The following is a 288,358-nucleotide window of genomic DNA, read 5'->3' on the forward strand; positions in this document are numbered from 1 at the left end:
TTTAGCTACTTTTACTACTACAACCAGCGATATTTACCAGGCTGTCATAAAAATGTGTACATCATTCTATCCATAAATATTCGTGGGAAATATATTCATTCCACACATTATCCAATAACGGTATCAAATATGGCAAGGATGGTTGCCAGCTTGGTGCATTTGGAGCAACAACAATCCCTTCCAACCCCCTTTCCGTTGGTCCTTTTTTCCATTTTGTCCTTTTTAAACAGTATCCTCGATTTTTGTACTCTTCGCACTTTTTCACTGAGGTACAAATATAAAACACTTAGGGCAAACTCCCCCAGCGGGTTAGGGGGGGTCAGAATATACCCGCGGTAGGTATGCCTGTCGTAAGAGGCGACTAAAATACCAGATTCAAGGGGCTGTGTAGCGCAAACCTGCAGGTTGCCAGCGCAACATATAGCTTCTCCAAACCCAATTGTCAACCTCACCTATCCGCGGCGAATCCTGTTTCACTAACAGACGAGGCTCTGGCGACCCTAAGCTCCTTATGGAACTTGGGGTTGGGGAGGGAGGGGATGACCTGAAGGTTTAATGTGGCCACATAAATCGTTCCCGAGATGGTCGGGCCAGCACCTTAATGGTGCTGTGGTACAGGAGCGTACCGGATCTGTATCCGGCAAAGGATCATCACATCGATAACACTCCCCAAAGCCTTCGGGGAGCAACCTTATCGCTACAACAACAACAACAACAACAACTTAGGGCAAACATATGTTCGTTAGTTGTTGATGAAACAACGGACTTATCAGAAAAAAAGCATTGTTTTGGTAGCTAGATATTTCGATCGGTTATCAAACACTTTTCGTAGTAGATTCTTGTCAAAGAATTAAAGAATTTTTTTTAAATGCACATGTGCCTCTTAGAAATTTGACAGGGCTCGTCACTGATGGAGCCATAACGATGGCCGGCAAGTTTAAGAATTGAAAACTAGATGAAAGAAGGAACTAATTTATTTTAAATAAAGTGTACATGCAACTCATATAAATCAAGATGAAGCATGCCGATATATGACGGCCACCGTAGTGTTGTGGGAGCGTGCTCCGCCGACCACACCGAAGAAAGTCTTTCTATGCGAGGTCGCCCCTCAGCAGTGATTTGGCAAACACTCCGAATGAATTTATGCCATGTAAAGCAGCTTTTCAGTGAAAACACGTGTACCTTGCAGATGCCGTTCGGAGTTTTCGTAAAATATGTAGGTCCTGTCTCGCCAATTTGCAGGAAAAATTTATACTGATAGATATTAAGAGTTTGTGAAGGAATATATCAACGTGCCATATAAAAAGTTATACTTTCAAAATTTTTTACAGAGAAGGTCTATATACATATGTAAAAGTTTTGAAAGTGTTACTTCTCGTTTGGCACGTCGATATTTAAATTTTCCGCGCAGACTTCAAAGCAGCTCAATGAGTTCAAGGATATTCTGAAAATTGTGGTGTCAAGCCACGTAAGATACTTGAAAACTAAATACTTTGACACGGAAATGCAAAAATACAAAAGAGATGTGATTTCGAAAGGTGTTTTTTTTAATTATTCCAGTTGTTGCTAGCAGAATCCCATTCAATAACAACGCTTTTAGCTTATTTTTCAAACCTTATTAAATGTAATGAAGATTCCCTTGTAAGGTTCTGTAAATGTGAGTTTTGAAATGCGCACTTTTCTTTCATACAAATTATATGGAAAAAAGTGTGCATTTCAAAACTCAAACTTACATAACCTGGGCCCTGGCATGGGATTTTTAACGTTTAAGGAAAAAGGTAAGCATCTATAAAAAAGCATTAACAAAAATGCTTCAAAAATTGCTAAGTCGCATTTGTCACGTAGTTCGGCATCAACAGAATGCAAATTTGTTTGCCGTGCCTTATTAAAACCTGACTGTGCTATACATTTTATTTTATTGCAATCAACAACATAATACTGAAACTAAGAGCTTTGTGAGCTTAATGAAGTCCACAACGTTTGGTTGGTAAAGAAGAATCCTATAAATGCGAAAATGTTATATTTAAAAGTACACTTTATTTTTGTTTGCGCAGTTTTAGTTAATGCAAAATTTCCTATCTATACTATAATAAATCTCTAGAAAATCGTGTCTGTACATCCAAGATTTCTAAAAAAAAAATGAGTGTACTTGACGTTTGGAATGTCGTAGAATCCATCGGCACCACTTTTTTCTGTTTGTCTGTTTGTCTGTATGATATCGATAATCCCGGAAACTAACGAATGGATTTTTATGAGACTTTCACAGATGGATAGCCTGTAATCCAGAAGGGAAACTAGAACTTTTTTCATTAAAATCGCGTGAGAAACAAAAAAGATATAGTTGTTTAAGCTATAATTAAGCTACTTTTAAGGATTTTTTTTTTTGAAAAACGAAGGAAAATGCACTTAGTTTCCAAACAAATATCAAAGAATGCCTTTGCAATTTTTTTTTTTTCAATTTCATATAAATTAAAAATCAAATTCATGAATAGATACAGTGGCGTACCAGAAAAATATTATTTTACGCTCCCATATTACGATAATCGGTTAAAATGAGGTTACCTAAAACCTTTAAATATGCGTACAATATGGGCATCAAACAATAGAGGAAGGTCACAGGTTTCATTTGAATTTTGTGATATTTCTATAAATTAATCGATAACTGAGTTATCGATGAAAATGTATTTGCTCCAAAATCTTTAAATTTACCTACAATATGAAATACTTTTAGCTAAGATTTTAAACCTTTTACACGCGTTAATCAGGGACTCAAACCTTTTGGTGCAATTCGGTTTATCTATTCGCTGACAGGTGGCGCAAAGTTTTCGTGTGTACTGCGATGCTTTGGTGGGTGTGCGATTGGTTGTCGTACACATACACTAAATAAAATTAAAAAAAAAATAAGGGCCACTTTAATATAAATACGCATCCCGAACAACGTCGGGTACCCTGCTAGTTCCCTAATAAGATTTCATGGAAACAACCTAAAATTTTTTATTTTACAACGAATATGACACTCTTGTGAATTGCCGAATTGTTTGTATACCAATAAAATAGAAATCTGGTTCTTTTTTTTGTTGATTCGGTCCTTTTCTCAATGAATTTTGTCCCATATAAAAATATGATGTGGCAACCGTAATGGCTGCGTGTGTAGTTCGTCTCAAGAAAATTTTGCTTAGGACGATTATATACGATGTTAGACACCACGTAAAAATTGACAACGAAGCACAGCTGTTAAATGGTAGAATACTTTCTTAAGAAGCGCAGGTTCTAGTGTCGTTTGTCGAATGATTTTTACTTACTTTTATCATATGCTTCTTTTTTCAGAAGAATTTTTTTTATTATTACGACTTGTCTGTTTTTCTGCGGCCCTAGTACTTTAAAACCAGCCAAACCCTTGTAAATTTCTTACCAAAAATTTTTTTTAAAAAAAAATCCAATTTTCCAATTTTCCTGCGCCCCTAAATTCACTCTGCTGCTTTCAAGAAACATACATACAAAGAAATGGAACTAACCAGGCCCTCATAAATATGTGCCCATCACCCGATCCACAAATATTAATGGAAAGTATACATTCCACTTATCTTCCCATAACGGGATCAGAAATGGCAAGTATGTGTTTGTGTACGATGCGCTTTAGCGTATTTGTGCCTATTAGCTTTACGTGCGAATATTGACCCCAGCTGAATAAGTGCTTATTTGGTCTAACTGTTGTGTGATCGGCTACTTTTGCGCAAATCGCTGGTTTGAATGCCACTTGCGGCGGACATTTTTATTATTTTTTCTTTTTTAATTGGCACTTGCTAGTTTTTCTGCGTCCCTGGCCATAGTACTTGTTTCTGTCGACTGAAATTTTTCTGCGTGATTTGTTATTTTATTTTTTTATTGTTTTTTTTTTTAAATGCTTAAAATTTCTTTCTGCTCGCTTAGAAAAACTTTCAATCGGAAAACAAAAACCAACTAAGCGAGTAGAAATAAGCAAGGGAATCTATCTATACCAGGTGGTGGCAAAGCGAATACAACCCAATTCGCCGGGCAGAAGAATGTCAAATCAAAAGAAATGAGTATTCATTTCGATTAACTGACATTCCTTGTACCAAGGTGGAACTATGTTTATTAATTTTATATATATTCCGATTGGTTCTTCTTTAATATTAAATATATGTGTAAGTAGGCTTTCCAATCTATATTTTATGTGCGAATAAAACTAAATTATTCCACTGTTTTCCCAACGCTTCGCTAATATTTTTATTTTTAGCATCATCAGGGGAATATTTATTAATTTATCTGTTACAACAATATATAAAAATTATAAATTAGTTTTCAAAACAGACATGAAAAACAACAAAGAAAAATAATTTGGTGAATAGCTTAACATTTAACAAGATAAACTTACGTTATTTTGTCATTAAATCAAAACAGTTGTAAAAAACATTAAAAACATAAATCATCACAATATAATCATTACCATCTGACTATCATGGTAGCTTTGTCAATACTAAAAATTATTGTTTTGTAAACAAACAATGTAAGCGGCCGCTATGTTTTCCGTATCTTCGCGTTTATTGATCGTTTTTTCTCGTCTTTCCATAATTCTCAGGCTCTCAAGTGTATATCTTGTTGCTTCTCTCTTTTCCTTATCAATAATTTTCGTGTTGGTAAAGTCAGCTGAGTGTCCATTTGTTAATATATGCTGCGCTAGTGCTGTACTTGTTTTTTGTTTTCTGATGTCCGCTTCATGCTCGCCTAGTCTAACCGAAAGAGGTCGTTTTGTAGTACCAATATATATTTTTCTACATTCGTCGTTTTCATCGCCTTTGCATGTTACCTCGTATATAACATTGTTTTGTTGTTGGTGTTCTAAGGGATGCTTTGTTCTTGTATATATTGTGGACATGGTTTGGTTTGACCTGTAAGCTAGTACTGTGTTAGGTGTTTTTGCTATGCTGTGGTAAACATTTTCGGTGAGTCGTGGTATGTATGTTGCGCTGAAGAATTTCTTTTGTGTTTGTGGTTCCGAATTTGTTATTATTTGGTTGTGGCAGTTTCTTTTCATGAGCTCCTGGTCTATTAATTCGCGTATTAAACTTTTTGGATAATTATTTTTGCTTAGAATGTTGTTTAGTTTTTCTAAGTTTGTTTCGTGAAATTTATTGTGGCTTATGGCCAACACTTTACTTATAAGGTTCTTAGCCGTGTTAATTTTGTACTTTTTTGGTTGCGATGAAAGATAGTTTATCAACCGCCCGGATGAAGTGGGCTTCGCATACCAGTCAAGTAAAAGATTATGATTTTCCCTGTGTATGCAAACGCCCAGGAACGGAATTTTGGAATTCACTTCCATTTCCATCGTAAATTTTAATTTATTGTGGTACTTATTTAAAATTTTTAAAATTGTGTTCGCATCATTTCGTTTGATTACCGCGAAAATGTCATCCACGTATTTGCATATAAATTTGATGTTTACGTTGAATTGTTGTTTAAGCTCAGAAATTGTATTGTCTAGTATGTCGTCCATGATGATGTCCGCAATCGTGGGAGAAATGGGATTGCCCATGGGCATTCCAAAGGTTTGTGTGTATAAATCACCGTCAAACATAAAATAATTGTTTTCTTTCAAACAAAAATCTAAAATTTCGTGAAACTTCTTTTTTGGAATATTTGTATTATCTTTTATTTTGTCCCATTTATTTGTGATTATTTTTGAAGCTAACATTGTTGGTATATGTAAACAAAGAGATAGTATCGAAAGACACTAGAACTTCTTCTTCACACACTTGTATGTTTGTTAGCCTGTCTTTTAGAATAAATGAGTTTCTAATTATATTTGTCTGAAATCAACGGTTTTAAAATTTCGCCAATGTGTTTGGATAGTTTATAGCAGGGGACCATAACTGAAGAAGTAATCGGACGTAAAGGAATTTGTGGTTTGTGAATTTTCGGTAATCCGTAAATTCTTGGCGCAGCGGCTGCAGAACATACAAGCTGTTGTTTTTCCCTAAAGGTGATGTGTTTACTTTTGTACAGATCATCGACTATTTTGTTGTTTTTCTTTTGGAGAAAGTTTGTTGGGTCAATCCTTGTTTTTCTGTATGTGTATTTGTCTGAAAGGAGTTGGTTCATTTTTTCTTTGTACTCACTTTTATACATTGCCACCGTTTTGTTGCCTTTGTCTGCATCGGTTATAATGAGCTCGTTTTTGTGTATTTGTATAAACCTTTTTGCCTGGTGGAAAGCTGCTAATATAAATTTTTCCGATGTGTTATGCTTTATGCTGCGTTTGAATTGCATGATTCTATTGCTTACTCTGCTTCTCGCTATTTCTTTTTCTTTTTCATTCGTTAGTGATTGGATCAGTTGTTCGAGTTCGGCTATCAGGTGTATTGGTGAGAAATTTGATCTTGTTGTTGGTAAGCATGTTAAGCTATTCACCAAATTATTTTTCTTTGTTGTTTTTCATGTCTGTTTTGAAAACTAATTTATAATTTTCATAATTTTTATATATTGTTTGTAACAGATAAATTAATAAATATTCCCCTGATGATGCTAAAAATAAAAATATTAGCGAAGCGTTGGGAAAACAGTGGAATAATTTAGTTTTATTCGCACATAAAATATAGATTGGAAAGCCTACTTACACATATATTTAATATGTTTATTAATATTTGTTTTTGCTATTCAATTGAAACATTTTTCTAAGCGAGCAGAGAAAATTTTAATGATTTAGATAAAAAAGCCCCATTCGCAACTCTTAATCAAAACTTTACAAACGCCGCCGAAGAAGTTAGTAAAAAAAGAAAATCAAATCCATATCGTCTTCTTAAATTAAATCAAAGGGAACATAGTACAAGGTGGTGTTATCCCATCAGCTGATGGCTTTTCTTGATAATTTCCAAGCAACGCCTTAGTAAAGCAAGAATAAATAAATAAATAAATGTAAGGCGCGATAACCTCCGAAGAGATCTAAGGCCGAGCTTCTCTTCCAATTTGCGTCGTGCTCCTCTTGTTCTTTCCCTACAAATTGGCCGGACGGGACCTACATGTTTTATGCCGACTCCGAACGGCATCTGCAAGGCAGATGAGTTTTCACTGAGAGCTTTCCATGGCAGAAATACAATCGGAGCGCTTGCCAGACACTGCCGAGGGGCGACCCCGCTTAGAAAAATTTTCTTCTAATTGAAAAATCTTATTTCTAAAATTTTGATGTTGCTTTGCCCGGGAGTTGAACCCAGGGCATACGGTGTGATAGGCGGAGCACGCTACCATCACACCACGGTGGCCGTCAAGTAAAGCAAGATGTCAGCCGAAATCAATGCTACATTTCTTTTGATTTGTCATGCTGCTGTACGGCGAGTTCGGTTGTATAGTTTTGCCTTTGATGCGATGATATCTTTCAAGTTTTGAATAAAAAAAAAAACGAAACATTTATATTTTAAATTCTTTATTTACTCTTTTTTAAGAGAATACAAAACAAGCTTATGAATATTTAATTTTTTTCCAATTCTTACACACAAACAAAACGCAAAGGGAATGAATGGTAAACGAGTTAAGTGAAGAAAAATTCAAATAAAATTAAAGCAACGAAGGCGAAAATAGCAGTGACAACTTTAATAAAAATTGTATTGTCTATTAAGTTCTTCATATTTTTTATTTTCGATAATTTAAGAAACAACACCTATGAATTTAGTAATCGAAATAATGCAAATCTTTTTCCAAACTTATTTAAAACAATTCGGAAACTCTTGAGAATTTGACGAAAATATCGAACTTTTTATTCCGACGCTTGAGCTGAATACCACCTTTAGGCAAGATGCACAGGAGGCGTAGCTTCATACACGCGTACAAGATATGACATGTAGCTACGATTTCTCTACGCCTCAAGATCTGCACACGAAGCTACTTTGAATACTCGTTTTCACTTTGGTAATATACACCTCTTTTTTTTTTTCAAGCATACGTACGCTTAGCGACCAACATTGCTGTACGCTTAGCTACATGAAGCTTTCATGCAGCTTACGCCTCGTGTGCAGCTCTCCATTCAAAGACACGTGTTCGACATCTAAGCGTACAGATTTCGCTTGCAGCGTATAATATGCGTCTATGACGCGTAGCCTCGTGTGCTCCTTGCCTAACTCGGCTACAAGTTCGAAAATGCCCTAAACGTCCCAATTAATCTCGAAATATGTGACCCGGTCTATGAAAAGATGGCTTATGACTCAAAAAAAAAAAAAAAATTGCGAGAAACAGCTGTTAAAGATAAACAATGCATTGCTTCAGGACGTCTGCGCTATTCTTTTTTTTTGAGTCATAAGCCACCTTTTCATAGACTGGGTCACATATATTGAATTTAAACTTATAAAGGGCGAAACAAATTATTAGATAGGACGTTTTTGAAACACAAAATGAAATGGGGTGTTATTCTAAAGTTTTCTGCGACAAGGCGTTTTGGAAGTGCTAGCCGAGAGAGGCTTATATTCCACTGATTAAGAGTTTTCAGAACTCCTTTGATTGATGCAGTTTTATAGCCCAATCAATTTTAGTTCAACAAAGTACAAGTTATAGGTCTGCAAGATTCGCATAATTTTTGAAAATTTGTGTGTCGAAGTGTGTTTCAGATTTTCCTCCATATCAAATAACAGCTGGCGGCGCCCTTCGTATGGAAGAAAATACAAAACAATGTGAAATTTGTGTGATCTAAAACTAGTACAAAAAAAAAAAAAAAAAAAAAAAAATACAAAACACTGAGCAAAATATCGAAATTTTGTGGAGTCTTCGAAAATGTTTTTGAAATTAAAAAAAAAAAATTAATAAGTTATTATAAAATGTTTGAAATTTTCTCCAATTTTCGAATTTTTTTGAAAATGTTTTACGGATTTATTTGCTCAGTCTCAGTTAGATAATTGATTGAGCTACAAAACTGCATGCTCAAAAAAAAAAAAAAAAAAAAAAAAACAACAAAAGTTCTAAATAAAAAGGTAGATTCTTTAAATTTTACCTAATTTCCGAATTTTTCTGAAAACGTTTTTAAAATTTAATTAACTGCATTCAAAAAAAAAAAAAAAAAAAAAAAAAAAAAAAAAAAAAAAAAACACCAAAAGTTTTAAAAAAGATTTATGTATGTTTGTTTAATGGTGTGTTCAGGTTATACTTGGTGAAACCTTTGATAACATTACAAAACTGATGATGATTACGTTGGCGGTTTTCGAAATGGTCCATCGCAATATGCCAGTAAATGTTTCTTTCTTTTCAGTTTCTCTTAGAAAAAACATAATACTTGAAATTCAATTATTATAAGCCGGTTTTAAGCTCATGAATTCTTAAATATAAGTATAAAGAGGCAGATTTTTTTAATTTTACCCTCTTTTTCGAATTTTTCTGAAAACGTTTTTTAAATGTAATTGCTTCAATTCAAAAAAAAAAAAAAAACAAAAGTTCTAAATAAAGAGGCAGATTTTTTTAATTTTACCTCTTTTTCGAATTTTTCTGAAAACGTTTTTGAAATGTAATTGCTTGGTTTCAGTTAGAAAATTGATTGGGCTACAAAACCGCGTACTTAAAAAAAAAAAAAACAAAGTTCTAAATAAAAAGGTCGATTTGAAATTTTCGTAAAATTTTCAATTTTTTTGGAAAATGTTTTCGAAATTTATTTTCTTTGTTTCAGTTAAAAAATTTTTTGAGCTAGAAACCGGCATACTAAAAACAAGTTACAATTTTTCATAATCTTCCCAAATTTTGGAATTTTTAGATTGGTTGGCAAAGTTTCTGTAATGAAATTCATGGAAGTTGTTTCTTTAGTTATAGAAAATAAAGAGAGGAACTTAATAGACGTAAAAATTTTTTATAAAAATTGCCACTGCTATTATCGTTTTCGCTGCTGTACATACAATTCAAATGAAATGAATAAATAGTAAAAGTGATGTATAAAAAATAGAAAATTTTAATTCAAAATGTACAAACATTCATTTAAAAAGTTTTACTGCTCTACAACAAGATAACGTCGATGACAACAAAAAATATTATTTCATTTCAATACTGAGGTATTTCTGGCAAAGTATTTTTGGGTCAACAGCTTATTAATATTCATCATCATCATCATCGATGATGGCTAGACGTCGACGTTTGGCAGGCTCCTCCTCGCTATTTAAACGCTTTTGTTCCTCTTTAGTTGGTTTGCGACGCACAATAAATGCATCTTCGTCTTCCTCTTCTTCATTCTTATCATCGGCTTTTATTGTATTGTTGTTTTCATTTACTTCATCATCACTATCATTCAAAAAGCCACGTTTACGTTTCTGTGCTGTTGTCATTTGTGTTGCAATCTTCTCATCCACACCGACGTTCGAAGTATTGTCATCCACATTTGCTTGATTGTTTGTTTTGTCATTACCCGTAGTAGCAACATCAATGCCAATTGTCGCATCGGGAGCGGATATAGTCGTAGCAACCTCTTCTCCATCACCTAAGTCGGCGTTGTTATTAACGCTATTGTTATCTTCCTCCTGTTCGTCATTGATGTCCTTGGCTTTTTTGTCAACGCCAATCATTTTATCATTTTCATTGTTCATTTCATTTCCCACCTCTTCCTCGCTGTCAGAGTCAATTATGTTAGCGCGTCGCATACGGATTTTGTTTTTGCCGGCATTGCTCATATTTTCATTTACACCACCTACGACCTCCTCGTCGTCCTCACTATCACCCAGCTCGAGTAGACGTTTACGATAGTCTTCTGAATTGAAATTAAGTTCTTCCAATTCCTCGGTGTAAGTGGTACGTTTTTCTTGTTGTTTTTTATTTGCTTGAGATTTGAGTTGATCAAATAAATCGCGGCTGGCGTCAGTTTGTGGCGCTGCCTTGGATTTTGTATTCTTGGAAATTTTCTCATTTTCTTCTTCCTCATCATCGCTGCTGAGTGCATTTTGACGTCGCTTTTTGTCGAGTGTCGTTTTAATTCTTTCAATTTCTGCCGCTTCATCCGCTGAGCTTTCGTCCAACGTTTGTTTGGCTTTTTGTGCGCGGGGCTTCGCCTGGCGCTTCTTTTTCTCCTTCTTTTGTCCAATACCAGCCCGTTCGTTATCTTCTTCATCGCTTTTATTGAACATTATGCTACGCATTTTTTGTACGCGTTTTTCCATAAAATTTTCCATTGATGCCATTTTCTTTTTGTGCTGCTCAGCAAAATTATCAAAGAAGTCCTCCTCGCTTTCACTTGCCTCCTTTGCAGCTGCGCTAGCTTCACTATCCGTTTCAGATTCACTCTCATCGGACTCATCATTGCTTTCATTGTTAATCGCAGCATCATTTTCAGCTTCTATCTCTGCTTCTTCATTGGCATCGTCCTCCTCTAACTCTTTCATATCAGTTTTAATATCTTCGCCAGCTAAAATTTTGGCGCGTATTTTCAAATCGCTCGCATTAAGATGTACCGGAATGCGCCAATAGTTTTCTGTACCTACTAAGGGCTTTTGTATACCCAAAGCAACAAGTAGCTGCTGGAAATCCTTATCTTCAACAGCTTCACGCTCGATTTCTTGCAGCGGCAACAATGGCACACCATCATCTTCTTCATTGGGCTCTTCAGTTTCTTCAGCCGCATCTTCTAGGGCCTCTTTAAGCCAATCAATGGCGCCCTGGTACTTTTCGATTAGTTGCGCTATAAGTCCACTCACATTATCTGCATCCAGTGGCGTACGCACAATTTTACGTTTTACCGGTTTCATAGGTTTGGGCGGTGCTGCTATTTTATTTTTCTTCTTCTTCTTATTCTTTAGCTGTTCTTGCTTCTTTAGTTGTTCCAGCGCGGCTTTGCTGGTGGAGGGCATTTCACCAAATTGTGGCTCCTCCATGAATTCGTCTTCATCCTCAACCTCACTTTCTTGTGTGTTTTCCGGCTTCTTTTTAGACTTGCGCTTACGCTGCTTTTTAGGCATGATTTCTGACTTATCTGCGATTATGTGAAGTTGAATAAGTCGTTTTATAATTTGCCGCTGGGTTCGTCTATCTGCGAATTCATTGACGATGCGCTGCAAGCAATCTGCAAGAAAGAGATTAAAAAACGTGTCATTAGTTTAAATAGTTGCTAAAAGTTTCGGGGCTTTATACATTTAAGTTAGTAAATCCTTAGTTCAAGTGCTGGGCTCTGAAATGTGAATAGTATTCCGAAGACTAATATCTATGTTTCAGATAACGGGGAGTCAAATAAGCTGGTATTTCTTCCGCAAGGAAAGAGATCGGCATCAGTTCAGTACCAGTGTGAGAAAAGGCTGCCGTGTAAGCTGGAGACGCCGTTGGGCACAAGCAAAAGCGGGTACTTGTTGTGGCTTGCTGAGCAGCAGTGTTCTTTGAAGGCAGTGTATGGGGGGAGGCGCTAAGGCTTAAACCAAGACCTGCCCTTAGGGAACAGGAAGATGTCACACAAGTTTTATAAAAGCAGGCGACGAATACTGGGATCTTACCCAGAATACCCCGTTCGACGCAACCACACATTCCACGTGATACACTGACAAGAGATTGACCGTCCTAAATAAATTCGTTTCCGGCAAACACAGCAAAACCACTTCCATGGGCCGCGGTTAGATTCAACAACACCAGCAAGGATCTGCTCCGAACATTACAATTTATGGGAGACCCGCCACAAATTAAATTGGGTTACACTGTAACGACAGCCATTGGTCCCTCCGAGTCATAGAACTAACAGCCTTGTTGTTGTTATTGTAGCGAAAGTTTTGGGAAGAGTTATTGATGTTGATGGTACTTTTCTGGATATAGATCCGGTACGTTCTGGTTACAGGTGCCATTAAGGTATAAACCTGACCATCTCGGGGACGATTTCGTATGACCACATTGAACCTTAAAAGTCATCCCGCCCCACACCCCATATTTTCCCGAGGAACTTCCGGTCGCCAGAGCTTCGGCTGCTAAAGAAATAGGATTCGCGACGGGTAGGTGAGGTTGACAACTGGACTGGAGAAGCTATAAATTGCGCAGGCATCCCCTTGATAGGGTTGCGCTATACATCCCCTAGAATTAATTGGGTATTTTGGTCGCCTCTTACGACAGGCATACCTGCCGCGAGTATATTCTAAGCGCTATTACTCGCAGGTGGTCATGTCTCTACCTCTGCCCCTATTCTGTTCGTAGCCCGGTTATCTCCTTCAGAATGATTTTGAAGACCGCTACACTATGAGGTAAATTGGAACAAGTTGCCTCTCGCGTTATCTTTTCCGGTCATTATTTGTATCTCTCAGCTCCTTTTCGTATTCGCCCCACTCAGCTTTCCGAACTTCGGTCACGTCCTTGTCAAACGTTACTGTTTTTTCACCGCACTCTTGCTTACAATCGTATACATCTCTGCCTACATTAGCTGCTTCTCTTTTCTTCTCCGTGCATTTACATATCTTAGAGTTAAGTCCTAGGAATGAAAAGTTTATGTATAGTGGAATGTTTTGCCTTGATCCAATATCATTTTCAACATCTATATGCCAAACAATACTTTCCCTAAAAAAGTTTTCATCTTTCGCTTTCCATTTTCCACTATAAATTATCGTGTACAAGAAAATATTAAACTTCATAAAACCTTACCTTCTGCCAAACGATGTTCATCATAGAGACTCTGCAGCTCCTCATCATCTTCGGTGCGCCAAAGATTCTTATTAACTGCTTTTGCAGTCGAGCGCTTAGTGGGCGCCTTAAAACTCAATCCCAGTTCTTTAAGCTTTTTAAGTACCATACGTCGAGTGCGTGTTTTGTCGCCCAAATGCTCCAATATCCAATCAATCACATCTAAAAATAAAAAAGGCTTGATGTTTAGATGAATATAAAAGATTTGAATAGAAATTGATTTCAAATTATTTTTTCGTATCAAATTAATCCGCCTACGGACCTCATCGACATTCCCTATACGACGATCCCATAACCCAAATGTAAGTGAAATCGCATCTTCTTTCTAACCCAAACAAACATATTAGAGTCAGTTGCTTATTTATTTTCTTTGCGGCAGTAACAACAACAAAAACTCAAACAATTTATGTGCACTTCCCGCCAGAATTTAGGGCTTCAAAAATTTAGTTTGCCAAAAGAGACATCATCCCTGCAATCAACCCCCTCATATGGTTTACCTTTTTTACCAACAACAAACATAAGAAAAAATAGTGACGAAATGATGAAGTGTTTTTCGGCTTGTGGTCAATTTGTTGCTGTAAAAAGCTGTGTATATGTATGTCTGTGCTAAGTGGGATGGATTGTGAGTGAGTTGTTGGTTGACATTTTTGTTGGTGCGTGTTGTATGTGAAGGATGTTATGCCAGGTGTGAGTGAGTCGGCTTGTTGTCAGATTTGTTGAAAGTGTTGGCTGTTTCGCTGTCGCTAGTTGTTGAGGTTGCGGTTTTTGGTATTTTTGGCGCGTCTCTGACTAGGGTTGCCAAATAATATTGACAAAGTAAATTACTCCGTGTGGTACTATTTATTTAGGTGCTTGTTTGCGAGCTTGTGGTCGGATAATAACAGGAAAGTTATACTAAATGATTGACCTTTTTGCAATGTGATTAGGTATATAAGCCAAATATGACAGCATCCTATGGTTGGTAAGGAATTGTACGCATTTTGACAGTTTCCATCCTGAACTTCTCCGAACAAAGTATTTAGTACATTAATACTGCGTGACAAATGTCCAAAAAAAACTAAGCTGAAAGTACATTTTTTTTCATATTTGTGCTTTTTTATGTGTAGTTTTTTTTCATCTTGATGATGATGACGTCTTTGTACAATTTTTGGTATTATACAGTGGTTACTGTCAATGCGAGTGACTGCGACGCAAAATATCACGGCGTCATACTTAATTTGGCCTTAGTGGTAATTCTTCCCTATCCTATTCCAATAGAGAAAGAGACAACACTTGCTGCACTAAAACTTCAAAATATCGCTGAGTAAAAGAGCGAATAAAAAAATTCATAGAAAATCCTGTATTGCAACTACGTGATGCAATGGCCCTCACGCTCAGAATCTTACGGAATTTTGAGGTGTCCATTGTGAACAGAACTCTTTGGGAAAGACGGAATCCATATACTCACCCTGACTAACAGGTCTGGTTCACGGATGGATTAAACCTTGATTACGAAAAAATTGGAGCGATATCTATGAAGCGGGTTTCAAGAAATCGATACCGATATCAATAAGGAATGATATCCCACTATTTTTTAAGCAGAAATCCATGCAAAAAAGTTGCCGTACGTAGTGTCTACGAAGAGGCTTACCCTCTAGGTGTATCCTCAATATTTCAGACAGCCGGGCAGCACTGCGTATCCTACAGTCTTACACAACTACTTTTAAGCTACTAAATGAATGCACTGAAATCCTAAATAATCTGCAAGCCAAAAACAAGGTTTGGTTAGGATGGTTTCCCGGGCATAAGGCAATGACTAAGCAGACTTTCTATCCAAGGAGGATGCTATAACATCGTTAAATAGTCCAGAGCGCTTCTGTGGAACCGAAAAGGTACACACTAGGGAAACCATAAGTAGCTGGAATAAAGTAGTTTAGACAACACTGGATTGAATGACCAGGGCAAAGACATGCTTTCTATCACCAAACTTGCCTTGGCTTAAGTGCTCTCTGAGGCCGATCAAATTCGCGTTTTCGGTTGGCTGAAGAGGGAGTACAATATTTTGGGTAGAAAATTCATAGCGTCCATGTGAAATCGAGTGGTTCGCATTATAGCTGGTCGAGTACATGACGATTCTTTGCATGTATTCAACATTACACAAACCAACAAAGAAAGCGAAATGAACGAAAACTGTGTACATTCTTTTCTGCACAAACTGCGGTCAATTGATTCCAGGTCGATGTAAAAATTTGTTCAGTCTGTATGAACATACGTTTTTGATACGGTTCTATAATTCTACGTGGTGGTTATTGGTGCTCCGCTCATCAGATTATGATCATGGCATCTCACAAATGCTTGCCTCGGAATGGAGAGACGGCAGTAAGAGACAGAAGCGCCGTTGGGTGCGAGCAACAGAAGGAACTTTGTGTGTCTAGGTAGCCAGCATTGATGCTAGTCGTTAATACCGTGTTATAAGAGTAGAGCCTATAGACTTTGAAGGAACGGAGTTACTGCTTCATTTTGTTTTGATGAATTTTCGGGCAGTATATTAGGACGATTTTTCTCCATCACTTATCAAATTTGATTTGGAGACAAATCAGTTTCGTCGTTGTGCCATCTTCAGTATAATTTTTCGTTCGCTGGGCGGAGGTTCGACGAGCTGTAAGTCGGCATTGGGCAGAAAACTGTTCACTGGAATTCAAGGAGTTGTGTGTAGCGCAACTCTTTCAAGGGGTTGTCACCGCAATTCACGGCTTCTCCAACCCATTTGTCAACCTCACCTACCAACCCTCCCAAAACTTTCAGGATCCTTGTCGCTATAAAAAGAGGAATCGCTAGGAGCGAAAAGTGTTTCAAAGAAATCGTGAATTCAAGAAATAGTCAACAAGTACTGCGGATTAACCCAAAACATATCGGTTGATGAAGCCATCCTTTGCAAGAGATACATGAGAGTGTGGCCGTTTTAAATATTTTTTGTTCGGGAAATGCAGCAGTACCAGTCTATGGGGCCAGGCTTAGATTCGACACGTAGTAGGTGTATGCGAACAGTTTCTTTGCAAGTACTGCTTTTTGGATGACAATTTTCGATCGTTACTACAAAAATTAAAGGGCATTGAAATTCCCCGCCTTGATCGAGGAAAAAACCACGAGTCACTCCGGTACATTTAATCGGCTGCGGTGGGAGGTGCTAAATGGTCAAAAAGTAGATTCTCTAGAATAAAAATAAGCGCACCTAAAAATTCCTCACCATTAGGATTAAACAGGATATAGAATTATATGTTCCTAAATGGTGAATAAAAAGGAATAACAGCAAAGGCAACACTTAGAGACCAATTGCAAAGCCAGTGGCGGGGCATTCATATGGCTGAGTGGTTAAAGGCATCTGCCTTTACACTGGTATGAATGTTGGAGATTCGAGTTCAACACTCAGCTTCCGAGAAGCTAGCTGATGCAGAAGTGAAATTCAGAAACATGTCCAAGTAACCATCGCCGTTTGTAAACTTTGCAATTTTTCTCTAATATCAATTACAAAAACCATTGTATAAAGCAATATGAGCAAGTCAGTTTTGCATAACGACTTCGAACGGCATAAGCGAGGCAGATGAATTTTCACTGAGAAGCTTTTCATGGCGAGATTTCGATTAGACAAAAACAATGCACGGTTTCCGCCATTAACACTGTACCCATTTGAAATTTTACGTCTAAGAGCGATCATAACGTCAACTGACGTTATTTCCATTGATCGTATGTCACCCCTTCACAGTTCTTCTCCTGAAACTGGTATCAAAAAAAAAAAACAAAAAGCCAGTTGACCTTGTGGCAGAGTGGTCATAAGGTCAATTGACGTTATGGCCGTTGACCTTATGTCATCCCTTAATAGTTCATCTCTTGAAACCGGCCTCTAACAAAAAGTCATCTTGGGTATATTTCTAAAACAGTATTAATATAATCTCAATTTAACTTGAACGGTTAAAATTTATTAAATGTTATTTAGCAGATGCGCTATAATGTGCGAGCGACACAAAATTCAAGGTCGCTGTACATCAAGGCGTACCCTGCAAAAATCGTTGGATCATGTGGTTCACTGGAGTACTTACCATTATACTCCACTGTAATGCAGCAATGGACCAACTCATGTTTCTACACGAACATATTGTAAGCCGATCATTGCTCGTTTTTAACGATTGTAATCACTACACGATGTTTATTGCACTGTGGGTACTCCATGGATTACTCTGATGTAATGCTGAGCTGGAGTATATGGCACAGTCCTAGCACATCGCAATGTTAATTGGACCATATTTTTTGTATGAATTTTGGTTAATTTTGGAGCACTCGCTTGGTCCATAGCGAGTACTCCATACATGAATGCATGGAGTACTCGCGATTTTTGCAGGGTACTTATTTAGCCCCACGAAGAAATGTACGAAAAACGAAAATAGCCAACAAAAGGACAATGAAATATCTATATTAAATAAAAATATAGTGTGTAGATGTGATTTGATGGAAGTTATTTCCAATTACTCGTTTTGCTGTCAACGGCTGAGAGCAATCAATTTATTTGTACGTCTCTATGATGGATGTAACTACAAATTTGTGATTTTAAGCTCAATGAATGAATGATTAAAGGCTGGTTTGAAGGTTTGACGTTGAAATAGAGTGTTAAAAAGATATTTAGAAAGTTAAATCTGTCATTGTGTATTTAGATTGTACACTGTTGTGAAATGTTATGGAAACACAATGTATACGCTCACAGAAAATAAGCTGGTGGAATCAACCGAATTAAGGGTCAACCAAAATGTTTGTCTTTCTTATCTATCGCAAATAGCTCTTGGATAAACTTCGCGCAAATTGTTGATTCTTAATTGACTCTTTGTCTAAGACTGCCAATTCTAACTGTTAAAATTACAGACTTCCGTCAACATTAGTATAACAGTTGAGACTGTGATACGACAGAGATTTCTGCAGCAAAATTATCATAAGAACAAAATAGTGAGCGCTATGGATGTAAGTCTCTCATTAAAATTAACTGCCGAATTTGCATAATATTAGCAGTTGTTCGCTGTTGAAATGACCAATGAAATCAGTTCTTTCAACAGAAAAGTTTGATTAATTGAGAATATGTTATTTTTACAGAATTTTGTTAACTTGACACCAACAATCTCTTTTCTGTTGCAACAGCTAATTTATACACTTAACAAAAAACTTGGTTGAATTAAATATTATCAATTTTACCGAATATTTATGAACTGAAGAACAACAAACTCGATTTGTTGATTGTACTAGCGTCAATTCTTTCGAATAGCTGGGAGAAATTATGAAGAAAGTAATGAAAGAAGTCTTAAAGATTGATCAGCGCCAACAATGTTTTATATCAAAATCCAGACATTTTGGTTGCAGACCGCATAACAAGCTGACGGACTATCACCCAGGAAATATAATTTCAGACTTGGAAAATGCACTTTGGGCGCGATCGCAGGCCCTCTTACTAACGTAGAATCAGCACAGAACCATAATGAAGCGAGTCATATTCTTTGCAACCCTAGACGTAAAAACACTTTCAACGCTACGAGAAGCGTATTCTTATACAACAAGCTTTAGAGCAGGGATAACCATTTAGTTGAATAATTATTGGCGCCACTTCACACGTATTATTATTCTCTTTCGTCTTTAGTTATCGCTGAACAAGCAGAGTAGCAACATCGGGTGAAGCTCTCATGCGCAGAATGTTTTCATGGTTTAATGTTAGCAATTTATTTTGGGTAAATTTTTCCTTAGACTCAAGCAATAAAGTAGTATTTATATGGCATATTTACGAATTACTTTTTGTGTGTTAACAAACATGCGTGCATACGTCCTACCTCATTGATTTTTCATTAACAACTAAACCACCACAAATAAGATGATTTTAGTTTTACTCACACAGCCACAGTTTCAATTTTGGTTATCCCTGCATTAGAGGAGCCATACATCATGATCATCAATCACATGCGGAGCCGTACAGAGGTCAATTCTTGCTGCTCCGATGAAATTTTCAGTTTTGAAATCCCCGAAGATTCATTCTCAGTAGGATACGCAGACGATATTGCCGCCGTCATTACAGCCCAAAATACAAGAAACAAGCAAATCGCTAAGTCAGGTCCACACAAAGAAACGAACAGGCGGCAGAAGAACCGGCGTTGAAACTACTTACAAACAAGCACAAACTGCTAGAAATTGGCTTTGAAAGCTTCTCTGAAAATATAACCTCGAAGAAGATTAGGCAAATATACATCACACTGGCCACTCACTTAAGAATTCAATAGAAGGAGGTTTCAAGGAGTTGTGTAGCGCAAGCTTTTCAAGGGGTTGCTATTGCAATTTAGAGCCTTTCCGTCTAATTCCAAACATATAAATGAAGAACCCTTTTTACTGACGACCCCAAAATCTTCACAGAAGTAGGGGTTGGTAGATGCAGAAGGTTTAACGTGGTCATATCAAATCGTACGCGAGTTGGTCGGCGTAGTACCTTGAAGGATATATTTTTCGGAACGTAACGGATCAATATCTGGACCACTACCATCAATAAAACTTCCAAAATATGCGGGGAGACTCATTGTCACTACGAGAAGAAGAAGAGCAACACTATCGAAACTAGAGTATGGCTATGGGAAACATGCACTTCAGATGGGAAAAAAGAAGGTTATGGGAAACACATTTCAGACGAATCAAAAGTATAAAGAGGTCGTGTGGAAAGAATGCTAGGCAAATTTACAACGCTGAAGATGGACAGCGAAACTTATCACAGAAGTGAAAGTATGGGGGTCCAGAAGCTACAAGGCTGTCCAAATGCTCTCATGAAATGCGTACTTCAGGAAATATGTGTATAGAATAAAAAAGGTCGAAGTTTCGAGACGCGTTTACGGTGATGAAGACGGGGTCGATGTAGAAAGCTGCTGTAATGTTATAGAAAAAATGCCAAATAATCAAAAAGACTGTGACGGCCGAAGGTAGTGTTCAGTCAGAACACCCGTCATGAGTCTACAGTTCTCTATTTTTATACTCAGCGTGCTTTGCACACAGAGTATATTAACTTTGATTGGATAACGGTTGGTTGTACAGGTATAAACGAATCGAGATAGATACAGACTTCCATATATAAAAATCATCAGTATCGAAAAAAATTTGATTGAGCCATGTCCGTCCGTTCGTCCGTCCGTTAACTCGATAACTTGAGGTAAATTTTGAGGTATCTTGATGAAATTAGGTACGTAGGTTCCTAGGAACTCATCTCAGATCGCTATTTGAAATTAACGATATCGGACAATAACCACGCCCACTTTTTCGATATCGAAAATTACGAAAAGCCGAAAAGGTTCGATAATTCATTACCAAAGACGGATAAAGCGATGAAACTTGGTAGGTGGGTTGACCTTATGACGCAGAATAGAAAACTCGTAAAATGTTGGACAATGGGCGTGGCACCGCCCACTTTTAAAAGAAGGTAATTTAAAAGTTTTTCCATGTGTAATTTAGCAGTCATTGAAAATATCATGATGAAATGTTACTCCTATTACCATAAATGTGCTAAATAAAAATTAGGAAAATCGGATGAAGAACACGCACACTTTTTAAAAAAATTTTTTTAAGTCAAATTATAACAAAAAATTTAATATATTTACAGTATATTAGTAAATTATGTCAACATTCAACTCCAGTAATGATATGGCGCAGGCAAAATACAAAAATAAAAGAAAGTTTCAAAATGGGCGTGGCTCCGCCCTTTTTCATTTAATTTGTCTAGAATACTTTTAATGCCACAAGTTGAACAAAAATTTACCAATCCTTGTGAAATTTGGTAGGGACATAGATTCTAGAACAGTAACTGTTTTCTGTGAAAATGGGCGAAATCGGTTGAAGCCACGCTCATTTTTTATACACAATCTACCGTCTCTCCTTCCGCTCGGCCGATAAAACGATAAAAATAAAAAAATAAAAAAAAAAAACACAAAAATAACACAATAACTTGAGCAAAAGTCGATATACTAAACTTAGTTCATGAACTTATCTGAACTCCTTTTATCGTGGTATAAAAAATGGCCGAAATCCGACTATGACCACGTCCACTTTTTCGATATCGAAAATTAGGAAAAATAAAAAATGCCATAATTCTATACCAAATACGAAAAAAGGGATGATGGTAATTGGATTGGTTTATTGACACAAAATATAACTTTAGAAAAAAAATGTGTAAAATGGGTGTGACACCTACCATATTAAGTAGAATGAAATGAGAAAGTTCTGCAAGACGAAATCAAAAGCCCTTGGAATTTTGGCAGGAGTACTGTTCGTGGTATGACATATATAAATAAATTTGCGGTACCCGACAGATGTTGTTCTGGGTCACCCTGGTCCACATTTTGGTCGATATCTTGAAAACGCCTTCGCATATACAATTGAGGGCCACTCCCTTTTAAAACTTTCATTAATACCTTTAATTTGATACCCATACCGTATAAACACATTATAGAGTCACCCCTGGTTCACCTTTATGGCGATTTCTCGAAAAGGCGTCCACCTATAGAACTAAGGCCCACTCCCTTTTAAATAACCATTAACACCTTTCATTTGATACCCATATCGTACGAACACATTCTAGAGTCACCCCTGGTCCTCCTTTATGGCGATTTCTCGAAAAGGTGTCCACCTATGGAACTAAGGCCCACTCCATTTTAAAATACTCTTTAATACCTTCCATTTGATACACATATCATACAAACACATTCCAGGTATACACTAGGTTCATTTTCCTGCATAGTGATTTCCCCTTATTTTGTCTCCAAAGCTCTCAGCTGAGTATGTAATGTTCGGTTACACCCGAACTTAGACATCCTTACTTGTTAATGATAGGATTAACTTTGTTAGTCTAATGTCATTAAAAGGAGAGGATTGTAGACTCAAGACGGATGGGTCCTGGCTTTTTATAGGGTTTTTCTGTTTAGTCGTTCAATACATTTCTGGTGACAATATGGACTCATTCAGTCTATGTGAGGCCCACACGAACAGGCCAGTTCAACCTAACCTAACCTAGCCTAACCCAAAAGAAAGGCAACATATCCCCAACTTCTTATATATCGAGCTCAGAGCAAAAATGCGGGACATGGACGTAAATACAACAGAAGACTCTTAAAAAAAATTGAACGCCACCATGAAATAACATGAAAGTAGTCCCTGCGTGGGTGACGGTTCTGAAAGGGGTACGTTTTTTTTTCATACCTTGCTCTGCAGAAATTATGACCTTGTGGCTATTTGCAGCGGATATGAAGTCAATTGACATTGTGGCCGCTGACCTAATGTCATCCCATCAGAAATATTTGTATAGTCTTTTGACAGAAATAGTTAAGGCCAAACGAATATTTTCCAAATGCCTATAGTGTAATTTAAAAAGATTTTGAAGTATAATTATTGGGCCTCGATGTTCTGCGACCTTTACTTAGATCTATTGTGTTTAATGGTCATAAAGTAGTATGGCCGTTGATGTCAACCAAGCCATTGTATCATGCGTTAAATTTTCCAGATTCTCAGTTCTAATTGACCGTCAATCTTAAGAAAAAACGCTATAGGATTTTCGTAGTTTTCGATTGATTTGATTATTTGCAGTGCTGCTTATGTTTCGTACATCACTGTCTATACATATGTATAATTTCTTTTAAGCGACAACAACTTACCCTTATCACTCTCAGGATTACGTTGATTCTCCTCAACAAGCATACGCAATTGGTCTTCTTGTTCTTCGGTCCAAACGCCTTTAGCGCTATTAAAGAAATAGAAATAGAGAAAACGACAAATGTTAGCAAGTTAGTATACTATAATATATCATTTAAGGTGAAAGGGTAAGTATGAAGTTTATATTTTAATAGAAACAAAAAAGAAAATCATTTATCATTTCATCAGCAGGCTCAGTATACCGATACCGAATACCTAAGTGATACATGAATGGCTTAACTGTGATTGTCTCAAGGGAGCAATCGTTTCGAACAAGGATAAAGACAAACTATTCATAATGGATGAGGTTTTATGAGAAATATACAAGAGGAAGAGGGAGGTAAAGGTGAAGAGAAATTGAAACGCTAGATCAAAGCGAAAAACAGCTGCGGCTATCTCTTTCATCTATGCAAATATAATTATTCTCTATTAAATACTTACGGTTCATATGCATCACAATAACCGCCTTCCAGCTCGTTAGCCTCTTTAACTGATTTCCAAAATAATAGTTCAGCATAGATTTTTGGATTTGTGGGCGCCACTTCAACAAATTTACGTATCACATAAATTCCCAAGCGGCGTAATTCCTCATGATGAACATCACGTCCAACGTTAAAGACGCGTTGAAAGATGCGAAAGAGTTTTGCCTGTATGTAAGAAACAAGAACAAAAAATTAACATGTAAATAATGAAAACACAAAATGAGCAACGTCGTAACGCTTAAGGAAAGATATTCTGCGTTGAAAATGTTTTGATATCCTCTTTGAAAATTATTTGCAAATGCGGTTAAGCGCTGTCTGGTTTGAGGAGAGTCAGATTTTGGTTTTGTGTCAGCTGCTGGCAATTTATTTGTTCATTGCACATAGGCACTAACAACTTATTACACAAATATATGTACATACCTAAATTACGTTAAATATACGTATGTATAACTTAACAAGAAATCATTAGCGTTTACAATACGCACAACTGAGACCATAGCCTCGCCGCTACTGCAGAATGAAGTCACCGTCTGGTCACACGATGTGTGGCAGAGCGTCTTTGTGTTGCGCATGCGATATGTCACCACGTGGTTTATGAAAAAATGGTGAATTGGAAACCAAAAGATAAAGAAGTCATATTAATTTGAATCTGTATGTAGAGAAATGGATTGCTCTGCGTTAGTATCACTTTGTTATGGCTCAAGGATATTTTAGAAAATATTGATTGGAAAGTGGGCGGTGCCGCGCCCCCTACTACACAAACCTTAAAATTCACACCATATATGGGTGGGGGTGTAGTGGTAGTGGGAGTTAGAGTTGAGGAGGGAGTGATACTTCGAGTGGGAGTAAAAGTGAGGGATGCAGTGGAAGTAGGAGTGGTCGTTAGAGTGTGAATGGGAGTGAGAGTCCGAGGGGGAACGGGCGTTAGAGATAAATGGAAAAAGGGATGAACAAGAATAAGAAGAAAAGTGTAGGATAAAGTAGACCAGAATGGTTTAGAGAGAGAAGAGGGGAAGCGAAGCTCCCTTTTCGAATAAAGGCATACCAATTTTCGGGCGGAAAAAAAGACTGCCGGGTAATCTAGTGCATAACAAAATTTCACAAAAAAATAAAGAAATAAAATAAAGAAATAAAATGTAAGGCGCGATAACTTCCGAAGAGATCTTAGGCCGAGCTTCTCCTCCAATTTGGGTCGTGCTCCTTTTCATTTTTCCTACAAATTGGCGGGACGGGACCTACTTGTTTTATGCCGACTGCAAGGCAGACGAGTTTTCACTGAGAGCTTTTCATGGCAGAAATACACTCGGAGTGCTTGTCAAACACTGCCGAGGGGCGACCCTGCTTAGAAAAATTTTCTTCTATTTGAAAAACCTTGTTTCTAAAATTTTGATGTTGCTTTGCCCGGGGCGTGAACCCAGGATCTTCGGTGTGGTAGGCAATGGACAAAAAGCATTGCGTTCTGCAAGTTTCCTAAGTCGACTTCAGAACTATGATAGTGTTGATTAAATCAAGAAAATACAGCCAAAATTTTCCAAACATAAAACACATTTCCCAAGTTGTCTCCTCAACTTTAATAAACGAATTATGAGCAAGCTAATTGTTGTATTTCTCCTGGTGCCTTTCTCGACTTTCAAGGGGAATTTAGCAATGTCATGCATGGACCATCCAAATGGAACCGGCTATTTTAGAAAGCGCAAAGGCTCTGGATGAAACCTCAGTGCAATAGGAACTGTCGCAGCATAGTTGGATGGGGTCAAAATTTAGAGAAGAATATGCTGAGCTCTGTCACAAGGTAGCTCATTCTACCATAGGTTGTGCCAGTAAAAGCGTTTCTGGGGGCCTTCGAAGTTATCATCTATCGTGTAGTTGCCTACGTTTTTTTTAATAATGGATGATCAGGCAATAATGATCAGCGTATACTTCTGGATACGCTACCCGATGCTGTGCAAGGTTAGCGGACATGGTGGCAACGTGGGCTGAATAGAAGTATCTCGTTTGACTAAGAATTAAATGATCCCCTCTTTCTTCTTCCCTCGATTGACAAAATATCGCTGGAACAGGCTAAACAGGCTAGTGACTATTTTGGACAGAAAATAATCACGAAAGCACATTGTACAAGATAGGACATGAAAGACCTCGGCTGATATGTGCTGATACAGAGGGCCAGCGCAAGAGCTGACACTTTATGAGATGGTAGTGAGGTGCTCATCTGAAAGGATTAGAAAAATGTCAAAAGCGAGGAACGCATCTGGGACATTGGATGCGTTAACAAAATGTTGAAAGGGAATTTAGAGGGTTGCTGTGCTTCTCTACAGTTTGCAGGGTATACCTCACCAAATGCAGAGTAACTCTGGGCGGAAGCGTATGGCTGGCGCGTTGCAGAATGAAATGGCAAGGCACGTTCCTGTGTTCGTGACGTAGGCTCGAGAAGTTGAGGCTGCAGCTACCCGGGATGGAAAAGTTAGCAGATCTCGAGGTAGCAGCTGTGTTGGATGATAGTATGTGCCCAGAAGGTTGTTATTTTATGAAACAACAAATCAGAGTATGTTTAAATATATGTATATGTGATAACCAGAACTTGAGAAATGTGATAAAAAAACCATAGCAGGAGCACAGAAGATGGAGAGAGATGTTCAGTTTAAGGTGCTGCGAGCCTACAGATAAGCCACCAATGCAGTTAAGTGGTGTCGAGAGTATCCCTCCTGACTCTTGAGAAGGGCTTGTTTGGTGCAGGAGCCACGGCTTTCATCACGAGCAAAATTGCTGAACTCAGCGAGCGCGGTATGTTAAGGAAAAACTTCGTATTCGTATATGTTATCTAACTTAAGCACGGAAGACCTAGGGGTAGTCGCATAACGCAGAAGCCTCGCCAAAAGAGTTATTAAACCCAAAAGCTATTTTGCATAAGCATTTTGCTGAACCTAAAAAGACTGAATTTGCATTGAATAGAGAGCATCGCTAGCCTAAAGGATAAAGCGCCACCGCTGAGCTTCAATTAGGAAATGCCAAAACAGATATTTTTAGCCATATATCCGTCAGTTTGTAGCGAAAACCACAGCACCGAATTGCCAGCATGATTACAAATTTTTTCTCTTACTTGAACCAAAAAAAAAAAAAAAAAGAATAAACTTTTTTGGCAAATGTTTTAATTCAATTCATAATATTTCAACAGCGCCAAAAACGCATGAGCGCCCCTAATTTGATTTATGAGCTACAGAGCTAATCCCTTGCATGCTGCGCATTTTGCGTCTTATTACAAGGCAAATTACTACAAAATAAATTATGATTTTAAAAATCTTCCAAATTGCATTTGGCAGTTTCAAATATGGAAAAAATAAAAAAAAAAAACGCCACGCAAAATAAAAATAATCGCCAAAATAAAGGTAAATAAAGATTAAAAGGGATATAATAAAAAAGAAAATAAGTAATCACTGCAAGCGGCGTGAAAATTAAAAAAATTTAATTCCTCTGCTTATGGCACCTAGCAATTTATTTTATCTGCATTATAGTCGAACTGCAACAATAGTCTCCAGTCGAGATGACAGGGCATCATGACAAAGAAGTTGTATTGCCGGCGACAAGGGATAGGAGTACGTAGACATTCTGCCATTGCTAGAAGTTCAAGTTCATTTAATTTCCACAGAATGAATACAAACTACATAAATTAAAAAAAAAAAAGAAAATATATAGAAAAACAAGTCTAAGCTGAAATCTACTTTTTATACCAAGTTGCGCGTTGGCGCGAAACATTTTATAATGACTGTGTGAGTAGAGCATACCTACTATTCACAACACGATACATAATGTTTGGTAGGCAGGTAGAATAGTTGCTAAGAGCTCTTGTTTACAATTGATTATTCGACCAGTCGACCAGTCGACTAGTCGATTAGCTCGTATACGACTTCAACATAGCATGCAATCAACTAATTCGCAGAAATCATGGAAAATTAAAAGAAACTATTCGAATAGTCGAATATGTTACTAGTTGGGTAAAAAAAACTAGCCAATTAGTGATAATTGACTACATATTTTAATAAAAAAAAAAAACGTTTGCTTATCAATGTATCGCTTATTCTCATATTCGATTATCAAGACTTCTAGCTGCGACCCAGAGCTCCGGGGGATCCAATTCTCATCATCTGGCTGTTTCATATGAGTTGGATTATAGGGACGTTGCTGCAGACGTTGCGGACGAATTCAAGCAGAAGGGGAAAGCAGTATTCCAATAAATTTCGAATAGTTGTGTCACCTGCACTATACTTTTATTAAAATAGATGCTATGATAATCCAGAGTTGAAATGCCTATTTCCAAAAGAACGTAGACATGATTCGATAACACAAGTATACACGGTTTTGGATCTAGGCAACTAAAAGTGGTTTTTAAGACAATTTATGACGCTGAATCCGATTCTTCATTCCGTTTTTTAAGATTGATTCTAGTTTTTAATACAGTCAATAAATTCATTTTTAAAGATTTTTGTCAAATAATATTCATTTTATTAACTTAAAAGTAACAAATCAGAAATGAAGATTGGTGGAACTTTGCTTTTTGTATTTTTTAGTATCTGTTGCATGCACTAGAGTCCAACAGTAGTCGCTCATCATGCCCTCATCCCAAAATCCATGGTATCGTCTTTCAAATTTGGCTAGATCTTGGTGTAGCCGCTCTCCTTGTTCGTCGCTCGTATCACCCAAGTTTTCGGAAAAAAAACCAAGATGGGAATGCAGAAAATACATCTTTAGAGACATTCTAGCTCCAATCTTTCGATAATTTTCCAACATATCGCCAATAATTTCCTTAAAATTAGGGGATTTGTGATTACCAAGAAACTGGTGAACGATATTTTGAAAAGATGCCCACGCGGCTGCTTCATCGGGCGTTAAACATTTTTGTAAATTTTTTATCAGCCATTAATTTTCTAATATTTGGTCCGACAAATATTCCTTCTTTGATTTTTGCATATGACAATTTAGGAAACAACTTGACTAAGTACTGAAAAGCCGGTCCTTCACGGTTTAATGCTTTGACGAAGTTCTTTATGAGGCTTATTTTAATGTGAAGAGGTGGCAGAAAATTGTTTTGTGGATTTACAAGTGGTTCAGCGGAGACGTTTTGCTGTCCAGGCTCATATTGAGTACGACTTTGCCATTCTTTTCTCACATAATGATGTTCAGTTGCGTGGCTGTCCCACAAGCATAAAAAACAAGAAAATTTGGTGAATCCAGATTGCATCCCAGTTAAGATACCAATTACCTGTTGAAATAAATGTCGATATCCATGATTTATGAGTGTCTGCTACTCTGAAACCAAAGTAGTGCAGATACGCATCTTTGAGCGCATTTTTTATTATTTTGCCATTTTTTTTATTCATATAACAACCACAAACGTAACAAAAACACTTTGAATCAACTTTGCTACACTGCCTCTGCATTTTTATTTGCTGTAATCACTTAATTTATTTTACAGTTATAGTTGAAATGCCTTATCAAGCAGTGCCACTATTTAAAAGTTGCTATAACAGCACAACGGTGCTATCATGCGAGAACTCGGAAACTAGAATCAATCTTAAAAAACTGAATGCAGATTCAAATTCAGCATATTAAATATAGTTAAGAATCGTTCTCATCTGCTCAGATCCAAAAGTTGACCTGAATTTGTAAACTTGTGTAATCAGTCTTTCTCTGAGTTTATCATTGTACAGTATCCGCTGATCATAGTGCGGAATATCCCGCTTTTCTACATGCGTGCCAAACAACCCATGCAGCATTGTGTGTGGTGTATGTATGTATGACCTCTAGATTAGCTTAAACGAATCTTCGTTGCCCTTTTCTTATTATTATCTGGCCTTGTGGATTCTGATACTGCACAAAAAGTACGTCTAGCAAACTAATGTTTTTAAGTTAACTAGAGTTCGGCCAAGGGATGAAGTTAAACCTATATAGAAGTAGCGTTTCAAAAAATGTAATTTTGGGCTATTGGAAAGAGCTTCCTCGGTTTCTCATCTATCACAATCGATACAGCCAATGTATTTTTTATTAGAAGCTTGTTATCGATAGCGAACTTATCTTCGAGTTATCTGCTAGCTTTACCAGAAACAAATTGTTCCGGATACTGACGTGTTCTTGTTTTGTTTACGGTTTATTATTGATATCGAGCTACTGTTGTGAAGTTTCCGATTTATTATAAGCTTCTTATTGCCTTCTTAGTTGTTTTTTATCGGCTTGTTATCGAATGCTCACACATGACTCATCGATTTTATATTGAAGTTTTATTAGTTTCTGTTTCATAACAAATCTATGAGTAGTCGTTAACAAATCAGTAATATGTCAATATCAAATTTGTAGTACTCTGATAAGAAATCGATAACTTTTAGATACGTTTTTGTATAACAAAATCTTCAAATTTTCGACTAAACGCCGATAAGAATTTGGTAAAACTTATTTTTTTGTTGGTTTTTTGGCCTTTAGTTTGTAAATTGTCGAGCTCGAGGCCATACAATATTAAATAACACACAAACACTTTTTATTTGTATATATATATATATTGTCGTTTTTTTATTTAGCGATATTTCGACTTCAATTAGAAGTCATCTTCAGGAATAGAAATAGAAAAATACAAGTATTATAATAAAAAATACAAAATTACATGTATACATACATTTGACTTATATCGTTGGATGTACCAGGTCAATTAATTTAAAATTTGATATGACAAAAAAGAAAATAAACATAAAAAGTAAACAAATAAAGAACCGTAATTATAAACAAAATTTTTAACTAACAACAATATAGCATAAAAAGTTAAATGTGAGCGACACCCATAGTATAAGTATGTATTAAATTCCCACCAATTTGGTAAAACTTCAATTAAATATCTATAACATACCGTTAAGTATCGACAACTTTTTGAAAAGAAATCGATAAAAACCAAATAAGAAGTTGGTGATAATTCGATAACACATTGATAACATATCGATAATAGTTTGATGTTAAAACCAAAAGGTTTCGATATCCAACGGACAACTCTACGATTCAAAATCGAATTAATTTTATTTTATTTTACTTTATTTTATTTTGTTTCAATTTATTTTCTTTCATTTTGTTTTATTTTATTTTACTTTTTTCTGTTTTATTTTATTTAACTTTACTTTAGTTTAATTTATTATTTTCTCGTTTTATTTTATTTTGCTTTTTTATTTATTTTGTTTCATTTTACGCTATTTTATTTCATACTTTTTTGTTCATTATATTTTTGTATTTTATTTTCATTTATTTTAATTTATTTTATTTTTTAATAATTTTTTTTAAATTTTATTTTATTTAACAGTATTCTATTTTATTATATAACAGTTTGTATTTTTTGTTTATTTTTTGTTAATTTTATAACATTTATTTGTTTTAATTTATTTTATTTTTTGTTTGTTTGTTTTTTAATGGTGTGTTCAATATTATACTTATTATTAAGAATTCATGAGCTTAATTGTTTTCACACAGAAACTTAATGATCTCATTTCACCTTCTAATGAAATCGTAAATTTTTTGCTTTCACACAGAAATAACTGCCCGATTAGTATCAAGGATGAAATGTCAAGCGAATAAAATGACAACGCTATATGACAGACAATGACATTTGCTTTGACAAATGACATTTTTAAGCACTGAGCATACCAAAAACTAAGATTTGCATTGTGCTTTTGACTTCATTAGGCATTCGATTAGTCACTAATGAAATAATTATAGATTCAAATTTTGTAGGGAAAATTGAGCTCAATACGCGTCTTAATGTAGAAAGCTGCCTTTATAATTCAATAAGCCGTCTGTGTGAAAACAGTATAACACCGGCTTATAATAATTTAATATTCAATTATTATGTTTTTCTAAGACAAACTGAAAAGAAAGAATGAAACATTTACTGGCATATTGTGATGGTATCATTTCGAAAACCGCCACGTAATCATCATCAGGCAATAACGTAATGTTATCAAAGGTTTCACCGAGATTCGAACCGCGAATCACACGGTGAAATTACAGTTGCCTTAACCACTAGGTTATCCTGCTTGTATTTGTTTCCTTGCTTAATTCAGTTTATTCCAGTTTGTCTTAGGAAAACATAATAATTGAATATCCAATTATTATAAGCCGGTGTTAAGCTCATTAATTCTTAGTAATAAGTATTTTATATTTTGTTCATTTAATAAATTATAAAAAAAATAATTTTATTTTATTTTAAATCAATTATCTTTTTTGTAGTTTACTATATTGCTGTTATTGTTGAGGCAGTGCTTCGTCACATCCAATAGGTGCGGCCAATCACAAATTGTCATCAATATCCTCTACTAAAAAAATTCTGTTCGCTCGCTACATAGAGCCAAGCTAAATAAAACCGTTTAAAAATTATGTTTATACTGAGTGACTTTAATTTATTTGTAGGTGACGTGTTTGCCTTGAGTAACTTTACCTACTATGTTCCCACGTTACGCCACAGTGTAGTGACTGCACTAACGCTCTCATTTTGTATTACTCCATACAGCATACTAATACCAAACACTATTCCTTCATTCCTACAGTACATTTACTAATAATACACGCTACGCCAGCCATTATATAAGTAGTACCTACTACTTGAATCTCCCATATAGCATACCTCATACAAAGACCACGCTTACAGTTACATGTTACGCTTACAATAAGAATTTCCCCATACCCTGAACAAAAATGTTTACAGATTAAAGAGCTGCAGCACACTACCTTTGCTGAGCACACTCAGGTATATAAATAACATATAGTATTAACTACAGAATATAGGAAGAGAAAGAGTGGCAAGTAAGGGAAACGTAACAGAGATGTTGAAACTTTCGCTATATGTTTATTTACACAGGCTCTCTCTACATTGTATTCACACTAATAAAATTCATACACAGCCGGCAGTTAAGCAGCATGGCAGATTATGCCATTGTAAGGATACACAGAGGCATACCATATCGTATGAGGCCAGACTAAACTAACTAAATGAACTTTAGGCCAGAAGCGACCGGCTTACGCTAAATACAGCGCCTGTGGCTGTCATTGTGTGGTTACAACAACGGCTGTCATTGATGCTGGCAATTCTAAATATATTTTATACAAATCACACACATACAAGTGCACATACACAAAGAGAAAGAACCCAACAAACACTGAAAACAAAAATCGCAATTGTTTGAGAAAAACAGTGATTCTCAGTTTGATATTCAACATTATTTATTCTTTGAAAGAAAATATTATCTCAAATTTTTCTCAAACGTCGATTTTAAACTTGAGAATAATTTGAGACATACTTGAAAATGTTTTTCTCTAAATTGTTTGAGAAAACATTAATTGTCAGTTTGATATTTAGCATTATTTATCATTTGAAACTAAATATTCTCTCAACTTTTTCTCAAACGTTGTTCTTCAACTTGAGAATGGTTTGAGATATACTTGCATTTCGTTCCATTTTGGTTGAAAACCATCGATATCATGGAATATTTTCGTTAATAATAATGTGAATGCTTTTTGCGCCAATGTGTCTAAATTTTAAAGTACATAATAGGTGTTCATGAAACCCAAAAATAAAATAAAACATAGTACAACATGCTTATTTTACATCAATGCTATCGATAGTGTCGTCGATAGTGCCGTTGATAATTCGTCGATCTCTAATTTGATTAATTTAGCTGGAAATGTAAACAAGGGATTTATATGGGTGGACATACAGTGAAAAAATAAGGAAGTATTTATACATTTTAATAATATTAAGTGATATTGTACTACATTATGCATCAGGGGCGTAGCGACGGGGGGGGGGGGGGGGGAGTTTACGAAGTGAACACTTATACATTTTAATCATACTCTGTTTCATAATAATTCTGCAATTTATTAAATATATAAATGAACATGTTAACTTTTACTATAATTTCATAAAGAAGTTTCCTTGTAAATTTGCCTAACGACCATCTACATACATATCACAGAACAACAAAAATCGAACACAACAACGTTCGGCAACAACGGCAACATGATCGTGTTCAATGATGCAACTTGCTTAAACGAACATAATCGACATTGATTTAAAATCAACCAACTTATTGCATGAGTGAATATAATCAATTCAGGCGTTTGCTCGTTTGCCTTAACAGCGATTACATTCATCGGAATGAAAAGGCAAATATTAAATAATGTTAAATTTACAGCATTTTTTGATGCACACATTTCCTATTTTGATATATAATGCAAATTGGATACTATTTTCCATGTGGAAAACACATTATTATAATGTAATATCTACATTTTTTTGCATGCCAAAAACACATTTCAAAAATGTAAAATTCAAATTATTTGATAAATGAAAAATAATGTGTGTTTCACATTTTAAAATGTAAAAAACACATTAGTGTTTTTTCCGTGTAGATATGACTTTTTTTAAGTAAAATTTTTTTCTATTCGATCAGTTTCTTTCTTTTGAATTTTATATACGTATACGTTAGATCTCATTCATAGGCCCAAAAAGCATGAGTTCTACTTATTCCTGAAGGAGGTAATTCGGTTTTCTTTTTTATCAATTTATCTATGATTAATATTACAGGAATGCGATTCTGTGGCTTTTCCTAATGTTCACATGTTGTTGAAAATCTTGTGTACGCTTCCAGTAACAACGGCAACGAACCAGAGATCTTTTTCAACTCTTAGGCTGATTAAAAACTATTTGAGAAACACGATGAGTGAAAATAGATTGAATGGCTGTGCATCACTAAGCATCCACTGTGATCAAATTGTTACCGTTGCACATAAGTAGATTCTCAAGTTTTAGGCGGCCAAAAATATTTTATTGCCTATATCTTCTTAAAACTGTTTAATAAATGAAAAATTATAATAATTTGTGTAATCAATCGGTTATGTTAAAAATAGATATTACACTGTGTAACACTAAAAAATACCTGCGCATTGAGGCTTCTTGTTGTACAGCAACAAGGGTGTGTCAAACCCTCTATCAAACCCGCTATCTGCAAGTATCTGCAGCTAAATTTAATGCAGTTTGCAAGCTAATTGTGCCAAGCACCATGTTCAAAACTAGTTTTCACTTCGACGGACTTGGAAACATAACAAAACTGGTTTTGAACACCAAAAATAAAAAAAAATTAAAAATAATAAATCCTAAATAAAATAGGTTCCTTATCAATTTATAACTTTTAAAAATCACAAACACCATTAATAATGTTAGTATTTACCTGAAATATCGGAATTCATCACAATTACTCAATTCAATTGTCTTAAAACTTAAAATAATCACGTTAAAACATGCGATTTCACGTAGGTTAAAAAAAACTATAACGCGCATTTCAGAAATAGCTCAATTCCGATTACTTGACAGCTAATACCAGGTATGCGATGGCTGGGAAGGGGTAGAATTATTGTTCCCCTGTCAATTCTTAAGCTGAGGGAGTGCTTTTTTTTTGTAATTGTGGCAACTTTCAGAAATCAATTATGGCCGCCTAAATGTCTAAAATCTACGTATGTGCGTTGATGAAATGGCAAAGAAAAGCCGACGCGTACGCTTGAGTTTTTAATGTAACCTTTTTCATATCTTATTATAAATACACGTACGTTAATATTAAAGCTAAACACAAATTTTTTTTTTATTTATTTAACTGAAAAAAAAAAATTTTTTTTTGAACCCCCCCACGGCAATTTTCTGGCTACGCCACTGTTATGCATAAACCTAAAGTGAAGTGATGCAAATAATAAATTTGCTTACCGAAAGTGACACAACAGTGGATTCCATTTCGTTCCGCTTTATTCTCGTTTGAGAAAAAGTTGAGAATCCAAAAATTCTCAATTTGAAAATAAAGAAAAATTCCATATTAAAAATATGCCTTTTAGCTTGAGAATGCTATCAACGGTTATTTGAAATGGATTTGAAAACTAACGTTTGAAATGTGAGAAATGGACTGATTCTCAAATCTCAAACTGAGAATTGACAAAAATGTTTTTTGGGAAAGCTTTCCAACGCAAACTCGACTACTTTTAAGTAGCTACATACATGCAGATACGTTTTTATTTAGAAGCTCATTGGCGGTTTTTGCTGATGTTCATTTTGCTAGGTTATTTTTGCCATTGACTTTGATTTATGTTTGCTTTGCGTGCGAGAACACGGCGGAAATTCAACAAACTCTAGAATAAAATCAACATAAAGCAGGCAAACAAATGCTGCCTATACATGTATGTATGCATGTGTGTTCACCACCGCCAAGTAAACAGACAAAATTTGAAATTGAAATTAAAATTTTACCTATGTATGTAAGTGTGTATGTAAAAACGGCACTTGTGTGCATATATGAATCCTTATGAGAGCAGCACGGTGCTAGCTCTTAACTCTCAAATGCAAAGGAATAAAACGTGGACTAACATTTCATTGTAGGTTCCAGGGTCCAAATTAAAATTCAAAATCACAATTAAACTCGCAACTTTCACACAAAACGTCTGCAAAGTTCTTAGCTCAGCACGTTTTTACCTGTTTTCGTATTTACCACTGTCAGCAAATTGTGCGCGTGTGTGCCTTTTTTTGTGGTTTAATTTTGCATATGCTTGCTGCAAAAAGAATGCAACATCTCAATTTACTTAACCGTAATTTAGGAATGAGATGTAAAAGAACAAAGTTTTAGTTTAGAAAATCTTCTTGGGCTTATATACATATTTTAATTACATATGGCTTGTATGTGTAATCAAACAGACAGATAGTCAGAGTTGGCTGTTAGGGATTACGATTAAAAGGTGATTACGATATAAGTAATCGTAAAATAATCGTACCACGGACCATTTTGAAAGAATTAGGCACAAAATTTAATTACTGTAATCGTAGTTATTGCTTAAAAGTTGTTGTAATGGCCACACTATCGTGCTGAGGAAACAATTCAGAGTTTACACTGTTCTACGCAAAACAGAATAGCGTAATAGCGTTTTCACACAGACAGCTAATTAAGTAATTAGTAATTTTTCCTATATTAAAGAGCTAATTGAGCTCAATCTCTCATACAAAACATAAATTCTTAGTGTTTTCATATTTGATAATATTAATAGAAGACCACGATAGTGGGAAAAGCTTCTGATTGCCATACACCAGGGAATGGCCAAGGTGATTCCTTTGCATGCAGTTCAAGCAGCTCACTACATCTGATCGTTTACGACCAAGTATCCTCTGGGTAGTCATTGAGCATCCGTTTGGTGATGAGCTTATGTGAGAAGGCGACAACCTAGCTAGGCCACTAAGTCATCATCAGAAGCATATTATCACCATAAGCCATGCAGCTACAAGCGGGCGACTGTCTTGGATCAAGCGGCTCGCTTTATAAGAATGAGGACAAAACGAAGTACCTGCTAGGAGTGTTCAAGAGAAAAGTTCTTGGAAAAATTTACAGACAACTACACATTGGCAATGACGAGTACCAAAGAAGATTTAATGTTGACCGGTACGAGTTTCGTGCAGACGTTAACACAGTCCAGCAAATTAAAACGTAGCGGCTACGTTATGCCAAGAGGGTATTCATATTGGAAGCCGCATGCGGAAGCAGAGCAAGAGGACGGCTCCTACTCCACTGGAAGGACCAGGAGGAAAACGATTAAAATCTCCTTGATGTGACCAATTAGCGCAAGTTAACGCACCAAAGAAGAGGTTGGGGCGCCTTGTTGGACGGCCATAATCATTTAAACGGTTAAGCGCCAAAGTAAGTAAGTAGGTATGCAGGTCACATTGCACGTTATTCAACTAAAAATAATAGCAGTTTCAACAACACGGGGTCCTAACAGCAAAGCTGAAGGATATGAGGAAATCTCCAAATCAATTGAAGCGTTTAACTAAAGCGAGCTGGCTCTCTCAAGTGAGTTTCTCATAATCTCCATCTCTCAAATGAACGGAGTGGAGTGCTTACTGACTGTAGATACGAACGCATTAGTGGAGTTGTCTACTGCATACTGTTATGAATATTAGCAAAACTAAGGAGTGCTGCCAGCTCTAAGCCGATGCTAAGCAGTGACGTGAATGCACATCAATAATTCAATCATCATGTATCTACATAAACGAAACAATAACTGCGTCTACATATATGTACCATGTACGTGTACGAGCAGCAGAGAGTCAATGCACAAATACATGCATATATCTGAGATACTCCTATAAGTATGCAATGAGAAAAACTATAAAATTGTGCAATTGTAGTTACAGCTGAGAAGTTTGAGAGCTACTGTACTAGTAGATTCTGGAAGCGTCTAGAAGATGCGAACGAAGAAACCAAAGAGTATAAAAGGCGACAGATGTAGAGGCGCTGTAATTCAGTTTGATTTGAGTTGTCAAGCAGTTACGACTAAGACGATATCTAGCGAGCAATAGCAGTATTATTTTGAAAGTCAGTTTCCTTTAAGCAATCAGTTTGGTTATTAAGCAAACTATTCGTTGCACAGTTTGAGTGTTATTGTGAAGTAGGCCATTTTTCCATTATTCAATATTGGAGTTATTTATTCAACAGTTTAGCGATACGAACCTAGCAAAAGGGCAAATAAGAGGATTTGCAGAAAATTCGTTACAATACAAACCAATGGCAAACAAGGGAATAAAATGAGAGGGTAGTAGAATTTGCATCAGAAAACTTGTACATCCAAACTCGGATGCTATGAAGGATCGATGTTTGGGAAAAAAAATGATTTCTCTAAGGGCCGTTTTGAGCATCGCTAGTTAAGTTAGAGAAAAAATGGAGCCTGGCGATCCATCAGATAGCTTCACTTCACATTTTCGTAATCACCAACACACGGTGACCAACCACCACTTGAATCGATGTTAGTGATCGAAAATATACGAAAATATCGGCTCATCTGAATCGAGTAGCATTTCATTTCATTCGGACGTGATACTCGCTTGCAATATTTGTTAGGATGAGAAAACATAGAGGGATTCATGAGACTCAAATGAATGGCGGGAATAAGAACTTAACTTCTGTGGAACAAATTGTTTCATCATTTCCATAAAAATCATTAGATAAGTATTCATATATGTGTAAGGACATACGTAATGTAAGCTCTTATTTACCTGATACAACATAGCTGGACAAGAGCAACCTACGGCTATGCGATGTAATATGGTCACTGTTGCTTTTAATGATTTTGTTGGTATTTGATCCCAGTCCGTTAGAATAACAGTGCAAGCACGTACAATTTTTGGATTCAGCAATCTGTGCACAAGACAAGAAAAAAAAGTAATTATGTAATATGTATAAATAACAAGAAAAAAAGAAAGAAAAACACAAAGCCACAGAAAAGCTAATTAAATATGAAAGCAATAAAAGTTGTTGTGTGGAAAAATATTAAATATTAATTTCAAATTAATTAAAGAAACAAAACAATAATAACATTTAACTGCAGATGGCAACAAACAGGTAATTAGTTTATATCAATGTTGTTCAAACAGATATATTCGCACATCCCGATTCTTTCGAAAGGACGTGGTAGGATTCCAACACAACTTAACACACGAAGAATTAATATACTATTTCAGGGAATGGTATGGGCTGCTTTGAACACCCGCGCACAGTGGGCTGGATTTGGCTTTCAGTGGACTTAGGGAAATGAAAAAAATATTAGTTAATAACAAAAGACTTTGATGGGGATTGATTTTAAGTCTCCTTACGTGACGTTTTTATATATGAGTATTTTTTCATAAAGTCTTAAACAAAAAAGTTATAGCAAATAAAAAAATTTTATGTATGGAAAAATCACATTTCTACCGTTAACTAATTTTCCTCACAATTCCTCAAAACTTCATTAATTTATTTATATAGTTAGGGTTATATACTATGCAATGTACTCGGTTTCATGGTTCGAAAAGGTTCGCGTTTTTTTCTGTTTTTTGTTTTTTTTTTTAGTACTGCGAATCACTTTTTAATTTTGGGTAGAATTTAAAAACAAAAATATTTTTTGTTGTTGTTTTTTTCAATGTTAGTATTGCGAATCACTTTTTAATTCTGGGTAATATTTAAAAAAAAAATATTTGATAATTAATTATGCAATAAATTTTTTTATATTGAATTTGCATTTAACAATCCAAAAAAGGTTCAAATCAAAAATTTAGCTATTCCAGCTTGTTCGTAAATTTTTTTTTTTATGATGCTTACTATTCCACGATAGAGAAGCCAAAAGATTTAAGTATGACATATATAGAAAGTCAACGGCCACCGACATAATATTACATAATACCTCAAATCACCCTCAACAGCATAAAAATGCAGCATTAAGGCACTTGGTACATAGACTTGAAAGAACACCTCTTACACAAGAGGCATATAAGAGAGAACTTGAAGTCATATATAATATCGCTGCAAACAACGGATATAAAAAAGCACTAGTAGATAAGCTCAGAAGGACAAATGGAGAACCAAAAAGAAATAATGAAAAGGAAAATAATAGCTGGACGACTATGACATATACTGGAAAAGCAACACATAAATTGGCAAACTTCTTTAAAAAATACAACATTAACACAGCATTCAAAACATCGAACAATCTAGGGCGAAAACTAAGAACTAACATTAACTCTGAGGATACGTTTACCAGCCACGGCGTATACAAGCTTACCTGCGGATGCCAGCATAGTTACATAGGACAAACAGGATGGCAAATAAGAACGAGGTTCAGAGAACATATTAGAGATTACAACAAAAAAAAATACGGAATCCAAACATTATACCAGAGTATAACTTCGCGAATCACATGGTCGAGAATGAATGTTCCCCAGCAAACATCAATAAAACAGTTAGGGTTCTTCACATACAAGAAAAAGGCCGACGTCTCAACGTAGTCGAAAACATGGAAATCTACAAACAGAAAACATTCGACGGTAGAATAATAAACGAACAGATAAACACAATTTCTGACACAATATTCGAGCCTTTAAAACTTGTTTACAGGAAACAACTTAATCACCCAGGTACAACAGACAATCACACAACAACAAATAAACACAAAACAATTAACACACCAAAACAAAAAACCGACAAAGAAGGTCAAACGACTAAAATCACAGATTTCTACCTACCCCAGTCAGCCACACAAATCGATTAGTAAACCACCCTCGGTTCTGAATGAACACACAGCACATACACATAACTAAATATACACAAGCATCAATTTGACAATACCTGCTCATATACCTACGAACTATAAATACAGGACAAACGACAACAACAGATCAGAACGAAAATCGACACTGATGATGGCACAACGCCGAACCCGGTTTGTCTCAAAACCAAATTTGACAAGGGATGACGGAAAATCGTTCCAATATACATCACTTACTATTCTAGCTTGTTCGTTAGTACCAAAAGAGTAACTAAAGAAATCTCCAAACATACATATATGTAGGTATATGACCAAAAAATAAAAAAATTTTTTTTTTATTATTTTAAGTAAATGTTGCGTTTCATATGTAGTATGTATATTCGTACCCAATTAAAATTGAGAAACTAAAATATTTAGTTTTCTGTATCATAGTCGAGGTTTTGCGGTAGGAGTAGTAGAGATTTCACTTCTTCGGATATTTTCTCATGCTTACTAGGTAATTTCGATCTCCTCGATGAAATAAATGGGTCAGAAGTAACTAACAAATTATTTAAAATGTCCTCATTTGTGGCTTTGCGGCTTATTTTTCTTGCATGGTCTCAACGATATGCTCTAAAATCTCTACTTCTGGATTCAGCGGCTTCTTCGGACAACTTTGCTATAGGAATGGAACCAAAATTCTCTATTATTGAAGCTCCGTGTACTAAAATTTTATGTACACTTGAAGGATGTAATACCATTCATATAGTTCGACGTAAACTCGAATGGTTTCTCTGGCGTACATGTTGAACTTTTGTACATTTATTGGACACCCACATGAAAGTGCCCCTAATATTATAGACAATCTTTGAATGAGATTTTCACTAACACCAGTTATAGAGGCGGTAGTTTTAATGTCAACGAAAAATCGTCTAGTGGTATTTCCACCATTCGTTGTACCGTGCCCTTGCTTTACCACGTCAACCAATAAACCAGTCTGAATAGTAAAAAATATTTTAGTGAAGCCAAAATTGCTGGAAATTGGAAAAAATACCTAGATGTACACATATTCTTGTTAGGGTATGTCGCTATGAAACCCGTTTACTAAAAGTGTCTTTTTTAAATCAGGTTTTACGAAAAAATGTTATATAACAAAAAATTATGGAAAAAGATCACAGAATACGAAAATGTACATTTAAAGTCCTAAGTCCCAAATTTTCAATTTCGTTCCACTGTGCGGCGTACCTCGCTATATAAAGACGACATATCGTGGCGGTTCTAAGTGCGGTCTTTTGACAGGCCTGCAAATTTTCTTTTAAGCTCGACAAGCTAGCGATAAAAGACCGTTTATAGGTAGCTGTGTTTCTTTGTCTTTGTCCCAGGTGCTGCCAGCGAGGAGTTGAACATTTTTTACGGCTCTGAACTTTACGTATAATTACGGCTGCATGCTTTCCAAAATGCAGAGCCTGATCGAGCGTCACACCCAAAATGTTTGGATGAAGAATAGTCGGAAGCTTGATGCCATCGACATTGTAAATAAGATGGCCGAAGATTTGGTCGGTAATAGTGAAACATTTTTCCAGGTCATAAAGCTGGGAAGACAAGAGTGATAGTTGTTAATTTTACAGCACAGCTGAGCAATGGGGGCCTTGACCTGTTGACGTAATCGTGCAGTCAACGGCGTAGGACACAATGTTTGGAATGGGATACCTTCCTGCGGCACCCCTTCTTTAGTTCTTCTTAATTTTGATGATACATTCCTAAACTGGATCGATTCCCTGCGACCACACAGATAATTTGCGATCCACCTTCTGAGACTACGGGCAGATCCTTCCAAGTCTTGCAGTAGCGTGGTGTGATTGACCATGTGAAAAGCTTTTGACAAATCTAGCGCTACAGGTACTGTTCTTTGGTGAGGTTCTTGGTTCAGTTCGCAATTTATTTGTGTACTCCATGAGCCGGCAAAGTACTTTGCCAATAAATGGCCGATCAACACCGTTCTCAATGACAAATACCCGAAACTCGCAGTTGAGGAAAGCAATCTCCCCAGAAAGACGCGCGTCACTCTGGCACAACTTCGATCTGGATACTGCAATAGGCTAAACTCTTACTTATCCAGAATCAACCCCGGCATACATATATAATATATATATCAGTTACTTGCTTTTCATCAGTTTCGCTAAAACTCGAGAAGGGCTGGACCGTTTGGCTAATTTTGTTTTTGAATAATTTTTGGAAGTCCAGGGAAGGCTTAAAACGTGCGTAAATATGATAAATATTAGAATATATATATGTAAAAAAAATTGGTATGCGTCAGTCTCTCTAAATCTCAAGAACGGCTTGACCTGTTCCGAACATTTGTTTTTTTCGTTCGTTATCGTTCACTGATGATTAAGGCGGCGCCACGCTCCCTATTAAGAAAAACTTAAATTCGCTCCATCCCCGCAATTATTTGAAGCAGGTATTCAGTATTTGGTAAAGAAGTCTCATACATGGGAGAGGTGGCGGCGGTGGGAAAGGACTTGAAATGGGAGTGAAGTTGGGAGAGAGAGACGGTGAGGGAGTGGGAGTGGTAGTGGAAGGGAAAAGGGGTATGGGAGCGGGAGGAAGACAAATGGAATAAGGTATGGAGAAATAAGAAGAAAATTTGAAAAATAAGAAGAAAATTTGAAGATAAAGTAGTAGTGGGAGAGGGAGTTGGAGTTTAATTGGGAGTGGGAGAAGCAATGCGAGTAGAATTGGGAATGGGTGTGGGAGGGGGAGTTGGAGTGGAACTGGAATTGGGAGTGGAATTGGAAATGGGGTTGGCAGTGAGAGTGGAAACGGGTTTGGAAGTGGGAGAGAGATAAATGGAAGAAGGTATGGATAAAAATAAGAAGAACAAGTAAAGGTGTCTAAGTTCGGGTGTAACCGGACATTATATACTCAGCGTGAGCTTCAATTGTACATTTCATTTCAGATAAATTACTTTTCTACATAACAAGTGGCACCGCCAGTTTAAAAAAATGTCTCCCCATTCCTCTTACAATGAAACTTGATAAGTGAAATATCATTGATTCAAAACTATTTTAGCTTATTATTCTAATCTACGGCCCTTTTAAACTTGTTTTATATCTAAGTTGCCGTGGGCTTTAACCGATCCCGTCCATTTTTGCTAGAATTATTTTCTGCTATAAGGTAAATATGTGTACACAATTTCAATACGATACGTAAGTTTTTCTTCGAGTTATGGCTCCCGAAACATAGAAAATTGCTTAGTCATAAAAGGGGCTGTGCCAAACCCATTTTCAAAAATTTTAGTGTTTTCCAATTTAATGTTATAATTCCATTAAGAAAGTAAAATTCTATTGATACAAAGCTCTTATTCGCTAAGATATAGCATATTATTTTCGCCTACGACCCTTTTAAAAAATATTTTATATAAAAGTGGGCGTGCTCTTTAACCGATATCGTCAATTTTTTCTTTTTCTACTACAGGTAAAATTTGTGTACCCAATTTTATTACGATCCGTTAACTTTTCTTCGAGTTATGGCTCCCGAAATAAAAAAAATACTTAGTCATAAAATGGACGGTGCCACGCCCATTTTTAAAAATTTTAATTTTTTTCTATTTATTGTTATAAATCCACTTGGGAAATGAAATACCATTGATATGAAGCCCTTTTTTGCAAAGATATAGGTTATTTTATTCGTCCACGACCCTTTTAAAAATCTTTTATATAAAAGTGGGAGTGGTGCTTAAGCGATTTCGTAAATTTTTTTTTTTTCAAAGCATTCCGTATAGTAAAGGCAACCTCTCTGCCGAATTTTGTTACGATAGGTATAAAGATTTTTGATTTATGAATAATAATATTTGTAAAATTGATTTTATCACAAGTGGGCGGTGCCACGCCCAATGTAAACAATATTTCAAAATTTTTATCAAGAGTCTCAATATCAGTCCACACGTCAAATTACAATACTCTAGGTGTATTATTTACTAAATTATCAGGTTTTTTGTGTTTTCCAAAATCTTATATATATAAAAAGTGGGCGTGGTTATCATCCGATTTCGCTCATTTTCAACACCAATCTATTCTGGGTCCAGACAAGCAAGTGTGCCAAATTTGGTGAAGATATCTCAATATTTACTCAAGTTATCGTGCTAACGGACGGACGGACGGACATGGCTCAATCAAAATGTTTTTCGATACTGATGATTTTGATATATAGAAGTCTATATCTATCTCGATTCCTTTGTACCTGTACAACCAACCGTTATCCAATCAAAGTTAATATACTCTGTGTGCAAAGCACGCTGAGTATAAAAATGGCAGATAAAGTAGATGATAATGGGAGATATGATGAAGACTGGAAGCGTGGATAGCTTTTTGTAAATAGGTAAACCAGCTTTCTGGCAGAGCGAAGTCTGCAGGTACACTAATACACAATATATGTCCCGCATGTAATGTATCTCAATACGGCACCAACCATTTTTCAATTGCAATGTGGATCGAACAGCTCTAAGACCCATGTCCCTTTATTCCAACACTTTCAAAACTGCATGTTTTTTGGAATGCCGCCGTTAGAAGACTTTGATGACATGACGGATGCTATCCAAGGTCAATTTTTATGAGGAACATTATTAAGACTATGCTCGTAAGTAGTATGCCTGCACACTATGCACTTTCCTGCAAGAGTAGGCACCACCTAAAGGGTCTTGTCATCCAGGCATAGTAAAAACAGCTTGTTAGACACTTCACTTCGAATTGGCTAGATGCAAATCTGATGGACTACTCCAACGTGGAGGTTTTATTTATTTATTTATTTATTTATTACAGCTTTATAAGCCTAGCTTAGTAAATCATATCACATTTTACATGAGATCTCTTCTATCTATCTTATTGCAGTCGTATGATCAAGTCTGAGACTATCAGAGAGAGATGACAGTATAAATGCGCTGGAGTTACGCGTAAAAGGGCATTGATACAGCAAGCAATAATTTTTTAACAGTATGAAGCCCAAGCCAAAATTGGTAACGTCGGGCTAAAGTGAGTGGGCTCGACAACATTATCATTTTTTTCCACATTTTCGTATTTAAATAAATTGAAAAAAGTTCACTTCAGTTTTCTCACTCGTCGTACCTACTTAGTAGATCAGCGAAAGAGGGTACATATACTCAATCCTGCTTCCCCAGGCTACTCTCACTAACTTATTATTTAATTAAAAACTAAGTATCTGGCGTTTTTATTTATAAAATATATTTTAATGCAGTTGGGTTGATTTATCTTGTTTACTTCCTTCCGTTTTAGTACTCTTTTTGATATAATTATACCTTTCATGAAAATGAAATGGTATATTAATTTCGTCACGAAACCCAAAATTGTAAGTCCTTAAAGAAAAATAGATAGACCCACCATTAGGTATACCGAAATAATCAGGTTGAAGAGCTGAGTTGATTTAGCCATGTCCGTCTGTCCGTCTGTCTGTTTGTATGCAAACTAGTCCCTCAATTTTTGCGATATCTTGACAAAATTTGGTGAGCGGGTGTATTTGGGTGTCCGATTAGACATTTGTCGGAACCGGCCGGATCGGACCACTATAGCATATATCCTCCATACAACCGATTTTTCAGAAGAAGATGATTTTTTAATATCTTACCCAATTTAACAGATTGAAGTTTCAAATTTCACCATATAATTTCGTATATTGCACATATTGTTGCCTGAAAAAATTAATGAGATCGGTCGTATATATAGTATATATCCCCCACAACCGATTGTTCAGATAAGAAACCTTTCGTAATTGCTGCCCTATTTTAAGAGCTAGAGGCTTCCAATTTCAACGAATGCTTACGTATATGGCATATATTGTTGTCTGAAAAAATCATTGTGATCGGTGGTATATATATTATTTACCCCATATAAACTGTATTTTTTGCCCCTTTTTTATGGATAGAAGCTTCAAAATTCATAAAATTTCATCAAATAGTTACGTTTATGTCATATATTGTTGAAATACGTGATTCGTAGTCATAGTTTTTACACGCAGACCACAAAAAGCCTGAAACTTTGCATCCTCACACAAAGTACCTACCTGTTTTTTATTTTATATTTATCTTAAAAATCGTTTAGGTATGTAGATCTGTTCACTATATATTTCTTATCTTATACATCCGATTATTCGGAGATTACGAATGGGATAAGATTATTGTTCAGCCCCATTCATGAAAGGTATGAAGTCTTTACTTGTTAAAATATTAAAATTTGTATTATACAATAGTTATTTTTCCAACCGGATGTTATTTAAAATTGATTGTCCACATTTAGAAAATATTTGCTTAAAAGAAAATGCTGAATTTTAAACATTTAACTTTCATTAATTACAGTTATTTGAATACGGGTAACGTGTATTACAACAAAAACGATATGCTCGAGTAAGCAGAAATTACGGTCTGCCAAAATGAATTTGAATATTTGATGAAGAATCATATTGATATGTGTAAAAAGGGAGGTAAATTAGAAGGTTTTTGGGTAAAAGGGGAGAATTTATAATTTACATTTTAAAGTAATTACCTTACACAGTCGCCGAAATTCGTTATAGAAGGTCATCCGACACCATGATTTATACAAAAGATATTGTCTTCAGACACGTGTCCTTCAAACGAAAAGGAACGAGGGACTAGCTAAAGTCATAAATTTATGAGTTTTTCCATTGGCAGAACATGTTAGTAAAGGCGACATATTATATCATAAAGTGAGTATCTGCCATCGTATGACCCATCCTTACGGTGTCAAACACACAACGGATCCAAGCGTGATCAATGTAACCCCTGTCAAACACTCTAGTTGCTTGTAATCGGATGTACAATTACAAAGTCTTGGCTTAGTAAGATACAAGGTCTATCTAAATCCAATTCCATTTTATGTATAATGGCATCCGCTGCATCCTGTTCATATCCTTTGGATATTCATATACACAATAAAATTCCACAATTAAGGGCTGTGAACTACCTTTTCCGAGCAACAGGATAACAATTAAGGGATGTGATTACAACCTTTTCAACACATCGAATCAATCCGTTCGCTTGTACGACATAATGTCAAAAGCTATTTATAACTTTACACATTTCAAAAAGAAGAATGAGCACATACCCCACTCTTTGAATTATCAATTGTTATCCACAAGTGAGGCATCTGCTTTGTCAAATGTTCATTTATCAAGTATCTTTGCACAATTACGGAATGTGAAAACCCTTTCTTTAACATTCAATCAATTGACAAACCATGCCTAGCTTAGAATAGGTAAACAAACCGGGCAGAACTTGGCAACAGAACCTCCAGGACCGATCTTTCTAACGAAAAGACCGTATTACTCCAAAGAGAATGCTTTATTGTCAACTTTTCCAGAAGTGAACTCTCCTAGCATTGGAGATGAAAACACAGCCACCGCCGAACCTCCCGCTAGCAGGCCGATTCAAGGGACAGGAGCTAAGACCTGAATGCAAGTATCTATGATACAGTATATACAAATCATATCTGGCTTTTCCTGCTCCCCGTGGTTCTGTTTTTAAAATCGACCGGGATGGGGTCGCATGCGATACAGCGCCACATTGCTGTCTTTCGAGAAATACACCAATCTGGATTTGATTACCATGGGTGGTTTGGCAAACACGTCGAGTGTATTTCTGCCATGAAAAGCTACGCAGAGAAAATTTATCTGCATTGAGGGCGCCATTCGAAGTCGGCTTAAAACATGCAAGTTCCGTCGCACCTACTTGTCGGAAAAATTTAAAAGAAGCACTATTCAAACAGTAAGGGAAGCTCGACCTAAATCTCTTTAGAGGTAAATCGTTCCAAGTATTATTTTTTATCCTATAAAGCGCAATATTTCAACCTTTAGATTCACAATTTGGCCTTGTTTAGAACCAGGCACTTTTAGGGATCCGAGTACTTTTTCGCATCTGGATAATTTTTCAGAACTGCACACTTTTTGGGAAACTGGTACTTTGTTAAAACCGGTTAGTCTTGTAAAACCGAGTACTTTTAAAGCCGAGTACTTTAATTTGTGGCTGGGTATTTTTAAAAAAACGGTAATTCTTTAAAACCGGATGCTTTTTCAAAAGCGGGTATGTCTTTTTTAAACCGGAACCATTTTAGGTACTTTTTGAAATGGATACTTTTTCGGAGTAAACACGTGTATACGGGAAACGTCTGTCGGATCCTTTAATAAATACCTAAATTAAAGAAATATGCGCGAATATCCAAATCTTCTGACCTATCACTATTTGGTGTTCATCTTTTAAGCAAATCCGATCATTTGGCTTTTGGGAAAAGGGCTCCTGGTTTAGCTTATAGTGGCTGACTCAGACCAACACATAACAGAACATTTGGACTGGCTGGCACACTGTAATACCCGTACATGAGTTGAAACCCACTTCCTCCTTTGATATGTATGGACCTAAACAAATGTACTCGTCTGTTGTACCACAGGAACCTTATACTCTTCTCGCTAATGCGATGCCAAGTTTTTGTGGACAGCTCACAAGTGGCCATCTGGTATTAGCCTTCTTTTCTTTGTGGCAAATTGAATTAGTTGGATTGGCATATTTTATTTTATTTTGTGGCTTCGGGCAAGGGTATCAATGAACCTTCCCCACCTAAAGGACTGAAAATCGTCCCTTATAACGAAAACTAGCAGTTTTGTATTTGCTTGGAAAACTACCACAGTTCTGTTGGGTTAGCCTTCGACTCCAATAAGTCAATTGTGCTAGTTCTCGACGCAGATAACGAGTTATGCTAGTCTTCCACACCAACAAATAACTATGTTAGAAAAGAAGCTTGTTAATCTTCTATGGGGCTAACAAAATAACTGTCTCTCTCACGTCGATAATATTACATTACATCAACTGCCCTCAGTCTAAGCATTGGAACTTTTTCACCAACGCAATATGTTCATTTGCCAAGCACTCCGAGTGTATTTCTGCCATTCGCTTTCAGCGAAAACTCATCTCCTTGCAAATGACGTTCGGAGTGGGCATAAAACAAGTAGGGCGAGACCCACCAATATGTATGAAAAACTAAAAAAAAAGGAGCACGACGCAAATTGTAAGAGAAGCTCGGCCTCACATCTCTTCGGAGGTTATCGCGCCTTACATTTATTTATTTTAATCTGTTCAGGGATAGGTCGAATATTTCGAGACTATATACAGATATCCAAGTTAAAAGCGCACTGATACGAACTGTGAAAATTACAATGACACCAGGAGTGGGCTCAGTTGTCTTCTAAATCGACGCTCATTCTTCCACTTATTAATTGGGTCTTAGCCAGCCATCGGATAGTTGCTCTTGTCGTTGTACGTCAGTCGTAACTTGATAGCTATAACTGATGCTTTTGACAGCACAAAGAGAGCCAAGTCACCCACCACTATTTTTTCCAACTTTGTGCGGACATATCTTTCCATCCGTTACCAAATGCGGGTTTCGACAAGAATACTTTCGGTTGTGCCTACTAAACACATTCATGGCTAACCTCCTTATCTATTTGTATATGTATATGTGCCAACCAGGGAAGAACTTGGGACTTTTTCCCTTCACTGAAAGAAATGGTGCTAGTAAAATCAACAAATCGGTTCTGTTGTTCTTGACTTAACGGAGATTCGGTGAAATTGATCGAATTATGGTTAATTCGACCGATTTCCTTGTCAAGCGAGCAAGTTAGTTTAGTCATTTCAACAGAAGAGAAATTGTCGCTCTAAAGTTAACAAAATTCTGTAAAATTGACAGATACCTAATCAATTAAACTGATTTATTTGTTAACACAACTGATCTCACTGGTAATTTCAACAGCGATCAACAGTCAATACATGAGCAAATTTCAAAGAGAATTTTACGCTCACTGCGCTCTCTACTTCGTACTTATGTATGCTGTGTACTAGGGCGGGCCGATTTGTGGGGAGGCAAAAAAATCGCCCATTGCTCTGTGAAAATCATATTCTAGGGATCAAAATAAGAAACTTTGCCGAAGGAACCATACCTCTAAAACGAATTCTGGGTTCGCATCCCGGACAAAGCAACATAAAAACTTTAGAAATAAGGTTTTTCAATTAGAAGAAAATTTTCCTAAGCGGGGTCGCCCCTCGGCACTGTTCGGCAAGCATTACGAGTGTATTTCTGCCATGAAAAGATCTCAGTGAAAACTCATCTGCCTTGCAAATGCCGCAACATAGGTACTTTCGTACAAAGCTGTCGCAACAACTTTTTTTCTTCATTTGACTACTAAAACGGTCAATTACGAATCAACGATTTGTGCTCAGTTGATTCAACATCTTGTTGCGATGGATAAAAATTTACAGAAATTTCGGCTGATTTTAGCAGTCTTTTTCTTTCAGTGTTAAAACTGTTGACAAGCCTTTCCTAACACGGAAAGAAACAAAAAACCTTCAGAGATTTTTTTTGTTCTAGTCCAAGGGCCATCTTATCTCTTTTTGATAATGACCGAAGGATAACGGAGCTTAAATTTAAACCTTGATATACAAGCAGCTCACTTTCGCGCGTTCCTAAAACGCATCATCACATCCTTTAATTGGCGCTTAACCACCCAGAAGATTTGAGGCATTTCGTTATTAAGTCGCGCCAGCCATATCGTTGCGCGACACCTAATGCCGATTAGGAGCAGCAAGTCAGATCAGGTCTTCCTGCCTCTACCAAATCAAAGAAAGTCTACTTTTCTTCTGCTTCAAACTGCAGTTTCCATTGAAATATTATCTTGGCCAGAAAGTTTTCGTCTATTCCCATAACAGAGTCTAGCCAACGAAGCCTTTGGACTTTTATTCGTTGTACTATCTTTATATCTGCGCAAAGCTAATGCTGCACATTATCCTATCGAAGACTCACTTTTGTTGCTTAGTATCCAATCCCTCAGAGTGTTTCATTAGTTTTAGTTACAAATTAGGAACAAGAGAAATTCAGCTTCCTACAAAATGATTGTCATGTTCTATGTAATACAATTTAAGATTTTAATAAATTGAGTACAACTATGTACATACTCCAAAAGGATTTGGATTGTAATCTCACTTTACTAGCATCCTCAATATATTTTCTACAAATTTGATTAAAAATGGCAATAATTTTCTATACAAAAACAAAACCTTTCACTTAAAATGTTAATTACTAAAAATTGTTAACTTGAGCTGCTGCTGCTATTCCTGCCCTTAGACCATCAATATATAGCCGATAAAATTGTTTTGTTGTTGTTTTGATTTTTACTTTGTAGCAAAAACCATTACACTTTGCTACTGTCATCTGAAAAGTAATATAAGCCACAAATACCAACAAGAGAGTCAGGCAAAGTTGACAATAGATTTGGTAATGGGAAAGGTGTCTGGCCAACCGTAGCCATAGGTGAACAAAGTCGATCTCTCTGACAGTATCATTAGAAGTACGAACGGGATCTGTCCGATAATACCCGTAGCGACACAAAAAGGACGTGTTGAAGAGCACCCGTAGGAAAAGAAAGAAGACGCGACGAATATTGCCCGTAAGGGTATTAAGGAGAGTAGAAAAGGGGCACGCCGTACACTACCTATTCAGGCATAACAGGTATAAATAGTCTCCCCATAGTACAGCTCAGAAAGAGATCAAAGCTGGCTAAATAGGCGGGTTAGGGGGTTAGAATATACACGCGGTAGCTATGCATACGTAAGAGGCGACTAAAATACCAAATAGATTCAAGGGGTTGTGTAGCGCAACCCTTTCAAGGGGCTGCCAGCGCAATATATAGCTTCTCCAACGCCTGTCGTAAGAGGCGACTAAAATACCAAATAGATTCAAGGGGTTGTATAGCGCAACCCTTTCAAGGGGCTGCCAGCGCAATATACAGCTTCTCCAACGCCTGTCGTAAGAGGCGACTAAAATACCAAATAGATTCAAGGGGTTGTGTAGCGCAACCCTTTCAAGGGGCTGCCAGTGCAATATATAGCTTCTCCAACCCAACTGTCAACCTCATCTCGCCGTGGCGATTTCTGTTTATTTAGCAGCCGAGGCTCTGGAGACCCCGAACTCTTCATGGATTTCGGGGGTGGGAGGCGGTATGGCTTAGAAGGTCGCACCGAAGGAACGTACCGGATCTGCATACGGCAAAGGCCCATCAACATCGATAACACTCCCCAAGGCCTTCGGAGAGTGTCCTTATCGCTACAAATACAACAACATAGTCACATATTCCTCCTGCGACTCGTGCGTGATTCATTCTAGTCTTATCGTATATTTTGCGGAATTGTATAGTGGATATGTATGTGTGTGTTTCCCTAATAGATTTTGCTCAACTTGCTGTTGCAAACATAAAAGGCGAACGAACACAAGGTAGGAAAGTAAAAGTAAATTAAATTTCAAATAGGAAAGTGAATGCAGTTGGGGGAATTATTGTGCTATAGGAGTCGGCAGGCTTGTTGGTATTACGCTCAAAATAGCCAGTACATATACATTTATATACATATTTCTGAGTATGCCCTACAGGGAAACCTCAGGTTCAGGTTGAGTACAACTAAAAGTTTTTAAGGGAAATGTAACAGGTTCAAAGAAGATCACACTTTTTCTATCTTAAGTTCAAAATAGTCACATATTTTTACAAGTCAGAGGCCATAAGCTCTAGTCTTTGATGGGCGGTAGTTTGTTAAGCTTAGAGATCTAAAACTGCTAAGCTAAAGAAGAAATACCATCAGCTGTGTTTAATTCTTCTTTGAGTGTGTGTTATAATCTCGGCCCAAACACCGAAAAGGTTCATTTAGTTGGAAGTTCATTCAACCTTGTTGTAGAAAAAGGAGTTTGCAGTTGAGATAAGGCTAGGTTAAACTGGCCGGCAAATAAAGACCTCACATAGACTGAATGTCTCCCTTGTGCTACCGAAATTGCTTTAACGATCAAACAGAAAAATCTCAATTAGGTACCAGGACTAATGTTACAGAATAAATCTGTCCTCTGGGCATATACTAGAAGTTTTCTAGGACCTAACTCAATTGCTGCTTCGAGATCTGGCAACTCTGCCGCCCTAGTAGCTGAAGCCCCTTGACCTCGCGAGCGCACAAAACAGTACGTGAACCACTTTCTTCCTACAGCTCGCACTTCCTACATCTGTAGTTACCGACGAGGCCTAACTTGTAGTTATATGACGCCGGAATTCAGTGTCCAGTTAAAATGCCCTACGTGAGCCTTAAGTCCTCTCTCTATACAGATAAGAGCATCTTTGTCAGTGAAATTTGCACATGATCTTAGAAATTTTGCAACCATGCGCTTCTGTCCACGCCTTTCCTGCTTGATGGATCAAATGAAACTCCTGTCTCCATTTAATTTCTCCCAAAACTGATTGGATCGCCTACCATCGACTCATCGAGTGATGCACCCTCCTTTGCCAACTGGTCGGTCTTTTCGTTATCTTCTATTCTTTAAGGGAGGAGACCCAGTATAGATTTATGGTCCGGCCTGAGGGAAGTCTGTCTATTCCAACTTTGCATTTCAGGACACTTCTTGATGAAGTGCTGCGTGAGATTATTGCCTCGATCGCCGCCTGACTAGCAACATATATATTAACGCGACTGCAGCTTAGCCACGCTTACTCCAGAATTTCTGCTGCTTTGTTCACGGTTACAATTACTGCCAAAAGACAAAGACACTACAGTCATCTGACAGCCTTTAGGATCTACTTATTTCTGGATCGACACACTAACCACCTTTTCGCCAACCCTCTAGCTCTATTGTAGAGGGACATTCATGAAATATGAAGAAATTAATTTAATGAGAAGGACAAGGTGAAGTAGGGTAGTTGGAGAGCGGTAACGATATATTAATAGAGTGATAAGAGCTAGAGGGATAAGACATAAGGAAACAGTGAAAGGCAGGGAAAAGAGCAGCAAAGGGAAGGTGTTAGAGTTAATGATGCTCAAATTATATAAGTAGAAGGATTTATTATCGGCTTACTATCGAGAGCGAATTATTATCGTCGATTTATCGGCGATTAATCAGCGGCTTCTTATTAGTTTATTATCGGCTTTACATATATCGACGGGTTGCGGATGTGTCCTCGAAGTTTTATCGAATCTCGTTTCATAAAAAAATCGATGAGTCGTCGATAACAAATCTGAAATACGCAAATAACAAATTGTTTACACCACGATATGAAATTGATCACCTTTCGATATCGATAGTATACATTTACGGTAACAAATTGATATATTTTCGAAAACAAGTCGATAACACGCCGATAAGCAATTTCTAACGCTTTAATAATAAATGAAAAAAATGTTCGTATCGATACCTTTTTGATAATTTTTTATAAGAAATCGATAATAAATCGAAAACATATCGATAGTTTTTGATTACAAATTGATAACTTTTCGCTAATAGACCAAAAACATTTGGATTACAAATCGATATTTCGATAAAAAATCATAAACAAGATGATAACAGACTGGTAACACTCTAATAAAAAATTAAATGATCAAAGGTTTGCGATAGTCAATCGATAACTTTTTGATAACATCGATACATTTTCGTTAAATAATCGAAAACTTTTTGATTCGAAATCAGTAAATTTTCGATAAAACGCCGTTAACTCGTTGAAAAAAATCGTTAACTCATCGATAACCTTCATTAACGATACAAAATTGATGATTCTTCGATTAAAAACCGATAGCCGGCCTATAGGTCGTCGATAATACTCCCATAACCGATAACTCGTCGTTAGAAATGGATAACTCGATCAAAACCCGTCGATAACAATCTGATAGCATATCGATAACAAACCGTTAATACTTCCTACCCCGTAGCACAACTCCCTGTCTAAATTGGCTATGCAAACTAGTTTGCTCTAGATTCATTTACTGCTGGGTTATGTAGAACGCTATTGTTTGTGAATGTAGCTTGCCTTTCAGCTTGAATGATTTTAAGTTTTATCGCCTATTTGTAGGCTCTGGTGTTTGAAAGTATTTGTTTCTTTGGGCAGCAAAGACTGATTACAAAAAATATGCGAGCTTGATAAACGACTACACTACTATCATCACATAGATACATACTTACGTATAACTACATACACACATAGATACGTAGGCAATATAAGGTAATACAAATATAACAAAAACAAGCTGTTGCGGCTACTGGAAAAACCATGACAATGAGAAAAGTTTTTCAATGTACGCAAATAGGTGCACAGATGGTAATGGCTTGGTGTTGGTCATATAATAACAACAAAATATTTTCTGCTTTTCAGGGTTTACTACAGCGATTAACAGACAAGGCTGCTTGCCCTATTGTAACACTCGTAAACAGCTTAAGTGCTCGCTATGTAAAGGCTTTGAGTGACTGAAAGTGACATCTAAATATTTACTAAAGACGAAAGTGCTTAATTTAAAGAATTGTATATCTATTTAAATACTGGTATATACATACATTTGACGACTTGTATATATGCTAAAATATGATATTTTAAGCACCGAACTGAAATGAAACTGTAAGTGGAACCAAACAGAAAACAAACCGGAGCATTAATAGGACAAGTACGGGAACTGAAAACCTAATCAGAACAGAATTGATACTGAAACAGGCACTGGAACTGAAACAGTGACAAAGAACAATACAGAACGGAACTGAAACAACAACTGGAATCAGCACAGAAATTGAGACGGGAATTGGAAACGAATATACACTGGAAAGGAATCAGTAAAGGGAAAAAAACGAACATAAAATAGAAACCTAAACCGGGACTCTTTTGAAACTGGCATCAAAACCGGAACACAAAGGGTAAATGGAATCAGGACAGGAACTGAGGTAGGCATTTGAAGCGAATCGAATCTGAAACAGAAACTGTAACTGAAATAGTAGCTGGAAACATTACTGAAATTCAGTTCGAGTAAGCGAATTAGCACTTGAAGCGATAACACTGGTCGACGGCCAAAATTTACCAGAGACGACGTTATGAAATTCGTATGTAAAACCATCCGCTGATTTTGAAAATCGAGTTCATTTTTGATTCTATGGTACCCCTTTTGAGATATTTGCAATTTACCGTTATTCGAAAAAACCAAAAAGATGGCTCCCTTTAATTACGTATATCAGAATCGGAAATACGATAAAATTTGCTATAAATGCATCATACATTGTTTTTGCTCAACCAGATAGTTTTCGAGATATTAGCTTATCATTTCAGATTTTTGTTTTTTTTTTTTTTATGAAAAAATATGAAAAAAATTACCTTTTGCGAGGGCAGCATTCCAAAACCACAACTTTTTTCCAGATATTTTTTCTTTACGTAAAGCTCTGTTTAATTAGATAAGCTATCATCGAAGAAAATCGATGCAAAACTACGTAAGTTATAAGCGATCAAATAACAAGTAAGGAAGGTTAAGTTCGGGTGTAACCGAACATTACATACTCAGTTGAGAGCTATGGTGACAACATAAGGGAAAATAACCATGTAGGAAAATGAACCGAGGGAAAACCTGGAATATGTTTGTATGACATGTGTATCAAATGAAAGGCATTAAAGAGTATTTTATGAGGGAGTGGGCCATAGTTCTATAGGTGGACGCCATTTAGGGATATAGCCATAAAGGTGGATCAGGGTTGACTCTAGAATGCGTTTGTACGATATGGGTATCAAATTAAAGGTGTTAATGAGTATTTTAAAAGGGAGTAATCCTTAGTTCCATAGGTGGACGCCGTTTCGAGATATCGCCACAAAGGTGGACCAGGGGTGACTCTAGAATGTGTTTGTACGATATGGGTATCAAATTATAGGTATTAATGAGGGTTTTAAAAGGGAGTGGTGGTTGTTGTATAGGTGGATGCCGTTTCGAAATATCGCCAAAAAGGTGGACCAGGGGTGACTCTAGAATGTGTTTGTACGATATGGGTATCAAATTAAAGGTATTAATGAGGGTTTTAAAAGGGAGTGGTGGTTGTTGTATAGGTGGTCGCCTTTTCGAGATATCGCCATAAAGGTGGACCAGGGGTGACTCTAGAATGCGTTTGTACGATATGGGTATCAAATGAAAGGTGTTAATGAGTATTTTTAAAAGGGAGTGGCCTTCGTTCTATAGGTGTTCGCCTTTTCGAGATATCGCCATAAAGGTGGACCAGGGGTGACTTTAGAATATGTTTGTACGATATGGGTATCAAATGAAAGGTTTTAATGAGTATTTTAAAAGGGCGTGGGACTTAGTTCTATAGGTGGACGCCTTTTCGAGATATCGCCATAAAGGTGGACCACGAGTGACTCTAGAATAAGTTTGTACGATATGGGTATCAAATTAAAGGTATTATTGACAGTTTTAAAAGTGAGTGGTGGTAGTTGTATATGTGAAGGCATTTTCCAGATATCGACCAAAATGTGGACCAGGGTGACCCAGAACATCATCTGTTGGATACCGCTAATTTATTTATATATGTAATACCTGCCAAGATTTTAAGGGTTTTTTATTTCGCCCTGCAGAACTTTTTTAATTTTCTTCTACTTAATATAGTAGGTGTCACAACCATTTTATAAAGTTTTTTCTAAAGTTATATTTCGCGTCAATAAAACAATCCAATTACCTTACCATGTTTCATCCCTTTTTTCGTATTTGGTATAAAATTATGGCATTTTTTTCATTTTTCGTAATTTTCGATATCGAAAAAGTGGGCGTGGTCATAGTCGGATTTCGTTCATTTTTCATACCAAGATAAAGTGAGTTCAAGTAAGCACGTGAACTAAGTTCATTAAAGATATGCCGATTTTTGCTCAAGTTATCGTGTTAACGGCCATGCGGAAGGACAGACGGACGACTGTGTATAAAAACTGGGCGTGACATCAACCGATTTCGCCCATTTTCACAGAAAACAGTTAACGTTATAAAATCTATGCCCATACCAAATTTCAAAAGGATTGGTTAATCTTTGTTCGAATTATGGCGTTAAAAGTATCCTAGACAAATTAAATGAAAAAGGGCGGAGCCACGCCCATTTTGAAATTTTCTTTTATTTTTGTATTCTGTTGCACCATATCATTACTGGAGTTGAATGTTGACATAATTTACTTATATACTGTAAAGATATTAAATTTTTTGTCAAAATTTTACTTAAAAAATTTTTTTTTTTTAAAAGTAAGCGTGGTCCTTCTCCGATTTTGCTAATTTTTATTGAGCGGACATATAGTAATAGCAGTAACGTTCCTGCCAAAGTTCATTATGATATCTTCAACGACTGCCAAATTACAGCTTGCAAAACTTCTAAATTACCTTCTTTTAAAAGTGGGCGGTGCCACGCCCATTGTCCAAAATTTTACTAATTTTCTATTCTGCGTCATAAGTTCAACTCATCTACCAAGCTTCGTCGCTTTATCTGTCTTTTGTAATGAATTATCGCACTTTTTCGGTTTTTCGAAATTTTCGATATCGAAAAAGTGGGCGTGGTTATAGTCCGATATCGTTCATTTTAAACAGCGATCTGAGATGAGTGCTCAGGAATCTACATACCAAATTTCATCAAGATACCTCAAAATTTACTCAAGTTATCGTGTTAACGGACGGACGGACGGACGGACGGACATGGCTCAATCAAATTTTTTTTCGATCCTGATTATTTTGATATATGGAAGTCTATATCTATCTCGATTCCTCTATATATGTACAACCAACAGTTATCCAATCAAACTTAATATACTCTGTGAGCTCTGCTCAACTGAGTATAAAAATACCCAGGTTCCGAAATTTCTAGGTATACCTCAAAACGTATGTATGGTATAAAGAAGAGTGAAATATCTAGCTATGCTCTGTTTCTATTTAGTTAAAAGTTAAATTTATGAATGAAATTACCCATATTTTTAACTTTTTTTTAAATTTATTTATGTTTATACTATATTCTAACAATCTTTATCTTAATTTGATTTTACTATGTAGTCGAAATAATTATGTGTTCTACTTTGACGCTTATTCAGTTTAGGATCGGTTTCTCTTATGAGAAACCAGCAGTAATCACCCATCATTGCGACGTCCCAGAACCTTTGATATCGATTCTCAATTAATTTCATTTGCTGATGAGACCTTCCGCCATGTTCGTCACTTTCGTCGCCAAGATTTGCCGGAAAAAAGCTCAAATGTGAGGATGAGAGTAGTCCTTTGAATTGATTATTGTTGATCAACTTTTTTATTTGTGGTCCAACAATAATACCTTCCTTTATCTTGGCTTGAGATATATCTGGAAAAATTGTTTTCAAATAGTCGAATGATTCGCCTTCTTTGTCCAAAGCCTTAACAAAGTTTTTAATGAGACCGAGCTTGATGTCTAAGGGTGGAAGTATGATTTTCTCTTTCTTGACAAGAGGGGTGTATTTGATGTTATCCACACCAACGGTAAACTCGATTCTTTCCGGTCAATCCTTTCTGACGTAGTGGTCCTTACGAGCTCGGCTATCCCAGCAGCAGTGCTTGGTGTAGCCACTTTGTAGACCGCATAGCATTGCAACGACTTTGAGATCAGAACATATTTTCCAATCATGCTCTTCATATTTGATAAATTTTAGAAGTTTTTGCATTTCCTCGTAGGTTTCCTTTGTATTTACTGCATGTGCGATCGGGATAGAAGGCTTTTTGTTACCAATATGCAATAATACAGCCTTCAAACTCAGTTTATTGCTGTCCATGAACAATTGTCGCTCTTTTGAATCATATGTTTGACCAAACTCTTTGAATGAACCAGGAATATCGTTGTAGTAGCATATACGGTCTTTCTTGGTATAGTGTTTGGAAAATGGTTCGTGACGAGTTCTACAATATATCACCTTAACATCGGATGACACACATTTAAATTGTTGCATACGAGAAGTGTGGATCTCGGCCTTTTCCTTGGATAGTTCCAAATCTCTTATCCAATCATTAAATTGTGCATGTGACAGAACGTTTCTCTCGTTTCCCATGCGAAATTAAGTACAACTTGATTCTCCGCACTCAGATATTACTGTTAACAATGGAACTGGATCCGCAACTGCCGTTGAATGTAGTACTGGTAATGTCACTGTAGGTACGCTGGCATAGGTTACTCTTCTTGATCTTCCAACGCCAAGTACTTTTGTTTGACAAATATAACACTCTATTGAATGGCAAGTAGGTTCTCTCCATATCCTTGGTGTATCAAATTTTATTTGTTGTCCTGATTCCGACTGAATCAATTCTACTCGACACGATGTACACAAAGTGTTCAGTGTCCATGGTTTTTCAGCATTTTTAGGTTCAATGCCAAAATACTTGTAGTATAAAGTTTTCATATGATCTGAGAACACTCGTCGTCGCCTTATGATAGTATATTGGCCACACATGAAACAGAACATATCTGGATCGTTATCACACTCAAATTCTCGCGTCCTTTTACTCATTTTATTTTTTTTTAATAAATCACTACTATAAAACAATTCGAGTATTAAAAGTACTATTTATTTTATTTAAAGAAAAAGTATTATCATTGTTATGGTGTTATTCGTTTATCCGGATAATATCCTATTTGCATTTTATTCCTTTAATATATGTATGTATACATACATTGAAGTTGAGCAACCTGGGTATTTTTATTTGATCGCTTGTAACTTACGAAGTTTTGCATCGATTTTTATCGATGATCTATCTTTTTTCTAATTAAACAGAGCTTTACGTAAAGAAAAAATATCTGGAAAAAAGGTTGTGGTTTTGGAATGCTGCCCTCGCAAAGAGTAATTTTTTTCATATTTTTACATAAAAAAACAAAAATCTGAAATGATAAGCTAATATCTCGAAAACTATCTGGTTGAGCAAAAAACAATGTATGATGCATTTTTAGCAAATTTTATCGTCTTTCCGATTCTGTAAACTTTTTTTGCTTAACCCGTTCGTGAGATATACGTAATTAAAGGGAGCCATCTTTTTGGTTTTTTCGAATAACGGTAAATTGCAAATATCTCAAAAACAGTAGCATAGAATCAAAAATGAACTCAATTTTCGAAATCAGGGGGTGATTTTACATACGAATATCATAACGGCGTTTCTGGTAAAGAGAAAAAGTTGAAATTCGTGGTCCAGTGTAATTAAACTGAATCTGAAACTTAAACAGAAAGCAAAGACAAAACAGTAGTTTTTAAACGGTGACAGTAATCAATACAGAAACCTTAGCCGTGCCCAAAACTGATATGAAAGAAACTACTCAAATAAAGTAGGTTAACTGTTTTGTAAACTTCAGCCGTGCGAACGACCATCAGCCCCTAATTAGCGGAGGTGAGAAACTCTAATCCCGCTTCTAACTGAAGCCTGCGATAGGGGTCTTACACCCAAAAATCTTGGGTGTGACATTCGATCAGGATCTACATTTTGGAGAGCATGCAACCGCAATTGTTCCTAAAATCCAAAGCCGTAATAAAATCCTCAAATCTCTTGCCGGCAGCACATGGGGTAAAGACAAAGAGACGCTCAAATACAGGCCTGCCATCAGAACCGCTACGGGCTGTCTTCTTATGTCCCCAGAACACCATCTACATAATGAGGCGAGAGTACTCCCCATTAGGGAGAGAAATGAAATGCTAACCAAACAGTTTCTGTTGAATACTCAGAAGCCTGGGTATCCCAACACACATCTGATTGACGAGGCTGTACCTCTCAGGGGCTTAAGGGGTCATCTCCGTAAGCATTATGAGGAAATACGCCACCTGAGAACGCAGTCGTATAAAGCAAAAAAGCACAAGCAGGTTCTCAGTGATATCCACAAACAGGCGTCGGACCTCTATGTCGGTAGTTGCCCGGCGAATCCAGTTCTTATAGAAAAATACCCAAAACTCGCAGAAGAGGAACGCACCCTCCCTAGGGAAATGCGCGTCACTCTAGCTCAACTTCGATTTGGATACTGTAACGAGTTAAACTCTTACCTATTCAGAATCAACCCTGACATGCAAAATGTATATCCTGCTTGCAATGTGTCCCCACATGATGCCAATCTCTCTTCAATTGTATTATGGAACCAACGCCTCTAACACCCCTCTCACTATGGTCCACCCCTGTTGAAACTACAAATTCCCTTGGACTGTCTTGAGAGGACATTGATGAGGATGGAGCGAAGCACTGCTACCACAACAAAAACATAGGCGTATTACGCTGCAGCGAATCGCACTCGTTTCGAATTATAGCAGCACTATTAACATCTGTCTCTTAGCAGTGCTTTCAACTGACAATTTTGACATTAAGTGTCCTACGACATGGTGGCTGCCCTTCTCGGCAGGCCTTTTTGAACGCATTATTAACTGGTTCAGTCGTAAGTTGATCTGAAATAAAAATCTTTGCAGGGAAGCTACGACATGCCCAGCAGAAAATAGAAAAACTACTTTTAAAACAGAAACGGCAACAAAAAATCAATGAATTCAGTCAGTACCTCTTAAACCGTGCGCTGATTAATTTTATGTGCAAAAAACAAGACAGGGTATGTAAGCCCTTTTATCAGCCGCTTTGTAGGTAATGAAGTCAATCAGAAAAAATTTTGACTTATGCCTAAAATTATGCAAAATTAATTTCCCAGTTCCGGATAATTTAAAATTTTCCTACATTAGATCATTACAGTTAGATATGAGAATGAGAAATGCGAATATCGCATCCGAAAATTATGTATAATCCAGCTGTGTAACTTTCATGCCAACAAAAGTTTGATAGCAATACTGGCTTTGTAACAGTCACCTAGAAGACATGGAACTCAGCTTTCGGGGTTACAGAAACGTATTCTCAAGAAATGTCTTGCCTGTTTCCTAATTTTAAATGGGGTCACTTTACCCAACCCTATTTCACAGAGACAACGAAATTAGCTTAAAACAATACAAGGCATATCAAAAAAAATTTAAAATTAACAATGCGCCCTAAAGTAGACTACTAAAAAGTTAATGGCACTAGTGCGCAACAGCAAAATTACAACTGAAGCGTTGAAGCAAAAAATTACAAATTAAAAATGAGTTTCTCATCTTCTCAAAAGTTGAAACAGCACCACAAATGGACTTCGAAAGAGTTTGTGTGTTTGCGCCTAATTAATTGCCACATTTTCCACTACTTCCCAATACAAAACGCCATGCCATTAAACTAACCAGTAATACAATAAAAAATGCATACGAAAAATTGCAAACAAAAGAAACCAAGGGTTGTTTGCCTACAAATCAAATTAAAACACATTTTTCTTTTGTAATTAACTCATTCGTTTTTAGAATGAAAGCGCAACGGTGCCTAAAAGTATACTCACTATTACAAAAGTTACGAATGTACGGCGCAAGCGGAAGGAACGTAACGCCTTAGCTACATACGTATGTACGCGCACTAAGCTCATTATGTTGTCGTAGGAAATAAATTAAATCCAGAGGAATTTAATTTCACAAAAGTTATTTAATTTTGGTATTTTTATTTCTTTACATTAAAATAAAAAACAAAAGTAATTACTGGGAGCGCCTGAAATGCGGCAACAAAAATAAACTTTCACTTTTGTTTTGAATGTGGCAGGAGTAGCATTTTAAATCCTTTTATGGCCGCGCAAGTTGATGTCTCATATAATTAGCAAAATGGCTAGAAGTGAAAACAACAACAAAACAATTGTAATTAAAAAAGGAAAAGACGTAGTTAGTGTGCACAAGAAGTAAATGCAAAGGATTTGTTCAAATGCGAAATATATCTTTAAAACGACTTAAGAAATTTAACCCTTTTTCACTTTCATCTATTCTACTTTCCTACATTGTACAAAGCAGGCACGTTAGCTAATCCGTTAGCTGTTAAGCTTAATTCCAACTTACTTAAGCTCTTTTCTACTTAACACAAACACCCGGCAAACGCATTTTATTCAGGAACTACGAGTAGCAATAAAAAAATTAATTGTTGAAATAGAAAAAATAAAATTGTGCTGATCTTGTTTAGGACGGACTGCGTATTGCCTCAAGCATAGCCACCAGCTACAATCTTTAACAAATTTATTGTTTCTATTTGTATTTTTGTTAAGTTCAAATTGCTGTTGTGCTTTTTGTTTGCCACAAAATTACTTTTGTGATTGAGGGAATTGTCGAAGTTAACCATTTTTTATTTGTTTGTTGTACAAGTCATTTCAAATGGATCGCAAATTAATTTGAAGTGGCAGTTTGCGATTGTGGCCTATTTTAAGGCGCAAGAATGAAAAGTAAAATTAAACTTCAAATACAATTCTTCTAAAGCTTAATGAATATAATACGATACCGACAGAATAACCAATGTCCACTTTGTTACATTTTAATCAATGAAACTACGTATAAATAGCATACATACTGTAACGAATTTACTGCAATTCCGCTTATTTCAAATCTTCTACTAACGTTCGAATCACTGAACTATTGAATAAATAACTCCACTATTCAATAATGCAAAATAGCCTTTATTAAAGTTCTTCACAATATAAAGTACTTCACAATAAATAACTCTACTACTGATCGCCAGGTGGCTTCTCATATCAAACTGATTGTAGTGCTTCTACAGTTGCTGCCTTTTATACTCTCTGATTTCCTCGTTGCATCTTCTAGGCGCTTCCAGAATTTACTTAGTTACTGCTATATAATTATAACTACAGATGTACGTGTATAGCTCTCATATGCACGAGTATCTGTGAGCGACACTTCCACAATTATAATTGCATATCTCAGATAAGATATCTGCATGTGTTTGTGCGTTGCTTCTCCGTTGCGTGTACGTACATATGTGTAGACATAATGATTGAATTATTGATGTGCATACAGTCACTGCTTAGCGTCGGCTTAGAGATGACAGTACCCCTTAGTGTTGCTAATATTCGTAACAATACTTTCCCTCCGGGACTAACTTCGGCCTATGAATATGATCCAGACATTTTAATTCTATGTGCCGTATCATGCCTTTAATTTTAGCACTCACTTTATCCTGCCTATAAGTGAATTTTCGTTTGCTTAAGTTCTTTTTAAATTACCGGACAGAAAAAATTACCGGTAGCTCATCTGCCCTTTAAATTTTATTCTTAGGTTTAAATTAAAGCATATCTTGTCAAGCTTAAAAGTATGCAACAAAAAAATGTGACGTTGCCGTATCTTCATCAAATGCAAGGTTTAATTTACAGGGCAGATGAGAAAATGAAAATCGTTAAAATTGACTATAAAGTGAGGAATAGTTTATCTCTCCGGTAAATTAATGAACCTTATTGGGTGGATGAGAAAACGGCCCTAACATTTATATATTTTGATTCATAGTTTATTTACATTTGGGACTGTTTCGGAATGATTTCAGAGTCATCTCAGTTTCAGTTTGAAGGTGTTTTCGGGATTGTTTTTAGGCTACTTCGGGATCTTTTCAAAACTCTTTCGGAAATATTTTCTAGTACTTTATAGAGGGCTCATTCTACGCCTTTATTGGGAGCAGTATTTCTTTTAAATCGCTACAATTCAGACTAGGCTCAATCATATTTGTCATGTGGTTTAAATATGGATCCAGCTGATTTAGGAAGAGGGGATGCAAGCCAAACATTGGCCAAGGAATTTAAAAACAAGGACAGTTATAATAGAAAGTCGATATTATTAAAATTAACAAGTAAGGAAGGTTAAGTTCGGGTGTAACCGAACATTACATACTCAGTTGAGAGCTATGGTGGCAACATAAGGGAAAATAACCATGTAGGAAAATGAACTGAGGGTAACCCTGGAATGTGTTTGTATGACATGTGTATCAAATGAAAGGCATTAAAGAGTATTTTATGAGGGAGCGGGCCATAGTTCTATAGGTGGACGCCATTTAGGGATATAGCCATAAAGGTGGATCAGGGTTGACTCTAGAATGCGTTTGTACGTTATGGGTATCAAATGAAAGGTGCTAATGAGTATTTTAAAAGGGAGTAATCCTTAGTTCCATAGGTGGACGCCGTTTCGAGATATCGCCAAAAAGGTGGACCAGGGGTGACCCTAGAATTTGTTTGTACAATATGGGCATCAAACGAAAGGTGTTAATGAGAGTTTTAAAAGGGAGTGGTGGTTGTTGTATAGGTGGTCGTATTTTCGAGATATCGCCATAAAGGTGGACCAGGGGTGACTCTAGAATGTATTTGTACGATATGGGTATCAAATTAAAGGTATTAATGAGGGTTTTGAAAGGGAGTAATCCTTAGTTCCATAGGTGGACGCCGTTTCGAGATATCGCCATAAAGGTGGGCCAGGGGTGACCCTAGAATTTGTTTGTAAAATATGGGCATCAAATGAAAGGTGTTAATGAGAGTTTTAAAAGGGAGTGGTGGTTGTTGTATAGGTGGTCGTATTTTCGAGATATCGCCATAAAGGTGGACCAGGGGTGACCCTAGAATTTGTTTGTACAATATGGATATCAAACGAAAAGTGTTAATGAGTATTTTAAAAAGGAGTGGGCCTTAGTTCTATAGGTGGACGCCGTTTCGAAATATCGCCATAAAGGTGGACCAGTGGTGACTCTACAATGTGTTTGTACGATATGGGTATCAAATTAAAGGTATTAATGAGGGTTTTGAAAGGGAGTGGTGGTTGTTGTATAGGTGGACGCGTTTCGAGATATCGCCATAAAGGTGGACCAGGGGTAACCCTACAATTTGTTTGTACAATATGGGCATCAAACGAAAGGTGTTAATGAGTATTTTAAAAGGGAGTGGGCCTTAGTTCTATAGGTGGACGCCTTTTCGAGGTATCGCAATAAAGGTGGAACAGGGGGACTCTAGACTTTGTTTGTACGATATGGGTATCAAATGAAAGGTGCTAATGAGTATTTTTAAAGGGGAGTGGGCCTTCGAACACCTGTTCGCCTTTTCGAGATATCGCCATAAAGGTGGACCAGGGGTGACTCTAGAATGAGTTTGTACGATATAGGTATCAAATTAAAGGTATTAATGAGAGTTTTAAAAGGTATTAATGAGAGTTTTAAAAGGGAGGTGTGAAGGCGTTTTCCAGATATCGACCAAAATGTAGACCAAGGTGACCCAGAACATCATCTGTTGGATACCGCTAATTTATTTATATATGTAATACCTGCCAAGATTTTAAGGGTTTTTGATTTCGCCCTGCAGAACTTTTTCATTTTCTTCTACTTAATATGGTAGGTGTCACAACCATTTTATAAAGTTTTTTCTTAAGTTATATTTCGCGTCAATAAAACAATCCAATTTCCTTACCATATTTCATCCCTTTTTTCGTATTTGGTATATAATTATGGCATTTTTTTCATTTTTCGTAATTTTCGATATCGAAAAAGTGAGCGTGGTCATAGTCGGATTTCGGCCATTTTTTACGCCAATACAAAGTGAGTTCAGATAAGTACGTGAACTGAGTTTAGTAAAGATATATCGATTTTTGCTCAAGTTATCGTGTTAACGGCCATGCGGAAGGACAGACGGACGACTGTGTATAAAAACTGGGCGTGGCATCAACCGATTTCGTCCATTTTAACAGGAAACAGTTAACGTCATAAAATCTATGCCCCTACCAAATTTCAAAAGGATTGGTCAATTTTTGTTCGACTTATTGCGTTAAAAGTATCATAGACAAATTAAATGAAAAAGGGCGGAGCCACGCCCATTTTGAAATTTTCTTTTATTTTTGTATTTTGTTGCACCATATCATTACTGGAGTTGAATGTTGACATAATTTACTTATATACTGTAAAGATATTAAATTTTTTGTAAAAATTTTACTTTAAAAAAATTTTTTTTTTAAAAGTGGGCGTGATCCTTCTCCGATTTTGCTAATTTTTATTAAGCGTACATATAGTAATAGGAGTAACGTTCCTGCCAAATTTCATCATGATATCTTCAACGACTGCCAAATTACAGCTTGCAAAACTTTTAAATTACCTTCTTTTAAAAGTGGGCGATGCCACGCCCATTGTCCAAAATTTTACTAATTTTCTATTCTGAGTCATAAGTTCAACTCATCTACCAAGTTTCGTCACTTTAGCTGCCTTTTGTAATGAATTATCGCACTTTTTCGGTTTTTCGAAATTTTCGATATCGAAAAAGTGGGCGTGGTTATAGTCCGATATCGTTCATTTAAAATAGCGATCTGAGATGAGTGCTCAGGAACCTACATACCAAATTTCATCAAGATACCTCAAAATTTACTCAAGTTATCGTGTTAACGGACGGACGGACGGACGGACGGACGGACATGGCTCAATAAATTTTTTTTTCGATCCTGATTATTTTGATATATGGAAGTCTATATCTATCTCGATTCCTTTATATATGTACAACCAACCGTTATCCAATCAAACTTAATATACTCTGTGAGCTCTGCTCAACTGAGTATAAAAATTAATATCTAAACACCGCAGAAGGCGGTAAAACTCGACAAGTGTCAGGGGATTTATTTCACTTTAATGAAATGGATTTAATTTCAGTGATCTTATTTCATTCGATAAAATTTTTTTTTAAACCATAAGAAGTCGAGCAGCATTACTTGCTTACCTTTTTGCAAAGTCCTCAAACTTAAATGGTTTCTCGGTAAGCCTTTCCTCTGTAAACGAAAAAAAAGTAAAAGAAAAATATGTTTTAAAATTTTTATTAATTTAGTGTTCTTCTTGATACTTAAGCGCCACAAAAGATTAAATAGATCCACTTACCTGGGTATTCTTCATTTTCATCATCATCATCATCATCTTCATGTTCTTCACCAGCAAGGAATTGCGCATTTTGTGCATTAACATCTTTATCAATTTCCGTAGGTCGTGCTGTAAGGAAGACGAAGCTTTTATCGTAACATATTTAATTGTACTACAATAAGGAGTGTCACTATTACAATGTTTTAACATTCGAAAAATAACGCATATCATATATAGGAGAAAAAGTTAGGTTAGGTTAAAATGAACTGGACGTTCCGTGAGAAGCTTACATTGACTGAATGAGTCCGAAGTGTTTAAAGTGCTTAAGACTCTCCATGACCGCTTATTTAGAGACATTGTTGAAACCACCGGCAATGTCTAAGAAGGCTCGTAGGGAGTACTTTCTATATTCAAAGTCTCTCCCTATGTGTATAACCACCCTTCTTAGTGCCCTGCCTACCGACTTGCCTTTGCTGTAAGCATGTTGTATTTTAGAGAAAAGTTGTTCATTTTCATCATATTTTTAAAAGTTCTCACTCTATAGGCAAAAAGTTTCGAACGGTGGAATGTTATAGTTTTTTTTTTCTAACCACAGTAATCTCAATCAACAACTTTCCACATATATTTGACTGCATAAGAAGCTGTGAAATATCTAAAAATAAATAAGCCAAAATACACTCTCATATATTTTTAGATGACTGCGGGTATTAATATGATGGCGCTAGCTTTCATGTATTATGTATTAAAAGAAATTCGTAATACACACATACATATACACATAGCAAAAACCCACCACTACAAAGCGAAAGCTGTGAAACTGCTGACGTAGCCCAAGATATTTTACCACTACTACGTTTACCAATACATAGGTGTCGTGTTGATGTTGGCCGCAAAAGTTTGTTGGTGAAAACATCATCATCACCATCATCGAGACTATAAATTCATTAATCAAGTACAAATGAGTGTGTTTGAATGATGTTGCAGCCAAAAGCCATGAGAGCGAAAAGGTTAAACAGAAGGAGTAGTCACAGTGAAGGCTCAGGACGCAATAACGGCACGAAAGTGACACTTGAATACATACTTCACATACGTCCGTTAAACTGGCTTAAGTCGACATGTAGCAAACTTGCGAACGCGACTTAAATCAATTGAGAAATTCCTAATAGTGCGGCTTCTTAAACAAAATCATTTAGATATTCATCATTAGCGCTTATTAGATATATTCACAATCATTATGATTAATTTTATCTTTTATTAAAAATATTTAATCAGGCATTGTTTTTTAATGTTTTTTTTTCTTTTCAACATAATCATGGTTCATACATGCTTTAACTTAAAGCGGTTACACATAAGTGTTATCAACTAATAAAATGTTATATTATATCATATGTAGCCCGCCAAGTACATGAGAACTCGTCTAGAGTCATTGTATAATTGTATTATTAAATGAAAACTATTGTTTATTTTAGTATATAAGATCATCAACATCGAAATAAATAAACACTAAAAAAAAAAAAAAACACAATCATTATGTGAGTATAGAAGATAATGTGGTTAATAAACATAATTGTAAAATTTTCCTTAAGCCAATTTAAGCTGCTATAACATATAACGACATGGATATGTACCCACTAACGCAGAGTACACTCGTGTGTAAAATATAACTCCACGTTATAACAATATTTGCGCATATTGATGTAGACCAACATGTATGGCTACTTGGATTTTCACCCAGCAGTCATGAAAACTAGCTTAATACTAGTGCAAGTTCTGTCTTATTTCATATGACGATGTCCAATGAGTTACCTATGGGATCAGCATCATACCCAATACCCAATATTTACACTAATGTCCATAACAGGGTACTTAAGCTCACACTGCTCAATCTTAAACCATATAGCAGCGAAAAGAAAATTGGCAGTGACATTTTTTTTTCAAATTTCGTTACTTAAGTTAAATTAAGTAAGTGAATTAAATTTTTTTATTTTCCTTATTTTGTGAAAAAACTTCTACGAATTTTTTAATTGAAACTATACAACCCAACCTCAAAAGCTTTTTCGAAAAAAATTCGATAAAATTTTACCAAATTTTGATTTTTTTATTCTGTTTTTTTTTTTGAGTACTATTTTTTTGAGTACGCCCAATCAATTTAATTCCAACAAAGTAAAATTTATAGGTTTCTCAAAATCTGTAACGATTTTTGACAATTTTTTTCTTAGGCTTGTTTCACATTTTCACACATGGTTTCACACCTTTTCCGATTACTTCTCACTTTAATATCAAAAATTTATCGACTGGTTATCGAAAATATATCAATTGGTTATCGAAAATTTATTGAGAAAATATCGATATGTTCTGGAAAAACTATCGGGTTGTTATGGAAAAAATATCGATTTCGAAAACAATTCGATGTTTTTTCCATAAAAAATCTTTAACTTTACTATAAACAAGTAAGGAAGGTTAAGTTCGGGTGTAACCGAACATTACATACTCAGTTGAGAGCTATGATGACAACATAAGGGAAAATAACCATGTAGGAAAATGAACCGAGGGAAACCCTGGAATGTGTTTGTATGACATGCGTATCAAATGAAAGGCATTAAAGAGTATTTTATGAGGGAGTGGGCCATAGTTCTATAGATGGATGCCATTTAGGGATATAGCCATAAAGGTGGATCAGGGTTGACTCTAGAATGCGTTTGTACGATATGGGTATCAAATGAAAGGTGTTAATGAGTATTTTAAAATGGAGTAATCCTTAGTTCTATAGGTGGATGCCTTTTCGAGATATCACCATAAAGGTGGACCAGGGGTGACTCTAGAATGCGTTTGTACAATATGGGTATCAAAAGAAAGGTGTTAATGAGTATTTTAAAAGGGAGTAATCCTTAGTTCCATAGGTGGACGCCGTTTCGAGATATCGTCATAAAGGTGGGCCAGGGGTGACTCTAGAATTCGTTTGTGCAATATGGGTATCAAACGAAAGGAGTTAATGAGTATTTTAAAAGGGAGTGGGCCTTAGTTCTATAGGTGGACGCCTTTTCGAGGTATCGCAATAAAGGTGGACCAGGGGTGACTCTAGACTTTGTTTGTACGATATGGGTATCAAATGAAAGGTTTTAGTGAGTATTTTTAAAAGGGAGTGGGCCTTCGTTCTATAGGTGTTCGCCTTTTCGAGATATCGCCATAAAGGTGGACCAGGGGTGACTTTAGAATATGTTTGTACGATATGGGTATCAAATGAAAGGTGTAAATGAGTATTTTAAAAGGGCGTGGGGCTTAGTTCTATAGGTGGACGCCTTTTCGAGATATCGCCATAAAGGTGGACCAGAGGTGACTCTAGAATGAGTTTGTACGATATGGGTATCAAATTAAAGGTATTAATGAGAGTTTTAAAAGGGAGTGGCCCTTAATTGTATATGTGAAGGCGTTTTCCAGATATCGACCAAAATGTGGACCAGGGTGACCCAGAACATCATCTGTTGGATACCGCTAATTTATTTATATATGTAATACCTGCCAAGATTTTAAGGGTTTTTTATTTCGCCCTGCAGAACTTTTTCATTTTCTTCTACTTAATATGGTAGGTGTCACAACCATTTTATAAAGTTTTTTCTAAAGTTATATTTCGCCTCAATAAAACAATCCAATTACCTTACCATGTTTCATCCCTTTTTTCGTATTTGGTATAGAATTATGGCATTTTTTTCATTTTTCGTAATTTTCGATATCGAAAAAGTGGGCGTGGTCATTGTCGGATTTCGTTAATTTTTCATACCAAGATAAAGTGAGTTCAAGTAAGTGTAAGTACGTGAGCTAAGTTCATTAAAGATATGTCGATTTTTGCTCAAGTTATCATGTTAACGGCCATGCGGAAGGACAGACGGACGACTGTGTGTAAAAAATGGGCGTGCCATCAACCGATTTCGCCCGTTTTCACAGAAAACAGTTATCGTCATAAAATCTATGCCCCTACCAAATTTCAAAAGGATTGGTTAATTTTTGTTCGACTTATGGCGTTAAAAGTATCGTAGACAAATTAAATGAAAAAGGGCGGAGCCACGCCCATTTTGAAATTTTCTTTTATTTTTGTATTTTGTTGCACCATATCATTACTGGAGTTGAATGTTGACATAATTTACTTATATACTGTAAAGATATTAACTTTTCTTTTAAAATTTGAATTTAAAAAAATTTTTTTTTAAAAAGTGGGCGTGGTCGTTCTCCGATTTTGCTAATTTTTATTATGCAAACATATAGTAATAAGAGTAATGCTGCTGCCAAATTTCATAATGATATCTTCAACGACTGCCAAATTACAGCTTGCAAAACTTTTAAATTACCTTCTTTTAAAAGTGGGCGGTGCCACGCCCATTGTCCAAAATTTTACTAGTTTTCTATTCTGCGGCATAAGTTAAACTCATCTACCAAGTTTCGTCGCTTTACCTGTCTATTGTAATGAATTATCGCACTTTTTCGGTTTTTCGAAATTTTCGATATCGAAAAAGTGGGCGTGGTTATAGTCCGATATCGTTCATTTTAAATAGCGATCTGAGATGAGTGCTCAGGAACCCACATACCAAATTTCATCAAGATATTTCAAAATTTACTCAAGTTATCGTGTTAACGGACGGACGGACAAACATGGCTCAATCAAATTTTTTTTCGATCCTGATTATTTTGATATATGGAAGTCTATATCTATCTCGATTCCTTTATATATGTACAACCAACCGTTATCCAATCAAACTTAATATACTCTGTGAGCTCTGCTCAACTGAGTATAAAAACAGATAACACGTCGATAATTCAACAATAATTTTTCTAAGAGTTGGTGTCTATAACAAAATCGAAAATATGCCGATGAAAATCCGATAAAAATAACAGCCCCATAACTTTTCGTACTCAGAAATGAATTTTTCGAACCCCGCTAAATGATTTCAAAATAACCCCGACATAATCCCAAAATAGTCCCGAAATGTTCCTAAACGCCTGCCCAAAATCATCGTGAAATAGAACTAAAAAAATCCCGAAAAAAATACAATATAGTCCCGAATTTATCTCAACATGGTCCCGGAATGATCTCAACATTACTACAAAAAATTATTCGAAGTGATACCAAAATTATACCCAACAGTCTAGAATCGGGAAAAATATGCGATAATAGAAAACCCGGCAGACGTTGTCCTGCCCTAAATTTGGCCTATCTGCATACATTTTAATAAGCTTTTTCCGTATGACTCTGCCCTCCCCCTCTTCACTTTTTCCTAATCCTTTTATTCACTCCTCCCTCCGTCTTTTTCGCTTCATCTATCTCCATCCTCGTCTCATTCTATCTCTTTCTCAATCTCCTTCTCTATTTTCTCTTTTCTCTTCTCTCAATTCCTTCTCATTCTTCTGCATCCCTTATTGCCTGTCCCAGAGGGTGGTATGTATTTTATTCCAGTCCCAGTCCCAGCTCACTCCGAGTCTCAGTCTCAGTCCCACGCCGAGTCTCAGTCCCAGTCCTAGTCCTATTCCCAGTCCCAGTCCGCCTCTGGATAATATATTACTCTGTACCAAAGCATTCATCAATAGCTTTCATTTGATATCTATATTGTATAAACACTGTCTAGGCATTCACTGGCCCACGTTTTGGCCTATATCTCGAGACCCTGTATCTGTAGTAACCACCGCGTTAGGTTTACGCAACTTGTGTGAAAGTTTGAACAAAATCGACAGACGCATCTCTTCAAACACCGGCGACCAACTAACACAGTCTTTCTTTAGTCTTTCTTTTTATATATATAAATTTTTATTTTTCACACTTCACTATAATATTAAAACGAAATGCAGATTTTCGTTGCTTTTGAATTTCGGCTTAAAAATTGCACATGGAACAACTAAAGACTCTCCTGTATTAAAAAAAATGTCATAGTACCTATATATCGCGGGCCCCCTCAGAAACCCCCATCATCCTGATTAACGTGTGGAGCCGTGTGTAGCTGTTTGCTCAGTTGAGGGAAAGCTTCTGACCACCATTCAACAGGGAATGGCTAGAAGGATTCTTTTACATGCCGTTCAAGCAGCTCACTTCTTCTGGTCGCCTGTAGTCAAGTTTCCCTTCGATAGCAACTGAAGATCCGATTTGAGTGATAGGGGAAGGACGGACGGAAAATCGGAGCTACTGTTTACTTTATAGACTTAAGTACAAATCACGCCGGGTACACAACTTGTAAGGTATCCATCTTCTCTAAGTACAATCAGCATTAAAACAGCTAACAGCATCATATACCAGCTCAAAGCTAGTAGTGACAAGCAAGTAGCTTTATTCGGCCTTCGCTTAAGGCGAACACAAACATCGAACGAAATGAGATCAGGTTGTAATATGCGTATGATTCAGACGCTAGAAGACGCCCGAAAAAAATGTTAAGGAACTAGAATGTTTGCTGACTAGTTTGGCTTTTCACTATACTGAGTTCTTTCTAAAGTTAAGTGTGTATGTGCATGTATGTGATTGATTTAAAATTGTTTGCTTATTTACCTTGCAAGCGCCTTAAGTGCGTCTGCTAGCACTCCAGCATTGCCTTAGTTGTGTCTAAGTAGGTATGCTTGTGCTACGTGTGCTACGATAATCGAAATCTCATTGGTATGCGTCACGTTGAGTTAGCGTTATGTAAAGACGGAAGCATTGAAAGTAACATTATTGGCTGTGGTGTGAGTGCTTTGAAAGTCAGCGCTTTTAAAGGATAGAATAATTGAAGGACTTCCGATTGGGATTTCGATTTTATTTTTGAACAAGTCTTTGAGAGTGTGAGCAAATCTAGTTTTAGTTATAGTTGAAAGGCATTAGAGACATAACGATACCTGTCGGGTGTTTCTTAAATGGAATAAAATAAACGCAGGAGTTGTAGTGTAGAAATAAACAACAACACCAGGGCACCACTTCTATTATATTCGTTAGTATTTAAAAAATTGACAACCCTTCGATAAAAAACCGATAAATCCTAGCTTACTTTTGTTATCGTTAACAAATTTATAATAATTCGATAACAAATCGTTGGCTTATCTATAACTCGTCGAGAACATGATGATAATCAATCGATAACTGTTTGTCCGTCCGTTTGGCACATATTGGGACCTTTCTAGAACCTATGCCATTTTCAGCTTATGGATTTGATAGCTGTAAAACTTCTAATAGCTGGAGTCCTGGCTTTGCGAGCGCAGGTCACAAACACAAGACGTGTTAGACCATTTCCCCCTCTAATCCGCACTTTCTATATTTGCTCTCACTGACAAGGCCTAACTTAAAAGTATGTGACGCCAGAAGGTAGTGCCCAGTCATGAACCTACCTTGCTAATCAAGGTTGTAAGACCTGCACATAATCTTTGACACTTTGCAGCTCTGAGCTTGGTTCCATGCCTTTCCTGCTTAGTCTCGTCCAATCTGATTGTAACATTTACGTTAAAAGCTTCGAAGGACGAGTCTTAACCCCTAGACCTAATATAGATGTATATTTTTCCCTATCCAAATTCTTTCTAGGGACTGCTTATTTACTGCTAGGCTGTCAATGTAAAAGTAACCGAGGCTGCAGTTTAAGCTATACAATTCCAGTGTTTCTACCGCTTTAGTTAAGGCTACTACTTCCGTCTGAAAAATGCTAAAGTGATCTGACAGCTTGAATGATTTCCTTATTTCCGCATATGTGCAGAGGAACCATTGGTATACATGTGGGCCAATTAAGCGCCCTTGCGCCAAGCTTCCACCTCTATCATGGTTCTAAAGACTAAAGTGCATGTGGGGAACTAGGTAGTCTTCTCGTTCAATAGTTGGTAACGTTGGCCGTATGGCGTGCGCTCAAGCTGCCCCGATTTACTGAGTCTCGTTTCAGTTGTTAACGCTTTGTTCTTCGTCACCAGGTCTTCAGGTGGAATATTCAGAATAGCATACAGTACAGTCGTTGGGGTTGCTTTCATGGCTCCTGTTAGGCTAGGCTTTGATAGCCTACGTAGCCACTAATATTTTTCGAGAAACGTTCTTTTTTGAGCGGCCGTCTACCTAAAAGGGGCTCCATAGTATAGGACGGGCTTTACAATCGCTGTAAATATCTAATGATAAAGAGAGAACGATAAACTCCACGTACAGCCTAGCATTTTCTACATACATAAAGTGCTGTTGAGGCCTTCTTCTCTCTCTCTTTCATCCATGTTAAGCTTCCACGACAACTTACTGTGTAGAATGGTTCTAGATATTTGGTACAAATTTTCTCCTGTAGGGCAACGCCTCCTAGCTTGGGCCTAGACTTATACTCCCAAGTAAACAAGATACCTCCAAGTAAACAAGAACATATCCGTCTTCTACGCAATGGCACTCAGCCCGACATAAGATGCCCAGGTGTGTATATCACGCGCCTTATCCATCAAAGAGCTAATTATTGGAAGGCATTTTCCACATATATTTTGTTGCTGACCAACGTCTACAGCAGAGGTGACAATATCCCGCCCTGCGGCGTGCCTCCATCGACCGTTTTTGTTGCCTCATATAGCCCCCACTGCGATGTAAAATTAAGCATGCAGCCCATCTATTTGGTAAGGGCTGTAAGTACTTCAATGTACTTATGACCTTCCATTATCCTCTGTTTAGAGAAATTGTTGAAGGCCACGGCAATGTCTAAGAAGACTACAAAGGAGGTAGGCTTGTTGTTGTTGTTGTTGTAGCGATAAGGTTGCTCCCCGAAGGCTTTGGGGAGTGTTATCGATGTGATGGTCCTTTGCCGGATAAAGATCCGGTACGCTCCGGTACCACAGCACCATTAAGGTGCTAGCCCGACCATCTCGGGAACGATTTATGTGGTCACATTAAACCTTCAGGCCATTCCCCCCTCCCCACCCCCAAGTTCCATGAGGAGCTTGTGGTCGCCAGAGCCTCGTCTATTAGTGAAACAGGATTCGCCGCGGATAGGTGAGGTTGACAATTGGGTTCGGATAAGCTATATATTGCGCTGGCAACCTGAAGGGTTACGTTACACAACCCCTTGAAACTGGTATTTTAGTCGCCTCTTACGACAGGCATATCTACCGCGGGTATATTCTGATCCCCTAACCCGCTGGGGCGGAGGTAGGCTTTCTCCATGTTTATAACCACTCCATGCAGTGCCGTATCTACCGATTTGCCTTTGGTGTTTTGAAGAACAGTTTTTCATGCTTGCTGGACTTTACACACGCATCTATCAGCTTCTCAAAGATTTTGAGCAGAAATGATGTTAAGCTAAGAGCTGTGTAGTTCTTGGGTAAATATGACTCATCTTTCTCGTCTTTGGTAGGAAAACGGCACGGAAAACAACAATTGGTACAAAATAATCTCTGCATTCGTTTCTTAACTTACTTACTTAATTGGCTCTTAACCGTTTAAACGGTTATGGCGCACATTGAGGACGAACTTTTCAAAACCACCTACTATCACAAATATTAACCGATTTTAATAATTTTTGTACAGAAATTTTTGTAATTGAATTCTGAAGTGACTCACATCGCCAGATTTTTAAAATTAATTAATTTAAGGAATTTGTTATTTTTCAAAAAAAAAAAAAATTATTAATAATATTTTTACTAAAATTTGTTTAAAAAATTCTTAAATTATTAAGAATATACTCATTTAAGCATATACTCATTTGTTGAAATAATTTAATGTTACGAATTTTAAAGGCAATTTAAATTCAGCAAATCCTACTCCTTCTTAGACTATGATATTTTGTACTTATATTATTATTTATTTTCGTATGGATGTTAATTGATTGATTTATTAAAATTACCGAACTATTTATTTAATAATTTGTTTATAAGTTATTGTATTTTAATAAACAAAACTATCATTTGGGACATTTTTTTCTGTAAAGCCCAAATTTGGCACCTATTTAGAAAAAAAACAATCTTGCAAAATGTTCTTAAAAAATTCTTTTAAACAAATTAATTTTGCAAAACGAATGTCAAATTTCAGATTAGCAATACTTACTATCTCTTAAAGTGTATATCATTCTATTAAGTATTGAGCAAAAATTTTATGTCACGAAAGTGATAATAAATACGTATTATAATATAAAGTTCTGCAAAGAATAGGCTATTTTAATTAATAAACAAATTAGTTGAAGAATCAAGCGATGTGAGTCTCTTCAGAATTCAATTACGAAAATTTCTGTGTAAACATTGTTGTAATCGGTTGATTTTTCGAACCTGCAAATGGATTTGAGTGAAATTAGTGCTTAATCCCCAATGTGAGGCGGCCCAACAAGGCGCGCCAGTCGCTCTTTCTCTCTGCCAATCGGCAATAAGAAATATGAAAAGGTGGCAAGTTTTACGGTTTCTTCGCAGTAGTGATTAATGAGTAACAATTTTAGAGCACTACCAACACATAGATAAAACACTTAGTTTATTTGTATGTATTTCAATATATACCATTTTATTGGTAAATGATTTTCCTTAATACTTTTTGTGTTTTACTTACAAGCCTACTTAATTCATTACTTGAATGAAAAGTTTCGAGGATTTTTTTAACATTTCAAGTAAAGCCTGTTTTCGATTGTAATTTTGCTAAGGCATCTTGCTTATTAGCGTGGTATACCACAAAAATCAACTTCTAACTATTTAAAATAAACGAATGAGGTTTTATGAGATTATCAGAGTGAGTGAATGAACGAAACGAAAGGTTTCCCTTTGTACTGTTTCCGCGCTTCAACACAAGTACAATTTAAGCTGCATATCGTGCTTAATATTTAGGGTACACAACAGCGTACATTAGTTAAAAGTTCTAGGTATGGTAAATACATTCTATTTAGTTAGATTAGCGGTAAGTTTCGGACAACTTCGGGATTTTTTATACCTTGATCGTTAATTCACCATTTCGGAATATTTTCGTGTTAACCTCATACAGACTTGAAATCAGTTCGGAAACTCGATACTGGAATGTTGCTATATTTTTGGCCTTGGTTGTATTTACGGAATAAATCAGTAATTCCTTTGATTACACTCTCAGATTTGACGCATTCTGACGCATTTCGAGCATTTCTGGATTATTGACAGTTTACCCTTTTCGGTATTTTAGTAGAACAGCTCGAAATTTATTTATTAAATACACAAAATAAAAAAGCAACAGATGCTTAAATTATACCTTACAAATTTCTTCAGAGCCTTCTCTTATGGGAATGGGACTCGAACATATACACCTGCGATGGGCGATCTGTTTACAAATAGACTCGTGAGCTACATGTAACGAGATCTAAGTTTTCTGTTTTTTTTTTTCCAAATGTTCCTTGTGAAAAGTTACACATTTCATTTTTGTGAAAGGTATAATTTTCATAAAATGATCACAAGATGGACCTCAACTTATCTAGCAATGGAACAGGAAACCGCTGTTCGTGGTCACTTGCGCGTTGCAGGTAAGTTGCGTGCGTGTGGTTTTGGTGTAGGGTCCTACAGCATGTGTAAGCTAGGCGTGGTGAGTGGTATTAGTATGCTGTATAGAGTAACACAGAGTGTAAACGTAAGTGTAGTCACTACACTGTAGTGTGATTTGAGAAAAATGTATGTGGTAGGGTGGATATGAGCGCAATCAGAAGGCAAATAAGGTCAAGCAGGCAAGGGCAAGGCAAGGAAAGGAAAGAAATGGAAATAAAATAAAAGGAATCGAACCCGCAACCGCACCCGCAAATCGAGACCGTTACCGGATCGGAACGGAACCCGAAACCTGACCAAGAACCGAGCCGGAACTGAAAACGAACCCGTCATCGACACCGTAACTGGATTGGAACAGAACCCTTAACCGAAACCATACGCGGAACCGAAGCCGGGCGATCTTTTATAAAATTTTTATTTAGTTTTTAGTTTGTTGTGGATTTGTTATCAAAAAGTTATCGATTTGTTATCAAAAATGTATCGATTTGATATCGAAAAATTATCGATTTTTCAACGGAGTGTTACCATTTTGTAATTGATGCTTTGCTGTTTGTTATGAAAGAGATACAGATAAAACTTAACTATAAAATCAATGACTCTTCTGTAATGCGGCTATACCAAGCCCGTAAGAAACCAATAAGACGCCGATGACTCAGCGGTAATAATTCGCTAACGATAATAAGCTGATAATAAAACAATAACTTGTCGGTATCAGTTGTTACAGCTAAATTAATGGTTTCAGGTAAAATTGCTATTGTGTCCAGCTCATGGGTGAGCTCTTGTTAACTCAAAAACATTATTTTTCTAAATGTACACCATTATGGTTACAGATCGAACCTCAGGCGTAGGTGTACGGGTGATAATAGTTCACTAGAAAATCCGGTGAATAACGAAAGGTATTAAAAACTCGTCACGTTCTTACATGAACTATCATGATGATCTGCTAACCGCACATCAGTTCTGAATAACGTGAAAAGAAGTTCATTCTATGCAGTCAGGTCTGAGCTCGAGTTTCATGCAAAGATTATAAGGTTATGCCAAATTACTTTGAACAGCACTGATCTTGATCTGATGATATCCGTAAGGCAATGAAGGGACATTTACGAGTCATTCGAGACATAACGAGCTTCTATAAAAGACTATTAATTTTCGGATGGTTTATAAGCTGAAAAGAATGTTCGAGTGCCGTATACTGATAATAAAAACATCATTGAATTCAACAAACTCCCGATAAGTTTTAACTTCTCGGTGCTGAAAAAAGATGAAGAAAAATTGGGTCCTGCAGTGAGAGGAAATAAGGCGAAAATAAAGGCCGCAATCAAGGGGAAAATCTGTGCGGCCGAGTTTTACTAGCCAGATCACTGTTGCCACATGCAAATTTGAAACTGGAACTCACTTCGGATTTGTATATCGTATATGTTTGTATGTTTTCAAAGCTGAAAACAAAGAAAAGCAAACACTCTCTCACTGTCTTAGTTTGCTTGCATACTCTAGTAATTGTTATAAACAAGCATGATTACACAATTTGTAGAGAGCCAGGGTTTTCTTATACAGCTTAGTCATTGAAATAAATTGGTTTACAAAGGCTTCAATATGAGCACATTTTGTGGTTACGCTTAACGAAAGCTAATAAAAGCAGCTGCAGCGTGCTGTTAAAACAAAGTGAATATGTTAAACAATGATAACCACCTTTATTGTTTTTAACAACTAAACTTGCTTGAAAAATAATTTCCTATTATTAATAATAATTACAATAATCAAGCAGCCTTATCAGTATTATTGCAGAGATTCCAAATTTATGGCTTTTATGCTGCCATGAACATTTGATTTTATTACATTTACAAGCATAATTAATGATAATATCATGTGTATGTGTGTGTATGTATGTCTATGATAAACGTAAGTATATGCATATAATTAAGATGCATTAATATATCGTTAGCTTAATGTGAAAATGTGCTAAGTCATTTTTTACGAATTTTACAGGAAACGAAAAAAACTGAATAATTTTTGAAATAACCTTTTTTTCAAAACTGTGAATGAGGATACCTTAGTTGCAATACTTTTGAGTGTAGAATTTATGAAAAGGATAAATAAAAATCATGTATGGTCAAAAAAAAAAAAAAAAATGTAAGGCGCGATAACCTCCGAAGAGATCTAAGGCCGAGCTTCTCTTCCAATTCGCGTCGTGCTCCTCTTGATTTTCTCTACAAATCGGCCGGACGGGACCTACATGTTTATGCCGACTCCGAACGGCATCTGCAAGGCGGATGAGTTTTCACTGAGATCTTTTCATGGCAGAAATACACCCAGAGCGCTTGCCAAACACCGCCGATGGGCGACCCTGCTTAGAAAAAGTTTCTTCTAATTGAAAAATCTTATTTCTAAAATTTTGATGTTGCTTTGCCCAGGGTGTGAACCCAGGGCATACGGTGTGGTAGGCGGAGCACGCTACCATCACACCACGGTGGCCGCCGATGTATGTGTATGCTAACCCAGCAGCTATTTTATGACTTAGCACAATTTCCGCACTCAAAACAAATTTTTTCTCCCGACTTAGCACTTTTTACTCAATATGTTTCTCCATCACTCCTTCCCTTTAATGATTGAAAGATAACGCTAAAACTATATATTTCACAAAAAATACTATTTATTTGTCAAACTATTTCGAGCGGTTCTGATCTGGACTCTTTTGCCGGATGGTGCGCAGACAATCATTTATTTTTAAATTCAAACAAATGCTGTGTTGTGTCTTATTCCAAAAAGACAACTTCCACTTCCTTAATCTACAAACTAAATGCTAAATTTCTTAATCGTTGAGAGTAAGGATTTGGGTGTAATTTTTGACTCCAAACTCTCTTTTTGTAGTTACATTGCCTTCATTATTTCAAAATTTGTTGCAATGGTTGGGTTTAGTAGACGTAACACCAGTGACTTTATTGACCCTATGACGTTGAAGGCACTTTATATATCCTTGGTCAGAAGAGATCTTGAATATTACTCAATAATATGAAATCATTTCTGTGAATCTAACTCCTATAAAATTGAGAAAGTTCAAAAAATGTTTACAAAAATTGCTTTAGGTATGCTTCACTGGCCAGACGGCCTCCCATTACATACCAGCAGGCACAAATTGATAGGTCTTCGGGCTTTGCATGACAGAAGAACTTTTATCTCACTCATGCTTGCCTATAATGTAATAAACTTTAGTACGAATTACTATGATTTATCTAATTTGTTCATTCCATATATTCCACTGCGTGATCTTCGGCATCATAGATTATGTATCGAAATAACTCATAAGACGAATTATGCTATGAATGAACCTATAACTAGGACTATACATCTAGCAAATCGATTCAGTAGTGTTCTTAATTTTAATAACAGCTTCAATAAGTTTAAGCTTGAATTGTTTTCTATTTTTAACTAGTCTGTAAGAAAGCATGTAGTTATCGACATGTAAGAATTGAAGTAGATTATGGGGAGCGCAAAGCATTTATCAAACACCAAAGGCATGTCTCAATTGCGTGAATACAATTTCATGGGGTTGTATTCGCAACCCTCTCAAGGGGTTGCCAGCGCAATATATAGGTTCTCCAACCAAATTGTTAACCTCACCTAACCGTGGCGAATCCTGCTTCGTTGACAGCTGAGGCTCTGGCGACCCCAAGTTCCTCATGAAACCAGGGGGTGGGGAGGGCGGTATGGCCTAGAAGGTTTAATGTGGTCATATAAATCGATCCCGAGATGGTCGGGCTAGTACCTTAATAGTGCTGTGTTACCGGAAAGTACCGGATCTATATACGGCAAAGGACCATCAACATCGGTAACACTCCCCAAAGCCTTCGGGTAGTATCTTTATCGTTAATACAACAACAACAAAGCATGCGTGCATAAAGAAATGACTAGTGATTCAGATTGATATTATTGACAGGTTGACTTAGCACTTTTATACATCATTGCCCACAGCACGTAAAAATGAAAAATGAAAATATTTTTTTTGTGAACGATGTATTTTGAATTCATGTTTAAAACTGCATCGAAAAACAATTTAAAAAAAAAAGTGACTTAGCACATTTTCACATTAAGCTAACGATATTTACTATTAAATAACAACATGTGTAGTTGCAATACGAGTAACTACGAGAACTCTGTTCAAGTACCGAGTATTTTTTGTAGTCGATTACATCTTACAAGCACCTTTTAAGGTATCGAGTAAGAGGACATATTACTAAGGAATCGATAATTTAAGTTGAATGACGTCTCTTGTAGTATTGTAAAATGTGCTCAGACGTTTCCGGCTAATTTCAAGATTTGCTACTGTTGCTTGGCTGCTTTGAGTTCCCATATAAAAATACCACAAAAAGAAATTGTTAATAGTACGTTTTGGTTACTAAGGCGCCAACACGCCTATTCATGCATGACAGAAAGTACTTCGTCATCTTCTAATTCACTGAAAGACCCACTGCAACAAGCATCTTAATAAAATCCAAAGAAGACAGAACTTTCGGTGCTTTTGATAACTACATCATTAGCTGAAAGGGTCGCGTTTTCTGACGCCTCGTTTGGTTTGGTTCATTATGGAGCTGGCTTTATTGCTCAAAGTCTTTGACAAGCTTGCTACGGAATTTGAATTCGACAATGCATGATGATAGAAATATTAGAAAAAGTGTCGACACCGGTACTCACATAAAATACTCGGAAAAATATTCTCAGTCAAAGGTATCGGATATACTCGATCCAAATGAGTAATTCGGAATTTTTACCAAAACTGAAGAAACTTTTGTTTTCAATAAAATCGTATGTTTTCAATTTAGTAGAAAACATGTAATGAAGTTGAAGTTTGGACCAAACCAAACATTATATATCCATTTGTATGCTCTTACATATATTTGAAGGATACATTTTAAAGATAAACGTCACGAACATTACACGATTTCAAAGATTTTTGATCGACTTAAGCAAGCACTCCAAGTGTATTTCTCCCATAAAAAGCTTTCCAGTGAAAATTCATCCGCCTTGCAGATTCCTTTTGGAATCGGCATAAGATAAGTGGGCCTCGTCCCCTCAATTTGTAAGGAAAATTAGCACGGCGCAAATTGGAAGAGAAGCTCAGTCTAAATCACCTCGGAGTTAAAACACGTCAATAATATTTGTATGGCTTTAAACGTTTTGTGCAGAGATTAACTAAGAAGAAGGAGATCAGAACGATTTTCCTATTTTTTAAACTTTCGTACTGTAAGTCCTTTTTTTCAAACAGGCGTGGTCCTTGTCCGCTTTTGATCGTATCTCTATATATACCAAGGTGATATCAATGCCCTTGGATTTACGGCTTGCAAAACTTTTAAATTTTCTTCTGCTTGAGGTGGGCGGCGCCACGCCTACTTTACAAAATTGTAATAAATTTAAATTGTACAACTTGTTTTTTATTCACTCGTCAAGTTTCACCATTTTATCACTATTTGTTGCAAATTTTTGAAAGTGGGCGTGGATATAATCTGATTTCGACCATTTTCAATACTATCACCAAAATGTCACTGTAAAGCGAAAAAGGCTCTATTGCATAACAAGTTAAAATGTATTGAAATTTTATGGAGTTACCAATTTTGTCATATTTTTTTTTGAAGTTTGCGTTTTTGGACAAAAGCCTTTTACCACCATATGCAGAAATCGGCTCTAATTTAGCCATTTTCAAAAAGTCGGTTTAAGTCAAATGCGGATCTTTTACCGTTGACGAACTCAGTTTATGCTCAAGCTTTTATGTTAATGGACTAAACTTTGTTGATCTTAAAAATGTAGACAATCGGCATTTGGTAAAGAAGGGGGGAAAAGTATCGAGGTAAAGCATTGATACATTCATCAGTACTTGGAAGAAAGCATCGAGTACGAAAAATTCGAGAATTTTTTTTTTTGAAAAGTATCGATACTACTCACACCGTACTCGTATCCTTCTATTACTAACATTGTATCAGTGGGCACAATAGACCAATGGTGGCAGTGCGATCCTCAATCTGAGTTTGGCTGTTATGCCTTTTGGACGTTTAGTAATTTTCCGCAGTTAAGAAAATTTTTTAGTTTCAGTCTATCTACATATATCTACATATCTATATGTTATATAAAAATTAAATTCTGTGTGTGTGTATGTTCGGTATGGAAACGTATTTCGCACACTTCAATCATCACCAAATTTTGGTTATAGGTTCCTTCGATCAACGGAAAGGTTTTAGGCTAAAAATAATTTCGATATAAAAAAGGGGCGTGGCACCCATCATACAAATGGAATCTTTGGTACTGAATAGCTTTGAAGGTATACATGCCAGAACATTGAAATTCAGTAAGGAGTTATACGAGGTCAATCCCTAACACCATCAAGAAAATGTGGAATTGGGAAAAAGGGGGCGTGGCACCTCACATAAAAATGGAATATATTATACTGCATGTATGTATGGATGTAGTAACGGTAGGATAATGAAAATTGGTAAAGAGCTATATGAGGTTAAGTCCTTCCCCCAGCCGGTTAGGGGGTCAGAATATACCCGCGGTAGGTACGCCTGTCGTAAGAGGCGACTAAAATACCAGATTCAAAGGACTGTGTAGCGCAACCCTTCAGGTTGCCAGCGTAGTATACAGCTTCTCCAAACCCAATTGTCAACCTCACCTATCCGCGGCGAATCCTGTTTCACTAACAGACGAGGCTCTGGCTACCCCAAGCTCCTCATGGAACTTGGTGGTGGGGAGGGAGGGATGGCCTGAAGGTTTAATGTGGGCATATAAATCGTTCCCGAGATGGTCGGGCTAGCAACTTAATGGTGCTGTGTTACCGGAGCGTACCGGATATGTATCAGGCAAAGAATCATCACATCGATAACATTCCCCAAATCCTTCGGGGAGAACCTTATCGCTACAACAACAACAACGTTAAGTTCTAACACCTCCAAAAATGTGGAATAGGGAAAAAGGGGCGTGGCACCTTCCCTACAAATGGGATTTTTCAGAACTATGGCTGCCGTACAAACTTAAATTATTTTAACACCTAAAGTTTGACTGCATTGTTGAGTTTAGCTGTTATGCCTTTTGGACGTTTAGTAATCTGCCGCTGTTAAAAAAATTGTTTAGCTTCAGTCTATCGACATCTTCTATAAAAATCAAATTCTGTGTGTGTGTTCCCTATGAAAACGTGCTTGCTATACTTCGATCATCACCAAATTTTGGCTGTAGGTTCCTTCGATCAAGACGAAAGTTTTTCATATTTCAGAATTAAGAATTTTAAATTTAAATGTTTTTGTTTTTTGGCTATGCGAACGATCAATCCTTGCTACCAAAAATCATAATGTTAACAAAATCAATGATCGCATTCAAAACCAATTTCCTTGTGAAGTGACGAAATATAAATCGATCGACACAGTTACAGATGAAGATAAAATTGTGAATTATCCAATTGAATTTCTAAACTCCTGAGAACCAAAAGGAATCTCTGCGCATATATCAACTTTGAAAGTTGGCTCACCAATCATGCTTCTTATGAATTTAAACACACCAAAATTGTGCAATGGAACTAGACTTTGCGTTTAGAAATTAATGCCGAACGTAATCGAAGCAACAATCATCAGCGGTAAAAGCAAAGGTGAAGATGTGGTCATTCCACGGATCCCAATGATTCCTACAGTTTTGCCATTCAATTCTAAGCTCTTACAGTTTCCTGTACAGTTTTCCTTGCTTTTGCAATTACAATCAACAAAGCACAAGGACAATCGCTCACTGTTGCAGGCTTAAATTTAGAGAGTTCGTGCTTTTTCAAAAGCTGCTTTGAAGTCAGCAAAATGACTGTAAGTGTCGATTATCTTAACATAAGTCTTCTTCAGGATCTGGTGTATTGTAAAAATCTGGCAGAAAGTGGAAGGTAGTATTTCCGATGAGTTCTTTGGCTTTGGGCTTCAGTATTTCTCGGAAAGAAATGCTATTTAAAAACTATAGATTTTGAGAATATGACATCTTGCTCATAAATAGCTAGTCGTTTATACGGCCCTCTGAAAACTTGGCCTATTTGTTTTGGTGGGGTATACAAAGAAGCATATTCGATATCAAGACTCCGGAATCTAACTTATTTTGACCAATCTAAAATTATAAGTAAATGAGCCAATGCACATATATTTTGTTAAGTACACTATAATCCAATGCTTTTACGTACGTACGTACGTAATCAATTTCCATCTACATATCTAATTATTGCATACCTGAACTGCTTTATGGAAATGCCTAGGTACACACAGAGAAGGACAAAGCCACAAGTTACGTAATGTCATGATGTGCCAATACGCAACAATAGCCATGCGTGTGTATGTGTTCAACTTAGTGGAATTATATCGAGTCGATCAAAATAAGCTGAAATGCGTCGGCATCAAGGTGTAAACATCTGCACAATTTTAATCTTAATTGCATTCGATTATCAGCATCAAATTAACACGCATTTTCGACAGCTAACCGATGCAAATAGTGCGAAGATTTTGTCATGCACTTGGCACACAAAAGAAGGCGTGAATTTGATAGAACGATATGCATGCGCTTAGTTTGCGAGTACATATGCACTCAGCAGCGTAAAATGGAAGGACTAACGAAATGACAGGAGGAGATAGTTTTAATGGAAATGGAAATAAAGAAGAAGAGGAAGAAATGAGCAGTTTAAGGGAGAAAACGATAATAAAAGCAAAACCGAAACAAAAACAAGTAAGGACGGGACTGCTTTCGGCTGTGCCGACGACTTCATACCTTTCATGAATGGGGCTGGAGAATAATCTTATCCCGTTCGTAATCTCCAAATAATCGGATGTATAAGATAACAAATATATATTGAACAGATGTACATACCTAAACGATTTTTAAGATAAATATAAAATAAAAAATGGCAAAAAACCCCCTTATCTGAACGATCGGTTGTATGGGATATATATTATAAATAGCTCCGATCGAAATGATTTTTACAGGAAATCTTCTATGATATATTAGAATAAATATCACCAAGTTTCACATTTTTATATTGGAAATTAAGGGAGAAATGGCCAAAAATCTTTCTATCTGAAAGATCGGTTGTATGGGATAGGTATATACTATATACATATAGCTCCGATCAAAGTGATTTTTTCAGGAAATCTTCTATGATATATTAGAATAAATATCACCAAGTTTAACGTTTTTATATTGGAAATTAAGGGAGAAATTGCCAAAAATCTTTCTATCTGAACGATCGGTTGTTTTGGATATAACTATATATAGCTCCGATCAAAGTGATTTTTTCAGGAAATCTTCTATGATATATTAGAATAAATGTCACCAAGTTTAACGTTTTTATACTGGAAATTAAGGGAGAAATTGCCGAAAATCTTTCTATCTGAACGATCGGTTGTATGGGATATAACTATATATAGCTCCGATCAAAGTGATTTTTTCAGGATATCTTCTATGATATATTAGAATATATATCACCGAGTTTCGCGTTTATAGTTTCTAAATTGCGGCAGGGATGACCAAAATCGTCTTATCTGAACGATCGTATGTATGGGAGATAAATGTTATAGTGGTCCGATCCTACCGGATCCGACAAATGTCTAATATAATACAAAAATACATCCTTGTGCAAATTTCATTGAGATATCCCAAAATTTGAGGGACTAGTTTGCGTTCAAACATACAGACGGACGGACAGACGGACATGCCTATATCAACTCAGTTCGTCGCCTTGATCAATTCGGTATACTTAATAGTGAGTCTATCTTCTATATTTCTCAACGTTACAAACATCGGGCCAAAGTTAATATACCATTTCATGTTCACGAAAGGTATAACAAGTAAGAGTGAATAAGTTCAGGTGTAACCGAACATTATATACCCAGCGCGAGTTTCAATTGCACAGTTCATTTCAGATATATTACTTTTCCAATCGTACTGAGGCATGTTTTTGAAAAAAGTATAATAAAAAGATTGTGTGGCTATTAACTACTGGTTTTCATTATAAGCGAAATATGTGTATCAATTAATGTATATGTTGCATGCCATTCTACACATCCCGCCTGCAGACCTAACGGCCAAAAACATTGCGTTAGCAAAGGCACCAAGGCTTATGGCGTCGGGGCAGCTTGAGTGCAGTATAGCGCCATCTAATATCGTGCAAACGGAATATATCGTCCCGTGCCTGAGCTTCGAAAGAGATATTGGGGCCATAATTGAGCAGCCGGAGGGTTGGTGCCGGGTGCAGAAATGGCAGAACATACGTGTATACGGATGGTTCCAATTAATGGGAGGGGTTACTTTTACTAGGGTTTACTTTTTACTGTGTCGATCCAGAAATAAATAGATCCTACAGGCTGCCAGATTACTGTAGCGTTTTTCAGGCGGAAATTATAGCGGTGAAGAAAGCAGCAGAAATTCTGGAGGAAACGTGCTTAAGCTGCAGTCGCGTCAATTTATATATTGATAGTCAGGCTGCGATTAAGGCAAAAATCACACACAGTACTTCATCAAGAAGTGTTTTGGAATGCAAAGAAGCATTGGAAACACTTCGCTCAGGCCATACATCTTTGCTGGGTTCCCGGTCATAAAGAGATAGAAGGTAACGAAAATGCCGATGAGTTGGCAAAGGAAGGTGCACCACTCGCTGAGTCGACGATAGATGTCCCAATCCATTCGGGAGAAATCAAAAGGAGACAGGAGTTGCATATGACCCATCAAGCAGGAAAGGCGGGGACAAAAACGCGGGGCTGCAAAATTTCTAAGATCATGTGCAAAGCCTACAATATTAGACTCACAAAGCGGTTCATATCTCTGAAGAGAGAAGACTCAAGGCTCACGATGGGCATATTGACTGGACACTGCCTTCTGGCGTTACATGCTTATAAGTTAGGCCTCGTCAGTAATAGCAAGTGTTGGAAGTGTGAGCTGCAGGAGGAAACGGTTTCGTACGTTCTATGTTCGTGTTCTGCGCTCGCCAGGTCAAGGCTCCAGCTATTAGGGGCGACAGAGTTGCCAGATCTCGAGGCAGCAATTCAGCTAGGTTCTAGAATACTGCTTGTATTTGCCAAAAGGACGGAGTTATTATATAACATATGTCCTGGCACATGGTTCTTCCGTTTGGTCATCAAACAAATTGGGGTAACACTATGGACACATTTAGTCTATGTGAGCTCTTTATTGACGGGCCAGTTCAACCTAACCTAAGTAGACGCCAACTCTTCTTCGAGTTATGGCTCCAAAAACGTGAGGTATTGCTTGGACCAAATAGCCGGCGGTGCCATGCCTATAATTTTTTTTCAAATTTCCTTTTTCTTGTTATATATAATGACACTTTGAAAGTAAAATATCACTGATATAAAACAATGTTTCGAAAAGGTTTTGCATATTAAATTCATCTACGAACTTTTCCAAAATCTCTTAAATAAAAGTGGGCGTGGTCTTTAACCGATCTAGGCCATTTTTACAATAAATATATCTTTTTATAAGCATAACATCGTATAGGATTTCAAATTATTGAATTTTGTTACGCGGGATTTATTTTATTTGCGGCTCTAGAAATATTTTGTAATGCTTGATCGAATTAAGGGCGTGGCACCGCCCAGTAAAAAAAAAGGTCTGTCAGTTTTCTATTACAATAAAACTTTGTATATTGATATAAAACAATTTCTCGCTAAGATATAGCTTATTATTCTAGCCTACGTACTCTGTTAAACATCTTACATATAAAAATGGGCCTGGCCCTTAACGGATACAGGATATTTCCTGCTATAAAGAAAGTATTGTAACGAAGTTACTGCAATTCCGCTTATTCCAAATCTTCTGCTAACGCTCGAATCACTAAACTGTTGAATAAATAACTCTAACATTCAATAATGCAAAATGGCCTTTATTAAAGTACTTCACAATAACACTAATACTTCACAACTTATAGCTTGCTTAAATCAAACTGATTTTGTCGTGCCTCAACTGTTTCCGCTTTTGTTCTCTCCGGTTTCATCGCCGGCATATTTCTAGGTGCTTCTATTTCCAGAATTTACTTGTTAGTTATCAGCTATAAATTTCTCAGCTATAACTACAGATGCACAATTTTATATCTTCTCTCATACCAATGCGCGTGTTTGCACAATTATTGCATACTTTTGGGAATATCTCAGATATATGCATGTGGTTGTGTGTTGCTTCTCCGCTGCGTGTACGTACATATGTGTAGACATAATGATTGATTCGTTTATGTAGATACAAGTGAATGTCTGCTTTATTGTTGTGGTGGCTTCATTTAATTCGCATCAGACTAGCGATGTGAGTATCACTTGGTGTCACTAATATTCGTCACAGTATATATTCCCAATTCTATTACGATATGTTAATTTTTCTTCAAGTTATGGCTCCTGAAACAGTGAAAATTGCTTAGTCAAAAGAGGCGCACTGCCACGCCCATTTTCAAAAAATTTAACTATCTTCCTCTTTATTGTTATAAATCGACTTGCGAAAAGAAATACCATTGATATAAAGCTCTTTTTTGCAAAGATATAGCTTATTTTATTCGTCCACGACTGTTTTGAAAAATATTTTAAATAAAAGTACGTGTGTCCCTAAACCGATTTTGTTATGATATGTTCAATGGTTTTTTATTTGTGATTAATAATATTTGTAAAATTGAGTTTATCACCAAAGGGCGGTGCCACGCCCATTTTAAATTTTTTTCCCAGTTTTAGTTTTAATTTTCAATATCAGTCCACACATCATACTTCAACATTCTAGGTGAATTATTTACTAAATAAACAGGTTTTTTGTGGTATCCAAAATATTATTCACATCAAAATGGGCGTGGTTATCATCCGATTTAGCGATGGGAGATGAGTGCCAAGGAACCTATATACCGAATTTCAATAAGACAACCCAATATGTACTCAAGTAACCACAGACCGACGGACGGACTGAGCTACGGACGGACATGGCTTAATCATTTCCTTTTTCATCCTGAGAATTTTGATATATGGAAATCTATATTTATATAAAGTTAATATCAGTTAATATACAATTTGTGCACAGCACGCTGGGTATAATAAAGGTAAAAAATAAAAATAAAACAAAAAAAACTTTAAGCACTTCCTTTATATAAATGGACAAAAATCAGCGAAAAATGTCTCCTTATATAAAGACATATATTGATTTCATTTCTAAATTTTGACATAGAAAATGCTAAAATTATTTATGAGAAGTAAACATATAAAAGTGGAGCGCATATTACTTGGATTGGAAAGTTGGTAGGTAGTCAATCAATTGGTAAGCCTGGTAACCCTGTGTACTTATATGAATGGTGCAATCTGATCAAAGTCTCTCCGATACTTCTTACATACATAGACATCGATAGCTTTTAGTTAACAAATCTATATTGAATCCTTAACTTTTTAAAATATAATCATATGTATTTAATTAGCAAGCTTTGCTCATATTGCTTTATACAATGGTTTTTGTAATTGATATTAGAGAAAAATTGTAAGTTTACAAACGGCGATGGTTACTAGGACATGTTTCTGAATTTCACTTCTTCATCAGCTAGCTTTTCGGGAGCTGAGCGTTGAACTCGAGTCTCCAACATTCATATCAGTGCAAGCCTTTTTTTAGCTGCTACGCCATATGAATGTTGTCCTAGTAACCATCGCCGTTTGTAAACTTACAATTTTTCTCTAATATCAATTACAAAAACCATTGTATAAAGCAATATGAGCAAAGCTCGCTAATTAAATACATATGATCATATTGATATAATAGTAACAGCGGAAGTATTAAAAACAAATACTGTAAAAATCCGAACAAATGTTACTAAGCTTTCAAAAGCACGCCTAAAAATCATATCCACACCATTAGGAATAAACTACATACAGAGTGTATGTGCCTACATGGTGATCAAAAGGAATATAAACAAAAAAGGCAACTCTTAGAGACCAATTGTACAGCGAACAACGGAACATTCATATGGCGTAGCAGCTAAAAAAGGCTTGCACTGATATGAATGTTGGAGACTCGAGTTCAACGCTCAGCTCCCGAAAAGCTAGCTGATGAAGAAGTGAAATTCAGAAACATGTCCTAGTAACCATCGCCGTTTGTAAACTTACAATTTTTCTCCAATATCAATTTTTAAAATATATATATCTCTGTTAAGTTTATTTTTTAATGATATTTTTTAAGTTCAAACACAGTAGATTAACCTAAGGTTGTGTTTATGATACATGATGAAATAAAATACAAAATAAAATAACTTTTCGATAATAAATCGATAACTTTCCTCTGCTAAAAATCCTCCTTCACTGCGCTAAATTTGCCCTTTTGTCTTTTCGTAACCTTACTCTAGGTTTTACTCTCACGTTTACTCTTATCTCCTTTCTTTTTTCGTTCCATTTATTTAGAACTATGTTTCGCTCTTTTTCGCTCTTTATACATATTTATTTTTTCCTCGATTTTCTTTTCACCAATTTAAAATTTTCCTCCCTTTCTCCCTCTTTTTATTTGCACCTTAATTTGTGTTCTCTTTCACTTGGACTTGCTCCGGTTCTTTGGACCTTTACCCCTCCGTCTTTATTTCTGACTTTGTGCACGCCATTTCGTTCCTTTTTCCTCTACATCTTCTGCTCCTCTAACCTTTTTTTCTATTATCTTCTTTGCTCTTCAGCTCATATATCTCTTAACCTCTTCAGCACGCTCTCTTTTCCTCGTCTTATTGCTCTTCGTCATCACATCTCTCTTCTTAGTTTCCGCAACCCAACCACTTTCCGCCTGTCATACCGTCTCGTTCTTTTTTTTCTTCCAAATATTCCACAGTTTTTGTCTCTGCTCTGACTTGCTTTTTACAACCCTTCCATTTTTTTCGCTTCGCTTCTTTTTGCTTTCCGCCTTTCTCTACTTCTGTATCTTTTCTACCTTACCTTCATCCCTTTCGTGAAATTTTCTTCTCCTTGTTTCTTTTTTTCTCCTGATCCATTCCTACTGCCTTTTCCATTCGCTCGTCTGTCTTTGTTCTTATGTTCGCTTTCCTCTCTTTAATTCGCTACGTTATCTCTCTCACCTATTCTCTTTCCCTCACACTCTTCTCTGTACTAATGCCTTTCTCCCTCAAATAGAGGTTACTATAACGCACATCGTATATATATTTGTAATATTTTCGAAGATAAAGCAAATCGCAGTCTTTGGAAGGGGCGTGCCACTAAAAACTTTCCCAAAATTGTATGCTATTTTATATTTTGGATTCATATACCCAATTATGTTCAAATACTGGTATTCTATGTTAAATGATTTCTCAGTACCAGCTGCGGTTACGAATGGCTACTCAAAAACTATTTAAGCATTATTGAAGTCACAATCATAACATAAATTTGTAGGAAATCGTTCGAAAATTCATGAATTAATTCAATTTCATTTAATGTATATTCCGTTTACCGAGCCCAATGTTGTCTACTCACGTGAGTTACTTACATCCTAACATACGTATTTGTGTTCCATATTGAGTCGTTAACATGGCTCAGTTTAGCGTTATTTATTTGGCTATTGGCAATATTTTACAAATTTGTAGATTTTCAGGTTTTACAAATTACTGATTTCTGAATTAATGCACCTGCGTTTATATGTTTTGTTTCTGTATTTATTGGGCTCAATTGGTTGCAAATGATGAGAGAATATTACTACCAATGAAGGGATAAATTTGTTTCATTTGCATTTAGAAACAAGCACTTGATGTACAAAAATATATGAAAATTGCCAAATAAAAGTGGCGTTGCAATAAAAATAAATATAGAAATTTATTTTTAAAGTTACAATTTGGAAATATGTTATGGAATTTAACTTTCGATAACAAACTGATAACTTTACGACAACTCGTTTATACCTCGTCGACAACACACTTCTAACAAAACGATAAATAATCGATAACATGGCAATAACCCGTCGATAACTCAACGACAAAAAACCTTCGAAAGTACATTAAAACAATTAAGGAAGGCTAAATTCGGATGTAACCGAACATTACATACTCAGTTGAGAGCTATGGAGACAAAATAACGGAAAATCACCATGTAGGAAAATGAACCTAGGGTAACCCTGGAATGTGTTTGTATGACATTGGTATCAAATGGCAGGTAATAAAGAGTATTTTAAGAGGGAAAGGGCCATAGTTCTATAGGTGGACGATTTTTCGGGATATCGTTATAAAAGGGAGTGGGCCTTAGTTCTATGGGTTGACGCCTTTTCGAGATATTGCCATAAAGGTGGACCGGGGGTGACTCTAGAATTTGTTTGTACGATATGGGTATCAAATGAAAGGTATTAATGAGTATTTTAAAAGGGAGTGGGCTTTAGTTCTATACGTGGACGACTTTTCGTGATATCGTTATAAAGGTGGACCAGGGGTGACTCTAGAATTAGTTTGTACGATATGGGTACCAAATAAAAGGTGTTAATGAGTATTTTAAAAGGGAGTGGGCCTTATTCCTATGGGTGGACGCCTTTTCGAGATATTGCCATAAAGGTGGACCAGGGGTGACTCTAGAATTAATTTGTACCATATGGGTATCAAATGAAAGGTGTTAATGAGTATTTTAAAAGTGGGTGGGCCTTAGTTCTATGGGTGGACGCCTTTTCGAGATATCGCCATAAAGGTGGACCAGGGATGACTCTAGAATGCGTTTGTACGATATGGGTATAAAACGAAAGGTGTTAATGAGTCTTTTAAAAGGGAGTGGGCCTTAGTTCTATGGGTGGACGCCTTTTCGAGATATCGATATAAAGGTGGACCAGGGGTGACTCTAGAATGTGTTTGTACGATATGGGTATCAAACGAAAGATGATAATGAGTATTTTAAAAGGGAGTGGGCCTTAGTTCTATAGGTGGACGCCTTTTCGATATATCGCCATAAAGGTGGACCAGGGGTGACTCTATAATGTGTTTGTAAAATATGGGTGTCAAATTAAATGTATTAATAAGAATTTTAAAAGGGAGTGGTGGTAGTTGTATATGTGAAGGCGTTTTCGAGATATCGACCAAAATGTGGACCAGGGTGACCCAGAACATCATATGTCGGGTACCGCTAATTTATTTATATAATGTAATACCACGAACAGTAATCATGCCATGATTCCAAGGGCTTTTGATTTCGCCCTGCAGAACTTTTTCATTTTCTTCTACTTAAATGGTAGGTGTCACACCTATTTTACAAAGTTTTTTTCTAAAGTTATATTTTGCGTCAATAAACCAATCCAATTACCATGTTTCAACCCTTTTTCCGTATTTGGTATTGAATTATGGCACTTTTTTCATTTTTCGTAATTTTCGATATCGAAAAAGTGGGCGTGGTCATAGTCAGATTTCGGCCATTTTTTATACCAATAGAAAGTGAGTTCAGATAATTATGTGAACTGAGTTTAGTAAAGGTATATCGATTTTGGTTCAAGTTATCGTGTTAATGGCCGAGCGAAAGGACAGACGGTCGACTGTGTATAAAAACTGGGCGTGGCTTCAACCGATTTCGCCCTTTTTCATAGAAAACAGTTATCGTCCTAGAATCTAAGCCGCTACCAAATTTCACAAGGATTGGTAAATTTTTGTTCGACTTATGGCATTAAATGTATCCTAGCCAAATCAAATGAAAAAGGGCGCAGCCACGCCCATTTTGAAATTTTCTTTTATTTTTGTATTTTGTTGCACCATAGCATTACTGGAGTTGAATGTTGACATAATTTACTTATATACTGTAAAGATATTAAATTTTTTGTAAAAATTTCACTTAAAAAAAAATTTTTTTTAAAAGTGGGCGTGGTCGTTCTCCGATTTTGCTAATTTTTATTAAGCATACATATAGTAATAGGAGTAACGCTCCTGCCAAATTTCATCATGATATCTTCAACGACTCCCAAATTACAGCTTGCAAAACTTCTAAATTACCTTCTTTTAAAAGTGGGCGGACCCACGCCCATTGTCCAAAATTTTAGTTATTTTCTATTATGCATTATAAGCTGAATCCACCCACCAAGTTTCATCGCTTTATCCCTCTTTGGTAATGAATTATCGCAATTTTTCTATTTTTCGAAATTTTCGATATCGAAAAAGTGGGCGTGGTTATAGTCCGATATCGTTCATTTTAAATAGCGATCTGAGATGAGCGCTCAGGAACCTACAACCAAATTTCGTCAATATATCTCAAAATTTACTCATGTTATCGTGTTAACGGACAGACGGACGGACGGACATGGCTTAATCAAATTTTTTTTCGATACTGATGATTTTGATATATGGAAGTCTATATCTATCTCGATTCCTTTATACCTGTACAACCAACCGTTATCCAATCAAAGTTGATATACTCTGTGTTCAAAGCATGCTGAGTATAAACACGCCATCTGGTTATGGTTCCGGCTTCGGTTTTCAGATAATCTTTCCTTTCCTCTATATTCCTTTTCTTTTTATCCTCTACTTTTTTTACTTTCCTTTATAATAAAAAAAAAAAATGTAAGGCGCGATAACCTCCGAAGAGATCTAAGTCCGAGCTGCTCTTCCAATTTGCATCGTGCTCCTCTTGATTTTCCCTACAAATTGGCCGGACGGGACCTACATGTTTTATGCCGACTCCGAGCGGCATCTGCAAGGCAGATGAGTTTTCATTGAGAGCTTTTCGTGACAGAAATGCACCCGGAGCGCTTGCCAAACACTGCCGAGGGGCGACCCCGCTTAGAAAAATTTTCTTCTAATTGAAAAACCTTATTTCTAAAATTTTGATGTTGCTTTGCCCGGCTGGAACCCAGGGCATACGGTGTAGTAGGCGGAGCACGCTACCATCACACGGTGGTCGCCTTCCTTTATGTTAGTTCCTTTGATATTTTTCTGCCAATTTCCATACGAAATTTGACTCATGCATTCAATTTTTGATTATCTTCTCGGAGTTCTAGAGTCTTGAAACTTGGAACACACATCGGAACTCGGTGACAGTTTATCGTGAGGGGAAAAATTTTGCTAGATCGTCCAGTGACCGTAAAAATTCTAAGAAACGTCCGAACTTGGAGATTTTGCTTTCGACTTTATAAGGAACTTCCCGGTAATTCAGAGATCTGAAACTTTGAAAGAAAATTTTGCGCTCTATTAGGTTATAATCATTAGAATAAAATAATGTTTATGTTGGGCAGGGATCCAGATATTTATAAAGTCCATTTACAACATACGAAATCTTTCGACCGCTATTTGAGAAATTTCCCGTAGAGCCAGATTCTTGAAAACAAAGAAACATAATTCAGAACTCCACAACAATGCAATATGAGGGAAACATACTTTTGCTAGCTGGTCCGGGGATCGTGAAAATAAACCCGGCTTGAAAATTTTGCTTTCAAGTCTTAACGAACTATCCGATAACGCAGAGACCTGAACTTGAAATATTTAGCATAAAAGAGTTTTCTAGATGAGACAGGGATCAAGTTAGTCAGAGATATTTAGAAACCCCACTTAGAAAATGTGGAATTCTGCAACCACTATTTCAGTTATTTTCTGTGGAGCTAGATTACTGAAACTAAGAACATATGTATTTCAGAACGCCATGACAATACAACATGATGTTTGCGGAGGCCACAGTTGGTTGCTTGCCTCTCACATCTTGAGAGAGACTTTTGACTTAATGAGGTATCCCAGCAATGGAAGCGCAATTATCAATCAGTAAGTGCCGCGGCTGCAGTGACGTGTAATTCTAGTTAAAAGAAAGAAACGGGAGATCGAATGGCGTAAGTGCAAGGATCTGCGGATTTGGAGGACAGTTGTTTGAATTAGAAAAAAAAATGTTCAAACCGGGGTGGATTGACATTACACTCCGAGTGTATTTCTGCGGTGAAAATTTATCTGCCTTACAGCTGTCGTTCGGAGTCGACCTTAAACATTTGGGTCCCATTCCGCCGACTTGTAGAAAAAAAAATAGAAAAGAGCACGTCGCGAATTGGAAAGAAGATCGGCCTAGTATTTTTCTTTATATTTTTTTATACATACAACAATTTCAAAGTGTAAAAGCCATGTAAGCTTCCCTTACCTAACTTGTGCTACTTCCTTAAGCTGCCTTTTAAGATGTAAGCTGGAAGCTTTTAGCCACCAACTTTTCTCATGCGTTCTTTTATATACTTCCCTAGATGTGGTGTTTCTTAATATCTATATACTTGAAGTTTTTCTTTTATCCGCACTTAAAACTAAAAGTTTCAAAACATGTCAACTTTTTGTTTTTGTAAATCCACATTCAACACGTTTGCCACAAGTGCCCAACTAAAGTATCTTAATGCCCCATTTTCAAAAAGCATTTCAATGATTTCGTACGTTTTTCAAATAGGTATTTGCGATTTCGTTGCTTTTAACTATGATTTGAGGCAGCTTGGAAATACATACTCATGTACATATGTGTGTGTGTTCATGTTTGTGTAAATGCAATGAAGTGTTTAGTTTAGAAAGAATGTGTGCATGTTTGTATCCATGTGCGAATGTATGTAACCGAACTAGCTTTACCTTGGCCACATATGCTAGCTATTAACTTCAATTGAAAAAGTTTTGCAGTTTCCCATGCCGGTCCTCTTCGAATCGTAGTAGCATACCTTTCGCCACCTTCTAGGCGCATATAAAATATTTTGATTTCATTTTTTAAATTTATTTTTAGTTTTTTCCCTTTGCGCTTTTTTCACATTTTATAAATTTCTTTTTGCTTTTATTCTCTCTTTACTTTCACATTTCAATTTTCCGCAAACAGTACTCACACGAATGCTTCTAATTCATTTGAGTGCTGTAACACATATCCGCCAACAATATAATACTTAATACTTCAATATCTTAGCTAATAGGAAGGAGCGGCTTACCTGTGAAGGTGAATACAACCACATACATACACACATCAGTACCATTGAATTGATGAAATACTCCGTCTGCAGTGAAGTGGTAATTCTAACATATAAGTATTTACTTACAGATTCTCTGGATAGGGAAGACATGTGTGAACACATCTATGTGCAGGTGTTATTCCATGGCAAATGAGACATCAGTTTTAACAAATCGCTAACGTTGTGCAACAATTGAAACACAAAAGCAGGCCAAGTTACTTTGTATCTGTAACTTTAAACTAGATGGGAATCTGCTCTTCTACCACCGAGTTTGAGTTTCGGAAATAAAACACCTTCAGGTGACATAACCAGCGCTCATATATGCTTGTATAGTAGGGCGGGTCGATTTAAAAATCGTTCATTGCTCTGTGAAAATCGCATTCTAGGAATGAAAATAAGAAAATTTGCCGAAGAAACCATACCTCTAAAACGAATTCTGATGTCCCCCCGTTTGGGTCGAACTTTTGGGTAGGGGCAATTTCAATTCTACCTGCTGTGTCTTGTGGTGGCTTAAAAAAAACAACACAAGCAATTTTACGATCTGCAATTGTGTCACAGTGATACCTTCATTTTTTAAAACGGTTGAATAAAAAACCCACACAACTATGTTTACGACATGCAAATGCATCACAGTGATGCCTTGGTTTTAAAAGGGGGTTGTAAAAACGCTAATTTCTAATAATTTTTTTAAATTTCTTTTCTATTACTAAGTTAAATTCATTTTTTCACTTACATATGTTATGACTAAATAAATTACTAAAGAGAAAAATAAACTCCAAAAAGAAAAAACATAGGCATTTCAAAGTGGGATTTTTCAAAATTTGCCCCTACGACCCAAAGGGGGGGGGGACATCAGAATTCGTTTTAGAGGTATGGTTCCTTCGAAAAAGTTTCTTATTTTGATCCCTAGAATATGATTTTCACAGAGCAATGGGCGATTTTTTTGCCTCCCCACAAATCGACCCGGCCTATTGTATAGACTATAAAGCAATTTGCCTATATCACCTTTAAGATCTAGAAAAGGACCATATATCTTTTCGAAAACTTTGCTTTTGCATGCCGGAAGGGCCATTACATCTTATTTTCAGGTCACGCATCACGACAGATATTATGAGAGACTTCTTAATCATGATATTTTCTCATCGTATTTTTTTATTGCTTACATTTCTAAGCTGCAATTTTTTTCGATTTTGCCGCTGCTACCCAAATATACGAAGTCCCATAACGAGCTTAAATCTGTCAAGGGTGCAGCTGCACTTATGCTGAGAGAAAGTGGTTGATTTGTAAAAATCTTTGTTCAAAGTATAGGGGAATCCGGAATGCAGGCATAAGACAAGTGTGCCCATAAGCCTAGTGTGTAGGATTAGTATGCCGGATGGGGGAAAACATAATGTTAGCGTAAGTTTAGTCGGCTCAATGTTGAAAAAATTAACGTCTTGTAGTTGATATGGGCGATATCAGACAGCAAATCTAGGAAAGGAAAGGAAGGGTTAGGTACGGATTTGTAAACAACGAGCTATACCGCCGTCTATAGCAAAAAGGCAGTAAAGCGTAAAAAGTGAAATCAGAGAAATATGAGTTGCCAATGTGACGTTTGTTTTAATTAAATAAATAGTTTTATTTGGTACACAAAGAATGTTAATGCATATGAGCTATTAAGTGGCTTTATGGAGACTGATAACCATGTGATTCTGGTACTTAACACTTTTCGGAGACGGCGGAATTAGACGCGAACTGCCTTCATGTTTGGTAAATCTAAAAACAGTAAAATAGAATTTACTGGTTAGCTTAATAAATTTCTCAAATACATTTGCCGCTTCCTCAAATACAGTTCGAAAAGGAGTAGATTTGCGTTATGGGCTTTTGGGCATTGGGTTTAAAATGAAGATGCAACCAAACTTGTTTTGGGGTTGCAACCAAAGGATTGGTATCGGTAGAAGCATTAGGATACTTATTGTTATATCCAGACAGAATTCTAATCGACTAATTAGAGTAAAAAATCTATTTCGTAATAATGCCTTTCGTGGTGTTTGTAATGCGGCGTTGCTATGTGCGTCTTGTGGTGGTCTTTTCGTTGAAAAGTCAGTTTCAAAGGAGGGAACCCAACTTTCTTGGAATTAGATCAGTTGGTTTGTGAAGAGGTGGTGATATTATAAAGGGCATACTGATTTTTGATCAAATTTCAGCGGGTGTGTTTGAAGTTTCGCTGAGCAGGTCAACATTTTCTGATATCGATGACGGGCGAGTTTCGCTTACAACATTCACTGTAAAGCAGCCTTTGTGAATTTCGATTATAACCCACCTGTACATTTTGTCTTATAATCAACGCGACTCTTGTCAAGCAGACGAAAGGTGTCGAGGTTATCCTATGTGATAAAAAATAAAGCGAGACAAACTTGTCAAGCTCATAACTCTGTTTAAAGAACACTTTACTCGTTTGATTCATCATTGCTTTACTGTCCGACTTGGCGATGAGCGCCCCCATAAATACACGTTTTCCTTATTAAAAACAGCTTAATATCTGCAAATGTATGTATGTACTCACACACACATACATAAATATCCTGCTGTGATTTTTCCATCTTATGCCATCAAATTCTTTTGTTTCCACTTTAACAAATCTTACTCTCAGCATACTTCCATTTAAGGATTTTTATTTGCTTTTTATGTCCATTTAATTCTGGATTTCTGGTTTATGCTCTTTTCTTTTTCTTTTACTTTTTGGCTTTGTCTATGCGCATGATAATATGTGCTTCACATTGAAGTGGCGCACTGTCGACGTGTTGCTGCGATTTATATCAATGGCTACTTGAAATTTCACTTCAATAACGTAAACAGAAGACTTTGAGTATCTTGGACGCAGACAGAACCGACTTTGTGTGACGTTGGATTGGGATTTAAGTAACATTTAGTAATTAATCTATTTCAGTGAAAAGTGATATAAGTTTAATTGTTTTTATATTCAAACTTCAACTAAGTAGAAAGGAAGAAAAAGACTTCCAAAAATATCCTAATATGCATTTGTTCCCACTTGTGTCCATATGCGGAAAGCCCTTTCAAATGATCACCCCTTTTTGATTATGTCATTTCATACCTTTTGTTTTCGAATTTTTAAAAGCTTATATGCCATCTAAACAATTCCATCTTTTTCACAAATCATCTTCAAATATGTAGTTGCATTTCCGTTCCCTATGCTGAAGTCATGCACCGTTCACAAAAGCATAATAAATCTATAACCAAATTGGTTTTCTCACACTCATTCACATGTATTAGGGTAGTTCGAAATTGCTCATAATTTTTGAAAAACTGTCGAGTGATGAGCTCAAGCACATAGGGAGACCAAATGGAGCATTTCTCACGCCGCTTTAAGTGGCATCACAAGTATTTAGTAGCTTAACCACTCCACATCTATATAGTTAGCATCACATATGGTCCTCATTGTAATAGTGATCGGAACGGTGGCATTATAACAGCGATCAGCAAGCGAATGAGAATGTACAGACAAAATGCAAGCAATTACATGCATACATTTCACTCGCTCGACCCACGCCTCACCTCAAGTGCGCAAACTTTTTAAAACTGATTATAACAACTTAGGCTTAAGTAGTAACAGCTTGCTTTAGTTTAGCAAGGTATCGATTCTATCAACGATCAGTTGCTCAAGCCAAAAAATCGCCATTGCCAATTCAACGGCATCCACCAATCCACCTATCTGCAAGCTGCGATTCCACCGGTTGCTTGGAAGTCGATAAACCGACTAGTTATCTGCGCATCGCTAATTCCATAACAATATCCACCGAGTTGTAGTCTACGATTCCCTGTTTACTTGGGGATTCAAGGAATTGATAAGCGTAATACATAGCTTTATAGCTTCAAAGCTTTCGCAACCCAATTGTCAACCTCACCTACGCGAGGGGAATCCTGTTACAAATATGAAAGTATCATACGAGGCTCTGCCGACCCCCAGGTTCCTCATGGAACTAGGGGGTCGGGGACGCGATGGCTCAGAAGGTTTAATGTGGTCATATTAATCGTTCCCCAGATGGTCGGGCTGGTACCTTAATGGTGCTTGTTACCTGCACGTACCAGATCTATATCCGGCAAAGGACCATCAACATCGATAACACTCCCCGAAACCTTCAGTTTATCTTTATCGTTAATACTACGACAGCAACAAGAACAACTGGTTACTAGGGATTCGATCCACCGATTTACCAATCCTACTCCGCAACATTCACCAATTCACCGGTTCGTCATCTACGACCCACCTACAATTCCCGACTCGCCATCGATCCTAGCATTTCACCCCTTCCATTAATTAGTGGTTGATTACAGTTCGCCTACAATGTTACAACTAGATACTATTCTCCGCCACGGCATGTATATACGTCTGCACCTAATGCCACGAACAAAGGAAATAGGTGCCTTCTCGAATGTGGATTGACTGAATGCTGCCTCAGACATCGTCAAAAATTAACTCACACCTTTGGCCACTTGATTTTCTCAGATGAGTTAAGCTTAGGCTAGATTGAGTTTTTGCTATTTCGGTAGGAACAATTGCTCTTACACTGCAAAGAGATCCGTTATGATTGGTTGAGTATTTGATACTCCAGTGGGAGAAGCTAGCTCAGACTGCAAGCAAGTCCGTTGATAACGACAACGTAAGCTGTAACTGCTTGGGGAATCGCTGCCTGGATGAATCCTTCCTCTGAAACACTAGTTCTGACTAAATCTACATAACCTCGCCTAAAGTGACTCGTTGACTACCTACGCTTTAACAATTTCGTTCTAAAGGTCTTTAAAGCAGTTATATCATAGGAAAGTGTCAGTTGAAAGCACTGCGAGGGGACAGAATTAGAAGCAGTATCGTCCCATAATGATTTAGTTGTGAGCTGAGCCAGTGGGATTCACTACAGGGCCAGTTTAAAGTTACCCTTCTTGAACAAATTATATTATCAGACCGTCTGTATTAGTTAAAAATTAGCAAATTGGGCGTTTCTGTAGCTGCTTCCACACCTTTCTGTACCGACTAAAAGTGCCTAGCGGCAGTTCGTATTCAATACGGTGAGCCATTCCCATTTAATTTTACCCATTCGAGCTAAGAGGCTATAGATATGGCTATATTGCCAAAACCCAAAGATCCTTATCTCAAAATAATTTGGAGGCAACCACAAACGAGTTCAGCTACTCCCATTTCCCTTTCAATTGCACCACAGCCGGGCTCGGAGCCCTAATTAACGCTTGGCTAGCCGAGTAGATCTAAATCCTCAAGCAGTAGTAGCATTGGATATCGTTGCATCCAGTGCATTCTTAATCAAATCGAATTCGGCTTGGAAGAAAATACAATGATCGGGCAGAATGAACTTGTGGCTTAAATTGAGCGTCAGGCAGAAAACCTCGCCGCCAACCCTTCTCACTCCCATCCATCCCACTACTTTCTCGAGCAAATCAAGTTGTTGGAGCCCGCAAAGGTGAAAGTTATCGGTATATTACACCCAACTGTGTTGAGATCTCCCCTCCTGTGCTGCTGCTTAAGGTATGTGGATTTGAGGTATCGAGTTCGCCCATTTTCTGTAGTATCCAGCAATGTGCAGTGTTCTCTCATAACTTCACCACCATCTGTAGTTCGGTAATATAGCCCTCATTGTCAATATTGCATGACTTTGCCTGAAGCATCTGAATTACATCGCACTCACTTGTGTCGGTTTCACAGTTTTTTCTTCTTACTAGGTGTCTCTTTATTCTATTCTCGCCAAGATCCCGCTTACAAACATCGCGCGTTACTCCGCCTGCTCGCAGTGTATGCCTGGAGGCAGCATCCGTTATTGCACATACACATTGCTCCTGTCTTCCGAACTCACTGGAACACTGTAATGTCAGCTGCGGCGGTACGTAGTGAGTAAAAAGTGTGTCTCCACTGTTCTCTGCTCTTTAGATGGGTTCTAGTATTTTGGCTGTCACAATATACTGGTCCGAATCGCTGTCTATACCGTAGTGATCAATTAGCTTTGGGTACCATTTGTTGATGGGACCTAACAGATTATTATATTTGGAAACGGGAAAAATCTAAGGCGCGATAACCTCCAAAGAGATCTAAGACCGAGCTTCACTTCCAATTTGCGTCGTGCTCCTCTTGATTTTCCCTACAAATTGCACGGACGGGACCTAAATGCTTTATGCCGGCTCCGAACGGCATCTGCAAGGCAGATGACTTTTCACTGAGAGCTTTTCATGGTAAAAATACACCCAGAGCGCTTTCCAAACACCGATGAGGGGCGACCCCGCTTAGAAAAATTTTCTTCTAATTGAAAAACCTTATTTCTAAAATTTTGATGTTGCTTTGCCCGGGGTGTGAACTCAGGGTATACGGTGTGGTAGGCGGAGCACGCTACCATCACACCACGGTCGCCGCCTCTCCTTAGTGGGGGTTTTTGTGGGACCCAGCGCATAGTCTGACTTCATACTTTGATTTCTTACTATGCGGGGTTCTCAAGTCCCTCTATCCCATCAACCAACATTTAACCAACGGCCTTACGAATATTTAAAGCTAATACCTTCGCGTTTCCTTCTTCACTTCGTTACCGCGTTCATCATTCGCTTATCTACAAACAGCACACATGGTACTGAGCAAGAAAATCCAATTTGAATTGAAACAGAATTGAACCGCAGCCAAACCAACCGGCAAAGTATTCAAGAAAATAAAGAAAACGAAGTGAGAGCAAATCGGAGGCTAAAGCACTATGCGCTAGTAAAATTTCCTTCATTCGATAGACAAAGCTTATTTTGGATGAATTTTGTAATCCATCAATGAATTTCATTTTGTATGCCGAAATGTGGCAAACAACAATTTAACGTGCAACAAAGTAGCAGAAGTAGCAAGGGCATAGTTGTAAAATCGACTAACTTTTGGCAGCAGGCAATTTAGATACTCATCTCGCCGGATATCAAACAAAATGCAGAGACAGCGCATCGTAAATTATTGATAGATATGTAAATCTATATTTGTATGTATGTAAATGTGTGTATGCGTCATCCTCCACCCCCAAACCGGCGCTGACTAAGTGTCAGGCGAACTCTGTCTGACATGACGTCAATTGCTCTGCTTCTCTAAGCTTCATCAGCTCAACGCCTTAGCCGCCGTTATTTGCCGATTATCATTTGCTTGCGCATTCGTTTTGATTTATTTTTTTTTGAATTATCTGTCTGCTTGTGCTTGAAATCTCCATAAATAATTTTGGGTAAATGCAAACGCCGACAGTCAGCATGCAGCGGGTCTTCATGGGAGGGGGTGGATAAAAAGGAGCACCAGGCGTCGATGGGTTTGATGTTTGGCGTCTGGCGGCGTCGTAACTAACAAAAGTGTTTCGCATGAATTAGTTATTAGCCATATTTATGTAAAGCGTTTACATTTTATATTGATATTCGAAATTGCCTGCCTTTTGCTCTCTTCTGATTGAATATTTACTCACTTTAGTTTAAGCACTTTATAAATAAGAAACTACGAGGTTTAGCCCTTTTCTTACGATAGTTTACAGCCTGTTTTTGAAACATAAGTAAAGGGTGCTTTATTATGTTGGAGATTGAGGTACAAAATAACAGGTAGGATGTTAAATCTACAACTCCAGTTCACATAAATAGTTCCATAGAAAAAGAACTTTTATTGTGCACCATAAAATGGAGTGTTTCAATTGAGTACGTATTGGTAGGGCTTGCCCCCTTAAGATTAAAACACGCTTCTCGGAACATTAATCGAGTTTTCCAGATAAACTACTAAGCAAACAGGAGGACGGACGAAACTAAATGAAACTAAAGAAAACTTCCGTGGGAATTGTTGTTGTTTAAAGAGCACTTCGTTCCATTTTTGTCATCACATGAGTCCAAGGAACCTAGAAGTTGCAACAGGAGTGGACCATCGCGCAGTCGCTGCTAGAGGCGTAGGTTCCACATATCAATTGAAAAGATGGTTGTTTTCAGGTGTGTGTTTTTTCAAGACTAGTCAACAAGACTGGTGACGTGTAGCAGAAGAGCCACCGGCCAATTACTTTGTAAGTGGTTAACACTTTCTTATATTTTTCCCAGGTGCTACCGCCAAGCGACTTCAGGATTTTGTTGTCGCTTTACACTTTGGATACAATTGCGGAGGCATGCGCAAAACTGCAATCCCAACAGTCTGTCAATAATGATTTCGCAACTAAAATATCGCAACTGTTCAAAAGGGAAGCTAGACGCCTTTACAGGAAGAAAAAAGCAGAGAATGAGAGGCGTGATTGCGAAGAGCTTGAGCTGATAGCCACCAGTTATAACGCCCGCAAATTTTACCAAAAAACTCGTCGACAGACGAAAGGTTGTAAATCCGTGGTAAACTCAGAACGCAAACGATAACCGATGTCCACAGCGTGCTAAGATTACGAAGGGAACACATCTTTGCTCTCCTTAATGGCGAAAAAGGGGACATCGATTTACCGTCCATGGATGATTAATCTGATCCCGCAACGGATTATGATGAAGTCAGAATCAAATTCTTTGCAAAATACGGTCGGACGAGTGCATACCGGAATATTGTAATCTAAGTGTTCTTTGCCCAATCCACAAGGGGCATCCTGCAAACTGCACCAACTATTGCGAAATCAGCCCACCACTAATCGACTGAATTGACCTTATCAGGGCTTCAGACCTAAACAATCTACTATCCATCATACTTTCACTATTATTATACGGCTATGCAAAATGACGTTGAGCAACACCATCAGCTCAGTCAGAATTGGGAAGAACCTTTCCGAGCCGTTCGAAGCTAAATAAGGTTTCAGCCAGGATGACCCCCTATCGTGCGATTTCTTTAATTTGGTGCTGATAAAAATAATACTAGCTGCCGAGCTTAACCGGTCTGGAACAATATTCTTTAAGAGCGTGCAATTAATGGCGTATGCTGATAACACTGATATCATCGGCGGGAACAGCCGCGCCGTAAGTTCTGCTTCCTTCAAACTGGAAAAAGAAGCGTTAAAGATGGGTTTGATGGTGAATGAGGATAAAACGAAGTACCTGCTATCATCGGGCAAAGAGTCAGCGCATACGCGCCTTGGCAACCGCGCTAATGTTGGCAGCCATAATTTCGAAATAGTAAAAGACTTCGTTTATTTGGGAACCAGCATCAACACAAGCAACAACATTCAGCTTTGAAATCCAGCGAAGTCTCACTCTTGGCAATAAATGCTATTTTGGACTAGGTAAGCAGTTGAAAAGTAAAGTCTTCTCTCAGCAGACAAAAATCTTACTCTACAAGTCTGTTATAAAATACTGCTATATAGTACAGAAGCATGGACCATGACAATATCAGATGAGGGAGTGTTTGAGAAAAAAGTCCTTTTAAAGGATTTACGGACCTTTACGCGTTGGCCACGGCGAGTACCGAAGTAGTTTTAATGATGAGCTGTACGAGCTTTACGCGAACATCAACATTTTCCTGCGAATTAAAACGAAGCGAATGACATATGATGCCCGGCTAAAAAAGTATTTTTATTGAAAGCCGTCTATAGAAGCAGAGAAAGATTTGAAATTTCTTGGTGTGGCAAATTGGCGCCAGTTAACCCAACCTTAAGCGACTGCCTTAACCGTTTAAACGGTTTAGCGACAATTAAGTAAGTAAATTCATTGAGCAGCTTCCTTATCAAAGTAGAGTCACGTTCATAAAAGGACCAACGGTCTCGCAAGACTTTATTTGAATCTCTTATAGAATCCCCCTCACCACGTAGCAGCCGACTTTTATTCAAATATTTTTGCCTATCTTATTACGCGGCGTTTTGTTGATGAACGAGTGCATTTAGTTTTATATTATTATATGTTTCAATATTTTTATACTCAGCTGAGAAGGGCTAACATAGTATATTAATTTTGTTCGCATAATGGCAATCCGTACCGGCATAAACTAATGGAGATAGATATAGACGGATAAAGCGATGAAACTTGGTAGGTGGGTTGACCTTATGACACAGAATAGAAAATTAGTAAAATTTTCGACAATGGGCGTGGCACCGCCCAATCTTAAAATAAGGTAATTTAAAGCTTTTGCATGCTGTAATTTGGCAGTCGTTGAATATATCATGATGAATTTTGGCAGAAACGTTACTTATATTACAATTTGCGTGCTAAATAAAAATTAGCAAAATCCGATGACGAACACGCCCACTTTTAAAAAATTTTGTTTTTAAATCAAATTTTAACAAAAATTTGATATCTTTACAGTATATAAGTAAATTATGTCAACATTCAACTCCAGTAATGATATGGTGCAACAAAATACAAAAATAAAATAAAATTTCAAAATGGGCGTGGCTCCGCCCTTTTTCATTTAATTCGTCTAGAATACTTTTAATGCCATAAGTCGAACAAAAATTTACCAATCCTTGTGAAATTTGGTAGGGGCATAGATTCTATGACGATATCTAAATGTTTTATGTGAAAATGGGCGAAATCGGTTGAAGCCACGCCCAGTTTTTATACACAGTCGACCGCCTGTCTTTCTGCTTGGCCGTTAACATGATAACTTGAGCAAAAATCGATATATCTTTACTAAACTTAGTTCACGTACTTATCTGAACTCACTTTTTCTTGGTATAAAAAATGGCCGAAATCGGACTACAACCACGCCCAATTTTTCGATATCGAAAAATACGAAAAATGAAAAAAAAAAAAAAAATGCCATAATTCTATACCAATTATTAAAAAAGAGATGAAACATGGTAATTGGATTGGCTTATTGACGCAAAATATAACTTTAGAAAAAACTTTGTAAAATGAGTGTGACACCTACCATATTAAGTAGAAGATAATGAAAAAGTTATGCAGGGCGAAATTAAAAGCCCTTGGAATTTTGGCAGGAATACTGTTCGTGGTATTACATATATAAATAAATTAGCGGTACCCAACAGATGATGTTCTGGGTCACCCTGGTCCACATTTTGGTCGATATCTCGAAAACGCCACATATACAACTAAGGGCCACTCCCTTTTAGAACCCTCATTAATACCTTTAATTTGATACCCACAACGTACAAACACATTCTAGAGTCACCCCTGGTCCACCTTTATGGTGATATGTCGAAAAGGCCTCCACCTATAGAACTAAGGCCCTCTACGTTTTAAATAATCATTAACACCTTTCATTCGATAGCCACATAGTACAAACGCATTCTAGTCACCTCTGGTCCACCTTTATGGCGATATCTCGAAAAGGCATCCATCTATAGAACTAAGGCCCACTTCTTTTTAAAATACTTATTAACACCTTTCGTTTGATACCCATATCGTACAAAATAAATTCTGGAGTCACCCCTAGTCCACCTTTATGGCGATATCTCGAAAAGGCGTCCACCTATAGAATTTAGGCCCACTCCCTTTTAAAATTATCATTAACACATTTCATTTGATACACATATCGTACAAACAAATTCTAGAGTCAGGCCTGGTCCACCTTTATGGCGATATCCCTAAATGGCGTCCATCTATAGAACTATGGCCCACTTCCTCTTACAATACTCTTTAATACCTTCCATTTGATACACATGTCATACAAACACATTCCAGGGTTACCCTAGGTTCTTTTTACAACATAATCTCCATGTTCCCTTACTTTGTCTCCACAGCTCTCAACTGAGTATGTAATGTTCGGTTACACCCGAACTTAGCCTTCCTTACTTTTTATTATTAGCATGATCTCCAGCTACTGTTAATTTTCTCTTTTTTTACTTTGTTGCAATTGGCTCTACGCATCAATTCCCCCCTTTTCGAGTCTCAAATTGTTTGGCTTCAATGGCCACAGCGGCTTCAACAACGTCGGCGTCAGCTTGGCATTATGCTCTTCGGTGGTTTACCGGCGCAGTAATGCGATTTTAATGACCCAATATAATATTTCAAATATCTTTACATAAAGCATTCACTTCGTAACGTGCAGCAAGCTGCGGCATACCAATTTTTATAGGCATATTTTTCAACTTAATATTCTTTTTTGCTTAGTCGATTTCCGCTTATTTTTCTTCACACAATTTTTATGTTGCAAGCAATTTTTTGATCATTTGTAACAAATGATTTTTTTTCGCCTGTGCAACATACTTTGTGTTTGTTATTGTTGGTGCTGACTGAATTGTTGTTGCTATTGCCTGAGTGAATTTCTTCTCCCAGTTAAGAATAATGGCAACAAATTGAAAATGTCATGTTCTACGATTGGTAATAATTTTGTGTGCTGCCACTGCAGAAAAAAAGCGCATAAAAGAGTTTACAGTATTGAGGAATATAAAAACAATAAGGTTCGTACGCCATCAAATTTGATTAGAAAATTGCAATTTTAAGGATTTTCTAATGGTGCTAAAAATTAATTCCTACTTAAGTAGTGTGAGAACCGGTTAAGGGCGACAAAATACACACACACACACACAATTGCATATCGCAACGATGTACTGACGAGGCAACTCAGGCGTTATATATGCACTCCTCGCCCCTATACTGCCACAACATAAAACATCATCGTGCTTATAGCTACCAGGTCCCAATAGTAAATGCGATCAGCCAGCGATTGAAAGGCACAGGCACAATGCAAGTATTTACTTGCTGGTATTTCATTCGCGACACAATCCTGCAATGGCGCCAACGTCTCAAATTGTATAGTATACTTTAGGCTTAAGGGCATAAAAAGCGATGTTGAGGAAGAGGGTCTCAGCACGTTGGATTTGGAAGTGTCTACTTTTTCTGCCACTTACTTTCCCAATTCTCGGTGGACCGCAGATGATCTGCTTAATCGGCAAACATCGGCGCAGTTCAGGAACGAGCGTGGTATCTTATCCCCACTTTTGTTCAACTTTTGCATATCGAGCTCCCTTCTCCACAAAAAGAAGTTACCATAGTGTCCTACGCCGATGACTGCACGATAATGGCAACAGGTCTCGGCTCATCCACTGATGAGCTATGCTAAAAGATCAACAGCTATCTCCCTAGCCTTTTCAGTTTTTTCACCTCGTAAAATCTGACATTGGCACCGAAGAATCCTCGAGGAACTTCTATACAACATACGTAAAGCAAATGTCGAATATATTGGGCAACCACTTGGATGGTACTACGCTACCGACTGTCTTACATCCAAATATACTAAGTATTACTTTCGATCAGGATCTGCATTTTAGCCAGCATGCAGCTGCAATTGTACCCAAAGTTCAGAGCGGCAACAAAATCCTCAAGTCATTTGACGGCGGCAAATAGGGCAAAGATAAAAAACCGCTCATAACCACCTGTAAAGCAATTGGCCGGTCGCTTGTATGATACGCGGCTCCCATATTGGTCGTGCCTAACAGAAACACACTGAAGAAAACTGCAGGCTGCCAAAACACCGCGCTCAAAACTGCTACGGGATGTCTTTTTATGTCTCCACAACATTATCCACACGGTGAAGGAGATAAACCCCCCACTAAATTGAGATCTCCTCATTTCCCTGCTTCCAAATATGGGGTGGTGATAGAAACAGTTTTTGGCCGAGGCGTCTCTATCCATTGGCATAACATAACCTAGCGTTACACTATCTTAATATCTGCGTAAGGGTCATACTTTTCATCAATATACCTCTTGCAATACTGGTCGTCAGCTCCACTTACAGAAACATACATATTTAGAAATACTTACCTCTAGAAACTCCGAACGACGTCGCATCTTCTTTCGACACCCTTATGATTCCGAGCGTTACACCAGACCATGTATGATGAGCAACTTGATTTTTTTCGTCGAGAGAGAAGTTTTGTTTTCAGTAGCCTACTCACTCGAAATTAGCAAGAGATATTCATTGATTTCCAAGCTGACACTATTTTCGCTGTTAGTGCTGCTTCCATGATAGAAAAATTCCTTCCCAGACTCGAATTTATATAAATAAAGATACCCTCTTTATGAATTCTTATATCCTTTTACATTCAAAGACAGCTCATCGAAAAAGACTCGTTTGGAACATTATTTTGAAATGGTCCCGACTTGCTCAGCTCGGTACTGTGGGTTAGCGGTTTCGATACGTCACTGTGCCTCTAGAAATAATTGCTGGACAACCGCAAAAGAAAGACAAGGAGATGAAATAGAAAACAGCCACAGCAGTACACCGCAGTAAAGGGCGTATATTACTCACGCATATACAGACATATACATGTATAGAAGGCAACAGTGAATATGAGAGAGAGAAACGAGAAATAAAAACTCTAGACTGAGGGAAAAATAGGCAAACGAGACCACTGAGAGTGTAAACGCAGCGCATTCTAAGGAATAGCCAATTAGTTTTATGTTAACAAGCTATAAGTGAAGTATGCGAATAGATTAAATTGTGAATATCGACTGCCATAGTAGTGCTGTTAATAAAGAGTATTTTATATACAAAAAATTTGCATTAATATATCCAACAGTTAGGGGATTTGTACGATACGAAGGACATTGCTTTCATTACTCTCAACACTGTTCGTCTGTTATTTAAGAGCATTTACAAAAATATTAAAACTGCAGTATGTGTGCCCCAAGGCGAAGCGCGTTTTCCGAAATCTACATTTTATAGGCCGGAATGTTGTGCAAACTGATGGTCTATTAAAGTGACATGCCGTTACTTGTAATTTATATTGACTACTTTACGACTTGACGGCCAGGATTTACGGTTGTGCTTTTTATCAATTCTCGACAGCGTAATCATTCAAGCATAGATTATCGCCTTGTTTGCGAGTATTACAATGTGTAAGTATGTATGTGTGTTTTTATGAGGTCTCTTATCTGAATGCTCAGGTTTTATGTCGTAAAAGAGTTGTACGCATATTTCATAAACGATTTTTATGAATATTTATGTTTGTTATGTTCATAAAATCAGTATAAATTGTCTTTTTTGTTACTGATTGAAAAAGCTTACTGCAGAGATACAAATTGTTAAAAGTCATATAGATATTTGTAATCGGAAATCTGAATGAGTTTCTTGAAACCAAATGGCGAGATCAATAACTCTTCATTAGTAAATTTTCTTTTATTTATGTTTTGGCCTTTTATCTTAACACTCAATAGCTCATAAAGCATAATCAAGATAAAAATTTACTTACATGTTCTGTTGAATTGGTCACGAAGTGGTCGCATTTGCAAGTTAAATATTACTTACTATGAAGGGAGCGATAAGGGGTGACCCTGCAAGAGAAACCTTGCACAAAATATATAGTGTGGCGAATTTTAGTGACATTGAGTGATACTCACATCCCTACTCTGATGCTAAATAAATGAAGTCACAACAACAATAAAGCAGACAGTCACTTGGATCTACATAAGCGAATCAATGCATATATCTGAGATACTCCCGAAAGTATGCAATGAGAGAAACTATAAAATCGTGCATCCAATGATGCAAACTAGTAGATTCTGGAAATGGAAGCACCTAGAAGATGCGAACGAGGAAATCAGAAAGTATAAAAGGCAGCAACAGTAGAGGCGCGAAAATCAGTTTCATTTAAGCAAGCTATTGGTTGTGAAGCAGCAGTGTTATTTTTGAAAGTACTTTAATAAAGGCCATTTTGCATTATTGAATAGTGGTGTTATTTATTCAACAGTTTAGTGATTCGAACGTTATCAGAAGATAGCAATAAGGGGAATTGCAGTAAATTCGTTACAATAGGAATCATTATAGGCAATAAATTGTTGTGAAAGCTCAAAAAGAATGGGGAAGGCGTCGACGGCACTTTATGTAAACAAAAGAGTTCTGGAGTGTACGTATGTCTATCGCCCTCTCTCCCTCATTATGTATTTACAGCGGTTTTAAAACGCCTATGGAGTCCTTGATTGGTGGACAGCAAAACAAAAGAGAACCTAGCTCGAAAAATTAGAGATGGGCAGGTTATCAACGGTTAGCATTACGGAAGCCCTAAATACAACACCGACGGCTGCACTGTACGCCATTCTGCACATAGCCTCTGCAGACCAGCCGCAAGGCATGAGAATTTGTATACCAGTTGTAGCAGGGGCATACCTAAACACATTCTGCCACACACTAAAGACTTTGTACACTGAATTCCTTGAGAAATATCCACCGAAGAGGCTTGATAATGGGTATGGTAATTGGGCCATGAGAAAGTACTTGTCAAATTGGGTATCTTGCCACTACTGGAACGATTTTTAAGCATTAAAACACTAAGTTCATCAAAGAATTCTAAAATCTAAGTAGCCTACTGCGATTTGAGAGGGATAGCAACAGTGATAGCGTCATTTACTCAAATTAATATTTAAAAAAATTCCAAATAATTATCAAAACTTCTGTAAGTCTAATACGTGATGTAAAATAAAACATTCAATGTTAGCGGTTCATTAAATTCTAATAAGTTATTATGTACATATCTTTCACGTAAACATAAAAAGATTGAACGAAAGGCACTCAAACAAAACCATCCATGTCGTATAAATGCACATATATACATATTAGGGGAGTAATACCCTTTTAATGAGCTGCCATAGCTTAAACCATGCAGCATACACATACATATACAAAAAATATATTGTTTAAACTTTGTTATCTAACAGGGTGACTAGCAAATTTTATCTTCGATATTTCAATTTATTATCAGCTTGTCATTGTCTTCTTTTTATTTTCTTGACGGCTTGTATGTATGTGTGTCATCAATTTAATATCGAAGTTTTGATGTTACGTGTTTCACAGCAAACCGAAGAACAGATGTTACTAAATCGATAAGATGTCGATAACAAACTGGTAACACTTCGATAAGATATCGATATCTTTTCGATAACTAGTCGATATATTTTTGATAGCAAGATTATATATTTTCGATAACAAATTGCTAGCACTCCGACAACAACTCTATAAGTTTCTGAAAACATATCGTATTCTTTCGATAACAAACAGATAACACGTCCATTTAAAATTGATAGTTTTATTTTATTTTACTTTATTTTATTTAACTTTCTCCGCTTATTATACCTTTCATGAACATGAACTGGTATATTAACTTTGGTCCGCTGTTTGTAACGTTGAGAAATATAGAGGATAGACTCACCATTAAGTATACCGAATTGATCAGAGCGACGAACTGAGTTGATATAGCCATGTCCGTCTGTCCGTCCGTCTGTCTGTTTGAACGCAAACTAGTCCCTCAAATTTTGAGATATCTCAATGAAATTTGGCACAAGGATGTATTTTTGTATTATATTAGACGATTTTGGTCATTCCTGCCGCAATTTAGAAAGCATGAACGTGAAACTCGGTGATATATATTCTAATATATCATAGAGGATATCCTGAAAAAATCACTTTGATCGGAGCTATATATAGTTATATCCCATTCAACCGATCGTTCAGATAGAAAGATTTTTGGCAATTTCTCCCTTAATTTCCAATATAAAAACATTAAACTGGGTGATATTTATTCTTATATATCATAGAAGATTTCATGAAAAAATCATTTCGATCGGAGCTATATATAGTATATATCCCATACAACCGATCGTTCAGATAGAAAGATTTTTAGCCATTTCCCCTTAATTTCCAATATAAAAACGTTAAACTTGGTGATATTTATTCTAATATATCACAGATTTCCTGTAAAAATCATTTCGATCGGAGCTATATATAATATATATCCCATACAACCGATCGTTCAGATAAGGGGTTTTTTGCATTTTTTATTTTATATTTATCTTAAAAATCGTTTAGGTATGTACATCTGTTCACTATATATTTCTTATCTTATACATCCGATTATTTGGAGATTACGAACGGGATAAGATTATTGTTCAGCCCCATTCATGAAAGGTATGAAGTCTTCGGCACAGCCGAAGACAGTACCGTCCTTACTTGTTTTGTTTCATTTTATTTTACTCTATTTTATTTTATTTTTTATTTTTTTATTTAGATCTATTTAATTTTAATTTAATTCATTTTACCTTATTTTATTTAATTTTATTCTGTTTTATTATACTCAGTTGAGCAGAGCTCACAGAGTATATTAAGTTTGATTGGATAACGGTTGGTTGTACATATATAAAGGAATCGAGATAGATATAGACTTCCATATATTAAAATAATCAGGATCGAAAAAAAATTTGATTGAGCCATGTCCGTCCGTCCGTCCGTCCGTTAACACGATAACTTGAGTAAATTTTGAGGTATCTTGATGAAATTTGGTATGTAGGTTCCTGAGCACTCATCTCAGATCGCTATTTAAAATGAACGATATCGGACTATAACCACGCCCACTTTTTCGATATCGAAAATTTCGAAAAACCGAAAAAGTGCGATAATTCATTACCAAAGACAGATAAAGAGACGAAACTTTGTAGATGAGTTGAATTTATGACGCAGAATAGAAAATTAGTAAAATTTTGGAAAATGGGCGTGGCACCGCCCACTTTTAAAAGAAGGTAATTTAGAAGTTTTGCAAGCTGTAATTTGTCAGTCGTTGAAGATATCATGATGAAATTTTGCAGGGACGTTACTCCTATTACTATATGTACGCCTAATAAAAATTAGCAAAATCGGAGGAGGACCACGCCCACTTAAAAAAAAAAAATTTTTTAAGTAAAATTTTAACAAAAAATTTAATATCTTCACAGTATATAAGTAAATTATGTCAACATTCAACTCCTGTAATGATATGGTGCAACAAAATACAAAAATAAAAGAAAATTTCAAAATGGGCGTGGCTCCGCCTTTTTTCATTTAATTTGTCTAGGATACTTTTAACGCCATAAGTCGAACAAAAATTAACCAATCCTTTTGAAATTTCGTAGGGGCATAGATTTTATGATGCTAACTGTTTTCTGTGAAAACGGGCGAAATCGGTTGATGCCACGCCCAGTTTTTATACACAGTCGTTCGTCTGTCCTTCCGCATGGCCGTTAACACGATAACTTGAGCAAAAATCGACATATCTTTAATGAACTTAGTTCACGTATTTACTTGAACTCACTTTATCTTGGTATGAAAAATGAATGAAATCCGACAATGACCACGCCCACTTTTTCGATATCGAAAATTACGAAAAATTTAAAAAATGCCATAATTCTATACCAAATACGAAAAAAGGGATGAAACATGGTGAGGTAATTGGATTGGTTTATTGACGCGAAATATAACTTTAGAAAAAACTTTATGAAATGGTTGTGACACCTACCATATTAAGTAGAAGAAAATGAAAAAGTTCTGCAGGGCGAAATAAAAAACCCTTAAAATCGTGGCAGGTATAATATAAACATATATAAATAAATTAGCGGTATCCAACAGATGACATTCTGGGTCACCCTGGTCCACATTTTGGTCGATATCTGGAAAACGCCTTCACATATACAACTACCACCACTCCCTTTTAAAACTCTCATTAATACCTTTAATTTGATACCCATATCGTACAAACACATTCTAGAGTCACCCCTGGTCCACCTTTATGGCGGTATCTCGAAGCGGCGTCCACCTATGGAACTAAGGATTACCCCCTTTTAAAATACTCATTAACACCTTTCTTTTGATACCCATATTGTACAAACAAATTCTAGGGTCACCCCTGCTCCACTTTTATGGCGATATCTCGAAACGGCGTCCACCTATAGAACTAAGGATTACTCCCTTTTAAAATACCCATTAACACCTTTCTTTTGGTACCCGTATTGTACAAACAAATTCTAGAGTCACCCCTGGTCCACCTTTATGGCGGTATCTCGAAACGGCGTCCACCTATGGAACTAAGGATTACCCCCTTTTAAAATACTCATTAACACCTTTCTTTTGATACCCATATTGTACAAACAAATTCTAGGGTCACCCCTTCTCCACTTTTATGGCGATATCTCGAAACGGCGTCCACCTATAGAACTAAGGATTACTCCCTTTTAAAATACCCATTAACACCTTTCTTTTGGTACCCGTATTGTACAAACAAATTCTAGGGTCACCCCTGGTTCACCTTTATGGCGATATCTCGAAAATGCGACCACCTATAGAACTAAGGCCCACTCCCTTTTAAAATACTCATTAACACCTTTCGTTTGATGCCCATATTGTACAAACAAATTCTAGGGTCACCCCAGGTCCACCTTTATGGCGATATCTCGAAACGGCGTCCACCTATGGAACTAAGGATTACTCCCTTTTAAAATACTCATTAACACCTTTCTTTTGATACCCATATTGTACAAACAAATTCTAGGGTCACCCCTGGTCCACCTTTATGGCGATATCTCGAAACGGCGTCCACCTATGGAACTAAGGATTACTCCCTTTTAAAATACTCATTAACACCATTCGTTTGATATCCGTATTGGACAAACAAATTCTAGAGTCAACCCTGATCCACCTTTATGGCTATATCCCTAAATGGCGTCCACCTATAGAACTATGGCCCACTCCCTCATAAAATACTCTTTAAGTCTTTCATTTGATACACATGTCATACAAACACATTCCACGGTTTCCCTCGGTTCATTTTCCTACATGGTTATTTTCCCTTATGTTGTCACCATAGCTCTCAACTGAGTATGTAATGTTCGGTTACACCCGAACTTAACCTTCCTTACTTGTTTTTTATTTGATTTAACTTTTTAATTTTTTTATTTGATTATTATTATTTTTTTTTGTCCTATTCATATTTATTTTATTGCAATTTATTTCATTTTATTTCGTTTTATTTAATTTTACTTTACTTTTTTTATTTGATTCTACTTTTCGTTACTTTGTTTTATTTCACTTATTTTGTTTAATTTAATTATTTTATTTTTAGCTCCTAATTTTATTTTTTACTTTATTTAACTTTGTTTTAGTTATTTTACTTTAGTTTTCATTTAATTGATTTTTAATTTTATTTTTACTTTATTTTACTTATTTTATTTTATTTTTTATCATGTTAAACCACAAATCAGGGCACCCTACAAGCCTATCAATATGCAAATAAATATTCGTGCCTTATAAATTTCAATACAACTACAACAATTTGCAAGCATTTCCGCCGATAGGTACACATCGAACAACATCAACGACATTGTACTGTAATTAAATTTTGTGATTTTCAAAGGCGACAAATTGCGCATGAAAATTCTATTTACGTTGCGGTAGCAACAACACAAATCGTTCATCAAGCTAACGTTCACATGTTGTACTTGTTATATAACACAGTTTAACACACAGCAACATATCAGTCATATGTTTTAGACGCAAAGCAACCTCGTGGGTAAATAAAGCGTGAAATGCATGTAATAAAGTGCGCAAAAATTACTATTTACACAAACCGATCAAAACTTAGATTCATACATAAAACATACATTACTGTATTTATCCCAACTGTAATTGGATATGAAAAAAAATTATAATAATATTAAATAGGGTCGATGAATTTTAGCAATGCGACGTAGCTACTTCGTAATCGATGGGAATTCTGACACTGCACTTGAACTTTGAAGCTTCACACTACAAAAGATAATCAAGGCGAGGCCAACGAAGTCCACAGCATGTCATGATAATTGTTCGACCTAGCTCGAAATTTATTTGTTTGTTTCAGAGGGTCGAAGTGATGTTCTTGTGTATGATGAGAGTGTCTAAAGAACCATTGCATTTCCTCTTTCAAAAATGTAAAAGAAAATGAAGTAATTTGTATGTAAAAAGAAGAGACATCTGTTTAGAAAGTGATCTAATTTCTATCATCCCTTTTTGTGCCTAAGAATCACTGGTAATCATGGATCAGGCATATATTCCCATCCGAAAATGGCCATCTAAGATTTTAAACAATACACCAAAGGAGAGACGATTCAGTTTTCTAACCTTGTTTGGTTAACATGTATGCGGTGCAAATTTTCTCGGGACGCCTCACATATTTTTACTTAGTTAGGATAGTAGCCATGGTTTAACTTGGGATGTCCAGAAGTATTCTTCGCTATAATAGCCGCCAATTGTGTGAAAAATGCTATAATGCTATTCACTTCACTGTCAAACGAATGTGGGTTGAGAATGCCATCTGAAGTGAAGATACGGTCGTTCCATTTGTGCCACACATCGAAAACTTGTTTTCCAAAGCCAGCCACCAAACCGTGGTGCATTAGAATAATATGGAAATTTTTACCCAGTTATACAGCCGCTGCATTATGTTTGGCTATACCCGACTTTTAACCACACATTCGTTAGATGCTTAAAGGTTAGTTAGTAACTTCCTGGTTCTGTCTTAGACATGTATGTTTCATATCACCTTACGCCTTTGTTTTTAACGTCCGATGAAAGTTGTGAGACTCACTCCATTTAGGATTGGCCGCATGGAAGACGATGTTTTGCAGCGCCTGATTAGTAGAACTATTTCAGTCTCTTGCAGGAGTAATTTATGGTTCACGGATACCCGCGCGAAGGCGCGATAGCCCCCGAAGAGATTTAAGGCAGAGCTTTCTTCCAATTTTCATCGTGCTACTTTTAATTTTTCCTACAAATTAGTCGGACCGGACTTACATGTTTTACGCCGACTTCGAACGGCATCTGCAAGGCAGATGAGTTTTCTCCGCGAAGCTTATCATAGCAGATATACACTCGGATTATTTGCCAAATTACTGCAGAGGGCGACCCCGCTTTGGAAACACTTTGTTGTAATTGATACAACTTTTTGACGTTTGCCACGGAACTGCGTGGCGTATACGTAACTTATTTCAGTATGATTTCCGTGCGCTTAATTAGGAGTGTTGAAGAGTAGAAATAATGCTATCGGTAAATGAAGTTCTCACCTCTACACATTGTCAAATTAACTGCATCCCTCATAAAGGGATCGTAGGGTCTTCGTCCTTTTTTATCATGTGCAAATATTTTTTGAAGTACCCATGTCCAGGGCGCCCTTGGGTTACGTAGTAATTTACCTCGTCAAAGCTTCTGGTTCTCGATACATAAACGCTGTCCATCTGTCTCATTTTTCATTTTCCCACCGTTCTTGCCACAACCTAAATGTTTCTTCCTGGCTCTTTTACCCACCGCCTTATATGCTTTATGTATTGTTTCGCTAATCACTTATACGGCTGGTCCCGATACAGTGCGATTAGTGGAGGCTACTCTCAGAGCTGCTGTTCGCTTGTGCAGCTGTTAGAAGTTTACAACAATTCTTCTTACGAAGTGTGTTTGCCTGCACATCGGAGTCGTACAGTAATGTGGATAGGGTGATGTCAGTACGCAGTTTCCTTTTGATTTCTGTTGGTCCTCCGATGTTTGACATTAGTCTGCTTATAAACGATACATGTTTAGATGCTTTCTAAGTTGCATGTTGAATTTCCACTCATAAGTAGCTGACCACTATCTTTGGTGTTATATTTCGGGGAAGGGTTTCAAATTAGTTTCTAGCGGTATATGGTTTTTTGTTAGGAGTATCAACGCTGTTTTTTCTGTTGCCAGCTGAAGTTCACGCGATTCAAGCCACTCCTTTGTGCGTATCATAACTGGATTGAGATTTATGGACGCGCTTCTTCTTCTTCTTCTGTGTTTTGGGCTGTAATGACTGTAGCGATGTCGTCTGCATATCCAATTAAGAATCAAACATCGAACATTTCAAGATTGAAATTTTCATCGTAACTGGCGTTACACAAGTCAGGACCGAGAATTGATCCCTGTGCTGCTCCGCTTGTGAGTTTCTTAATACGCGGACCCTCTGAGGTTTCATATATAATGAGCGTTCACTGAGATGGCTTCTGATGATGCGCTGTAGGTAGAATGGTATTTGGAGTCGCTGCTGTTAAGCGGCAGCATGTCTGCCCATTTCGGTCTGCTGAAAGCGTTTCTTACGTCTACCTCGCTGTGATATTTGTACGCTTATAAGGACGTCTTCCTTTGCGCCAAAAGTGCATTTTTCGGACCTGGATTAAATCTTAAGCGAAAAATATTTAAAAAACTCCATTTTAAATTTGAAAATAACAACACAATTTTACTAACAAAAATTACTGCTGCATATTTATTATTAGTTAATGAATTAAAAACAAGTAAGGACGGGACGGGCTGTGCCGAAGACTTCACACCTTTCATGAATGGGGCTGAACAATAATCTTATCCCGTTCGTAATCTTCAAGCAATCGGATGTATAAGATAAGAAATATATAGTGAACAGATGTACATACCTAAACGATTTTTAAGATAAATATAAAATAAAAAATGGCAAAAAACCCCCTTATCTGAACGATCGGTTGTATGGGATATATATTAATATAGCTCCGGTAGAAATGATTTTTACAGGAATTCTTCTACGATATATTAGAATAAATATCACCAAATTTAACGTTTTTATATTGGAAATTAAGAGAGAAATGGCTAAAAATCTTTCTATCTGAACGATCGGTTGTATGGGATATAACTATATATAGCTCCGATCAAAGTGATTTTTCAGGATATCTTCTATGATAAATTAGAATATATATCACCGAGTTTCACGTTTATACTTTCTAAATTGCGGCAGGAATGACCAAAATCGTCTTATCTTAACGATCGGTTGTATGGGAAATATATGTTATAGTGGTCCGGTCCTACCGGATCCGACAAATGTCTAATATAATACAAAAATACATCCTTGTGCCAAATTTAATTGATATATCTCAAAATTTGAGGGACTAGTTTGCGCACAAACAGACAGACGGACGAACAGACAGACGGACATGGCTATATCAACTCAGTTCGTCGCCCAGATCAATTCGGTATACTTAATGGTGAGTCTATCTTCTATATTTCTCAACGTTACAAACAGTGGACCAAAGTTAATATACCATTTCATGTTCATGAAAGGTATAAAAAATGGCGATCTTCACCCATCAATTCCAGGTAAGTAGGTTGTGATGCCTGTTGACAACATAAATAAAAGAGCAAACTGTAAAGTCACACGTGTTGGCATAACCCTGCAATATATTATATTAATTACGCTTATGCATATTCATTTGAGTGTACATAAGGGTGGGTCGATTTGTATGGACGAAAGCTAACCAATATCGCGCCATCAATATTTCGATAGGATTTGGGCTCAGGAAGAAAAGTTCCACTACGCATACCCAAAAAAATAATTTTCGAGCCAGCGAAATTTCATTTTTTTTTTACTTTTTTCGACTTTAATTTTTAACGTTTTTTTCATGACCTACTAAAACAAAATGTCCGCTAAAAACGTTGTCGATAACAGTTTTTTGACAAAAAAAAAAAAAAACAAAAAAAAATATATATTTTTTTTTTTTTTGGGCGGACAGGGTATACATGAAAATTTTACAATCAAATGAAAATTTTTTTAGTAGGCCATGAAAAAAACCTTAAAAATCAAAAAAATTAAATTTCGCAGGCTCGAAAATTATTTTTTTTTGGATATGCGTAGTGGAACTTTTTTTATTGAGCCCAAGTCCTATCGAAAAATCCACTAAAATTTAATTTCGCAGGCTCGAAAATTATTTTTTTTTGGATATGCGTAGTGGAACTTTTTTTTATTGAGCCCAAGTCCTATCGAAAAATCGATGGCGCGATATCGGTTAATAAATCGACCCAGTCTAGTGTAGATAAATATGTAGGCATTCACATAAGTAGATGTTTATGTAAGTGTGTATGCATATGCGCTCATTTTGCGATAAGTTGCCACACTCGACACCAAATGCAATTAAAAAAGTGCATAATATCATTGAAAATGCTAGTGAATATTCAGAGCGCAAAATGAAGTTGAAAAAGTCGAACACGCAAACAACAACAACGACTTCTGCCACCTTGGCATTTACATCATTAGAGACACATTAATATTTCTCAATCAGCACTTCTACTACATAATGTACTGCACTTGCATATGCTCATTTGCATAAGTGTGTTAGGCGGCTTTGCTGGTATATGTGTTTCAATGCGGAAAAGTGCATGTAAAATTTTTAAATGGAAAAATAGAACAAGTGCTATCGATGGCAGTTATTACTTTTTAATGCGAATAAGCAACTATGAGTGGGAATGAGAGTGCGAGTAGGAGTGACAGTATTTGCGGAAGTGGAAGTGAAACAAGGAATGTGAATAGGGTGGGATTAGGAGTAGGAGTATGGGTAGTTGCCGTTCGAGTTGGAGTGGGGGTGGGACTGGGAATGGGAATGGCATTGGACAAGGTATTGGGATTGGAAGTAGGAGGGGTTTAGGAGTGGGAGTGGTAATGTGAGATGGAGCGTTAGTAGTAGTGGGAACGGTAGTGGGATTAGGAGTCGTACTGGTAGTGGGATTGACAGTGCGAGCGGGAAGGGCTGTGGGAAGGGGAGTGAAAGTGGGAGAGGGTAAGTGCCGCAAATCTTAATTGACTCATATTACCGGAAACGCGCCGATTTGGTATCACCACACGTAAATAAACCACTGAAAAGTGATTTAAAATGAATAATCAATATTAAAAAATATGGGGCATATATGGCGTTCAACTTTCGACGATTTCTATGTATGTATATTTTAAGCTACGCAGATCTATTGTGTTGGGTGCAAATAAAACAAAGCTTATTCCACCTTTCAGCTCGACGTTTTGCCAATTTTCCTTGGCATCCTCAGGAGCGTCACACTGTATTTATTTAATAAAACAAAAAACAACAAAGAACACAATCAGATACATATAGAATTAAAATTTAAAATATTGCAAAAAAGTATTGTTTGCACAAAACGTATTTTCTTACTTAAAAAAATGGAAATTAACGAAAAACACGATTTCGTTAACTGAAGATGTTGGAAATGCTCATCTAACTTAGTATCCTTGAATTCTGTAAGAACCCCGAAAAATGCCTTCAGATGCGAGCCAACATAACAGCTGCGATAAGTGTTGCGTCGTCCAGGCTTATTTATGCTACAAGAGCCCTGTAGTACTGCTAGCGAGTAGTCTTAATATGTTAATATTTGCAGCATAAAAGCCACCGTTTTCTAAAATCACACAGGGGAACAGGGACGAACTCTGCGTTTGCGACTGGGGAATAGTTCCCCCCTCGACCTATCTTAGAAAAACTCTTTAATAATTGGAAAACAAAAACTTATTGCTAAACTTTTTGTCCGGGGATTGAAAAAGGATGTTGGTGTGGTAAGCAGAACATGCTACCACCACACTGCGGCAGGCCGCTTTAGTAAAGAATGGGCTTGAACATAGCTTTAAATATCCAAGAGTTTAGCGATAGCCCTCACTTTCATCCTATCATACTCTTGCATGCATACTGTGCCACGGAGGCTTTTTTCGCTCTCGCATACACATGGGGTTTCCACGAAAAATTACTACCTAGTGTAATTCCTAGATATTTTGTGCTGCACCTTCCCTGTAGGGTTACCTCTCCAAGCATAGGCTTAGTCCAATTACGAACATTATATTTCCTAGTAGTCATCTGCATACGCCATGAGTTTGACTGATCCCCTGTCGAGCCGCATAAGGTATTGGTTGATGACCAGACAGATTTACAGATTACAGATTTTGTTGCTTTGCATAGATCGTAGGCATTGTGACGTAATGATTTTGCTGTATAACATTGAGCCGATTGAATTTGTTGAGACCGGGTCAATTTCAAAGGCTCGGCAAAAAGAACAAGTAAGGAAGGTTAAGTTCGGGTGTAACCGAACATTACATACTCAGTTGAGAGCCATGGTGACAACATAAGGGAAAATAACCATGTAGGAAAATGAACCGAGGGAAACCCTGGAATGTGTTTGTATGATATGTATATCAAATGGAAGGTATCAAAGAGTATTTTAAGAGGGAGTGGGCCATAGTTCTATAGGTGGACGCCATTTAGGGATATAGCCATAAAGGTGGATCAGGGTTGACTCTAGAATGCGTTTGTACGATATGGGTATCAAATTAAAGGTGTTAATGGGTATTTTAAAAGGGAGTAATCCTTAGTTCCATAGGTGGACGCCGTTTCGAGATACCGCCATAAAGGTGGACCAGGGGTGACTCTAGAATGCGTTTGTGCAATATGGGTATCAAACGAAAGGTGCTAATGAGTATTTTAAAGGGAGGGGCCTTAGTTCTATAGGTGGTCGCCTTTTCGAGGTATCGCAATAAAGGTGGACCAGGGGTGACTCTAGACTTTGTTTGTACGATATGGATATCAAATGAAAGGTGTTAATGAGTATTTTAAAAGGGCGTGGGGCTTAGTTCTATAGGTGGACGCCTTTTCGAGATATCGCCATAAAGGTGGACCAGGGGTGACTCTAGAATGTGTTTGTACGATATGGGTATCAAATTAAAGGTATTAATGAGAGTTTTAAAAGGGAGTGGTGGTAGTTGTATATGTGAAGGCGTTTTCCAGATATCGACCAAAATGTGGACCAGGGTCTGATGGATACCGCTAATTTATTTATATATGTAATACCTGCCAAGATTTTAAGGGTTTTTTATTTCGCCCTGCAGAACTTTTTCATTTTCTTCTACTTAATATGGTAGGTGTCACATCCATTTTATAAAGTTTTTTCTAAAGTTATATTTCGCGTCAATAAACCAATCCAATTACCTCACCATGTTTCATTCCTTTTTTCGTATTTGGTATAGAATTATGGCATATTTTTCATTTTTCGTAATTTTCGATATCGAAAAAGTGGGCGTGGTCATTGTCGGATTTCGTTAATTTTTCACCAAGATAAAGTGAGTTCAAGTAAGTACGCGAACTAAGTTCATTAAAGATATGTCGATTTTTGCTCAAGTTATCATGTTAACGGCCATGCGGAAGGACAGACGGACGACTGTGTGTAAAAAATGGGCGTGCCATCAACCGATTTCGCCCGTTTTCACAGAAAACAGTTATCGTCATAAAATCTATGCCCCTACCAAATTTCAAAAGGATTGGTTAATTTTTGTTCGACTTATGGCGTTAAAAGTATCCTAGACAAATTAAATGAAAAAGGGCGGAGCCACGCCCATTTTGAAATTTTCTTTTATTTTTGTATTTTGTTGCACCATATCATTACTGGAGTTGAATGTTGACATAATTTACTTTTATACTGTCAAGATATTAAACTTTTGTTAAAATTTTACTTTAAAAAAAATTTTTTTTTTAAAGTGGGCGTGGTCCTTCTCCAAATTTGCTAATTTTTATTAAGCGTACATATAGTAATAGGAGTAACGTTCCTGCCAAATTTCATCATGATATCTTCAACGACTGACAAATTACAGCTTGCAAAAGTTTTAAATTACCTTCTTTTAAAAGTGGGCGGTACCACGCCCATTGTCCAAACTTTTACTAATTTTCTATTCTGCGTCATAAATTCAACTCATCTGCCAAGTTTCGTCGCTTTATCTGTCTTTGGTAATGAATTATCGCACTTTTTCGGTTTTTCGAAATTTTCGATATCGAAAAAGTGGGCGTGGTTATAGTCCGATATGGTTCATTTTAATTAGCGATCTGAGATGAGTGCTCAGGAACCTACATACCAAATTTGATCAAGATACCTCAAAATTTACTTAAGTTATCGTGTTAAAGGACGGACGGACGGACGGACATGGCTCAATCAAATTTTTTTTCGATCCTGATTATTTTGATATATGGAAGTCTATATCTATCTCGATTCCTTTATATATGTACAACCAACCGTTATCAGATCAAACTTAATATACTCTGTGAGCTCTGCTCAACTGAGTATAAAAAGAGCACTATCGATGATTGCTCGTTTCGAGACATTGTTAAAAGCTCCGGGAATGCCCAGAAAAACACCAAGAGCATATTCCTGGTTTACTAGTCCTTTCTTTATATTCATGATGGCTCTATGCAGTGCAGTATCAAGTGGCTTGCCCTTTGGTGGCTAGGAAACATAGTCAATAGACATTTTGTTTTTTATATAAAATGCGATATCTCCAAACTATCGATTTTTAAATGCCAAATAACTACATTGGGGAAAATTTTAAATTTAAAATACCTGACTAAAGAAGACTGCTTCAAGCAGGTGGCAAGCGTGAAAAAAATGTTTAGCTGAGACAGAATTTATCTATCATCTCGTCATTATATTTGAATGTATAGGTTAATTGACTTGGCAACCAAGCCTTCGCCAACCGCTAAAAGCACTCAATGCTAAAAAAAAAACAAACCGGCGACTGTGGAAAGCCAATCTATACAAAAATGTGCACTCTTAGATGTGCACATCCGCTAAGAAGTTTCTTCTGTCATTGTTGCACCTTTACAACTTCTTCTCATACAAAACTTTTAATTTTTTTTTCATAAAAAAGTTAATCTGCTACTTAGGAGTCTGCAAGCAAAGGAATGTAACCAGTGACAAAAAAAAACTTTTAGAATATCAAAAATTGTTAACGACATTCTATTCACATACATATTTAACTTTATACTCAAAGATCACAACAACAAAGTCGATATGCATTGAAAGAGCGTAACGTTTAGAAGAAAAGCTGCCAATAGCGTTGGATGTTACCTCCGTTAAAGTTTTGTTTGTTTACCTTTTTACCGTTGGCTTGCAAAACAAGTTGAAAGCAGCAGAATTTTAACAAAAAACTTCGAGGTAACAAGCAGACAAGACAGTAGTCGCTAAGCCAAGTCAAAGCCAAGAAGAATTAAGCAAGGGGTGCCGCAGGGTGGTGTCTTATCCCCACTTTTGTTTAATTTCTACATATCAAAACTACCTTCGACACCGGAAGGAGTTACTATCGTTTCTTACGCCGATGAGTGCACAATAATGGCCACAGGCCCGGGCCCACAGATCGATGAGCTTTGCAACAAAAGAAACGGCTAGCTCCCTGATCTCTTCAGTTTTTCGCCTCGCGAAACCCGCCATTATCGCCGACTAAATCATCCGCGACCAGATTTACAACTTGGACGTCCCAAATGTCGACCATTTTGAACATCCACGTCGATGGCACTACGCTACCGACTGTCCCACACCCCAAAATCGTGGGTGTGACGTTTGATCAGGATCTACATTTTGGTGAGCATGCAGCCGTAATTGTACCGAAAATCCAGAGCCGTAATAAAATCTTCAAACTCTTGCTGGCAGTACTTGGGGAAAAGATAAAAAAAACGCTCATTACTACTTCCGAAGCAATTAACCAGCCGATTGCATGCTACGTGCCCTTATATGGTCGCCAAGCCTAAAGACTACTCACTGGAAGAAGCTACAGGCCTGCCAAAATAATGCTCTCAGAATCGCAACGGGATGTTTTCTTATGCCCCAGAGTACCATCTACATAATGAGGCGCGAATACTCCCCATCAGGGAGAGGAATGAGATGCTAACCAAACAGTTCCTGTTGAATACCCAGAAACCTGGGCATCTCAACAGGTATCTGATTGATGAGCCAACACCGCCTAGGGGCTTAAGGAGTCATCTCCGTAAGCATTGTGAGGAAATACAGAACCTGAGAACTCAACCGTATGAAGCCAAAAAACACAAGCAGGTCCTCAGTGAACGACAAACAGGCGTCGAACCTTTATGCCGGGAATCGCCCGGTGAATCCAGTACTCAAAGAACAGTACCCAAAACTTGCGGAAGAGGATCGCACACTACCCAGGGAAACACGAGTCATTCTAGCTCAACTTCGATCTGGATACTGTAACAGGTTAAAATCTTACCTATCCAGATTCAACCCCGACATACAAAATGTATGCCCCGCTTGCAATGTGTCCCCACATGACACCAACCATCTCTTCAATTGTAATGTGGAACCAACGCCTCTAACACCCCTTTCCTTATGGTCCACCCCTGTTGAAACAGCAAGTTTCCTTGGACTCCCGTTAGAGGACATTGATGAAAATTTGTGATCGGCCGCACCTATTGGATGGGTCGGAGCACTGCTACAACAACAACAGTATTCGCTACAACAACAACAGTAGTCGCTACAACAACAACAGTAGTCAGCAGCCATTTTGCAAGTAAAGCACCTTGTAGCTTGTTGTTAGTACACCGTAAGTTGGCAACATGAATGCACTTTTATGTTGTTGCGATTGTTGTTTTTTGTTTTCCACGATAACCTCTTTTTTTATGTGACTCAGATTTTTTGTTCTAAATCGCAATGCATAGCGAAAGAAAACAATAAAAGACAACGAGAAAATGTTATAAGTTTTAGGGTGACTTTATCTCACTCCGACGACACATTATTGATGGTGTGCGATGATTGGTAAAAAACAGATGTGTTGTGGTTGCAGAATATGGTTAGGAAATTTCAATTATAAAATAAACTAGCAAATGCATCATCTGCAGTACCAGGTTCCAGCATAAAAAGTTACATAAAGCTACCTGGCTGCCTCCTTAACAAAGAAAATGAAATCAAATCGATCATACCCTGACCGAAAGTAGTTCTAGCTACAGCGTCCTAGATTTGTGCACTCAAAAAATGGTCAAATACTGACTCGAACCATTACCTTATCGCAAACAAGCTACGTACACGCCCCGGCGCAGTGGAGAAAGAACTGATGAGGAAGAGCAAATTTCACTTTCATAACTCACGCGCCGCTGCTGACATCAATAGGATGACAGAAAGTTTCAAGCCCAGGACATCTTCCAGCAAGAATAATTAAGATTACGTCTTAACTTACTTACAGCTTAAGCAGTGGAGAGAGCACTGACGGGAAAAATAATTCGGCACCCGACTGGGAATGGCAGTATCCTGGCCAAAGAATAAAGAGGCATTGGGTAATGACGTTAAACCCTCCGAGCTGTCCAAAAACGGAGGCGAAGAGTTGGTAAAGACCACGCATCAATTCATATGCTAAATATAGTTGGCCGAACCCCTGCCCAAGCCTCAAGGCGATCCATCAAGCCGCGTCAATTATCGCGTAATCTTATTTACCCTTTATCCTATTCCTGTGCCTAACGCTATCCCTTTCTATACTATCCCAATCCCTATTTGCACTATAAAGTAGGACGTGTATGAAAAGTGAATTGTAGAGCAGGATTTTCGTTTTCAGAGAGATGACTTTACTTTTCAATTGCCTACCTTGTCCAAAAAAGCATTTATTGGCAAGAGTGACTCTCCGCTGCATTTAAAAGCTGATGTTGTGTTGCTACTGGTTTCCAAATAAAAGAAAGTCTTTTACTACTTGGAAATTAAGACTACCAACAGTGGCGTGGTTGCCAAGCCGCAAATGAGCTGACTCTATGCTTGATGACAGCAGGCACTTGGCTTTGTCCTCATTCATCATCTTTTCCCTTTCTTTTTCCAGTTTGGAGTAAACAGAACTTACGGCGCGGGTGTTCAGCCATGTGGTTAGCATACGCCAGTAGTTGCACACTTTAAAAGGATATTTTTCCAGACCTGTTAAGTTCTGCAGCTTGTATTATTTTCTCCAGCATCAAGCTAAAGGAATCGCACTCCTTACCCTGTTTGAAACCTCGTTTAGTTTCGAACGGCTCTGGAAAGTCCATCCCAATTTTCCCTGAGCTGTTGGTGCTGCTCAACGTCATTTTGCACAGCCGTATATGTTTTGCGTGGAAACCAAATTCAGACATAGCGGTATATTGGCAGCGCCTTTTCAAAAGCGTCTTTAGAATCAACGAAGATGTAATGTGGGGTTTTACAAAATTTGGCGCAAAATGAAAATCTGGTGGACGGTAAATTTACCAGGTCTGAAGCCGCACTAATGAGGTCCAATCAGCCGATTCACAGTGGGCTTTAATCTTTCGCACAGCACACTTGACAATGCTTTATATGCGATACTCAGAAGGCTGTTACCTCGATAGTTGGCGCAGTTTACAGGTTCCCCTACTTGTAGACTGAGCAAAGAACACTTAGGTTCCAATCTTCAGACCATATTTTGCAAACAAGTTTATGCATGCGCCTTACCAACTCCTCTCCGCAGTATTTGAATAGCTCTGCAGGCAATCTATCAGCGCCTGCAGCCTTGTTGTTTCTTAATCTAGTTTTTGCTACTCTGACAGATGGGTGGAGGATATTAGTTCTATCATCATCCATTGCGGGATTAGGTACATCATCCCTATGCGGAACATCGGTGTCTTCATTTAGATGTTCCCAACATAATCTAAGTACTCTCGGGACATCGGTTGCAACGTCGCCGTTTTCGTTCTTACATGAGTTTGCCCCGGACTTAAAACCTTCCATCTCTAGCCGAATTTGTTGGTAAAATTGGCTCGCGTTATTCCTGGTGGGTAGCAGCTCAAGCTCCTGTTGTTGTTGCTGTTGTTGTAGCGTTAAGGTTGCTCCCCGAAGGCTTTGGAGAGTGTTATCGATTTGATGGTCCTTTGCCGGATAAAGATCCGGTATTCTCCGGTACCACAGCACTATTAAGGTGCTAGCCCGACCATCTCGGTAACGATTTATGTGGCCACATAAAAACTTCAGGCCATCCCCTCCCTCCCCATCCCCAAGTTCCATGAGGAGTTTGGGGTCGCCAGAGCCTCGTCTGTTAGTGAAACAGGGTTCGCCGCAGATAGATGAGGTTGAAAATTGGGTTTGGAGAAGCTATATATTGCGCTGGCAATCTGAAGGGTTGCGCTACACAGCCCTTGAATCTAGTATTTTAGTCGCCTCTTACGACAGGCATAACTACCGCGGGTATATGCTGACCCCCTAACCCGCTGGGGTAGCTCAAGGTTCTCGCACACACGCCTTTCAGCTTCTACTTTTTTCTTACTGTAAACCCGTCTCGCTTCCCTTTTCAACTCGTGTTAGCATTCACATTCTGTAGGCGGCGTCTTTTTTTCTTTTGGTTGAACGCGAAATTGGTAAATACAGATCTAATATTTTGGAACGATTTTCCGTCATTCCATGTCAAGTTTAGTTTGAACACCATTCTTTTTCGGGGTTGTGCCATGTTCAGCATTTAGTTAAGTTCTGATGATGTCCATTACCACTCTACATCATCAGTGGACGTTCTAGTATTGGATTTGATTTCATCAGTTCCAACTTCCCCTTCGTTGAAATTTCATGGAAAAGGAAGAGATGAAATCTTATGATATTTTTATAGAGTAGAAGTTATTTGGTTTATTACATAAAAATATTTGTTAAGAGTGGAGAACAAGTTATTGTGTATATGTGAGTTTCAATTATTCGAAACTTTATGTTAGCCCATTTTTCGATGAAGCAAATACATATTACCTTTTGTTAAGTTGTAAGCAAGATCTATGCAAATGCTTAGCCATGACGAATGAAAATTGTTTTTTAAATTGAAATCAACACAAAAACGCCTCCGAACCCATTCAGTCCAAGTCGATTTAGAGCTGCCAAATACAACTTCGCTAAAATAAATCAAAATATGTATGTATGCCAATATATATTTTTAGTATGAATAGAGTCCTTCTAAGTCCTTCTAAGGCTAACAAAATTATGTGTGGGTAACATGATTGAATGATTGAATGACCATCTGAATGATTGAATTGTTGTTCGTGGCTTTTGAATAGCTTTGTTAATAAATTTTATTTCTTTTCATTATGCATCGTATGTACTCACATCAACCTAACCAAAGAAAACGAATGAAAATGACGAGAGCCAATGTCATCATTTTGTCTGCACCATTGAGCGCAGAAACAACAACAATAGTAAAATGGTATTTTTGTTAACGACGACAGCTGCGTCAGTCATAATTTCAAATGGAGTTGGGTGCAAAATAACGGTAATAAATTCGTATGGTTGAAGTCAGTGTTAATGATTGCGTCCATGGTGTAAGTAAGAATGTCGGTAATTGACAGAGTTGTTAAAATATTTAAATGGCTTGAACTTTAGCGGAGGAGTTTTATTAGTATCGCAGTCCTTTTGTCGAGTCTTTGTGACATCCTCTCGCTTAGCTACATTCCTTTATATAATTTAAATTTGAATCCTTTGATTGGAAGCGGCTTTATTGGTTCTAGATCCCCAACTTTCAGTAAACATCTGTCCAAAGGGATTTCAACGAAAAATTAGCGCCACAGTCAGGGACTGATTTGGCACTTCACTCATCGTCTCGGGAATAGGCGGAATCTTAGTGTTATCTCCCCTTGGCTTATAATCCACTTCCACTACCGCTGTTGGCAAACCGCGCTCTATCCACTACCTCAATTCGGGCGCTGGTACTTTGCTTTTGGAGATCAGGAGCAGCACTCAAAGATAGGAAGCGGCTTTCTTGGTTCTTCCGGCATCATCTTGAGCATGCAGCTTTTAAACTGCATTTCTATAGATCTCCAACCGTCGGTATGCAACCGTACAAGGGTATTTATACGATCAAATAACGCCACAGTCAGGGACTGATTCGCCACGTCACTCATAGTCTCGGGAGTTTTACTGTTATCATCTCATGGTTTATAACTCACTTCCACTACCGTTGTTGGCAAACCGACTTTTTTCACGTGTTTGCACATTGCAGCTTTCGAAATGGTGGCTTACTAACTTTTGGGCTTCGTCTGTTCTACTGCTTTAGACCCTCTGATGTTGCCAGTACGACGGACTTGTCTCACGTCTCGAGGATCGAGTCCTTTCCAGTTTCAACCTCTTGAAAGCAGGCTTGTCGCCTTCAGCCGAACGCTTCCTCTTGGTTCTGCTGCCCGAAGCTTTTTCTTCCTTGTACTGGTTGTAGTAGTACCAAGGATTTACTGCAGCAAAACTTTTGAACTACTTTTGACTTACCTTCACCACCTTTCAGGCCCATTCCGAGCACTCATTCTCCAGGACCGTTGGTTCGACCACTGCTCGTAAGCGTTGGACAATTCTTTGTGATGCAGAGTACTTTGAGCGCCCTTAACTACTCTCTCTGCTCTGCACTCTTCTCCGCACCACTTCTTTGTTCAGATTCATCTGCCGATCCATCACGGAGAGATCGTTGTCTCTCGGCTACCTTTGCTCCCCGAGTCCGACGCATCGGTTATAGTGTTTTGTCTTTGCTGGCTTGCGACTATGTCTGTCTTCCTCCCTCCTCTTATTGTTTTTGTAGCGATAAAGACACTCCCGAAGGTTTTGGGTAGAGTAATCGATGTTTATGGTCCTTTTCCGGATATAGATCCGATTCGTTCCGGTAAAAAGCACCATTAAGGTACAAGCCCGACCATCTCAGGAATCATTTGGAATTTTAGTCGCGTCTTACGACAGGCGCTCTTGCCGCGGGTATATTCTACGCATAGAATGCCCTCCTCCTTCTCGATATCATATTTTGAATTGTTCATCTGGGTCCTACAACCACCGCCCCGACAAGGCACACTCAGCGGTCTAATACTAAATATGAAGAAGATAAATCGTTCGTCACAACAGCGCCTCTTACTGTGGAAGGCTACCACTAACTCCCGAAAGGACCGGGTATCAGGAATGCTTCGTTCTAATGGACTCCTAGGCTGTAAATTAACCAAAAGGCTGGATTGGGATTAGGATATTGTAACAGCAGAGTGAAAGCAATGTTAAAAATTTATCAACCGTCGTTTTAATGGTGGAGAATCAGTAGATTTGTTGGTTTCCTCTAAACAGATACAGAGAAATAGTGAGAAGTAGAGAAAGAACAAGTGGAGCAAAAGAAGAAGTACGAAGGGAACGAAGAGGATAGACCAAGAAGGGGTATGACTTTTTCAAAGAAACGGGCGAAGATAAGGAGAGGAAAAATGAAAAATAAGTAAGAAGGAAGATACTTAAAAGGAGAAAGAAAGCTAGAGAGGGTAAAGAGTAAAAATTGGGAAAAGAGACGTATGCGCAGCAGAGAGAGAGCATGAAAAGGGAGGACAGACGACGAGAGCAGAAGGATCGAGAGAACAAGATATTCCGCTAGAGATTAGTGGCATAGGGAGAGGTAAAAAGATAAGTGAGTGAAAAGAATAAACAGAAAAAGTTGGAAACATGTCCTTAGATAGAGGAAGAGGAGGAAAAGCGATGTGGTGATAGAAATAAAGTGATTTGTAAATTTTTCAGGCAAATTAAAGTCGAGTAGAACAACGTCTTTCGATTTTATATAATATCTTAAGTTCATAACAGCCATAACGGGACTTATAAGTCTTGATATAAAAATATTTAGATTGGACAAGCAGTGAGAGAAGCTCTGGTGCCTCTTTTTGTTTCTATTGAGCCAACTGTCGCCTTTACTCGCATTCACGGGCAGCCAATTCTCTTTTGATAAAGAACCAATGCATATGACTCTGTAGGTGGACAGCAAGGAAGTTGGTGTCCACGCATCTCTAACGATAGCTTGGGCAGACAAGAGAATTTTGCACACTCCCTCTACGCAATATTGCCCACTTTATTGCATATACACATGACTTTTATGGCATGCACAGAAGGCAACCAGCCAGCCATATTCATTGATGATCACAATTTTATTATTTCTTATTATATTATTGTGATTTTTACTGATGTCTTAAGTGTCCACCCATGTGCGCTATTTATGACTTCCTGAACTGGCGCTGCAAATGCAACAAAAAAGCGTAAAAATATAGTACAGTAAAAAAGAGCAGCCGGACGCACTTGCTGCCACTCGCGTGGTTATCGGTGCGGCAAACATTAAGACGCCACAAGGAAATTGCACACACACACAAAAAAGCTTTCAATACACTGAAAGAAATGGTGCTAGTAAAATCAACAAATCGGTTCTGTTGTTCTTGACGGAGATACGGTGAAATTGATCGAATTATGGTTAATTCGACCGAGTTCTTTGTCAAGCGAACAAATTAATTTAGTAATTTCAACAGAAGAGAAATTGTCGCTCCTAAGTTAACAAAATTCGGTAAAATTTACAGATTTTTCTGTTAACACAACTGTGAGCGAAAATTATCTTTGAAATGTCATTTCAACAGCGAACAACAGTCAATACATAAGCAAATTGCAAAGATAATTTTCGCTCACTACGCTCTCTACTTTGTACTTATGACGATGTTGCCACTTGTTAAAAAAAAACACCAAAATAAGAAAACCATCAAATCGAAAAAACACACAAAATGGGAAAACAATAGAAAACTAGTTTTTCAGTTATCAATACAAGACGAAAAACCCCTTTTTTGAATTTAGTGGGCAAAAAATTATGCGATACCAGGACACCTATTTATCGGGTAAAATTTTTTAACTTCTCCTCCAAGCGAAATGCAAAATTGCGCGCTCTTGTTGCAAAAGTTTTGTTTGAACGAACCGGATTTTTCCAAAGTTAGTAGCATTTTGTTCAAGTTTTTACGAATTTTCGAATTTGCGTTTCAAAATAAAGAGTTACGAGAATGAAACCTGTCGAATTACATTTAAAGTTACACCAGTGGTGAACTACCTTCCCGCGATTTGATTCTTTACTTTTCTATAACTTACAAGTTCTCTATTTAAAATGTTATGTCAAACATTTATACTACAAGTTTTGTTCGAAACAATCAAGTGTGGCAACTCTACATGCGAGAGAAGAAATAAAGAATGAGCTGCAACTGAAGGAATTGAGAATCAGTTCCGTGACTACTATGAAGTTCAAGATTATAAATTAAATAAATTATAAAAAATAAAATTTGGTGAAAGTGCGTTTAATAAAACAAAGTAATAAAGTGCATATTTGAGGTACACCCAATTGAAGTTCGATTAGTAAGTACATACATATGTATGTAGATATGTACTTATTTGTCCGATTTTTGTTTTAAATTCAAAAAATGGAAACATTTTATATCAAATGTGCATACACATATATAAATAAAATTATAAGATAACAATATGGTAAAAATTGTTGAAGAAAAAGTTGAATTAAAGTTCTTGAAACCGACGCCAATGTGGTTTAACAAACGTAGCAGTGCCGTTATTTTAGCTAGAGCATGTACTAACGCGTGTCTGGATATGTATGTAGCAAATATGGGGTATTCCATCAAATTTCTACCAATTTTGAACCCGACCCTTTTAGAATTCGCTGAAAGTATTTCTTCTTTTTCTAGCTTACGAAAGACGTTTTTCAGAATTTTTTCACATTTTTTTATCCAACTCAAAAAAAGTTATGAATTAAAAAAAAAAAAACCGTTTTTGTTTTCAAAATGCTGTAACTTTTTCAAAAATTTACCGTTTGGGATCTTTTTTTTTTAAATTTGTTTTTAAATGTACTTTTCGGAAAAAATACAAAAAACTTTTTAAAGTTTTTTTTTAATTTTTCAGTTTTCCGAGATTTTTCGAATTTCGCCATTTTTTTTCTCATAAAAAACTTCAATCAATTCTGCAATCATCCCCAATAATCCCGGAGTGGGCCGATTTTTTTTATATTTTTTTTTTATATAACAAAAAAATGTAAGAAAATGATTTTTAAGTATTCTTTTCTTTATATATTATGGTAATTTATAATTAAAATTACATGTTTACTGTCAATCATTAATCCTGGTTATTTTAATCGTAGATTACCATAATATATAAAGAAAAGAATACATTTCTTACATTTTCTGTTATATAAAAAAAATTTATAAAAAAATTTTTTTTTCAAAATTTTTTTTTCAATTAAATAAAAAAAAATATAAAAACAAATCGGCCCACTCCGGGATTAGTGGGGATGATTGCAGAATTGACTGAAGTTTTTTATGAGAAAAAAAATGGCGAAATTCGAAAAATCTCGAAAAACTGAGATATTAAAAAAAAAACTTTAAAAATTTTTGTTGTATTTTTTCCGAAAAGTACATTTAAAAACAAATTAAAAAAAAAATATCCCAAACGGTCAATTTTTGAAAAAGCTATAGCATTTTGAAAACAAAAACGGTGTTTTTTTTCAATTCATAACTTTTTTTGAGTTGGATGAAAAAATTTGAAAAAATTCTGAAAAACGTCTTTCGTAAGCTAGAAAAAGAAGAAAAACTTTCAGCCAATTCTAAAGGTGTCGGGTTCAAAATTGGTCGAAATGGGATGGAATACCCAACATGTAGCAAGCATTTGTATTGTGACGAATATTAGTAACACTAAGTGATACTCACATCACTAATCTGATACTTAGTAAATAAAGCCACAACAACAATAAAGCAAGCTGCCACACTTGTGTCTACATAAATGAATTAATCACTATGTCTAAACATATGTAAGTAGACGTAGCTGAGAGAAACGCACAAACACATGTATATATCTGAGATACTCCCAAAAGTAGGCAATCATCGGTGGAAGTATCACTCACATATACACGCGAGAAGCTATAATCGTGCATCTGTGTTATAGCTGATAAGTTTATAGCTGGTAGTAAATTCTAGAAATAGAAACGCGAACGAGGAAATTGAAGAGTATAAAAGAGCGCAGGGTGAGCAATCATGAATCAGTTTGATTTAAGCACACTATCTGTCGAGAAGTAGAAGTGTTATTGTGATGTGAAAGTAGTCTCATAAAGACCATTTTGCATTATTGAATATTGGAGTTATTCATTCAACAGTTTAGTGATTCGAACGTTAGCAGAAGGTTGCGAATAAGCGGAATTTCCTAAAATTCGTCACAGTATTTATGTATTCACATATTTACGTATGTATATATATGGCAACATACTCTCTTACAAAGCTGTCGATGGTAATTCGGAACAAGTTTTCTTTATTTGAATTCAGATTTAAGTTATTATTTTAATTAATATTACTAAATATAGCAATAAAATCATTTGAAATGAAATGTACTTATGTGTAATTTATACAAATAAAAAAAGACTATGCAAGTTTAAATATATATTTATCCGGCTTTTATATTTTCCACAGGTATTAATGTCATATGAACAGAAAACTCTGTTGATGTAAAATTTCACGCTATTAATCTAGAAAAAAACAGAAATATCTGTTATCATTTCGATCATAAACTCTGTTAATTTAACAGTTTACGCTGGTTATTTCGAATGAACCAAAATCTCTATCTGTGCTACGGCTTTCGCTGTTAGTCTCATCTTAACATTAAATCTGTTAATTTAACAGTTTGCACTGGTAATTTCAAAAGAACAGAAATCCGTTAGTTTTGATTGGTATTGTTAGAGCGACAGTAATATTTGTTTATTTCACTACTAAAACGGTCAATTACGAATCAACGATTTGTGCGCAGTTGATTCAACGTCTTGTTGCGATGGATAACAATTGACAGAAATTTCGGTTGAATTTACCCGTATTCCGGTTGATTTCACCAGTCTTTTTCTTTCAGTGTAAGGAGTCGCAGTCAATGTTTAAAGAAATAAAGCGAGAGATAGAAGAAGCATTAAAGATGGTAAGGAACCACCAAACGACAGCGTTGTCAGCAACTGTACGGAAATGTTGCTGATGCAGCACAGCCATGCGTCAGCTGACAACAATGGGAAAAATGGGCAACATATTGTAAATGCAAAATAGAGACATAAAATATATAAATTGCTATGGAGCATTGCAGGGTCTAGGCGAATATCATTTTGGTTAGAGGTGAGATATTGTGGTCTCTTTTCGAGCTTTCATTGCTGAAAGGGCGTGTAAATCTTTCCCATATGAAGCTGCTGAGTCCGCGCTGCTTAAATGTGTCACATAGTCTACAACAACAACAAATATACACAAGTATTAATATAAAGCAACAAAAGTATATACATACATACAAAAAATTAGTTCATTTTGTATAACTTTTGTGGTCATAAAATATATTATTACTGACAATTTTGTTTGTGGCTCACTGACGCATTCCAACATTAATATTTTTGCGAGGGCTGATTGATACCTAAAAGTTCAAATATAGCAATGCAAAATTGTCGCAAGAGAACGTGGAGGAGCTATTCTACAGGAAAGTGTGCTTAGGGGCTTAAACAGACGACTTAGAAATCTTTTGTTAAATATGACACTAGGCAGGGATATTTGGGTATGGTTACCAGGTGATCCGAATACTGTGTTCAAACTACTTTTATTCTTGTGGGGATACAAAATCCTTCAATTCATACTACCCTCAATTTGGCTACTTTTTTCTACAATGGTCTAACAGGGTAAATCACCAGCCATCGTCATACGGGCCACTTCATATGTTGGATTTGAGAGGAAAGATTCTCGAGCGTATTAGCAGACCCGTATTAGCAGAGCGTCTACAGCAGAATCTACAAGGTCCAAGTGACTAGTCAAATACGGCAGTTTCAATTTCGAAAATCAAAACCCATGATAGATGCAATACAAACAGTTGCCAATAAAATACGGGAAGACATAACTTGAGAACAAAACAAAAGGAAGCTTTATGCATTAATATGGATATGAGTAGTGCTTTTAGCACTGCGAACTGGACGCAGATAGTGACAGTGATGCGAAGATTTGGCACATCTGCTTACCTGTGCAGAATAGGTGGTAGCTTTTTTTGCGACAGAGTACTACTCTCTGACACGGACGAGTGACCAAGAAAGCACAACATCACGGTCGGCGTCCCTCAGAGATCCGTTCTAGGGCCAACGCTCTGGAATGCAGAATAGGTGGTAGCTATTTTAGCGACAGAGTACTACTCTCTGACACGGACGAGCGACCAAGAAAGCACAACATCACGGTCGGCGTCCCTCAAGCACCCGTTCTAGGGCCAACGCACCGGAATGCAATGTATGACGGTGTGCTATAAATCGACCTTCCAAGGGGCGCAAATAGTCGACTATGCAGACTAACTTTAAGCAGCACTTCAGGGCGATTGGAGAGAAAGTTTGTAAATACGAAAGCGTAAATATGTAAATGAGAAAGTTTCAGATGTAAATGCGAAGGCGTCACATTGCATTGGGAATAATCAGGTGTTAATCGGCGCGATATCAGTCTTCCACCGACAGATGGATTCGTTTAGGTTGAGCGAATGAACTGCTTGGGTCAGGTATGTTGTTCAACGTTGGGAAGAACGGGCGAACCATTTAAATAACTTAGTTTTGGTGCGTTTACTGGCTCAATGGCTTCCTTATAGTTAGAGAAAAAGGTGGACGCAGCGTAGATTCAGTCGCCGTTATACAATGTGAATGCTCAAAGAGAATATTAATTTGGAATTACTCCATATAGAAGGATATGCCATACAAAAATTCCTGAAAATGACATGCGTGACCTCATTCGTTCTATTGTTCGAGACTCGTAAGTATTGATGAGCTACTTAGCTTGTGGCGGCCACCGTGGTGTGATGGTAGCGTGCTCCGCCTATCACACCGTATGCCCTGGGTTCGCACACCGGGCAAAGCAACATCAAAATTTTAGAAATAAGGTTTTTCAATTAGAAGAAAATTTTTCTAAGCGGGGTCGCCCCTCGGCAGTGTTTGGCAAGCGCTCCGGGTGTATTTCTACCATGAAAAGCTCTCAGTGAAAACTTATCTGCCTTGCAGATGCCGTTCGGAGTCGGCATAAAACATGTAGGTCCCGTCCGGCCAATTTGTAGGGAAAATCGAGAGGAGCACGACGCAAATTGGAAGAGAAGCTCGGCCTTAGATCTCTTCGGAGGTTAACGCGCCTTACATTTATTTATTTTTTTTACTTAGCTTGTGACGGCTGATAGAGCTCATGAATTTCTAGTTAGTTACCTGCTTTGTTAGTGTCAGGTGTGAAAATCCACGAGCACTCGACTCTTTTTAACCGGCGCAAACCATAACACTTCAGTTATACATTTTCAGACGCATTTTATTGAGGGAGTACTGGGGGAGGGCTTACACGGAATGGAAATATATTTGAATGGACTAAGTGTGGACAGGCACAAGACTATTAAAAAAAAAAAAAAACAAGATCGCTTTTGCGATAGATACCAAAGATTTTTAAACGGATATATACATATAACCGAGGCGGACATCTAAGTGCTACCACTTGTGGATGCCAGCCTAAAGAAAATGGGGTAACGAATTAGGAATAAAATGGGTTTCCATTTCAAACTAAACACGTCATCAGTAATGAATCTTGCAGGATAATCCATCGAAAATGTAATATTCTACAGATGTTGTGTCGATGCTCAACAAACTCCTGCTGAGGAAACAATGACTCCGAAATTTGAGTGCACCCTTCGTATATATCATTAGGAAGCAAAGGTGAAGTTAAACAAAAATTTTTCGAACTTTTTTCAGGCTTACCGAGAAAAGCTTCGTCGAATTCTTGTCGGTTACCGATAGGTTATTGTTTTATTATCGGCTAACAATCGATAGTGACTTATTATCGTCAATTTATCGCCGATTCATTGGCATTTTATGGAATAGTTATCAGATATTCATAAAAAATCGATTACTTTTCCGTTTTAAATCAATAATTTTTCGATAACAACCTGACTGTTCTATAAAAAATCGATAACTTTTCGACAAGCAATGGATAACAAAATGGTAACTTCTCGAAAAAAAATCTATACATTTTTAGTAATAAAATGATAATTTTTCGATAAATAAACAATAACTATTTGATAAAAATTCGATTGTTTTTCGACAGCAGATTGATAACTTTTTGGTTACAAATCAATACACACGCCGATAACAAATTGGCAAAACTCCGAAGCGAATCGATACCTTTTCGACAACGAATAACTTAATCTTGTATAATAATTTTATAACTTTTCGATAAATAAATGACAATCTTTCGATTGCAAATCGGTAGTAAATCGATATATTTTCGGTAAAACGCCTTTTACTTTTTGACAACAAACCGATAACCTCTCTAAAACAAACCGGTATCTTTTTTCAAACAATTCGATAGCCTTTTGATAACTACTGGGGAAACGATCGAAAACAATGACTTTTCGATAGTAAATTCATAACTTTTTAAAAACATGTCGATAACTTTTTATATATTCAATAATTTTTGGACAAGTTATCGAAAGCACACTGATAAGTTATCGACGGCAAAGTGATAAGTCAACGATAACCTTTCTAACTGATGACAAATTTATTACAAATCGATAACAAGTAAATACTTCGTTGTTAACATATGGATAACTCGCCCATAATGCGTCGATACCTCATCAATAACGATTCGTTAGCTTCTTTCCACTTTTACTTTCTTTCCCTTCCTTGCATTGTCTGGCTTTGGTTTGCTGTCTGATTTCTCTCATGAAAGTGTAGTGATTATACTTACGCTTACCTTCTATATTTCTTCAAATAAATTTTGGATTCCCCCAAATACATCAACATCGTAAAACTTAAATAACAACCCTAGTATATTCATGCGTAATAAAGCGTAAATGTCTATACATAAGTATGCATTTGCGGACATTTATTCTTTTCATTAATAATATTAAAATGCCATTTTGTGTTTTGTGTTTCACTGTGTAACATTTAGAATTACATTGCAGAACTGTTGCACAAAACGGCCATAAGTGGCGGTGGACATTTTAATAAAAATGTCTTTTGTTCAGCAATTTCGACATTAAAATATTTTTGCTGCAATGTCCCGTAACTGATATTAAACTTTATTTCTTGCGATAAAAATATGTACATATATGAACATGTGCATATGAATAGACATATCTGCAGTAGTTTGATTTTTTTGTGGATGACTCCGCAGGCAGCGATTTGATAACGAAATTGTTTTGGTTATCCAAAGAGGTGCATAAGTTTTTGTAGTCAGTAAGAGGGTTACCATTTAATGTTTAAAGTAAATTGTAACAAAAGGCTTCGATTATCGTGTTAAGATAGAATTGTACCTGACAGACTTTGTTATGCCCGAAAATTGGTTTGTCTACGTTTCAAAAATGAGTCTCGTTTCTCCTCTTCACTCGCTTCTTTGTGGCTGGTCTTAGCTTTTTCTTCTTATTCTTTCTTCTTGTCCATTCCTTATTTCTATATTCTTCATCCCAGTCCCACTGTCCGCAAAGATGACAAATAAAACGAACCAAATCGTAAAGTTTAAGCATTCTTAAACCCCGTGGATACACACACAAAGTTTCCCAAAATCGGTCCAGTCGTTTAGAAGGAGTTCCACACGTGCACACAAATACATATATGTATGTATAAAGATAAAAAAATTCTATGTCCCATTCTAAGCGTTGCAACGCCTACGCGTCTTCTTCAGGACTAATACGTTTTCATTTAAAAAAATGTGTCCTTCATAGGGGTTAGGACTAGGGACTTATTCTTCTGGCTGCTTTTAAACCCCCACCGCCTAATAAGGTAAGAAATATTGATCGTTAAAGGTGCACGCCTCTTCAATTCACTGATCCGTCATCGAATTCCTGGCTGTTACAGCACGGCCTTCTAGTGGCATCTTCCCATAAACGAGCAACAATGTATGCAGCAGTGTTCAATGATTGTACCAGAACTAACCCGGCTACTCGTAGATTTCGTTGTATATGTCGACCCCAGCAAACGAGTACCTCGCCGACTTTATATAGAGAACCAACCATTGTGAAAAAGTAAACCATCAAGCTCTATAGCGTCATCACCGACACCCTCAACCCTCCGGCTCTGCTACTGCTCGCGAGCCTTCGCCTCAACACCGTCATTGCACGGCCCATTCTGAGCTGGAGTTGTTATACTACCGCCGCTTAGCTGTTGCTATACCGATACTTCAAGCTTCTACTACGACCATTGACAACCACTCAGCTGTTCTTTTGATACCCATTGCTACCGCGAATCTTGTTCGCCCGCTATCCTGACTTATATCGTCTTTGAATTTGCCCCGGGTGCGGTGTAACTATCAAAATTTGGTATAAAAAAAATAGTTTTTCATGACTGGATAAAATATTTGATTAAAAGTGGAACTTACCCGATTTTACTTTCAGAAACGAGACCTTTGAACGGAAAGCTAAGTAAATATGTAGTTCGGCCACCGTAGTGTGGTCGTAGTGTACTCCGCCTACCACACCAAGTAAGGGAGAGGAAACAAGTAAGGAAGGCTAAGTTCGCGTGCAACCGAACACTACATAAGCCAAATTACAGCTTGCAAAACTTTCGCACTTTTTCGGTTTTTCGAAATGTTCGATAGCGAAAAAGTAGGCTTGGTAATAGTCCGATTTCGTTCATTTTAAATAGCGATCTGAGATGAGTACCCAGGAACTTACATACCAAATTCCAATAAGATACCTCAAAGTTTACTCAGTTATCGTGTTTACGGACAGACGGACGGACGGACATGGCTAAATGCATTTCTTTTTTTGCCAAGATCATTTTGATATATAGAAGTCTCTATCTATCTCGATTAGTTTATGCCGTTACGGGGTACCGTTATGCGAACAAAATTAATATACTCTGTGAGCTCGGCTCAGCTGAGTATAAGAATGGAAAGGTAAGCAAGGGAAAGGAACAAAATGGAAGGGCAAAAAGAAAGGGAGGGGAGAAGAATTGGAAGGAAAGGGTAGAAGTCAAAACCAAAATCGAAATTTTTTATGGACATGTTATGGGTTTGCTATGTGTTAACGTAAAGGTAATGCGAGTTATCGATTTTTTATCGAAGTGTTATAAATTTTAAATTTAAATTTTAACAATTTTTATCGACGAGTTATAGGGATTTTATCGATTTATTAACGAAACGTTACCGATCATTTATCGAACAGTTATTTAGTTGTTATTGAAAAGCAATTTGATATTGAGAAATCATTGATTTTTTATAAAAAATAGTTATAAATATGGAATCGAAAAGTTATGTGTTTATTATCGACAAATTTTCGATTTACTATCGAAAATTTATCGATATTTTATCAATGAGTTTTTGATTTGTTATGAAAAAGTAATCGATTTGTTATCGATAATAAGCCGATAATAAAACAAAAACTTGTTATCGGTTGTTACCAATTAGACATGTCGAAGCTGTTTTCCAAAAGCTCTGAATTACTAAGCCTGTACCAGGAACATGTCACATACCAACCGTGGAATGCTTCACTAAATCAAATTAGATTTTCGACGCTTTTAACACGATAATTTATTTTTATTAATAACTGCTGACTTTTAAAAGCTTTCAAACGCCTTTATATGCTTAAGAAAAAATGAAGTCATTAAACCAATTATATTTTGAAGTAGTAAAAGCGCTGCAGTCTAACGCAAGTGCGATGACTTTATCGAAATTGTTGCCAATAACGGAGCGACGTACAACGACGCTATTTCCGACAACTATAAAATCCGCCTCCATTTATATGTGAAAAGGCAAAGACATTTTGAAATATGTAACAAAGAAAAAATACTTAAAAATTAATAGCACAAAAATAACAAAACTGCGTGGACAGCTAACATACGAGCTGTTAGAGAAAGGCTAATAACAACTAGCCAACAACATACGCCCAAACGACAAAGATATTGATGGTAGTTGGCGATGGCGTTGGCGACTTACAGCCCATTTGGCATTTATGTACATAACATGAGTAATACCCAATAACCATTCATGTCCCGGGAGTGTCGCTGTCACTGACAATGCGGTTCTAATATTCATTGAGCACAAATTGTTTTGAAACTTGGCTTGCGCCATAATGCTGACTATTAATATTTGTTGTTGTTATTCATGATACTTTACATACATAAATACACTTGCTCACATATGTGTATAAACAGCCGCTATAAAAAGTCCAGAAGTTAAACTCTGTGGGTAGTTCCTCGCATTAATCGCATTTTACTATGAACATTTTTTTTTTTGCTTAAACTTTCCTTTCTATTTTGTCTGCATTTTTCTTATTTTTTTTTTTGTGTTTTCTCTTCATTCATTATTACCACCGCCTTTTCCTTTGTATTGCATTGGGTGATTTATGAATTTAATGGACTTTGATGAAAGTTTACTGGTTGTTTGGGTATAACCTAATAGCCATTCAAAAAAATATCACCTAAAAAAAACAGGAATAGAAAAGGGGATCCAATAAAGCTAACTTCATTCTAACTAGCTGTCGAAATTAGCTGACTTTTAGTTGAGAAAGACAGACAACAATAATTTCTATTGTTGGGGTATAAAAAAGTTATGCGAAGTTCTTGCTGTAGTGTTTTTTTGTTTTTTTTTGGTGCTTTACGCCCGTGCTAGCTCAGAATAGACATGGTCGTTGATTGCATTCCTATGTGACAATTCATTTTTTTATTGTTGACTATTTGATGCCTTGTTTTACGTTGCGCAGCAAGAGGCTGGGACTGCTGTTTTAAAAAAGTTTTGGAAAATAGATGGAAGTTGGGAAACAATTTGAAAGCGACCATATGAACCTACATAGCAACGTATGAACAGCACCTTTTTCGAGGATATGCACAAGATTTACTTGGCTGAAGAAAAAGTATGAAAAGGGTGACATTAGTCTCATGCTAAAGGTTCAAAATCGTAGCGGTTCACAGGGCAATTTGGAAAAATGATACAGAGCATTGTAAATATACGCTTAGAAGAAAATAGAAATAACTATGAAGTGAAAAGTGGAGGAGGCTATCAATTCGACTCAGCCTGTCAGTCCGTGAGGACCTCATATAGACCGAATGAGTGCGTAGTGTTAGGAGAAACTTACGCAACGAACAAACTGAAAAAACCTATCAAAAACCAGGACCTATGTTATAAAGCAGCAACTGCTAGGACCTATATTTCTTGCTGCTTCTAGATCTGACAGCTGTAACACTCTTATAGCTGGAGTCTTAGCCTGGGAAGCGCAGGACACGAGCACATAACGTGATCGATTTGTTCGAAAAGTTATCGGTTTATTTATCAAGAAGTTGGAAGATTTTTTATCAAATAATTATCGATTTGTTATCGGAGTGTAATTTATTTGTTATCGGAAAGCTACAAACTTACTATCAAAAAGTTATCGATTATATATGAAACATTTTCACGATTTTTTATAGGGAAGCTATCATTTTACTACCACCACCGTGGTGTGATGGTAGCGTGCTCCGCCTACCACACCGTATGCCCTGGGCTCACACCTCGGGCAAAGCAACATCAAAATTTTATAAATAAGGTTTTTCAATTAGAAGAAAATTTTTCTAAGCGGGGTCGCCCCTCGGCAGTGTTTGGCAAGCGCTCCGGGTGTATTTCTGCCATGAAAAGCTCTCAGTGAAAACTCATCTGCCTTGCAGATGCCGTTCGGAGTCGGCATAAAACATGTAGGTCCCGTCCGGCCGATTTGTAGGGAAAATCAATAGGAGCACGACGCAAATTGGAAGAGAAGCTCGGCCTTAGATCTCTTCGGAGGTTATCGCGCCTTACATTTATTTATTTATTTATCATTTTACTATCGGAAAGTTATCGAATGTTTATCAAAAAGTTGACTGATTTGTTATCAAAAAGTTATGGATTTCTTATGAAAAGCTTGTCGTTTTATATCGAAAAGTTATCGACTTGCTATCAAACAGATATGAAACAACTTCAATTATAAACGTTTAGAAACAAACCGATAACTGAACGATAATAATGGGCTCTAGTTGTTTACATATCGATCGAACCTCAATTAGCCTTCAGTTCCTTCTACGTAACCAGCAACTATGCAAGCGGTGGTGTCCAGCGATAAGGTTAGCATCCCGACCAGAGTCACTGCTGAAAATAATTTAAATATCTCTCCACTGCCGTTCTCCCATGTTAATACACCAATCTGTTATCTCCCCATTGTTGCTATTTAAGCGAGAGCCACGCTGATTATCATTTACTGTTACTCAACGATCATCGACAACTGTATAATACTGTTTTCACACAGAAACTTAATGATCTCATTTCACCTGCTAATGAAATCGTAAGTTTTTTGCTTTCACACAGAAGTAACTGCTCGATTAGTATGAAGGATGAGACAGACAATCATGGCGGAACGATACAAGATGGGAGCATGGTGACATACCTACAAACAAAAAAAATTCCATGTACTTGAAAATTCGATGGACAAATGTCAAAATCGTACTGCGCCGGCAGTTGATGTATCAAATCAATTAAAAAAGGTTATAATCAGCTGTTCGATGCGGCCACCTTGTATCGTTCCGCCATGCAGACAATGACATTTGCTTTGAAAACTAAGAAGCGGAAACGGAAGCGGAACGCTGCCAACAGAGTTGCATTGTGCTTTTGACTTCATTAGGCATTCGATTAGCTACTAATGAAATAATAATAGATTCGAATTTTGTAGGGAAGATTGAGCTCAATAAGCGTCTTAATGTAGAAAATTGCCTTTATTATTCAATAAGCCGTCTGTGTGAAATTAGTATAACGTAGCGTTACATAAACATAACCCCCCTGTACCTCCCTTTTTCACTCAAGCCTGAACCATACAACCACCATATGGAAAATGACCATACTCTACCAACGACTAATGGCAGACCACACAAGGCAATCACAATAGTGGTGTATTCATTTCTCAAGCAGTTTGCGGCACCAGCCTTATAAAAACAGCGGATTTGCATTTTGCAATTCAGTCCTCGCAGGTGAGCCAGCGGGGGTGGTTGTCTTTTTAAAGACAAAATTGCCACTCCGGCTAGCTAGCTTAGTGAAAGGGGGCGCTGTCATGGCGGAAGTTACCCTTCACCTGGGCTGGACGACGCGAATGGTGTCTTCGGACTATCCTTCCCTCCTTCGCCCACCTCGGTGTTGAGCGGCCGCTGCCTTAATGACCAAATAACCCCCCTCCCCTCAGCTCTGGTGTTAGTAGGCTGGCCGGAGCGGAGGGACCACTCACTCTAGTTAGCTGGCGAAAAGAGGTTGCGGCCATAGCGCGAGTCACCCCCAGGAGGACGCGAGTGGTGTCTTCGGACTACCCTTCCCTCCGTCGTCCTGGTCTGGTAAGGAATGACTTGCCGCCCGAACGACCGCACGACCCATTTCCGCAGCTCTGGTTTCGGCCGTGAGCCGATGCGTGCGCACAAGGGACTACCGCTGTGCCGTTAAGGTGCACTTCCCCTCCGCCCGCGGGTCGATCCACGGTGTCTCGGCTGGTACAACCTCGCCCCCCTTACACACCTTCTACTACTGGGCAAGTAGGGAGGTGGGGGTGTCCAGCGGTGAAGCCAGCACTAACCCGAGTCCTCGCCGTCTCTTCCCCAGGTGACCGACCCGCCGACTATCGATCCTGCCGGAGACTACCGATCAATCCGATCCCGCCGATACCGTCAACCGAACCCGCCTGGAACGAGCCGCCGCTGTACAGGTAAACCCCATAGCAAGCCAACTTCCCCTTTTACCCCGGCCCTCGTACGCGCTCCGTAGCCCACCACCGCTGCCGTCGCATCGTCGCCCCTCTAGTGCCGCCGCTACTTCCATCCCGTCGGTGCTACGTCGACCGTTGGCGGTCGGCCATCCTACCGCCGCTAAGCCGCTGCGTCCGTCCCGCCGCTGATGCGACGACCTTTGGCCGTCCGCCATCCTACCGCCGTTAAGCCGCTGCTTCCGTCCCGCCGCTGCTATGATGACCGTTGGCCGTCCGCCATCCTACCGCCGCTCCGCTCCCTCACCATCTTGCGACGGAAAGCTGCTGCCCTCCTAACACCTCCAGCCGTGTGTGCGTGTGTTCGTAACACGTAAATATTGTGTATTTATTCAGAAGGGTTTTGTGGGACCTTTACTCGACACTGGATTGACTGAGCATTTCCCCAGACTTAGACAAAACCCACCTCATAACTGGTAACCTTACTTTAAATGTAATCCCTGATACGATAAGCTCTCGAATTCTGCGTCCAACTTATACGTATAACAAGATCATCATCTCTAGGTACGCAAAAATGCTGTCCGTCAGTGCTGCGTTTTTATTCAGTGGAAGACTGACGGCCTGAGGCAGCCAAAACTAAGCAGCCAATAACAAAACCTCCGTCATAATGCTACTGGTCACGCTGAGAGGACTTACTGAAAAAAAAAAATACTATGGTTAACGTACGAACCGTGCGCGATGTAAGAGAAATTCAAAACCAGCTGGGGGAGCTGCCTAAAGTTCGGTCTTAGGTACCATCATCATCACCATAAATTGGCACTTTACCACCTAGGCGATTTCGCTGCTTCCTAACAAGTCAAGTGGGCTATACTGTTGAGCAGAAGCTGACGCCAATTGGAAGCAAAGAGATGAAAGCCGGATCGTCTGTATCCATTCGCATAACAACAGATAAGCGAAGCCTTAGGGCTTTGATTCGCTGCATTTTCTACATATCTGCGTAAATCTCATACAGCTCATAATTACAACTCCTTCGATACTCGCCGTCGACATCACGGACAAGACCATTAATCATTAGGAGAACTTTTCTCTCGAACACTCTAAGAGGCATCTCATTGCTCTCGACGCCGCCCATGATTTCGAGCGATACGTCAGGACAGACATTATGAGCGACTTGTAGAGCGTGATTTTTGTACGTCGAGAGAGGGCTTCACTTTTCAATTGCCTACTCAGTCCAACGTAGCATGTGGTGGAAAGATTTATTCTCAGTTTGATTTCTAAGCTGTCATTATTTTCGCTGTAAATGCTAGTTCCCAGATAGAGGAAGGACAGTCCACAGTTTATATGCGTCAACAGTGACGTGACCCCCAAGGCACCAATGTGCCGATTCATTCCTGTATGACAGCGCGTACTGCGTCTTATTCTCATTTACCGCAAGACCCACTTGTTTGCCTCTTTATCTATCGTTTGCTCGGTCTTAGGTACAGAGCTATCAAATTGTATGTTTGTCCCAGTTTGAACCACAAGACGAAGTACACTCGTTCCGAATGCGAACATTTCGATGGAAATCAAGCAGTGATATTGACGGAGGAAGTTATAGATGAGACGGAGTCAGCAGAAACAACGTAAAAAACAGGATTTTTACTAAACGAAGACGATATAACTCATTTAACGTACATACAGATACAGGCCTTAAAGAGAGGAGGGTACTGGAATTCCTCTAATCGAAACCAAAGAGAAGAGGCAAGTCCTTATTGTTTTCATCCCACTTGATGACCATTTCTGGACTTTCACTTTTCGAAACTAACTAAATGAAGTTTAAGACAAGGAGATTTTCTTTAGTACGATTTCTTTAAACGGATGTCGGAGGACATAATTCTGACAATATACTGCAACCCTGGGCGATGCTGATATGAACCGAAGGTGCTTATATCTGTTACCTTAACGAACGCACTGTAAGCTCAGCTTTTTTAGATCAAAGATTTAGATCCTCTGTTCAGAGATAGAATAAAGGCGGTCTGGCCCAAAAAGTATTCCTACCGACATATAAATTTGACAGCTGATAAAGAGGAGGTATCTACTAAGTTGTGAAAAATATGTGGATGAAGACTTGAGCTGTATTCATGGCTAAAATTAAGGTCCCTGATCACAAAGCAGAATAACGAAAGCGTCTTAATTAAGAACAAAAAAGGGTCTTAGATACCGTTGCGTGTCAAAGAAACGCATCAATTTAAAGCAGTGGTGCTCTCGAGAGCTTCTCCCGCGTTCACATACGTGTCGTGTAAGCACAGCGACTGAGATTCAGTAAAGCAAGCAGTCAATCAGTTTTAGCTTGTAGTTGCTTCAAGCAAAAAACATCTCACGCGTGTATTCAATACACATTCCCCGTGTAAACATATACTACAACAAAAAAAGTTGCATTTGTATTCGAAACTCTGTCGACGTTGTGCACCACTTATTTAAAATCTTTCAACTTTAAATGAAGCGAGCATGGCATGTCACATGCCATCACTTCCACTGTTTTGTCATTCTTTTAAAATTTTCACAAGTTCTTTTTCACACCGATTAATGACAACCACATCAAAAGGGGAGAAGCGAAATAATATAACGCAGGGGAAACAGACAGCAGTGCATTTTCGTCACTCAAGTGAGAAAAGCGGCACAAAAGAAATACTACACAGTGTGTGAAAATAATGATGTATCAGATTTTTGCGTCACTAATTTTCCCAGATTTTTAACGCATAAGCCCTATTTTTTTGAGCAACTTTTGCAGATTTTTTCGTGAATTTTAAACATTATTCTACGTAATTTTTCGTTTAACAATTTTACAAATGCAAAAAAAAATCGATGAATGTAAAGAGACGCCGGAATTCTGATGTTGAGGAAAAAGCAAAAAAGTATAGGGTTTGTGACCCAGGCTTGCTCCAGGGCTGAGGTAAAACCGGATCAATACAGGCTTAAGGTGTTGGGATGGCAGCAGCTTTGCATACCAAGAAAGTGAGAGAGTGAGTAGCTCGGCTTAGTAGTACTGGACGGACGAAATAGTTGAGAACGGAAAGTATCATACTACCGAAGAATAAGCATATCAGCAGCTGTAGTGCAATATAAAAGCGGGGAGCAGCAGCAGAACCACGGGCTATTAGCGGTCATAATAGCAACGAGGGGTATTGCGACGCCAACAGCTGAGCACCGGTAGGATGGTGAACCGCAAAACGACTACCAACCGCGGTTATGATGCGACGGAGCTCGTACCCGAAGTAGTGAGGGAGATGCGAGAATGTAAACGATGACTTAGGGGCTGATGTTTCGCTTCGCCACACTGGTGGATCTTCCAGGGGAAGTGTATGGTAACTGACGCCCGGTGTGGTCATCATCTGCAACGATAGCTGTAAGGAAGCCTCGGGAAGTGCCGGCTTACTTGCTATCTGCACGATTGAAGGATGCAGGACGGAGGTGTAGCCAGCGAAACTCCTATCATTTAGCCAGATAGTCTAAATGGCGCAACCCGTTTCCACCGCAAATGAAAAGTAAACAAGTGCGAGAACAACACTTCTTCTGCTCAGCTTGTAGTAAATTCTTACTCATTGTACGTTGCCCATTCCGAGTTCGTACACTCAAAAAGGGCACCGGGGAGGTTAACTAGCTCTGCACCGACTAGTTCCCGAAATGCGGGGGAAAGGTGTGAGTAGGCAAAAAGATGGGGAACCCATGGGCGGGGCCCGTCTTTCATCCTTCACATTAATTAGCTTTCATGTTTGTCTGCGTATTTCAGTACAAAATTGGGAAATCTTGTTGTCGGGTTTGAATAACTTTCCGCGGTACTTGAGTTTTGAAACTTGGAACGTAACAGTTCTTTTAATATGCTTTACTCAGGGTTAGATATTCTTCTAGGTAAGACAGGGATATTTATAATATTTGAAACAATTGAAAAAATTAGCTTCTCATCGAGGTAAAAATTTGTTACGTTATACTGAGTTTAGGGCCCGAAACATTTCAACAAAAGGAGAAAAAATGTCAGCTAGGTGGCGTGCAAGTTGGGTAATTAAAAGCAGCCGTACGAGATTTGCAATTTCGAGTTCAGATTTAAAGTAACTTCCGTGTGAGCCATAGACTTACAATTTTGAATGTGGTTCAGAGTTCAATGACAGTTTAACACATCGGACAAAAAGTTTGGCTGGTTGGCACAGACATTACTATTTAGGGGAATTGTGCGGATCGGATTGAATAATCCTATAAATGTGTGAGAGGCATTCCATTGAGACAGAAACTAGATATCTCATACCTAGTTGAGAACTGGATGGAAAAGTAACAAACAGGTTACTCTTGTGATGAAGTTTTAAGAAAACTTCTAGTTTACCACGACACTGCAAAACAGGGAAAATTAAACTGTTTTAAAATCCCACGATATATTTTTATGTAACTTCCATGAAAGCTTGGCCGTAGGCACTGCAGAATCTATCACAAACATTCCGCTAGGTGACGCATGTATCGAAGTACATATGTAGAAGGGGAACCACACTGTAGAGGGGGAACCTCACAGCGAATTTTGAAAGAATTATAACTTGTACTTTATTAGACTAAAATTCATTGAACTACAAAACTGCACAAAAAATTTAGAACTCCGAAAAGTTAGAAATTTACGTAAAACTTTCTTGAATTTTTTCGAAAACGTTCTAGAGATAAATTTGTAAAGCTTTAGTTGCAAGATTGAAAGAAGCTTTTCTGAAAATATCAAAAAAAAATGAGTGTAGTTGACGAAAGTTAAAGAAAATTGTCACTGCTCTTTTTCGCTCCGCTGCCCAAAGTTATAAGATAGGGCGTGTTCAAATCGCCAAATAATGATAGCATTATAGCTGAAGTGCTACTATATTGATGGACTGTTGCTGGTACTCAAACTGATAATGTGCTGCAGTAGCGCAGAGAAAATTGTTATGTTGTGGCTCATTTGCCAGTGATGATCACAATCATTCAACGAACGCGTGACGTTGCCACTGCTGCTCAAAATTTGCCGAAGAACGTGATGCTCTGTCATAAAAAGTAACACTGCCGCAGCAACTGCATACACGCACACGCACACATAGTGAAACCATAAAATAAATAAATGTAAGGCGCGATAACCTCCGAAGAGATCTAAGGCCGAGCTTCTCTTCCAATTTGCGTCGTGCTCCTCTTGATTTTCCCTACAAATTGGCCGGACGGGACCTACATGTTTTTATGCCGACTCCGAACGGCATCTGCAAGGCAGATGAGTTTTCACTGAGAGCTTTTCATGGCAGAAATACACCCGGAGCGCTTGCCAAACACTGCCGAGGGGCGACCCCGCTTAGAAAAATTTTCTTATAATTGAAAAACCTTATTTCTAAAATTTTGATGTTGCTTTGCCCGGGAGTTGAACCCAGGGCATACGGTGTGATAGGCGGAGCACGCTACCATCACACCACGGTGGCCGCCAACCATGAAAACCATGCTACGCCTTTTTTTCGAAAGGGAGAAATCCATTTAAATTCTAAAATGGGTCAAACTAGTCCCTAAGGATCGTATAAGGTTTAAGAAGCCAAAAGCAAAAATTTCGAACTTTTAGTGTACTTGTAGTTCGTAAGCTCGCCTTTCGATTTTCCATTGTTTCCACCGTTTGCTCGTAAATAATTGCCCCTCGCCCCTTACACCATTTCACAAAGCTATTACATTTAACTTTCAAAACTAGGATTTTTACCATTTAGTCATGGTCGTTCAATAAGCCATTGCACAACTTGGCGTTGAATCATTTTTGATGTACGATTTTGTATACTGGTGCAATAACTATTTTACACCAGCAAAGCGTCACTAATTATGCATACGGATTGTTTTGTCACTTATCCGTTTGCAGGAAATTGAAAAAAAACAAATTTTTATAAATAACAAAAAAAAAAAAAAAAATAAACAAAAGTCAACTAAGGCTTGGTAAATGAGTGAGTGACAGCCAGCAATCGGGGGCATTGTTTGTGCCAATCCATGCTGCGATGGATGTAACTGGATTGGAATATAACTCTACGCACATATGCACTCACACATGAATATAAGCTTAATACTTGGTGCATTTTGAGTACAAATACCATTTTTTATTGTTAAGCCTACTTTTTGGCTGAAATATGAAAACATTTGATGTGCTTTGACAGTTTTAGCGACAAATTCAGGCAAATAGCAATTTATAAGCGAGATTTTGTTGTTTTTATGTATGTATATCATTCACAAAGGCAAATTGCTGTTGTTAAATGTGCAGAGAGAGTTGTAATAGTAACAGAAGCAAAAATATGCGTTGCGGCCCGCGAATTGTGTAAACCGCGTTTTTAAAACCCAATCGCCAGAAATTGCCTAAAAATATGTCCTGAAAAAAAACATCTCGGAACATTTGCACTATTGGAACACTTTGGTATAATTTGGTATAACTATTTCCTTCCGTTTGTCATGTTTGTATTGATGCTATATTTTTCCAGCCCTCTTTGTCCACATTTTTTTTTCAAGTGCAGTGAGATAATATTTATGGGCTGGTGATTAACATATCTCCAAAGCACATCACATCAATGTAATCATTCCGTATCATTTATCATCGTAGGTTAAATAATATCATATTCTTCCATATAACATTGAATACCAAATGAGATCATATCATATCGAGCGGCGCAACGATATCACATCACATCGCTATCATTTCATAACATTTAACATCATAGACCAATTAAAAAAAATCATCAAACTCCAAATAAACACATAATATCGAGCGATCACATCACAACGTTATAACATCACATCAGTGCAATTATTTCATAACCATTTTAATCGTTCACAAAATAAAATCATACCACTTCACATTATATTCAGTAAATTATTTCAAATCTGATCACAAATTATCACATACTATCGAGCGATGCAAAACTATCACATCACAACACTATTATATCACTTCTGTGCAATCATTGCATAATAACTTAAATCGTTGAAAAAATAAAATCATACCACTCCACATTACATTCAGTGAGTTATACCAAATCAGATCATATCGAGCGATGTAACGCTAACGACTTTTAAGTTAGAAATATTTTTTGTGTTATTTTTGGTGTTTAGCTCATGTCGTCTGATATGACAACAGATCAAATTAATATAAATAATTTGATAAAATTTTATTCAGGCGATTATTGGTATCATATCGACAGATCTTTTTAACATATCAAGTAATACATATCCTGTCATACATATATAACTTCGCTTTTATTGCATTCTCAACAAATTACATTCGGTGATGTGATATTACATTTTGTTATATCTGCTTATAAAAGTATATATTCTATTCAGTGAAACGGAATAATGCCATTTCATCATATTTAGTTATAGGATACTAATGGGTTTTGAGTTAAGACTGGATTTTAAAGTTGGCTATTCTGTAGATATGATATATACGAAACGAGAAAAAGTTTGGCAAACCTATATCGATTTATCATATGATACCACATTAGAGAACGCTCATTTCATATCCTGTAATAAACTAAATAAGTAAAATTATATTATATATATAAGGACAGACTAAAATATATCCCAAATACCATCATCTAAAAGCAGTCAACAACCTACTTCAAATTTTTTCCCCTCTACACAAACACAACATGTGTATTTATCAGATCAAAATTAATTGATATCACCCCATGGCATGCATTCAAGTGAGAATTAAAAAATTTGAAAAATATATACTATAATATCTTCCTTACACTTGTGACTAACAAAACTCATTTAAGCTATACTTAAGTATTTATAGTACAATTACATGATTGTTAAAATAAATTCCAAACCCCAGATACGTTTAAATTCTACATTTATGTGTGTATGTGTGCATATATATTTTGATTTGCAGTTCTCTGTTGCGTTTTTTGCTGACATTTATTTTGTTAAATTTGCAGTTGCAGTATTTTCTTTATTGCAATTCAATAAATCTCATGAAGAATTGCATTGTTAAAGTAATACTATTGAACGAAATAACGTTGAAGTATTTATATGCTACATGGGTACATATCAATGGAGATATGTTTACTAGGGATGTTTCGAATTGAGAAAATGAGAAATTCGGAACAAAATATTGATTTAGAATACTGATTCCGATAGAGCAAAATCGTCCAATAATTTTGAATAACGCTTCATCTTACTGGATACGCTGTTCTCCTACGTCGCATTTGGATTGTCTATCTCTTTTTCACTATATATAAAATTAATGACCCTTTCTGGCTTAGAGCAAAACAGCAAATCTACCGACCGGATTTTACTAATTCAACCTACTAACTTTGTAACTGCTTATGCTTGACGAAATTTAACAAACGACATATTTCTCTCTAACATTCTTTTTTTGCTTATATAATACAACAGCTACACACACTCGTAAAAAAATTTACGGCGACAAACATTTCAGTTGTCCACAATTCGTTGAGAGGAGGCAACGCAACTGAGGCGGGTTCCTACTTTGTTACATACTTCAGAGCGATTGGCAAATAGCGTACAGGGTTGGTGTCTCTACATTAGTTGGTCCAACATCCAGCAATGTTCTTGACATTACATTGAGGCCTGAACGTGATATATCAAGGTATGATTGGAGGGTACTGGATAGGCCATCATTATGAGGTCATGCGTATATAAGCTCCAGCATCCCCACAAAGAGGGTAGAGAAAGGAGGAACCTTTAGAAACCCTACTTCACTCGACTACAGGAAACGTTAGGAATGTTAGAAATAAAACCAAGACAACCCAAAGCGTTGCCAATGTTGAGGAACTGGTTGAGTCCAATGATTTCCTAACAAAAACCCTTATTACTACATATGACAGAGCTTTCCCTCTAAGGAGACTCAGAGGAAAAGGAAAGCCACCATGTTGGAGCAAGGAGCTGAGGCTTCTTTTAGGACATGTACATGAAATCTTCAAGATGGCAAAGGCCGCGATAAGCGAAGCCTGCTGAGACGAGTACAAGGATCTTTTGAGGATTTACAAGCGCGAAGAACACAGAGTGAGTGCTATAGCGAAACAACGCGGTTGAGGAAAGCCTTTGCAAGGGGAAATACACTCCACGCACTGACAACGAAAGAGAACTAAGAAGGGGGAATGGTGATATACTAGTGAATAGACCCTTAAAGCGCTGCTTCTCGATGCACATTTCCCATCGGGGGATGATGCAGAAAAGACAGCAGCCAACATGGGTAGTGCCGGGCTTGGTGATTGATAACAAGATGAATTGGGCGGTGAAGACTTTTTCTATTTGTTCTAAGTTTAAATCGCCGGTACCAGATGCTATATTCCCTGCCACAAATATCCAGTAGAGCGATCGTGGAATGGCTTGATCATGTACCCAACTCTTGGAGAACTGATATTGTCGTTTTCCTACCAAAGGCGGCAAAGATTAGTTTCATGTATCCCAGCTACAGGCCCATTAGCCTAACAGCATTTCAGGTCAAAACCTTTGAGTGGCTGAAAGAAGTGTATAAAAAGTCCAACATGGATGAAAAACTGTTCTCCAAAATACAAAATGCGTACATCAAAGGTTCGTCGGTTGACACGCTGCATCTAATGTCGGAGAAGACGGATATAGTCTTGTTTACTAGGAGGTAGGTATTAGGTCCCGAATTGGAGCAGGCCTAAGCTTGAAGGGTGGACCCTGCAGAAGAAACCATGCACACTTTTTTTAAGAATCGTTCTAGACAGTAAGTTGTCGTGGAAGGTTAGGTTAGGTTAGGTTGAACTGGCCGGTCCATGAGGATCTCAAAAAGACTAAATGAATCCGTACTGTTACCAGATGTTTATTGAATGACCAAGCTGAAAACCCCTATAAAAACCCAGGACCTATGTTATAAAGTAACTCCGGCCTCTAGGAAAATACTAGAAGCTTTCTGGGGCCTATGCCACTTGCTGCTTCTAGATCTGACAGCTGTATCACTCCTAATAGTTGGAGTCTTAGCCTGGCAAGCTCAGGGCACGAGCACAAAACGTGCGCGATCGTTTTCTCCTCCAACCCGCACTTCCATCACATCACCACATCTGCTATCACTGGCCAAGCCTAATTTAAAGGCATGTGACGCCAGAAGGCAGTGTTCAGTCAGAATACCCATCATGAGTCTACAGTCTATTGTTGTCTGTACAGTTGTCGTGGAAACCCAACGTGTAGGAAAGTGTGAAGAAGGCCTCGACGACAACAACTCCGAAACTTCATATCCGATTTGCTTGAAAGTGCATGCTTAAGAACCTTATATTCTTTGACCTTTTTATAGAGCAACCTTTTTCCCACAAAGTAGTGGGATAGATAGTGTGAGAAAGGAGAAAGAAGTGGAGGTTAGGTGCGAGAAAGCATCCACCATTACATGTGGTAGGTCGGTACATAATGTTCTATTTTCTTAAGAAATGAAATGTATCGCTGCAACTTTTTCAAGGAATTTAAGAAATTTGTAACAATTTTTAGAATTACGAAAAAATACTTATATTACAAGATATATAAAAAAATTTAGAAAATCGGCAATAATGCAGAAAGCAGATACGCGATGAGCGACACGATTGCTTGTCCGTAACTTGGCACATATATAAAGTAGGAAGATGACACCGTCGGTCTTCGAAAATCATTTAGGAGATATTGCTAAAAAACTCTAGAAACATATAACGCCTTTTTTTTATACGTTACTTTAATATATTTTTCTATGTAATTTATAGTTTTTGTGTCCGGTGAAGTTAAAAAAAACTATTGGAAACCCAATTTTCATTGTTTTCTACGCGTTTCGATGATCTTTGCAGCTTTTTCAGAAAGACTCGCCTATTTTTTAAAAAACATTATTATTTGGTCGACCTTTTTTAAATCTATTGTACTTGACATTTCACGGCGAGTACCGAAGAATATGTAGTGATGAGCTGTACGGGCATTACGCAGACATCAACACAGTCTAGCGAACTAAAATGCAGCGGCTACTCTGGCTTTATCGGCACCTGCCTGTGGAAGTAGAGGAAGAGGGTAGCCCCACTCCACTGGAAGGACCAAGTCGAAAACGATTTAAATTTCCTTGGTGTGACCAATTGGCGCCAGTTAGCAGAGACAAAAGAAGCGACTGGTGCGACTTGTTGGACCGCCATAACCGCTTAAACGGATAAGCTTCAATTAAGTAAGTAATCTGAAAGCATTCTTCTATCGCGCTTGTAGCTTATCTCAGCATCTAACTACTTTACTTTTTTATTTCTATCTGGGCATGCTGTGTTTTTTGGAGATATAATTAACTTTATGTGATAGCAAATTTTAAATAAAATAAAATGTTGCATTTCAAAGGAAAAAGCTGAAGAAGAAGATATTAAAAATGTATGACACAACTTCAAATGTAACACTTTCGAAAACAAAATTTTATTCTGCTATAAATAAAAGGTAAAATAATAGAAAAATAGAATGAAAAGAAAAAATTGGAAATTTTAGTTTTATTTACTCAGGAGGTACATATGTACATAAAAGTACACCAGAATTTTCCTTTCTCTTGCGCTTTGCTTCAATTAGTACTAATGTATGTATGTACTTAAGTCCTAGTAGACTGGCAGACAAACGGGCGATGTCTGAGCAAACATGAATTATTATAGAGGAAATAATACTTACAGATTTTTAATGTAAGTTTTATAGAATTTATAAAAACCGGTTTTCCCGAGCTTAAGACTTTATATTTTGCACTACATGTATGCCCAAACAAAATTTGATTTTGAAGGTTGATTATACCGTTCTTTCTAAACATGACTTTACAGATCTTGGTTTCAATTTGAAACTTTGACAAATTTTAAGAAAAGTGCTTAAACCGATGAATGGTTTAAAATTTAGACTCAGATTTCTAACCGGGTAACATTTTGAACGTGCGTTTTGAGTCCAAAATATAAGAATGGACCTCATCCTTATAGAAGTCAAGATATGCTCACTGAAATTTGAAGCGAAGAAGATGCTTGTAGGATTGCGGTTGGAGCTGCTCTCACTGAAACTATGCTAACCGATCTCAAAAACATTTTCGAAAATTGAAGAAAATTTTAAACAAAATTTCCAAATTTTTATTTAAAGTTGAACTAGTTTTAATTTCATTTTGCAGTTTTTCGTAATGCAGAAACAATGAACGTAGAAGAGTTGAAATCACCGAAATAAAAATTTAAATCTCTGAGCGTATGCACAATTTTTATGCATGCAAGTGTGAGGAGTGATGTGTATCCTGCAGTTTTGTTGGAAATAAAGTACAAAAGAGTGTGTACAAAAACAAAGCACTTGGTTAGGTATTCAGGTTTAATTTCAATTTTGTTTATTTAAAGGGGTTTGTTGGCTGTAACATCTCTGTACATTATTTGGTTAGATTTACATGAAATAAAAAGTGCAAGCAAAGAAAAAACAACAAAAAATAAAATAGAATATTAAAAGATAATATAACGTAAAATGGAATGAAATAAAATAAAATAAAATAGAATGAAAAATTAAAATAAAATAAAATGAAATAAAAAATAAAGTAAAATAGTTTAATTCTTGCACGAGTGTTACCGATTTCTTATCGAAGTGCTTTCGTTAACTTACCGATTTTTTTTCAGAAGATAATAGATTACTTACCAAAAAGTAATCGTTATGTTATCCAAAGGATATCATTATGTTTTCGGAAACCTATGGATTCGTTATCGGAGTGTTAGCAATTTGTTATCGAAAAGTAATCGATGTCTTTCTTAGCAACTCTCTGACCAATTTATTATCAGCACGACGAGTCATCGGTTAGGATAGCAAGCCAATAACCAAAAATAAAGCCAAACCGATAATAAAGCAATAGCTCGTCGTTATCGGCTGTTCCCGATAAGAAGCCGATGAAGAGAAACTTTCTGCGTTTCTGGTAAAATTACCTCTGTTGTGGTTTTAGTTCAACCCCAACGAGAGTTTTAGTAAACTAGACACATTATTTTCCTAAACGTACACCTGTATCTTTACACATCAAACTTCACGAGTGCTTACCACTCCGCCATTTTTGTTTTTATTATCAAACCCGACACTGATTCGGTTACGATACTACGTTTTAAAGCACTACAAGTTGCTGAGTTCTACATGGGTAGTTTTACATGAACACATACATACATATATATGAATTATATGTACGTGCGCCTTCGAGTTTCGTTGCACACCTCTTTGAACCTCAAGACTATTTATTGAGCCCGTTTGCGTTCGATTTCATATGATTTATTGCCTTCGTACAGACATATTAAGATATATACGTGTATGTATGTATATGTGACATGTTTGCTTACAATTTTCTTCGATAAGACATAAAACCACACATTGGCGTATACCTGTTTGAGCGCGTGTATCTATTGAAAATTTTCAACAGTATGCACGCAGTTCCATGCATAATTATCAGATTAGGTTAGGTTAGGTTCAAGTGGCTTCCGTCCACATCGGAGCGGCACACTTAGGCATTTATAGGCCCATTGTGAAACCACACAGATTTGTTACTACTCTCCTAATCAAACCACTTCGTTGAGTTTATGAAGCTAACTAAGCGTCGTGTATTGACCTCAGCTACATCAGTCAGATCTACGAGAAACATCTTACCCATAAAACCTTTGCCTTTTTCTACCAAGCGCTGGACATTCACAGAGTAGATGCCTAAAATTTTCAGCTGGAAGGGAGGTACCCTTTCTTGCAAGCTCATCTGCCATCTCATTACCTGGTATGCCCTTGTGTCCCGGAACCCGTACCAGATGCAGAGTAAACTGTTCAGCCATCAAGTTAAGTGATCTGCGACAGCCAACTACAGTTTCAGAATTAGTAGTGACAGAGTCAAGGGCTTTCAGTGCTGTTTGACGGTCTGAGAAAATATAAATGTGCTTCTGAGAGACTGCCTTCAGCCTAAGGCAGTCCACACCGTCTTGAACTGCCGCAAGCTCGGCCTGAAATACGCTACAGTGATCAGGAAGGCGAAATGATCTTTGTATGTCCAATCGTTCCGAATAGACACCCCCTCCGACCCTGTTATCCAGTTTAGAGCCATCTGTGTAGATCTGAATGCTGTCAGTGGGCCAATCTGGGTCATTCACCCACTGTTCCCTCTCAGGGATTAATATCTCGTATCCTTTGTTAAAGTTGGTATGTGGCTTGCAGAAATCTGTCCATTCTGGTATGCAGAATCTGTCAAGAATTTCAGTATAGTTGCAGTGAGACCATGTGGTCAATTTTCTCAGCCTCATAGCTGCATGCTGCATATTTTATGCCTACTATATCTATGGGTAGTAGCTTCAGTATTACATTCATAGCCTCCGTTGGCGTTATGCGGATGGCTCCCCTTATGCATAGTAGTGCAGATCTTTGCACCTTTTGAAGAGCAAGAACCGTCCAGGATTTATTCAGGGCGGGCCACCATACCGCCACCCCGTATAGCAATATTGGCCTAACTATGGCCGTGTATATCCAATGTACTATCATAGAGGATATACCCCATTTCCGTCCAATTGCTCCTTTACATGTGTAGAGGGCAACTGTGGCGTTACGGACACGTTCTGTGGTGTTTTGTGTCCAGTTCAATTTCTTATCAAGTGTGAGCCCTAGATAGTTGGCGGACTAATTTAAATTAAGCACTGTGTTTGCCAGCACTGGAGTTGAGAGAGGTGGTATCTTATACCTCCTCGTAAAGAGCACCAGCTCCGTTTTATTTGGGTTCACGCCCAAACCATTATCAACGGCCCATGCTTCGACCCTTCTTAATACCACCTGCATCATATCGCAGAGAGTTTGTGGAAACTTATCACTTATCACCAAGGCAAGATCGTCAGCATAAAAAAATAAAAATGTAAGGCGCGATAACCTCCGAAGAGATCTAAGGCCGAGCTTCTCTTCCAATTTGCGTCGTGCTCCTCTTGATTTTCCCTACAAATTGGCCGGACTGGACCTACATGTTTTGTGCCGACTCCTAACGGCATCTGCAAGGCAGTAGAGTTTTCACTGAGAGCATTTCATGGCAGAAATACACTCGGAGTGCTTGCCGAACACTGCCGAGGGGCGACTCCGCTTAGAAAATTTTTCTTCTAATTGAAAAATCTTATTTCTAAAATTGTGATCTTGCTTCTCCCGGGGTGCGAATTCGGGGAATACGGTGTGGTAGGCGGAGCACGTTACCATCACACCACGGTGGCCGCCACATGCTATAACTTTACAGCCCCTCTCCTCCTCCATGTCCCTTAGCAGCTGATTCACCGCTAAGACCCACAGCAGAGGGAATAGGACTCCACCTTGGGGAGTTCCCCTACTGACGAACCTGCTCAACGATACCCCTGCAAGTTCTGCCTGTACTACCCTGCATAGCAGCAATTGGTGCACAAGACCCACCAGCTGAGATTCGATTCCCAGATCAGTCAGTACCTTAATGATTGAGTCGGGTTTGATGTTATTGAACGCTCCTTCTATGTCTAGGAAGGGCTGCTTTACTGTGGTGCAGGTTTATCTGGAGGACCCGCACCAACATCGCGCACTATCGCTCCCTCCTTGAGCGTGACGTTAGCTGCATCTTCCAGCATCAGCTCCTCCTCCGTGTATTGCAGGTTTGACCCGCTTATACCTATGGATGAGGTAGACGAGGTGTAGCCCTCCAACGTATCCGCCTCACCCCCATCTGCCTTCATATCTACGTCCTCGTCGCTCTCTTCTTCTGGCTCCACCTCGGCTGCCAAAATTGTAGCGGCGTAGACGTCATTACTATAGACCTTTATAGTGACGGTGTGGGGGCTGAAATGTGGCTCTGTCCCCTTTCTCCACGTTGACAACCCTCTAGTTGGCGGCTGGCAGCGTCGAGTTGAGGATCCTTATCATATTCAGTATCCTATCTGGTTCAGCTGGTTTTGCCGGTAGCCACACCCTTGCTCGTGGCCGTGACGGTATATCCTTGAAGTCAACCGCTCTGAGCTTCGCTCCCCAGGGATTCTATCGCATTTTTGTAGATAGATGCGGACCTCTCGTCTCCGCATGATACCTTGATGCTGCCCTGGAACCACCCGGCGTCCTTGCATACCGGCGGCGATCCAGGATTGCGCATAAGCACGTCCAGGGTAATTTTTGAAAGCTCGCTCTTCATCCATTACCATTTGTATTTCTTGACTGCGCCGTCTTCCTGATTGTCGTCAAGGACCCCTAACAGGATTTTGTCCTTGACCACTTCTGCAAAAGATAGCCCATGCACCTTCAGCCTCTTTGATTTGGCAGGCACTACTTCCGCCGACCTTGCCCTTTTGGTTGCCGCTTGTGGCTCCCTCCCTTCTGCAAGATGAAAGTCCGGTATCTCCTCTTTCGCCCACTTGATTTCTGCCAGGATTTCTCCCACGCTGTCGCTTTCCGCTCTACTCACGAAGTCTGGCATTCGTGCGGATCTGGTTACAATCCTTGCAGCCGCTCTCCTGTGTTTATATCCAACTTCACTGGAGTGTGGCCGCTCATTTGGCTTTGTGAAGGCGGTGGGTTTCGGGGGTGGACCACGCGGGGCCTGCGCACCAGCTTCAACTGAGGCTGCATTATGCACACTCACTGTGTCTCTGCTCGTGCCAGGAGTATCCCGGAGAACACCGCCTCACTGCCGCAAGTTTTGTTGGGCAGAGGGTTCTGACCCGCCATCTACACTGGTCCTGAACCATCCCCTTTTTAAGCCATCATCTGGTGGTTAGAATGACCCTGCATCGTTGTGGTGGGCAGAAGCCCTCCCGGCCTTTGAAGAGCGCCGGTCTCTTTTTGCTTTGCTGTATTCTTCTTGTTCATGTTCCCACGAGTGGCGGAGGAAAGGAACGTCCACCCGGGCAGAGATCCGCAATACCCGGGTAAGGTCTTCGTACAACCTGGTGCGAACTGCTGCCAGGAGCCCTTTGTTCGCGACTGGGCTATTTAGGGGCCCCCAGCCTGGCTGATCCTCGGCACGGAAACGTATAACGCCTTGATTCAGCCCCCGAGAAGGAAAGGAAATAGGAAAGAAAGAAAAGGTAGTAGAAAGGTAGTAGAAAGATACCCTAGAAAACATGGTGAAGAATCATTTCCGTATAACCAGGCCATTAATGGGCCAGGCACACAGTCCTGATTCCTGATCTTAACTGGACACCGTCCTGACATCGCACAGACTGTAGTGTCCATTTCCAGTCGGCACCCTCTTGGAGGGTTCAGTTGGGGATGTGTGCCACCCAATTATCAGATTAAGACATCATAATTTTCCTAGCCAAAATAGTGTTTGCAATGCGGAAGGTGAACCTTTTTGTCGCAAAGGCATAGAATAATCAGTAAAAGCTTTTCGTCTACAGTAGCGGTGTGATAGGTACATAGAATATACTCAAATAAGGACACTTCCTTTGAACATGGAAAATGGGATTAATTTTTCGCTTTAGAAAGTTGTTTTTTTTTTTTTTCAATTTAGTATACGATTTTTTTATAATGATGAAAATTTGCATTTGGAAAAACTGCCTTGGTTTTAAAACACCGATATCACATATGTAGTAATCCGATAAGAAATATATAACTTTTCGATAACAAATCGGTAACTCTAATAACAAATTGATAAATTTTCGATAAAAAACGGTAAAACGCCGACAACGAATTGCTAACACTCCGATAACAAGTCGATAGGAAGAAAGAAATAGGAAAATGATAAATTTTTATAAGATATCGAAAAATTTTCAATAAAATATAGATTAAGCTTCGGTAACAAGTCGGCGATACAAAATTGGTAACACGCAAATCACAAATTGCTAACACTTCAGTAACAGTAGCAATAACAATAACATTGTAACATATTAATAACCTTTCATGATTAAATCTATAAGTTTTTAATTAAAATCGATAAGCTTTCTATATTAAAACGATACATTTTTGATGTAAACTAGGTAACATAACATAATTCCAGTAAATAATTGATAACTACCTGGTAACAATTCGATTACTTTTCTATAAAAAATGGATAAACTTCCGATAACAAAGCGATTCTTTATCGTTAAAAAAAATCGGGCACTTTTCGATAACGTGACGATAATAAATTGACAATAATCCGATAACAAAATCGATACATTTTCTATAACAAATCCATTCGATAAATAATCGACAACTCTTCCTTTCTTTTCATTTCGTTTCCTTTCACTAACCTTTCAAACGGGTTCTGAACTTAACATTCGCCATTATTAACAAACGTGCGAGCCGTTCGAAGTATAGATCTAAGTTAAACATTGAAGTTGTAGTAAGATTTAAACTATTTCTTGCAAAAAATCGGTTGCACCCCACCTACCTTCACAGCAAGAGTATGACCTGTTTAAAGCTTACCGCAACAATCTCAAGCAAAAGTAACTAAACGCACACCACAGGACGCTGTCTTTCTACTACAGCTGGAATAAGGTGGGTGAACGATTCGCTTGAGCTATTTAAGACCAATTTTACTGCCTATATTTTCTTAAACCTACCTTATTGTGGCACATATTTGTTGTTCTTTCATCTGTGCAAATAACCATTAATCATCGCGTAATAATTTTCGGGTGTCAGCCATATTTAAGCTACGTATTCAAAATCCCCATACATGCACACAATCTCTCAAAAGTAGCTGATGCGAATTTATAAAAAAGTTGCCTAAAACGGAAGCAAAGCGAATCATAAAAAACTTTCAAAATATATACCGTTCATTGGGAAATCCACATTTTGACAAATAGTCTTTACGAATGTCACAAACGTTAAATAAACTTCTTTTCTTTTGCTTAATTTGCTTTCTGCTTCGCTGCTCTATTTGCCTCACAACCTCTGTTAGCAACACACAGTTGGACAATTAAACCACTGCTGACACTGGCTGTCGCTGGAAGATTGGTCAGTTTTTTGTATTCGTTTCCTATAATTTACTTTTTGATACTGGCTTTATTCTTTTTTATGAAATTTTTTTAATGTTTGGCATTATTGCAGAGTGTGGTGAGTAGAAATAGGTTAGCAAAAGTCAATAAAATATATTTATCTCTGCTTCATACTGCTTCAATTTGGATGTTCTCAACATCTTTAACATCGTAAGCGAAAGTGTAGTCTTTGTTAGTGGTATGTTATATAGAGCATACATGTAAATACAGGCGTATTGTGGGGATTGAGTGTAAGTGTACTCGTTACGCTGTAGCGTAATTTGAGAACGAGGTACGTGTAGAGTTGATATGAGTTAAATCCGATAGCAAATAAAGCAAACCCGTCGTCTGCATATCAATTAAAGTTTCTGGGTATATTAATAAAATTTTTATGCATGCAAGTGCACGGAGTATTCGACAGAAAAGTTATTCGAAAGATTTATGGACCTCTACGCGTTGGCGATGACGAGTACCGAAGAAGATTTAACGATGAGCTGTACGAGCTCTACGCAGACATCAACATAGTCCAGCGAATAAAAACGCAGCGGCTGCACCATATTATGTGAATGAATGATGACGCTCTGGGCAAGAAAGTGTTTCTATAGGAACCCGCATATAGAAGCAGAGGCAGAGGGCAGCCCCACTCCGGTGGAAGGACCAAGAGGAAGACGATCTAAACTCCCTTGGTGTGAGCAATTGGCGCCGGTTGGCAGAGAGCAGAAGCGACTAGCGCGTCTTGTTGGAAGGCCATAATCGTTTAAACGGTTAAGCGCCAGTTAAGTAAGTAAGTAAGTGCACGAAAACATAACATAAATTAAAATTTAAAAAAATAAAACAAGTAAGGAAGGCTAAATTCGGGTGCAACCGAACAGTACATACTCAGCTACCAAATTATAGCTTGCAAAACTTTTAAATTACCTTCTTTCAAAAGTGGACGGTGCCACGCCTATTCTCTAAAGTTTGACTAATTTTCTATTCTGCGTCATAAGGTCAACCCATCTACCAAGTTTCATCGCTTTATCCGTCTTTGGTAATAAATTATTGCACTATTCGAGTTTTCGAAATTTTCGATATCGAAAAAGTGGGCGTGGTTATATCCCGATTTCATTCATTTTAAATAGCGATCTGAGATGATTGCCCAGAAACTTACATACCAAATTTCATTTAGATACCTCATCATTTACTCAAGTTATCATGTTTACGGACAGACGGACGAACGAATGGACGGACGGCCATGGAATTTCTTTTTTAGCCCATATCATTTTGATATAGAGAAGTCGATATATATCTCGATTAGTTTATGCCGTTACGGGGTACCGTTATGCGAACAAAATTAATATACTCTGTGAACTGCACTAATAATCAATAGTTACGTTGGGCGGGTGGCTTGGCATTACGTCCTTTCCAACCTTCCACACATCGCAGCCCTACTCATTGTGTGTGTACATCAGCTGCTCGAAATCGGGTCCATTTCGACAGCACTAATAATCAATAGCTACTTTGGGCGGGTGGCTTGACATCACGTCCTTTCCAACCTCCCACACATCGCAACCCTACTCATTCTGTGTGTACATCAGCTGCTCGAAATCACGTCCATTCCAACAGCACTAATAATCAATAGTTACGTTGGGCGGGTGTCTTGGAATCACGTCCTTTCCATCCTGCCACGCATCGCAGCCCTACTCATTGTGTGTGTACATCAGCTGCTCGAAATCACGTCCTTTCCGACAGCACTAATAATCAATAGCTACGTTGGGCGGGTGGCTTGGAATCACGTCCTTTCCAATCTCACACACATCGCAGCCCTACTCATTTTGTGTTAAATATACATCAGCAGCTCGAAATCACGTCCATTCCGACAGCACTAATAATCAATTCCGTTGCTCGGCATCACAGTCCATCCCGACAACTGATTTAATAACCTATAATTAATAATTCTGTAATCCGTAATTATATTTAGTCTGATTAATTGTAAAATTTGTAGACTAATAAATAAATAAATAAACAAATAAAAGCTCTGCTCAGCTGAGTATAAAAATATGCTAATATGTTAATATAAAATAAAATAATGTAAGTAAAATAAAACATATTAAAATAAAAAATTTAAAAATATAAAAAAAAAATTAATAAAATAGAAATAATAAAATATAATAAGAAACATGAGAAATAAAAATAAAAAAATTCAAATAAAATAAAATAAAAAAGAAAAATAACTATTTCATTATATATATTTTAATTAGTTTATTTTTAATGAAAACAAAAAAATTAAATAAATAAAGGAACATAGAATAAAATAAAGAAAACGGAAAAAATAATATAAAAACAAATTAAATAAAAAAAATTAAATACAATAAAATAAGATAAAACAAAATATAAAATAATAAAACAAAAATTTTAGTTAAACGGTTTTATTGGAAACAATACTTACATTAAGTAATAATAATACTAAAAGCTAGAAAATAATTAGGTAGGTCCTAGGTACTAGTCATCACACTCCTCACCAATCTAGGGCATTGATAAGACAATTAAATAAAAGCGTTGGGCGCGTGAAATTTCTAACAATGTGAGGCGTAGCATAACCTGATTAAGGTTCAATTGGTCTTACTTATGACTATCAATAGAAATTTTACGCGTCCAACGCTTGGTGAGGAGTGTGATGACTAGTACCTAGGACCTACCTAAGTATTTTCCAGCTTTTAGTATTATTATTACTTCATGTAAGTATTGTTTTCAATAAAACCGTTTATCTAAACATTTTTTTTTTCAAGTTTTCAGTATCAAGGACTCTTTCCTGTCAATTTGTTACAATCTAGGTCACATAATCCTTCCAAATACTTTACTCGACTCAGCGCCACGTATGCTTGTCCCTCCTCGAATTCCAAAATATTTTGATGTCACTTCTACCGGACTGTATAGAATATTTGTTCCAAATGTGAGCCATATCGGACCACAAATACGAGTATTTTTAATATCTCGATCCTTGCGCCACCTGGAGGCGATTTTTTGTCATATGTCGCTTTCTATTCATGTATGTAGGTTAGGTTGAACTGGCCGGTCCATAAGGACCTCACATAGACTGATTGAGTCCGTAGTGTTACCAAAAGTTTGTTTTAACGACCAAACTGAAAAACCCTATCAAAAACCAGGACATATATTATAAAATAACTCCGTCCTCTTGGCAAATACTAGAAGCTTCCTAGGTCCACAGCAGAGGTGATAGCACCCCTCCCTGCAGCGTGCCCCTGTCCACTGATTTCGTGGCCTCGTACAATCTCCATTGTGATGTAATCTTCCTGCAATTTAACATGCAGCCGATACATCTGATTAAGGCGGGATGTACTTTAATGTAATTAAGACCATCCATAATCGCGCATTTAGAAACATTATTGAAAGTCCCAGCAATGTCCAAGAAGACTCCTAGAGCATACTCCTTATATTCCAGGGATTTCTCTATGCTTATTACCACCCTATGCAATGCGGTGTCTACCGACTTGACTTTGGTGTACGCATGCTGTGTTGTGGAGAGGAGTTTGATCGTGCCTACGTAGCGAACAACACGTATTCGGATAGCGTTCTTCTTTTGCCCTGTGCAAAAATACAAAAACCAAATTATTTAATATCTAAATCACTGTTTCAGAAGTTGCAAGTGTAGTATAAAACTAGCAGAAATAGTAGTTCATAATTATGTGCGAGCGCAATGCGCTTGACTCTGTGTTTAATAAAATTATAGAATCATCAAATAATGACTTGACAAGAAAAAGAAAAAATGACAGCGTGACAGAAAACACGATGTCAAAAACCACCAAAAACAATTACTACGCAATACTAGATGAAGATCTAGAAGAGTGTAATGAAGCATTTATAAAATTCCAACAATATGTGCAAACCAACAAGCTAAGTAACGATAGCGAAGAAACACGAGCTCATGCTATAAACAACAACTACAACCCATCAACAAGCGCAGCAGCAGCCGAAGCAGCAGCTGCAAGTGTAACAAATAAACAAGAACCAAAGCAAATACAAATGTGAAAAACAAAAGCAACAGCAAAAACATTCCTCCAATTAATACATTCGATGTAGAATCTAAACAAATAATAGAATTGATTAAAGATGGTTTGAAGATAACTCAATTTAAAATAAAAGAATATAGCCAAAATAAAATAGCGATTTATTTAACAAATCTCGACGATTATAAAAGAGTCCGCGGATGTTTTGAAAAAGCCAAAGTAAAATACTATTCGTATACACCTAAATGCTTAAAAACTAAAACTTATCTGTTGAAAGGCCTGAACGGCAATACCAAATGCGAAGAAATCTTAAATGAGCTTCAACACTATCAAAATGAAAATCTCACCATACTTAAAGTAAGTCAATTCACTACGAAGAAATCTGTAGAGAGAAAGATAACGCTTCCTATATTCATGGTACAAGTAAGCGCTGACAGCAACGTTAATGAATTAAAAGCCATCAAATGCATACTATATCACTGTATCAAATGGGAACATCTACGCAGACCCGAAATCCCACAATGTAGGAATTGTCAAAATTGTTTTCATAGTGCTGCCAATTGTAATATGCCAGCCAGGTGTGTGAAATGTAGTGGGCTACACAACAGCAAAGAATGCCCTTCTTCTGAAGATTACTCAACAGAAAAACGAGGCCCATACTGCGTACTATGCAAAAAACATGGACACCCAGCATCATACAGAGGTTGTGAACGCTATAAAGAGCTGCAACAGAAAATGAGATTCAAAAAACAAAGTTTAGCTACAACTAAAACTAATCACCCTATTAATTACAACAAATCTACTAACCATAATGTAAGCTATGCAAATGTATTGAGAGAAGAGCGAGTTGCTTCTGATACTATCAATAACCAAAACATGCAAAATTCTTTTCTATTATAATTAAAAAATACAATCTTAACACTAAGTAATCAAATTACAAACCTACAAAAACAACTAGAATTGCAGACTGCAAGGGTCGATGCAATATGTGGTATTATGGACTCAGTATGAGTGGTGGTCCCTTACAAACTGTTAATAAACCTCACTTATTTCTCTTAATGTTAACTCCCTCATAAACTTATGCAGAAGATTAGACTTAAGTAAATTTATAAAAGATAGAAATCCAGATATATTACTACTTAACGAAACTAAATTAAATCCGAAACATAAGTTAAAATTTCTTGGATATAATTTAATAAGGAAAGATAGGTCGGCAGGTATGAGAGGTGGTGGAACAGCGATCCTAATCAAAGACAATATAAAATTTACCAAAGTTTTTAACCGTAAAATTGATAACTTAACAGTTTTTGAAACTTGCATTGTTAAAATACACATGCCTCCAAATAATATATTATACATAATAGCAGCATATTATCCGGCAGGGAACAATAATGACGTATTTAAAACAGAACTCAATTCAGTTTTCGAAGCTCTAAATCTTGAACAATTGCATCATTATTACATACTAGCCGGAGACCTCAACAGTAAGCACGCGGACTGGGGTAATGTCCAAGAAAATTCTAAAGGCAAATCACTAAAAGATTGGCTTACGTCGAATGAGATGAGATACCGCTGCAATCTATATGCCACTGTATCTCCGTCATACTTAAGATCTAATTCGTTTTTAGATATCTGTATTGCAGACCATAGACTAAACATACAAAAAAGCAACGACACAGTGAACTGTCTCAACTGCCTTAACTACGATAGCGATCATAACGCCATAGAAATTATCGCTCGTAGAGACAACAATAGCTTATTCACATTATTGGGCAACTCGCAACAAAAAATTTTGGACTACAAAAAACAAACTGGAAAAATTTTAAAAACACCCTGACTTCAGAACTTGAAAATAAAACGCGGACACCCGGCAATAGGAACTTGAAAAACTTTGAGATCGACCATCACCTAGATAAACTTAACAAAATAATATTAACAGCCATAGAGAAGAATGTACCAAATATAAAATCTAATAGCACTACTAACATACTTACCAACATACCAATTTTAAAATCATTGCTCTTAGAAAAAAGTAAAACACTTACTTTGATAAAAAATTATAATCGCCTACAATTACATTGCTCTTATAGCAATATACAACAAGAAAAAGCCAAACTCAAGCTAATAAAGAAATTAATTCAGGACAACATCAAAATACACATAAACAATCAACTTGAACGAAAACTATCCTTTATCAACACTAGCGATCCTCTTAAAATGTCAAAAATTAAAAAATCTTTTATAAAAAATCAGGGAGAGACTATCAATCATCTTTGTATTCCATTTGCTTCATCCCCACTCATACAAGAAGCCGGACTAGATTGTACCGTTATTGAAAAAAATACCTCAACCAACAATTACATTATTAAAAATAGCAAAGAAATAGTTGATATAATTGGCGTTCATTTTGAATCAATCCACTCTCCAAAACAGAACAAACCCGACAACCTCATTCATTCACAGGTTGAAGATTGCTTCAATGAGTTTTGGAAAACAAAAACTTTATTCGACAGCATCGAAGCAACCAAAACAACATTTACCATCGAAAAGAGGGCAAATAACCTTTCCGAGGAACAAACTGAAAGATTTTTCATTCTTCCCAACGACCTCTCAGATGTATTTTCGAATTTGAAAGGCAAACTCACATCAGGCTTAGATCAAATTCCAAATATCGTCCTTAAAAATTTATCCACAGAAATAATTTTAGAATATTGTACGCTTTTCAACAACATGTTGAACAATGCATACTTCCCATCCCTTTGGAAAATCGCCAAAACTATAGTGATACCTAAAAAAGACAGAGATAAAAACAGTATCAAAAATCTTCGCCCAATCAGCTTGCTCCCAAATATTAGTAAAGTTTTCGAGGTAGCTATAAACATAAACATTAATAGAATTATCGAAAATAATAACCTAATAAGTCCCAAACAATTCGGTTTTAAATATGGGCACTCAACTATTCACGCCATCAGCCTTCTGGTTTCCGAAATAAACTGGAACTGGAATAAAAAATATGTCACAGGAGCTTGCTTCCTCGACATAGAAAAGGCTTTCGACCAAATGTGGGTAAAAGGACTAATAACAAAACTCATTGGATACAAATTCCCTCTTCATCTTGTAATACTAATTTATAATATGCTCTCTAATAGAAAATTCTCGGTATATGCAAATGGTATAAAAAGTACACGAGAATTTAATATAATAAATGGACTGCAGCAAGGTACTGTAAATGCCCCCATTCTTTTTAATATCTATATACTAGATTTGTTGCATAAAATAGACAACATAATAGCATTTGCCGATGATGTTGTTATTTATCACTCAGATAGTTCAATTACTAACATAAACACAAATCTCCAGAGTAAATACAATACTGTCGAAGAATATACAATAGATTGGCAACTCAAAGTAAACGCTAACAAATGTGAAACTGTTCTGTTTCGCCCCCCTATCAAAAAATGCAACTCAAATATTAAAAAAAATTGGAAAAACTTCCAAATTATTTCGAACGAATCCAATCTCATAATTAAACAATCCGAGAGAGTCAAATACCTTGGTATATATCTGGATAAATTTTTATACTATAACGATCACATTAACTACCAAATAACGAAAACTACTAAGGCGTTCCATGTTTATAAAAAAATGTTCTCGACAAAATTTTTGGATAAAAGGCTGAAATCCATTATGTATCAAACACTTTTAAGACCTATACTTACGTATGGATGCCAGATTTGGTTTAACATATCCCCATCATACATGGAAAGGCTGAGAAAGTTTGAACGTAAAATTTTGAGATCCTGTACTTCCTTGTACAGGTCAGCATATAGTAATTATACCAAATACATTTCGAATGCGAAGGTCTATAGTACAGCAAAAGTACCGAGAATTGACTGCCACATAATAAATTTGACAAGGAGACATATACTACGCTGTCTTAACAATGACAATAATACACTGATAAGTGCACCCTTCTATGAAAGCGAAGAATACTTTTCCCTTACAGTTAGAAATGGATTTACACCCCCAGAATCATTCCTTTACCTTGACAGGAATTTATTTATACAAAATAAAGATCACATACCGATAATCTATCACATTTTTAGAAGAGCGAATATGAAAATAATCACCTCGAAAACAATTAACACAGAAAACAAACGTTTTAATACATATATCTCTACCAGAGACAAACTAGAAGCATCTTCCATCATAAAACAATGCTGGTGGCTAAATCACATATAACCACAACACCTGCTCATGCCGGACATCAGACATAATTTTCCCTTACTTAATTTTATCTTTTATTAAAAATATTTAATCAGGCATTGTTTTTTAATTTTTTTTTCTTTGCAATTAATCATGGTTCATACATGCTTTAAGTTAAAGCGGTTACACATAAGTGTTATCAACTAATAAAATGTTATATTATATCATATGTAGCCCGCCAAGTACATGAGAACTCGTCTAGAGTCATTGTATAATTGTATTATTAAATGAAAACTATTGTTTATTTTAGTATATAAGATCATCAACATCGAAATAAATAAACACTAAAAAAAAAAAAAAAAAAATGCTGTGTTGTGGAGAGCAGCTTTTCATCCACGTTGTACTTTATGTACACATCTATCAGCATCTCAAGGGTTTTGAGAAGAAATGTTGTTAAGCTAATGGGTCTATAGTCTTTGGGATACACATGACCGATCTTCCCCGCCTTTGGTAGGAAATCTACACGAGCAATTCTCCAAGAGTGCGGTACATGATTTTCAGCCTTATGCACCCATCGAATATTAATTTAAGCCATTCCACCACCGCCATACTTAAAACTTGTAGCATTGCCGGGAATATACCGTCTGGGCCTGGTATTTAAACTTAGAAAACGTTTTCACTGCCCATTCGATCTTGGTATCGGTCACCAAGCCCGGCACTACCGCTCCGTGATCGAAGTGTGAGTGATGTCTGCTGGCTCTTCTAAACCGTCTCCCGATGGGAAATGTGTGTCGAGAAGCCCCTCAAGGGATTCCTCACTATTACGTGACCATTAACCGTTCTCTATCTTTATTAGTCTCTGGACTATGTTTCCCCTTGATAGGAATTTTTTCAACCGTGCTGTTTCGCTGGAGCACTCTATGTCCGTACAGAAACTTTTCCATGATATTCAATTCGCCCTGGAAATTTCACGCTTGTAGATCCTCAGTAGATCCCTGCACTCGTCCCGACACGCTTCGCTTTCCACGGTCTTTGCAAGCTTAAACATTTCTTTTACCTGTCTTTTAGAATACTCATTGCTCCACCATGGCGGCTTTGATTTTCCTCTGAATCTTCTTAGAGGGCAAGCTTTGTTATACGCAGTCATAAGCGTCCTTGTTAGGAATTCATTCGATTCCTCCAGTTCCTCCACATTGGCAACCTCTTTGGGTTGCCCCAGTTTTGTTTCTACATGTTTCTGGAATTTAGTCCAGTTCGTTAATTAAGTTAAGTTAATATACTCTTTGTTCAAAGTACGCTTAGTATAAAAATAAGGTAGAATATATAAAATTAAATGAAATGAAATTAAATCGATTTTTATTTGACAAGTTATCCGATGGTTATCGAAAAGTTTTGGATTTATCATCGCAAAATTATCCATATGTTATCAATAAATATATTATCGGTTTTTTGTCGGATTGCTATTATCGGAGTGTAATCGAAAATATATTGATTTGTTATCCCAAAGTTATCGATTACTCACTGAAAGGCCACCAAAAGTTATCAATTTGTTATCGATTAATTTGTTATCGACGTGTATCGAAAAGTTATCGATTTTGTTTACACATCGAGCTTCACCAGTACTTGGTTCTCACGCTTTCTTTTTAAAAAATGTTTCTAAGCGGGGTCTCACCTCGGCAGTGTTTGGCAAGCACTTCGAGTGTATTTCTGCCATGAAAAACTGTCAGTGAAAACTCATCTCCATTAAAAGAAGCACAACGTAAATTGGAAGAGAAGCTTGGCCTTAAATCTCTTCGGAAGTTATTGCGCCTTACAATTATTTATTTCACATATAAAAAAAAAATAAAAAAAGGGTCCGATTTGGGATTTCGTCTATTTCAAAAACATTTTCTCTTCACTACTTACTCGTCAAATAATGGTCATCAGCATGGATTGGTTAGAGAAATCGATATAAGCTTCGCCACCACTTCAAGAGAATTTTGTTTTAACATTTACCTCACAACATATCACTTGAACATTCAAATATCAATAACTTGCTATAGATTCATGGAAAAATACTATTGAGTTTCCCTAAGTAGTTACCTCAACAAAGCTAAATCAAACCAACCACTTCAAACGAAAATAAGTATTTATACAAAAACTCGAATAAAGTAAGTTCTTTGAACTGACTTTTCACGGAATACAAAGATATTAACTTCATATGTCATGATTAAGCAAATAGCGAAAAAAAAGAAAACAAAAACACAATGCCAATAATAACACACGGACATGAAAATATTCACAAACAGCTTTAATATGCAAAGAGCAGTAGTCAATATTTACATTTCAACATAAATCTGCATATTTTTTTGTTAAACTAACTCAGTGGCGCACTACGCCGGCAGATCTTCGAATACAAACGCTACTTTTTTTGCAGTAGTTAACAATGTTTGATCATAGAATTCACGTATGAGTTGTTTACTACTTGAAGCTCAAACCAAAGAGGATAAATATAATAAGAGACGTCACTCGTTACTTTGCGTAATGTTATTCGTTAGGGTACTCCCACGTTTTTTTTTGGGCGAGATGTGCATAAATGTCTTCTATACATTTCGTGGGGTATTTGTGTTTATTTTTCCAACTTTATTTAATTAACTAATTAATTCTCTTTTCAAAAATAACATTTGCATAAGGTGCCTACACGGCACGGATAAATGCGAGACAATTAAAAATTTCTCTCACAGAAAACATTAGACATCAATTTTTATGATTTTCGGCGAATTACTCGTCACTCGTAGCAGACTGGTGGCTCTTATTTATTTATCCTCTTTGCTCAAACTAAAACTGATCAACAGTTTTCAATCTCTGTCGCTGCGCTCACATGACGCCGCATCAGTGATGATAATCATGGTACATTTGTACTTTTTTTGGTACATTTCGCTTCCCGAAAGTACGTTGGTACTACATTGACATATTTGGTACATTTTTGTAAAACACCGCACTACACTTCAAGTCGTTTGCAAAGCAGCTCTGAATGTACAAACAAATTAAAAAATTTTCGAAGAAAATATATTGGTAGTTAAGTTGTTTTGTTGCCAAGCACAATTTACCATTTGCAATTATGGATCATTTAAATATACTTATGAAAAATAGCATAACTGATTCTAAAATTGGCATTAATAGAATTAAAGCACAGAAAATAATAACTCAAATAACAGGGCCATAAAATTATAAATCCATAATTGCATTTTGTCAGAAAAATTATTACTCTCTAATAATAGATGAAACGACCGATATATGTATATCAAAAAATTTGGCTGTTCCGATTCAAATTTTTGATAAAAATTGCATTGATAGATTTTTAGATTTCATCCCTTGACCGATAGTGGCACGGAGGGTATTTTTAATGCCATTATTAAATGTTTGAAAGACCATACAGTACCACTTGAAAAAATGGTTGGTTTCACTGCCGACAATTGCTCGGTTATGATGGGAGCAAAAAGCGGAGTGCAAGCAAGGCTGAGTTGTTCCAAATATGCGTGTTAATGGATCTCTTTGTCACATTTTAAATATAGCTTCAATGGACGCTTGTAAACGTAAACTATTATTTTAAGAGGGCAGACCTTCAGAGTTTTCAAGAACATTTCGGTACAGAAATGAATGTTATGCTAAGGTACGCCTCACAAGGGGGCTTTCTAGACCAGCAGTCATAGATAGAATTCTTGAGCAATGGGATACCCTCAAGTATTATTTAAATATTTACGTATTTGAATATAAAAGCAGTAATCAAAATATTAATCTTATATCTGAAATTTTTCAAAGTCCTATTTGTAAAGTATATTTTACATAAGAAAGAATTCTTTTATTTTAAATGAAATAAATAATGTGAATATAGAAATGCAGTCTGAAGATATTCGCAATGACTTATTACCAAATTAAAAATTTTATAAAAAAAATCTTAGACTCCAGTCCAATTTGCATGTTAAATATTGATTCAGACGAAAATCACTTAACCCCAGATAAAGTTTACTGCGGTATTAATGTGGATATTATGCTATCAAACAACCTTTTCGAAGAAGATGACGCACACATTTTTAAGAGCTGCGCTAAACAATTTCATATACAATTTTGTAGTACTTTATTAAAGAAAGTTAATTTGAATGATAAGACTTTGTTGCGGGCTACAAAGCTTTCAGCAAAAAGTATTTTAAGCGGTGAAATAAAGAGTATTGTGCCTTCAGTTATGGGCTTGTTTCCGAAATCTGCATTTGATAAAATATAGAAAATTAATTCCGAATTTAGAGCTTTAGCAGAAAATGAGAGCCTTATAAAATTCAAGAATTTACATTTATGCAGAGTTTGGGCAGAATTAAGATCAGTTAAAAATGAATTAAACGCGCAAATGTTTTCCAATATTTATAGAATAGTTCAAGGCGTATTGTCGATTCCCAATTCATCCACAAACGTAGAAAGGATATTTTCTATACAAAATTTAATTAAAACTAAGTGCAGAAATATACTTCAAATAAACACAGTTTCGAATTTAGTAAAAACAAAAGACTCGATGAAATCAGCTAACAGTAGTTGTCATAATATAGATACGAAAAAAAGCTTTTTGTCAACTGAGGTATTTAAAGAACTCAAAGAGTTTCCTGACTAAAAACTGTTTTTGGATAAAAAGCAGAATATAACTCTAGTTTGGTTCAAATTCGCATACGAAAACTTTTGGTACATTTTACAATGATTTGGTACATTTTTTTCCTCGTTTGGTACACAATGAAAAAATCCATTTATCATCCCTGCGCCGCATAGTCTCCGAAGCTCTACGAAGCTGTTGAGTGCACCACTATACTAACTATATACATACATACGCGGTATGTAACCAAAATCATAAAAAAATTCCCGAAATAAATATTTAGAGTGCATGAAAAACATGATGTAACATTATGCAGAGTAAATGCATAGATAAAATTCAAAGCAATGAAAGAAAATATACATGAATTACATAATGAATAGTGAATGTTTTGCGTGAATGGGGAAGAGTACAGTTGCACAGAAGAAAAATGTGATATCTCGCTCTTATTTGGAATCCAAATTTATAAATAAAGTTTTGGTTGTAAAGATGGAGAATCATTATATTAGCGAGCTTTGGGCATTATTGGTCGTAGTGCTTTTTTTTAGCTATATTTTATTAAAATAGTTTCTTAAAAATAAATGATTTTGAGCACACAAAGAAATCTATTTGTACTATGGCACTATTGTGAATATTTGATTAGAACTAACACTGCATTACCGGCAGTTGCTAACATTCGCCAGATGGCACTGCAAGCGCATGTAAGTTTTTATTGTTAGAACAGCTGATTGCTGTTGATATTTGACATGAGACTTTTATATTTGTTGCGCAAGATGCGCACGGGTCCGGCTAGTCATCATATTCGTAAATTTGCGCTTAAGCATCTAAGCGATTCCGACCATTTCATAACAGATCACGCTAGCTATCCCCGTACCAAAATAACTAACGTTAATTGAAAGCACCAAGGGAGAACATCATCGCTCAAATTTCAACCAGTTTCTTTCAAAACCCTTCTGCAATTTCAGACTTGTAGAACGGAATTCAAGAATTCATTTATAAGCGCAATATAAAGCTTCCGCAAACCAATTGTAGACCTCACCTACGCCAGAGGAATCCTGTTACAAATATGAATGTGTCATACACATGTTTAGCAGGCGAGGCTCTGGCGACCTCAACTTCCTCATGGAACGAACTAGGGGGTGGGGGTGGGGGCGGGATGGCCTAGAAGGTTTAATGTGTCATATTAATCGTTCCAGAGACGGTCGGGCTAGTACCTTTGTGGTGATTTGTTACCGGAACGTACCGAATATGTATCCGTCAAAAGACCATCAACATCGATAACACTCCCCAAAAGCTTCGGGGGTGCCTTTATCGTTAATACAACAACAACAAAAACAACAACAACAACAGTAACAACAACCACGGGAGAACAAGTCTAACTTCACCTGCCTCTTCCAACACAGTAGACGCCTCACAGTTCCTCCACTCCCATAGTATGAAGATATCATATTGAAACATACTCAGTGCTTTGTCTTAACTATTGGATATATACATGGCGAAAATGAATACAAATTATTTCACCCATTTCTGAAATATTTCAGAGTTAAGTATAAAGGGTGTAGCGATTAGAAGTGTGATTTTGTGAGTCGTAAATCAAATGCCTTTGCCTCAGGCAATGTGACCGTTGTGTGACCATATTGTTCCGCTCGAAAATTCAAAGATGAATCAAAGGGTACATGTTGCTCACGAGGAAGAGGAAAATGGATATTTTACAGCCTTCCGAATCCTTAAAACCCCTTCTAACTAGGTATCATCCAAAATTAAATTCTTCTTCTCGGCACAGTGGCTTTCATGTTTGTTCGGAAATTTCACTACAAATTTGTGATATCTTTCAATCAATTTATCTGCAGCTAGAGTCTTGCAACTTGTAACATACTTCAAAACCTGATAACAATACAACAAAAGAGTAGAAACTGTTGACAGGTGGCGCCAAAAACGTTATATATAACAAATTTTAAGGTCCAGTTTTGTGGTACTCCCCGATAACCTAAAGATCTTGAGCAAGGATCAATATATTTAGAGACACTTAGAAAATTTATATAGAAAAGGAGGAACATTGCGACCGATTATTATCTAATTTCTTATTCAGCTAGAATTTTGCAATCATACACTTACCTCAGGACGGCGTGGCAGTGAAACAAAAGGAAAAAAATCAGGTACGAAGTCTTGAGATCGCACTATATAAAATTTGGTTCTCAGACTTCAACGGCAATTTAACACACATAAGATCCGCTAGATGTCGCATGTTTGTAAATATTTAGGAACATTGTATGGATCGTATGGAATCTGCTCTTTTATTGTCCCATTTGAATTGTCAGTAAATGTACGCAAAAATTTTACAAGAATATATATAGTGAAATCGAGTAAACAAAACTTTAACGTTAACATTTGTACATGACAGCAAATTGAATAGTAAAGGCAATAGAATAGGTGTGTGGGAGTTTATTTAAAAAAGTTCAAAGATTAAGTTCAAGTATGTGTACGGAATCAAAGTCAACTGGTCATGAGACAAGGTATAGAAAAGAAAAAAGGAAAAAATTAATGTTTGCAAAAAGTTTATAAGTGTTCCAAACTACTTAATGCTATTCATATAATATGTACATAAAAAATAAATTTGTATATTTTTGCATATCTGATGTATTATTTATGCTTGTCTGGCGCGTGTAAGCAGTAAACATATATGTATTCGCATCAATATGTTACAAATAATTCCATATCATTTGAATGACAACATAAAAAATCAGCAGCAAATGATGTTGGATATTGGTGGCATGTGCACTGCATGTCTACATTGTATGAAAGTTACTTTAACTCAAACCAGACAGGGGAGGGCGATAAACAAACAACACTCCGCCCATAATATTTATAATTACTAAACAAATTTTTTCATCATATCATTATTTTTCATCACGTGATATCATACCATGATATTATCACATCACACACCCATCTTTAAATGCAGCTAACTAAATTTATTCGAATGTATTATCGTGTTTCTTAATTTAGTAATGATGCACTGTTCATTTGACCTCACCGTGTGATCTTTTCATCAATTGAATCGCCAAATAATTACTTCTTAGTTTTACAAACATATTGTAACGAATTTGCTGCAAATCCTCTTATTTGCAATCCTCTGCTAAGTTCGAATCACTAAACTGTTGAATAAATAACTCAAATTTGTAATAATGCAAAATGGCCTTTATTAAAGTACTTCACAATAACAAACTGTGCAACGAATAGCTTGCTTAATAACCGCACTGATTGACAGCTCAATGAAACTCTACTATTCAAAATAATACTGCTATTGCTCGCTAGATATCGTCTTAGTCGCAACTGCTTGACAACTCAAATCAAACTGAATTACATTTTACTCGCTTGTGCCGCTTTTATAGTTTACGCTGCATACATCTAGGCTCTTCTATTTCCAGAACTTACCAACTATTTCGAGTGTTTATAGTTCTCATATAGTTTCTACTTGTTTACAATTTTCTACTTTTCAGCGTCTCTCAGATGTATGTGAGTTTGTAGTTTACAGTCTCTCGCACACACATAGGCGTATAAGTAAATGCATCTGTGTGTGACATCTCTCGGCTGCCTTATATATGTGTATACATGATTTGATTATTGACGTAAACATCGCTTAGCATCGCCTTAGTGATGGTATAGCTTAGGGATGCTAATATCCGTGACAATATGGTCACATTCTTGTTTTGTTGTAGGATAGAACTACATCATCGTATCAATAAGATTTTTTAGAACTTTATATCATTACATAATATCATTATATCATGTAATTATATCATATCATGATATCACATTTTCATATAACATTTGCTTATTATCGCGTTAGAATATTGAACATCAAAATTGGTGTCAGATGAGAGACTATAAAATGAAATTATATAAATATTGGTGAAGCATGGATTAAATAATACAACCTGAAATATATCTAAACTGGAAGCATAATATATAAAAAAAAATAACGCAATTTGACTAGTTCGAGGATAAGATAAAATAGGAGCCGATATTGGGCTGATAATAACCCTTCGATTTTAAAAATATATGTTTTATATACACTGACGCAAGAACCAGCTTTGATCTTATGCAGGCCAAACTTCGAAACCCATCACTTGGTAATAGAAATGTGCAAATGAGGGGATAGGGCGTAGCTGATACGCACCCAAATATCCGGTTGAGGATAATGTTTCGCCTGCGGATAATCAAAACTCTTGACAGTAGTAGAAGGAGTATCTGTAGTTGGTTCGTATTAATATAATGACACTTTTATGTTATTGAATGTGATGATGTTACATGATGTCATCATTAGTTAAAGCATCATAGGGCAACCAACCTAAGCAGCACACTACCATATGATATTAGGAAGATATTACAACATCATCAGATAACCTATTCATTACTTTACCAAAACAAGTTTTTATTATTTGATGTCATATGATGATATAATGTAAAATGTTACTTCTCCGTATCACAGTTATGTGATATGATTATATAGATATAACATCCACGAAGTGAAATATTGATTGATATATAATAAGATATAATATGTCCTTTCCATTATTTTACCACAACAAGTTTTTGATGTAAGAAATTGCTTGTAAAAATTCATGTTTTCGTATCACAATCTTGTGATATTCTGAAGATATAATAGCATCATGGTATATTCAGCATGGCATAAACTTATCATAACTTAACCACATACAGTTTTGGTGATTAGAGTCATATGACCGCTATAGGTATAGACATGTTGATATGATGTAAAATGCTGGATACGCAACCATCACATGATGTTATAAAGCTGTAATCATTCGAACGCCGTTATTATTTTACGATCCTATTTTCATAATTATAAGCCATCATCACATATTACATCATATCACCATACCATCGTGTTTTAATTTAATGTAAAATCTCATCATAACGCTTAGTATCTCATTATAAATACAGCTTTATATCTTCAACCTGTCATTGACATATGATCATTTCATACAAGCATGCAATTTTCATATCATATCACACAATCACATCATATATCTCCTTGCTATTCGGTGAGATTAAAGAGGGTACATTTTTGTGTGCACTAACGTTATACTAAAAATTCATAAAAATATTTTTGTAGTTATATTAAAGAAATGGTTACTTTCACGTATACATACATACAATTGTATGTATTGCTTTGAATCTTCAACAAAGCAACAGCATAACATATGTAAATATTCAATAGTGAAGCAGGAACACTTCAAACATCCGGCATGCAAGTGAACGTATAAAATACAGGCATGCTTAACCAACGAACCGATATCATTTCGTTACGATAATTAACGTTAATAAACGAAACAAAGTCATTTCGTTTCGTTTATTAACGTTAAAAACGTCAAATTAACGAAATGATTTCGTTTCGTTTTCTGCCATATCAAAACGGAATCAAATCGTTTATGTTCATTATTAATTTCAAACTATGCTGGCAAAGCTGATTGATGGCGGAGTCATTAAAGGTGAAAGCAATAGCCAAGCTGATTGCAACTTTTCTCATGAATTTTGACAGTACGAACATTTATCAGAGTGTTTTTGACATTACCACCAACGAATTACACACAAATTGTATGGAGTTTGTGTGTGTATGTGCGCTCGTTGTTACCACCTTACGGCTTCACCATGGCTATAGCATTGCCAGCACAATTCAAACATAAAGTATCACGTTTTTGTTAACGTTTTTAACGTTAACGAAAGCTTTTCGTTTCGGATAAAAACGAGATACAATTTATCTTGATAATTTCTTTATCGATAATATTTCGAAGTGTTTCAACGGAAACGGTGGAAATTTTTTGATAAACGATTAGCTTAACGTTAAGGTGCATCCCTGATAAAATACTAGAATGGAGATTAATATGCATGTTGGTGTGTCCATAAGTATGCAATATTATTTTTTCAACAATTGTATGTACATAACAAAAATAAAATCCTCAATAGCAAAATAATATTTAATATTTCCCTTATTACAGTCAACATTCAAGCAAGCAAAGCACTTAAGCGCATAAGCGTTCCAAAGCATATGGCATATGAATGCAAGCAATCGTATTTCTCTCTATCCCTCTTTCTCTCTTAAATGCCTGTAAATTTGTTGTCAAGCTATGCAGTCTAACTATTCAGCCATGTATGAGTCGTCATCATTACAACTGCCTCAAGTGTATGTAAATGACAAGGGAATGTAAATTTGAGCTTACATAGCACAACGGGGCGTATGATGAACTTCCGAGTTAGAGCATTTTTATTAGTAGTTCGCTAAGAATGCATGCTGTTGTATGTGGTTTAACGCATTAGGAGTGTACTAGTTTTTGGAAAATAAGGACAACAAATTGTGTAGTTGCGGTGTGGCACTAAGGCTTATGTGGATTTGTATGTAAACTTGGGATGTTCGTATTTGTGGAGGCATCGAAAACGAAATAAATCGGAGAGAAACTGAAAACTCAAAAATAGCGAATATTTTCCGAGCGATGTAAGAAACTCAAAAAATGAGCGAAATAGAAAACTCAAAAAAATAACTGTAATTTTTCGAGCGACATAAAATAAGTTTAAAAAATTAGTGCAGAGCATTTACATACGACACGGAACCCAAGATTTATAGTTGCGTGAATCGAGTATATGATCAGGAGTAGGGCTGCAATGCAACTTTAGGAGCTGGCGCAGTACACAAATGGCTACCACGCGGATGGGGGTAATTCCAACCAAAATCGAGCTTGGGTTCTTTAACTGACAGAGGTTTAACGGCAAAACGATAAATCTCCCTTTTGAAGCCAAATATCTTGGCATGGTACACTAAATTAAGCCGGAAAAGGGAAATTGAGATGAGATCATGAAAGCACGGGCAGCATACTACACCTGCAAAAGGGAAGGAGGAATTGAGGACAGTCGCCGCATATGATACATAACACAGTCATCCGACCGATACTAACGTATCGAGCTCTTGTCTGTCCAAAGGAGCTAGACAAGAAGAGCAATCAACATAAGGTTGGGAAGGCGCAAACGCTAGCACGCCTGAGTATGAAAAGCGCAGTGAGCTGCGCAACTCAGGAAGCATTAGAAACTATCTGCATTTATTATTATTATTTTTTAATCATCGTAGTGATTTCAAGCCCATCCCTAATATATTAAACGTATATCGAGAGCGATTTACAATTCAAGTTCAATATTTTGCATGCTGCGAAGCAAATGTCAACTTTAGTAGGATAACAAGGGGAAAATTGAAAGTATGCCTGACGGAGTAGCAAATCTAGAAGCAACAGCAACAATACCTGCAGATGTGGCAATGGCATTGAAGATCCATATATTTGAGATTGCGGGTGCAGCTGAGAGCTACTAATATAATGTTCACAGGGCAGTTCTCGTTTGTAATTTGATCCTGTTTATATTCTTATTACTTAGTTAGATAATTTTTTTTTCTCTCAACATATTTTATGGCATTTGACGTAGCTTAGAGCAGAGATCGTCAGCTAGTGCTCACTTCACTCACGTTATTATTCTCTTTCGCCTTAGTAGTCGCTGAGAAAGTGTCATAGCAACATCGTAAGAGGCTGTTGTGTATGCGTGTTGATTGTTAAAAGACATGCGTGCATATGTTTTGCCTCGTTGCTCGTTAATCAACGACCAAATCATCACCACCAGGATGGAAATACTCGTACCAACTCAGTCACAGTTTCAGTTCTGGTATCACTAGCTTAGAAATAGGCGCGAAGCTGAATAAGTAATGAGAGTGAACTAAGAATGAGAGGATACCGTTGCACATAATATAAGATATAAGCTGTTTCTGCCTCTGCAACGCCATTGAGAGGGATCTAAGTTCAAACGAAATAATTTGCTTCAAAAATTTACACGGAATAGTGTCGCGAGTGAATAAGGAATGAGAGAGTGAACTAAGAATTAGCGGCACTGTGTGTGCATAATATAAGAAAAAACGATTACTGTTGCTAACAAACCGAATTTCGAATCAATGACAATGCAGCTTGTGGACAAGGTGACTCGGGAACCACTTAGTGAATTATTTCGAGATTGAGTGAGACACCATGTGGACATTATATAAATCAGCAGCTTGCAATAACTACATCTATGTGCTGCGGCTTGCTGGCTGTTGCAAGCGTTCAATTACGCTTACATATGCTATGCGATGGCGGCACAAAAAAAAAGTCAAACAAAAACTGAGTTTTGAACAAAAAGAAATGAAGGCTTTGTTATCGGGGCCGGTGGAGGCAAAGAAAACTTATAATCTTATTCATTATTACACCCACTGACTGAAAGCATTTCATAGAATCATACATACAAAAAAGTTGAAAAATAACTTCAGCTAGACATAGAAGTACTTGGAAAAAAAGTTGGCAAATGAGGCGAAAAATTGCAAAGCAAAAAATGTATGCGTGCAGTGGACAGAGGAAAGGTCTGCATGGCGGCAGTGCTATAAAAGCATTTTACTTTTCATTTTCAATAAAACTTTTTCGCAAACGACATGTCGATGGCAAATATCTCCGCGTATGATAGGAGTAAAAAAAAAGTAGGAGTAAAAAAAAACACTGAATTGTACGCATCGATAGAAAAAAAGTCAAGCCAAAGCAATGTCGCATACGCAGACAGTCGTTGACAGTCAGAAAATGCAGGCATTGTATGCAATTGTTAAACAATTTTGAAAAGCAAACGGAAATGCAGAATATCCTCACGCACATAAGCGAACTAGTTTTTCAAGTTACAAATACATATACACATGCATGATTGTAGCAATAAGGGAATGAACATATCTGTTTATTCAAAGTTGTCCTCTACGATAACAGTCGAACAGTGGGCAGCTTTTATTTTCCAAGGAAATGATACTAGAGTGACTTTTGCAGCATTGGTGGTTAACCCGGCTCCCGATGCCCAGACATGTATAACCCGAAGCGCCTGATTTATCAGAGAGCTGATTGTTGGAAGACATCTTCCGCTTATGGCGACTGGAACGTCATTTGCTTCCGCCGCGAGTTTGACTAGTCTTCTGTTGAATCGCCTAAGCAATTGGTTGATGACCAGCGCCTATTTCCTTTATTTATGGAATTTGCACCAGTCTTTCGTCCTACAGTTTCTAAAGGGTTTCCCTTTTCTGCCCTATATGGGTGTTGCTAAAGCCGATATATGTATGGTCTGAAAAGGATCACCTGTCGAGCAGCCTCTATATATACCCTGATATATCATACTCAGAGCTCAATGTGATTACTTGACGTTGCCCTAACATACGTAGAAAATCTACCCGTGTCAGCCACCTGCAGACTACTCTGTAGTGTAACTATTACAAAAATAGGACTTACCTCTCTCGCCGATCCCTACACCTTCCTTGATCCACCAGCCTTTTGAACTCCTCTCGTAGGGATAACATGGTCCACAACTGTTGCAGGATGCTAGTATAAGGGACGCCCTTTTTCCCTTTTTGCGACCATCGCTGTATTTTCGGCGTTGAAGCTAGAAAGCATAAACGAGTATAGGTGCTTTCTTACTATGACAGCGGCTCTAACCCTGCTTTTCGTCTTAGCCTAGCTTTTTTTCTCTATCTTTTGCAAGTTTCCAAAGCTTTAACCGAATTTTCTACTTATTTTGACCCGTTAGGCACCTATCGGACTTTTTTTCCTCGATGCACTTACGTACCTGACATTTGTTTCTCTTCTTATTGCAAATTGTAAGTTTTAAAGTGTCTCGCTCAATGAAAAAATACTTTAAAATCGATCGCCAAGATTCATGATTCACTGTACGGATCTTCTACAGATTTCAAAAGAGCTCAATCCTTGCCCCATACCGAGAAGTGTTTACTAAGTTATCGGGAAGTTACTAAAATTCGATAGGTAAAATTTCTAAATTCCAACGAGATCTTTGAATGCCGCGTTGCCAGCGTCACCTAGCGTAAATTTTTTCGTCTGCCATTTCCATCGATTATTGGCTTTTTACCGCCAGCGAATTATTATAGTAAAGTCTTATCGGTATCTGTTTCAAAAGCAATCGATAGTAAATCGATAACATACCAATAAGAATCGGTAATTGTTTGATAAAAAAAATCGATAACAAATCCATAGCACATCGCTAACGAATATGTAATACTCCGATAACAAATAGATAAGTTTTCAATAACAAGTCTATAACTTTTTGATAATTTATTTGATAAATAATAGATAAGTTTTCGATAGTAAATTGATACATTTTTCGATAACATATCGACGACTTTTGATAAGAAATCGATAACAAATTCATAAGACGCTGATAACAAGTTTGTAATAATCCAATAACAAATCGATAATATTACAATAACCAGTCGATAACTTATTTGATAAATGATCGAAAAATTTTCTATAGTAAATCGATGACTTTTTGATAGCAACACATAGCTTGTTGATAACTTATCGACAACTTTTCGATACTTAATCGATAATTTTTCAATAAAAACACGATAGCTCTTCGATAAAATCAAAGTAACATCAAAAATTTAGAAACCAGTTTTTTTAATTAGAAGAAAGTTTTTTTAATGTTTCGAGTGTATTTCGGCCATGAAAGATTTCTTAGTGAAAATTCATTTGCCTTGCAGATGCCGTTCGGAGTTGGTGTAGGTCTCTTCTCGCCTCTCTTGTAGACAAAATTAAAATGAGAACGACGCAAATTGGATGAGATGCGTGGCCTAAATCTCTCGGAGGTAATTTGCGCCAAGTAGCTTTTTATGACACTTCGGTAATAAATCGATAATTTTTCAATATCTCGCCAAAAAAATCAGAAAATCATTGATAACCTTTCTTATCGAAAGCAAATTTTTGACAATTCGATAAAAAATCGAAGACTCGTCAATACCATCTATTTATAATAAACGGATAGCTCATCGATAAAAAAAACGCTTACGTTTCGATAAAAAATTAATAGCAAGACGTCCGACAACGGTTCCGGCTACGGTTTTGCCTCTGGTTTTGACCTATATTTTCTCCTTTCTTTTCCCCTCCTTTCCTTTCCTTGTCTTGGTTTCCCAAACGTGACGACAACCATAAGCTTCGATATTATCATCAACATAATTTCCAACATTGTTATTATACTATTGTTTTTCTCCCTCCTCATCTGTTTCATATTCTTTATATTTACTTTTTTTCCCTTTGCCGTTTCACTTATTCTTTTGTAAGTACTTTGTTTCTCTGCCCTCTAATGTCCGGTTCAATTGACCGTCATTTCTCATTTTGTTTAACGAAATTTCACAATGCGACACTGTGCGTAGCTTTTTCGAAACGTGTCACTAACAAAAGGGTTCAAGGAATTTAATAACGAATTTTCAGATATTTCGGCTTTCAAGCACTTCAGGCTGAGTACCAAACACACATATGCGAGCGCGTGACAGATACTAAATAGAAGATTTGTATTAGATGAGCTCGCTCCCCCTCAGTACAAACAGCAGCGTTTGGTTGCTGGTAGAATACAAAAGCAGAAAAAAAAGAAATCATATTTTGCTACCTAACTGAAAGACTTTCGAAGTAATGTTGCAAATGTTTAAATAGCTAATTTTTTGGTATCTTCTTGTTATTTGCTAACGTCAGTCACGTTTTTTTTTGTTTTTTTACACGATTTTTGTATACTCGCATGTGTCTGTATGCGGAAGACTGTCAAATGGAATTGACTTCGATGTGCAATTTTCCCATTGTTGCGCGCATAACAAAAGAAAGAAGAAAAATAAAATGAAACCAAGAAAAAAATCAAAGGCTAATAAAAAATGCTAAAAATATGAAGATAAATATTAGGAAAGAGGGCAGAGAGAGAGAACGGCTAATATTAGAGGAAAAGTTTAAAAAAGCAGACTGAGTTGCGTTCATCTCAGCTGGCAGCATAATTTTTTCCTACCGTTGAGAGCCGTCAATACTTAAAACGTTTATTTTACAAAAGGTCGCAAGTTCAATTTTGGAAGAGTGCTTTTAACTTGAATTACATAGATATAAATGTGCATCCTCGGGGAAATATATTAAGCATTTAGTATTCAAAAGTAGACTTATACTATTTTCAAAGGCAGCAGCTCACTTTTTGTAAATACTGCTCATTTCTTGGACATTTTCACTTATTTCTTGTTTGATTTTTTGATGTTTAAAGCGATATTTTATCAGTTTTCTAAGCTTACTTGAATTCGCATACTATAGTATAGTATAGTATAGTATAGTAATAGCTATTAGCGTTTGAAGCTTTTTAATCTCATTTATGATTTCAAACTTCAGGTTGGAAGATTGGGAGTAAAGAAAAAAGGAATAAAATAAATAGTGTTAGATATGATCTTGCTGGAACAGCAAAACTAAAGAGGTGAATTGGGCAAAAATATTTTTTTAATTTCTACGATCATCATAGCTTAAACATTTTCTTATCGACAAGCTATCGATTTGTTATCAAAGAGATGTCGATACATTATCGACATGTTATCGAAAATGTATCGCATTACTATCCAAAAATTATCGATTATTTATCGAAAAGTTAGAGATATGTTACCACACAGTTTATGATTTGTTATCGCAGTGTTAATGATTTGTAGTCGGTGTGTTGTTATCTGTCGAAAGTAATCGAGTTGATATCGAAAAAATATAAATTACTTGTTGCAGTGTGAACATTATGCCATCAGCGTGTTTGATGTGAAACAGATACTGGCAAAAGTTCAATATAGAATTGATTACATATATGTGAGTCTTCGATAAAAAGCCGATACCAACCCGATAACTCGACGATAATAGTTCCCTACCGTTAACAAGCTTATAATAAAACAGGCCTATGCTACTTGCAGCTTCTAGATCTCTCAGCTGGAGTTTTGGTCTGACCAGCGCAGGACACGAGCACCAAACGTACCCGATAATTTGCTCCTCCAACCCGCACTTCCTACATCTGCTTCCACTGACTAGGCCTAAATTAAAAGCATGTGACGCCAGAATGGAATCTCCAGTTAAAATACCAGTCATGTGCCTACAGTTCGTTCTTTTTAGTGATAAGATAAACTTTGTAAGTCATCGGTTGTAAGACCTGCACATAATCTCAGAAACTTTGCAGTCCCGCGCTTGGCCCACGCCTTTTCTACTTGGTTCGTCACGTGCAACTCTTACCTTATTTTAATCTCTCCCAATTTGATTGGGACGCATACGGTACAAGCTTCGAGGGATGCGCCTTACTTATCTAGCTCATCCGTTTTATCGTTTTCATCTATTACCGTATGCCCAAGGACTCAATATACAATTATATTTTTCAGTGATCTGACAGATTCTGGGATTTGTTTATTTCCCGATCAGCACAGTATACCGCAGACTATACTCCCTTCGTTTTGGAACCGTGGGAACCGTATATACGGTACAAGCTTCGAGGTAAGGGCCTTACTTATCTAGCTCATCCGTTTTATCGTTTGAGTCTATTACGATATGCCCAAGGACTCAATATACAATTATCTTTTTCAGTGATCTGACAGATTCTGGGATTTGTTTATTTCCGAATCAGCACAGTATACTGCAGACCATACTTCCTTCATTTCGGAACCGTACGCCATTTGGGCACCCCTGCGCTAAGGCTCTAGCAGCCCTTCAGAAGCGCAGGTACGGAATTAGGTAGTCTTTCCAATAGTTGATGACGCTTTACTAATATAGCCGTATGGTGTGCGCTCAATCTGGCTCGAGGCTGTGAACCTCGTTGCAGTTGTTAACGATATGATCTTCCCCACCCGGTCTACAGCTGGAATGTGCAGAATAGCATACCCTGCAGCCCTTAAGGATGTTTCCAGGGCTCTGGTAACGCTAAGCATCGATATCCTGCATATCCCCTCTAATTTTTTGAGGAAGGTTCTTTTTGTAAGGCTGTTTGTCAAACAAGAACTCCATAGTATAGGATAGGCTTTATAAATGCTGTAGTTACCCAATGAGAGAGATAAGGCGATAGAGCATACGTTCCCCTCAGCATTCTGTTACATGCAAAAAGTACTGTAGATGCCTTCTTCACTCTATCCTCTAAGTTGAGCTTTCACGACTATAACTCACTGTCTAGAATGATTCCTAGATATTTTGTGTGAGGTTTTTCTTGCTGAGTCACCTCCACTACCTTAGGCCTAGTCCAATTTGGGACTTTTTACCATTATTAAACAAGACCATTTATATCTTTTCCGCGTTGGCGTTCTAAGCCATTACATGATCGGCCGACTCGAAATTCGTAGCATTGCTGGGAACATACCATTTGGGCCCGGCGCTACCCGCTCCGTGATCGAAGTGTTAGTGCTGTGCAGTCTCTTGGCAATATGAGAACTTGTAATATGGGATTAAAGTCTTTTTCCTATTGGGAATGGAAGATAGCTTAATAGTTCTACCAAGCTGGTGTGGGAAAGTGAATACATTAAAAGTTGAACTCAACTTTCCTTAATTCTATAAACGCACTACAAGACTAAACTTTGTCTATATATTTGTACACTAATCTTTTTAATAATCTTCAAAACAGCGCATCTCATTTCCATATAAAATTTTAATATACAAATTTTATTCCTCCATATATCTTCACTTAGAAGTTTTCGCTATTAAAAAGTTTAAAGGCAAAAATACACACACATAGAATAAATGATACACACACAAGCACACGCACACATAATTGGAATAACAAAAAACACAACAATGAGAGATAACATTGTCGTAGCAGCAGGTTTTCCTCATAATTGTGCCACTTATAACGGTAAGTTTTCCCATATTGTTGCAAGCACACACACACATGCATAAGTGAGTACATATATGATTTAAAACCCAACCAAATATGCTTAAGTATACTCAAATGCATACAAATATTATCATAAATATTGTTGTACCGCAGCATTACTGGCTCTGCGTATATTTGTTGCTTGAAGTTGTGTGCGAATTGGTGAGTTGTGAAAGTGCTAAAACTTTTAATGCAACCGGAAGTGGTAACACATACAATAGTATAAATGTGCGCATACCCACACCTACACACACATATGTACATATGTGTATGCCTGCCCATATGTATATGTGTATAAAGCAGGGATTTTCAGCAAAAGTCTGTTTTCCATACTTCTGTACAGCCTTTCAACATTTACGCCTTTGCGTACCATTGAGATAAGCGAAATTTAATTGTGTTGCTGCTTGTCGAAAATTTCAAATGAAAGCACAAGTACGAAGCAAAGAAACAATAATGCTGATGCAGTAAATAAAACAAACAAGCAAAGCAAGCCAACAAGCAACATAGTTCTGGTTAACGAAGCATACGTGTGAGTGTATGAGTGTGGCAAGGGTAGTACACAACAAAAAATTTAGTAAGAGGTTATAATATACATTGGGAATCCTCATTTAAAGCTCACGCCAGCTCTGTGAAAGCTGAAAAACACGCCTCCCGGAAAAGCTTAAAAACAGACACTGCCCCTAAAACAATGCTGGTACCAAACTTCGTTAGAATTGGTCGATTTTTGTTCGACATATGGCATTAAATGTATTGTGGAGAAATCAACTTAAAAGTCATATTAGTAATATACCATAATATAACCGTTTAACTTAAAATTTATTTTATAATTATTTTATTTCCAAGTCTTTAGTCTTTATTTAATTGCCTATAATTTCATTCTCATTATATTTAGTTCATTTAGTAACTCATTATTACAAGAACTATTTCCTGACAATTTCCTGACAATGTGTTGCAATATAAGTCCTCAATACATAATCCTTCCAAAGACTTTACTCGACTCAGCGCCACGTATTCTCGTCTCTCCACGAATCCAAAGTATTTTGATTTCACTTCTACCGAACTGTATGTAATATTTTTTCAAAATATGAGCCAAGTCGGACCACAAATGCGAGTATTTTTAATATCTCGAACCTTGCACCACACAGCGCAAGTTTTTTTCAAAAAGCGATTTCTACTCCCGTATGTAATATGTGATCCTAATATGAGCCGAATCGGACTACAAATACGATTTTTTTATATCTCGATCCTTGCGCAACCTAGCGCGAGTTTTTTCTTATTATTGCATTGCCATCGGTTTCTGAACTACATTCCAAGTTTCAAGCTAGTAGCTTATCGGGAAGTTACTTAAATTTCAATTACAAAATTCTGTTCGCTACACAAAGTCAAGCTAAATAAAACCGTTTAAAAATATTGAATTTTGTCTACACAAAAGAGTTTTTTTGAGAGGACGTGGTCGTCAAATAATCGTACTTATTTTTCGTAAGTATATATGTATATACTATCAAGGAAAACATACTTGTAAATTTGCAACATGATACTTTTAAAGGGATTTTGATTTACGAATTGCAACCCTCCAAACGCCTATTTTCTAAAACTTCAATTAACATCTATTTTACGTTATAATGTCAACCCACTTGTCAAGGCTTATATCAATTTATCGGAATTTCGTAATGAATTATGAAATTTTATCCAATTTTTTTTTTAATTTTCAATATCAAAAATGTTATAGATCGAATTCGCCTATTTTCAATTACAATCTGTTCAGTGTCCAGAAAAAGCTAGATTGGCAGAATAAATGCTATGATGTGGAAAACAGCGCTACCATGGAAAAGCAGCAAGTTGTCTACAATGAGTATTCGAATACATCACGAGGCCATAGTCAGTTTTATCTAACGGTTTAAAGAATCTTATATATTATTTCTAATTGCTGTTTTTATGTATAGGTCCCTTTTTCGCTCTTATTTGGAATCCAAATCTATAAATAAATTTTTCGTTTTTGGGGATTCGTGCTTTAAGCGAGCTTCGGGCATTATTAGTCGTAGTTCTTCTGTTTAGCTATATTTTATTAAAATAACTTGTTAAAAATAAATGATTGTGAGCTAACAAAGAAATCTATTTGTAATATGGCACTATTGTGAATATTTGATTAGAACTAACACTGCATTACTGGCAGTTGCTAACATTCGCCAGATGGCAGCGCAAGCGCATGTAAGTTTTTATTGATAGATGATTGATTAATAGAACAGCTGATTTCTGATATGAGAATTTTATGTTTGTTGCGCAAAATGCGCACGGGTTCGGCTATTATAATGTAATGTAGATGCACAATTAAATAGTTTACGATTTCAAAGCTCAGCCTAATAATAATAAAAAGATGATAAAAAAATTTTAAGGACTACCTTTATATAAATGGACCAAAAAATAGCAGGCAATTTTACCTTTAATACAGACATAGTCTTGTTGAATTTTGACAAAAAAAAACTTTGACAATATCTATGGTAAAAGAATTTTGGGATTTAAAACCAAAAAAGTGGTGCGCAATATTTAAATTTAAGGCAAACCATGTACTTGGATTAACTAATTGATTATTTAAAATTTAAACACGTGCTCTACCTTTAGAATTTTAAATCCCAAAATTCTTTTACAAGAATTATTGTCAAAGTTTTTTTGTCAAAATTCAACAAGACTATGTCTGTATTAAAGGAAAAATTGCCTTCTATTTTTTGGTCCATTTGTATAAAGGTAGTCCTTAAAATTTTTTTATCATCTTTTTATTTTAAATTTTTTAGAACTGCCTACAAAAACGCAATTGCAACTTTGATTAGTAATTTAGTAATTCCTAAGTGAAAATTCGTATCTTTATTTACTTGTTCAAAATAGCAAGATTTAAGAAAATTAGTGGAAATTTCGCTGACAACACTGGCGAAAACAACAGAATTCCACCTCGCATTATAACAAGAGAATTCCAACTCGTTTGTCAGCTACTTAATTTGCACAACTGAAAATCGTGGTGAAATTTTCATACGCCTGAAAGTCTGAAAGAATCGTGGTGAAAGTTGCGGTAGCCTAAAAGTATGCAAGGACATGCATTGAGTTGGGCCTTCAACGAGGTGGAATTCTACAACGCCTGCAACACTCAGGCCAGTCATGAAGGTATGGCCTAATCTTCTAAATAGTTCGACTCATTGCACTGTCACCGAGTTTTAAACTATATTTCAGGTTTCAAGTCTCTAGATATCCAGGAAGTTAGTTAAAAATCGATTGCGAGATTTCCAATTTAAAACTAGTTTTCTAAATATCTTGATCCATGCGCCACCTAGTGGAATTTTTTTGATAAAACATTGCATTGTCACCGGGTTCTGACTTACGGCCAAGGTTTCATGTCTCTAGCTCATCGGGAAGTTAATCGAAAATCGATCTCAAGATTCCCCCCCCCCCCCTTTTTAAAGGATATGCAGTTATCTTGACTAGCGGAACTTTGTTTTCTAAAAAGTTGTATTGTCACCAGCCTCTAACTAAGTGCCAAGTTTCAAGCCTCTAGGTAACCGGGAAGTTAGTTAAAAATGGATTGAAAGATTCCCATATTAAATTCTGTTTTCTTACTTTCTCCATCCGCGTGCCACCTAGCGAATTTTTTTTTGATCAAATGTTGCATTGTCACCGGGTTCTGACCCACGACCCAAGTTTCAAGTCTCTAGCTCACCGGTAAGTTACACAAAAATCGATCGTACAATTCCCCACGTTTTTCAAGTATTTGCAGTTATCTCAATTTGTACGCCACCTAGCGGAACTTTGTTTTCTATAAATTGTATTATCACCGGATCCCCAACTATGTGCTAAGTTACAAGTCTCTAGGTAACCGGGAAGTTAGTTAAAAATGGATTGAAAGATTCGCAAATTAAAATTAATTTACCTATCCGTGCGCCACCTAGCGGAATTTCTTTGATAGCATATTGCATTGTCACCGGGTTCTGACTTACGGCTAAAGTTTCATATCTCCAATTCACCGGGAAGTTACCCAAAAATCGATTGCAAGATTCCCCTCGTTTTTCGGCGATTTCCAGTTATCTCACATAGCGCGCCACCTACCGGAATTTTGCTTTCTGTAAGTTGTACTGTCACCGGGTCTCGAACTATGTGCTAAGTTATAAGTTTCTAGGTCACCGGGAAATGAGTTAAAAATGGATTGAAAGATTCCCAAATCAAAACTAATTTTCTTAAAATCTCGATCCATGCGCCACCTAGCGTAATTTTTTTGATCAAATATTGCATTGTCACCGGGTTCTGATTCACGGCCCAAGTTTCAAGTCTCTAGCTCACCGGCAAGTTTCTCAAAAATCAATCGCAAGATTCCCCTCGCTTTTCAGGGATTTGTAGTTATCTCAATTAGCACGCCACCTAGCGGAACTTTGTTTTCTATAAATTGTATTGTCACCGGGTCTCGAACTATGTGCTAAGTTACAAGTCTCTAGGTCACCGGGAAATGAGTTAAAAATGGATTGAAAGATTCCCAAATCAAAACTAATTTTCTTAAAATCTCGATCCATGCGCCACCTAGCGTAATTTTTTTGATCAAATATTGCATTGTCACCGGTTTCTGATTTACGGCTCAAGTTTCATATCTCCAGCTTACCGGGAAGTTACCCCAAAATCGATTGCAAGATTCACCTCGTTTTTCAAGGATTTGTAGTTATCTCACTTAGCGCGCCACCTAGCGGAATTTTGTTTTCTGTAAATTGTATTGTCACTAAGCCTCAAACTGTGTGCTAAGCTTCAAGTCTCTGGATCACCGAGAAGTTAGTTAAGAGTCGATCGCAAAATTTCCATTTTAAAATTAATTTTCTGTATATCTCGATCCGTGCGCCACCTAGCGGATTGTTTTCTCTTGCATTGTAATGTTTCCCATTTCTGAACTATGTTCTAAGTATCAAGTGTCTAGCTCAACGGGAAGTTGCCGAAAAAGACTTTTCCGTGGGTCAAAAATTCGTATGGAAATGAGGGGACAAACATGAAAGGGATAAAGGTAATAAAAAATGGATTGCTGTGTGGAATATCAACTTATCTTAGCTCACGTTTCAAAAACTGCCTATCTGAAAAATGTTTGAAAAATGCAGAATTTCAGAAATTGTTGCAAGAACGCAGTAGCAAAATTTTTTTTATTCAAGAACGAACTGTCTCACAATTTATTTCAAAAGACCCCATCTCAGCATAAATTCAATAAAGTTCGACCCTTAATAGGGCTTTTATAAAGAAAGTTGGTGATAGGCATGCTATTGCCGAATTCTGATATACGATGTTTTCCAACTGGCGACCAAGATTGGAGTATATTCCACTGAGCCGTCGAAATCAATTTAGCCGTAATGAAGCTACAAATTGTTTGGTGGGTACTTACATATGTATAAATATACGAGGGTATATTATGAAGTCTTTCAGTAAAGTATTATGAAGAAAAGAGAGATATAAAAGAGAAATCAACTGTTAAAAATACTACACAAAGTCGTTAGCTAATAAGTTGAAAAGCAAAATTTAAATTCTAAATAGAGGAAAGAAAATAAAAATTATAAATATTATCTACATATCTTTTTTCATAATGAATAAAAGATAATTACGCTTGGTTTCCTTTTATGCCAACACTGCGCTACTGGACAATGTACTGATTTCATAAGCAACGATTTTGAGGTTCAATTGGAAAGAGGACATATTTTGTGCTAGCGTTGTTGCTTTTGACATAATTTTTGTTATTTTTAAATGTGGTCCTTGCTGAAGTACTATAATAGTGTGGAGTTATCAAATACTAGACGCACAGGCTACCTGATTTCGTACCTGCATATCGATGGGAATCTTAAAACTATGACAAGAGGTGTGAAATTGACACAAAGCGCGGAAATGGCGAAGGAAGCGATATACGGGTTCATATCTATGGTTAAAAACTAACGAAAGGGCTAGGTATCCGCGGTATGCTGCCGAAATAAACAGATCTTCCAAGCAGTCAGATATTTTTGGTGTCTTCCAGGAGGAAATAGAGGCGTCAGTAGAAACACTGGAAGAAAAAAGCTTAAACTGCAGCCGCGTTGAATTTCATATTGACAGCCAAGCGGCAACTAAGGCAATAATCTGGTATATCACAAAACCTTAAGGTATAGAGTGTAAGCAAACCCGAGAACGATTTGGGATAGGGAGAAAAGCACATCCAAAATGAGCATATGGGAATAGATTGGAATGAAAAAAACAGATGAGTTATCTAAAATAAGCGTATTCCTTCAAGCTTGTACTGTGGGCGTCACAATGAGATTGGACGAGATAAAAAGGAAACGAAGATCAGTACATGGCTGACCAAGAAGGAAAGGCGCAGAGCCATACGCGGCGCTGCAAAGATTCGAACATCATGTGCAGGTCTTACGACCTTAGACCAACATAGGAGACTTTAGGCTCATGGTTGGCCTTCTGAATAGACACTGGCTTTTTACTGCACATTGCCTTGTCATTCGTCCTCGCCAGCAAATTTGCTGGTTTAAACGAAGCGGAGATGAACGGCAGCTGCAAGACAGATACATTTTGATTGGGAAGCTTTTCATAGCAGAACTGCGTTTGCGAAACCACTGCCGAGAGGCGTCTCTGTTTAGATAATTTAGAAGTTTTTTTTTTACAAATTTTTGATGTTGCATTGCACGAAACTTGAACCCAGGAGCTTCGGTGCGGTATGCGGAGCACACTACAACTACACCATAGAGTTGATAGAGTTTTTCATTTTTCTCGTTGTGCAAATTTTTGGTAACACTATCGACTCATTCATCCCCCGCGGGTATGGGGTTGTAGAGTATTCCACACGTATGTAAACCAGTCGTAAAAGGCAAACAAAATACAATTATGGTATCTAATCTTGAGTGGCGCTAAATTGAAGGGGGGTATTGTGGACAAATGCATCACTTGCTCGATCCTATCACAGTGGATAAAAATTGAACCGCGGGTAGCAGGAAAAGACAGTTGTGACCTGTATATAATGTACCGATTGATGCTTTTGTACAGGTCGCATCCCATGTCTTTGAGTTTGGCCCCCTAGTGGGTGAGTCGCGGTGGCTGTGGTTTTTCTCCTTACATGCGAAGGAGTTCACTTTGGGGGGAGCTGACAATGAAGCACTCCCTTGTGGGCAATGCGGTCTCTTCAGCTTCCGGAGTTGACAATAAAGCATTTTATTCAGAGTAATGCGGTCTCCTCAGCTTCCGAAGATGACAATAGAGTATTTTATTCAGACTAATACGGAATTCTTCAAGTTCTGAACGGCCTCTTTACCTGTTCAAATTTATGCATGGCTTTTTAAAATTTATTTTTATGATTTATTTACACTTGGAATGATATTGGAACGAAGGGTGGAGTTACCTAGCAACCATTCCGTTATAAATAAAATGGAAAAATGTTTAGATAGACCTTGCACCTTACCAAGGCACGACCTTTTGATTGTACATCCGGTTGGAAGCTTATTTATTACATGCACTGAAGTGTTTGGCAAGGAACATGGAGCCTTTGTTATGACACTGTCCATGTAATTAAATCCATGTGTGACACCACTTTTCGGCAGGTAAAATATGATGGAAAATTTAGATTTTTCTTCTACGCGCTTCGACGCTTCTGCGCCTTCCTCAGGGGTCTAGCTTTATATTCAAAAAAGCAACGGTTTCGTCAATATTAGCAAATAATGTTGCCCAGTTCTATATTTCTCAAATTCTGTTTGCTCAATACTGTGTGTGGATGATAACAGGAGCATGTACTGCAGTAGGTCAACCTTTTCGATCGTAAGTTTGCAAGCGCAAGCGCATAGTCACCACTGGTTTAATTAAATTTTTTACAAGTAATTTTAATAATTTTGTGGCATCATTCATTTGCTTAAAGTCTTTCATGTAAAATAAGTAAGGAAAAAGTTAACAAAAATTGGCTTTGTTTAACTTTTTAGAAATTTTTTTTTTTAATGTAATAGTTTTATACTCAGTTGAGCAGAGCTCACAGAGTATATTAACTTTGATTGGATAACGGTTAGTTGTACAGGTATAAATGAATCGAGATAGATATAGACTTCCATATATCAAAATCAACAGGATTGAAACAAAATTTGATTGAGCCATGTCCGTCCGTCCGTCCGTCCGTTAACACGATAACTTGAGTAAATTTTGAGGTATCTTGATGAAATTTGGTATGTAGGTTCCTGAGCACTCATCTCAGATCGCTATTTAAAATAAACAATATCGGAATATAACCACGCCCACTTTTTCGATATCGAAAATTTCGAAAAACCGAAAAAGTGCGATAATTCATTACCAAAGACGGATAAAGCGATGAAACTTGGTAGGTGAGTTGAACTTATGACGCAGAATAGAAAATCAGTAAAATTTTGGACAATGGGCGTGGCACCGCTCACTTTTAAAAGAAGGTAATTTAAAACTTTTGCAAGCTGTAATTTGGCAGTCGTTGAAGATATCATTATGAAATTTGGCAGGAACGTCACTCCTATTGCAATATGTATGCTTAATAAAAATTATCAAAATCGGAGAACGACCACGCCCACTTAAAAAAAAATTTTTTTAAGTCAAATTTTAACAAAAAATTTAATATCTTTACAGTATATAAGTAAATTATGTCAACATTCAACTGCAGTAGTGATATGGTGCAACAAAATGCAAAAATAAAAGATAATTTCAAAATGGGTGTGGCTCCGCTCTTTTCCATTTAATTTGTTTAGGATACTTTTAATGCCATAAGTCGAACAAAAATTTGCCAATCCTTGTGAAATTTGGTAGGGTCTTAGTTTCTGGGACGATAACTTATTCCTGTGAAAAAGGGCGAAATCGGTTGAAGCCACGCCCAGTTTTTATACACAGTCACCGTCTGTCCTTCCGCTCGGCCGTTAACACGATAACTTGAGCAAAAATCGATATATCTTTACGAAACTCAGTTCACGTACTTATCTAGACTCACTTTGTATTGGTATAAAAAATGGCCGAAATCCGACTATGACCACGCCCACTTTTTCGATATCGAAAATTAACAAAAACGAAAAAAGTGCCATAGTTCTATACCAAATACGAAAAAGGGATGAAACATGGTATTTGGATTGGTTTATTGACGCAAAATATAACTTTAGAAAAAAACTTTGTAAAATGGGTGTGACACCTACCATATTAAGTAGAAGAAAATGAAAAAGTTCTGCAGGGCGAAATAAAAACCCTTGAAATCTTGGCAGGGATACTGTTCGTGGTATTATATATGTATATAAATAAATTAGCGGTATCCAACAGATGATGTTCTGGGTCACCCTGGTCCACATTTTGGTCAATATCTAGAAAACGCCTTCATATATACACTACCACCACTCCCTTTTAAAAGCCGCATTAATACCCTTCATTTGATACCCATATCGTACAAACAAATTCTAGAGTCACTCCTGGTCCACCTTTATGGCGATATCTCGAAACGGCGTCCAACTATGGAACTAAGGATCACCCCGTTTTAAAATACTCATTAACACCTTTCATTTGATACCCATATCGTACAAACAAATTCTAGAGTCACCCCTGGTCCACCTTTATGCCGATATCTCGAAAAGGCGACCACATATACAACTACCAACACCCCCTTTTAAAACCCTCATTAATACCTTTAATTTGATACCCATATCGTACTAACACATTCTAGAGTCACCCCTGGTCCACCTTTATGGCAATATCTCGAAAAGGCGTCCACCTATAGAACTAAACCCCACGCCCTTTTGAAATACTCATTAACACCTTTCGTTTGATACCCATATTGTACAAACTCATTCTAGGGTCACCCCTGGTCCACCTTTATGGCGATATCTCGAAACGGCGTCCACCTATGGAACTAAGGACCACTCCCTTTTAAAACACTCATTAACACCTTTCATTTGATACCCATATCGTACAAACAAATTCTAGAGTCAATCCTAAATGGCGTCCACCTCTAGAACTATGGCCCACTCCCTCATAAAATACTCTTTAAATTTATTTGATACACATGTCATACAAACACATTCCAGGGTTACGCTCGGTTCATTTTCCTACATGGTTATTTTCCCTTATGTTGTCACCAAAGCTCTCAACTGAGTATGTAATGTTCGGTTACACCCGAACTTAGCCTTCCTTACTTGTTTTATTTTGTATTTTTTTTTTTTTTACTTTGGCCCTTGTTCACCCAACAATCAGAAAATCATATACACACATATTTTTGTGCCCCGTAGCCAAGTCCGATTTATACAACAAGTGATAATGTTTAATAACAACATGCACTCACATAGCAATAGAAATTATATTCTATGGCCATATGTGCAATATTAAATCCATGCTGACTTATAAAGAAGTATGAACATAACAAATAGCACTGCAAAAACAAAGCAAAAAACAACATACATACACCATAACATAGTGCTCCCCAATGTCACTGAATAATAATTCGCACTGCTTCAACTGAGAACGAACTAACCAGCAAACCCACTAGCTCCTTGCCTTACGAAACGAATGCAGAAAAACTTGTCTTATAAACACAACTTTGTTACATAGAAAATTGTATTGTATGCTTAAATTTATAAGCTCACATGTGTGCGTGTGTGTGCTTCACACTCTCGGCTCGACAACATGCATAACCATTTATTATATTTTATTTTGCTGGAAATGCTTCCCTATACTCTATAAATGATACTCATTAATTTTACTATGAAGTGGGACTATACAAGGCGATACACAGATATGTACATACATACATGCAAGTTCACATTGTTCACTTGCCTCAAGTTTCGCCCCATTTTCGCATACTTGCAATTTTTTGCATACAAATATTAAATAGATAGATGTGTATGTGTGTGTAAGTGCCCTTCAAAAAATCGTGCGAGTAATCCCTAAAGAGATTGGGCTCCGATTGACCTCGTTTGTCTGCATTTGGGCATAATTGATTCCCTTTATTCCCTTTCGGGTACAATTGGGATTAGTCAGTTTGAAATATAGAAATTATTTAAAAAAATGCGGAGCCCTATACCATAACTAAATTACTAGGACTTAACGGCTACGCCGGAGTTAGGATTAAATTTTCGGGGAATATTTTTTATTCGTTTTTAAAAAGCGAACAAACAACTCACATCAAATATATTTGGTGGCTTAGCAAACCCTTCGATTGTGTTTCTGCCATGAAAATTGCGAATGGGCCCTATTTGAGTCCTTAATGAAGCGAAAAGGGCCTAGTCGTCATATGTTCCCATATGGGTACAAAGAGCATTGGTCCTATCGATCCCTTTCGGTAATAAATGGGTACAATTAGTGTCTTCATAGAACATGCTCAAACAAAAGGCAACAGCTCAACTCATACAAAGAGATCAAAACTGGTAGTGGTCGCATACTCCCTTGCAACTCATCTCGGATTCATCCTAGATTAAACGCATTTTTTGCAGGGTAAATCGATGTGTGTTTGTGCCATATATATGTAAGTACTGCGTCTCTTTGATATATATACATACAATTTTTAATATTATTTAAAATGCCACTTGAGACAATTTTCCGAGAGCATAAAAACATACTTGTGGTAGTATTTATACTACCTAAATATGTGTGTAGAGCAGTGAAGATAAAAATAGCAGTGGAAATAGTTTTCAAATTTCATCAACTCAATTTTCCTTTTTTTCGATATGAATCAGAAACTAATGCCAAAAACGAGAAGAAAACTTGGAAAAAGTTTACGAAAATTGGAACTTTTTATTTGGAGTTCTTTCAATATTTTTGATCATGCAGTTTTGTATGCCCCATCAATTTTAGGCTCCCAAAAACACGTATCACAGACGCCGTAGAACATGCAGGAGGACTACCACCCGGCTTCAGGTACGGAAGATGCTTCTAGGCGTAATTAAAGACGTGCTTACAAGCTTAGAAAAAGCACAGCAAAGTAATGCTAAATTCGAGCGATTTGTCCTAGTTCCACGCTTAGACGTAAAAAACGCCTTTAACGGCGTGAGATGGGCAGACTTGGCGGCTGCTTTAGAGCAGTAATTCCAAATACCATGCTACCTACAGCGCGTCACATCCTGATTGCATCCTTATATATCAAACCTCAGAGAATCCGCGTACAGGGATCAATAATTTGGTCCCGACTTGTGGAACGCCAGTTACGATAAAACTTTTAATCTTAAAATGCTAGATGATTGATTCTTCGTTAGATACGCAGCCAACATTGCTGCAGTCCTTATAGCCCGAAACACAGAAGACGCACCCATAAAGCTTAATCTAGTCATGATACGCACAAAGAAGTGGCTAGACTTGGGTGCACTATAGCTGTCTGCAAAAAATATTTGAAGTTTTCAAATAAAAAAGCACATACCGCTAGAAGTTAGCTTTGAAACCTTCTTCGGAAATTTAACATCGGAGAAGGTTGTCAACTATTTAGGACTAAGGTAAGACTCCGAACTAACGAAGGGCAAATTCAATAAACGACTGGAAAGCCGTCTAAACAGATATCGTTCCTAGGCATGCCCATATCAAACATCGGAAGACCAACAGAAAGCAAAAGGAAACTACTGATGGACATAACCATATCCACGTTATTGTACAACTCTGAGCTGTGGGCAAACACACTTTGTAAGAAGAATCATTGTCAACTTCGAACAGCTGTACAGCGAACATCACCTCTGGCAGTATCCTATGCTTATCGCACTGTATCAGGACTTGCCGTACAAAAGATTGGCGAAACAATCTCCATCGACCTATTAGCGTTGAAAGGAATAAGATTGTTGGAAGCAAAAAAAAGCAGACGGATAAAGAGCGCCTGAAGATCGTCAGAAAAGAGAGCAGGGAAGAAATGTTGAGGTTGTGGCAATAATTGTGGGCAAATGAAACTAGTTACTAAGTTACCCATATAAAATCCGGACACGGGTACTTCATAAATTGTTTGCAAAGAATAATCATGAACGAAGAACCAAAGTTCATTCACGGCGATACGATCATAAGCAGAAGCACTGCTAAAACAACAATAACATGCGAACATTAGCGGCCCATAAGGGTCGTAGTAAGTCAGTAACTTCATAAAAACTATGCTCAGAGCGAAAAAGCGGGACCTGGACGCAGAAACAACAAAAGGCTTAAAAAAGAGAAATATGGAATGCCACTCTGAAGTTATGCGAAAGCGGTCCTGGAGTAGGCGACAGTTTCAAATGGCATGTTTTTTAGTCCCCAGACACATGGTCACTTACCCTTGAAACTGCCAGTTTCCTTACACTTCGGTTAGATGGCTTTGAAGGCAACTTGTGAGTGTTAGCACCCATTGAGTGGGTGGTAGGATGGTCCGCCTACCACACCGACGATCCTGCGTTCAACCGAGGGCAAAGTAACTTCGAAAATTTTGAAAAAAATGTGTGCCAATTAGAAAACAGGTTTTCTAAGCGGGGTCTCCCCTCGATAGTGATTTAGCAAACACTCCGAGTGTATTTCCGCCGTGAAAATCTTCTCAAAGAAAATGTCCCTGCCTAGCAGATGCCGTTCAGAGTCGGCATAAAACATGTAGGTTCCGCCACGCCAATTTGTGGGAAAAATAAAAAGGAGCACGACGCAAATTGGAAGAGAAACTTGGCACAAAAACTCTTCGGCGATTATAGCGCCTTGCATTTATTATTTACAAAACTGCATACTCAAAACAATTCAGGGAGCTCTATATAAAAAGTTCAAATTTTTCGTAATTTTGTTATACTCAGTTGAGCAGAGCTCACAGAGTATATTAAGTTTGATTGGATAACGGTTGGTTGTACATATATAAAGGAATCGAGATAGATATAGACTTCCATATATCAAAATAATCAGGATCGAAAAAAAATTTGATTGAGCCATGTCCGTCCGTCCGTCCGTCCGTTAACACGATAACTTGAGTAAATTTTGAGGTATCTTGATGAAATTTGGTATGTAGGTTCCTGAGCGCTCATCTCAGATCGCTATTTAAAATGAATGATATCGGACTATAACCACGCCCACTTTTTCGATATCGAAAATTTCGAAAAACCGAAAAAGTGCGATAATTCATTACAAAAGACAGCTAAAGCGACGAAACTTGGTAGATGAGTTGAACTTATGACGCGGAATAGAAAATTAGTAAAATTTTGGACAATGGGCGTGGCACCGCCCACTTTTAAAAGAAGGTAATTTAAAACTTTTGCAAGCTGTAATTTGGCAGTCGTTGAAGATATCATGATGAAATTTGGCAGGAACGTTACTCCTATTACTATATATACGCTTAATAAAAATTTGCAAAATCGGAGAAGGACCACGCCAACTATTAAAAAAAAAAAATTTTTTTAAAGTAAAATTTTAACAAAAAATTTAATATCTTCACAGCATATAAGTAAATTATGTCAACATTCAACTCCAGCAATAATATGGTGCAAGAAAATACAAAAATTAAAGAAGAAAATTTCAAAATGGGCGTGGCTCCGCCCTTTTTCATTTAATTTGTCTAGGATACTTTTAACGCCATAAGTCGAACAAAAATTAACCAATCCTTTTGAAATTTGGTAGGGGCATAGATTTTATGACATTAACTGTTTTCTGTGAAAATGGGCGAAATCGGTTGATGCCACACCCAGTTTTTATACAGAGTCGTCCGTCTGTCCTTCCGCATGGCCGTTAACACGATAACTTGAGCAAAAATCTACATATCTTTAATGAACTTAGTTCACGTGCTTACTTGAATTCACTTTATCTTGGTATGAAAAATGAACGAAATCCGACTATGACCACGCCCACTTTTTCGATATCGAAAATTACGAAAAATGAAAAAATGCCATAATTCTATACCAAATACGAAAAAAGGGATGAAACATGGTAAGGTAATTGGATTGGTTTATTGACGCGAAATATAACTTTAGAAAAAACTTTATAAAATGGTTGTGACACCTACCATATTATGTAGAAGAAAATGAAAAAGTTCTGCAGGGCGAAATAAAAAACCCTTAAAATCTTGGCAGGTATTACATATATAAATAAATTAGCGGTATCCAACAGATGATGTTCTTGGTCACCCTGGTCCACATTTTGGTCGATATCTGGAAAACGCCTTCACACCACTCCCTTTTAAAACTCTCATTAATACCTTTGATTTGATACCCATATCGTACAAACTCATTCTAGAGTCACCCCTGGTCCACCCTTATGGCGATAACTCGAAAGTCCACCTATAGATCTTAGCCCCAACTCCCTTTTAAAATGCTCATTAACCCCTTTCATTTGATACCCATATCGTGCAAACAAATTCTAGGGTCACCCCTGCTCCACCTTTATGGCGATATCTCGAAACGGCGTCCACCTATGGAACTAAGGATTACTCCCTTTTAAAATACTCATTAACACCTTTCTTTTGATACCCATATTATACAAACAAATTCTAGGGTCACCCCTGGTCCACCTTTATGGCGATATCTCGAAACGGCGTCCACCTATGGAACTAAGGATTACTCCCTTTTAAAATACTCATTAAAACCTTTCTTTTGATACCCATATTGTACAAACAAATTCTAGGGTCACCCCTGGTCCACCTTTATGTCGATATCTCGAAAATGCGACCACCTATGGAACTAAGGATTACTCCCTTTTAAAATACTCATTAATACCTTTCTTTTGATACCCATATTATACAAACAAATTCTAGGGTCACCCCTGGTCCACCTTTATGGCGATATCTCGAAACGGCGTCCACCTATGGAACTAAGGATTACTCCCTTTTAAAATACTCATTAACACCTTTCTTTTGATACCCATATTATACAAACAAATTCTAGGGTCACCCCTGGTCCACCTTTATGGCGATATCTCGAAACGGCGTCCACCTATGGAACTAAGGATTACTCCCTTTTAAAATACTCATTAAAACCTTTCTTTTGATACCCATATTGTACAAACAAATTCTAGGGTCACCCCTGGTCCACCTTTATGTCGATATCTCGAAAATGCGACCACCTATGGAACTAAGGATTACTCCCTTTTAAAACCCTCATTAATACCTTTAATTTGATACCCATGTCGTACAAACATATTCTAGAGTCACCCCCGGTCCACCTTTATGGCGATATTTCGAAACGGCGTCGACCTATAGAACTAAGGCCCACTCCCTTTTAAAATACGCATTAACACCTTTCGTTTGATGCCCATATTGTACAAACAAATTCTAGGGTCACCCCTGGTCCACCTTTATGGCGATATCTCGAAACGGCGTCCACCTATGGAACTAAGGATTACTCCCTTTTAAAATACTCATTAACACCTTTCTTTTGATACCCATATTGTACAAACAAATTCTAGGGTCACCCCTGGTCCACCTTTATGGCGCTATCTCGAAACGGCGTCCACCTATGGAACTAAGGATTACTCCCTTTTAAAATACTCATTAACACCTTTCATTTGATACCCATATCGTACAAACGCATTCTAGAGTCAACCCCTGATCCACCTTTATGGCTATATCCCTAAATGGCGTTCACCTATAGAACTATGGCCCACTCCCTCATAAAATACTCTTTAATGCCTTTCATTTGATACACATTCCAGGGCTTCCCTCGGTTCATTTTCCTACATGGTTATTTTCCCTTATGTTGTCACCATAGCTCTCAACTGAGTATGTAATGTTCGGTTACACCCGAACTTAACCTTCCTTACTTGTTTTTTTTTTTTTTTTTTGAATTTTCGATATTTTTCGAAAACACGTATGGAAGTGGTTTGCATAGTTTCACTTACAAAATTCATAGAAGTTTGTCTTAGAATATGGAAAATAAAAAAGAAGAATTTAAATGACAAATATTTATCAAAGTTGCCACTGCTTATTTTCTGTTGGCTACTGTATTTATTTCTTTGTAAACGGCGCAACAGCAAAAACGGATAGTGAAAAATTGCAAAGAATAGTTCACATGTACACTTGGTGATGATGGTTAAAATTAATGCTTAATCTGAAGTATAAATTACTGAAAACTTGATTGTGTTGCAAGTTTTTTGTTAAATAGTGTTTAAATTAGAAAAAAAGGCACTGAAAATGTTTGCTCTTTTGCTGACTTTTAGAGATTTTTTTCACATACTTAAGTTATTAATCAATCGTTTCAGCTTATTTTGAAATATTTCGGTAAAGTCGACTAAAAAAAGAGAGTAAAAAACACGAAATAGAGTACGATGAATGAGATAAAAGAGCGCCATCAACGGTAATGAAAATTCGTTAGGACAGTTTCTTCATTTTTGAATGTAAATTCCTTCCACCACTTTACCAGCATCAAGACTACATAAAGCTGATTGGTTTTTGGTTAGCTAATTTTACAATATGAACGATTTTCCCTTATCCCTTAAAAATTTCAACAAAAATACACTGAAGATGGCAGGGATGACACGCTTTAATATACATCAACTACACAAATACTTGGTCATGAAGCAAATGGAGTAAAACTAACCTTAATGCTTCAGAGACGTGAATAAATGCGAAGTGTGAGGAAATAGTAAGAGTCCCCTCAATTCCGGAATACCTCTTCACACGAATAGCAGACTCGCACTCTCGATAGAAGACAAACGCATTCAGCGTGAAGACTAACAAAAAGTATAATCTGCAAGGATGCGGTCAAGTGAGCGGCATATTTCTTGACAGCGGCGAGTTGCTGAATAGCTTAAAAGTTTTTCGAGCTGGAGTCTTAGCCTGGCAAGCGCCCCTGCGCACAAAACGTGCTCAATTATTTCCTCCTCGAACGTACACTTCCTACATTGGCTATCACTGACCAAGTCTAATTCGAAAGCATGTGACGCCAGATGTCAGTTTCCAATATATGTCATAAGCCTACAGTCCTCTATTTTTAATGATGGGAGTATTTTTGTTCGTCAAAGGTTGTAAGACCTACACATGATCTTCGACATTTTACAGCCTCGCGCTTACGTTCATACCTTTTCCGTTTGATCCATCAAGTGCAACTCTCCTCATTTATTAATCGCACCGCATCCAATTGGGACGTCTACGAAGAAAGCCTCGAGGGATGGGAACTTCTAAGCTAGCTTATCCGTTTTTTCATTCCAGTTTGTTTCTATATGCCTTGGGACCCAATATAGATGTATGCTTCTTCCTATCCTGATTATTTCCAAGGGATGGTTTACACTTTACGATGCTGTGCTATGCGAAGCTATTGCCTTAATTGCTGATTGGCTATCGATAAAACAGCTGACGTTGCTGATGTTTAAGCTACTTTCTTCGAGTTTTTTTTACTGCTATGGTTACAGCCACAAATTCCATCTGAAAGACGCTACGGTGATCTCGCAGCTTATCGAGTCTGTTTAATTACGGTTTGGTACAGTACACCGCACACGCTACTCCTTCTACTACTTTGGAACTATAGGTGTACAAGTGTATCGCCTTGTCCACCATTTCGGCACCCTTGTACTCTCCATTGAATTCTATTGTGGCTCTGAGAGCGCCTTCGAAGAGCAGATACGGGGTCAGGTCCTCTAGTTGATGACGCAATACTATTCCTGCCGTATGGTCTGCGTCCAGGCTGTCCCGAGGCGCTGAGCCTCATTACAGTTGGTAAAGATATGTTCTTTCACTGGAGGTCTGCAAATGGAATGTGCGGAATGGCATATAGTGCAGCCGTCGGGGATGTTTTCAGGGCTCCCGCAATGCTAATTATGGATAACCTGCATACCCCTATAATTTTTTGAGGCAGGCTTTTTTTTGTGTAGCTGTCCTCCAAGCAAGGACGTCATAGTATGGGACAGGCACTGATTTCGTGCCCGGTGACCCTATCAATCAAGTACCTATCAAGCAGTGACATACGCTATAGTTCGGTTTGCGGAGGTTTATCTGCATCACGTGTACTCCAAATACAAAACCGCAATACTAAGGAACTATGAAGCTGCACTTAGGGCACAATCTCGTAAAAGAATAAGTATTCAATTAGTTGCAAATCTTTGAACAAGTTAAAAGAATCGCCGTGGCACCTGACTTCAAAGAATGTAACAAGGATGGATACAATCAAACAAGAAAATCATATGTCTACGGAGTAAGCCGTTTCAGGGCAATCATTTAAGGAATAAGGAAAGTTTTAAATGGATGAGTGTTGGATATATAACTTACTTGAAAATAAACACGTTAGTTAACCTGAGATTTTCACGTACCTGAAATTAAAAAAAAAATTACGTTAGACAAAATTCGATAGAAAAATCATTTTGCAATAACTATTTTAATTGAAACAAATTTTTATAAATGAAAATTTTGATAGGGCAATCTTAAATTGGTACACATACATACAAAAAAAAATAAATGTAAGGCACGATAACCTCCGAAGAGATCTAAGGCCGAGCTTCTCTTCCAATTTGCGTCGTGCTTTTTTCTTTCCTACAAATTGGCGGGATGGGACCTACTTGCTTTAGGCCGACTCCGAACAGCATCTGCAAGGCAGATGAGATTTCACTGACAGCTTTTCATGGTAGAAATACACTCGGAGTGCTTGCCAAACTCTGCCGAGGGGCGACCCCGCTTAGAAAAATTTTCTAATTGAAAAAACTTGTTTCTAAAGTTTTTGGTGTTGCGTTTTCCGGGGCGTGAACCCAGGATATTCGGTGTGATAAGCGGAGCACGCTTCCATCACACCACGGCGGCCGCCACATATACATACGTACTTATGTATTTGCATAGTGGATATTCCGAAATAAAAATCAAAACCAACACACCGGTCAACTAAGTGCTAACAAAACGAAGGAAGGCAACCGCTGTTACAAGGCTAAGTCTAGACAAAAACGGAAGCATGCAACAGTCGCCACATAAATGTAACTCACTCATAGCAAAATTTGTCTGCATTGATGACAAGTGACTACAACACACACTGATTGCACGCTTCGATGCGGTGACCAATATGACACCATGGCGTATACGTAACATAATAATGATGTTATGCACTAAGTGCTTTCGATGAACGACACTGCAAAGTAAATGGAATGGTTGACAAGTGATATGTTGTATGCGATGTAGGCATATAATTTTAACGCATTTCCATGGTTTGCTGTTACTGCAAGTAAGCATCGAGACAAACACTAAAAGTGCATACTTTCTTTCACCGACCAGCAAAGTGTTGAAAATAAACTGATTGACTACGATGATGTTCCATTTTCTTGTCTACCCCTATTTTGCAGCACAATTATATTTCTTGCAACAAGAGTCTATGTCATCAGAAATTGTTTATTTAATGAACTTATAATTAATTCAAAACTTCTGGAGTGCAGACATGCATGACACGATGGAATGCGCAAGACAAAAATTGCAATAGCTGAATGAACAATAAAGAGAATTTAGTGCATTGAAAGAAATGGCGATTGCATAGGAAACATTTTATAAAAAGAGCTGGTTAGTATATTTTCAGTAGAAATAAGCCTAACAGAAACCATCCGCTTAACTCTAGCCATAACCGTACTTGGAACCATATTCCCAATAGCAATTGTAACCATGAACATAGCCATAGCCATAACAGTAATCGAAATATAATCAAAGCAGAGACTACAACTGTAACCACAACGGAAACGCAACACGTATCTGTAACGGTAACATAACGTAACAGTCACCTTAAACGTAACCCCATCGGGTTAGGAGACTTAGAATATAACCGCGGCAGGTATGCCTGTCGTAAGAGGCGAATAAAATATAAAATTTATTCAAGGAGTTGTGCAGCGCAACCCTTTCAAAGGGTTGCCAGCGCAATATATAGCTTCTCCAACCCAATTGTCAACCTCATCTACCCGTGGCGAATCCTGTTTCTTTAACAGCCGAGGCTCTGGCGACCCCAAGTTCCTTATGGATGGGATGGAAGTTTTCATGTGGTCCTACCAAATCGTTCACGAGATGATAGGGCTAGTACCATAATGGTGCTTGTTGCCGGAACGTACCGAACCTGCATCCGGCAAACCACCATCAACATCGATAGCACTCCCCAAGGCCTTCGGGGAGTGTCCTTATCGCTACAATAACAACAACAACAATATTAAAATTGTAGCCCCAAGGGGAAATCCTAAAATATTAACGTAACCGAAAATATAGCTATAAACATATGAATAACTGTCATCATAAGGGAATCGTAACTGTAAACATTACAGTAGCCGGAACCAAAAGCGTGGCCGTAGTCGAAACGGTAAGCGCAGTTGCAAACAAAACCTCAACAGTAACCGTAAGCTATCTCCTGTATTCAAGCAGAGACAATATACTTAATCAAAGTATGCCCGTTGAAGATAAAATGTGATGTAACCGTAACTGTAACCATTACCAAAAACACAAACGCAACAGCTGCAACAATAAACGTAACTGTACTCACAGCCAAAGCTACAAGTGGAAGCGTGACGAAAATCGCAGCAGTAAGTGTAAATGTAAGAAAACTGTAGTCGCAAAAATAACCGTAACTGTTTAGTATACAACTGTAACGTAAGTCATCCCTGGCCTACAACCAGCGATACCATTTGTAGAGAAAATGTGATATTGATAGTTGTCACCTCTTCATCATGCCAACAGCTAATGGGACACATCCGTGTCCTCCTAAATGACACTACGCTAATGGTCGGCAGTCACAGACGATATGCCTTTTCTGCAAAGAAACACAAGGATCGATAAAGTTTTCGATGCCATTTTGGGAAATTTTTGGTCTGATATCTAACCATAAGAAATAGTCCCCATCGCTCTCTCAGTTATTGGTGCAATTTGCATGGGGGAAGTAGTATACCCATATATTCTTTATAAAGAAGAATCTCTTTGGTAGTCAAAGTTCAAGAAAAAAGAACTACAAGCTTTAAAGAACTGGTTTAACAAAATCTGCTATGAAGTTTTTCTCGTGGTTTGTATGGCCGGGCACTTAGGAACAGTGAAATATGTTCGGCTATCTTCATGAGATATGCAAATACCTTGAGTAAGCTTTGAGAATAATGAAAAGTGACCAAATATTTTGATTGCAGCCTCATTGCCACATAACCAGAAGATATCTCTTTATAAGAAATGTTTCGCAGAATGACTTTCAGATTTGAAATAACAATATAGAAGTAATCGATGCTGCTAGTGGTTGCAAAGCAGCTCCTTATAGGTAGGAAAGCTCCTGATAACGTCGCTCTGTAACCTGCGACACCTTTCTGTTTTCAACAACTCCATTCAGGCCAGCGATCGCTCCCACTTATCCGAAGGGATCGCTGTCCCGGCAGCCACCTCAGTCCAATAATAAGAAATCAAATATGGTAATGGATCGTTACTTAGCGCTGTCCTTAGCAAACGATTGTTTCAATTCAAACCAGATTTCTGCACCTTAGCCAAGATCTTTAGAAGCCTTACGAATTCAGGCTTTTTAGAGTTCAGAATTTTTAAGAATACTTTAAGTGCACTCGCGTCGAAAGATTTTTCTTCTAATCTGGGGCTTCAAAAAGATATTATTTATCAGGTAAATGCTCCGAAGAGTGAGCAGTGGCTGCGAGTGGAGATTTGTATTTCTCTCATCGACTCCTGCTTGGATGGAAAGTAAACGCCCCATTGAATGCTTGGTTTCACTATTATTAATTTTTCCCTCCCCCAAGCCTATAAGTTAACATCTGAATTATAGCAGATAATGATGTGGCAAACCAAAATTACCGCAGGTTACACGCATCTGCTGCTAGAACTTGATTTATACAATTATCACTATTAATTGCATTGTTGCTGCAAACACTTATAACAACAACAAAAAATTAATATAAATATTAAACTGATGTGGTTGCGAGTAATGTTTCACTGGCCAACTCCGTTCGCCAATATTATAGAAATGTTGACAACGGAACACCACAAGCTATTTCCTGCCACAACAAAAAAAAACATAAACAACAAACAATAAAAATATGACGACTTTATGACACAATTTAATATTACATTAGGCAACATTGCCAAATTGAATTGAACAATTTAAATAAATTGCCTACATAAAACAATACAGATTGCATACACTTACACCTACAAAGAGTGATCCAGGTTGTGTTTGCTTTCTAATATAGTACTTCTTTTACTATTACGTTTATATTAAGTCCCTTTCATGTTTTTCCCCTCATTTCCAAACGAACTTTTGACCTACGGAAAAGTCTTTTCCGGTAACTTTCCGTTGAGCTAGACACTTGATACTTAGAACATAGTTCAGATCTGGGAGACATCACAATGCAAGTGAAAAAAAATCCGCTAGGTGGCGCACGGATCGAGATATAAAGAAAATCAATTTTAAAATGGAAATTTTGCGATCGACTTTTAACTAACTTCTCGGTGATCCAGAGACTTGAAACTTAGCACATAGTTTGGGAGTCGATGGCACTACAATTCTTAGAAAACAAAATGCCGCCAGGTGGCAGACGAATCGAGATAAACGAAAATTTCTGAAAAAACGCAGGGAATTTTGCAATCGATTTTTGAGTAACTTCCCGGTTAGCTGCAGATATGAAAATTGAGCCGTAAGTCAGAACCCGGTGACATTGTAATATTTTATCAAAAAAATTCCGCTAGGTGGCGCATGGTTCGAGATATTAGGAAAATTGACTTTAATTTTGGAATCTTTCAATCCATTTTTAATTAACTTCCAGGTTGCCTAGAGACTTGTAACTTAGCACATACTTCGAGACCCGGCGACAATACAATTTGTAGGAAACAAAGTTCCGCTAGGTGGCGTGCTAATTGAGATAACTACAAATCCCTGAAAAACGAAGAGAATCTTGCAATCGATCGAGTAACTTGCCGCTGAGCTAGAGACTTGAAACTTGGGCCGTGGTTCCGAACCCGGTGACAAGGCAACATTTGATAAAAAAAAATTCGCCAGGTGTCACGCGAATCGAGATAGTAAGAAAACAGATTTTAATTTGGGAATCTTTCAATCCATTTTTAACTAACTTCCCGGTTACCTAGAGACTTGAAGCTTAGCACTTAGTTAGAGGCCTGGTGACAATACAACTTATAGAAAAGAAAGTTCCGCTAGGTGGCGGGCTAGTCAAGATAACTGCGAATCCTTTAAAAAGGAGGGAATCTTGCGATCGATTTTCGAGTAACTTGCCGATGAGCTAGAGACATGAAACTTGGGCCGTAAGTCAGAAGTCGGTGACAATGCAATATTTTTTCAAAAAAAAAAAATTCCGCTAGCTGGTGCATGGATCGAGATATTAGGAAAATTAGTTTTAATTTTGGAATCTTTAAATCCATTTTTAACTAACTTCCCGGTTACCTAGAGCCTTGTAACTTAGCACATAGTTCCAGATCCGGTGACAACACAATTTGTAGAAAACAAAGTTCCGCTAGGTGGCGTGTTAATTGAGATAACTACAAATCCCTGAAAAACAAGGGGAATCTTGCGATTGATTCAGTAACTTGCGGGTGAGCTAGAGACTTGAAACTTGGGCCGTGGGTCAGAACCCGGTGACAATGCAACGATGAGCTAGAGACATGAAACTTGCGCCGTAAGTCAGAACTCTTAACAATGTAATATTTTATCAAAAAAATTCCGCTAGGTGGCGCATGGAACGAGATATTGAGAAAACTAGTTTTAAATTGGGAATCTTGCAATCAATTTTTAATCTTCCTGGATATCTAGACACTTGAAACCTGAAATATAGTTTATAGCTCGGTGACAGTGCAATGTTTGATCAAAAAATTTGTGCTACGTAACGCACAAGTCGAACTATTTAGAAGGTTAGGCCATACCTTCATGGCTAGCTTCCTGAGTGTTGCAGGCGTTGTAGAATTCCACCTCGTTGAAGGCCCAACTCAATGCACGTCCTTGCATACTTTCAGGCGTACGCGACTTTCTCCACTATTCTTTTAGACTTTCAGGCGTAACTTAGTACATATTTCAAGACCCAGTGACAATACAATTTACAGAAAACAAAACTGCTATAGGTGGCGCACTAAGTGAGATAACTACAAATCTTTGAAAAACGAGGGGAATCTTGCAATCGATTTTTGGGTAACTTCGCGGTAAGCTGGAGATACGAATCTTGAGCCGTAAGTCAGAATCCAGTGACAATGCAATATTTTACCAAAAAAAGTCCGCTAGGTGGCACATGGATCGAGATATTAGGTAAATTAATTTTAATTTGGGAATCTTTAAATCCATTTTTAACTAACTTCCCGGTTACCTAGAGACTTGTAACTTAGCACATAGTTCGAGACCCGGTGACAATACAATTTACAGGCAACAAAATTCTGCTAGGTGGCGTGCTAATTGAGATAACTACAACTCCCTGAAAAACGAGGGGAATCTTGCGATCGATTGGGTATCTTGCCGGTGAGCTAGAGACTTGAAACTTGGGCCGTGGGTCAGAACCCGGTGACAATGCAACATTGCGACAACGCGAATTTCACCACGATTTTCAGCTGTGCAGATTAAGTGGCTGACAAACGAGGTGGAATTCTCTTGTTATAATGCGAGGTGGAATTCTGTTGTTTTCGCCAGTGTTGTCAGTGAAAATTAAGATAAGAAAAGAAAAATAAAGATAAGAATTTCCACTTAGGAATTACTTAAATTACTAATCAAAGTTGCAATTGGCTCTTTGTAGGCAGCACTAAAAAATTGAAAATAAAAAGATGATAAAAAAATTTTAAGGACTTCCTTTATATAAATGGACCAAAAAATAGAAGGCAATTTTTCCTTTAATACAGACAAAGTCTTGTTTTTGACTAAAAAACTGTAACAACAACTCTTGTAAAACAATTTTGGGATTTAAAATTATAAAGGCAGAGTGCGTGTTTAAATTTTAAATAATCAATTAGTTTATCCCAAGTACATGGTTTGCCTTAAATTGAAAGATTGCGCTCCACCTTTATAGTTTTAAATCCCAAAATTCTATTACAAGAGCTACTCTCAAAGTTTTTTAGTCAAAATTCAACAAGACTATGTCTGTATTAAAGGAAAAATTGACTTCTATTTTTTTTTTATAAAGGTAGTCCTTAAAATCTTTTTATGATCTTTTTATTTTTGGCCTCAGATCTCATTGAAGTGAGCTTAAAAATGGTATAAAAAATTGCTACTGTAATACTAATTTAGGCAAAAACAAATAAAAGAACAAAGGTATTTTCAATCATCAGAATGGAAATTGAATAAAAAAAGTTCGACATTGTTTCGGAGCTGTTAGGGAATCAGAGGTTTGCGTCGATCACTATGATTTACTTGATTTTCTTATTTAAAAAAAATAATATTTTGGAAAGGTTTTGTTTATATGTATTTAGGCAAATCGACGTTTTGGCCATTTCCGACCTCCCACGGCAACCGGTTCTATATATTAGAGTGATTCGGTATTTTTGCCAGGAACCAATGGCTGATATTTTCATAACACGCGGCTCAATTTCTCAGGTATCGTTCAAAAAATTGTATACAGAGAGTAGCCCCTTGCGCATTTGTCTGTATCTCTCGTGTAAAGGGTAATTTCACAGAAGGATATGTTCTTGGCTACTCCGAATACTCGTCTTCGACGCGATTTCTTTAAATCATACGCCTAAAGCGCCAAAGTGCGCCTATAGTTTTGCGGCTGTTTTAAAGAGCTACAGCTTCTGAAGATCGAACAGTAGCAATTCCGACCACCAGTCGCTACCGCGCCTCCTGGCCCTCACACCGTGTGCAAGCGGATGTTTCTGTCGCCCCTATTCCGCCGAGCTACATAGTCCGCAAGAGACTATCCGGATCACCAGAAAAACACCATGACACGTTAAGGAGTAACTATTCGGCCAAGATTGACAACCTCGAAATCATAAGCTGCCTAACTCATGTGTGAAAGTAATATAATCCTCGGCGACTCTAATCATCAATTTTACAAGAATACGCTGTACTTTTTTATTCTAAAACTGTATAGGACCCTGTATAAAATTATTAAAAATTTGCGGACGATTCTGTTGGAAACATTGATTTTAATAGTCTTCGTTAAACCAAAACGATATTTAAAGTGAAATGTTTTTCCCGGTCCTATAATATTAGAGTTCATTATAGTGGACCGCGTTTTCCGACTAGTTCGACTGTCCACTACGTTAGGGCAGGGTAGTATCACACCCGGTCATTTGTTCGACTGTCTTGGGAAAGCTTTGGCTTTACAACTTTGAGTCTTCTTTGGAAGGTCAGAGCCTCACCTGGTAAATATATGCGCCTACATATTCACATTTGTAACAGTAGTCGCAACGTGTAGGTGATATTTTAACTTGGTTTGGATATAACTATAACTATGACGATACACTCCAAGGGGCTAGTTGGGGATAGGGCCGCAAACTTTGCGAAATGCCAAACCGGGAGACTTGGGTTTACGTAATGATCAAGGGTGAAAAGCGAAATTAACGTTTAATATGCTATTTTATAGTTTCGCAAATATACAACAGAGGTTTGAAAGTAAGATCAAGTGATGTTTCAAACAGTTCTCATACCTTCAACGTAAGTATGAGGTGAGAATGATTTCAAAGGGGTGTTTAAATCCCATTAAGTCTCCGGGCGGACACCTGATGGTTGGCAGCCCTGGTTTGTATAACCCTTTTTAAAAAGAAGTTACACAATTTTTTGCAGGGGTACAACCATACAAATGTCAAATACTACCAAATGCGTATCTCGTATTTCTTATATAGATCTTTCAATGTCAACTGAACCTACCAAAGGATTTTGCATCACCGATTTTGCTTATATTTTAGCCATCCTGGATATACATTTTTGGAAAAAATCGGCGCCTTTTTTGGATAACTTGCTTTTTTAATGGGAAACAGTTGTCAACAAGTCAAAAAAATATTTGCAAAGTGAGTATTTATATATTTTATATGACTCTTCATTAAATGTTTTGTTTTAATAGCTTCGTAAAATCGGTGATGCAAAGGCCGATGGTATGTTGAGCTGGTGTTGAAAAAAACCCGTTAATTTCTTAAACAACTTTTGAAAGGTTAGAAAAAGTTCAATTTCGCAATTGGATTCTTATAACACGCAGTGATGCGCATCCGTTAATACCACTTTCGGCGATATCGTGGCGGAGGTGGCGGCGTTTATCGGCAGCATATATCTCTATCAGGAAAAATTCAAGGATCATTCCTAGATTGTTCTCAGGTTAATTTGGAGACTATTTTGGTATAATTTCATGCTCTTTTTTGATGATTTTGGGACCATTTCGGAATTGTCTTCGGGAATCTATTCGGAGCCGTTTAACATAATTTTGTATAATTTCTAAATTATTTTAGTACTATTTCGCGACCATTTTGGTACTACTTTTGTAACTTTTTTCGATACAATTTCAGAACTATTTTAAAAACATTTCAAGATTGTTTTCAGAATCAATTTGGAACTATTTCTGAATAATTCTGGGCTATTTCGTGATCGTTTCTGGAACGTTGGGGATCTCCCAAATTAGTATTTTTTTGTGATTATTTGGTATTGCTTCAAGCCAAGGCGAGTTTAGTACCAAGTGTTGTTATCCGAACAGCTCATTGCTACTTCTTGATTATTTTCCATACAACGTTTTTGTACAACAATATGTCAGTTAATCGAAATCAATGAACATTTTCTTTTCACTTGACATTCTTCTGCACCGCGATGGTTGAATTCGAATGCCGTCACCTTGTATAGATTCGCCTTGGCTTCAAACACAGAATTCCTAATTTCATGCTCACTATACGAAAACAAAAATGTTTCTTTGGTTTTTTAACATTAAGTATTGTTTATTATAACTTTTTTCTTTGCTTTTTTTCGGACGAAGAAAGTTCGACATAGTATATAAATATAAATTTACGAAATTTTTTCCAAATTTTCTGTTCTGCATATTATAATTAGAAATTACTAAACGGATTACCCGTAAGGGTTGCATTATATGTATTCCACGAATAAATCATTAACTTTGTATGCGGTTTGCTAACACTTTTTTTAAATTTTATTTACTCTTTTATTCGTTTAAGTATTTGCATAGCATTTTAAATACGGCTTCGCAATGATATGATACGTACTCTGCTCAATGGAATCAAAAGTTGGTCGACCACTGCAAAGCTTTTACTTAAATTATTATAAGCCACAAAAATGTTTCACAATTATGGTAAATTGAAATTTTCAGCGCAAGGTGTATAAGTAAATACCCAACAATTAATGCAAATATATATTTGCTTATGTAAATAAAAGCATTTATACATAATATTCCTAGTTAAAACAAGTAAGGAAGGCTAAGTTCGGGTGTAACCAAACATTACATACTCAGCTGAGAGCGAAGCTGCGTTGGTTTCGCAGGGTTTCGTAGATGGTTTATAAGTGGTTTTTAATTCCATATCACATTCGTTTGGGAAATATAGACCAAACTGTGGACCAAGGGTGACATTTTTTGGAACGATTTTCTTTCATCCTTTGTCAAATAAGGGAAAATCACCATGTAGGAAAATCAACCTAGGCTAACCCCTGAATGTGTTATATGTTATGTATATGTGTTAATGAGTATTTTAAAAGGGAGTGGGCCTTAGTTCTATAGGAAGCCTTTTCGAGACGTCGCCATAAAGGTGGACCAGAGGTGACTCTATAATTTGTTTGTACGTTATGGATATCAAATTAAAGGTATTAATGAGGGTTTTAAAAGCGAGTGGCCCTTAGTTGTATATGTGAAGGCGTTTTGGAGATATCGACCAAAATGTGGACCAGGGTGACCCAGAACATCATTTGTACCGCTAATTTATTTATAGATGCAATACCACAACAGTATTCCTGCCATGATTCCAAGCGCTTTTGATTTCGCCCTGCAGAACTTTTTCATTTTCTTCTACTTAATATGGTAGGTGTCACACCCATTTTACAAAGTTTTTTTTATACTCAGTTGAGCAGAGCTCGCAGAGTATATTAGCTTTGATTGGATAACGGTTGGTTGTACAGGTATAAAGGAATCGAGATAGATATAGACTTCAATATATCAAAATCATCAGTATCGAAAAAAAATTCGATTGAGCCATGTCCGTCCGTCCGTCCGTTTGTCCGTTAACACGATAACTTGAGTAAATTTTGAGGTATCTTGATGAAATTTGGTATGTAGGTTTCTGGGCACTCATCTCAGATCGCTATTTAAAATGAACGATATCGGACAATAACCACGCCCACTTTTTCGATATCGAAAATTTCGAAAAATCTAAAATGTGCGATAATTCATTACCAAATATGGATTAAGCGATGAAACTTGGTAGGTGAGTTGAACTTATGACGCAGAATAGAAAACTGGTAAAATTTTGGACAATGGGCGTGGCACCGCCCACTTTTAAAAGAAGGTAATTTAGAAGTTTTGCAAGCTGTAATTTGGCAGTCGTTGAAGATATCGTGATGAAATTTGGCAGGAACGTTAATCTTATTAGTATATGTCTGCTTAATAAAAATTAGCAAAATCGGAGAACGACCACGCCCACTTTTTAAAAAAAAATTTTTTTATTTCAAATTTTAAAAGAAAAGTTAATATCTTTACAGTATATAAGTAAATTATGTCAAGATTCAACTCCAGTAATGATATGGTGCAACAAAATACAAAAATAAAAGAAAATTTCAAAATGGGCGTGGCTCCGCCCTTTTTAATTTAATTTGTCTAGGATACTTTTAATGCCATAAGTCGAACAAAAATTTACCAATCCTTGTGAAATTTGGTAGAGGCTTAGACTCTAGGACGATAACTGTTTTCTGTGAAAAAGGGCAAAGTCGGTTGAAGCCACGCCCAGTTTTTATACACAGTCGACCGTCTGTCCTTTCGCTCGGCCGTTAACACGATAACTTGAGCAAAAATCGATATATCTTTACTAAACTCAGTTCACGTACTTATCTGAAATCACTTTATATTGGTGTAAAAAATGGACGAAATCCGACTATGACCACGCCCACTTTTTCGATATCGAAAATTACGAAAAATGAAAAAAATGCCATAATTATATACCAAATACGAAAAAAGGGATGAAACATGGTAATCGTATTGGTCTATTGACGCAAAATATAACTTAAGAAAAAAACTTGGTAAAATGGGTGTGACACCTACCATATTAAGTAGAAGAAAATTAAAAAGTTTTGCAGGGCGAAATCAAAAGCCCTTGGAATCTTGGAAGGAATACTGTTCGTGGTATTATATATATATATATAAATTAGCGGTACAAATGATGTTCTGGGTCACCCCGGTCCACATTTTGGTCGATATCTCGAAAACGCCTTCACATATACAACTAAGGGCCACTCCCTTTTAAAACCCTCATTAATACCTTTATTTGATACCCATATCGTACAAGCACATTCTAGAGTCACACTTGGTCCACGTTTATGGCGATATCTCGAAAAGGCGTCCACATATAGAACTAAGGCCCACTCCTTTTTAAAATACTCATTAACACCTTTTATTTGATACCCATATCGTACAAACAAATTCTAGAGTCACCCCTGGTCCACCTTTATGGCGATATTTCAAAAGGCGTCCACCTATAGAACTAAGGCCCACGCCTTTTAAAATACTCATTAACACCTTTCATTTGATATCCATATTGTACAAACGCATTCTAGAGTCAACCCTGGTCCACTTTTATAACGATATTCCGAAAAGGCGTCCACCTATAGAACTAAGACCCACGCCTTTTTAAAATACTCATTAACACCTTTCATTTGATACCCATATTGTACAAACGCATTCCAGAGTTACCCCTGGTCCACTTTTATAACGATATTCCGAAAAGGCGTCCACCTATAGAACTAAGACCCACGCCTTTTTAAAATACTCATTAACACCTTTCATTTGATACCCATATTGTACAAACGGATTCCAGAGTCACCCCTGGTCCACTTTTATAACGATATTCCGAAAAGGCGTCCACCTATAGAACTAAGGCCCACTCCCTTTTAAAATTCTCGTTAACACCTTTCATTTGATACCCATATAGTACAAACAAATTCTAGAGTCACCCCTGGTCAATCTTTATGGCGATATCTCGAAACAGCGTCCATCTATAGAACTTAGGCCCACGCCCTTTTAAAATCCTCATTAATACCTTTCATTTGATACACATGTCATACAAACACATTCCAGGGTTACCATAGGTTCTGTTTACAACATGGTGATTTTCCCATATTTTGTCTCCACAGCTCTCAACTGAGTATGTAATGTTCGGTTACACCCGAACTTAGCCTTCCTTACTTGTTTTAAGTTATGTTTTGCGTCGAAAAACCAATCCAATCACCATGTCTCATTCCTTTTTTCGTATTTGGTATAGAATTATGGCATTTTTTTTTTAATTTTTCGAAATTTTCGATATAGAAAAAGTAGGCATGGTCACTGTCGGATTTCGCCCATTTTTATTACCAAGTTAAAGTGAATTCAGATAATTACGTAAACAAAGTTTAGTAAAGATACATCGATTTTTGTTCAAGTTATCGCGTTAACGGCCTAGCGGAAGGACAGGCGGGCGACTCTGTATAAAAACTGGGCGTGGCTTCAACCGATTTTGCCCATTTTCACAGAAAACAGTTACTGTCATAGAAGCTATGCCCTTACCAAATTTTACAAGGATTGGTAAATTTTTGTTCGACTTATTAAAAGTATTCCAGACAAATTAAACGAAAAAGGGCGGAGCCACGCCCATTTTGAAATTTTCTTTAATTTTTGTATTTTGTTGCACCATATCATTACTGGAGATGAATGTTGGCATAATTTACTTATATACTGAAAAGATATTAAATTTTTTGTTAACATTTTTTTTTTTTAAAGTGGGCATGTTCGTCATCCAATTTTGCTAATTTGTATTTAGAACACATATAGTAACAGGATCAACGTTCCTGCCAAATTTCAACATGATATCTTCAACGACTGCCAAATTACAGCTTGTAAAACTTGTAAATTACCTTCCTTTAAAGGAGGGCGGTGCCACGCCCATTGTCCGAAATTTTACTAATTTTGTATTCTGCGTCATAAGTTCAACCCACCTACCATGTTTCATCGCTTTAGCCGTCTTGGTTAATGAATTATCGCACTTTTTCGGTTTCATTTAAAATAGCGATCTGAGATGAGTGCCCTGGACCTTACATACCACATTTCATTAAGATACCTCAAAGTTTACTCAAGTTATCGTGTTTACGGACGAACGAACGGACGGACATGGCTAAATGAATTTCTTTTTTCGCCCAGATCATTTTGATATATAGAAGTCTATATCTATCTTGCTTAGTTTATGCCGTTACGGATTACCGTTATGCGAACAAAATTTGTATACTCTGTGAGCTCTGCTCAGCTGAGTATAACAAGTAACAAAATACACCACAGAGCGCCTATTATGAGATCATTAAAGAGCCCAAAATGAGTGTATTTCCCTTCCTAAAATGGTCATCCGATATGAGCCGTATTTCCCTTATCGGACTCTGAAAAGTCCAAGATGGTTTTCAGAGTCATATATGAATCTTCCAAGCCTTTAGGTGAATGACATTTACATTTTTTTACATTGGAATTGCAAATCATTTCCGAACCTGTTTGAAAACCGGAGGAAGCCCTAAGAATAAATAAAGAAAGAAATATAGGTGCTTTCTTCATGAGTAGGGCATACCGATGCCAGATCAGCCAGCGCTAATTACATACAGTCCAATTCTAAACAAAAATTCCGTGCAAGTATTTTTCCTTCTCCCATTCCTCGTATTATAAATAAAAATTCCTTATGAGTTTTTTGACTTCTCCCTTCCCTGAACAATGTTTGAAAAAGCGGAAACCGCTTATGAGAGAAAGGTAGGTATTATGAATGTGAGTGAGGGGGAGATTTCTCTGCCATTACTTAGGAATTTTTTCACTTGTTGAATTAAAGGCAATGCATCGAAATAATTAAAGGAAATTGGTTCTTTTAAGAAAGAACACTTATTTGTACAAATGTGTGCTAAAATATGTACATTCTACCACAATATTCTTTATTTTAAGTCGAAAAGTATATCATAAGCAACGAAAGAGCTCTTGGTATATCTGATGCAGCCATCGAGAAATTGCGCTAGGACTTTTTAAGAAGGCTTAAATAGATTAGGCATATGAGGAAGGGACGAATTCAACTCGACTTGGCCGCCAGAAAATTGCTTTGCTGAATGGAAGCAGCCAACTCCGGCAGATTTGTGTTTATCCCGCCGTCTTCGTCTTCTTATGCTCCTCTGTTGATGTTGCTGTGTCACCAACTCATTTCAATGAATACAATATGAAATGCAATACTGTGCATTTTTTATATTTTAGTTTCTAATTTCCAACAAATTCGAAATAATAAATTAACTTTTAAATTTTTTTAAACAAAATAAGAAATACGCAACGAAATTGCAATTGCCAAAACAGCTAATTTCGAAAATTCGAAATTCCTATTCCCTCATTATTGTTCTCCCTAGGAAAAAAGAATTGGAGGAATTTTTTCGCGGTAATAAAAATTCGCGAGAGAACAAAATTCCGCGGTAATATTTAGAATTGGGGTGATAGTATGTTGGGGATATACTGGCATGCCAAATAATGCGGAGGTAACGATCACAAAATGTTCAATATACATATTTACATCGATATGATGCAGAAACTTCCATCGGCAAGAACGTAAGGCGTCCATGCCAATACAAAAAGGAAATGGAAGGTAACTCATAATAGAAGCTAACCGCTTTTCCATCGCTGTTTTAATTCAAGTCTATTGAAATTGAACTTTTATTTAAAATGAAATGTCTGAAATAAAAATTTTTCAATTGCTCTTCCGCAGCTGCCTAGTTTAATAATTTTCGTTTATCCAAAATTTTATCAAATTGTAGTCTAAAATACTCCTCAATATCATATTTCTGATGCTCATATTTCCCACATATTATGGGCTCTTCGAGAATGTTTAAGGGATAACAACCTTGTATATTTAACTGTATTGTTCCTAATATAATTTAAATTGAACATAATGTCAATATTAACAATATGTTTGGTTGTTTTCATATTTTCATTTTCAGTTAATTAAATATACATGCATATTTTATGTATTATTAAATTATAATTTGGTTGCGAAGAAATTGATAACAAAACATTTTTCTCCTCTCCTATAGAATTCGGGCAGCACTACTTTTATCAGGAGAACAATAAAACACAGTTAAAAGCGTCAAATTTAAATCGACTTCTTATTGGCTAAAACTTACAAATTTTGTGGTTGAAAGCATTTGGCAAAAAAGTTTTTTTATGCAATGAGAAGTGTTCAATTTACGGTATCTTAATTTTTTAAGATATCTGTCTTAAATTTTAAAGGCGAACAATATCTTATTTATTCCTATATAGCATCGATATGATACTTAAAACCGTTCCAGGACAGTCCCATAAATAGTTGGGAAACGGAGCCGAACTTGTCCAAAAAACAATGCGGGGAAATATTTATATTTTAAAATATTTTCTAAAAGATACGGCCTTAGATAATCTACAAAAACTCGTGAAATGATCCAGAAAAAGTCCGGACATGACCCTGAAATTAATCTGAAAACTGCTTTTTATAAAATTACTAGAAGACCCGGCAGACGTTGTCCTGCCCTAAATTTGGCCTATCTGCATACATTTTAATAAGCTTTTTTAAGTCGGACTCTGCCCTCCCCCTTGTTCACTTAATCCTTTTATTCACTCCTCCCTCCGTCTTTTTCGCTTCATCTATCCCCATATTCGTCTCATTCTATCTCTTTCTCAATCTCCTTCTCTAATCCCAGTTCCAATCCGTCTCTGGATAATATATCACTCTGTACTAAAGCACTCAACAACAGCTTTCATTTGATATCCATATTGTATAAACACTGTCTAGGCATTCACTGGCCCACGTTTTGGCCTATATCTCGAGACCCTAGTGACCCAGGGGTATGAAAGTTACCCTGTACACAACTAAAGACTCTCCTGAACTAAAAAAGATGTCATAGTACCTCTAAATCGCGGGCCCCCTCCGAACCCCTCCCCCCCCCTCTCGACGGGCCTGGTGATGTGCTATACTTGATATCATTCGCAATAATATTTTTTATTGATAAGCAGGTTGCTTAATTAAACACCAAGCAATTACACGGAAGTATATCCTCACCACCTGAAAATATGAGTGCCACTGCGTATACATAACATTTTATTATTACGTATAAACAAATAAAAAAAATTTGCAATAAAATAATATTGTGACTATAAACTGAGATATAACCTATCCTATCTCTCAAGCTAGATCAAACTACACAAGGGGTGCAAAACAAATTCAACATAGGTTCAATAGTTTAGGAGTCCATCGCGCCCAAAAATGTTGTGACACGTGTTTTTATATATTAAGATTTAGACAGAAATATACCTGAAGTATGACCTGTAATGTAATGTGAAGGTTTAAGTATTTGTATGTCTGAATGTTTCCACATCGGGATCATTGGATTTGCCTTTGTAACTAAGTCGCACCAGAGTGGCTAAACTATTTTACTAAAAACTAGCTAATACTAAGGACTGCTAGGCATGTTTTTATTTAAAGGTGGGAGTGTCTTGAAATTATCCCGAAATAGACCCGAAATTATAGCGAAACCAATCCAAATGGAATGGAAGAATGATCCCAAGGTAGACTCGACGAGATGCCAAACACAATTCCGAAATTAGTCCCGAAAAGATACTAAACAATCGCGAAGTAGTTCCGAAACGGTCTCAAAATAGTTCCTAAGTTATCCAAAAAACAATTCTGAAATGATTTAAAAATGATCCCGAATGCAGAGATTTTTGCAAAGTGATCCTTAAAGCGGTTGTACAATGATACGGGCGTTGAACTGGCCGGTCATAGACGGAGTATGTCCATAGTGTTGCCAGAATTTGTTTGGCAACAAATTAGGTACCAGGACTTATGTTATAGAATAACTCCGTCCTCTTGGAAAATACTAGAAGTTATCTAGGACTTAGCTTAATTGCTGCCTCGAGATCTGTCAACTCTGCCGCCACTAATAGCTGGAGCTTCGACCTCGCGAGCGCAGAGACACGAACAAGAATGTGCTCAATCATTTTTTCCAACAGCTCGCAGTTCCTACATCTGCTGCTACTGACGCTGTCTAACTTATAAGTAAGTGACACGAGAAAGCAGCGTCCAGTAAGTGTACCCATCGTGAGCCTTAAGTCGTCTCTCTTTAGATATAAAAGCAAAATTGCCAGTCTGACGCCGTAGGATTTACACATGCTCTTAGAAATGTTGCAGCGCTTCTGTCGAAGCTTTTCCTGCTCGTTGGATAATTTGCAACTCCTGTCTCCTTTTGATTTCTACCAAACGGATTGGGACGTCTATCATAGATTCATCGAGTGCTGCACTTTTCTTTGCCAACTTGGACTTTTCCTTACCTTCTTTTTCTTCATGACCGGCGATGATCCAGTTTAGACGTATGGCCGGCCTAAGCGACGTCTCTCCAGAATAACTTCTTGCTGAAGTACTGTTTGGGATTATTGCCTTGATCACCGCCTCACTATCAATCATTTTAAGCCCCTTTTCTCGAAACAATGTAGAACAAAATTTTTAATTAAATGAGCTCTTCCGCAGTCTGTGCCAGGATTAAAGCTCTCACTCAAGCATAATTGATAGTTCGGAATCACTTTTTAGCATTAAAAATTCTATTCTTTCCCTCTCTTAATAATAAGCAACTCATTTATCCTACTAACTTGATTATTATTCCTTTCTAATTATTTATATTTACTAAACCTACATATGTCAGTACTAAACGTACATTGTTAGTGTTTTACTTAGCTGATGAGTTTAAAAATTATCTGTAGCTAAGCCTTTTAGATCTCGACGCTTAACAAATCTCTGCCTTCCATCAATTCGGTAAACAAAAATTACAAATCCGTGCGTCATGCGCCCCTCGTGTCGGTTGGGCGGGCTTTGGAGTGCAAAACCGTTGGGAATTATTATTATTAATATAATAATACCTAAAACAAATTAAAAAGTTACTGTTCCCAATAAGTTTAGGACCTCATTCGCTCTTTTTTCAAAAAATATAGCCAGTCCACACTATTTTCTATCTCTTTATCAAATTTCACCCAAATCTGTTCCGCTATTCTAGCGTGATTGAGTCACAAAATGGCTAGCAGCTCCCATACTATGAATTGCTCGGATATAGGCGTTCTGCGATATTCATAGCTTTGCCCTAACTTACTTTACACCTTTATTGCATTGTTTTTCAAATATTCCAATATGACTGATATTTATTAACTAGTTAACCGCTTCCGCTATTGTCCTAGTGCTATTATATCGATTCACTCAGCCCATCCTTACATACATTGTTTACTACACGTGCTATATAAGTAGAACTTACAAGTTAATCTAGTGTGATTTATACATTGCCATTACTTTTTGTGCTACATTAGTTTCGCATTATAACACACAAGAATGTGTAAATACATAAAGTGAAGATAAAATTTAATGCACAACAAATAGATTTGAAACTACTGAGGTTGCAGAAAAATTCATTGCCTAGACCTTTCCTTTAACCCTTTCGCGTCGAAGTTTTATCTACACTTTATTATAATAGTTTTTTTGACATATCTTTCAAATGTGTGAGAATAATAAATGAAACAAGTAAGGACGGGACTGTCCTCGGCTGTGTCGAAGACTTCACACCTGTCATGAATGGGGCTGAACAATAATCTTATATAACGTAAGCTTAAGTATTCTAGCCGTTAAAAAGGGGGCAGAAATTACAGTTTATATGGGGTGTATATTAATTATACCACCGATTTCTATGATTTTTTCAGACAAAAGTATATGCTATATACGTAAGCAGTTGGTGAAACTTGAAGCTTTTGGCTGTTAGAATGGTGCAGGAATTACGAAAAGTTTCTTATCTGAACAATCGGTTGTAGGGGAGATGTACTACATATATGACCGATCTCTTCGAATTGCTATATACGAAAGCACTTGGTGAAACTTGAAGTTTCTGCTAAAAGGAGGCAGAATCGGTTGCGTGGGATATATACTATATATACATCCCATCTATAGAATTTTTTCAGACAACAACGAATGGTCTATACGTAGCATTCGGTGAAATGTGAAGCCTCTAGCTATTAAAATGGGGCAGAAATTAAGAAAAGTTTCTTATCTGAATAATCGGTTGTGGGGGATATATGCTATATATACGACCAATGTCATTCATTTTTCCAGACAACAATATGTGCAATATACGAAAGCATATGATGAAGTTGGGCGGAAGCATATGACAAAAATCCTCTTTTATGAAAAATAGGTTGCATGTGGGATATATGCCATAGTGGCTCGAGGCCGGTTCCGACAAATGTCTAATCGGACACCTAAATATACCCGCTCACGAAATTTTATCAAGATATCTCAAAAATCGAGGGACTAGTTTGCATGCAAACGGACAGACGGACATAATTACTTTATTAATTAATTAGTAAATAATCTCAGCTCTTCATCCTGATCATTTCTTTTTCCTTTAAGGAATTACAATTACGAGACTCGTGACGAAGCTATTATGCCATTTCATTTTCATGATAGGTGTAAAAAATTTTATTTACCAGAAACGAATATTTATTTCCCGGTTTTTTGAGAGAAGCTTCGTCTGCTTCTTATTGCTAACAAACCATATGGTTTTATCACCGTTATTACCGTTAATGAATAACTATTTTCAACTTATCGATTTGTAATGTAAACGGCTTGTTATTGCCAAGTCATCTGATGTTTTATCGGCTTGCCATTGGAGGGTAACACATTTTTTATTGATTTTATATAAAATTTTTGAAGTTGTCTGTATCATAACATGTCGTTAACAAATCGATAACATGCAAAGTGGTAACACTCCGACAAGAAATAGTTAACCCTTCGATACATTTTGATAAACAAAATCGATAAATCTTCTGATAACAAATCTATAAGTTTTCTAAACAAATTGATATCTTTCGGTAATATACCGATAGCTTTTCGGTAATTAGTCGATAACTTTTTGATAACAAGTCGATAACTTTTCAATCAATTTTACAAATATTATTAAGCATAAATCAAAATTCGGCAGAGAGGTTGCCTTTACTATAAGGAATGCTTTGAAGAAAAATTAGCGAAATCGGTTAAGGACCACGCCCACTTTTATATAAAAGATTTTCAAAATGGCCGTGGACGAATAAAATAAGCTATTTCTTTGCAAAAAAGAGCTTTATATTGTAACGAATTTACTGCAATTCCCCTTATTTGCAATCTTCTGCCAACGTTCGTATCGCTAAACTGTTGAAAAAATAACTCCAATATTAAATAATGGAAAAATGGTCTTTATTAAAGTACTTCACAATAACACTTATACTTTGCAGCGAATAACTTGCTTAATAACCAAACTGATTGATAGCTCAAATGAAACTGATTCCTCGCCTCCACTGTTGTCGCCCTTTTATACTGTCCGACCTCGTCGTTGCATATTTCTAGGCTTTTCTAATTCCAGAACTTACTAGTTAGTTATAAATTTCTCAGCTACAACTACAGATGTATAATTTTTATAGCTGCTCTCATACCCCACGCGCTTGTATGTGTGAGCGACACTTCCACAATCACAATTGCATACCTTTAGGAGCATTTCAGATAAGATATCTGCATGTGCTTGTGCGTGCTTCTCCGCCGCGTGCACGCGTATGTGTAGACATAATGATTGAATTATTGATGTGAATTCACGTCACTGCTTAGCATCGGCATAGAGATGGCAGTACCCCTTAGTGCCGCCACATTCATAACAATATCAATGGTATTTCATTTCCCAAGTGGATTTATAACAATAAATAGGAAAAACTTCAAATTTTAAAAAATGTTACTTGTTTTATTTATTTTATTATATTTTGTTATTTCATTTTATTTTATTTTTTCTCATTTCATTTTATTTCAAATTATTAGAATATTATTTTTTATACTCAGTTGAGCAGAGCTCACAGAGTATATTAACTTTGATTTGATAACGGTTGGTTGTACAGGTATAAAGGAATCGAGATAGATATAGACTTCCATATATCAAAATCATCAGTATCGAAAATAGCTATTTAAAATGAACGAAATCGGACTACAACCACGCCCACTTTTTCGATATCGAAAATTTCGAAAAACCGAAAAAGTGCGATAATTCATTACAAAAGACAGATAAAGCGACGAAACTTGGTAGATGAGTTGAACTTACGACGCAGAATAGAAAATTAGTAAAATTTTGGACAATGGGCGTGGCACCGCCCACTTTTAAAAGAAGGTAATTTAAAACTTTTGCAAGCTGTAATTTGGCAGTCATGATGAAATTTGGCAAGAACGTTACTCCTATTACTATATGTACGCTTAATAAAAATTAGCAAAATCGGAGAAGGACCACGACCACTTTTAAAAAAAAAATTTTTTTAAGGTAAAATTTTAACAAAAAATTTAATATCTTTACAGTATATAAGTAAATTATGTAATAATGTAAATTATTTCAAAATGGGCGTGGTTCCGCCCTTTTTCATTTAATTTGTCTAGGATACTTTTAACGCCATAAGTCGAACAAAAATTAACCAATCCTTTTGAAATTTGGTAGGGGCATAGATTTTATGACGTTAACTGTTTTCTGGAATCGGTTGATGCCACGCCCAGTTTTTATACACAGTCGTCCGTCTGTCCTTCCGCATGGCCGTTAACACGATAACTTGAACAAAAATCGACATATCTTTAATGAACTAAGTTCACGTGCTTACTTGAACTCACTTTATCTTGGTGTGAAAAATTAACGAAATCCGACTATGACCACGCCCACTTTTTCGATATCGAAAATTACGAAAAATGAAAAAAATGCCATAATTCTATACCAAATACGAAAAAAGGGATGAAACATGGTAAGGTAATTGGATTGTTTTATTGACGCGAAATATATCTTTAGAAAAAACTTTATAAAATGGTTGTGACACCTACCATATTATGTAGAAGAAAATGAAAAAGTTCTGCAGGGCGAAATAAAAAACCCTTTAAATCTTGGCAGGTATTACATATATAAACAAATTAGCGGTATCCAACAGATAATGTTCTGGGTCACGCTGGTCCACATTTTGGTCGATATCTGGAAAACGCCTTCACACATACAACTACCACCACTCCCTTTTAAAACTCTCATTAATGCCTTTAATTTGATACCCATATCGTACAAACTCATTCTAAAGTCACCCCTGGTCCACCTTTATGGCGATATCTCGAAAAGGCGACCACCTATACAACAACTACCACTCCCTTTTAAAACCCTCATTTATACCTTTAATTTGATACCCATATCGTACAAACTCATTCTAGAGTCACCCCTGGTCCACTTTTATGGCGATATTTCGAAACGGTATCCACCTATAGAACTAAGGCCCACTCCCTTTTAAAAATACTCATTAACACCTTTCATTTGATACCCATATCGCACAAACAAAGTCTAGAGTCACCCCTGGCCCACCTTTATTGCGATACCTCGAAAAGGCGTCCACCTATAGAACTAAGGCCCACTCCCTTTTAACATACTCATTAACTCCTTTCGTTTGATACCCATATTGCACAAACGAATTCTAGAGTCACCCCTGGCCCACCTTTATGGCGATATCTCGAAACGGCGCCCACCTATGGAACTAAGGATTACTCCCTTTTAAAAAACTCATTAACACCTTTCTTTTGATACCCATATTGTACAAACAAATTCTAGGGCACCCCTGGTCCACCTTTATGGCGATATCTCGAAAATGCGACCACCTATACAACAACCACCACTCCCTTTTAAAACCCTCATTAATACCTTTAATTTGATACCCATATCGTACAAACACATTCTAGAGTCACCCCTGGTCCACCTTTGTGACGATATTTCGAAACGGCGTCCACCTATAGAACTAAGGCCCACTCCCTTTTAAAATACTCATTAACACCTTTCGTTTGATGCCCATATTGTACAAACATATTCTAGGGTCACCACTGGTCCACCTTTATGGCGATATCTCGAAACGGCGTCCACCTATGGAACTAAGGATTACTCCCTTTTAAAATACTCATTAACACCTTTCTTTTGATACCCATATTGTACAAACAAATTCTAGGGTCACCCCTGGTCCACCTTTATGGCGATATCTCGAAACGGCGTCCACCTATGGAACTAAGGATTACTCCCTTTTAAAATACTCATTAACTCCTTTCGTTTGATACCCATATTGCACAAACGAATTCTAGAGTCACCTCTGGTCCACCTTTATGGCGATATCTCGAAAAGGCGACCACCTATACAACAACCACCACTCCCTTTTAAAACCCTCATTAATACCTTTAATTTGATACCCATATCGTACAAGCACATTCTAGAATCACCCCTGGTCCACTTTTATGGCGATATTTCGAAACGGCATCCACCTATAGAACTAAGGCCCACTCCCTTTTAAAATACTCATTAACACCATTCGTTTGATGCCCATATTGTACAAACAAATTCTAGGGTCACCCCTGGTCTACCTTTATGGCGATATCTCGAAACGGCATCCACCTATGGAACTAAGGATTACTCCCTTTTAAAATACTCATTAACGCCTTTCATTTGATACCCATATCGTACAAACGCATTCTAGAGTCAACCCTGATCCACCTTTATGGCTATATCCCTAAATGGCGTCCACCTATAGAACTATGGCCCGCTCCCTCATAAAATACTCTTTAATGCCTTTCATTTGATACGCATGTCATACAAACAAATTCCAGGGTTTCCCTCGGTTCATTTTCCTACATGGTTATTTTCCCTTATGTTGTCACCATAGCTCTCAACTGAGTATGTAATGTTCGGTTACACCCGAACTTAACCTTCCTTACTTGTTTTATTTAGCTTTATTTAATATAAGTTTTTTTTTCGTGTTTGCACTTTATTATCTAATGTGAATCTAACCAAACAATGCACACAGATAATTCAACCAATCAAATTTTCAATTTCAACGTAAACCTTATTACGTAACCACGTGCTTTGTTTTTGTTAACACTTTTTTTAATAAGAATCACGCATTTGTTTATGTTTGCTCCGGCCCTTTATTTCCATCAAAGCAGCAGTGAATACATCTATTCGAGCACTTGAATGCACACAAATTGTGTATATGCTGAGAAATTTTAACTTATATGTAGATGACATGTTTGCCTTGAGTTGCTGTGTAATTTCGCAAATATTTACTCTACCACGTACCATGTTCCCACATTACGCTACAGTGTAGTGACTATGCTCTCATTCTTTATTACTCGTACACTTACACATTCTGCGGTTATGTACAAATACCATTACTACACATTACGCTCACACTTATGTACATCCTACGACTACATTCAGGATTCCTCAATACCGTGAGCAATGATGTTTACATATCAAAAATATTTTAAATGAAGGTGTGACACATTGTCCCAGTACTCGAGAAAGGATTATAGATAACTTTTTTTGGAACTGGTTTCCTCATTCCTTATACTGTTCGATATTCTCACCTGGATTCGCACTTGCTTAAATTAAACTTATAGACATAACTCTTACAGCAAACAACTTACAATTTCAGTCCAGCTAAAGTTTACCAATCCAGTCCCTTTAAGCAAATTAAATCGTAATAAAATCAATAACTAAAGCAGCACTGTGACCACAGGCGCAACTTACGTAGTTAACCACAGCGCAAAATTATTGTACAATAAAACAAAGCAATAACTACAAATCAGTGTCAATGAATTGAGAGCAAATCTTGCCACAAATTCCGCCGTGGCATTCACGGCTCGAAAAGTTCAAAACCGCAAAACCAAGATAAAGACAAAGATATTCACTGGGAGGGAGGGTGAAAATTATAAGAAAATATCATTTGAACCGTGGACATTTAGCGGAAATAGCAAAGTTTGCCAGTTCCATTATGCTAATTGTTAGCTGATATTCTAACTGTACATAACTACAGCGACCTTACGCGGATTTCTCAGCGGTTCAATGATATTTAGCTAATACAAAAGCGAAGAAGGTTGACGGTGGTTGAGACACCGCAGGCAAAATTTATGCTTTAATTGAATTGAGTTGTGGTCGGATGCTGGCAGACGCAAGTGTGTGTGTGCATTTGTTGTACAACACCCGAACTTACTTAAGCCTATGTGGCATTGAATGTAACATATGTGAATGTACTCAGGAATCTTTGAATATATGTATTTAGACTCGAGTACTCAGGTATTTACATATGTATTATACTTAAAACCTTTCAGTAAAATTATTTTCTCATTAACAAAATTAGCATTTGAGTCCTGATACAAAGAAAGCGCCGTTTCATATTTTAAGTTTTTTTTGTACCCATAGCAACCCCTTTTAGATTTACAGATTGACTTTTATGCGAATATTCACTAAGGTTGGCGGCCACCGTGGAGTGATGGTAGCGTGCTCCGCCTATCACACCGTATGCCCTGGGTTCGCTCCCCGGGCAAAGCAACATCAAAATTTTAGAAATAAGGTTTTTCAATTAGAAGAAAATTTTTCTAAGCGGGGTCGCCCCTCGGCAGTGTTTGGCAAGCGCTCCGGGTGTATTTCTGCCATGAAAAGCTCTCAGTGAAAACTCATCTGCCTTGCAGATGCCGTTCGGAGTCGGCATAAAACATGTAGGTCCCGTCCGGCCAATTTGTAGGGAAAATCAAGAGGAGCACGACGCAAATTGGAAGAGAAGATCGGCCTTAGATCTCTTCGGAGGTTATCGCGCCTTACATTTATTTTTTTTTTTAATGATGCAAGGTAGATGAATTTTTGCTGAACAACTTTTCGTGGCAGAAATACATTCAGAGTATTTACGAAATCACTTGCGAGAAAAAATTGTCAATTGAAAAAAAATGTATTCTAAATAACTTCACAAGCACTTAGTACTCACTTCAAGTCGCTTCATGAAGTAAAATAAAAATCTATCGAAATATTTGAAATCTGAAGAATAATTCAATTACATATTTATTAATATTTTAATTACATATCTCGAGCCGTGTTCCACCTAGTGGACACTCTTTACTTTAATTGTACTGCTTTGGTGCTCTTGCAGCAACCCATGACTCATAAGGTAAAGATCCCATCAACAGGGAATTGCAGTGGCGACGGGGTGCAAAGAAAGAAGGAGTTTCACTCTACACCGACGGTTCCGAAATGGACTGCGGTGTGGAGCAGGTGTCTTCTATGACCATCTTAAGGTGTCGTTGTCAGTCCGCCTACCAAAATTACACAATTCTGTGTATAGGGAAGGCGTGTAGGCTCGTAGGACTTGGTAGGGGGCGCGAGGTTTGAATTTACTTACTTACTTACTTAATTGGCGCTTAACCATCTTAACGGTTATGGCCGTCCAACAAGGTGCGCCAGTCGCTCCTTTGCTCCGCCAACCGGCGCCAATTGGTCGCACCAAGGTAGTTTAAATCGTTTTCCAACTAGTCCTTCCAACGGAGTGGGGGCCGCCCTCGACCTCTGCTTCCATTGGCGGGTTCCGATAGAAACACTTTCTTGGCCGGAGCATCATCTTTCATTCGCATAACATGTCCTAGCCAGCGCATCCGCCGCGTTTTAATTCGCTGGACTATGTTGATGTCTGCGTATAGCCCATACAGCTCATCACTAATTCTTCTTCGGTACTCGCCATCGCCAACGCGTAGAGGTCCATAATTCTTTCGAAGAACTTTTCTCTCGAACACTCCCAAAGTCGCTTCATCTGCTGTTGTCATGGTCCATGCTTCTGCCCCATATAGAGGTTTGAATTTACCCAGATAGAAAAACAGCGCTCATGGTGGTCAACTCCTGCATGTAAGTCCGTCAGCAGCTGTAAGAGGTCGCTTCAAGCCGCAGCTAACATCGCAAACAAAGCTCTTATATATTTACCTTGTCACAGGACCATCGAGGGCAACGTGAAGGCAGACTAACATACAAGGACAGGGGCGCTACTGGAGGCTGCGGAGACCTTCAAGATGCACCAAAAAGAAACATAAATAGAAGATTCAACGAGTCAGCAGTCTTCAACTTGTACTACTCGGACACATACAAGATAACCAAGCAAACCTGGCCGAATTACTATAGAAGGAGAACGAGAACCTATTAAATAGGTGAAGGAAAGAAATCCTTAGGATGACTGCCACAATCACGGTATACTGGCCGTTTAACCTGCACTGTGAGAGAATATATAAGGATAGTTATATAATGCCGGCTGCCGACGTGGTGTGATGGTAGCGTACTCCGCCATCCACAATGAAGATCCCGGCTTCACGCCACAGGCAAAGCAACATCAAAATTGTATAAACAACTTTTTTTCATTTAGAAGAAAATTTTTCTAAGCGGGGTCGACCCTCGGCAGTGTTTGGTAAGCACTCCGAGTGTATATCTGCCATGAAAAGCATCTCAGTAAAAACTCATCTGCCTTGCAGATGTCGTTCTGAGTCGGCATAAAATATATATTGAAAATAAGTAGGTCCCTTCCCGCCAATTTGTAGGAAAAAATCAAGAGGAGCGCGAAGCAAATTGGAAGAGAAGCTCGGCCTTAAATCTCTTCGGAGGTTATCGCGCCTTACATTTATTTATTTATAGTTATGTAATGCCGGAACTTAAAGAAGTAGCTAAATGTCCTGTAAAAGATATCAGCAGGTTCATTGTCCGCACCAAATGGTTCGAATAGAGTTTCGACTAGCAATTGATTCCAGGAGAAATGTGTATCAAAATGTAATTGAAAATCTGTGCAATTTCCCAGTCGCCACCCTTTTGCACCACTTACCCGCATGTACTTCCATAAATATGCAAACTTTTGAAAGACCATAAAATAAAAGAGTTCCACTCTTTCCTGACCATAATCTTTTTATGCAATTTTTGGTTAGAAATCACTTAATGCCAGTTAGCATAGCAACATTCTCACACACACTACAAACAAATATGATGGTTATGGTGGCATTTTTCATGTGGTTAAAGTGCACAAGAGAATTCACTTAAAATTTTGTTAACAATTTGAATGCAACGAGCGCGATTTTCAGAAAATCTCACTGACTCACCCCACACCAAATACAATATTTTTATTAATATGCAGTATGTGAAATTGGCGCTAAAAGTGTGTTGGTAGAGAGCAGCGTCCACAAGCCATACACCTACACACTGGGTATCAGCGCTTGTTGCTGTTGAATTGTCTAAAAACCCAAAAATTTCAAGCGATAAAAGTGTGGAGTAGAGCAGCGCCAACAGAATTTTGTTTTATGGGTTTTTGTATGACCACTCCTTAGAGTGTTTTTACACTGTGGCGGCCAACTGGCGATGCAGCATAACCAACGCAATGGACGCATGAAAAAGTAGTGAATCTGCCAAAAATTACTTTGGTTCGTGCTGCACTTCCTCGTTATGCGCGCCGATTTTGTTTATTGTCAAAGAAGGATTGACAAAAGTTCGTGCATGAAAATATTTGATATGTAAAGGATCTTTCGTCACGGTAGGGAAAAATTAAGGAAGACATAAGGTCAACGGCCACAACCTCAATTGACCTTGTGGATATTTCAAATGGCCACAAAGTTAATTGGAGTTACGACCATATGAAATTGTCACAACGTTGAAATTAAAATGATAATAATGTCACTCATATTGACATTATGACCATCCTGCTTTTTCGGAACGGTCATAAAGTCAACTTTTTTTCCGAAGTGGCGTTAGAGCAGTTTTTTTGTTTCGCACCTCCACGTACTCAAATGTTAACTGCTTGATTACAATTACATTTTATTGTTTTCGCTATTATTTTTATCTAATCATTTTGAATACGACGCTCCTTTTACAGGCTGCAAGATCACTGCAATACCTTTCAGACGGAAATTGTAGCCGTGAGAAAGCAGCAGAAACTCCAGAAGAAGCAAGCATAAGCTGAAGTCATCAATACATATATTGATAGGCAGATAGCGATCAAGCAATAATTTCACACATTAGTTCATCAAGACGTATCCTCGAATGTAAAGAATCATAGCTTCTCCAACCCAATTGTCAACTTCATCTAACTGTGGCGAGTCCTGTTTATTTAACAGGCGAGGCTACAGCAACCCCATTGGGCCTAGAAGGTTCAATGTGGTAATATAGTCGGGCTTGTACCTTAATGATGCTTGACAACAATCCCCAAAACTTTCGCTACAACATCAACAAAGACTTCCCTCGTTCCGGACCATACATCTATACGTGGATCGCGGTTATAAAAGGATACAAGGTAATGAAAAGGCCGATGAGTTGGCAAAAGAGTGTGCAGCACTCAATGAATCGACGGTAGAAGTCCTAACTCGTTTGGAAGAAATAAAAAGGAGATAGGACCTTACATATGATCCCTGAAGCAGGTAGACTCGTGAACGGAAGCGCGTGGGTGCAAATTAAAATCTTACGATATTAGACTCCCAAAGCGGCTCATATCTCTGAAAAGAGAAGACTTAAAGCTCACGATGAACATTAGACTGGACATATCTTGTATGAAAAAAAAAAAAATAAAAGTTTTTAAAAAACCGGTACCGCCCACTTAAATTATTCTTTTGTATATAGGTAATTAATTTCCAAACTTTTGGGCAGATAACTTAAAGTTAACGCGTGGCACATTTCCATTGAAAATGCCCAGAATCGGGTTTTTTGTTATTTTCGAGAGCCATGCCCGACAAAACTTTATAAAAAGTTGTTAATACGCTATTTCTCTTCTAAAGTGTATTTTTAACAATTAAATGAATGACAGCAATTTTTTGAAACGGGCGTGGCACCGCCTCTTATTTTATTATGCATTGGCTGCCGTTTCTGGAGCCATAACTCGAAGACCGATTGACGTAACTTAAACATTCTTAAATGGGGGCAGAAACCTTTTACACTTATTTCCTGTACAAAGAGGAATACTTCTTATAAAAGACTCAAAATCAATAAATAAACACCCCTCTTTCGATAATACTTAGGGCCAAGAAACTGGACTAAAAGAACTGTTCGATAGATCTCTAGCTGAGTATATGATGTTCGTTTACATCCGAACTTAGGAAACCTTTCTTGTTCTCCTTCCACGTTTGTTAAAACTGTTTTTGGTTCTCCATTAATTAAAAAAAAAAACACTTATTTGCTTCAGGTTTATTCTTAACAGCATTTATTTCTCTTTTTGATCCAACTTCCTCACTTCACACAAATTAGCCATCATCCAGTGAGTTTCTAGCTCCGTATCCCGATCAGTTCTCACGGGAATGCTCTGGAACTCTGGGAGACTGGAGAAACAGAGGCGGTGATATTTTTGTACAAATGAGTTATGAAAGGCAGATGTCTCCGTTGTATTTCATTTAAAACATACGGCTAGAGGTCAAGCAGCGACATCTATTTTTGAAAAGGTAGGTTTATTAAACCAGCGTTACCAAACTAAAGACAAGAAATTAACAAATTTATCGGTTTGATGGTGAATGAAGACAAAACGAAATACCTTCTGTCGCATTTGCGCCTTGGAAACTACGCTACTTTTGGCAGGCATAGTTCCGAAATAGTAAAAGACTTCGTTTTTTTTTTGGAAAAAGCATTAACGCAAGCAACAACATCAGCTCTGAAATTCAGCGAAGAATCACTCTTGCCATTAAATGTTAATTTGGACTAGGTAGGCAATTGCAAATAAATTCCTCTGTCCGAAAACGAAAATCATGCTCTACAATTCACTTATCGTACCCGTCATGCTATATGGTGCAGAAGCATGAATCAGATGAAGCGGCTCTGGGAGGTTTCGAGAGATTTACGGACCTCTACGCGTTGGCGATGGCGAGTACCAAAGAAGATTTAATTATGAGCTGTACGAGCTTTACGCAGACATCAACATAGTCCAGCTAATTAAAACTCAGCGGCTACACTGGCTAGGCCATATTATGCGAATGAAAGATGATGCTCCGGCCAAGAAAGTGTTTCTATCGGAACCTGCCTATGGAAGCAGAGGTAGAGGGCGGCCCCCACACCGCAGGAAGGACCAGGTGGAAAACGATTTAAAATCCCTTGGTGTGACCGATTGGCGGCAGTTGGCGGAGCGAAGAAGCGATTGGCGCGCCTAGTTGGACGGATATAACCGTTTAAACGGTTAAGCGCCAATTAAGTAGAAGTAAAGGGCTATCGTACAGTTCATTTAGTTTCATAGACTTTCTTCACAATAGTTCAATTGTTCTTCCAATAATGGCTATCGAAACGCATTACAGTGAATGGCCGAAAAAGGAGGGTGAAACACCCATTTCAAATATTTTATTTCTTAAATTTTTTGTTGTAATGGTATTTTGAAAGTAAAATACGATACTATATTAAAAAAAAAATGTTTATAAAATAGGCAGGGCCACGCCTATGTGGGAAAAATATGTGTAACTGATTTTGACATGATACGTTAATTGATCTCCCAAAACGTTGCAAAATGTTTGACGGAAAAATGGGAACCGCCACGCCTATTTCCAAAAATTATAAGTGAAACAGCTTATTTACAACTTTTTATAAGACTTGTCGGGCATTATTCTCGATAATTAAAAAAAAATGGGTTTGGGCATTTTCAATGTGCCACGCCTTAAGCTGGTGTAATCTGCCCAGGAGTTGTGATATTTATTACTTACATACAAAGGAATAAACTCGGGAGCGGTACAGTCTTTTTGCGGAAAACAAATTTTTAAGACCAATCTAATGAACACACTAACTGGTTGCTGCCTTCTGGTTTCAAGTGTTTATAAGTAAGGCTTTGTCACTAACAACAGATGTGGGAAATACCAGCTGCAGGAGCAAGCAGCTGAGCACGTTCTGTGTTCGTATCCTGGGCTCTTCAGGTTGAGGCTACAGCTACTAAGGCGGCAGAGTAGCCATATTTAGTAGCCATGTAGCCATGTAAAAGCAATTGAACTACGTCCTAGAAAACGTCTATTAGTATTTGCCAGGAAGAAGTGGTAATTCTATAACATATGTCCTGGTTAAGTAAGTAAGTAAATTACCTAACGTAAATATGAGAGTGAACACTGATTCGTTGGTGAATTTTGAATGTATCCTGATTCTAAAAATTACAAATATATTTAGCTCAGTTGTTAAAAAATAAAGCTGTGCGGCTTTGGTTAAACTCCTCGCAATTTTGATACTCATTCTTGCCAACAGTGAAAAGGCCGACGGTTTAAACCCCATCCTTTGCTGGTATGCAACTGTTTAGATGTACACCAAAAAAAAAAAAATATTTAAATGCCACTTGCAATCCTCACCACCGGCTAGTCGACCCCTTAGTTAAATGCCATCAATAATATCACAATTTTCTATGTTAACTCGCATTGCCACTCCCACTCATTCTTCTGAAAATACAACTCATTGTGGCTGTAACGAACTTGTTGTATATTGCCGGCACTTACTCCTTCGTTCGTTTGTTTTATCTGTAGAAAACTGCACTCGAATTCTTACGCTTAGTTTAGCCTTTTGGGTTCCGAGTGAAAGACTCGTAAAAATTTCATAAATTGAAATTAAATACTTTTGAATTTGAATTATTTGCCAGATATGAATTTTTTTGGCTCAACAGTCGTATCTACATACAATATATCAAATGTGCTCAGGTCAGTGGTGCGCTAGAGAGCTTCGCAGAGCTTCGGAAAATTTTTCGGCGTTCACATTCATGTCGCGTGAGAGCAGCGACAGAGATTCAGTAAAGCAAGCAGTCAATCAATTTTAGCTTGTACTTCATGCAGTAAATATCTCATGCGTGCGCTCTATGCTCAAACATTTGCGATGTATACACATACTACTACAAAAAAATAGCGTTTGTATTCGACGCTCTGCCGACGTTGTACACCACTGGTACTTGTTGAAGGGTCCCAACAAACACTGAAAACAAAAATCTCAAATGTTTGAGAAAAACATTGATTCTCAGTTTGATATTCAACATTATTTATCATTTGAAACAAAATATTTTCTCGACTTTTTCTCAAACGTCGATCTTCAACTTGAGAATAATTTGAGACATACTTGAACATTTTTTTCTCTCAAATGTTTGTGAAAACATTAATTCTCAGTTTGATATTCAGCATTATTAATCATTTGAAGCAAAATATTCTCTCAACTTTTTCTCAAACGTTGTTCTTCAACTTGAGAATGGTTTGAGATATACTTGCATTTCGTTCCATTCTGGTTAAAAACCATCGATATCATGGAATATTTTCGTTAATAATAATGTGAATACTTTTTGCGCCAATGTGCCTAAATTTTAAAGTACATAATAAGTGTTCATGAAACCCAAAAATAAAATAAAACGTATTACAACATGCTTATTTTACATCAATGCTATCGATAGTGTCGTCGATAGTGCCGTTGATAATTCGTCGATCTCTAATTTGCATACTTTAGCTGGAAATGTAAACCAGCAATTTTATTAAGTGAAGTTGGACATAAAGTGAAAAAATAAGGAAGTATTTATACATTTTAATAATATTAAGTAATATTGTACTACATTATGCATAAATATAAACGAGTTAAAGCGAAGTGAGGCAAATAACAAATTTCCATACTGAAAGTGGCACAACAGTGGTTTCCATTTCGTTCCGCTTTATTCTCGTTTGAGAAAAAGTAGAGAATCCAAAAATTCACAATTTGAAAATAAAGAAAAATTCCATATTAAAAATGTGCCTTTTAGCTTGAGAATGCTATCAACGGTTATTTGAAATGCATTTGAAAACTAACGTTTGAAATGTGAGAAATGGACTGATTCTCAAATGTATCTCAAACTGAGAATTGACAAAAATGTTTATTGGGGTGCACATATTTTTTATATTTTTTTTAGAGTTGTGGTGGGTTTACCGTACCCTTCCTGCTGCATGCTTTAAGTGTTCGGCTATTTGGCAGCAAACTTCACTTGAGCTACGCTAAATTTGTGGCTAACAGTTCAAATGTATTTGAGTGATAAGAGATGAAAAGGGTGAAACGATATCGTTCGTTAAAATAAATTGGGCTAATATAATTTGCAATCATTTTTTTTTTTAATGTGCTATAACAACATAACTTATGATAAATTTCAGAATAATTGAATTTTGTGAAGTGTTGCGGCGTCATAGCAAATCTTGGCCTAAGAGTTGGAGCTTTGAGCATAGTTCGAAAGAAAATGGTCAAGTATGAAAGTGGGAAAATTTCCACGAGGTGGCGCACCTTGGGACACCTAGAAAATTCTTGCAAGCCGGGGGAAATTTTCCATTTGGTATTCGAAAATTTTCCCGGTAAGTAGAGAGCTTAAACATTTAGTCTATGTGATGTCTTAGTTGGCCAACAAGTTCAATCTTAGAACTTGAAAAGTGTAGCATACTTGGGAACGAGCTGAAAATGAAACACGATGTGAGAAAATTACCGCCAGATGACGCAAATATTGAGATATTTTTAATATATGTGGTAATCAGTTGCAATTTGGGTAACGTATTTTGAATAACATTTCTGTCAGATAGAAAACAGTGTGTGTGCTTGCTACTCCAGAGCAGCAGTAGCAACGAAAAATATGCTCTGATACTGCCTCGGCTCTGAACAAGAATAGAGCATCTTCATTATAACGTAAAATAGTGCTAGCAATTCTTCGGCTTTGCTATGAGCTACGACGTGTTTTAGAGCGGAGCGCAATTAACAGGCTAATGCTACGAAGGATATGCAATTTGTAGCGAAGCGAGAGCCAAAGAAAATATTGTATTGCTATTGGCTCCGTTGTGCGTTCATGATCATTTCCGAACCACTTCGGGGTTACTTTCATAGGGGTTTTGGACGCTATATCGTTGTCATTTCGGGATGGTTAAGTGCCTATTTCGCGTGATATTCACAAAATTTTAGGGACTATTTCGGGCTGGGTCTGTCCCGTTTAAAGGTTTATTTGGAATAGTTTCAGGAATTATTTCGTGATGATTTCGGGGTGACATAGGAATAGCCTTCTAGTATATTTCATTTAAGGTGACATTTCGGACTTTGACTATATATCGAGATCATTTAAGAGAATATTCCTTCCGAAATATTTTGGATCTGATTTTGATGGTTCCCAAAAGTTCGGAGTAATTTCGTGAACCCTTCAACATCAGTTACCAAATATAGGTCATTGGGCAAAACTTTGAATACTCGATACGGCCGTTTATATTTAGGAATCATTTTCTTACAAGCCCCCGAATTACTAACGAAATTTTTAACAACCACGAAATCTCCTTCTCTATAAATCTTCGAAACTCTATTGCGATCCTTTTGATTCTTATTGTATTGTTGACATTTTTTAATGTTCTCCGCTGCCTTGGAACGTGCCTTGTCCATATCTCGCTCCTCTTCATGCAAGCAAAACTCTTCTAATTTTTCTTTCAAAAATCTATCACATATCCTTTTTGTGCAATACCAAATAACAACTTACTTGGTGTTGTATTAATACTACGATGATGTGTATTATTCAAAGCAAATTCAAATTTTGGAGTCAGTTTGGAGTCATTTCGTGGTTTTCGTGGGCTATTTCGGTATTATTTTTGCTTCATTTAGGGATCACTTTCACGAGATTATTTTCAGGTTCTTCCTGGGTTATTTCGGGAGTATTCCTTTCCGGTCACTTCGGGTAATTTTGTGCTGACTTTGAGGAGTATTTCACGATCACGAGACGGTGGCAATTCAGGATAATTTGAGAGTTATTTGGGGATTACTACAGGGTCTATGTGGAGTTTATTTCGGCATCGAGGAGGAAGAAGCCCCGAGAGGCCAAAAGCAGCGATCGGTTGAACTCGACAAGCCTGCTTTTAAGGAGTAGAGGAGGGAGGGCAACTCCTGAGTTCCAGAATCAGGAGGCGAGATAGCGGACTCTGAATCCGCAAAGCAGAGCGATGAAGGAATTCCAAGTACTGGAAAACCATGCGCATCAAAAGCCGCAATGCAAAAACAGGAGGCCAAATATTGGGATAAAAAGGCGACGAAAGGGTTAATAAGCTAAAAGGAGGGATCGATTAGATAACAGCTTACTCGGTGATACCAAAATAAGTTTACGAAGTTACGAAGCAATACCTGACTTGGCAATAGAGTGCAGTAACACCAATGGGAAGATGTCCACCGAAAAGTGGAGGTCCTTAGAAGAGAAGCCAATTGGTAATGAACCAAATAAAGTGCTACCATTCTACGAAACAGCTGGATGGTTCAATGGGGTTAAACTGAAGATCTGCACCGACAACGGGACTTTGGAACGGCTGCAGACCTTTAACGATAACAAAGCATAAGCTTGAGATGATGGATAGAGCAGTGATCCGCATAATACCAAAGGCTAAGGCTTTAAACACATGTGGTGAAGCGGAGGATACGTTAAAACCTGAATATACAACAATGGGGTTGGAAGTCTGCACTACATCCTACAAGTTAAAAAGGAATCGGAGGATATGTTGCAGCCACAGCTGGAAGAATGTGCTGGGGCGCAGGTAGTATTTATGTGAAAGGTAGAAAGGGACATCGAGAGCCTGGAGCAAGCGACAAATGGTGAGTGTACAACGGTAGAGGAGGAGGTGATGGCAGTGGACGAACAGCTCAATGATGCTGTGAGTCTTACAAATAACCATAATACGCTACGAGAAGAGGTGGTAGAAACGGGCCTCCACAGTCCTTCAAATTTGGTTTTTGTTCTTGAATTTTTTTTAATGCGCAGTTTGCATAGCTTTTTTTTTTATATGAAAGAAGATCTGAAATATGTACCTTCGAAAAAAATTTTATACATTCGGTGCCAATCTGGAGAGACTTATACCATGCACTTTGACAGAATAAAATTGATTGTGCTACAAAACTGCATATCAAAATCAATTCAGAAAACTCTAAATAAAAAAATTGTTTCAAATTTTCGACTATTTTCGGAAACGTTCATGAAATTTGTTTATATTGTCCCAGTTATAACATACATTAAAATTGTTTCCCTAAAAATATTGTTTTCCCTAAAAAACAAAAAAATTATTTAATTTGTGAAATTCGTTCAAATTATCGTGTTCGCTGCTGTACAAAGGAAATTTTAAAATCGAATTTGAAAAAGTTCTTTTATTTGATCGATCTTAGTTCTATTTACAGCATTTTACTGCAACGCACTGTTGCTGGGAAATGGGGAAACTTAACGAGTTTTGTGAAATTACTTTTTATTGAGAAATCTTTGCTTACATATTTCACCTGTGCTTCTGTTGCATACTTTTAGGAACTTTGTGTTTCTCTTTTTCTTTCACACTAACTTTCACTTCAGTTGCGGTTTCATCTCAACACCTGTCGATGGGTAAACCAACTATGCTAGCATAAAACGCGCAGCAGCACACTTTCAAATGGCCTGCTCCAACACGCAACTCACGCACTTACGCACAACTGAAGGTGAACACACGTTTTAAGCGCATTCAAATTATGTCAAGCGCATACGTTTTTTGCAATTATTTTGTGGTATACGTTTTAGTTATGTAGAACGTCAAATATTTTGGCGCTGATTACATTTGTGTTGTTGTAAGCGCTTTACGTAAGCGTTATGTTGCATTTGAAGAAACGCCGCCTAAAAGTATGCGCTATTTCTGTGAATTCTTTGTGCTGTATTATTTTTCGTTTTTTTCCAAGATTTATAGCTTTTTCTTTTGAGTGTCGTTTTCCAAATCCCAAATCACTTTTCATGTTAAACTGCTCGGCATTGTATTGCGTATTTTAAAAAGTAGTTGCATACATTAAGGCGCTTTAACCCGTTAAGTTGTGTTTTTATCATAACCAGTAATGATGGCTTTGTTGTGGTGTAAGTGGTTTGTATGCTTTTCATGCGGTTGTTTTGCGTTGTAATACACATACCTGTATGGGTACGGGCAACAACAATACATTTTCATTGTAAGTACATAAATACTGATGGATATGTGGGTCTTTTCGCCTCAGATCTCCTTTTATTTTTGCTATGTTAGAGTTAAACGAACATTTTTTTTCTCATTTCTTTTGCTTCAGGTTTGCTCTACATCGTCTGTGTTAATGCAAAACGTGCTAAACTTAATACGAAATTGAGGAAATACGGTTGAGTGTTTAAAGCTTTTATTTGTAGTCAGCTTTTAACAGTTTGCATATTCACTCCCTTTTTGGTAAATTTGATAGGCATGTAAAAATAATATTTTTCAGCTTGTCTTGCATACGTTTTTGGGTTAATATTACTTGAGTACTGGCAGCGTTAACAAATTGCTAAAATGCGTGTAGGCATACACAGAGGAGTGGCAAGACGACTGCTCTTTTCACGAAATTCTAATGAAGTAATATTGCTCACATGAGATCGGCGTGAATACAGTAATTTATATTTTCATGGAACGTCTTGTTGTTAAAGGGTTCAAGTTGAATTTTCCATTTAATATAATTGGAAAATTTCAAAAAAAGGGGGAATGTATTTTTCAAAAAGGCGTATAATAACACTTCCTCAGTTTGCATGAAATTTATATTTAACAAGAGCTAAATCTGTACCTTAGGCCGGGTCGATTTGTGGGGAGGAAAAAAAATCGCCCATTGCTCTGTGAAAATCATATTCTAGGGTTCAAAATAAGAAACTTTGCCGAAGGAACCATACCTCTAAAACGAATTCTGATGTCCCCCCCTCTGGGTCGAACTTTTGGGTAGGGGCAATTTCAATTCTACCTGCTGTGTCTTGTGATGCCTTAAAAAAACAACAACTATCGGGCTATTTACTAGTAGACGAGATACTACTGGAGCTTGATTAGAATGGCGTGATGGTAGTAGTATATGCGGACGACGTTGTTATCGCAGTTGCGGGGGCTTTTCTTTAAACATTGAGCGAAGCCCTACAAGGTGCGCTGGAAGGCGTCGAGTGGCCAACATAAAGGCCCAAGCAAGGCAGAAATGTTACAATTCAGCAACAGAGTCAAAATACCTCAATTTCATCTGCCTTCACTAAATAGCACACAGGTGTCTTTCTCCACAAGGTTCAAGTTCCTCGAAATAGACAACTTTAAATGGAAATTCAGAAGAGAAGAGAGGGTATACATCGCCCACTACTTTTGTAAGAAATAGTCAGCAACTGTGGTGGACAGCCCTGGATAAACAAATCCAAACTAAAAATCATAACAAAGTACAACGATTAGCCTCTGCAGGGGTAACAGAAGCACTTAGGCCGTGCCCAACAGACCTGCTGCAACTGGAGCTCAACATCAACTTATATCTACTATTCCTGCCACCAGATTCAGGGAGTCTAGATGCTGCAAAGAGGATCGGTATGACCATAGTAGTATCCTAAGCAGGTATTCGATGTAGGTACGACATTAGATTATCTCTTATCTACACTCAATTTTGGCAAGAACTTTAGGGAATGGATTGCTCAGTCGACTTGGTATGTAAGGAAGGTGTAACCGGACTATTTCTTGACGGATCCAAAATGTAGTAGCTTGTAACTTTGAAGCAATGCTACTAGGAATAGAGAAGGCTTTTTCCTACCTGGTGGAAAGCTCTGTATTTGGTGGAGAGGTATGCATAATCTTACTTACGTCCTTCAAGACCATCCAGAACAGTAAGAAGATGCTGCGTTATGCAGAAAACTCAACCATTACTTCTAAATGGGTACGAGGTTACAGAAAAGTAGTAGCCATTTGCCCCACACCCAGAAAGAATGGGAATCCCCTTCAACGACATAGGCAGAAGTTGCAATCTAAAAAGTTGTAAAGAAACGGTCATCCATTTCCTAAGTGGCACAATGCATTGGAACATGACAGCAGCAAATTTTTTAAAACTTTGTCAATGCAACTTGTTCTTTGTTAAGTGTAAAATTGGTTGGACTACAAAACTGCATATTCAAACATATTTAGAGAGCTACATATAAAACAGTTCGAAATTTTTTAAAATTTACGAATTTTTTCGAATTAACCTCGTAGAAACTTTTTATTCTTAATTGACCGTTTCAACACTCAAATAAACAAAAGAAAATTACATTTTGGCTCTGTTAACTTAAAAACTATTACTGTCACCTTAAAAATACCAATGAAAATGTTAATATAACAAATTAGGAATAACTGAGAAAGATTGTTAACATGACAGAGATTTCTGACGCACTATGGTCATAAGAACAAAATATTGAGCGCCGTCACCGCAAGTTTCTCTTAAAATAACAATCAAAGTCAGTTCTTTTAACAAAAATATCAGTTAAGTGATTGTTAGTCTGTAATTTTAGCTGAATATTATTAGCTTAAGACCAACAGCATTTCTTCCGTTGAAATGACTAAACAAATTCGTCTGTCCATAATGCGATCAATTTTACCGAATGTTTTTAAATTGAAGAACAAAAATCCCGATTTGGTGATTTTAGTAGCGTGCATGTTTGAGCATTTCTTCACAGCGAACAAACACACAAACATTTTTTTTTTTTTTGAAATATAACCTAATTTTTGTTTAGACGCTATATCAAAGAGACTCTACTATTAATAGTTTTTCTAAGAAAAGCTTTTTGGACGATATACTAAAGACAAATACTATGTTTTCCTAAGCGTTTTAATATTTAGAATACCTTCATCAGGGAGTCCAATTTATTTCAATAAAACATAAGACAAAAACAAAATAAACCAAACCAGAGGTACTGGGCTCAAGTGCGGGGCAAAGCAATAGCGAATGTTGAGAAAAAAAGCTTTATCAATTAGAAAAATGTTATTATAAGCGGAAAGTTCTCTCGGTAAAATTCATTTGCTATGCAGATGCCAATCGAAGTCTGTATAAAAAGGTGTCGGTCCCGCCCAACAAATTTGTAAGAAAAATCAGAAAGGAACACGACGCAAATTGAAGGACAAGCTTGTGTGCTCTATTCGCATCTGTTTGATTTTCTACTTTTGGACGATGGTGGATCACTTACTCGACGTCTAGTTCATCTGATATGTTTGTAGGTAGCAACATCTGTCCATAAATTTCCTTTTAGGGCTTGGTAATAGCACAAACATCTAAGTGTAACGAGTTTTCTGGGTATAGTCTTAAGTTTGGTGAGCACCTCGCCTAGAACAGTAAACTACGATATTCCGGATATTGAAGGACACTGTTCTTGCTAAACTTTTCAAAGAGAAAGTAGGAATCCTAATCGTTTATATCTCGCATCCTCCGTCTTCGCAATTAGTGCGTTGAGATTTCATTTTGGACTTTTTTTCTAAACTTTTTTTTTGCAATTCATTGTGCATAATGCATAGCTTTATGTCACACCACTTGCAACCAAACAATTTCAATTAAATTTAAAATCTGTTTTCATTGCTCTTTCTTTTGATATATTAAAAACTTTTGCATAGCCACCAACAAAGTTACATTTTTCATGTAGACAGACCGTGACATGCGACATGCAACGAAAACCACTACGTTACAGCACATCTCACCGTAGCGCATCTTTAGACCCATCAAATGCACAATAACTATCAAATGGCGCACACATACATTCAAACTCAATTATAATTATCCTTATCTTTGCAGGCAACACATTGTCTTTGTTTGAAATTTCACTGCGTTGTCTTGAATGTATTCACACCATACCTACATACACACATACATATGCCCTCCCCATTGTTTGTTGATTTCTTTTTGCAAACATTTTAAGCCAATTAGACTCGTCTAATACACGACGCTTCGAACATCGGAAATGTGATGACAGGCTATTGTCAGTTTTGGCAATTAAACTTTGTCAGCCTGATCATGACAACCGGCAATGTGGCAATCATCAAATGTTGGCAAAGAGCGAAGAGCAGAGTGCAAAGTGCAACTTGTTTGGCGCTAGACGACGACGATGACAACGCCGACATTGATAGTCAAGCAAGAAGATGGTATTCGAATTGCGCGACGTTGGTACTGTGCAGACAGAAAATCCAATTCAACACTAAGGATGCGACAAGTAAGCATTTGCTTTAGCGCCGCCTACGAGTTTCAAAAGGTCAACATACAGCGAAAAGCATTTTGTTTTCAGTTAAAATCTTCCACCCCATATCGCCTCTCATATCTTTGGTGGAGGAAAGCAATTGAATGGAAACTAATTGTTAAGTTTAATTGAAAATTTTATTATAACTATTTTTCTCCATTTATTTTTTCGAAAAATGTGCTCATGCGGTTTTGATTACGTGAGCTGTGGAAGAAGATGGCATTAAATGTGGTTTACTACAATTAAATTCTGCAAGTCATCAATGTCAGGGATCGTGAACTCAAATTTCAGAGGAACCCGCATTTGGCTTTTATCATTAAACATCGCAAAAGATTAAATCATAAACACGGAAGAGAGACAAGGCCCTCGAAGCGTTCAAATAACAACATAGAAGTGAACGAATATTTTCTCCATTAATCGTTTTAGTCAAAATGGGTTGTTTTGGGCTTTTTCAGACGAGCTTCGTCCATTTCTAATGAGAAATCGATAACTTTTCAATTATTTCGATAACTTTTCGAAATCAATTAATTTTTGAAAACAAATCGAAAACACGGCGATCTACAACTATGCGCTAACAAACAATAAATTTTTGAAAATATTCGATAGAGAATGCATACATTTTCGAAAGCAACTCGATAAGTTTTTTATAAAATATCGACTACTGTTCGATAGATAATCGATAATTTTCGTTAGTTAATCGATATTTATTCAAAAACAGCTCGATAACAGTACGAACACACGCCAATGACATTTTAGGAACGCTCCGAGAACAAATCGATAACTTCGCTAACAAAGGAAAATTTTTGAGGCACACATCGATAACTTGTCGATAAATATTCCATAGCCTTTTGATAGAAAATAGAAAACTCTTCGATTACACTTACTTCTTGATTACAAATAGATAACACGTCGTTAACAAATTAACAATTCAATAACAGTTCACTAACTTTTAGTACATCGACAACTTTTCGATGAATAATCGATGAAAGAATTTATAGCTTTCGGATAGCCATCGATATCATTTAATTGATGAAGCATCGAGAACTTTTCGATAGATAATCTATAAATATAACAGGTATCCAACGTTTCGACAACAAATCGGATAGCAAATTTATACCTTTTTTTTTTTTGCAAATCGAAAAGTTTTTGATAGTAGATAATAAGTCTACACTATAACTTTTTGATAACGACCCCATAACAAATCTATAACAAATCGATAACTCGTATATACCTCGTCGATCTCACACCTATAAAAAACCGACAACTCGTCAATAAGAAACGGATAATGCCTCATAGCAGGTTGTTAAATAACAAACCTTTTAACACCTCGGTAAAAATTTGATAACACCGCCGCTTGGTTTCGGCTTTAGATTCGGTTTTGGCTTTTAATCTTTTTTTTTTTACTTCTTTTCTTTTCTGCCCTTTTCTATCTTATTTCTGCTGCCTGATAGTGATGTAGAAAATACCACCATTAGATACTGGCCACATCTTGATATTACCACGTTCAGACTCCTAGCTGATACAACAGTCCCCAACTTCCGTGAGGAACTTGGGGCGTCAGAGCCTCGCCTGCTAAATAAGCAGGATTCACAATGGGCAGGTAATGTCAACAATTGGATTGAAGAAGCTACAGATGGAACTGCCAACCCCTGATAGCGGTACACAACCCCTTGAATTATATTTCCTTTCCTTTGGTTCTCATTCCTTACCTCGATTTTCTGTCTGATTTCGGTCATATCCCCTTTCTGGCGCTAATATTCTTTATTCCCCAAAACATCATACTAATTCCACATACTACGCCTACACCTGCATTCTCAAAACCAGAATTGTGCCTATGCTTTGTTATGTACTCTGAATTCCCCCATACCATGAGCAAGGACGATTACACGGCAAAGTCTTGGCACCTTGCCCGAGAGTTGCTAGTCCTATACTCGGAACCACATATCCAAGATTCGTTTGCAAAAATATCTACCCTTTCGATAAAAAGCACGTTCAAATCATAAATCGTCGTAAAACGTTTCGATACTTGTTTCTATAGCTGTTGCAAATTTCCAATTCTTATTACCGTAAATGCTGCTGTGATAGCGTCTAACATCATTTGCCTATAAATTTCAGCGAAAATCTTACATCGCCATAACAACAAACCCTCTTCCCTCTTTTGATGTTTTTTTTCTTCTTACATAAATATGTATACTGCAAATATATTTCCGCTAAGCTTAAACAAAGACTTGACTCACATACTAACACACAATGTCATTTATTTGTTTATAAACGTTTTTGCAAAGGCAACTTTTGTCTGAGTAAACTTTGCTTGGTCGCTCAATATGCGATGTGGCGCTAAATCGTGAGGTTTTAACAATATATTTAAAATTACGCTTATGATTGCACGCACGTTTTGACTTTCATTTTTTATTTGCAAACTCTTTTTCCAATTTCTGTTTGTTTTTTAGCTTTGCTCTGCACAGTGGTTTGTTTGTTTGCGTGTAGGTTTTGTATGTGCCTTTGCCGAAAGAAATCTCACATATTGTCAGTCAGCTTAAAAGGATTCAAATGCCTTAGGGACTTCGCAGCCTTTCGTTGCTTCCGGGATGTGGTTTCACGTATCACTGCGATTATATTTGCTTTTCTTTAAGTTGTTGTTGCTTGCGCTTCGGGTGTGTATTTGTTTAGTGTATGTATGTATGTATGTGCACATTTCTGCCTCCAGAAACTAGCTCGTTCCATAGGCTATGCTCTAATTTTTTGTTAGTTTGCTATGAAGTAGTATTGGATTCTTTCACATTGTTGTTTTTTGTTGCTTTATTTATTCTATGATTATATTAGTTACTCAGTTGTTTCGCCTTGCGAAAATGTCCACTCCTCCCCTGACCTTGTCGCATGTTGGGGTACAGCCTCCTCGCGGTGACACCCGGTGTGAAAAAGAGTCACAGCCTGCAAAAGGTGTCCCATGCTCTCATTTATCAAATATTGCAGGTCTAGAGAGGACAATTCGATAAAACTCGTAATTCCGAGTGTTATCCGAACCGTTTTCATGGAAAGAATGGTACTACGTTAGTATTTCCTATTACGGTGAACTGACGCCCTATGGGCGTAATTAGTCTTACTGGGGTATTGGGGGCAATATCCAAGTTAACCTACTTTCCGCTATGCTGCTGATTACATTTATAGATTTTAATTATAATTCAAAAACAAAAACTGGAGCTGAGAGGCCCTCAAAAGTTAAGCTCTATTAAGACCTTTCGGTGTAAGCCGAATCAGCTGTCGCCACAAGCATGACGGGCCGAAGATGGTTGATGTTGGGACTTCACAGGATGCATGCCCCGTGGAATCTCAATCAGAAATCCTGTATATGGATTGACAGAGGCTTAATGACTCTCCAGAGAAACCTGATCAAGCTGTGGAGCGTGATCGGCTAAGTGATGCAGCTCGTAAGCGCCTTCTGACGAGGGGATTCATTTATGATTAAGCCAAAGAGCTCACCAAGGAACCTTGGGGATCAGCGCGAAGAGAGGAGCCAAATAAAGAAGCCGCTGCAATAACGAAACTCCACCACTGGAAATACACAAAAATTGTCAGAAGCTCTGGAAAGCTGTCCATCGTGATGCAACAGCTAAGCCCCCAGTCTTCTTTTAGGGATGTGCTGAATGGGTTAGGCTGACTATTATGCCGCCTGCTTATTCAGATACGGTTTGGTCTTCGGAGGATCTGAGGACCATACCGAAGACCATCCTAGGAGAGGCGATAAGATACAAGATGGTGCCATAAGCCCACAGCGGCTAGCTCTCTGTAACCTGCAGGGAGGGTCTACCACCACGCAGTGGCTAAAAGCTATAGCGCCAAAGTTAACCCCATAGAAGGTTGCACCACTGAATGTGATATCTAATGCCGACATACCACGCCGCTACATCATTGTAGGGTACTTTAAAGAATATGACCAATTGGGGCCATTTTTGCGTCGTGCCACTTTAAAATGTTTCCTATAACGTGGAGGAACCTATATGTTTTATGCTGAACAGCGAACGAGTTTTTTTCTAATTGAAAAGAAAGTTTTTCTAAAGTTTCAGATGATGCTGTTTCTGGACCATATGTGATAAAAGCAGACAAGAAAACCGAGACTGCGTCGCACCTAGCAAGACCGGTAGTCTTTTTGATCACGCTAGTCGACAACAATGCTTCGAACTAACCCCGGTGCGACGACATGCTTGGATGCGCTTTTTCAGGGTATCTCAATACCTGCTAGAAATTTTGAGGGACTACTAGAGAGTTATTAAGATATTAATCGGAGCAGCCCAGGGGTCAGCATTAGACTCTGATCTCTGGAACATTACTTACGACGTAGGCGCTGTCAGAATATCGCGAAGCAGCGAGTTGGCAGAGCTTAAACTTAACCAGTTCCTGCACAGTGTAAATAGATGGGAGGCCGATTAGGGAAGAAATCTGGGCGGATGCAATTAAAAACCAAAGGACCGAATCGCCCTTACCAACGTCCAACGCCGAATAGCTTCAGCTTACCGCACGGTCTCGATTGAAGCCGTCCTGGTCTTTGCGGGAACCATGTCGATATACCTTCTCACCGAGAAAAGAAAAGCAATATACGACAGCGGAGCTGAAGCGAGCTACTGTGTAAGTTGGAGTGGAGCAATAGCACCGTAAGAAAGTGGACCGGGAAACTAATTCTTGAATTGAACCCTTAATTGGGGCGACCATATATATCTCCACAGAATGGCCAAGGTTGAAAACCCGAATTACCTATAACAAAAAATCTAAGGCCGGTAACCTCCGAAGAGATTTATGGCCGAACTTTCTTTTCACTTTGCGTCGTGCTCCTTTTAATTTTTCCCATGGAACGAAGCCTACATGTTTTATGTCTATTCAGAACGGCATCTGCAATGAAGATGATTTCCACTGAGCAGCTTTTTGCCGAGGGACGACCACGCTTGTTTATTATTGAAAAACTTGTTTCCAAAGTTTTAATGTTGCTTTTCCCGTGGCGTGAATACAGGATCCTCACTGTGGTAAGCGGAGCACGCTACCACCATACTACGGCGGCCGCCGAATTGCCCATACTGTGGGCATTTCAACGATGTACGCCACACGTGGGTAGTAGTAATACTTTGCGACCTATTCCCGGGCAGTATCCTCAATAACATGACCTGTTGAAGGTACAGATGGGATACGGTCAGCACATATGTATGTGAGGCATATACTTCTCAGCAAACATTGATGCCTAGCCCATTAGCGTGAGAGTAGCCTTGGAGCTCATGTAGCGCGCACCCGTGGAAGGTAAGGTTATAGAGGGTAGCCTTTATGAAAGAAGGGAGTCTTACATGTGGAAAGCCTTTCAGTAAGGCCTTAATATCCCGTTTAGTGCATAAAGGCTTTCATCCTTCCACGTCACAAACAAAAAAAAAAAATTGTATAGCAGATGATAATTGGGCCTGAAATACATAAATAGCTTTGACGCATTTCTTCGCTTTGACAGCGCCATAAGATAACACCGGACCAGCTAGCCGCTTTGTTCGTTTGCCGTGTTCTATTTAAATCCATCCTTGGGATACCGAAACAAAGAATGAATAAAAAAGTACGCTCTTTCATGAAAAGTACGCACTCTGGCCATTCTCTGATGCGTATGTTAATATCTCATTTATGCCTAACATTCCGTACCCATCTTCTAAAGCCGAAGTGGCTTCTTTTCTCATATAGCTACTCAGTTTGTTCTGTTAACATTATGTCTATCCCTCTTTAATCTAATCCCATTTTATACTTATTCCCATACATACTTATTATACCTTTTTGTTTGTCGCATTTTATGAATGCGCTCATTAGACACAAAAAAAGTTATGCCTACCAATTGCTGTACGGTGGGGTATTTGATCATTCTAGCTGGCCAAAAGTCGATTTTTCAAAACATTCCATTTTTTTTTTAAATATACTCCCTGGCGTTCCTAGATGTCCACTGTATACTATACATACCCCAAAACCAATCTGCAACGTCAACGGAGCTAACCGCGCACAGCTAAAGTTGTATAAAAATTATGGGCTGTTCGATGTATTTTGGGATTAAAAAGCAATATACCCTTCTAACCTAAATACTTGTTCACTTATTTAGCCTTAATCACATCTAATTACATTTTCTTTTAGGACATGTAAATGTGTCTTTAAGTTATACGTTAGATTTTTTATACCGCATGTTTTAACTAAGTTATTCTACTTGTATTACTACTACTTTTCAATATCAAATTTTTTAAAAACCTTGTAAACAAAAATATATATTTTTTTTCATGGCATATCATGTCAGTAATTTTTTGGCAATACATAAGCTTGCTGCGCATACCCGCTAATTTTTGAGTGGTGATCAATTTTGTAAGAGACTGATACCCTTATTGCCAAAAGGTGGCAACCTTATAAATACATTCTCAGTGGCAACACCTACATGAAAAGTCTTAAAATGTAATACTATATCGATGCACCAAATTTGATTTAAATCGGTTAAGCCGTTTCCGAGATGGTAGTGGATATACAAAGAAGTATAAAAAAGGTGAGGTGGCAACCCTTCTTAAAAATATCAATAGAAATTCGGACTAAAATACTTTTTCCTTTGATACCCATATTGACATATCTCACACTGAAACAAATGGTGCTAGTAAAATCAACAAATCGTTCTTGTTGTTCTTGGCTTAACGGAGATTCGGTGAAATTTATCGAATTATAGTTAATTCGACCGATTTCTTTGTCAAGTGAACAAATTAGTTTAGTCATTTCAACAGAAGAGAAATTGTCGCTCTTAAGTTAACAAAATTCTGTAAAATTGACAGATTCCTGGTCAATGTAACTGATTTTTCTGTTAACTCAACTGATCTCACTGGTCATTTCAACAGCGATCAACAGTCAATACATGAACAAATTTCAAAGGGAATTTTACGCTCACTGCGCTCTCTACTTTGTACTAATGACGATGGTGCCACTTGTTTAAAAAAAAAATACCAAAATAAGAAAACCACCAAAACGAAAAAACACACAAAATGGGAAAACAAAAAAAACTAGTTTTTCAGTTATCAATACAAAACGAAAAACCCTTTTTTGAAATTACTGTGCAAAAAATTATGAGATACCGGGACACCTATTTATGGGGTACAATTTTGCAACTTCTCCTCCAAGCGAAATGCAAAATTGCGCCCTCTTGTTGCAAAAGTTTTGTTTGAACGAGCAGAATTTTTCCAAAGTTAGTAACATTTTGTTCAAGTTTTTAGGAATTTTCACTCACGCGAACGAATTTAATAAGATAATAAAAAACATCCTTCTTTAATGTTGATGTTTCCGACACAATAAAAGTTTGAGTTGTTTTAGAATCGTTTCAACTTAAAGTGTTGCGAAAATTAAACTTGCCGAATTACATGTAAAGTTACTCCAGTGGTGAATTACCTTCCTGCGATTTGATTCATTACTTTTCTATAACTTAAAAGTTCTCTATTTAAAATGTTATGTCAAACATTTATACAAGTTTTGCTCGAAACAATCAAGTGTGGCAGCTACATGCGAGAGAAGAAATTGAGAATGAGTTGAGCTGCAACTGAAAGAATTGAGAATCAGTTTTGTGACTACATTTTCATTTCTATTTGCAAAGCGAAGTTCAAAACTATAAATTAAATAAATTATAAAATATAAAATTTGGTGAAAGTGCGTTTAATAAAACGTCCGGCCAATTTGTAGTAAAAATCGAGAGGAGCACGATGCAAATTGGAAAAGAAGCTCGGCCTTAGATCTCTTCGGAGGTTATCGCGCCTTAAATTATTTATTCTTTTTGTTTTTTTTTTGTCGCAACAACTTATTTTGTGCATTTGACTACTAAAACGGTCAATTACGAATCAACAATGTATGCGCAGTTGATTCAACATCTTGTTGCGATGGATAAAAATTGACAGAAATTTCGGTTGAATTGATCCGTATTTCGGTTGATTTTACCAGTCTTTTTCTTTCAGTGCATATAATGCCAAAAAATGACTCCGGGTCCATCCAAAACCGGGGGCCCGATCCATAGTAATTCTGCGCGGAACCCCGTAAATTACTGTCAAATGTTTCCTTTCATAACAATGAAGTGAGACAACCACTTTTTGAACAGAAATAATTGATGTTATAATTTTCGCCAGCTAGATTGATCAAATACCCCACCGTGCGCTGTTGTGAACATCAAAAATCGATTATGTATCTCATTTCCCAGCGGCGCTACAAAAAAAGGGAAGCAGAAACACCCACAAACGCCTCAACATACAAATTTTGTCCAGCACTTAAGTGGACTTTCATTGACTACTGAAATTTTTTCATTTAATATACATACATTAGAGAATAATTCGAGTCACCTCACTTCACCACGTTTTGCACAACTGTTGGTTGCTAAATGCTTAGTATTTTCGTTTTGTCCGTTTTGTATTTCCAGAGTTGATTGGATTGCCAAAATGGTGTCGGTGGGCTGTTTTTATTACGCCCACAACGGACATTGGCGACATGCATATAAATTAAAAAACATCAACAAGTACATATGTGTGTGTATGTGTGCGTGAGCGTATATTAGCTTGTCAATGTTGAACCAATATTGGCAATCAAAAGTGGTGTCAAAATAAATTGCGACTCTGCTAAATTACTCTTGAGCGCATTTCTCGGTGGGAAATGGGTGTTAATGTCATCCGAATTTACAAAATTGAAATCATCAATTACGGAATGCTAAAGAGCTCACTAATTGGTTTTTATACTCAGCTGTGCATTGTACACATTCGGTATACATACTTGCTGTTTAACGAGAAATGTTATTAGAAATAAAAAACCAGTTTTAAATTAAATAATCACTTAGTTTGTTTCAGCAGATTTCAAGCCGATGACCTAGGCATCGAAACTCTCGCCATCCTGACAACTAAGAGAACAACTCCGCGAGCTTTTAAAAAACATTCGGCATTCAAGAGCTCAGTCGTATAAACTAGAAGAGTATTAGAGTGTCCTGAGCCTCATCCTAACTTGTTCTGTAAATTTTTATGCCGCGTTATGTCTGAAAAACGCCTTCACAGGCTTCAATACTAAATGTTTGCAGTAGAAGAAAGAATACTTCCCAGGGAATCCTGAATCACTCCGGCCTAACTTTGATGTGGGTATTGAGAAAGGTTACACTTCGACACTTGTGCAGGTCATGTTAAGTGTAGTCCATGTTCTTTGTTTATGCATTTGTTTTTGTTTATGTTAACGTGCAACGTCTATGTTAATGTTTAAGTTATTGTTTATGTCAATCTTTATGTTTACGTTTATATTTATGTCTATGTTTATGTTTAAGTTTATTCTTGTTTTAGTTTATGTTTATATTTATATTTATGTTTATGTATATGATTGCGTTTATGTTTATGTCTTTGTTTATATTTATGTTTATGCTTTTGTTTGTGTTAATGTTTGTTTATGTTTATTTTTATGTTTAAGTTCATGTTTATGTTTATACTAACGTTAATGTTTATGTCTATGTCAACGTTAATGTTTGTGTTTATATTTATGCTTATGTTGAATGGTTATGTCTCTGTTTATTTTTATATTAATGTTTATGCTTATGTTTATGTATAGGTTTATATTTATGTTGAGGTTTGTGTTATTGTTTATGTTTATGCTGATGTTTATGTTTATGTTCATGTTATTTTTATGTTTAGGTTTATGTTTATGGTTTTGTTTTTGTTGCTTTTATTTATATTATTTTTGGAGTGATTTCCATTATCTTCGCGTGTGGGCCAAATGGCATATGTACTGGTGGATGTTATCCTCAATTCATTTCTTCACAACGACGTTATATACACCGATTTTAGTAAAGCATTCGATAAAGTATACCACTCAATACTTATATATAAACTCGACATGCTTGGGTTTCAACCTAATCTCACTCGTTGGATTTCCTCCTATCTCTGTGGCAGAACACAAAGAGTAATCTTTAAAAATATGTTTTCGAGTATCATTAGTGTCACCTCTGGTGGTTCTCGGGGCAGCCATCTTGGCCCGATTCTGTTTTTGTTATTATAAACGATATCTCGACAACTATAAAATATTCTAAAATCTTGATGTAAGCTTCTTACACAATTAACAACCAAAACCTTGAAAGTGTTAATGTTTTTGTAGACTTGGGAGTTACAATGAACTGCAAACTTAGCTTCAACACTTATATAAGTGTCACTGTCAATAGAGCTAAAGGTGTCTTAACATTTGTGAAAAGAAGGTCAAAAGAGTTTAGCGACCCCTACGTTACGAAAACCCTCTTCACAATATTGGTTAGACCGATATTAGAGTATGGCTCAATAGTCTGGAATCCGCGTTTTCAAGTCCATACTGACAGGCTCGAATCAATACAAAACCAGTTTTTACTATTTGCCTTAAGGAATTTTCAATGGGACTCTTCATTTAATCTTCCACCTGATACTAATCGATTAAAAATTATCAATCTTCCAACTCTTGCTAGTCGTAGAGAAATGCTTGGCGTAATATTTATGACAAAACTACTAAATGGATCGATTTCAAGCCCATTTCTTCTGAACGAAGTGACCTTTAGTGTTCCCTGTCGCACTACGAGACACTTCAAACCTCTTCTTTTAAAACAATCTAGAACGAATTTCAAACTTAACGAACCTTTCCGGTGTTTGTGCCAAGATTATAACTCTCACTCAAACACATTTGATATGTCGAACTCCCTTTTTTCTATAAAAAAGACTACCCTTATATCTCTTAATCGTTAATGCTGTATATGTTTATTTCTATATTCTATTAATTTAAGTTTAACCTTCAGCTGATGATATTTCTTCTGTAGCTGAGCAGTTTTAGATCTCGACGCTTGACAAACCACTGCCCATCAATAACTCAGCCCAACAAAAAACAAAAAAAAAACAACAAAAAAAAAAAAACTATATTAAAACAATATTGAACAGGATTAGCCTGGTGTCATTGGGCCACTTGAGGGCAGTGCGCTGCCACAACGTCCAACTATTATTATTATTATTATAAATGCGATAAATGGTTTAAACAAATCAATGTATCTCAATACACGTTAACATCTGGTACTTAATTGATCTGAAATTGATGTAAACTCACCTTATATGGGATGGAGTGATTCTGTGAAAATAAGCAATATAAATTTGCATATTGAAAAATAAAGGATGCCCGCGGCATCCAACATAATTCAACTAAAATAATAATTTCAAATATTTAATTAAGTTTTCACAAAAGCGCGTAAGCACAAACTTTGCCTTTGGGCAAAAATTGCCATTATAATGCTACAAAAAGCGATATGTGTGATTGTGAATGTGTGCGTGTAAGTACGGTCATCCGTTTTATTCACCAAACATTAATTTGAATGAGCATAAATATTTAGCCGCAAGCATTTCAAATATATAATTGACCATTTTATGCATTTTTTTTATCTATCCATTTCACGTGCCTTATTGTTACTTTTGTTGGTTCACTTGTGTTGTGAATTTGGCAGAAATGGAATGAGGTCACTTAGGTATTCATTTTGTTATCTCAACACTGTGCTTATATTGATGGCATTACGGCTGCAATTTTTCCTTAAAGCTTCAGGCTTATTTTGTGATGGTAGCGTGCTCCGCCTAACACACCGCAGATATCGGGTTCACGCCCCGGGCAACGCAACATCAAAATATTAGAAACAAGGTTTTTCAATTACAAGACAATTTTTCTTAGCGGGCCCATCCCTCGGTAGTATTTGGCAACACTCCGACTGTATTTCTGCCATGAAAAGCTTTCAGTGAAAACTTATCTGCCTTGCAGAGGAGCACGACGCAAATTGGAAAAGCAGCTTTCCCTAAAATCTCATCGGCGGCTATTTCGGCTTACATTTATTTATTTATGATCTTAGGTGTTGAGAGCAAGAGCAAAAACTTTCAGCAAATAAAAGTTTACTCACTCCAGCTTCCATTAAATTTTCACGTTGTTGTGGATAACTTTTATGCTTTGAGTTAGGTGCATTTCTAATATATGTAAGTATGGTGACTATACAATTTTTTTTCTTATCAGTCCCTATTTATAACTTATTTAATAATTTGGGAAAATTTTAAACAACATGAGGACGATCAAGGCGACAGCTGTTTCGACTATACCTTGTAAATCTCTTCAAAGCATTTTCTTCCGGGAGTGGGATTCGGTCCCTATTTATGTTTTTGAAAAAAGTAAACCCTGATGAGATAAATATTAATAGTAGCCATTGGCGGAGGTAGAAAATGAGTGAGATCTACTTACCGTGAAAGAATTGAAAGGAGCATGATTTAGTTCCTTTCATGTCTTTAACTCGCGTCAAGATAAAAAGGGAAACAGCAACTATCGCACCTTGTTAGAAGTGCGTAAATTTGCCATATCATATGTATAAGTGGGGCCGTGGTTTGATATATTTTTTCACTTGAGGAATGAAGACAGGAAAAAAATTTTTAAGTTAAACGGTTTTATGGAAAACAATACTTACATTAAGTAATAAAAATACCTAAAGCTAGAAAATAATTAGGTAGGTCCTAGGTACGAGTCATCAATAATCTGATCAACGCCCTAGATTGGTGAGGAGTATGATGACTGGTACCTAGGTCCTACCTAATTATTTTCTAGCTTTTAGTATTATTATTACTTCATGTAAGTATTGTTTTCAATAAAACCGTTTCACAACAAATTTTTTTTTTAATTATTTTATTTTCAAGTTTTTAGTCTTTATTTAATTGCCTATTATTTCTCATTCTATTTAGTTCATTTAGTGACTCATGTTTACAAGGATCCTTTCCTGACTATTTGTTACAATCTAAGTCACAGGCCGACAAAATTTAACCAATATTCAGACCCAGAAAACAGACTATATATTTTCGAAGGATTTTGATGCGATGAATCGAAATCTGGAATTGCTCAGAATTGCTTTATCGGCTCCGGCTTTCGAGATATCCTAACCTAAAAGTGCAAAAACACCGCTTTTGCCCACATTTGAGGTTATCTAGCCTTAAAGATGTTTTCTTTCACCGAAATTAAAGGACCACATCTTTAAATATAAGTCTTCTTCTTTCAAGTGGCGTTGAGTTTGCTCAAATATCATTTCTTTTCGTTGAGATATCGCATTTTGAAATTTTCATTTTTCTAAGGGAGGGAGGGTCTTTTTCGCTTCATCTATTTCCATCTTCGTCTCATTCTATCTCTTTCTCAATCTCCTTCTCCTTCTCTCTTTTCTCTTCTCTCAATTTCTTCTCATTCTTCTGCATCCCTTATTGCCTATCCCAGAGGGTGGTATGTATTTTATTCCAGTCCCAGTCCCACTTCGAGTCTCAGTCCCAGTCCCACTCCGAGTCTCAGTCCCAGTCCTAGTCCTAATCCCAGTCCCAGTCCGTCTCTGGATAATATATTACTCTGTACTAAAGCACTCATCAACAGCTTTCATTTGATATCCATATTGTATGAACACTCTCTAGGCATTCACTGGCCCACGTTTTGGCCTATATCTCGAGACCCTGGTCACCCAGGGGTATGAAAATTACCCTCTACACAACTAAGCAACTAAAGACTTTCCTGAATTAAAAAAATGTCATAGTACCTCTAAATCGCGGGCTCCCTCAGAAACCCCCCCCCCCTCACCCACCCCCTCAACGGGCCTGGTGATGTGCTATACTTGATATCATTCGCTATAATATTTTTTATTGATAAGCAGGTTGTTTAATTAAACACCAAGCAATTATACGGAAGTATATCCGCACTGAAAATATGAGCGCCACTGCGTATACGTAACATTTTATTATTACGTATAAACAAATAAAAAAAATTCCAATAAAATAATATTGCGACTATAAACTGAGATATAACCTATCCTGTGTCTCAAGTTAGATCAAACTACACACGGGGTGCAAAACAAATTTAAAATCGGTTCAGTAGTTTAGGAGTCCATCGCGGCCGAAAATGTTGTGACACGTGTTTTTTATATATTATGATAATAGGATAGGATAATATGGATACAGAGGACGCATATGATAGGTCAGATGGAAAGGTATGAATCGGAATGCGTTGGTGCAAATCTTACGACAATAAAGCAAACAGATATAAAGGTGGGTATGTAATGTTCGGTTCCTCCCGAACTTAGACTTTCTTACTTGTTTATTTTTGATAGGTTAGGCTGGTCCATAGTGCTACCTCAAGTTTGCACAACGACCGAATTAAATTGGGTTACACACCCAGATAAAATGCGGTTTAAATCAAACCCCCCACCATAGAAAAGTACTCGGTGCGCTAGACCTATCAAAATCTTTTGATACTGTCAACCATGACACGTTACAGCAAGACCTGGAAGGGTCTACCCTTCCCCCAAGTCTTAAAAGGTGGACCGCAAATTATCTGGGTGGCCGTCAGGCATCGGTGCAATTCAGGAACGTAACGTTAAAACCAAGAAGAATTAAACAAGGGGTGCTTTATCTCCACTTTTGTTTAACTTCTACATATCAAAGCTACCTTCGCCACCAGAAGAAGTTACATTCGTTTCCTACGCCGATGAAGGCACAATAATGGCCACAAGCCCAGGCCCACAGATCGATGAGATTTGCAACAAAATAAAGGGTTACCTCCTTGATCTCTCCAGTTTTTTCGCCTCGCGAAACCAGACATTATCACCGACTAAATCATCGGCGAACTTATTTACAACATGGACGTCCCAAAAGTCGACTATTTAGCACATCCACGTCAATGGCACTACGCTACCGACTGTCTTACACCGCAAACTCTTGGGTGTGACGTTTGATCAGGATCTATATTTTGGTGAGCATGCAGCCGCAATAGTACCGAAAATCCAGAGCCGCAATAAAATCTTCATCTGCATACTACGCGTCGCCGATATGGTCGCCAAGCCTAAATACTACTCACTGGAAGAAGCTAAAGCCTGCCAAAATACTGCCGTCAGAATCGCCACGGGTTGTCTTCTTATGTCCCCAGAAAACCATCTACATAATGAGGCGAGAATACTCCCCATTAGAGAGAGAAAAGTAATGCTAACCAAACAGTTCCTGTTGAATACCCAGAAACCTGGGCATCCCAACAGACAACTGATTGATGAACCAACACCGCCCAGGGGCTTAAGTATTATGAGGAAATACGGCACCTGAAAACACAGCCGTAAAAAGCCAATAAACACAAGCAGGTCCTCAGTGAACACCACAAACAAGCGTCGGACCTATATCCCGGGAATTACCCGGTGAATCCTGTACTCAAAGGACAATACCCAAAACTTGCAGAAGGGGAACGCGCACTCCCTAGGGAAACGCGAGTCACTCTATCACTCTAGCTCAATTTTGATCAGGATACTGTAACAGGTTAAACTCTTACCTATCCAGATTCAACCACTACATACAAAACATATGTCCTGCTTGTAACGTGTCCCCACATGACACCAACCATCTCTTTAACTGTGTTGTGGAACCAAAGCCTCTAACACCCCTCTCATTATGTTGAAAAAGCAAGTTCCTTTGGACTTCCGTTAGAGGATATTAATGACAATTTGTGATCGGTCGCACCTATTGGATGGGGCGAAGCACTACTACAACAAACACAACAACAACAAAAACAACGACCGAACTGAAATCCCCTATCAGAAACCAGGAGCTATGTTATAAAATAACTCTGTCCTCTTGGCAAATACGAGGACCAATACCACTTGCTGCTTTTATACCTGACACATCACTCCTTAGTTTGACAAGTGCAGAGCGCAAGCACAAAACGTGCTCGATCGTTTCGCACTCTAACACGCAAATCCTACATCACTAATTTATATGCATGCGACGCCAAAAGGCAGTGTCCAGGCAGAATATGCATCATGAGTCCGCAGTCTTCTCTTTTTACACTCAGCTGAGCAGAGCTCACAGAGTATATTAACTTTGTTCGCATAACGGTAATCCGTAACGGCATAAACTAATCGAGATAGATATAGACTTCTATATATCAAAATGATCTGGTGAAAAAAGAAATTTATTTAGCCATGTCCGTCCGTCCGTCTGTCCGTCCGTCCGTAAATACGATAACTTGAGTAAATTTTGAGGTATCTTGATGAAATTTGGTTTGTAGGTCCCTGGGCACTCATCTCAGATCGCTGTTTAAAATGAATGAAATCAGACTATAACCACGCCCACTTTTTCGATATCGAAAATTTCGAAAAACCCAAAAAGTGCGATAATTCATTAGCAAAGACGGATATAGCGATGAAACTTGGTAGGTGGATTGACCTTATGACGTACAATAAAAAACTAGTAAAACTTTGTACAACGGGCGTGGCACCGCCCACTTTTGAAAGAAGGTAATTTGAAAGTTTTGCAAGCCGTAATTTGGCAGTCGTTGAAGATATAATAATGAAATTTGGCAAGAGCGTTACTCCTGTTCCTATATGTGCGCTAAATAAAAACTAGCAAAATCGGATGACGAACACACGAATTTAAAAAAAAAAAAAATTTTTTAAGTCAAATTATAACAAAAAATTTAATATCTTTACACTATATAAGTAAATTATGTCAACTTTCAACTCAAGTAATGATATGGTGCAACAAAATACAAAAATAAAAGAAAATTTAAAAATGGGCGTGGCTCCGCCCTTTTTCATTTAATTTGTATAGGATACTTTTAATGCCATAAGTCGAACAAAAATTAACCAATCCTTCTTAAATTTGGTAGGGGCATAGATTCTATGACGATAACTGTTTTATGGGCGAAATCGGTGGAAGCCACGCCCAGTTTTTATACACAGGCGACCGTCTGTCCTTCCGCTCGGCCCTTAACATCATAACTTGAGCAATAATCGATATACCTTTACTAAACTTAGTTCACGTAGTTACCTGAACTCACTTTATCTTGGTATAAAAAATGGCCGAAATTCGACTATGACCACGCCCACTTTTCCGATATCGAAAATTAAAAAAATGCTATAATTCTATACGAAATATGAAAAAAAGGGATGAAACATTGTAATTGGATTGGTTTATTGACGCAAAATATAACTTTAGAAAAAACTTTTTAAAATGGGTGTGACACCTTCAATTTTAAGTAGAATAAAATAAATACTCATTAACACCTTTCATTTGATACCCATATCGTACAAACAAATTCTAGAGTCACCCCTGGTCCACCTTTATGGCGGTATCTCGAAAAGGCGTTGACCTATAGAACTAAGGCCCACTACATTTTAAAATACTCATTAACGCCTTTCATTTGATTCCCATATAGTACAAGCATATTATAGAGTCACCCCTGGTCCACCTTTATGGCGATATCCCGAAATGGCGTCCACCTATAGAACTATGGCACACTCCCTTTTAAAATACTCTTTAATACCTTCCAGTTGATACCCATGTCATACAAACACATTCCAGGGTTAACCTAGGTTTATTTTCCTACGTGATGATTTTCCCTTATTTTGACTCCAAAGCTCTCAGCTGAGTATGTAATGTTCGGTTACACCCGAACTTAGCCTTCCTTACTTGTTAGTTATAGAGGTAGCCCAACCTAATTGGGACGTGTATGGAGCAAGCTTCAGGGGATGCGCCCTTTTTTAGCTCTCTACCTTAAAAGCCCCTTGTTAAATAGCTCACTTGACATTAAGGGCTCAGATGTCACATCATCACATACGAACACAAATTAAGCTCATCACCAGCCTACCCCACATTACGCATTATGTATTCTAAACCACAATTACGCATATACATAAAATATACAGTAATCTCTTTTCTATACCCATTATGCATACTAAACGATATTTTATTGTAACTCATGAGATTTGCTGACCCACTGCTTTAGCACCTCACGATCATACTCCGAGGGATGTAAAGCCATTTAGTCTCACTGGCGATACACTTTATTTATATATATAGGTATATGTGAAAATTCGTATATTATTCCAAATGAGAGTTCACGCACGTATCTAAAGCTTTGCATTTAAATGAAAGTGAACGAACTCCACTGTCTGGGGTTAAAGTGCAAAAATTTTTTCACACCCAAAAAATTTAAAGACATGCATACATACATATATGTATGTATATATATATTCTTTATTTACATACATACAGCGTGTTTACACGCATGAATATAAAGTTTTATTCATGCTTGGCAGTCTTATTTGAAATTTAAGGTGTGGTGGCAATTTAGGGTGAATTTGTTTGTTTTTGTTTTACAAGGTTTACCTTTGTTGATGTTATTCTTTAATGCAATGTGAGATGTTGTTAATTCCATCAAAAGTTATTTGCCATCATAACTCCTATTACTTAATATGATTGCGTAGATACAAAGCAAATATGACGAAGTATGTACAGCAGCGAACAGAAATATAGCAGTGGCATTGTTTTTTTTTTTTTAATTTTGTCAATTAAAATTTTCTTTTATACAAAATCTTATTTTCAAAACTACGCATCTTATCGCATTTAAGGAAAACTAGGTACGTTTTAAAATAATTGTCAACTTTTCGTACTCAGCTGAGTAAAGCTCATAGGTTTTAAAAGGATATGTTGTAACGGCAAAAACTAATTCTTATAGATAAAGACTGTTGAGTGGAATATCGCCTTTTCTGGATGGTCGTTTCGATAACGCTCTATCTCAGAATTTGCTTTTAAAGTTTTTTCAAATAAAATAAAGCTTCATTTCATTTAAAATGAAGCCCTTTTTATATTCAAATGAAGTTTTTTTTTCCAATCAAATGAAGCCTTTTTTTCAATTCAAATGAAGCTTGTTTCCAATCAAATGGAGCTTTTTTCTCAAATAAAGCTTTTTTCAATTCAGATGAAGCTTTTTACAATTCAAATGGAACTGTTTTTCAAATAAAATGACGCTTTTTTCAATTAAAATTAAACATTTTTCCAACGAAGTTGAGCTTTTTTATAAGCTTTTATTTATTTTCACTTGGCTGTTGTTTGTAATCAAATCTTGCAAGTTAAAGTTGATACCCGGTTTCCGATTGAGCTGAAATTTTGCAAGCATGTATAACTCCGACGACAATGCAATACTACTTTGCGGAATTCCATAAATTAATCGATAACAGAGTTATCGGTAAAGATTTGTGCTCACCTTGGCATAAAAGCCTAAGTCCTCAAGAACGCAGGTAACTTCGCTTTGTTTGTGTATACAGCGAAGGTAGAAGTTAGGCTGTTATCGCTATATGATGTATACTTTTCTGCGCATTTGATTTTGTTTTACAAATTTTTGGCGATGGAATGTTAGCTAAGCAAAAGTTGGAATTTTATTTTAAAAGAGAGTGGAGAACTGCAATGCGTAGTTGTAAACTGAACGCTACATAGGCAAAGTCACAATAAAATATAATTTTAAGTTAGTTAACACTGTTTGACACAATTTTATATGTGCTCTCTGTCAAAAATTATTCAACTAACATAGTACCATTTTATTTCGATTATGAATATGCCCCTATATATTCGGATCATGATATAAATAAAATTAAAGAAAAAAAAAAAAACTTTTTTAAAAATAAGCTTTTATTATTGGTTAGTAAAATTAACTAAAAAGTAAAAAATAAATTGTAAAGAAATATAACACTTTATAAGTTCATTGTAACCTTTAACGATAATTAGGCTTCTTCGTCTGGGACAAAAAAATTCCATATTGTACATAATTATATATTTTTAACATTAAAACTTAACACCTAAATTATTAAATTTTACAGTTTATATCACAGTCCTAATTATTCTAATAAAGGCGTGTTACATTGCGATAGCAAGAAAAGGAGGTCCTAAATGTTCTTAATTATACCATCAAAATTTTACACGCTTTTATTAGAACAATTAGGACTGTGATATAAACTGTAAAATTTAATAATTTAGGTGTAAAGTTTTAATGTTAAAAATATATAATTATGTACAAAATGGAATTTTTTTGTCGCAGACGAATAAGCCTAATTACACTGGACCACGAATTTCAACTTTTTCTCTTTACCAGAAACGCCGTTATGAAATTCGTATGTAAAATCACCCCCTGATTTCGAAAATTTAGTTCATTTTTGATTCTATGGTACCGTTATTGAGATATTTGCAATTTACCGTTATTCGAAAAAACCTAAAAGATGGCTCCCTTTAATTACGTATATCTCACGAACGGGTCAAGCAATTGCAAAACGATGTAGGCTTTACAAATTTTCTGTGTCTTATAATTTTGAAAATCTACCTGCATACTTACCCATAAGTGACGGAAATACATGTTTATAACTGCATGCCTACAGCAGGTTTCGAACCCAACCACTCTTCCTTTCGATGCAACCACTCTACCTACTATAAAACAATTTGACTATTAAAAGTACTATTTGATTTATTTAAAGAAAAAGTATTATTATTGTTATGGTGTTATTCGTTTATCCGGATAATGTCCCATTTGCACTTTATTCCTTTAATATATGTATGTATACATACATTGAAGTTGCGCAACTTGGGTATTTTTATTTTATCGCTTATAACTTAGGTAGTTTTGCATCAATTTTCTTCGATGATAACTTATCTTTTTTCTAATTAAACAGAGCTTTACGTCAAAAAAAAAAAAATATCTTGAAAAAAGTTGTGGTTTCGGAATGCTGCCCTCGCAAAGAGTAATTTTTTTCATATTTTTTCATAAAAAAAAACAAATGATAAGCTAATATGTCGAAAACTATCTGGTTCAGCAAAAAACAATGTATGATGCAATTTTAGCAAATTTTATAGTCTTTCCGATTTTGTAAACTTTTTTGCAATTGCTTGACCCGTTCGTGAGATATACGTAATTAAAGGGAGTCATCTTTTTGGTTTTTGAACTCGATTTTCGAAATCAGGGGGTGGTTTTACTTACGAATTTCATAACGACGTCTCTGGTAAATTTTGGCCGTCGACCAGTGTTACCGTTAAAAGTTACAATGAACTTACAAAGTGTTATATTTCTTTACAGTCAATTTATTTTTGATTTTTTAGTTAATTTTATTACCAATAATAAAAGCTTATTTTTAAAAACAGGTTTTTTTTCTCTAATTTTATTTCTAATAAAATTAAGCTTTTTTTCAAGTAATATGAAACGTCTTCCCAATCAAATGAAGTTTTTTTGCAAATAAAAAATCTTCTTTCAATTCAAACAAAACGTTTTCTTTTCCCAATCAAATAAATTGAACCTCCTTTGAAACTTTTTTTTTCAATAAAATGAAACTTTTTTCCAAATAAAACTAAGCCTTTCTCCAATTAAAAGGAAGCCTTTTTTCAAAAAAAAAAAAAATGAAGCTTTTTTCCAAGCAAATGAAGCTTTTTTTTCAAATAAAATTAAGCTTTTTTCAATTCAAATGAAACCTTTTTCCGATCAAATGAAGCTTTTTTCCAATCTAATGATGCTTTTCTTCAAATAAAATGGACCTTTTTTCTCACAAAATTAAGATTTTATTTTCATTTCAAATGAGACTTTTTTCGGATAAAATTGAGATTTTTTCCAATCCAATTTAGCTTCTTTTCACTTCAAATTAAACTTTTCCAACAAAATTCAGTTTTTTTTTTTAATAAAATGAAGCTTTATTCCATTCAAATGAAGTTTTTTCCAAACAATAAAGCTTTTTTCCTTTCAAGTGGAAAATTTTTTCAAATAAAATGAAGGATTTTTCAATTAAAGTTAAACTTTTTTTTCAAATAATATGAAGCTTTTCTTTCTATAAAATGAAGATTTGTTTCAAATAAATTGAAGTTTTTTTGCCATATAATGGAGCTTTATTTTAAATAAAATTAGGGTTTTTTCATTTAGAATGAGATTATTACCAATCAAATGTAACTTTTTTCGAATCAATTGAAGTTTTTTTCCCATAAGATGAATCAATCCAAGTGAAGCTTTTTTTCAATTCAAATTAAACTTTTTTCAAATCAAATTTATCTCTTTTCAAAGCTTGTTAAAGCTAGCTTATGAAGAAAGTAGACTTGAGAGATATGCGTTTTATAACTAAACCTCTCAGGTAGCACGATTGTAACCACTTTTTTAGAATATAATACACATCGTGAGAAAGAAAGGAACCGTTAAGAGTTCGATAGAAGAATTCAAAACTGTAGAGCGAACGCCTAAATTTTTATACTCAGCTGAGCAGAGCTCATAGAGTATATTAACTTTGTTCGCATAACGGTAATCTGTAACGGCATAAACTAATCGAGATAGATATAGACTTCTATATATCAAAATGATCTGGGCGAAACAAGAAATTCATTTAGCCATGTCCGTTCGTCCGTCCGTAAACACGATAACTTAAGTAAACGAAAAAACTCATTGTCACCTATAATTAAGTGCATGTACACATCTACTTGAGCAGCAGTAAGCATTGAAAACAAACTCATCAAATTGAAGCCTACAGCAAGGCGTATTAACCAGTAACTAACAGGACGATGGAGGAATTTCTAAAAAAACAAGGACTTTTATCTAGTTTATTTATTATTTTTCCATGAGTATAAGAGATGCATGTTCACTGACCATTTGCCTGTAGAAGTTTAGCCAACAAGCAGAAGCAACATGAAGTCAAATTAATTTTATATATCCGTGTAGGCCAACAAAAATATTTAAACAAGCATCCGTCTAGTTCGTGCTCACGCAACAAATAACGTTAGGAACAGTAGCAACAGCAACAATGTAAAAGCAGGAGGAAACATGCGATCAGTGTAATCAAACTTGCTGCATCAGGCAAACGCCAGAGACCAGCCTAGTTTTACTCAACAGGAAAATGTTTAAAGAAATATAAGCAGTATGAGACTTACACTAATTATATAAGGCCCTTATGTAAGCCTTACTTTATTTGGTATATTAGACTGCTACACTCTAACGTAACATATCACAAGATATGTTGATTATGATAGACCTTAATATTATGCAGCCTTACCACCCAATTAATACAAATGATCCAGGAAATTGCACTTTAGGCCCAATTGAAGACGTCCTCGCAATCGTAGAAACAGCACAGCGAGGTAATGCCAAATTCAAGCGAGTTGTACTCTTTCCAACATAAGACGTAAGAAATGCGCCAGATGGGCAGCCTTAGAGGCACAAATTCAAATACCATGCTGCCTGCAGTGCGTCATCGGAAGCTACCTTAGTGATCGCATCCTTATGTATCAAACCCCATAGTGGACGCCTACCAAGAAAGTGAGATAGGGAGCAGCACAGGGATAAATTCTTACGAAACAATTTTCAATCTTGAAATGCCTGATGATTCATTCTTAGCTGGACACGCGGAGCACAATACCCGAAGCACAGAAGGAGCACTTAGTTAGGAGTTTAATCTAGTCATGATACGCACAAAGGCTCTAGTTGGCAGCAGAAAAACAGAATTGATACTGCTAACAAAAAAGCAGACACCGCTAGAAGAAAGCTTTGAAACTTTGTGTGAAAATATAACGTCAAAGAAGGTAGTCAATAATATTTAGGAGTAAGGTTAAATTCCCGCCTAACAGGCACTAAAAGCTGCTGATGGACATCACCCTATCCACGTTACTGTACGACTCCGAGCTGTAGGCAAACACGGTTCCTAAGAAAAATCAATGTAAGCTTCTAACATATGTATAGAGAATATCAGCTTTAAGAGCAGCCTGCGCTTATCGCACTAAATCAGGACCAGCCGTACAACTCCCTTACCTATTAGCGCTGGAAAGTAGAAGGCTGTGGGAGGCACATGAAAGTCGTAAGCAAAGAGAGCGGGGAAGAGACGTTAAGATTGTGGCAACAACGTTGGGGAAATGAGCAACCAGGCAGATGGACAGAGAAACTAATAAGAGATTTTGAAGCATGGAACACCAGAAGCTTTGTCGAGGTAAATTACTATGTTATACAAAAGTTGTACGGGCACAGGTACTGCAACCGACAAAGGAAGGTGTCGGCCAAATCACTGCCGATAACGTTCCAGCAAATAAATCAATAGCTTTTCGATAAGAAGTCGACAAGTCTTCGATAACAAGTCAATAGCACATTGGCAACAAATTGGTAAGACTGCGTTGACAAATCGATAACTTTCCAAAGCGTCTATACCATTTCGATAATAAATCGATTGCAAATTGATAAACTTTTTGATAACAAATCGATAATTTTTCGATGACAAGTCGATACCTTTCGGATAACTTCTCGAAAACAAATTGACAACTTTTCGATAACATCACGATCACTTATCGATTGAAAATTGATAACTCATCGATAACTTTTATTATCGCGAGAGTGTTTAACATGTCTATAAAAAATCAATCACTAGCCTATAGACCGTTGGTAACACACATTTCCTAAACAACTGAATTCCTTATGAATCTCAAATTTCGTGTTTTAAGCATTTTGATCGAACGAACTTTTTGCGGTTACATTTAACTGCGTAGCATGTGTATAGGTATCAAAATTCTAGTATCTATGTAAATATATGTATTTATTATGTTTATTGTTGTTGCCTATGCATGCATGTTAGTAAAACCTCATATCACTCCAAATGTGATTATGTTTATGTTAAGCGATAGTCATCGTGTGCCTGTAATAATATCAAAGTGTCACTAAGTTACCGAACTCATTTAACGGTATACATTCACCCTACGTTGTGTTGTTTGAATGTGAACAATCCATATCCTTGCCGAAGGCGATGAAGTGTGCAAACTAATCGAATAAAAGTGGAAATTTTAACGCGACAATAATGTGCATCATATTACTAGAAGCATGGATAGATGAGTCTAGAAATTTGAAGTGTGCACAGTTCAGCCTACATAAATAAGTATGTATAGAGGCATCAGCATGTGGTTACCGTAGTATATTTATTATCCGCCCACACGTACGACTCTTTTTCTTTGGTATATGCTATTTGCCTGAATAAAGGTCTACTTGTAGACTCAATTATGCACAGTGAGAAAAAGGGTGTTGGTGATAATCCTGCAGAAAAAAAGGAGACAACAAAAATGAGAATTCAAGTAACTCGATATTCAATCGTTGTTTGATTGCTGAAGTACTTGGTGGACTTGAACTGCCCTACAAAAATTTTAATCTTTCTTTTTGAATATTGTTTTCGGCATACCCTTTAATATATTTAACAAATCTTATATGTTGTGGCGAATATTAGCAAATCCGATTCATCACGATGCCATTTACTAGCGGCACAACAACAACAGAAATGCTAGCCAGTAAGAGCGCATACGACATTACGCACACATATACATAGAAGACAACAGTGAATATGAGATGCAGCGTATGAGAGAAGAAAATAAGCAACTGATCTAAACGGATCTATGCGAAAAGTCTAGAACCTGCTAGAAAAAGGCAAACGAGGCAAGTTGCAGTATTAAGCAACGTAATCAAAAGAAAAGTCAGTGGGTCTTATTTTACCAAGTTACACATAAGAGAAATACGCGAATAAATTGTGAAGTTCTACTATCATAGTAGTGCTGTAGAGCATTTCTCTCGTGATAGAACAAAAACATGTAACTATTTTTTTGAACATAATGGGAAATATGCTTACGAGCCCATATCTCCCTCAAATATCAAGCTATTTTAAATGTGGATTAATTAATTAAAATGGAAAGTTACGCGCCTAGAAAATATCATGTTTTTAGTATTTTGTTGTTAAGCTATTTGACCTATTGTATAAGGAAAATAT

General features: G+C 37.1%; 1 protein-coding gene across 1 annotated transcript; it reads right to left on the bottom strand.

Annotated features, from left to right (window-relative positions):
• Positions 1-9,113: 9,113 nt before the first annotated feature.
• LOC137240882 (protein timeless homolog) lies at positions 9,114-170,190 on the bottom strand. The gene is made up of 9 exons (XM_067767814.1): positions 169,997-170,190; positions 70,298-70,437; positions 69,526-69,633; positions 69,371-69,419; positions 38,917-39,058; positions 23,782-23,987; positions 23,304-23,389; positions 13,579-13,779; positions 9,114-12,031 (listed from the first exon to the last, which is right to left on the bottom strand). Exons 1-9 carry the CDS (start codon positions 170,188-170,190, stop codon positions 10,074-10,076), a joined length of 3,084 nt encoding a protein of 1,027 aa, XP_067623915.1. The 3' UTR covers positions 9,114-10,073.
• Positions 170,191-288,358: the final 118,168 nt, after the last annotated feature.

Source organism: Eurosta solidaginis, chromosome 1, assembly GCF_040869045.1.
Source record: "Eurosta solidaginis isolate ZX-2024a chromosome 1, ASM4086904v1, whole genome shotgun sequence".
Taxonomy (NCBI): domain Eukaryota; kingdom Metazoa; phylum Arthropoda; class Insecta; order Diptera; family Tephritidae; genus Eurosta; species Eurosta solidaginis.

What these genes read in the sequence shown, in the direction of transcription:
- LOC137240882 (XM_067767814.1), bottom strand. Translation starts at nt 170,190, where the DNA reads ATGAAGGCAGATGGGGGTGAGGCGGATACGTTGGAGGGCTACACCTCG. An exon ending in ACAGCTTTCGCTTTGTAGTG is followed by an intron (nt 69,634 to 70,297) that starts GTGGGTTTTTGC and finishes TCTTCCTTACAG; the next exon opens with CACGACCTACGGAAATTGAT. An exon ending in TGAACATCGTTTGGCAGAAG is followed by an intron (nt 12,032 to 13,578) that starts GTAAGGTTTTAT and finishes TCTTTCTTGCAG; the next exon opens with ATTGCTTGCAGCGCATCGTC.